This window comes from Typopeltis vanoorti, chromosome 15 (genome assembly GCF_054136105.1).
Source record: "Typopeltis vanoorti isolate ZY-2024b chromosome 15, IOZ_Tvanoo_1.0, whole genome shotgun sequence".
In the NCBI taxonomy this organism is placed as follows: domain Eukaryota; kingdom Metazoa; phylum Arthropoda; class Arachnida; order Uropygi; family Thelyphonidae; genus Typopeltis; species Typopeltis vanoorti.
In genome coordinates this window covers 62,123,492-62,411,849 of record NC_143563.1, presented here as the reverse complement: position 1 = coordinate 62,411,849, position 288,358 = coordinate 62,123,492, and the positions used below count along the sequence as shown (strand labels likewise).

General features: G+C 36.6%; 2 protein-coding genes and 1 long non-coding RNA gene across 4 annotated transcripts; 2 read left to right on the top strand and 1 right to left on the bottom strand.

Annotated features, from left to right (window-relative positions):
- Window positions 1-20,211: 20,211 nt before the first annotated feature.
- LOC150098805 (uncharacterized) lies at window positions 20,212-45,152 on the top strand. The gene is made up of 3 exons (XM_090405105.1): window positions 20,212-20,623; window positions 35,708-36,539; window positions 43,952-45,152. Exons 1-3 carry the CDS (start codon window positions 20,593-20,595, stop codon window positions 44,295-44,297), a joined length of 1,209 nt encoding a protein of 402 aa, XP_090261231.1. The 5' UTR covers window positions 20,212-20,592; the 3' UTR covers window positions 44,298-45,152.
- Window positions 45,153-110,903: 65,751 nt separating this feature from the next.
- Window positions 110,904-148,844, bottom strand: LOC150098804 (uncharacterized). The gene is made up of 3 exons (XR_016549541.1): window positions 148,729-148,844; window positions 111,740-111,871; window positions 110,904-111,631 (listed from the first exon to the last, which is right to left on the bottom strand). It is a non-coding gene; the product is annotated as an uncharacterized LOC150098804 (long non-coding RNA).
- Window positions 148,845-149,189: 345 nt separating this feature from the next.
- LOC150098803 (uncharacterized) lies at window positions 149,190-273,622 on the top strand. 2 transcript variants are annotated; one of them, XM_090404572.1, is made up of 4 exons: window positions 149,190-149,376; window positions 165,361-165,434; window positions 268,878-269,724; window positions 271,820-273,622. In XM_090404572.1, the coding sequence occupies exons 2-4, from the start codon at window positions 165,410-165,412 to the stop codon at window positions 272,223-272,225; spliced, it is 1,278 nt and encodes a 425-aa protein (XP_090260698.1). In that variant the 5' UTR covers window positions 149,190-149,376; window positions 165,361-165,409; the 3' UTR covers window positions 272,226-273,622. The 2 variants fall into 2 exon arrangements, with proteins under 2 accessions (XP_090260698.1, XP_090260699.1); XM_090404573.1 differs by lacking the exons at window positions 149,190-149,376; window positions 165,361-165,434 and adding an exon at window positions 192,819-193,686.
- Window positions 273,623-288,358: the final 14,736 nt, after the last annotated feature.

Here is a 288,358-nt window from a genome sequence, read left to right as displayed (position 1 = left end):
TTCTCATTTAAAACTCTTAAGTAAAAACGTCATATGTGAATATATTTGGTGTCAAATCGAATGTAATTAGAAACAGAATTTTTTATTGTTTTATTATATTTTTATGGCTTAATATATATTTTCTTTTTTGTTTTAAATTATATTTTATATTTTGATTAATGAATAATAGGATAAGAAAGGAAAACAAACTTATAAAAACTTACTACAAAATAAGTACTACAAAAAAAAGGTCTAAAATGCAGTGTACAAAAGAGCGAGGGTGCACACAGAAATCCTTTTGACACGTTCTTATTTGGAGGCTGCGCAGGCCCAATTTAGAAACACTTCAGTGTTTACCGAGAAGGAAGCACACAAACAAGCTGTAAACTTCTACCCATAACGGACGGAGGTCACTTCCAAATAAAAACATGTGCGCGCTTTTTAACCTTTTACTGCCTTGTTTCAAAAACAAAACGCGCGTCTGACGATTAATAGTTTAAAAATAGCAAAGGCGACCACTTCCTAAGACGCCATAAAAACGCACCCACTTGGCTTTGTAAGATGAACGGAGAAAAGCAACAGCGAAGAAAGGTCAATAAAAAAAAAAAAAAAAAAAAAAAAAGCGACTCGCGCCATTAAGTGGTCCCTCGAAGTCCAAGCTTGTCAAAGTGAAAACAATGCGAATCGGTAATTGAGCAACGGTTTCAAACCACTGCCAACACACGAAAAACAACTTGACACGCGTTTGTTTGTTTGTTTGTTTGTTTCGAGCCCGTATGTCGCACTGCCGTCAAAACCATCAAAATGTTTTTCGTTTACTTCCTGCTACGAAATCAGGAAACAACCATGACAGGGAGAAAAAAAAAAAAAAAAAATACGCCAGGAAATAGCAGGCGGTGTTTATAAGTTCTCAGAGCATCCACGTACACACCTCTTCCACCCATAACAGAATACCTTAAAAATTAATTCTGTCCTCAACCGAGCATGTCACTGCTTCAAATGTACGGCAATCCCTGATATTTTTCCCGTAGTCTCTCTCTCTGTCTCTGTAGCAGTTGATATCGGCGATGTCCATGGGCGTCCGTAGAGGGGGGGAAGGGACACTTGTCCCCCCCCCCCAATCTACTTGTGAAAAAATAATCAAAAAATTAAATAATTAAATACGAATTTATTGATGTAATTATTTATCTCCAAGCTTTGTCCCCCCCCCTGGAAAATTTTGCTTTTCCCCACTGGAAAAGGGTCTTATTCCGCGGTATCTTCCCCTTAAACTTTTTTTTTTTTCATACCGAAAAACATCCAAAATGACTAGAATAAACACAATTTACAGACGTAAATACTGGTTTCATAGCAACCTTAGTTGCTTCAATTAATTCTAAATAAACCATCGAATTTCCAATGATTTACATTTAACAATAACAGTGGATAGAACACAATATTTGCCTTCCAAAACTGAAACTAAAAATAGAAATTCAATATAATATACATAATGCACAGAATCATCCGAAGACTTAAATACTCGCTGTCTTATATATCACTTTAATATGATATCCAGGCAACTAAAGCCACGAGGCACGTATTTATGTGTTTGAGTGAGTTCTCCAAGTCGGTTTGTCTGTTTTGAGACGGAAGGAACCCTTCGCTGGGCTCGTACAATCGTCTTCGCTCGTCTACAAAGGAATCTGTGCAAAAGAAGATGAATAATATTATAATCGAAATTGAAGCCATTATCCGCATTCACTTAATCCTAGTTAAAATCCGACAGTTGAATGAATGAACTAAAAAGTTGGTTAGCTTACACTAGTGTTAGTAATTGTGTTTCGTAAAATACATAAGCACCTATTGGATTTTTTTTTTACTGTCCGTCCGTACGCTTCTAACAATTCCGCAATGACTAGTTGGTTATTAATGAAATTTGATATTTGGGATCCTCACTAAAATTTGTCGATTCTTCTCAATTTTTTTATCTCGGACTATTTTGAAGACCAAAATGGATCGAAAGCGATTCGAAATTATTCCAAATGCTTTGTGCAACGTAATGAAAGTTCAGATTTAGAATTTCTTTCAAAATGGCTTGCGTCACCTTAACTTTGAATTTAATCAGAGCATTTTTTTTAGAATAGAAACTGAATATGAAAGATACCCGCGACCATTTCCATGCTTGTATAAATTTCCTATTTGAAATTGTTGTAACAGAATATTATATATAGTTTCAGAAGCTAAGAATTAGTTTCATAAATAACCAACAGGTGGTGCTGACATCCCGCAAAACCATAATTAAAATTCATCACAACTTATAACCGCTTTCGTAGTTAGTTCTGCGAACGATCGCCAGGCGGCGCTACTACGCCCCACCCATAACTTTCGCGGGGATTGTTCACAGAACAAATTGGTAAAAACGGTAGAAAATTTAAAGTCACCCAGGTGGGACAAATAACGCTAGTAAAAAGACAGGGGGCACTTCTCTTTAAGGGGAGGAGTTCCGCCCACGGGCCATGACAACTATGGAGGTCTCACCTAATCTTCGGCAACCTTACGGGGGTGCTGTGACGAAAATACATGGATGAGTGGAGTATAACATGAGATAACAGCTGCACTAGGATTAGCTACGCTCTACGACTTTTTTTATGACGTTTGGAGTGGGAGGTAGTTGGGGGGAGGGGGAATTTTTGTTGCAGAGTAACGGCTAGTGGTCGGCCGGTGTCTAGCGATCTATAACAATTTTACGGGGCTTAATTGTAACCTCAGAGGAGACAAATAAAAGGTTAAGAGACCTCCCGGATTGTGGTGCAATAGACAAGGATAACGTCGACCCCCGAAAACACCGATAATAGACAAATGAACTGCAAAAACCAGTGACCTTCCTGACACGGTTATTACACCATTAAAGCAAGTGACAGTCGGAGATCGTAAACTGACCTTGGCGGACGTCGCTTGTTGAAAAAGGATAAATGCGAGTGTGTGTCGGTTGGTTGCCTTAAGCATTAAGTTGTTTGTAAATAGGAGAGGGCAGGGAGGGGAAACACGATTAAAGGGTCAATTCTGGAAACAACACGTAATTCCACACAATGATGATGTTAGTAGCATTGTTGGAACTCTTCCTATTTTTGTATTGTCAATCACAGGCTGATCAAAACGCAGAAATTCCCTCAAATCATCACTGCGTGATTTTTAAATAATATATGGCAATCACGCATGCTCATTGCAGTGATCTGAAATCTGCTTTAAAAAAAATAAATAAATAAAAATAAAGCTTTTAAATCAGAGTTGATATCTCTGTCTTACATTATATGCTAATAATGGTTATATTAAGAGTCTTGAATCTCCACTGCAGTGGCGCACCGGGGGGGGGGATTATCACCCCCCCCCCAAAAAAAAAGAAAAAGGAAAAAAAAACACTAGAAATTTTTCCAAAAATCTTTTCCTAATCAAAATTCTTTTATTTTTTTTGTTTATGTTGTGTCGTATCTTCTATTTCTATACTAATGAATGAGCGGTCATATAAGGTGGGAATACCCCTATAGCTCACGGGAATCACGGCCGCTGTGAACGCAGTGCTCGGGCTGGCCGAGCGCTACTTCGGTTGCCTGAGCCGGGCCAGAGGAGATCACCGGTGTCATGTATTGACGATCATTGCAGATGCTCAGTCATAGGTCGTATGCAATGCGTAGTGTCTATTCTCAAATTGTCTACTCATTTCGGCCCCCCCCCCTCCCAAGATTAAATCTTGAGTGCGCCACTGCTCCACTGTGCCTTATTATAATATGCAAGACTAGGTTCTTAAGTTTCTCGGAAATTTCTTAATGCTCCAAATTCTCTCCATACCCACCCTAAAAAAAAAAAAAAATCCCGCTACGCCTACTCGAGAGCTGTCAACGAAATTCAATTATATCGTTAAGCAGCTAGTTTCCGACATCTCCGAACCCATTGTGGGGATTTAGGAATTCCATAAAGAACGCCCCATTCAGTAGTATGAAGACCTGCCATACTACATCAAGCATTCAATCCAATAGCCGAATAATTTTATTATTATTAGTTTCTTAATTTTATCACTAGAGGTCGCAAAACGTAGTGTCTTTACAGTAGTAGACCAAATTGCTATTTACACAGACAGTGTTGACATCCTTAGTTCATAAGGGGCGTGAAGTCGCTTCTCAGGGGCATGTCAAGTTGTTGCAACTACAAGACACCAGGAGCACATAGAGGTCAAAGGTTATTTACTAGGATAAGCGAGTCGGTCTACTGACCTTTTTCTAATGCATTCTCTGGTGTCAAGACATATGAAAAGTAACGTAACGCAACACCCCTTGTGTATCCTCCTTCCTTGACTCATAGAGCAGGTGGATCCCTCAAGGGTGGCAAAAGGGGGCCATCGGGATCTGAACGGGAACGGGGGAGTTTGTAGTGTAACGTTCTGATGGCTCAACTTCGACGTCGCCCTAGCTCCCGGCTAGGCCTAATGAGTGTGTTATAAACCCGGACTGTCGGACACGTCACCAAACCGGCGATTAAAAGCTTGAACCAAAATTAATAACCACACATGTACGGCATAATTATAACCTCCCTTTTTAAACCCCGCTCTACGTCCCCTAGAGAAAATAAAGACAGGTACGGATGATGAGTTGTTCCTATGGTGCAGCCTTCTTGCCTCCGATATTCCATCATAAAGAGATGGTCCGTCAGATATCAACTCCCAGTTCTCTCTCTGGGTTAGCGATAAGTTACTTCCTGGATACCAGCCAAGTATTTCGAAGTACTGGTTATCACACACTTGTCTGTATCTGTACGATTTTTTTTTTTTTTTAAATTTCATTTGCAATGCAAAGACAAACAATAAAATTCATAAGTTAAGCCTAACGGTACACTGAGATTACTACGGAGTTAGACTTAGCAAAATAATGTAATCAATCCCATGTATGTGTTAAGATTAACATCTTATCGAAAGATTAAAAATAATTTAATATGTTTTAATGATAAATTCTTAATCCTACACTGAAATATCTGATAAAAGTAATGAACTTTTTTTTTTTCATTATCCAAACCGATAGACACTACTGCGATATGAAAATTGGAATAAACTCTGTCTCTCTTGAAATCTGAACACGTAAACAAAACAGGAAATTGCACAAAACAAGGACGAATCGATATAGATGAGACAGAAATATACGCACATCTGTTTCACAGATGGTTAGCCTTGATAGAGAAAAAAATAATAGAGTGAGAAATTAAACAAAAACAGCTTGACTTTGTTAGTACATGTCAAAAATTAATATTTATTAGTTCTGGATTATTATTGAGGGGGAGAGAAGTGAGAGTGAGTACATGGATTGATATCGTTTACCAGAGTTATGTTAAATAAACATAATAAATATAAAATAATCTCATGATTCTATTTTAAAGACTGCGATCTTTTTTTATAACTAAATGGGAGGCAGTGGCGTAGCTAGGGGGGTGCGGAGGGGCGGCACTTTGAACCTTTTTGAACTTTTGCATTTAATTCTAAAATAGAGGCTCGAGAACTCCGTTCCAAAGATTGTAATACTGCTGCGAATTTTCCTCACGATTTCTGTAAGTGTTGTTAATTTTGAGGGGAGTTTTTCTAAATAAAATTGATTAAGAATTACCTGTATTAAACATGAAACAGACTTCGGCAATGTCATCGACGATTTTGCTAACAGAAAAGCAAGAAAAATAACATTTTAGAATGTTGAAATTAAAATTTTACTTCAAAAATAAACACGGTGTTTTAATTTATTTCCCTATACGTCGTTTTGACTTTTTATAGTATTTTTTGTGTGTATTGAGAGGGGCGGCAAACTCAGAGACAGCCCCTGGCGGCAACAGCTCTAGCTACGTCACTGATGACAGGTCATGCAAAATTGGTAGTGGTAGTCCATGAATACAAAATTTGTATTAAGGATAGACAAACAATCTATCTTCATAATATGAGAAGATATTTTTATTATAGATACGTTCTGTTTAATTGTGAGCTTTCCATCATATTCAGTTGCATTTGTTAGTTTCTTGTGAGCTTCAGTCATATTCAATTGTAATTGTTGATTTATTGTAGCTACAGCCAGTACAACAATACAAACAAACTCGCCTATCGTTGACCTGCGTATTGCTCTTTTTAATTGTTAGATATGAAGTTATAACTGTTCAACTTTTAACTGAGATACCTTTAGACTCTTTCGTCAATTTAGACTTTAGTAAAGTCAAATCTCGTTAGTTCTTAGAAATGAGGAAAACAGTCATACATGTACACTATGGGTCACACAAACCTGTCGACTTTTCCCTACATACACTTTTCACGTATATTACGCGCCCCCCCACCACCAACACAGAAAGGGAAGACGTCTGATGCACTATTTGCTTAATAAATCCCTGTTTTAATTATGCTACGGGGGGGGGGAGGGGAACCTGTATTTAAAAGGCGCGATTGTTGATCTGTTACTAAACCAGTTCCGAAGCACGACCACAGCGGGGTGTCTTGCGTTGTACATTCGTTACCGAAGACAGTGCAAGCGCTTGTGATATGTAAACCCACTGGCTGCACACCTATCAGCCACTGTAATCCCTAAGGCCTGTTCCCTGAGGACAAGATAAGCACGATCGCCGTGCATGACCCATAGAGAAGGCCTACAATTGGTAGGATGGATTCGTGCAGTGGTAGCTATGACAAAACCAGGAAAGTATGTTTGTGTGTGTGTGTGTGTGCTCACCGTAATGAGGAAAGTAAGTCTGTGTGGCAGACGTGAATTATATCAATAATCTTTCCTATCCCCTTTTTTCCAATCCCCCCCTCCCTCCAATAGATTCTGCGAGTTCCACTTAAATCCCTTAGGCAATCCAAAATATCGTAGCATAAATAGTCAACTCGGTAGGAAATATACAGAGGTCAAGCGCCTTGAGAATGAATGCGTCATTGTAGTCTGTTTTTTCAATAGATAACCCCACCCACTATCTCATATACATGAGATATATATCGTATGATTCATCTTTTATGGTTGTGCTTGAATCAAGCCAATGAGCTAAAGTCAGATTGTGCCTCAGTTACTTTACAATAAGAGAATAAAATTCTCCACTGCTAACTTTTAAACTATAAATAAATACTCTTTCTTAAAGTTCTTAAAAGAACTGGGCGATGGACTGAGTCCTTGACTCTTTATCCCGTCATCTGAATGAAGAAAATCTCTGTGGATGGGATGTTATTGAGCTAAAAGCTCTAGTGCCGGCTGGGTAACGGGCAATAGCCAGCCTCAGTTAAAACTTCATTGGCTCCAGCATTTGCCATTCGTTACCCTGGAAGTCCTAAAAATGATTTTTTCTCGTTCTGAATAAATACTCTTTTTCTATTATTATATTATTATCTATTATTATATATTAAGTTTTCTTTTAAAACGTTTTATTGATTTTACTGTATGGTGTGAATGTAAAGTACGTTGTATTATTTTTTATTTGTTAATTTTTGTTCAAAATTATTTTTTTTTTCTCTTAACAAAATAGTTGCCAACTATTTTTAGTAGATATATTTTATATGTGAAAAACTTTATTTAAAAATAAAATAAATTCTATTGGTTTAAAACTTTTGTCTGTCCATTCACAAATAGCTCAGGTAACAAATATCTAGAAAGTTGCTCAGAATCGCGGATTGATCAACTTAAGGCTATGAGGCCATTATGTTTGTCAATTGTGTGAGTTTTTCGGCTACTTACTTAGTCTAGTTTTCGCAGGAGAAAAAGCGTCAGTTTCCAGGAGCACGACACAGAGAGAGAGAGAGAGAAGGGTGCATAGAGAAATGTAAAGAAGAGGAAGAAGAAAGAGAGAATACGAGAGCAGTATGAGATGGAAGGGGTAAAAGTATGAGAGTAGTGGAAGGAGATTGGACAGACAAGAACGATGGAATAAATGAGAGAAAACCGAAAGACAGATAGAGAAAGGACACTGCATCATATCTGTGGTAGTAACATTAAAATATTTTGGTGGTGTGATGGAGAACAGTACGGAGGGGGTGTTGCACCTGCTTCTCCGCCGGTAAACCGGATGGTCGGCAGCCTCCTACCGCTCCTAGTCACCCGAAGATAATGGGGACCACTCCACTCCGGGGAGCGCGCTCCTTACGAGAAGCAAATCGCTAATGTGAATTACAGGTCTAAATTGCCAGTTACGGGAAATCGTGATATTCGGCGTTACGAAGGCAATAAACGCCAGAATTCCGAGATGGCCGTCACGTGACCCCACGCCAGAAACTGCGTGTGCTCCCCACGTCTCCATTGAGATTCCCCTTTTTAATGGCCGAGCCGACGGTACGCCAAGTGGCGCCCTCTGCTTGGCCTCGCGTGACCTGGGCACGTTCGTCACGCCATAGCCGCTGACCTCAGGGTGGGCGCGCCGATCCCCGTGCCGGCAGGCCCGCGAAATCCGGGAAAGTGTGCACGTTTCTTTCGGAGGTATGCGGCGCTCGATGACCGGGCGCCGCGATCCCCTCCCCCATAGTGCTACGCCACCCCGGCACGGAGGCCACCCGCCACTGCCGCTGCTGGACGGCGCCGGGGCTGTGACCCCGGCGACCTCGCCATGGTCCGTCAACGGGTCACTGCATGCGTCTGCCGCGAAATGACGGGCTACAACGTAATAATCACGTGCCAGAGCACGGCCCTGTTATCGTATGGTTATTAGATATACCGTACGATGCGTCCGTCGGTCACGCCTTCATGCGCCCAGCACGCGTTATCACCGTGCCAACCTTAACTCTCCATCCTCCCGCGCATCTGTCCCCGCAACATCCGCTGCCCCCGACCAGTTACCAGCAACATCTCATGATGAGGTAGTTTAGATGGGGCATCGCACCGAGCGAGCCACTTCATTACAGCGTCTTTAATTGAAACTCGATCATCCTCAGAAGGTAACAGCACTGCACTACCGAACAGAAAACTCACACACAAACAATTCTAGCCAAGGAAGCACGGATACGTCAATGCCACTCCGGAATTATTGACGATACCTTCACACCCCAACTGATTCCTTCCAAGTTGAAATGCAAGTTTATAACACTTTGCAGATTTCAGCAATTTGGCCTTCTGCTTCGATCAGAATTGCACGGATTTGTTTTTAGATTCGCTATCGTAATCTGTAGGTGCGTTTTGTAGAATAGAAACTATCGTAATCTGTTTTGTAGAGTATAAACGCCCTATCAGATTGGTTAAAAGAAATTCGAGCAACTGTAACAAGCAAATGGAAGCAGGTAGCAGATGATGCATCCTTAAACGGAATGATCAACACATATCGATATTAATTAGCTCGTCTAAATTCGACTGCCTCCTTCAAAGCAATTACTCGAGTGATATTAGCGACCTCTCACGGGTTGTGTGTACACTGGAATAAGTTGAAAACTATCATCACTAATACATGCGAGTTTTTCTGCTAATCCAACGGGTGTTTCATTTCTTTTTTTCCTCGAAGTTATCGAGGGCGGGGGGGGGAGCGCATTGGCCCCAACCAATGCATTTGCCACCAACCTAACAGTAATTCCTAAACAATTACAAAAACATTTGTGGGTATTACACTAAGAGTAATCCTAATACTGAATTAGGCCTAACAAAAGGAGGAAAAATTGAAAGTTTCCAAACATCAAAAACCAACATCAGAACACGGAAAACAACAACAACAAAAAAAATAAAAAAATAGCAAGCTAACAAGTAAGGTGTCTTACATATTTCTCGCTTGTTCCCACCTTTCTCTGTAAGTTCCCACCACATTCTTTGCGCACTCCTCCCCTTAACAACGTTTCATTTTTCGTACGGAACTCCCCAAATTTCTATATTTTTATGTAATTACCTAATAATCCAGGGTTGGCCGGAAGGTGTTCGTACCGATCACCGTGCTTCCCCCCCCCCAACATAATTTGGTGTATTTTTGTAAAAAAAAAAAAAAAAAGCTTTTGTCCCTCCTAAACAAACGATTGTTTTCTCGAGCAAGGTCATCGCATTTTTGGGAGAAAAAAAGCAGAAAACAGTATTTCCCATTACGTAGAAAGGGGACAGGGTGGGTGTGAAATGGGGGGGGGGATAAACGATCAGGTCTTCGCCAATTTCGTTAATCACCGGGCATTTCTGTGTGCCGAGTTTTTAAGGGGGTACCGGAATAAGAAGAGAGAACCCAGGGGGGGGTGATAAGGGAGACGAGTGGTCATTCATATATCCACCTCCGTCTATAGAAGAAGGGTCTCCTTATCGTAGAAAGGGAGGCAGGAGTGACTGCATGCAGACGGACGGGTCACGATATTTCATAGAATACGGTATTTGGGTAAACTCTAATAACATGGTAATCTCCGCCACATGAAAATTACCTTCGGGGGACAGTCACCGCCCCTTTCTTCTGCTCAGGCGGGAAGCGTTTACCCTCTCCGAACGCTGGCAATCTCGGGGTCACAGGTTACGTTTTCTTTCCCCCGCCATCTCCAACAAAACTCCCCCGAGAGTCGGTACCGACGGCAAACCACCTTTACCTCAGGTGATTGGCGGAGGTGGCCTACCTCGTGCACGACTGCTGATGCTAGACGCGTGCTTGTAGATTTTTCATCGCAAGTCCTCGTTGTTCAAATCGATGTATTTCGCGTGCCACATCCGTCTGATGATCGACATTTTTGAAAAGAGGCTTCGTGGAGTTGCAATAAAGTACTGTGGATTGGGTTCCAGGAAAAGGCCTCTCCTCAACGTCCTGCCCCTCCCCCCCACCCCTACACACGTAATGTTAGCGATGACTTTTATGGATTCATTCGTTCTGCGTCTATAGTATGGGGGGGGGGATAAAACGAACATGAAAGGAAGATGAGAATCTACTTGATTTCCGATGTAACCGAGCTTCAATTCGTATTTCCGTGCGGGAATTGCTTCCTGAACTCCGTAGGAAGCTCTCGAATCCACTTAACCGTGTCATTTCCTTCTTACTTTCTTGAAGACATGACACTGAGATAAATTCGTAGTCTTACTAACGAACTACCAGCGCTGTGTGTTTTGTTATTCGTAAACTTAATTGGGACAAGGGGGAGAAGTTAAGCCAACCCCTTCCTTCCTCCAATAATGCGACGAGTTAAATTACCGTGTTATTAATTGGAACAGCAGGGTCAAGTGTAATGGAGATCTCACAGAATCGGGAAGCGGGCTTTGCTAATAGAGTCACCGACGAAATGGTGGGATACGAACAGGAGTGTTGATTTAGGATCAGAAGGCGCGTTTGTACAAGATGATCTTCTACTCAGCATGTTGGAGTTCGTGGTGTTTGAAGCACGCATGCGTACACTACGTCAGCAGAAGTTTGGAGATTCTACTTTTGCATTTTTGAAGGAATCACAAAAAAAAATAAGGATTATCTGAACCAGGCACGTTATAAATGCGGAAACAATGACAAAACAATCCACATACAGGAAGGGGCCCACAAATCCTTGTTTTAGTATAGTGCGGTTGATTCCATTTTTCAATTTGTGATACTTCAGAAATAAACTTCCAACATCTTTCTCTAAAATTTAATAATAAGATGGTACACCTTTTGGCAACTCCTATAGGTAAAGATGACTTTTCCATTGCTTCTGCCTTAGTATCCCCACTTCTGGGTCTGGCTCCCAATGGCGAGACCTCAATAAAGGTCGAAACCGGTTTGGGTAGTGGCCCTTCCCTTAATGCATAGCATTACACATGTCCGAAAGGAGATGTGCTTTGCATTATGGGAGATACTGAGACAAGGAGTGATGAACGTTTGGGCCACCTTTGCTACGAGTTGCCTCAGTCCTGAAGATATTTCAGGGGCAAACTTTGCTTACGCTTGGATAAAGGATTAAACTAAATTTATTACACCCTTCACTGTCCATGATCGGATAGTTCAACAATAGAAAAGCTAACAATGATCAGTGCAATCCATATTCATAACAATAACAAAAGTATTTACAAAAGTTTAGTTGTTTTGGTGACATTCCGTTAAAACAAGTGAATCTACAAAACCATTGACAAACTATGTATATTGAGTGTGTTCTGCGGATAGTTTATCTGCTTTCAGAGGGGGGGGGGGAACGAGATTCCAGGGTTTGGGTTGAATGCAATTACAGACGAATCAACTAAAATCATGAGACTGGGTTATTATAATCAGTAGTGTGCGTGTGTTCTTCGGCTGGTTTGTCAAAAGTTTCAGGCTTTAAAAAAATGGTTCATGTAGATAAGTGTGTGTGTGTGTGTGTGGTCTTTATTTAAATATAAATTATAAGAAAATAAAGAACGACTTTAGACCTACTCTGTATACTCTCCCCTACTATGTTTTTAATTGTTATAGGCTGGGTGATGAGAAAAGTATCTCATGGAAATACAGGATTACAATGGTTACTTCAAAACCAACTCCACGATCTAAATTTTGCAGATGATATCTGCTTACTTTCACAGAAGCATCAACATATAGAATCAAAAAAACAACAACACTTGTAGAAACAGCCAAAAAAGTTGGTCTTAGGATAAATAAAAATAAAACAATGTCGATGAAAATAAATGCAAAGCAAAATAAACAAATAATAATAGAAGAAATGCCGCTTAAAGAAGTAGAAGAATTTATATACCTTGGTTGAATAGTATGAATAAAAGGAGGAACTACTGAAGACATAAATAGATGGAAACAGCTGGCTTATTCGACTTTCAACCAACTTAGAAATATTTGGCAAAAACAAGAATTTGTCTATAAAAACTAAAATGAGAATATTTAACTCAAATGTAAAGGCAATGCTAATGTATGGATCGGAGGCGTGGATATTAAACAAAAAACTAGTTAACAGTGCCCAGGTCTTCCTAATCAAGTGTTTAAGAATGATACTGGGAATATATTGGCCAAAACAAATATCAAATGAAGAACTATGGCAGAGAACAAACCCGAAACCGATGTTGCAACAGATACGCGAAAGGAAATGGAGATGGTTGAGGCATGTGTTGAGGAAAGAAGATAAAATAATAGTAAAACAGGCTCTAGATAAGAACCCACAAGGGAAAAGAAGACGAGGAAGGCCAAGAGAAACATGGAAAAGAACAATACTGGAAGAAATAACAAATATTAATAAAAACTGGAACCAAATAAAAGCAGAAGCGAAAAACAAAGTCCGGTGGAGAATGGTGGTGGAAGACCTATGCTCCCAGGTGGAGCGAAGAGGATTAAGGTAAGGAAGGAAGGTTAGACCTACTCACATTGTTTGTTATTACCAACAGCTTCTCTTCTGGCATCTTATAGATTCAAAAGAAGATCGATATCATTGGCAATTCCAAGTATAATTGTCCTGCGGCCCACATTCAATAACTTTACAGACTCCATGCTTTCTTTTTCGTGTGAATTCATCCACAAACGAGGGTTGTATAAACCTAAAGTGGATCAATTGAGGGTCAGATAATCCAATACGTCTGCTCCAGACATGGAAATTTTTCAAGCCATTTCAGGACTCTGATAAATGGATTGACAAAATTAATCAACCATATAAAGACAAACATGGGATGCGAACCCGCAGCCTTTTGATTGAAGAGTCAGGACTGCCCGACTTTTGCCAGTCTAGCTTACCGAGGAAGAGTATGTGAGAGATAGAAAGAAAGAATAAAAAGAAAAAAAAAAGAGAGGGTAGAAGGTGAATACAATGAAATCTGAGAGAGCCGCCAAGCATCGCAGACTGACAATCCTTGAAATGGCGTGGTACATAATGAAGGGTTTCGAAGAATAAAGCAGTTGCCGCATTTGCTTCATCCAACCCCCCGAATGACCGCAAGATTCGATGCACTGCAATGGAGTGAACTCCGTACAAGCGTTCTTGATTTTTGTGAAAAGTGGGATTCCTGCGGTCTGGAAGCCGTTAGACAAGTGGGTGGACTAGAAGAATCTCTTGTCTTCCCTAACAACCGTTGCGAACAAGGCGGACAGTCCCTAAAAAATACAACCCTCCCTTTACGGTGGCGTGAATTTTTTTTTTCTTGATGGCGTTATATATATATATATATATATATATATATATATACGGAGAGGGTTACGATGGTGTATGTCATACGGACTGTAATCAGTCTGGCAGTTATGGGGCTACACTGCACAAGGAAGTGGTCCCTGAGCGTTGCGTTTGTCTGTCTGTCTCTCTCTCTCTCTCTCCATTTGTTGTAGCTCATAAAAGTGAAGAGCTAGATTTAGATATGAGGCAACATCATTTCCATTGACATTTCCTGGACAGCACTGTTTCCTGCAAACGTCAAAAGATAGATAGATAGATAGATAGATAGATAGATAGATAGATAGATAGATAGATAGATAGATATTTTTTTTTTTTTTTTTTTTTTTTTATTGTAAACATAACAATCTTATATATACATGATTAACCGGTTTTTGGTTCTCTGCAGTCAGACAGAGAGTTTACATGCTCATACTCTTGTTGAGGTATGTTACATCGAAGTCACTTATAAGGCTAATTACATTTTTTTATTTTTTGAATAAATTAAAGCCATTAAGAGTTATTTTAACATGATAACATAAGATCTTATTTTAACATAAGAACATAAATGTGGAAGAACATAAAAGTTACTTTTGCACAATATTATCTATTAACATGAGAGTGCCAGCTGATTAACTTTCGCACTGTTAAGCACAACAATCCTTCTTTCTTCCCCCTTTCTTTTTTTTTTCTTTGGGGGGGGGGGGAGAAGGTGTCACTTCTATGCTGGAAAGTGGATTATAATGCAGTCGCCCTGCTCAGCCAGGAGTTGATTCCGTGGATTCCATTCTTGGTGGAAAAGATCTAAGGTGTTGTTTTGCCTATGGTGGTGATGCTCGTGTAGGATCCGACATCTCACCTTTTGTTGGAAGGCTGCAGTGAGTTGGTCAGTTGCCTCTCTCTGTGAAGTTGCTGTGCTGTCTGGTCTTGTATGTCTGAGGTAGAAGTTGTATATTACCGCTTTTGCGGTGATGAATAGGTAATTGCAGAATGAATGGTTATTGGACTCCACATGGACGAGATTGAAATATTCCTCTTCTGTATGAAGATTACCACAGGTAAGAGCTGCCGTTTCCCGAGTCAAACTGATTAATTTAGTGTTGACTGGGCATTCCAAGTATATATGCCGGACCGTTCCTAATTGGTAGCAGAAGAGGCAGTTATCTGAGACGTTTGAGTTAAATTTTCGTAAAATAGTAGGAGTGGGTAATATATTATGCCACATTCTCCACTGAATATCTGCGTCAGGTTTGATGGCTCTTGTGCGATATGGTAGATCCCATTGAAATAGTGTTTGATCAGATGATGCAGGATTTTCCAACAAAGTGCTTTGGTTCGACTGTTGTGTTAGTGTACTGTAGATCTTGTTGGTGTCGCTGGGTGTAAGTTTCTCCCATGAGTTATTGGTTTTTATAAGAAAGATAGGCGCCAGAACTTCTGAGTTTGGAGGGCAAAGCCCCACTTCTGTTATGTTATCAGGCATAGCGGCTTGAAACGCGGCCTTTACGGTGTCTATCTGCTCAGCCTCATTCCCATATTCTAGGTTTTCGAGCGAATTTGGAAAGCGCCAGGTGAGGCTTGGAGAAAGAATGTCACCCAAGATCCTCACGTTTCGCCAGCTCCATGGAGGAAAGAAAAATTCTTTCTGAGTGATCGGGCTTCTTACCATCGTGTTGTGAAAGATGGGTTCCATGAGGATTTCAGGTAGGGATGCTGTCTTCACTGTGTGCTGGAGGTTTAGCTTCTTCCATCGTCGAAGGGCATCTTTGTAGAAATTTGTTAAATTTACAGGCACTTGAGCTGTTGTCATTCTTAAGGTGGTGGAGAGAGAGAGACCTCTAGTGGCAGAAGTGAAAATGTACTCAGTGGTGCATTTGTGTGATATTTCCTGTTGTAGGGCATTTATGAGAAATCGAGCGCGGAACGTTGTTATCCTGTTGTCAATGGAGACCAACTTTTGTCCTCCATCTTTGAGAGAAGTACATAGCTGAGAGTAGGAAAGCCAGTTTGTTTTATTCCATATGAATCGATATATGGTTGACTTTATTTGTTTGATGAATTGCACTGGTGGCGTAAGAATCTTTAGTGTATGCCAAAGGACACTGGTGGCTATTTGGTTAACGATTATTGTTCTCCCTCTTGTGGAGGCAGAGGCTCGTATTGCTGCCCACTTTCCTAGAACTTGCTTGAAACGCTTGTTTAGTGTTTCCCAGTTCTTATCCACATAAGAGGGTGTGTTTCCTAGGTAAATCCCCAGGTATTTGTTTCCCTCTGTGGACCAGGTACCAGACATTGGGGAATCGGTTCGGTTTTTCCATTTGCCACACCATAGTCCTATGGTTTTATGTGTGTTTAGTTTGGCTCCTGAAGCTGCCTGATATTGTTGGTATGCCTTTTGTATGTTATGAAAGTCCTCTTCTTTGCGGGCTATGATTGTAACATCATCAGCATATGCTGTCAGGGTTATGGTTTGGTAGGGAAGTTTAGGGCGGCATGCTTTGAGCAGCATGCTGAGTCTACACAAAAAGGGTTCGATGGCAATTGTGTAAAGAGGACCGGAGAGTGGACAGCCTTGTTTAATACCTCTGCTGTATGGTGCAGTTATGGTAAGCCTGTTGTTTATTTTCATGCAAAACTGTGCCTTGGCATACAACATTTTAATAGTGTGAATGATGCCTGAGCCAAAGCCAAATGCTTTCAAGCAGTTGAAGAGGTAAAGGTGTTCAACGCGGTCGAAAGCTTTTTCTTGGTCTAGTGTTACAAGACCCATTGTTTCACTGTTGTTGTTCGCTATGCTTATGAGATCCCTTATGAGGTGTAAGTTTTCGTGGATAGATCTTCCAGGGATGGAATAGCTCTGATGCCTATTTATTATTTCGCTCAGAGCGGGTTTAAGTTTGTTGGCAATGGCTTTGGATATAATTTTGCAGTCGGTGTTTGTGATAGAGATGGGTCTCCAGTTTCCTAGTTTCGTCGCGTCTCCTTTCTTTGGAATGAGTTTGATAACTGATGTTGTCATATTGAGTGGAAAGCCATTGGTATTCGCTTCGAGAAATACTCTGTAGAGGATAGGTCCAAGCTGTTCCCAGAAGGACTGATAAAATTCAGTGGTGAGCCCGTCTATGCCAGGAGATTTATTTTTAGGTAAGGAGGTGCAGGCAGTTTTCAGATCGTGTAACGTGATAGGGAGTTCTGTGTTACTCCTTGTTGTTGGTGAGAGTCTTTTCACATCGGAGAGAATTTTATTCGTGGCCTCCATAGATGTTGGGTTGGCTTGGTACAAATTTTTGTAGTACTGCAAGGTATATAAGAGGATTTCGTCATTATTTTCTATGATGTTTCCATTATCTGTTTTAATAGCAGATATAGTGGTGCACTCTTGTTGGCGTTTTTCTAGTGAAAAGAAATACTTTGTAGGGGCATCTGCGAAGTTAATATGTTTGCGTCGTGCTCTTATTAGTGCTCCTCTTGCAGAGTGCTCTAGGTGTGAGCGTATGGTGGCTTCTAGGGACTGGTATTCCTCAGATTCTGGATGATGCAATTGCTGTTGTTGTTGCAAATTTTTGAGGGCTGAATGCTTGTTCAAATTTCTTCGGTGACTATATTTTTGGGTGAATACCTTAACTTTGGATTTAAAAGGTGACCACCACTCGGAAATTGATTGTGAAGTAGGTATATTTCTGATGAGAGTTTCGATATAGATTTTAGAGGTTCTGAGATATTCTGTATCCTTTAGTAGGCTGTTGTTAAATATCCAGTATGCTCCTCCTTTGTATCTGGTGTGTCCAGGAAAGCAAATGTTAAGAAGGATGGAATCATGGTCTGATGCATGAGATGGATGGTATGTGACTCTCCTGATGTAGGGTATTGTGTGCATCGATGTGTAGTATCTGTCGAGCCGTGCCTGGTATAAGACACTGGTAGGACCACCTTTGGCTCTCCAGGAGAACATTTTCTCGTGTGGGTGCAAGTGTCTGAAGGTGTCAGTCAGCTCGAAGTCATTTATTACATCCTGGAGAAGCTGAACTAGTGAGTGTCGATGTTCTTGGCATTGCTGTCTGTCCATTGCAGGATCCAGAGTGCAGTTGAAATCCCCTGCCAGTATGATGTGGTCATTGACCTTGCTGAGGTGGTTTCGCACAAACTCCAGTACCTGCACTGCAAGCTGGTCATTTTGTGGGATGTATATGTTAATGATATATATTTTCTTTCCTGTCTGAGTTGTAATGAGTGCATATATTGCACACCCAGGAAAGGTATCGATTATTTCTACTTTTAGAGCGCTGTTTTGGTGAATTGATAGATAGATAGATAGATAGATAGATAGATGATAGCAATGAAAATAAGATGATAGTGTCTAATATTCATTATTAAAAGCTTACAAGTTTCGTGCCCTGATTGATAAAAAGAAAGTAATTTAGTATCCGAACCCCTCGCCAGATGGCGCATTCATCGCTCTATACGTTTCGACTGTTATAAGAATAGCATCTTTTTTTTACAGCGAAAAACTTGGGTATTTCGGAATAATTGAGTTATGATTATTCACTCAATAATATGTTGAATAAAGGAAACTAAGTAGCTGAAAAGGCTTTCGTCTAGCTTTGTGTCATCATCAATGACATGAATACCATCGTTAGGTTACTGCATTTTGTCAAAGTATGCAACAAAAGTTGAGCTAAATGTGCAGGGATGATAGTGACCATGCACTTGCACATTCAACAGATGTTGAATGTGCAGGTACATTGTCATGGTGAAGGTTTTGTTTCGCACTCACTTTTGTAGCCATTTCGGGAATATTGAATGAAGGATACTTACAGATGACTATCTCGTTGTTTCTTTTTTAAATTATGCAATCCAATTCACTGATTTTTCATTCCAGACGAAAAAATATTTGACGATTAAAGAATCAGTGGATTCTGCGTTAATTAAATGTTACACGCATTAACTTTTTATGGAGTTTAACATCTAAATAGCTGTTTTAATAGCACTAATACGATCACATGTTTTGAAGACCAAGATAACGAGCAATCTATCTCCTATATTGACCACACAACGAATAATGAACTACACGACTTGTAAACGATACAATTTCCCATACGAACCATACCGCGTTATTGAAGTCAAATTATTTCTGCGCAGAGCTTGCATAATATATAAGAGGAATATATAAGAATATGTACATAGTATTAAGAAAGTCAATTTAATCGTAGGCACTTACAAGTCAAATGCATTGACTTAATAACTCTGGCATCTTTAATAGTGCTCAATTCATAGAATATGAACTCGAGAACAAACAGAGAAATATCATTTCTATACGAATTAATTCAGTAGCAAATTCATCAAATATCCTCTCGATAAGCCTTAAATTCCAAACAGACTTCCCACCCTTAGATAAAGGTAGACATTCCTCCCCCCACACACACACCCCTGCTCCATTTGCCGTCTTCTGCATATCCTTAATATCCCGCATACTTCAAATTCTTAGTCTAACTTATCTTTAGCGGCAGAGGAAGAAACCTTTGTACTGGAGAGTGGCTCCCTCTTCAGGAACTTGCTATAACTATGGTCATTATTCACCGAAAACAGGTTATTGTAGAACGTAAACCACCGTGTCGCCTCTTCTCGCGCGCGTGTGGTGCGTCTGCGTTTTGGAGGTCCTGTAAGTGTTACCATCGTCAAAACATTGTACGGTTAGCGAATGGTGGACAGGACAGCCTTCAATAGGATTGGGTTTGGAAGTGTATAGACTTAGCAGATTACTCTACAAAAAAAAAGTAGGCTTAACAGATAGGTGCTTGATGATAGAAGAACCATTAACTAGAATTGATTTGCGATAGATTTGAAATAAGAACATTATGGAAGCATGGATTCCATTATATCTTTCTCTCTATCCTTAATAAGGGACCGACTTGATAGGAAGGAATGAAAAGAAAGATAAAAGAACAACTTATAAAATTTGAAATACGATAGTAAAGATCCCTGGGGTGGGGAAAAACAAATTTCCCCTCATTTCTTCTTATTGCAGGGAGGGACGTCAGCTATCGACACCATCCACGATCCCAATTAGCTTTCTTCACCATATTAAAAGGCAAAAGCATGCGTTGTATTTTTTTTTTCCTTTCTCTCTTTTATTATTATTATTTTTTTTTTTTCGCAGTAGTGTCAGTGACGAGTTATGTCAGCACTCACCTACACAAAAGGGAGGACCTCGGGACAAACAAGCGGTGCACGCGCGAACCTGCAAGACCAGGAGTGCAATACCCAATGCAGCAAATACAGCTCTAGATAGTGCTGTTTAACTAGCCTTCTCATTCGCTAGTCACCCCCTGGTTACTTTCCCCTTCGCTAGCCGACCAACCCCGCCCCACTACGATCCGGGACCTTGAGGTACGTCAGCGAAGGGCTACAGGCAGCTAAGACGCTGAGAGCTTGCAGTAGTTACCGACCGGCTAGGATCGCTACCGTCCATAGTCCAGGCCCATCAAGACTCACCGATCTAGCTGACGGTCGGCTCCTGCACTGGCTGCTGTGTTCCGCTACCACCGCGCTTCTGCCGACTCCGTGTTCTGTACTCTAAGCGAAGACCCGGTTGTCCCGTCTTGGGGTACACGGAGGCGTCTCAAAGAATGCAGGAAAAAGTGACCTTACTCTGTGAAGGTGAGCAGTACTCGTTTTGTTTTGTTTTATATGCTGGGGGTATACTGGCTATCTGAAGTTGGTGACCTGTTGAAAGGGCCAGAGTTTCATTAATTATATGCATAATTTGTATGGGAATGATTTAAAATTAAAATGGAAAAACAACAGGTCGTTAAAGAATGCGGTTATTTCAAAGAATATCTTAATTTTTTTATTAACAAATAGTGACTTCACTTTGAACATCGTTGTCAGTTTCAACAATTCGGTATCATCTCACACGGTCCACAAATTGTGTCATTTGCAACAATGAATGAAATAGTTCACACAACAGAGTTTTGTCAGTTTGAACAATTAATGAAATAGTTCGCTCAGAGTTATGTCAATTTCAATTAATAAAATAGTTCACTCAGAGTTTGTCAGTTTGAACAATTAATGAAATAGTTCGCTCAGAGTTATGTCAATTTCAATTAATAAAATAGTTCACTCAGAGTTTGTCAGTTTAAACAATTAATGAAATTGTTCGCTCAGAGTTCTGTCAATTTCAACAATTAATAAAATAGTTCGCTCAGAGTTTGTCAGTTACAACAATTAATGATATAGTTCACTCAGAATTTGTCAGTTTCAGCAATTAATGAAATAGTTCGCTCAGAGTTCTCTCAATTTCAATTAATAAAATAGTTCGCTCACAGTTCTGTCAATTTCAGTTAATAAAATAGTTCGCTCAGAGTTTGTCAATTTCAACAATTAATGAAATTGTTCGCTCAGAGTTCTGTCAATTTCAACAATTAATAAAATAGTTCACCCAGAGTTTGTCAATTTCAACAATTAATAAAGTAGTTCACCCAGAGTTTCTCAGTTTCAACAATTAATGAAATAGTTCACTCAGAATTTGTCGGTTTCAACAATTAATGAAATAGTTCGCTCAGAGTTCTGTCAATTTCAATTAATAAAATAGTTCACTCAGAGTTTGTCAGTTTCAACAATCAAGTTTAGTTTATCTGGTAACAAGGGCAACAATTAATTATTCATGATATGAGAATGTTTTAATCTCTTAAGTATTAATTGTCAATTAGCAAACATTGTATTCATATACACTTTTCCAACATGTAATAGTGGGATACTCATACTCATTTTATGCCTGCAGATCCTTTTGTTAGTAATATGTATATATTTAAATTATAAAAGGAATAATTAACAGTAATAGGGAATGTAGGTGTCATATTCAACAATATGTTTTAAATCTTTGAAGAACTATACAATTGTGGGATAAAGTTGCATCGAGTGTATTGTATATTTCAACAATTGACACTGTCAGTCAACAATCTATCATCGATGGTTCAGTGAACTGCTGTGCATTGTTGGACCTTGATTAGTATAGCAAGTCGTTTGCTTTAAATTATGAAGTAATATTATGATAGTATAATATTAATATCAGCATATTCTTTCAGCTTTTCGGAATAAAAAAGTCTTGTTTCTTTTTTTTTTTTTTTGTCTACAAATAGCTAAGAGTGGTTTCAAGTACATTTAGGTTACAATGTAGGTTAGAGATGCAAGAAAATATCACGTGTTTTGATTTAAAAACTACTGGAGAATGAAAATATAAAGTAACTATCACAAAACGCAATGAACTATGGAAATATAAAGTACCTAGAAAATGGAATATTAAGATAACTATTATATCCTAATAATGGGATTAGATTATCCTAAAGATTATTTGGGATAATCCTCTCAGATTATATAATGTAAGAGTAAGTTCTACAAATAGAAGCCCAGGCTTCGTCTACGAAGAAACACTTTCATGGATTCTGTATTGAATTGCCATCCAGTATAAAATGTCTGAAGAATCTAAGATTGGTCTCAATCTTCAAAATTAATAGCAGTGTTTATAATCCACTTGGCGTCCTTAATTCATTTCTGTGTATGTGCTGAGTGAAGCCCTGTTATATTTTAAGACGTCATTGTTGCATTTTCTATTGCGGGAGGAGGAGGGGGATTTCTACCTTCCCTCAGAAGGATTTCCGAATATGTAATTCTGATATAATAGACCATTAATATACAAGAGATGAGTCTCCAGTTATTTGCTGTTGCTATAGCAACGATGACGTTTTTCCACTTGGATCTGAAATAATGTTTGTGCACGCGCAGACATATAGACTTCATATCTGAAGAAATCTACACATAACTCAGTTGTCATGGAGATGACTATCTTGACAGCCAGATTGGGCTGTCCAGGAGTACTTGGTTATCACAAAGATTACACGGTGAAATGCAATAATGAAATCTGCAACATAAGTCACGTGAACTCCCCCCCCCCACACACACACACCTTTTCGTCAAATGGGCCCCAAAAAAGGGAACTTAAAGCGTGGTTGTGGTAGATTAAAATACCCACCAATTCTCTGATATTAAATGGGCCACTGCTTATAATTCGTGATATTTTAATTTGGTTGCCACAGCAACCGTCACCCTTAGCAACCAACTGCTACTTAACAGCAGTGTGTTTACTAATATAGAACAACGTTGTCAAAATATTCTCTCCTGTCTGTCGGTCTAACACGGTTGACCCCTCCATCGCTCGTTTTCAGAATCCGCCCGTACTAGGGGTCCGTAAAACTAAACTTCAGCTCCTGCTGACGACATTGACTCCTGCGTTTTAAGTATCGCCTTACTGTGTACAGCTGCTACAGTTCTTTTTTTTTTATTTTTTTATGTTAGAGTGGGCCTCCTTCTGTCTTCTGTCTTTCATCGGCATTTTGAACTTTGCTGTGATTGCGGGGACACCTTGGGCTGTAAACTGGGAGAGAGAGAGAGAGAAAACGTTCTTGCCTACCCCCTCGATCTTTAAGGGTCAAAGGGCAACCGGCAAGGAAGCGGCAGTTTATTTATGTGGTGTGCCACCTTTTCATGGTTTGTTTGGCGTGTGTTATTATATGTTACACTTTTTTTGTGTGTGTGCGTGCGGGAGGACTCCTTGAGATGATAATGTCCAACTCTTTCCATCACCACATGAACGTATTTGTCAAAAAAAAAAAAAAAAATCTACGAAAGGCGGATAATGTTATGGTCCATTGACTATATTCCACTGCTGTTCATTTCTACCGTCAGTAATGCCGTATAAATTATGCCATCCCCTCTCTCGGTGGTAGCAATGACGAAAGCATTGTTTTAATATCCCTATATATCCCCTACCCCACCCACCCCTTCCTCTCCCTCCTCTGAACTAACTCCATCTTTATCAAGAGGGGGGTCTCGATATCTCCGGAAATGCAATTACAGCTTGTCTATCGCTTTTATTAATTAACTGGCTCCAATTATGACTTCTTTTTGGACAACTTCCGCTATTAAGTGGTTAGCTACGGGGGGTAACTGTGTATCATTACAGCTGGTTTTGATGATACACACACACGTAGCTCGTTCTGGTTTGCGAACTAATAAAATACGCTCATGTAAATAACTTCGATGAAGCGAAGGGAATGCCAAAAAAAAAAAAAAAAAAAAAAAAAAAAACTTTTGCATTTAAGAATCTTTTATTCGAGATAATGTTAAGAATATTCTCCCCACAAATCACTTTTTTGCCTTTGGGGGAGTAGAGAGGGTAGGTGTAAAGACTAATTAAGTCCCACCATCTAAATACGAATATTTCTATAGATCGTAAAAACGGTAGACGGAAAAGCTAAGATGCCGTGGGAAAACTCGTTCGATGCAGCGCCCTCTGGTGAGATTACAACCCTTAGGTCACATCCAGGCTGGTTTCTCTAGACGAGCGTGGAAACTGGGGCTTAATAACATGTTCTGTAGTTGTGTGGCTACCAAGACATATTTCAGGTCTTCGTATTCGGATTTGACCTTCTGTCCTAAGGTCACCAATCTACATCAGGGTTACCCTCCCACTACCGTGTCAAGTGTGAGGAGAATGGGGGGGAATGTAATACGACCTTGCTTTTCGTAGATTCTGCTTTTGCACTAGCGCCCCCTGTACGCAGCATCTGGAAGAAGTTGGTGAACTCCCTCTGGCTTTTTCCGAAATCTCAAAGCAAGGGTGTGGCTGGTTGTCATGGCGATCTACCAAGATGATATTCACATCCTAGTTATATTTGGCTTCGGGGTTATTTGATGTAGCGTGTTCAGTTCAGACACTTGCATAGTACGCCTAAAGTCTGGCCAGTTAAAAGGGGAAAGAGGAGAAATAGGGGGAAGGTCAAAGTCCAGGCATCCTATTCAGCAAGATTGTAGCGTCGTAAGGTGTGATGGCAAAATTGTATCCAGATAAGAAACACATTACCAGACTCCCCTCATAAATCAAATATATAGACTTACATTCCATTCGTCTTGTTCAGGTAAGTGTGGTTTGGCTACCTAAATGATCGATTTTTTTTTTCCCCTTTTCTTGACGATCTAAAAATATCCCACGTAAGTTTTATTGTTTAAAACATTACGCAATAATTTCTTAATCCTAATCTCCCATTTGTTAATCCATAATCTACCAGGCGTTTCTTTCAAACGACTATTGCTGCTGTAGACCCCTCTGAGGATGACGCGCACACATCAATTCACCTACAACCTAACCAGCTTGTACTTCGCAGGGGTCCGCTCTGTGATCCGTGTAGGAGATGTAGTTAATCAAATAAATGAGTCATGCCAATGTTGCCAGTCAACAAACATCTGCGGATATGTTGTTGGCTAGTGTGAATTTGGGGTTGATAAGCGTGCCATTGTCGGCTGTAGTTGGTTCCGCTTTTGCACCTCTACTAACAAACCGACAAAGGTGGAAATTTTGTCAGGTGAATGGGGTTAAACTTAATATTCCGCTTATATTTCGTTGAAAAATATGTTTTTCATTTTAATGAAAAAAAATTTACCATTGAAAATGTATATATATATGCCGCTATGCCAGTTTTATTTCTTAAATAGCCATAAATTCAATAAAAATTACTTCACCTACAAATCGATATTTATTTAACATAAATCCGTATGAATAAGCAAAGCCGTCTCTAAAAATTCGGACGATCCCTAGGCCACTCAATTGTGGGCGAAAGACCGTCCATCTCAGCGTTGATTCCACTCAGTGATGGCTTTCCACCACCACCGAACAGAACCGCTCATATTCCGAAGAAAAACATTCACCGACAAAGCCCTTCACTGAGCCGTGCCGGAAAACACTTTCCCCGGAGATTCAAATTGTTCCCTTAAGGCAAAAACCTTAAGAGAGCGTACTCGTATTAGCAATATTCGAGCCTCAGTTAAAACTTCATTGGCTACAGCATTAGCGTTTATTTTATATATATATATATATATATATATATATATATATATATATATAAAATATATAAAAATTATATATACATATATATATAAACAAATTAAGTCCTTATAAGGACTGGCTTAAAGGGGCGAAGCAAGAACGCTTTTCATCTTCCCCGTTATCTGTAGTTAGGACAGTGTAGGATAAGGTGTTATTGAGCTATTATTAAAGCTCTGATTATGGCAGGAGGGTAACAGCAATAGCCGAGCCTCAGTTAGAACTTCATTGGCTACAGCATTGCCATCCATTATCCTCCAAGGGTATTGGATTGAATGAATCAGTCACCGACTATGTAAGTAAAGGTGAAATCTCAAAAATACGGACGATCTCTAGGCCACTCCATAGTGGGCGAAAGACCGTCCTAATCTCAGCGTTGGTTCCACTCAGTGACGGGCTCCCCGACCACTGAGCAGAACCGCTCAAATTCCGAGGAAAATAATTCACCGACAAAGCCCCTCAGCGGGCCGTGCCGGAGAACACCTTCCCCGGAGACTCAAAGTGCTCCCTTAAGGCAAAAACCCTAAGAGAGCGAACTCAAAAACTCATCGCCCAAGTGGGTAAGAGCAACAGCCGAACCTCAGTTAAACTTCATTGGTACAGCTTTGCGTTGCTATCCATCACCCCCAAGGGCATTAATGAATCAGTCACCGCATCTCACGGTCGATTGATTTATTCAATCTCTCCTCCCAAACCTCAAGACAAGTATGTATATATATATATATATATATATATATATATATACTTAAGAAATTATAAAAAAAATTATTCATATAAAAATTTTTTAGGTGTACTTGGATTTTTTAAAAATTTAAAAATATTCCCAAATATTTCAATACTTTATTAGATATTTCTAAATTTTATATAATTTACATCAATATTACTTTTGTATTTTACATATATTTTGTATATTTTTGTGAAAATAATAAACTTGATGGTGTCACAGATATTTAAAATTAATGTGTAACGCTTGCGATTTCTTTATATAGCATCCGAATTAAATAATTGACCAAAAAATAGCTAAATTTTCAATAATGAGTGGCCTTTGTGTTCTAACCTAAGACTAAAATTAAATTCCAATTAAAATTTTTTTATATATTAAAATAACATTAGGGAAAGAAACGTCTAGGTTTATTATTATAATTATTTGCTATTTGATTTGAAAAAAGCACAAATTATGTATTATGACTCTCTAACACCAAAATTAATAAACTATAATGTATAATGTTATTGGCTGGATGGGTGAATTTAAGTGCATCTCTTGTTCCCCTTTATCTGTGTAAGTGATGCAATGGATGAGGTATTATTGAGCTTCTGCTCGCTCTCTTGGGGCCTGATTTTGGTTTTATTATATTTAATATTTGCAGTGTGTTTCTTCACTGTAGTTATTAGCTTGCTTGATCAGTGAATTGGAGTGCAGGTTTGCCTTAGAGAAGGATTTTTCAGCTAAATCACTGAGATGAGAAGGGATGTTTACTTCTCGATGGATCTGGTAGTTTCTCAGGCATGACTCCATACTGGAAAAGCTTAGGTGATAACTGGGCGAATTACAGTTTTGTACAGAGTTGGCTTGTTTCGTAGATCCAATTTGCTTTTGCGGTTGATCAGAGGGTAGAGTTGTGCAATTACTCTGGATGTCTTCACTCCTGTTAGTTTAATGTGATTGCTTAACAGGAGTTTGTTATCTAGTTTCATTCCGAGATATGTAACTTCTGTCTCCCATGGGATCTTGACTCCGTAGAGCTGAATGTCATCCTTGCTGGTGACTTTTCTTCTGGAGAATTGTACAGCCGAGCTTTTTAGGGGGTTTACCTGGATCCTCCAATCTGTTAGCCAAGTTTCTAGTGCGAAAATTAATAAACTAGTTCTTAAAAGGACTGGCTAGATGGGCGAAGCAAGAATGCTTTTCATCTTCTCCGTTATCTGTAGAGGACAGTGAAGGATAGGGTGTTATTGAGCTATATAAAGCTCTGATCTTGGCAGGAGGGTAATAGTAATAGCCGAGCCTCAGTTAGAACTTCATTGGCTACAGCAATGCCATCCAACCTTCCCTGGATATCCATTTTAGTCGCCTCGTACGACATGCATGAGCTACATTGGGGCTGTTCTTATCCAGGCCACCACACGGGAAGAATTAATAAACTAAATTTCATATTAACTAATTATAATAAAATCTTATAAATTTTTTAGGGTGTATTTAATTTTTCAACATATTAAAAAAAATTTAAACTACTTTAGTTTAAAATATTTTTCTAAATAATAAATAATTATTATATAAGATTTTAAATAAATTTAATTCGTGAATGAAATAAAACTGAGTACAGTCACAGATATAAACGGAGAGATAATAAATTTAGTTTAATCCTTTATCCAAGTGTAAAGGATTAAAGTGTAATCCTTTATCCAAGTGTAAAGGACTTGGATAAAGGATTAAACTAAATTTATTATAGTGTAACCAAGTGGAAAAAAAAACTTCTATAAACGGAGAGATCTTTGCTCAGCAATCATTTGTGTAATATTCTATGTATTTCACAATAAAACTGATTATTTTTCTGTTACTTACGTTCAACTTAAGTATAGGAAAAAATTCTCTGAAATTTCTCTCTCTCTCTCTCTCTCTCTTTTTTTTTTTTTTTTTCTTTGCCACATCTGCGGTAGGTCTTGTTTGTGTTGGTAGGAGTGGAATCTCAATTGCCCCCAATTACAAAATGACGCAAACATTACCCCAATGGGATAAAAGTATGAGGTTTGTGGTCAACTTGGCTACTGCAGAGGTGCAATAATACTTGCTTTAATTGGGGCGGTCATAACCTAACTCAGGTAAGGGGAATTGTAAACGTGGGAAAGAAAGAAATCATTCTTTTCCAGAAATCGTAGTGTTTTTTTTTTTTATGTGACTAAAATGGAAAATTTGATTGATTGCTGATTGGAAAGATCTGGATTCGAATCCCGTACAGATTCGGAAAAAAAACCGAGGTGGAGAGGTTTTTTTTTTTTTTTGAGAGACAAATGTACACTAGCCTCATAACAACCACCCTCAAAATTCTTTATTATTATTGTTTTTTAAGTGAGATATTCGGTTGTCGATATCAAAGCTTTGTTGATTTCAACAATGCACCTCCTTTCATTGTTAGTGATGTGCATCCATTGTTTAGACTTTGAAACATTGTTTGCCATGCATCTAATTTGTATACAAAAACATATCGTGACTTCTACCGGCCGATATTATTTTAAAATTTTCAGTTCTTTCACTTGTTTAGCCATATTAGGGATGTTCAATCCATGGTCCGCTAACAATTTTGATTCCACTCCTGAGAATATTTTGAGAAGTCGGATAAAAAAACATATTTATGTGAAGTCAAATCATGAAAGATGCGAGCATGCATGCTCTTTTTCCTAGAAATCCACCCCATGCCTGAAAATGGGTCGACACTAAGTGATTCATCTGCTTAACATTTTGCGGACCTTCCCAAATTTTTTTCCCTTCATTTCACTTCCTGCACGTCAATAAGCTTAATAGCTTTCTTGATATAACGACTCCATCCAGTGTACCACTTATTTTGTTCTTTGTATTAATTTAAAGCAAGTAAAACTGTTGGACTTGATTTTCTGTACTCGTAATAGCCCTCTGGGTTCATATGTAGAGAAATACCGTTTATAATTCCTTCAGACTGAGCTGCAATAGATTTTCCGAGAAAATAAATTCAGTTTCAGACTACCCATTGAAGTTTGTATCGGCTTTAATGAGTAGTTCTTTATTACTACTTAAGCTGCTGAAGAATGAGTAGTTATTTTCTATGTCTTTATTTTATTAAGTGTCTATAAACTTTTCGCATATCGAAATAATAATTTTAACGGTATAATAAACAAAATCATTGATTTCATTGCTGACTGAAATATTTCAAAGGTCAATTGCTAACTCTCTGCAGACTCCAAACTAGTACAACAAAAACTGGCCTAATAGAAATTTAAATCTGGAAACTAATTACCTTTTCATTATTATAATTATTATTGGCTATAATAAACATTTTAATTTAATATAATTAACAAGAATAAAGATGTTTTAGATAATAATTATAAATATTAGAAGTATTTTCTAATACCAACTTATACACCAATATTAGTATATTATAAGAAAGGATAAGTAATGATAGCTCTGTTGTATAATCAGCAAGCAGATGAGTCCTTTTTAGGACTTCCAGGGTATCATGTGGCAATGCTGTAGCTAATGAAGTTTTAACTGAGGCTCGGCTATTGCCGTTACCCAGCCATGACTAGAGCTTTTTAGCTCAATAACACTCCATCCACACAGATTTACTTCATTCAGATGACGGGATAAAGAGTCAAGGACTCAGTCCATCGCCCAGTTCTTATAAGAACTATAAGAACTATAATCAGCAAAAAATATATTGACATCATTATTATACTGCGTGGATAATGAAAGGAAGCTCCTCAATTAAATACTGTATTAATTATGCTTAGCCAAGTAATGAAAATTTATGTTTCTAAAAAAAAAAAAAAATTTTTTTTTGGATTTGCACATAATTTTTTTTTAAACCAAACCTAGATACCATTAGGACAAGACAACTGCTGCTTGAAGGTTCGCCCAAGAAAAGTTGAGATTAAGTTGTGAGACATTTGACAACCTATGTCTGTTCTCTCTGCTTTTTTGGATACTTTATTGTTGGTTAGGAGCGTGGGAAAAAGTCTGTCAGTGTCCACTCAAGTTACGCAATGGAATTTGCGAGGGGGGAAAGAGAAGTCGTGGCAATCAAAGTGAGATTGCAGGAGATTTCGCATTGGACTGCTGTGTGTGTTGTGGTCAGGTGCAATTGATCAGAGTAATTGGTCAGAGGTTGTAAAAAGAGCAATTGAGGCTGTAGGGAAGTAGTAACCTCGCTGAGTTTCTTTGAATTTCCACAGAACACAAGCCATAGATGCCGACGTTGCTGAAGACACACCAAAGTGTTATCCGCAAGAGGGTGGTGGAGCCAGCGAGGTAATTGATCACCACCCCATTTCTTGGGTAAGTGTTACAATGTTTCGTTGGTCGTTCAGTTTTAAAAGGACCATGGGAACGCGAGAAAAAGAAATGAGAATAGGAAATAAAGCTCAGGACAAGGTTTAGAAGTGTAATGTTTGAAATAGTAGAACCAAAAGATTTCGTTTTATTAGTTAAGTCTCCTCTATTATTATTATTATCATTTAAAGAACACCCCGAAGCAGGGCGTTCTTTTAAAAATTCGGAGTTTTCCTGTTCTAAAGTAGGAGGAACTCCAAAAACATCCTTCGATAAAGCACACAAGCATAATAAGGGTACTGAACACCTCATAAGATGAATCACGAGTGCCCAACCAACAGTTTGGTCTGAACAGGAAAGTGGAAGATGATGACAAGCAGGAAGATAAACTGTATGTGATATTTGTTCAGTGAATTCTTTCTTGTTCAGTGAAATCGAGTGCGTACTGTACTTGACTGTCCAGTAGAATGCAGGATTGCCATTGATTTTAAAACATTCTCCGTTTTTAAAATGAATGCTGTTTTTGCGTTAGATATTATTCCACATTTAAATACTTCTGTTATCCATTCTGTTCTTTATTTCTTTCGGAATAAGTAATAATAAACGAGATAAAATCGCTTTGACAGTTTCCTAATTGTCCTAAATAAGCACATCCCTTTTCTCTGTATAGTTTTTTTTTGGGGGGGGGGATGAGGATTCTACTTCCTCATTACATCGAATAATTGAATATGATTTTAATTTATTATTAAAACTTTTTTGTCGTTTCGTTCTAAGCGAGATAAGTTATTGGGTTGGTTTGACGGCACGCGATATTCGTCTGAAAGTAGCATTAAACCAAATATTTTATTGCCATGACTAGATGTCCTCTCCGCTCATTCCCCCCCCCCCCCCCTAGAGAAATTAAAGCTTGAAAATATTCATTTAAAAATGGTGTAGTGCTTTGAGGAGTGAGAATTTACTTCTTTTTTTTTTTTTTAATTATTTTGTTATTTGACGAGAAATGTTAAAAGAGGTCAGTATTTGATAACAACAACCTTCCCTCCTCAAACATTTCAAATGCCTCTCTTAATTCAGGAATGTTACAAAATAATCTGAATCTACTATTATCTCATTAGTGGTGATATCTTGTCTGTATTGCTATCCGTTACAAGTCTTCATTCCAAGATGAAAATATTCTCCACGTGCAGCATCCAGGCTATGAAGTACGATGATCAAAAATGAGTTGATTCCTTTATCGCCTCCCTTAGCTATTGATGGATGCGTAGAATTCATTCAAAGAGTTCTCTTCGGTCCAACAATGCACAGAATGAGCATTGTTTAGTGATTATGACTCCCCATGGAGTGTACATTGTTAGGAAAATGTAAGCAGGGGTTGGGATGTTCTCCCCGAGATCATTGCTAGTCTCCTCCTATCTCAGCTTAACCTCCATAACCCAGTTTATATCGACGAAGTCCTTTAGTTTAAAAGACCTGGGTCCGAACCCCGTCTAGGACACGAACTTTTAGAAAAAAATTTTTTTTTCTTTGAAGGTGAGTTACCAGCCTCATATGGAAGACAAATGTCTTTCCTACCAGCCCAAAGAACACACAATACACTTAGCTGCATCTCCACGTCGTACATAGCATTAATCACTGTTTATAGTCCCCAATATAATTCTTTACTGATTGCCACTCATCGATTGAATTTATTTTTCCCTTACCTTTCAAAACCAGAGAATAGCTTGGTTACTGTTTTTATTAGTACATTTCTTATCTGTTAATGTACCGGTATATCGATAGCATAGTTATGAACTGAACAATGCCAACAACAATACATTAACTGTAGCATGAAATCATTGTTAGCAAGCTTTATATTGTATATGTTCAACAGTAAACAATGCTGGGGAAAAAAAAAATGAATGAAATGAGTCGTCATGGTAACAAATAGTTTGCTTTTTAAAATAGTATCCGCTATTAACGGAAACGCACCGGATTTGTTGACGTACATCAAACTTAAGTGAAATGTGAGAATTTATTTATTATACAAGCATCAATAAGAACCTGGAAGGATAAACATAGATTCCAATTCTTTAAAAAACGAAATAAACTAAAAAACAAACGCCATATAAAGACTTAAATACACTATGGTATGTTATTATATGATCGTGATTTTTTTTTTTTTTTTTTTTTTGAAAATACAAAATTAATTTTTCCGAATGATTCCTCTGCAGATATTTTTCGAATTTTTTTTTTATTGAGATAGCTAGAACCGCGATGCTTTTTTTTTTTTTTTTCATATTCTCTTATCATAAGGTAATGTTCAAGATCTGGTATATGCTTCGGGAGAGTTCGATATAGTATCTTATTCTTATTCTTCTTCTTATTATTATTTTAAGGATTGAATAAAAGAAAGATGCATGTTCCAAAGGACAACAGTAAAAAAAAAAAATAATAATAATAATAAAAACTAGAGAAAATTTGTTCTGTGACTTTGGAATTAAACTATGTGGGATAATGACTATACACGCTTCAAAGAATTCAGAACACAGCAGGGGGGGGGAACAGTCGATACCAATTCAGATGAACAGTATCGAAGGTGTTGATATATAGAAGGAATAGAGCAAGTCAAAGAATAGGCCCCGTGGAGAACACCGCCACCATCAGTTGCAGAGTTTGAGGGTAACCATCTATTCCCCCCATCATAGAACAGTGGGAGTGTTTCCATTACAATAATTTATCCTTGCGTTTATTTACAGATGTTTGTTTTCCTTAATAATACTAGATTTAAATACACATGTTGTAATTCGATCTCTATTATGTACTCAACAATAAACCCTCGTTCTTATTACTGAATCACAAAACACACCATAAAGAGGGGTGCTTAATTAAACAAGCGTTTGTGCCAAACCCGATCAAATGTCTTCCATTTATCTCAAGAGCAAACGCAACCACTTACGTGTCACCAAACTTTTCCATGGCATTTAGCCAAAGGTAGGCGATATTAAGATCCTTATTACCTATGTATGAAAGATATCTCTTTTCTTAATTATTTAAGAAAAGAGACAATACCTATTAAAAGATATTTTTCTCTTAACTGATGACATTCCAAACCTTTTTTTTTTTTTTTCTCAAATCAAAGGACACAAACTTCACAGCTCATATACGGGTAATCTATAATGCACATACTTCGATTTTTAACATCAAACATGACGACATTTATTCCTTTGTTATTATTTATTTCCTATTGCTTTTGGTAATTGGTTGCTAATTTATCTACTTCGTTAACCATGGTCTTCCTGTTTTTAATAAATTAAAAAAAAAAGAAAGAAGACGATTAACCTGTCACATATTGACCATCAATAGGTGGTAATCTTATATTTTCACCACACGATTTTTTTTTTACTTCTTCCCTCTAAGAACTCTTTTTTAATTGTAATGATTTAGGATTTCTATTTTTTTTTTATTATTTATTTCAAGGTTGAGTATAATGTTCGTTTATTCAAGTAGGGAAAAACAACTGGATATGAATAGTTGTCTATTTTTATTTTTAGGAGCGTTTCTATAGCAACAATCTTTGGTTTAAGGAACCGAGTTGGTACCTTTTTATAGGACGTTGGAAATCTTTATAAAAGATTTTTGAATAATGATAAAACAAACTGACAAGAGAACTCAAGCATCGGCACATTGTAGACTATATTAGAGTGACCACCCGATTATAGCATTACTTACGTTTGTAAGAATCCAAATGACTCAATCATAAGTGGCCATTGATCAACATGTTACACTTTCACTTACTGAATACAGTAACTGAAACAATGGCTTCTTCTGTTACCACCGATGTAGTTGCTTTTCTATGCAACAATCAAAACTCATGCAACAAAGGATGACACTACAACACTAAGCTCACATATTCAACAATAGAACAAGGTTGCAACTGTAAGTTGCTTAAAAAATGCAAATAAATCAAGTTTAAAATGGTATTTCCGCTTTTTTTTTTCCTCTCATATTTTACTACACCGCGCTAAGCCTACAAAGCTCGAAGGTAGTTGCTTCTCACGATTCTTCGATAATTACGAAGTTTTATTGTTACACCTCAGCGTGTTCCCACAAAAACCTCCCCCACCACCTCCTAGAAACACCAAACTCCAATCCGATGACTTAACTTTAACAACTTTTCTCGTTTCCCACACCCTAACCTAACCCTAATGTTGATTTCCCTCCTCTTTCTTACCGCAATTTGGCAACGGATGAAGCGATCTTGCTCCAGGCTCTCCTAGTTTGCTCTGAAGATGGGTAACCGCCAGCGGTACCCCTTAATGAAGTGTAAGTAAACAAATTGACGTAAGACATCCCTCTTGTATAAAAAACGGACGGGGAAAAAAAATCCGACTGTTGTACTCTAAATACAACCGAACCATGGATAATAATTATCATAAAAAGAATAGGAATAAACAAACAGCTAAAAAAAAAAAAAATAAGTCCGTGGCCTTTGTGAAATGTACATTATTTGATACCACGTGCAGCACGTTTTTTAAATGAAAAGTGTCATTTTCATGGCTCAACAATGAATTTAATATCTGAGCGAAATCAACAATTTTGAAATCATTATGACGTCGTTTGCTGCTGCCATAGAAACTATTGTTGTTGCACTGAAATAGTACAAATGTAATTGTTTTCATAACTGCGAGCATTTTTAGCTTGTTTTAAAGTAGTTACATGATTTAAAAGCCCTAAATAGCATTATAACAATTCATAACTTGACAAAAATAGTTCACGCTTTCAATGTATTGTATTTTATTTTATTTAGATGACCGTCGGGACAGCCATCGTTTCCTGCCGACACCTCCCCTTACCCCAACGAGCCAACAGAACAGTCCTTCGCCTCCTTTTACATCAAAGCCATTAGCTTTGACCATGGTACCTCAGTCGCCATCCTCCGTGTCATCCACCACTCCTGTCCCACCGCCTCCTTTGATGCCTCTTCCCTTGCTGCCAATATCATTAGGAACGAGACCATTTCCCATAAGTCCAGGTTCGGCCTTTAGCACTTATCTCCCAGTCGCTTACAGCGGATACTTGCCGTATTCTCCTCTGCCACCCACGCTAGATCTCCGAGCGAAACGACCCACCGTTGTCGACTGTCAGACGATCCATCAGGAGCTTTCGGCATCTTGCAGTCCTGGAGGACCCGCCAATCCATCCTCCCAGCCGAGAATGAAGAAAAAATTCGACTTCGCGCACCTCGCCAAGTCCGCCACGTCCGCCGACGATCCCGATCCTACCTCCATCCAGTCGACCGCTCTGACCGACGCAGGCAGTCAACTGCCATCGACCGCTCTCTTCACCAGCCACCCGTATCCGATGTTCGTCAGTCCCGTGTACGGCCACACGTTCGCTGCCGCCGCTGCGTTGCTAGGGAAAACTCCAGAGACGGCTGCAAACCTCTTGGACCGCCGCTTCTTCCGGGGAAGGGTCTCCTCTCGTCCCAAGAAAGAATTCATCTGCAAATACTGCCAACGTCGATTCACGAAGTCGTACAATCTGCTAATTCACGAAAGAACGCATACAGACGAACGCCCCTATACGTGTGACATCTGTCATAAAGCATTTCGTCGACAGGACCACCTCCGAGATCACAGGTACCTTGCTCTTACTCCTTAGTGTAATTATACTGCATTTATAACGTAATTAGACGTAACATTTGTCTTACAATCGTTATCATTTACTTTATTCGCAAATAATAGGTTTTAAAAGCTATTATTTGTGGATTTTAATCTTAATTACCTTTCGCCCCTGATCTAATCCCTTTCATAATCACAGTTTTAACCCATGCTCTGTATCGACACGTATATAAACATGACCATCATTTAGTTTGCAACGTAAATAAAATATTCTAGTTGACTTTGACTGAATAAAGGAAAAATAACACGTGTTCAATACAATACTTTACAATCTGGAGACATGCCATGTTTGTTCAATTTCCATTATTACGTAAGACCTAGTGGAACTGACAAGTATTGTTGAAACTTAAAAAAAAATAAATAAAATAAATAAAAAGTTGTTGCTTTCTTCATCGCGCGCAGTAGGTCACGCGCTGAAGAATTTTGTCCATTTCTGCTTATAATAGGAAACGAAATGAACACTAAAAATAACGCCTTTATGCGGTAAAAATGTGAACTATGATTAAATGAAATATAAATCAAATATATATATATATTTTTAATTTTGGTTGCATTTGAACTCGAAATATCACGAACTTTATGAATGTCGTTTTTTTTTTAAAAGACAAATTCTAGCAGAAATGGCAAATACTTGTGGTCATAAAAAAAGTCAATTTGTAACGTATAGGAATGAGGCCATACGATGTATGTCTGACGAAATGTAAATCGTCCAAACAGCGATTCGGGAGTGCTGACGAAGACATTATTAACCAGACAGAATTGTGGTATTCTCGTCTTTTGTTTGTATTTTACAGAAACAGTTGAGAAATATGTGGTTTTTCACACCGGATGCTAACCAAGCCTTAGTATTGACTTACTGATTAATTCTAACCATACTTCCCTTCAGTTTTTCTGTCGATTTGATGGAGAGTGTAAACAACGTCTTCCCAAACTGGTGAATCCCATTGGGTATATTTCGATTTATAGAACCCGCTGTGCCCTGGTTAGTAAGCGAGATGTGAAATAATAACGGCTGTGTTTATTCAGTGAGATCTATAAATAGAAAACTTTTCTTCAAATTGGGAGCTTTAACTTGTCTTGTGTTTGCACTAAAATTTTATTTATTTTGTTATTGATATATTCTGGAAGTTCGGTTAAGAATCTATGTGGAGATAATTTGCGGATATCTTAGATTAATAATCATCGTAAGATAGTTCATGATTTTAAAGATCATAAGTGGCTGATAAGAGTATTGTTTATTAAAGTATTGTTGATCCAATAAGGATGTTTCCATTGTTTGACGAATTGTTGCTATACTAAGAGTATTTCCATTGTTTAAGGCATTATTTCATTGTAATCGACGAACAATACCTTCGCTACAAGGCATTGTTTAGTGTTGCATTGTTAGTTATTCATTGTGTATACTGTTGGTCGATTGCAGTGCATTGTAATAGTTAAAAGATCAAATAAGGATCTATTAAATGATGGGATGTTTTTGTTTTCTCTTATGAATTTTAAAATGTTAGTGTTAAAAAAAAAAAGATTTGATTTATATTTCATTTAATCGTAGTTCACATTTTTACCGCATAAAGGCGTTATTTTTAGTGTTCATTTCGTTTTCTATTATAAGCTGAAATGGACAAAATTCTTCAGCGCGTGATCTACTGCGCACGATGAAGAAAGCAACAACTTTTTATTTATTTATTTATTTTTTTTTTTTAAGTTTCAACAAAATGAAAGATTTTGCTATTTTTAAGAGTAGAATGGGTATAATATACAATTCTTTGTTTCTTGAATGGATAGGTTTTTCTTAATTATTTTTTTTTTTTTTCGATTGAGAAAGGTATATTTTCGCTTCTCTGTTAATAGTGTGGGAAAGAGGGGGGGGGGACTCCAGAATCTGTTTAAACCAACCGAAGTCCAAGAGTTGATTATTGATTTTTTTGGAAGACGAACCACTGGAGTGGGTGTCATGCGTTGAAAGAGAGAGGCGGTCTTTAAATTGGCGGAATGAGGGAGCTCACAACTCATACAATGCTCTCTCGCTCTCGTACACTTTATCTGAGCATAAAACTTCCGATGGGATGTTTGGATTTTGTGTTATATTGTAATATATTCTGCTACGTGCTACGTAGAATAAGAAAGCAGAACATGTTGCCATGGAAACGTGGAACTTATCCTCACATACGTTTTAGTCAAACAAACGAACGATTTCATATTCATGGATTTTAATTTTTTTTTTTTTTTTTTTTTTAACCTACTCAATTTACAAACATAACACTGACGTCACAATATTAGTTGCTCCGTCCACAATTCTAAACAGTCATCAACAAATATTTATGTAACATTCTGTAGGTTTATGAGCATGTTGGAATATATGAAGGAAAGAGGGACGGGAGGTGACGACAGCGTAGCGTACCGTGACAGAATCCAAACATGTCCTCTTTAACTTGACATCAGATGAACGAATGTTGCGTGATTTTTGTGGTTCTAGAATGTCATATGAAGTGACATCTGTCGGCAGTGATCCTTGTATATGGGGATAGAGAAATGTCACGCTGGACAATAAATGGTTGACACGTTCAAAGTGATGTTAGCATGTTTTGAGAAAAGTAAACATTTTTTGGACGATTTAGGCCGATTTCCCCCTCTGGCCGATCTGTTTGTTTTGCGGGACGAAAAATCCTATTTTCCAGGAGTCAAAAAACTGCCACCTTTGTATGAGACCAAATAACTCACCTTCAGATGAAAAGTCCTCTTGAAAGTTTTTTGTGTCCTAGACGGAGTTCAAACACAGGTCTTGCCATTCAATCGTCGAAAGTGACTGAGCAATGGAGGCTTTCGCTGCCTGAGTGAACGCGTTCTACAACCGAAGCATTAAAAAACTTGACGGGACAAAACTATCTTAACAACTTTGGAGACGATAAAAAAAAAAGTTTGGATCATTCATCTTTTATTTTGTAAACAATGCAAGGTTTATAACACTACAACATGTGCGAATATAAAATAATATTGAGAAATGCTTATCGATGAAGTTTTGGAAATTCTAAACATTACAGTATCAAAGATTACACGTTGAATCGATCTCTCTGCTTTGAGACTGCGCAACTTATTAAGCCCATAACAGTGTTTTTTAGCTTCACAATTCTGCTGATGAGTATCAGTTGTACATCCAGAAGAAGGGATGTACAAATCATGCGTACATCCCGAAGAACGGATGTACGCATCAGTTCTCCACATGGCATTTCGAAATCTTCCATTGTGTGGGACAATTTTCAAGACAAATTATAGAAATGATATGAAGCCAATGGACAAATACAATTTATAATAATAGAAATAAAATAAAAAGAAATTATAAAGCGCATTGTCTCATTTTATGAAATAGAAAGCAAAATTAGTGAAAAGTTAATGTCTTAACTGCTTCTTTGTATAAGCGATTCGATCCGAATGAACATGATCAACATGATATTACAAATCACTTGATTTTAATGACATATTCCTAAGTGTTTTAGACAAAAAAATTTTTTTTAGGATCTACGAGTTATTACTCGTATAGAGATCACAAAGAAGATCCTAATACGGATCGTATAAATTAATAACTTATTAGTCAGTTGCATCGACAATTGAAAACACTTCTTAGATTTAGAATTTATACGTAAATTGTAGTAACATCAAAGAGATTGCTTTGAATCTATCCAATGACTGAAAACTGAATAATTCACCGACTAGATTCGACTAAGAAGAGAATCTCCGTTGTGGATTCGAATAATCCAACGGATTAACTCTTAGTACCCACTCATGTCATCAACGTACTTCACATTTACAACCGTTCGTGAGTTGGAATGTCAATTGAAACGTGTTGTTTAGATCGATTTCGTCATTCCTGTTTAAATCCAACTCGTGAGGATACTGATGAGTTCAGTAACTGAAGTATGCGATGCTAAAACGGTTCGACAAAAACAAAAGCTCGGATTCAGTGATCATACGGAGTTCCTTAAGATGTTTTGTTGGTTCCATGATTCTTTAAACTAACTTCCGATACACTCTACTGGAGAGTAGATGATATTAGTGAAGGTATGAGAAGTTAGTCTTTTTTTCCTTGTAGAAATCTACGATCTTCGCGAAATTCAGTTTCTGTTTTTCAGCAAAGGGCATCTTCCAAACCTATCTATTTGGTAAATATTTCTCTTTATTGACTGCTGGATCTGTGTAAGACATCCACTAGACCCATGTTCTTCAACCTGTGGTGGCGGTCAGCCAAAAATTTCTTCGTCTCTCAGAAAGCAGCAGATGTCGCACTAGCTAAAAACTGTAATTTTATAACATTGGATTTAATCAATAAAATACTATCTACATAGGTGTATGTTTCTGTCTTAGCCGTCAGCCGGGATCCGCGAAATATTTCTCCTATTTTCCCCGATCCGCAGGTGTAAAAAGGTTGAAGAACGCTGCACTAAACCATATGTATTCCTGTCGGTTTTGTTGTATGGAGAAGCAAATAGAAAATTGCGATACGTTTTATGTTGACGGTGTCCTCTTTTAGCACTAAGGCTTAGCGATATGATCTATCATTGTCAAAACTAAGGTAGTGGCTTTTATGGAAAAATTCCAGGTTCGAACAGATGGGTTGTGTTTTCCCTCAACCTGGTTGGTGAACTGACGATGCTTACATTACTAGGGAATTATTATAGAACAAGATGGTTCCCCGTTAATGAAATTCAGGTTAATAAAAGGATCTACTAAGTTAGACCCAATCAAAAAGGAGTTCGAACCTGAACACCCTAAAGAGCAGAATATCGAGAAAAATGAAGTCATCCTATAGGAATAAAGAGACCACGAGAGAGGGAAAAAAGATGGTATGAATTAACGAGTGACACAAAATTTTCAATTTGACGCACACAACACCATGATTAGTGGAGCCATCTGGTGGCACTTTCCCAACTTCGATATTATAATGTCATTTGTCTGGAATATTTATTTTCGCATGTTGACTATTTCGTGATGGTGCAGCGATTTGAATTGATTTACGATCGCCACTCAAAATAGGTACTCTGGACTTTGATAATGATAAACTAAGAAATTAATTTATAAACTAAGTTATTAATTTAAGAAATTAATGTCAAAATCAGGCATCAACTGACTACAAGATAGCCTTGTGACATTTCATCTGATATAATAAAATACCAAGGCAACTCATGATAAAGGCGTGGTATTTACTGTAGGTTATCACCAACGATATGAGGTGTTTTTTATCTTGGTTTTTTAATACAAATTTTAGTTTTGTTTTTGATAAATGTATGTGGATTTTTTATTGTATTTTTATAAATCTATATGGTTAAAAATCCACGTATTGTGGACAAAACTTTAACGTAAATCTTCCGAAGTCGCTAATACAGAGTATAGTTTAAGGAAATGCGATCAACAAAATCAGAACGTCGACCGACAACTATATTAGTTTTTCCTTCCTCCCCTAGCATTTCAGTATACAAATGACTATAAATATTTATTTCAAAATGTAGTGTAATAAAAAAACAAAAAAAAACATTAATAGGCTTTTTTATTATATGATAAAGTAGATTAAAAACACATAACTGCTTTAAACGCAATTTTTCTTAAACGCAATAAATTATTAACAGTAGACAATTTTTGTCGTGTGTAAAATCGTCACAAAGCAGACCGTTAACGAACATTAAAATCAAGTCAACTGGATACTTTCGAATGAAAGAAGGCCTCGTGTTAACACGATGTATATAAATAGTATATTTCGAATTAACCAGCTCTCAAATGCAACAAATAGACGCCGAATAAAGATCCTGTACTCAGATTTGATTTGTACAGGTTTTTCCATAGGATTCTTTGAATAAATCTCGCAAATTGAAAGGAACTGCAATGAAAGGGCAACAGTTCTTGCCATGGACTCTCTCATCATATCGAGCTCAGAAATTGAAAACATCAACTCCCTTGGACTGCGAGCACGTGCCATTGGCTTCAAGGATCGTCTGACGCATGAATACGATTGTATTTAGACTGACCTTTTACTTCCAATGGCTACGATTTGATTATATTCATTATTAGCAAGTATCCTGAGCACCTCCGTAGCTTATTCGGTTTTGACGATGTCCTTCGCGGGAAAAAAAATGGGTTCGACTCCCTCTATTTTATTTAACAATATGTTCATACTTGTTCCGATTTCTTGGAGGATGTCGTACTCTAAATGACTTTATATAATTCACAAAAATTCATCAGTATGTCTAGTAGAAACAAATTGGATATGCGCAGTGTTGTATACTGCTGAGCTTATTTATATAGGGGGGGGGAGTACAGGTGGCAAAAGAGGGTAAACGATATGTCAACTCCTTTCTTGGTTGTTCAGAATTATGGCCGAAGCATCTAGGGCTGTGATGACCGCGTACCATGCCTATAACTTGCGTGTGTTCTTTGGCCGCTGTCTCTGTTTTGATGAAAGAGAAAAAAAAATGAAGAAACACTTATGAATAGTGCGCGAAAATGTCACAATTACACGACTATATATATATATATATATGTGGGTGGAAAAAAGTGTTTAGTTTCTGAAGCAGATTCCGGATTATGTACCCCCCCCCTCGGAGATTATTTAATCATTCTTAGATTTAAAACAAGGGAGTTGGTCCATTAACAACCAAAATTTGTATTCATTTAGTGAATATTTCTCCTCTCTCTTTCACTCAATCACTTTTTTCCAGCTCTCTCTCTCTCCACTTAGTTCAACTCATCCCTCTCTTTTTTGCATATTGTAATGGTGGATATAAAACTAAATAAGGTTTTTCAGAGTTGTATAGCGGCATCTACAGATGTGTGCACCTGTCCGGTCTTGTAGCAGACGTTAAAAGGATTGTGAAATTCCCCCCCCCCCCCCCATCCTCTTACCGAATGACACCAGGGGGTTTGTGTGTTTGTAAAAAGCAGGTGTTTTATACCTCGATAATAAAAGCTGGAAATAGAACCCCCTGCAGTGATTACCATTACGACCAGGTGGCGTTAGCATCTGAAAAAAAAAAATTCAACCCATATATTACATCTTTTACACTTCTGTTTTTATAATCGTAACCGCCCACATGTCTATTGAGAACATATTAGCAAAACTTCAGCAAAATAATTGAGTTCATGAGTGAAAAAAGCTGAAAAACCAGCAAATTAATTAATATTTGCACTGAAAAAAATCGAAAAATGAAGTTACACAATGGATTGTAAGAGAATATTCCCCATTCTATTTACACGCATTGTTTAGTTTGCCAATAACTTGTTATTCTCCACGAGGTTGCCTAGCAACGAAAATTTACATTTGATATATTAGTATTACATGCTCGATGTACGCAGCCATTTGTTTTATTTTGTTTTCTTTTATTTTTCAGGTACATTCATTCAAAAGAAAAACCATTCAAGTGCTTGGAGTGCGGGAAGGGCTTCTGTCAATCACGAACCTTAGCAGTGCATCGCATCCTGCACATGGACGACTCTCCGCACAAATGTCCGACTTGCGGCCGCACATTCAATCAACGCAGCAACCTCAAGACCCACCTTCTCACTCACACCGACATCAAACCGTACAATTGCGACTCGTGCGGGAAGGTGTTTCGACGCAACTGCGACCTCAGGCGACACAGCCTCACGCATAACCTCCGACACGGCGAGTCGGTCGACGGAGAGATGTCGTCTCCGGACTTACCGATCACCACATCTTTGCCACTGGAAGTGTAAATAGTTAGAGAAGAATATTGCGGACTGTTTGCGTCGCAAAACGAAACTCTCTACGGACAGCTAAGTTATTGTACAGGGAGCTCAATAAATAATTATAAACTACTCTGCCATGTCAACGTCGGAATTCGCGTCTTTAATTTGCTCTAGAATGCCAAATATGATTCCCCAGTGCCATAGTGGGACTTTGCTCAACATCTTGTAGTCTAAGAGGTAACACGGTCGAACCCCATAATATCATATCCTAAGATATCGGCGCCAACAATCAGATCCTCGTCAGAGTTCGCCAAGTGCTCATGTAAAGTCTTTGTTTTTTTGTGTGTGTGCCATGGTACTTATCTTAAAGACCAAATAGATTTTTTTTTTCCAGTTTTTTTTTTTTTCTGTTTATTTGTATGTTTATGTTTCATAGTCATTTTTTGTTATGGCGTTGTGCAAGTTTTGTGAGGGGGTAGTGATGGTCAGATAACGTTCTCCTGTGATCAACACTCTAAATCTTTCTTAACAAACTTCCATAGTAAGATATTAAGCCAATAGTAGAGTCAAATAAGACTACCGGTTTGGTATTCGTTGAACTAAGTGTTGTCCCATATACGTTTAAAAACAACGTTAAAAAATTGCATCCCCAAAATAGCTTTAGTGTACCAAGACAACACTACATCATTTATATTAACCTTGCCACCAGCGCCTTCTTCATTTGAAATAACACGCTTATATGAGCAACGAACAAAGTACATTATGTTATAAAATTGTCAAGACTCTCATTGGTAGACTTTTGTCATGTGACTACCAAGTCAAAGTAAGAGTTGATTACAGGAGAGATATCAACCATCACTGTACATATGGTGTTTTGTTTAAAAGAACCAAATAAAATAAAAGAAATATAATTAATTTTGCTGTCTTGGATTATTTTGACATGCACAGAAACCCTTGGTCGGATGTCCCACATGCCAACGTGAGTATTGTATTTCTTTTAGTAACCATGGTTACCACAACCAGGTAAGTTGTGGATGATGCTGTTCTTCTATGGAGTATATTATAATCGTTAAGTACTGGACCACTGGTTTTAGCGCAAAGCCAGTCCCTTAAATGCCTCCTGAGGAGGGGGGGGGGAAGGAATATGGTTACTGAAAGGTCAAATTTAATTGGAAATAAGCAGACGTCATATATCGCGCTCCAAGTGACTTCTCTCCCCTCCCCCCCCTTTGTAAGTCCCTATTTTCCTTGACTGTACTTAACAATAGAACCACGCGCCAAACATCTGGAAAGCTGTGTGGACCACTGGCTAGCACCCACCCCTCGGACATCAGTGGCTGCATACAGATGAGTCTGATTACATAGCAGGTGCATGGCTGGTGGTATGATACAAGGCGTCCGACGACAAAACGGTGATTGGGAGCCCCTAACTCGGCCACTGGGGTAATTAGGAACGCCTACTTATGTGAAAGCTTCTATAGAGCTATCCATTCGGGGAACGTAAGGGGGTGGGGCTTGCGGAACACGGTTATTCAAGGACATAAAGATTCCAATGGAAGTAAAAAAAAAAAAAAAAAATGTATTCTAAGGCTTGATTTTCCCAAACTCGGTTGAATGATTCTACGTTCTCTCTCTCTCTCTCTTACCTCTTTGTATTGGTGGCAGGACATAATAGCGTTCCCCTGTCTCTCCCTCTTACGAAAAAGACAATTTCCCCTCAATAAGTAATGGTAGAAAATCCGTAGGCATGTTTGCAAACTGATGAGCTCTACAAACATCCGAAACTACATTTAATACACCTTAGAAGTATTTATGTTAAATATTTTAATACAATTGGCATATATCACGTGTGTGAAAGATACATTTACTTGTGAAATTTGCATTTAAAAAAATTTTACGGGAAAAAACCATCTTCAAATGCATGCATTCCCGAAGTATTGAAACCAGACAAAATTGCAAGGTTTTCGCGCAGGTACTGAAGGAAATTAGTTCCAAAAGAAATCCCACGAATAAAATATAGTCCCCCTGGAAAACAAATAGTCCACTTGGAAGACATTAAACCATTTCTTGTCTTATATTTGCTCAGACCATGCAGAACAAAGAAACATAGCATCCCTAATGGCTTCAGTAACACTCCCACCTAAACCTCCACCCCTGTTTTTTTTTTTTTTTTTTTTTTCTTCTTTCCCCTAAGTAGTTTTCCCTCACCTCCTGAATGTCTCATCTCCGCCCTACTGGGTATATTCTGTCCTGCCACAAAAAAACACGTTTCATCTTTGTTAAGCTCTAAAGGGCAAAGAATGACAATGTGGGGGGAGGGGGAGGTATGAGGGAGTTGCCAAAAGGTGGGGGTGGTGTAGTATACACGAAGGTAAGAGGTGTAGAAAATAGACGAACGTGTCACAAACCACTGGGGTCACTGCGGAAAAAGAGAAGTTAAAAAAAAAAAAATGTTGGTTGGGCGAAGATTGTGGTTGGCGTAAATGGTTCCGCGTGCGTTTGCTTCTCACCTTTAGCGGCGTCCTCTTTGAAGTGTGGAGTCGATTCTTTATACGCCATGTCGACTATGTCAGCTGTGATTAGCGTCCACAAGAAACGCCAGGGGTGGCGTGCTTTCACACGTAATTTTTTATGTCTTTCTCGCAAGCGTACTTGCAGTTTGTTAAAAGTAAGTTCCGGATTGGGGTGGGAGAAGAGAGAGGGGGGGGAATCAGCGCATTCGTATGAAGTTTTCTATTTTTATGTCGGCATCCAAACAGATGTAGTTGCTGAAAGGGGATGATGAAAGTGTCCATTTGGGTGCAGCAAAGTGCTCTGAACGTAAAGAAAGAAAAAATGAAAAGGCACTTGTTTTGTATTAGGTCATGGGCAATCCCCCCTCTGAATGTACTTGGAGCAGATAAATCGCTCCGCCTAAATCGACGTCCGCTAAAACAACAATCCTTTTGAATAATAGGGTATTAGGCTTATAGACATAGAACAGACATAGCCTCATGTTATTAATTGTACTGAAATGATACTAAAAATATAAAGGTGTACTTACTTTGTTTAAAATTTAAATAGTTATTTTAAAAATTATTTAAAACTTTATTAGACTTTTAAATAAAATATAAGTTAAATTATTATTAAAAATAATAATTATATATAACTTATTTTTGCCTTTAATAAACTATCAAACAAAAATACAAAGTATTTATTTATACAAAAAGATATGGAATGGTTGATGAAATATATAGATGAACAGTGCTGCCCTCTGCAGTTTTTTTCTTGCAACAATGGACAATGCATTAAGTCTGCTCTCCGATGAGGGGATGGAGTGGGTGGTAGAAGAATCTGAGTGTTCACTATGTGTGCCTTAATTAAGCATGTCAAAAATCACGAACGTTCACTTACACCCTGAAGTGTTCGTCCGCCCCCCCCCTTTACCTCCCCATCCCCCCGTCTTCTACACGCACATGAAAAGCGTGTGGAAGCCAACGCTCCCTCTGTGTGTGTCTCAGTGGCCACCAAAATACGTGACATTAGTCGCTGTTGTGATAGGATGCCCCACCCTCGTGCGCCAAACCACTGGGACCGAACACATTCCCCAATCTCATTTCAGTAATGGAGACGGCTTGGATGATAATTGAATGATACAGACTACTCTACGGGGGTAGGGTGGGGTTTAAACTTGGGAGATCGGGACTTACAAAGCAAACGGAGCATGGGATCGACGCATGTAAGTGGATTCAAGGATTTAGGAAAGAGAAGAAAAAAAAAAAAACTGTTTGATGAACAATCTACAAGATTTTGATATCCAATGATGGGCGACTGCGCATTGATGTCCTATGACGTCATCGATTTTGCAAACCTAGTAGAAACAGACATTATTGTTGAGTAGATTTCAAATCGTCCTTAGTTATTAATAATCTCGTCCCAGGCGCTTTGAATTATCGCAACCACGCATATTATGTCGGTTGGTCATTGAACATGGGCCAGTGAATATTTATTCGTAAATCAGTTTGGACGATTTCGGCTAGTAATTGCAGGGAGGACTCCCGCACATCTCCAATACGTCATAAGCGCACGTGTCAAGTGGCATCGTTCAACTTGCAGATGCTTCGGCAGTCTCCTTGAAGCTAATGACGTGTGGCTTCCGTCTACAGCGGCCAGTTTTATCCCCACTTTCCACAGGCCGACGCCGCCGCTGTTGGTGCAGCAAAACGATGACCCACCATATCGGGGCCGCTACACGCCATAGCACAGCACGCGGTGTGCGGGAGTGTTCACGACCACAATAAGTCGCCATCCCGTGCAGGTGTGTGTGTGTGTTGGAGATCCGGCGTGCTGGGCCCCACCCATGGCAACGAGCTATTACAATGTCAGCATCGGACGTCAGGACTTGCAGCTTTGCCTGTTACCGCTGGCTCTACGACAAACATTTTTTTTTTCTTTTTCGCTCTTCTTTCTTTTTCTATTATTTGAGTCCCGTAATGGTCTGGAGGGTGGGGCTATTGTCTCGAGAGATTACAAGTGGACGATATTTTTGACATTTGAGAGTAATGACAGGTTAGTCCAAGGTTGGGGGGTGAATGTCACGCACGTATTAAATATTAACAGCTGATCTCTCTGTAGGCTTCCAGTGGTCGGCCACGCCCGGACGCAATCTCAGAGTCTCCGGTATTACTCCTGGTCCATGCAGGTAAGGCCTCCCTCCTGGAGTGTGCTTTTTCCAAAGTCGTCCGACAACTTACCCTTGCTGTGGGGGTGGCAAAGAGTCACCCACATGTCAACCAGTTTTGATGCCCCCACACACACACTTCCCAATTCTACAATGTCTGCCAAGTGTCTAAGGTTTGGTTTCTATAGCAACGGACTTTTGCTCTTGGCGTATTGCATAAGGAAGTTTCACTCCCAGTTTTTATTTATTTCTTCTTAAGGGGGTGGGTGGGGTTGATTCCTAATATCCGTGACTTGAATTTCTCTAAGAACGCATTCTTTCTCTCCGCAGTTAATTAATCAAATCTATTCTATTCTCTTTTATGTATTGTTAATAATAGACGATCATTATGTTCATTATTAAATGCAATGCATTGAGACCACGACGTCTTTTAATTCGGACAGATGAGAATTTTTTGTTAAATACCATTCACTCGTATTCAAGATTATCAATTTATGTGTGAACCATGTTGGATAAGGATGGAAGACAAAAAATCATTTGATTTAACAAACTTCGTAAAAAACACTTTCACACATCCCAAAACGGTTGGAAAACCTTAAAAAATATATTATTGTGAAACAGTCATTCTGAAATTAAAATATAATTATTAAATAAGATAAAATATGGTGTGAACTATTCCTTTCATATATTTCTTAATAAATGCTTATATTTTTCTACTTCTCCTTATTTCAACTCTAGTTTTTTCTTTTTCTATATGTTTTATATGCAATTTTTAAATTAAGAAATTTTAAAATTAAAAAATTGCATTATCGCAAGTAACCTATATCCAGGTTTCATTGTCATTCTAATAAATATTTAAGTCATCCCGTATCTTTTATTATTTTTTTTCCTTTTTCTTTTACACACATTAAATATACATAAGTTAGAAACAGATGTGTTATACTGATGCACGTGCATTTATTGAACGCATAAATTAAAATATAATAATAAAGCAGTCTAATCGTGTTCTCGAAAACATTGACCATTTCTGTACACAGTGTTTCCCCAAAGACCTAACAATCGCATTGCATATCACTCTAGCGCTACTTTAGAAGCAGTAACAAATCAAACGTCAAAATACCGCAGAAGGTAAATATCAAGTTCCTACTAAAAACAGCAATTCTCCTGCTTGCCTCAGATCGACGTTGCAGCCTCGAGTTCAGCAAAGTACTCTTTAAGAAAAGAGGCACTCCTAAAGAAAAGATAGAAAGAGTCAAGTTGAAATAAAAATCTCATACTTCCCACTCTCTCTCTCTCTCTCTCTCTTTGTCTCTTTTATTCTGTTTATTTATGCACCGGATTATTACTGTTGACATTAAATTAGCACTCCTAAAACATTAAGGCTTTTCCATATGTAAAAATGATCGTATTAAAAAAAAAAACCCGATTTAATCGCTAAAGTCAGTGTATTAATGAGGCGATACTCGTTACGAACTGAAAGAGGGATCTGTTTGGTAATAAGGAGGAGATAGGGAGAGGCACATCACGAAAGGGTGTGGTTAATTACCAATAACCGCATCTGTGTCACGTGATTGAAGGCCTAATTAATTAAAAAGCTATCATCAACAGACGAACATGTTTAATGGCGTGATCAAATCTATCTTAAAACAAAAGCCACTTCCTTCTGTGTGCCAATCCTTTCTTATTAGCCAGAATACTGATTAATAGCTTACTGTTTTTCTTTAGCTACCTGAAACTACCTTCTTTAGAGATTTGTCAGTTGATAAGTTAATTGTATATCAAAATCTTTTTCCTTGAAGGCATTTTATTTATCGAAGTTGAAAGTCACTTTTACTTTGTTCGTTACAGTGTATATGCGCTAAACGTTTCGGTTAAATTTTTTCTATTTGAATAAATAGATAAATAGAAGTTGACAATTATGTTATAGTTACTAAGCGACCGCAATGGGAATAATAATGAAAATAATGCTCATTGTTGATATCTCGGTTGAAATCTAACTGAAATCAACAATAAGTTTATAGTTGCTAAGCAACCAAATAAAGAATGGTAATGAGGATTTTTGAAAGCTACCTGAATTGTTTTTCTGAAATCAACAATGAGTTTATTTATGGTTGCTAAGCAACCAAATAAGGAATGCCAATTTCAGAAAACTACATTAATTTTTCTAAAATCAACAATGACTTTATGGTTGCTAATCAACCAAATAAGGAAGGCCAATTTCAGAAAACTACATCCATTTTTCTGAAATCAACAATGGGGCTGTAGTTGCCTAGCGACAGAATGAGGAGTGCGCGTTTTTATCGCTATTATAAAGTGAGCTTGCTAAGAAGTGCTCATTTTTGGCGTTCTTTCTTTCTTTCTTTTTTTTTTTTGCTCTTCATCTTCTCCTGCGTGCTAAATAATGCAAAATGTATTCGATAATGCGTAAAAGAGTTATTTTTGACCTCATTTGTTATTTTTTATCGAAAGATAAAAGGCTTCAACTAATAGTTTCATGTAGTAATTTATAATTTGTTTCATCCGGCGAAGATTTATTCTCCCCTTATAGCTAACCTACCTGCAGAGTAAGATGCCATTTGTTGAAACAAGACAAGAGTTGTTTTTTTATTATTATTTTATTTTTCTTTATTTTTTTTTTTCCTTCGTTCTTTCTCTTTCTATTCCCCGACAGCCCACGTGAAAGAGACAGAATGGACGCGGATGTCATAAAATGGCCAACAATCACCGTAAATCTTACTCGGGACAAAACGGAAGCTGCTTAGACAACAAGACTCCGTACAGGTTGACGTTACCGTAAACACCCACCCTTCATTCCTTGTCTAACAAGGCAAAAGGCACAAAGCGGGTATGTGACTGGATTGCGAGCCGGGGTTTTCTCTATTTTTAGGTGATATATATTCTCATCGAGGAATTAAAAGCTCGGCTATTTTATATCTCCTGCACAAGCGCTTGAGCAGTATGGGCCTAACCCGAAGATAAAGCGGAGGGACAAAGGTCATCCGAGGGATATGAACGCTTAACTGCTGTTCCATGAATGGTCCGCATATAGTGAAGGATGAAAGTCGCCCCAGGTTCGAAAGGAGATAAGTCAGTAGACCGGTTTCGATCCTTTCGGTGGCGCCATGTTTAAAATAGCAAACGACAGTCGCCGAGTGGCTTGGCACGCGACGTATTTAATTTCTGTCATAGAATTCCACTTGCTCTTCAATAAATTAGGTTTCTAATTGTTTACTAGAGTGACGTAGATTTCAGCTTTTATTTTATTTTATTACTACTTGTCAGTTTCAACAATTGCCCGCGTGAATGTCTCGAGGTGTCTTATACGTTTCCAGCTTTTCGTGCAGTAGTACATTTCAACAATCTCTTTCGCTCTCTTGACTGTCTCTCGTGATGTCCGTTTCAACAGTGGCGCGCGTGATTGCCTGTTGAAATGGTTACATTTGTGCAATCGTCTGCGTGCTTGTCTTACAGGTGTCGTGTATGTTTCAACAATTACTTTCCTCGTTTTCTCACGGAGTAGTACATTTCAACAATTGACTGATTGTCTCGTGATGTGCATTTCAACAGTTATGCGCGTCTGAATCGGTGTGCGTAAGTACGTTCTCAACAATCACCTGCGTGCGTTTGTGTTTTATTTTGCCTGTCTCATAAAGTACACTTTTATTAATCTCTTCGAATTTTTTTTTTTTTTGGAGGGGGGGGGGAGAAAAAAGGAGTGTGCCAAGACGCTATTACGCTTCAAATAAAAACAGAAACAAACAAGCGCTGATTACTAAAATTATCAACTTTCAATAAAAGAAGCAAACTAGAATCTCTCACCGGACAAACAAGATTTTTTTAACAATATCGTCCATCATCTTATAAAGTGGTGATTTAGGACCTTAGAGCTAGCGCCTTGTTTCTTATAATAGCAAAACATCCCGCGACTTGATGAATGACGTCGAAACGCAAGATGACTACAGAGCCGTACTCGGTACAAATTTTTAAAGATTTTTTCAAGATTGCCGCAAGAAAAAAGAAAAATACGTTAGCGAAGATTCCAAAGTCTTCTTAGAAAGGAGATCTTATCGGGACCTAGTTCGTAGGGAACGGTGATTCGGTTATTCCTCGTCCATAAACAAGGCAAACTGCCATATAGTTTGCTAACAGCTGTATTTTGAAACAATTTTTTCTCTTTGTTTTAGAGATGAGTCTCATTCCTGGGATGTTTTCACTATCAGTAACTGCCCGCACAATCTTTATCTACAGACTTATGATTCTTTAGTATCAATATATCGGTTACATAAACACGGGATGGCCCCTGATTTTTTTTTTGTTTTTTTTTTTTCCAGTTTCCGTATAGGACCTGCGTTACGATATCAACTTACAGAAGCAGTACTAAGGAGTACAATATGCAAACTGTAACTGTCTACCTTTTCATATTTATTACCATAATTTGCGCTGTCATTCTAAAGACATATCGGCATTTCTTTCTAAAGTATGTACACTAATGTCACAAATATTAAGCCGTTCTCTTCATAACGGGTCTTTTCTATAATTTATTGCTTTCTGTTAGATGTGTTGACAGATGTCCAAAGCAGATGCTGGATCATCTGTTCTAAATATTTCATGGTTATCTTTATAAACAGCTTTATCAAATCTAACACGATAGAATATCATTCAGCGGCTTTCTCTTATAATTCTAGGTGTATTTAAGCTGTAGTTCTCTCCTTAATATTCATTTGTGGCATGTCTATTTCAATATTCCCCCCCCCTCCTCTCCCTCTCCCATCATGAGGCCATATTTGCCTTTGGGTAGAAAGATGTAAGTTTGAATCCCGTTTAGAATGCGAAAAACCCTTTATGGTGGACTTTTCTTTTGAAAGTGAGTTAGCTGATTTCATACGGGGGAGAGTGAAAAGGTCACAAAGAAAAAGTTAACCAAACTTTGCAAACGGCAGCTATCTTTATATTTTTTATGTTGTTATTGAAATGTCCAAATAGTACAGATGTTTTTTTTTTTTTTTTTTTTTGTAACGTAATGATTATACTCTTAAGTTAAAAAAAACTGTGCTTTTTACATAAACAAACAATTAGGGATTATATTTTGGCTATAAAATATACTTAATAAAGATTTTAAAATGGACTTCTCACACAACTGCTAAGATATCAATAAATCTCAGAGGTTTTTTTTTTTTTTTTTGAGTAGCAAACACGTGAAGTAAAAATAAATAAATTATTGTTATAATAGCGCCTTTGGTAGTTCTTTTAAGCTTGGAAGAATAAAATAATCTCCGTGCCATGTCTTTCTTTTGTGCTTAATTAATAGAAACGAGGGGTGGGGAAGATATATATTCGTATGTGTCTTCCGTTCAATAAAAGACTTTCAATATTTTATTGTATTTATTTTATTTCATTTTATTTTTATTTATTTATTTATTGGGGGGAAAGGGTGCTTTCTTTTTACAACGATGCTGTTCAATAATTCTTAAAAGTTCAACTTAAAGACTCAATTATTACAAATGTAAATTACACCAGTTGGGTATGCTATTCGTATGAGAGAATTAGGCACGGAAATAGGAAGCTTTCTTGATCAAATACAATATGAGCAATACAAAGGCAAACTGAGAAATTAAAGGCACGAATACTTTGATTTGCAACTTGCATATTCATTCAAAATACTGCGACTTCCTTTGCGATTATGAGGGCAGTATCAAACAAGTAAATACTGGACTTTTTCTAATCTTCTTGAGAAAAATAAATTTTAAAAATAAAAAGGTAAAATAAAAAAAAAATAAAAAAAATAAATAAACTTTTAAAGAATTTTAGAATTTCCGAAATTATTTGAAAAATCGTTCTCACACCCTTTTTATTTATGTATGCAGATTTACAATTGAAAGAAACAATCTAAAATTTAAATTGTAAGGTCAGCAGAGATTTGCTAACCGTTTTTGTTGCTTGGCAACGGGGTTTGATAAGTAAAAAAGAATGTAATTTTTCTGGTTTTATTAAAAAAGCATATGAGAGGTTATTACAAGAATATTGTGACCAAGTTTAGAGATTAATATATAATGTATAATATATAATATATATATATAATGTGAAATAATATATTACTAAGGGGGCTCCTCCCCTGATGCCTACGGCGCCCCCCCCCCCCCCCCGAGTTCTGGACTTGAATTCTGATGACTCGAATTTTGAAAACTCAAAAAGGGGGTCACTATCCCCCCCATGGCGCCCAATCCTCCCCAGAGTTCCGTAGGCAGGGTTCTCCTGGAATTCTGATAACTCGAATTTTGACTCTCGACACTCAGGGTAGCCCCTGAGTTTCAAAACGTTTCAAATAACTTGACACAAAACGTTACAAAAAAAGGTTATCATTTTTTATTATAGGGTAGATATAATGCATGATGATATAAGCTTATGAAATATTATAATGCATGATAATAATATTCGTGTACGTGGCTGGCCGAGTGAATTGTGTATTCGCTCTGCAATCAACAGGGTATGGATTCGAAAATCTCATTGAAGGAATCAATGTTTACAAACGTATTTAGGTGATAGACGATTCTCGTGGCCTGGTTTGAGATTGAAAGTCTCGTATAGCTTGATGAAGTTCCATGTTTGATCTCTGATGCACGCTTCCTCTCGCTGTTTCCATTTACTCTCTCTCTCTCCCTGTGATATTTTTCTTTTTCTATCCGTCCATCGTATTCGGTTATTTCTTCGTTACATCCCCGTAAAGTGAAGGCAGCGTAATTAAACAAAACTGACAATGAAACCAGTTCGAACCGGATCTGAAGTGGACCGTGACAGATCAAAAACCGGCTTCATCAAAAGACAAATGGGGTCATTAGAAGCGCGTGTCATGTCCAAAATAGATGTAATAATAGACACCCAGGCTACAGGAAATGGAAGTGTATTCGACGTGGGTCCTGCTTAGCATAAATTAAACCACTCACCAACACTTTTATTGCTAATCTACGAAGATAATTCTGTTTTATGGGATTTTATTATTCGAGTAAGATTCGCTTTGTTGTAATTGTGAAATTGGTACGGAACACTCCGAATATTTACAAATATTTCTCAATTACTTGGCATCTGGTTTCGGCGTAGTAATTAACGCAACAAATAAAAAGCTTCGGATCCTGTTATACTTCATCCGCAGCCTTCGCATCACAACTGTGATTGTTTTAATGCTGCTCCTAAAATTTTAACGGTCCTATTAAAACTGTACCAGACCTATTTAAAACTTTAATATTCAAGGACATAGTACTGAACTCTGACCTGCGGTGTGAATTCGTTGAGTATTTTTTGGGGAAAAAAAATTCGTTGAGGAGGAGAAATCATTATAGCTAACAAGAGGCAGTGATACTATGGATACGTCCCAGTTATGACGTTAGATTTTTATCATTTAGAATTATTATATTAGATGCATTTTTACTCTGCCGTTGCCATGACAACCGCATCTCATTTAATCTCTACTTAGATACTTCGCTGTTTTTTTTTTTTTTTTTTTAAACAGTGGCGTATAGCTTTTTTTTCAGAGCATACGCCCTGAATGACACCCGACCGACTGACTCCGCTACCACATCAAACGCTTTACTTCCTTAAGGTAGTAGCGCGAAGACAGTGACACCTAACGGAAATGGTACTCCACACCTAAGTCGCTATAGCACGTAAGTGCTCTAGACTTGCGTCATGAGGGTGGATCCGTTTTTACCCAGGTATTCTCTCGCTCTCTCTCTCTCTCTCTCTCTCTCTGCGAAATCCTATCTACCGTATGGGTAGCACTCCCTACCAGGGTTATACCTAACCCCCCCCCCCCAATGTTCAGTAAAGAGCACAAGGGAGGGTCATGATGGAGACAGGATGCAGGCGAGTGGGTGATTCACCTAGCGACGAAGACAAATAAATATGACTCACTAAGATTGAAATAACTTCAAAGAGAGAGAGAGAGAGAGAGAGAAGAAAAAAAAAACTTATATATGTACACAAAAAATAACAGGAAATGTCTTAGCAAAAGAATATGCCATTTATTTATCTGAATAAACGCAGTCTATGAGCCTAGAAGCTCTACTCAAACGTGCATTTTACCATACGAGTGTCAACGCAGGGACTTCATATCCAGGTGTAATTAATCCACATCTTGTTATCAACAGCAGCGGTGCTAATTTTCATGCACGGACTTGGAATTTTACCTTGAAAATAAACGAAATAAAAGCAAGTGAGGGAGGAAATGAGACCTGTGTTTCGGAACACCCAAAACAGATGGTTAATGAGATAATTCCCTCTCCCCAATCGTAACCAGAAGGCTATTTCCAAATACTTGCGCGGTTAACACTAAAAACCACACGTTGTCCATTCAGAAATTCGAAGTTAATTAATGTCTTTTAAAACTGCACGCGCATATTATGTACACACCCCTACTGTTTTTCCTTAGCAGACAGGTTTGCGTTTTGCTTATTTTATTTATTTTTATTTCCCGTATCTGTCACTACGATATAAAAATGATGTATTCTAAAGGTCAGCGGTTTTCTATGTTTTATTCATCCGGGCCCTTTTTTTTTTTTTTTTTTTTTCGACTTAAAACTCGAAGGTTGAGAAACTTTCCGCAAGGAGGAGTGACGGGTATTGTCACGTTCCGGAAGTCCCATTGTCCTGGCGCGCGAGGTAAGGGTCGACAGGTGTGTAGGACTGCTTAGATGGAGGGTTCCTCCCGCTCTGAAGCCAGCGGTTCACTGGGTTATAGATCCGGTTGCTGTTATTATCCTCTTCGAATGTTGTACGAAAACCTTGAGGTATGAAGGACTGTGCGTGGGTGTTCGGAGAATTTGGTGTTGCGCCGCTCGGTTGAGGCCCTTCGTTGTACGTTGTTATGACAACCAAGTTCCAGATGGCGGGGGAAGGCAACACAACATGATTTGTGACTTTCCATATAGAAGGTGGATTTTTTTTATCCCCCGCCTCTCCCCCCCCACAATATTTTACTTTTATGGGGGGGTAGTATATTAAGGGATGTAGTGTAGTAATAGAGACCCGGTTCAGGTATTTCTTACATGCGTCAAAAGCAATTATCTCAGAGAAGCGCAAATCTAATCCTCTTTATCATAGAGGATCCTGCACTGACCCCTTAAGACCCAGATGGTTTCCAACTCTGGTAGAGAGAGAGAGAGAGTTTGATGGCTGGAAGGGCATAATAGTAAGACATTTGCAGCCATCTGCATTTCAGAAAGCTCTCATTTCGAAAAGAATCTTCAAGATGATACGGTTTTCTTACTAAGACGTCATTACAGGTAGGATTAAGATTTTTTTTTAAAAATAAATTTAGTACTACTGTGTGTATCTTTAAAACACTTTTATTTTAATAATCCAGAAGATATCTCATATAAATTTAGGATGATTTTCTTCTTGGGTAGGCTAAATATTGGACGATGTTCTCAATGCACTTTTATAATTAAAAATATTAAATATATTGGAGTCCATTACGTTTGCAAGACATCTTAGGACAAATTAAGCAGAGATCAAATAACTATCGTTAGATAAGACCGTTAATTTTTAAAGATATATAGTAATAATAAAAGAAAGATGAACAGTTACTTGGAACAATGAGATTTTGAGAAACCAAATAAGGTATGACCTCAGCAGAAAGAAGATGTCAGAGAACGTAATTGAAGTGACTACCTCCGGAGGATGTACTCTGATCCCTCTTAAGATGAGAACACACACACACACACACACACACACACACACACACACACACACACACACACACACACACACACACACACACACACACACACACACACACAGAGAGAGAATTGTCTTTAATCGTATTAAAAGCTGTCAGTTATTGATTATGATCAAAGTACAGACAGAGTTTGGTACAAGAAGGCAACCAGAACGGAGAATTAGTAAGCAAATAAATCAAACAAATAACTTAAGAAACTTTTTTGTTCGCGTATGATCTCAATTAGTCCTTCCTAAAAGTGAATTCGCTACTAACACTGAAAGGATTCCGAGTAGATTAAACAGAAAAAAATAATCCGATCCTTATGATGTGCAAGAATACGAAAAGAATTCGTATGAATTTGAACCGCTGCTAACAAACTTAAGAGTAATTAGAAATCCCACCAATGGCTACAGAGAAACTCTGTGGACTGACTTTTACAAAATACCTAATGGATACATCTCAAAGAACATCTGAGGCTAAGCAAAATTTTCAGAAGAATGGATCCATTCTAATACTTTTGGATTTTGCCAAGGCTTTTTACAGGAGTTTCAGCTTGCATGGAGGACGTGGGATTGGATTATAACCTTCGGATAAGAGGATGGCTGACTGACATCAAAGAGTGGTATATGAGGCGTAAGTGTGTTAAATTTATGGTACCCTGTGGTGTACCACAGGGACTAGTCCTCGATCCTTTGTTATTGGACTTTTACATTAATGATATCGGGAAGGATTTAACAGGAGAGATTTGCTGATAATGCTTTTAGGATAGGCATGATAATCAGGAATGCGATGGGCATGCAGAATGATTGGAAGTAGCTGGAACTCTGAAAATAGCTAAGTTCAGTGTTCGTAAATGTAAAGTTATTACGCTTTTTGGTGTAAAGGGATATCCAATGGTGTATTATATTGGTAGGATTATGCTAGCATAAACTGATCCAGCTTGGAATCTTGGAGCTTAGTAGATTGGGAGTTAAAGTTCGGGGGGGTGATATAGCAAAGATGGCGAATAAAACTCAGAGAATGATGGCAATGCTCAAACGAACCTTGACATGTAAAGATAAGGAAGCCAATTTGCCTCTTTACCAGGCCTTGATAAGACCTCACTTGGACTATTGTAGTACGGATGGTCTCTTAGTTTCGAGATGATGCAGATACAGTGAGGAGAGCTTACGTTCATTTAAATATTTGCCTGTTCGTGGTTCAACTAGACATTTAATCTCATTGGCCCGCATTATATTCCCTCGCCTCAAATACCAAGAGAATAATGGAAGTATAATTATAGCGAAAACCGGAGATATGAAAAGATTTGATTTGTTCCTATTCAGAATGCAAAGTGGTTCAAATCTGACTGTCGACTTCTGTGACGTCATATCGATGACGTTTTTCCAACGCTTCACTGAGATACTCGGTTTAAGTGTTCTGTTGCAATAGGATTTAGATTCGCGTTCGGTGCAACTGCGGTGTTCCTAAGATCTAAAAAGGTTTGGGGATCTTTTTGCAATTTAGAAACTAGAATTCTAAATTCTGAAAAGTTAAAATTTAGAAACCTATTTTTCTAATTTAAAAAAAAATTAGAATCTCTGTTTTTTCCTTAGCTTGAAAAAAAAAAGGCAAAAAAATGCAAAACAAAAACTTTCTAAGTTTTTGTTCGAATTTTCTAAATTCTTTCGAATTCAGCAAGAAGATGAGATACCTCCGAATAAGTATTTTCGTGTAAAGTAAGATATTCTAGCAACATTAGGTCCAAGCTATGAAGAAGGTCACAATAGGAGAGTCGAAACGTCCAGTTTAGTTTGGAGCTCAATGGGAGGAGTTAACCGCAGCAATCTGTTGGCAAGCTCGCGACCGTGATGCTGTTGGCATCACGGTCTGGAGGATTCAGACGCAAAGAAGAAGCAACAATTATCTTCGTATCGTATCGACGACGCCTGTCCGCCGTCAATCGCCGCTCGTGACGTAATTTACACCTTTCTAGAACTCGGCTAAACTAATAAAACCAATCACTTAGGGTAGCCGCCCCCTTTCGTCTTCGATCTCTTCGCCGGGGCTGATTACCGAACGGACTCTTAAACGAGACCCATTAGAAGCTGCGCTGGTGTCGCAACGAAGCCGTCAGTTAAATGTTGACCTCCGTGACAGTGATGGATTAGGTCTGAATCCACGAGCACCTCAGGTTCACCACCGGGAATGACTAATTGTACACCTGCTGGGTCATGTTCCTTTGCAGGAGAATCTTCGTCTTGCACTAACTCTAAGCACGTACGCCGTAACCACCTGAAACGGGGGTGGAAACGCATTAAAGGGGTCATTAAATATTTACATGTTTGTGTGGGGTTGTTTAGTTGCAGTGCCACACGTGAAGACAGACAAATAGTTTTCACGTGTGCAGATCATCATTTCGACTGAAATGTATACCAGCAGAAAAAAAAAAAAAAAAAAAAATCAAGACCTGTCTTCTTTTTATGAACTGATCTTACTTCGATCCGTTTTTGGTAACCCGGATAAACACTGAAGTTATTTTTTTTAACTGACACGATATTGTTTTGGGAGAATGGTCGGATGCTCTTTAGTGGATTTTTTTTTTTTTTTCCCTTCTCTGTGTGGACGAGTTACAACTTTGTTAGATGGACGGGTCTTTTGAAATCCATCCGTTCCAATTGGGGAAATACTCAGAGTACTCCGACAGATAGATAGATAGATAGAGAGAGAGAGAGAGAGAGAGAATGACACACAGAACGATGGAATAAAAAGACTGATAGAACGAAAGAAAAGAATAGCAGAGAAAGAGAGAGAGAGAGAGAGAGAGAGAGGGAGGGAGAAAGAATTAGCCTGACGAACATTGTGCACTGCTATGACCGATCTCTCATTCCCTACACGAAGCAAAAATGTGAAGAATGAGTGAAGGAACAAAAAGTAATTCACAAGGAATTCGATGCTCGGAGTCGGGTTCAAGAAGTGTGATCGATGGCAGAACCTTGACCTCTGAACCCTCGTGGCCTTAGACACGCTTGTGTGACTTCAATAGAGCTGTCGATCCCATCTATTTAACAACAAATGGATCATTTGGGATGACGCTAATCCGTTATCGGAAACATCGAAATTCATAATTCGAAAGTGCTTCCAATGACACGTTCCATTGAACAACTTCACCGCACAGTCGAATCGCACTAACGAAGTCCTCTTAATGCTCTAAGAGAACCCCTCGACAATGGTCATCGAAGTTCCAAGTTAGCCCATCAGATGGCCCTTTCTAAATAGCGATTATTTCTAAAATCTTAAAAGTTACATAAATCACTTATAGAGGGCGTTGCGATCCATCTCTTCTTGTGATGGTGCGCTAATTATGTTTCACTGATCAGAAATACGAAGCTGTGATTGGCTTATCAGCAACACCATAATTGAAACCATGTCAAGCTCGTTCCACAATTTCCCATTCATTCTTTCTCTCTTCCCACTTTTATCTTCCTACATCTTCTTATACCAGTCGTAAAGTTTTACAAACCTCCCAACCCTAATTAAGAGACTCAGTCGCTCATAGTGGCGGCAGCTGCGGCATGTTTCTGTTCTAGGCATGCATGCATGTGGAATGTGAGCCATGGCTCGGGTCAAAGGTCAGCGTAGACATAGTTTTGCACTTGGCGCAACTTGCACGTGTTTGCTGGTGGAGGCGGCAGTGGTCGACACTTAGATCGCCCTAGTAGTGTGTTCAGGTCGCGAGGAAGGATGGGGTAGGGGGGGAGGGAAAGATTAGGGGGTGAAAAGGGGAGAGGAGGCTACGGAACGGAGTAGGTAAGATCCTGGCACACAAACGCTGTTTTCTTGAGGTCACGCGAGGGTTACCGACACTTGATATCTGCAGTCGTGCTGCGTTTCTGGATTATGTTCGGTAGGGTGCTGTCCACGGAGTGGACCAGTGATCATGTGCAACGCAGAATGTCTGATTTGTCTTTCAGGTAAACAAAGCCAATTAAAGAATAAAATGAAAGAATTTGATTGTCAACACCACACTTAAGTTCGGTCCAAATTAAGGGATTCATCCAGAACTATCGTTCACGGAATTATCATTGCGAATTAAATACTTTTTCTACAGTTAGAACATTTTGAACTATTCGCATTCTGAGAGAAAACATGTTATATGTTGTTATGGCAACGTATACTTATTACAACAATAGAAAGGAAATTGGCAATTCTTAGCTGTCGAGAACATTTTAAACTTAAAAGAAAATGACATGTCACGCGTTGTCATGGCAACGTAAGCTTACTGCAACTACAGAATGAAATTGGCAAGCTTTTAACCATACACGAGTTAATTTTTCGATCTGTAGAATTTGAACTATATGAAATCGTAGAGAAAACGACGTCACGTGTTGTCATGGTAACGTAACAATAGAAGTGAAATCGACAATATTTTAGTTCTTTTGTTGAACTTTAATTGTTGAGTAAGGCAAAAAAAAAAAAGTTGCGAAATGTAAATTTCTGGTTGGAAAAAAAAAAAAAAAAAAAAAGACGAATTTTAAGAGGAAGAATTTCAACTAGGACCACCTGCCGGGTAACTACCCAAGCCGTTAAGCAGTGGCAAGTTATAAATGCAGTAACACAGGTGGCTCTCTTTATCTTTTTTACTTCATTCTCCGGAGACTACATCTTAGACAGGGCCACTAATAAATCACAGCAGGTGTCGCTTTCACACCTCCTCTGCTGTGCAGGGACAATCTGTTGTCCCTTCCATTCTTCTTTTTTTTTTTTTTCCTTCCTTCTTTCTCTTTCTAGAGGGCGTTCAAAACATGAAGTTCCAGCTACGCCAAGTAATGTTAAAGCTTCCAGTGACAAGAGGGTAGGGAAAAACAGATGTACCGGGTTGTCTCCGTTAGGGCAAACGTACAAGGGAACTAGATGGGGGAAGGGGGTATTCAGGCCAGTACTAGGGACAGACAATGACAGATTACCAAGGCACGGAAGAACTCTCAACCTCCGACTTGGTAGGCGACACACCCTATTCCAACAGGCCATGTTAATGAGATCCTACCGGAACTTAGAACTACCGCCCGCCACGAAAGTGTCTCCCTGAAGATACAGGGGTGTAGAAAAACCTACGAGGGAGGTCGGATTTGAGGGAACGCTCCGAACTTTCAATAAGTGACGGATGGTTGATTTTAAGAATTTTAAAGTTTAAAATCAAGGATCTGGGTCCTATTTTAGATGCCCCTCTCTCTTTCAATCTTTCTTTCCACTTCAAGAATCTCCGGAGTACCAGACGACAATACCAATGAGTTATGGCCATTGTGACGTCATCGGCCTACGTCATCTTCTAATGTTAAACTATCGAACCCTATTGTGTATCGAAGTGCTTATATCTCTTTTTAAGCAGTCGATTTATTTGTGTGTATAATCTGCTGCATTTGTTTCCTCCCACTCATCCAGCCTCCGACAACAGTTAGTTCTCTGACATGATTTATGCATGCAGGTGTTAGCAGATGCTACGCCGCAGCACTACGCTCAAAGCCGACTTGCGTTTTATTTAACTTGTTCTTCTCCTTCTGTTCTATCTCTCCACACATTTCCGGTCCCACATTCACTTACAAAATACCTCGTTCTTCTAGCTAAACACCTGATTGGTCCCTGCGTCCTGGTCATGTGATCTAAACTTCACGCCCTCGTGCTATTTTAATATGTAAGTTGCAGCCATGATGTTCATTTCCCACGCTTTCTGCCCTTTGAACGTGGTTGTTATAGAAACCACTGCTGTTAAGCCTACATTCATTGTTGACATCTTTTGATTGTTGAATTTGACAATGAATAAATAATTAGTTCAGCTGTCTAGTCAGCGCATGGAGATGATGTTTGTATATGCTAACAATGTAATATAAAAACTCACAGTAAACATTAATAAATATTTAAAAAAAAATAAAAAAGTATTTATTTTGAATAGTATATGAAACATTTCCTGCATATTTTAATAGTTAGTTCGCATATCTTATGTATAACAATATGGAATGTGCAGAGGAGAACCTGTATTATAAGAAATATTGGAAACGTAATCTTTGATATGTATAATTATGAACCATTAAATTTGATTCATGAGCATGTACCCGTATCCAAAAAAATCTGCTATAATTAGAAAATAAAATAGATCTATTTTAATATAATAAGACTATAAAAGAAATTATGTAAAAGAAATTGAAATTGCACATTTCTAGCAGCAAAAAATAACTCACGTGCTCTGATGACCAACCGAACTTGTAGTTTTCATTTTAAATCGCTTCCAAAACATTATGAAACTAGCAACGATATGAAAATCTTCATGAAATAGACATGGAATGTGTTGTCATGGAAACACACGCTTATAGTTCAATTTAAATTCAATTGAATACAACACAGCTGATAGCAACAATATAAAAACTTCATGAAAAAGACATGACATATGTTGTTATGGAAACACGCGCTTACAGGTAATGAAAAAAGCTAGAAATTGCAAGAAATAACATCGATTACGATGTTATTTCTTGCAATTTAAAAGCACGAATGCATTTTGAAAGTAAAACAACAATACATTTTTAGACTATTACTGATTTAGTTACATTGTTAGCCGTTCAATATATTTCATTTGTTTTGATTGCTTTGGTAACGACTAATTTTAATTGTTTACTTTTGGATTGCGTTGTAATCCTTTAATTCGAGTAGAGGGCATTAAGCGCATATTTGAATTGCTGAAATATGCGCTAGTTGTGTGTTTCAGCAATAGAAATACAGAATAAAATATTCGTGTCTATTTCAGCATTTGAAATATAAATAAAATATTGTTTTATTGAAATATACAAGAAATATTCTTAGCGACTGAAATATACAAGAATTGAAATATACAATTCCTTGTTATCAATAATAAATTATGTTTAACTGTTGAATTCAATTAATCTTGCATTTTTCAATATAAATGCGTATAATTGTTGTTTATTTCTACTGTATCTATTTTTTTTTCTTTCTTTCTTCATTCCTTTAGCTTAATCAAAGAAGGTTAATATTTTTCTGTTATATAATCGTTTTATTCTAAACGCACCATCACTTTTTTTGAACATCATTACGAACTCTAAAAAAACATAACTAGCCTGCTGTAGTTTAAATTCAATTATTCTAGTCATACCTTTTTCTTTTTTTTCTGTGGTTCACCCTTCGTTCACTCTAATAATGACCTCCTGGTGAGGTCCCCAGTAGCCATGTGGTTATTTGGCCACATGTTTGCGGTGTTTCAAGTCATCGTTTTTCCCCTCATTGGACTGTGCACCAAAACGAAGACATCTTGTCGTTCGATAAATAAACACCCCCCTTATAAGGGTAGCAACTGAGGAGGGGGGGGGTGAGAGAGGAAACAGAGAAAGAGATAGAAAGAGAAGGGAGGCGTCGTCTCCTCGGTTCTAACTCGGTGTCTGGATACTCCGCAGTCTATAATTGTCCGCTGCAGTAATATCAGCAACAGAGCTTTTAGGATTGTTATTTTGACCATCGACCACATTCCTGCGCGGGTAATAATCTGCACCGTGGTACCAAAATGCGGCAGCCGTTGTAGGAGTCAAGAGCGGCTCAACGCTGGCCGATTGAAGCCGTAGATGTAGGTGGGCGGGATGGCGGTGCGCGATTATTGAGATCGGCAGAGGTAGAGAGCGATGATTAGGCTTAGCGCCTTGCCTACGCAGGAACTATAAGGGTGGGAGAGGGAATTGGTACCGAGCAACCCTGGGGGTACTCGAGACGGCAGCCACCCCCGCCCCGACAGCGGGAGCCCTGGCGTCTGCTGTTTGTCGCCATTGTAGTGCACACGAAGCCAGTCATTACGACATTAGCGGACATGCAGTTGGTCCAGCGGGACATGAACGAACATTACTCCGACATAATATGAATATTTGACTCCCCGTGCCCGGCAATTCACTAGCTCATAGTAACGTTAGTGGCGCGAGGAAAAAAGCCCCCACGCGAACCATTAGTACCGACTAGGGCAGACCTGTTCGGTGCACTTACTCGTCATCAAGATCCGAACCGCTTCTTTATCCACCCCATGAAATTCTAATAAAAACAGGATGTTGAATTTCTGTAAAGAAGGATAAATGATGATTCCAAGTACGGCCACGTTTACTCGGAGTCAGGGCGGTAACCGAGGTCCGATGATTTAAAAAAAAAATAAAATTTCGGCGCATTTTCTAATAAAGAATTTAAATGTTGGAGACTGGCAAACGTAATTGGTCTTATTTATTCTTGCAATATTGCACATGTTGGAGTTATCATGGCTTAAGATAGCAATTGTACCGGAACAACTAGAAAAACCAGATTTATATGATTGCAACATCACCATTATAGTAACAACCGTTTCCAAAGAAATCCATTGTTGTTTAAGATTAATGTTTCTCAGGTTCATCCACATTACATTGTTAAAAAAGTGAAAACGATGTTTTAAAATGCGTAGATTTCTTTATTTAAATGATCCGTTCGATGTATGTGAGTCCATTGTTAGCGACAATGGAATGCTTTCATTGTTACATTTCGATTGTTGGAATTAAAGTGAAACAAATCATAGAATCGTTTGGTCTATAAATGAAATGAACACTGAAGGTGATTTAGTTACTATTGTTAGTCCTTTTAACAATGCGTGTGTGTGTGTGATTTAAACATGTGATTTAAATTGTTTCATGAAACATGGTCAATTTCAACAATTGAAATTGACCATGTTTCATGAAACAATTTCTATTGTTTTTTGTTCGATTTCTTTATTATTTGATATTAAGGCCAATTTGCGTGATTAAATCCAATTATTAATTCTGATTATTATCCTTGATAATCAGGATAATCATGATTATTCCGAAATCACAATGTATTGCGATGCGAAACTATGATATTTATTAATTCTGCTATCGTGATATTCTGTCAATCTCTATTCATAGCTAACACATTTAAAAAACGTGTTTTTTCATTATTAACCATTCAATTCTTTTGATTTATCTGAAAATCTCTTTACAAGCTGTAACAACTTCCTGGAATGTTTGTCACAACTAAGCTGTCTATCTACCATAGCAATTGCTTTACGTATAAACACAGCTGTAGTTATGATCTTATCCCTAACAGAGGTGGTGGTTGGTTTGGGCTTTAGTGAATCACAAAATGAGGGAGTGAGGACATCCTTCTCCGAGAAGCTGATGTGTGTTAGAAAGAGGAGAGAACCAACACACCCAACATCAAAGTGGTATGCGATCAATACCATTTACGATCGATCCTTGACTTCATCTCGAGCCCAAAGACGCGATTTTAGCGTCTCGTAAAGGGCATCCACATTGATCGCATTAAAGCTTCTATTCGGAGAATCCCAGCATGTTTTTGTAAAGCGAACAATCTTGGATATTCAGCATTATCAATATTTTAAAGTGAGACAAGCTCAAATGACTTTGAAAGGGTTGTTATTGCTATTATTATGTAATTTAATTCTTTATTAGTGTATGTGTATTATTAAGTTAATATTTGATCGTCTGTTGTACACAGTTCAGAACAATAGCAGCTATTGTTGGATTTCGACCTACGGGAGAAGCATCATCTTATTTCAGCTATTGTTTTAACGATAATTTTGCATTATTAGCAACAGTCAAAATTTTTTTTTATTGTTGTAATGTTAATATTCCAAGAATTGTATTGTTTCACGGGCATTGTTATAAACTAATCCCAACTGTACATTACACGCTTACGATTGTTGGGATTTAAACTGTTTAACAATAGAAAATTTTAAATATTGATGTCATAACAAATATAAAACTATAGGAATATTTCATTTATTGTTCATTGAATGGCAATGTTTAGACCTTCGCCTCGTTGTAACTCACAGCTGAGTGTATCCCTATCCTCCCCCCAAACAAACCTTGAAATGAAGCTAATTTTCAGTTCACAACAACACTATCGTATTCCGATGACGTCATGGATTATCATCACAACTGCGTGCTTTCAGATATAAAAACGGCTTTCAATTTGGTATGATACAGGAGCCCAGTAGAATCTTGTTTCGTTTGATGTTATTTGCGTGCTAAGTAGCCTGGTGACAACTTTCGTGACAAATTCTCCGAAAAAAAAGGTTCGATTTTTATACCATAGCATTATTTAGGATTCACATAAATATTTCATTTCTGAGATATTTCAACAGTAATGTCATTATTTGGGATGAAGTTTCTATTAAAATTTACACAGGCTTTAGTTGCAACATGATTGCTACCAACATGGTTGGCTGAATGAATAGCATGTCCTCTTGCGCCCACCAGTTTGTGAGTCGAATCGCAGATGTTTGTGACTTAAGTAGCAGAAAAAATTTATTATCGCGCGTGAAACCACCCTATTGCTTACTGAGGGCACGAAAATGTTTCTTGATTTGTTTTTAGAATAACGTTTGTGGATTATTTAATCCCTCAGCCCATCATAGTACTAAATGGTGTTAGTTATAGCGCTGGTTTCCAATCTTTCATGAGGAGAATACACGTAAAAATTGGCGGTTGACTTTAGCATTCTATTCATTAACTAAAAACACAGATTTAATTCTTCTTTTTTTTTTTTTTTTTGTTTCAGTGAAAAGAATTTCATTTAAAATACACTTTCGTTTTCAGTAAAAATGTAGGTGTGTTTTCTCTGTTCATTTAATCTACTATTATGATATATACTATTTTAAGGTGTATATAATATTTTTAAATTTTTAGAAAATATTTTAAAAATTTCTAAAATATTTTAAAAATTTCTAAAATATTTAAAAACTTTCTAAAAATTTTAAATATTTCTAAAATATTTTTAAATAAATTAAACTATTACTTATTATTGAAATAAAAAATAAGTGATAATATAAATCACATAAAAAATGCATATCTTCTTAAATAAACAAATAAAATATTGCGATTTGCACGTACTTATTTTATTCATTTTGATCTGAATAATCGATTCATATTTTCTATAGACCCCCACCAGAACGATTATGGTTAAATAATATTAATATGCAAATCTCATTACGTATCGAATAAACGAAAGGTGTTATTATTGGTTAATATTAAAATATAACTTTGGCACGAAGAAATACTGATATTAACAGAATGGAATGCTACCTATCGCTTTTATGTATTGCTCATATTAAAATAAAATTGCCGAAATAAAAAATTAGTTATTGAACACAAGACAGAACGGCCATTCTGTATTTTAGCTTTGATGTCCGATTTTTACTGCGATAAACAGTTTTACACTGCTGTCCAAAACTTAGGACGAACAACTATTTGTGAAGATTAACCGCAAATTTGGACCAATCAGCTTGTGGCAATTTGTATAACTGACGATTTCACGTAGAAAGAGGATCCACGTTCAAAATTTTGAATCGTGAGCAAAGGGATCACGTGGGTGGTACCACTCACTAGGATAAAAGGCTGGGCTAAGCGAATTGTGTTTGAAGCTCTTTTCATAAAGGAATAAAGTTCAAACTTGGATGTCTAGTAATGTCTCAAAGAAGTCATGGAGATGGTGTCGCACGAGGAAGAATTGTTGGAAAGCTTGAAGAAGGCTGCAGGATTACTGATAACGCCAGAGCATTTGGAGTCTAACATGGCTTTGGGCAGTGTTTCCGACCAATGGAATGTGTTCATGACGTTTGCTAAGAGGTCGCCCTCGCTCTACCACGGAGAATGAAGATAGAATTTTGGTTATAACAGTAAAACGTAATTGGACGCCCCACGGCAGGTCAGCTTGTAATTAGGCTCCATTCAAGCACAGGTAGCGGATATCTCGATCCATAAAAATTGGACAAGACACCAATGGGTTAATGTACTCTTTATAGATGAGAGTTGTTTTAGTCTTTCCTCCGATTCCAGACGACACTTGATCTAGCATGAAAATGGCGTGCAACAAAGTATTTCAACGTCATGTTCGATTGTTCCGTGGTGTTGTAGGCGAAGAACTCATTTCTCGTTTGGGATCGCAATAAGGAGACGCATTGCTGCTCGAAAACAAAGATCCTACAAACTCCTCCTTACTCTGAAGGAGGAGTGGACCAGTTTGCTTCAAGAATCCCTGAATTGCTTAGTGCTAAGCATGGTATGACATTGTGAAAGCTGCATCGCAATTCAGGGCGGACATATTCCATACTGAAATGTCTCTCCGCATAGTTTTCTGTATGCACTGTACATTCATTTCTTAACTACATCCTTTAGGAAATTTGCAACTTTTGCCAAAAATGTATTGCAGTTTAATTTGTAGGAAATTTATAACACATTTTTTGTGTAATATAATTTATTATTATGCTGGCAATACATTTATGGCTGCAGCTAAATGTGGACATAAAAAGTTTTTCGTATACAGGTAAAAATGTAGTTTGGGACAACAGCGTATGCTTGTCAGCACAAGCTGTGAGAATATTTTTTAAATTCATTTTTATTATAGGTGATCCTGATGCTTAATATCTTTTTATCTTACAACATTATTTGCATCAATCCTCCCGATAGATAATCTCAGTAGCATAATCAGTTTACCTTGTTCGAATATCGTCTAGAAGGCAAAGAATCTATAAGAACTTTTCAACTTAATGTGAATTAGCATAGCCCTCATGCCGAGGTGAAAGTCGTTGTTGTTATTATTATTATTATTATTATTATTATTATTATTATTATCATCATCATCGGAAACTCTGGTTTTTATTCTACAAAATAGACAAGCCGTAAAGAGTGAACAATCTTGTTTTCAAAATTTTAGGAAACCGGAAGTGTTTTTAACTGAATCCTAACCGGAAGTTCAACAATATTTTCATTTTTTTTTCTGCTGATATTGACTGTTCAACAGACTGATATCTGAAATGCTTGGAAATGTTTCAAGAAATACAAATGTTGTGGAGAATTTGGAAAAATGGTTAAAGCATGTTAAGGGGGTTGGCCAATACTCCCTCCCACTCGTCTGTAGCGAGAGGAGTTTGCTAGCTAGCAAAGTAGCTGCAGATTGGGCAAAACAGAATAGATTTTTATTTAATAAAAAAGCAATTTTCTAAACTTTTTTTTAACTTTACAAAACACAGAAGAATATGTGTGATGTAAAGGTCAGGTTCATTCTAGTAACAAAAATTGATAACAAATTATATTTTTCAAAAAATCTATGTTATTTTTATTATTTACTTTATTTCAAGACTTCTCCTATTAAAAATGGGGGCCCTGGGCGTGTACATTTTTTTTTTTTTTTTTTTTTTTTGCTTGGCCAGTAGAATTTTGTGTAATTTGCCTGCACGTTATTTGCAGTATTATCCGTTGATACTTAGATGATTTTTGGCCAATGCCCGAGTTCTTTCTGTTATATCTAATGTATTAGATTACTTTTCCAGTGTTATACACGCTTAATGAATCAGAACAGTATTTCTGCGTTAACAATGCTTAGAATAATTTTAATTATTACGTCACGAAACAATCACTTAGTAGCCAATGCAATGTTGCACTTTGATGTTCTGCGTCATCCCTTATTCCATTCTCTTGTTAGGATGATCGATGGTCAAGTCGAGCCCTCAGAAAGGATACCACATCACTTTCTGAATTAACCTTCACATTCGACCTTTTATGGGATAAGCACCTTCACACCATACAGTTGCTTTCAAAAAATCTTGAGTTTCTCTTCTGCTAGGAGTTTAAACCATTCATTGTGTAAGCCAAGAATGAGATTAAGCTGTCCTGACATAATTTTTTCAAGCCCCTTCAGACCTCATATAAGTTGGGGTCGTGGTTGATTCACATCAGAGGATAAAAATCATCTACCACCAAAAGACAAACATTTATACTACTACGAGATTGAAATCTATAATTTTTTAGTTTGGAAAGTGGAAGGATTATCCACACGTTTCACCACATCTGAAAACATCTGCACTTGCAGATCAAGTACTTTGTATACACGTCTAAAAGTATTCTCTTTCTTAGAATATTATTCTCACATTCTATTCAAAAGAGGGTCACTATGCTAATTAACAATCTGTCTCTTATGTAGTTAGTCCAATTTTTATTACCCGTACAGTCTGTTTTCGACTACACACACAGTTAACTATCAACCACATCAAGAGTTGGTCGCTATCCATATACAATTCAAACTTCAAAAAATAAACTCCAAATAATATCGAAAAATGAAAAATATTTGACTCATCACCGAGTATTCTAATTCATAAACCAACCTTTTTTTTTTTTTAATTATCCAAACACTAAGCGGGAATTCCCAGAGATAAGTAGCCATACGCCTGACCACATCAGTATGCAGATTGTGCTCCAAAAATTCCAGCCCAATCGCGATGCCCACAAAACCTAAATGTTATTTCAAGCAGGCGCGAAGGTTTGTAATTTATATCGCGTATATTTTTGTTTTTCTTTTGGCTTCTTCAATGTTCGCTGATTCTATTCAAGCACTACTTTGCTGACGTCACCAATGACAGTATTTAGTGTACTAATTCGAAAGGGTCACGAAGCAAAGTCTATAAAAAAAAGTGGCGCCTTCAGCGCCACCTAGGGAACAAGTTTCTTTCCATTTCTAAAAGAGTCCATCAAATTGAAGGTCCAGACACATAAATACCTCTGTCAATGTCCGACGCGTGGTCAGGAACTCTCTCTCGCCGCGCGTGCAATCCTAGGGTGAAAAAAGAGGAGGAGGATAGGAGGAGCGTTCGTCAGACGCTTTCAAGCAGCGTTCTCCACTGTCTACTGCTTCGTCCTAGGCTGCACGTGTCTCATTCCGTATGGATCGCGTGTCCGCCTCGCGCCGCCACTCCCCTAGATCCGGCATGCCAGCGAGTAATTAGCTGTGGCAACGGGCGACCCGGACGCTAGCGGGCCGTACAACGCTGCAGTTGCTTTTGCGTTTCTCTCTCTCTCTCTCTCTCTCTCTCTTTCTCTCTCTCTTTACTTTCTTGTCCCCACGTCAGTCCGTAGCTCGTGCTAGAGCTTGGCCGACAGGTACGCGTCCTTCGCCACATCTTTTTGGTCTCTTCAAGGCGGATATTCCGGATTGATTTACAAGGTGAGCGTTCCTTGCGGTGCTGCCCTTAGGGTCACTAAACACATCTTCGCTTGCGACTTGCTGAAGTGCGCCAACCTTCTCCTCAATGTCCTGCCTTGGATCAATTGATAAGCATTCTGAAATCTTGGAAGATACACTTTCGGATGATTTTTGATCGCATTCAAATTTATTTTGAATCGTATAGTTAACCACGCCGTCTACGACGCATTTTTTCAACATTGTAACGAATGATAGCAATTGCTATTTTTTATTCTATTCCTCAATTAAAAGAGGTCCTTCGAATTTCATGCTGTATTTTCTAGTTGGAACGTATTTTTAGCTCTAAGTTTAATTTTTCCCAATTCTTCCATAATTGGTTGGACCATCTTCAAGATTTTAGAAGAAAATAGTCCTAACTTTATTTGGACGCTCCTTATAAAGAGGTTTACAAGGATGAACATGAACATATTCAGTATAATAATAAACTGTAATTTTTGAAAATGAATATTTTCATTTTCGGTGGCTCAGGGTCCGAATCCAGTACATTCATGCGAAAAAAAGATCAGTCTCGGTCCATCACACACACACACACACCTCCTCGTGATCTTCAATTAAAAACCCACTCTACAGATTCCTAAACTTCTCAATAGTTAATATTATATGACACGTTTCATAACAACAAACATGAATTAACTTTTTCAGTTCTAACTTCTTTATAGGTTCATTCTTATAACCAATTTTTTTTTAAATATAATTTTACTGATTTATTTTTTTTTAAAAAGTAATCTTATTTTGTGGTTTGTAACTTCGTAGATGATATACATATTAATTTAATTTTTTAGCAATTGGAAATACATGAATACATATATGAATTGCTATTTTTTTTTTTTTTCTGAAAGTACCGATGATGAAAAAAGTTTTCGATAGGTGTCACTGCTGTAAGTATAATTAGATTTTAACGAATCTAAATTTTTACCGTCTTTCCGATATTTCAAACGATATTAAAATACTTCTTTTATATGCACATACAACGGAAATTTCGGCAATAGACACCAACAATAACAAATAATAATAAAGAAACATAAAATATTGTCATTAAAAAATGAAAAAAAAAAAAAAAACAGCTCATTGGTCAGTCAAATAGTATAGCACAATTGTGAAAAGTACCGCTTTTTTCAGAGATGTATATTTTCATTTGAAAAGCTCCACGCGCCTAATTGTTCTGAAATCAACATCATCGTTTGTAACAAACACGCGCAGCCATTGTCTGAAATGTACATTATCACGTGGCTTCATTTCTCGTTTATATTCAAATAATGCAAAAAAGCCTTACAGATGTTTTTTTTTAATAATCCGTTTCTTTTTTTTTCTTTTTTTTATTAGTTCATAGTATACTGCTGCGTACACGTTTGCTTAAAAGATTTCCTTCTAGGAATGTGATGTCCCTTTCCTATAGCCTCTAACCATCTGAAGCCACTGTCCAGTAAAACCAACAAAGAGACAGAGGTAAAAAAAAAAAAAAAAAAAAAAAAAAAGTTCTTGTCTTCGCCAAAGCATTGCCTGCGGTAATGTGTCTTGTCATAAAACTTCGTCGTTTCATGGCTGGAGACAATTAATTTAGCGAGCTTTAATGACCTTAGTCAAAAGACCCCCTCCGGTATAGGTCGTTTATTTTCATTCCCGAACCCATCAGTAAGGGCAGGTGAAGTCAGGGGACGTTACATCGCGAAAAGACACACCGAAACAAGGCGTACAGTTTTATATATAGCTATAAGGTAGCCTAGGTGGCGCTTCGGTGCCATATTTCTGTCGAGATTACCACTTGTGAAGTGTATATTGGCGACATTCCAAATCGCATCTTTCAGTGCTTATGAATATGCAATCACTTCCCATGGTGCACTGCGACCAGTCAGGCTACTATCGCCAGGAGTTTTCCTATTGAAGCCATAAATAATTCTGCTGACTGATAAGCTAAGAGGGATCCTATAAAGTTTTTTAAGCATTCTCTAAGGCCATTCATTCATGTTGGCTCCTTAGAAGAGTTCTCTCTGTGTGTGTATACAGAATTATGCGTCGTAGCTTGACCTCAAGGGAGTATAAAACTACGGGTAGTGAAGGGTCAATTAGCGCCGCTCTTGTTAGCTACGTGGTTCTACATTTCAAGATGTCTTGGGGTTCTTTTGTTCTCATCGTGAACGCTGGATTTCATATGGGACGGCTGTTGAGCGATGCGATGTATAGAAGATGCTCCGGAGGTCAACGCAGTTTGCTTAGGCCTAACAAAACCAACATTTACCACAGTGGGCGAACAATGGGCGAACCGGACCGACAGTAGCAAAAGGGTGTAGAGGTGATGCAAGGGATTGGAAGAGGGAAGAGTCTCATTAAAGAAATTGTTAAATAAATTCTATAAACCGTATTGCTCCGTACTTGGGCTGTGTGGAAATCCTTCGATTTATAGCTCACTCTTTGGAATTTGTCCTCGGGGATCTGTCTTTTCCCCTGCTGATATAATGGGCAGCTCCCTTTGTATAAAGGGATCCTGCTGGGAAGCCAATGGACAATGGCGATGTGGATGTAAATACTTAGACGAGGAATGTGAGGATGACAAAGTCCCGTTTGCTTTGGGGACTTTGGAGGGAGGGTAGACGATGTAATGGACGGGTGTTGCAATTGATTAACTCAAGTATGAGCCAGGCACACCCGATTGTTCTTGGAACATTTATGGATCTCGGCACGGATCGTATTATCATTGGTATCGGAATGTGGAGGATGTTGTCGGCAATGGAAAACTCTTTTGTGTTGCTTCAATGTGTGTAAAACTGTTTCACTTGGAATGTTTGAAGTCCTGAGAATCATTCCCTTGTTCTGTGATTTACCAGCTCCGTTAGGGGACCATCCATAGGTTGTGTTTTCGACTGGATGATTCAGTTTTTGAAGAATGGGTTTTGTGTTATGTCACGGTGATCTAAAAATCCCAAATGGTGTCGTATAATTTGGACACGTTCCTCTCTCTCTCTCTCTCTCTCTCTCTCTCTCTCTCTCTCTCTCTCTCTCTCTCTCTGTGTGTGTTTCTGTCTTGCTTTCTGTTTTTCTCTATCTATCTCTCTGTGTATTTGCCTGTCTCTTCATCTGTCAAGAGAGAGTCTATCTTTGACTCTCTCTTGAATGTCTGTATTCAATCACCAGATATGCAAATAATTCACCAGACGGCAATATTAAAGTCTATAGTGAAAGGGAGCAGTGAGGGTATGGGGGGGGGGGGATCATGTAGTATCCTCCCAGGAAATGGGAAAAGCGAAGTTTAATCTCCAGACACCCTCCATGGCCCAATCTACTTGTAAGAACTCAATGATTTATAACCCTTTGCATTACTATCATCCTCGTACCCTCCCTTCATCCTGCTGTTCAGACATGAATACAGTAGTTCAGTGCCGCTTCCCGCTGTTCTTCTATCCACTAACCCACGTGCATTCTATCTTTACCTGAAAGTGAACTCCTTGACTTTTTTTTTTTACTTTCTTTTTCGTCGTTGTTTTGGAAGCTTCCACAACTTTCAACTTCATTCACTGGTCATTTGCTTTTGTAATTGCTAAACCGCGGGAGAGAGAGGCATGCTGGGAACATCTGCCGTCACCATGGAGACAGTCATAAACGTCTAGCTACCTATCGACGTATGAAGTAGGCCTCCTATTTGTGTTTTCGCTCAACCCGGGTCCGACCTCATGCAGCGTTGTTTAGATTCAAACCGTCAGCTAAGAATACGGCAAGCGGTGCAGATTTCTTTGGAGTCAGGGCTATAAAAGAAGATAAGGGGTTGTGTGACTGAAAGAGGGGGAAGAAAGGGAAGTCGGCGATCTTTTTTACGGCCGCATCTTCAGCCTTTTTGCTGCAGTGTGGTCCTGGGACGTCTGTCTGGTTCGATGCTTTAGCACGGTTCTAAATCATGTCTCTGTACCACAGAGGACCTGTTTCTTGTGCATTTTAGCACGCCTTGACCCCATTAAGACAGCGGACTGCCGACTTTCGCTCGCCAACCAGTAAAGTACGCAAAGGTCGGATGGCGGGCGCAATATGGGCCCACCTGTCAGCTCTAGCTTATGTAATGGCATACGGATGATATAAATCTGAGACTGGAGGAATGGGAGATTGGCCACATTAAACAGGCAACAGTCCCAATGAATATACGTCATTGGTTGACTGTACTTCATCACTGCGCGCATTGAAAGGCTTTTGTCGACGTTGCCATGGTAACATTCCATCTAGGATTGGAAATATCTTTTAAACAAAAAAAAAAAGGGGATAAAAAATGAATAATTTAGAAATACCAAAAATCGAATTTATAAAAAAATAGTGCGGTCTTTTGACCTTAAAAAAATTTTCCCCGTTTCTTGATTTTTTTTTTTTTTTTTCTTTTCTTTTAACATGACGCTGGCATTCTTCGGAGGTGACGTGACCAAGGTGTGGTTTGGAGAATAGCGTCATGTTCGTATGGGATTTATAAATAATGCAATCTACGAACTTTTTCGTGATGAAAACGCCAGATAACAGGAACCACAGCTGGTCGTAAGTGACGTCAAGAAATACCGGGATGTTCGGTAGTCCCTTAGGTAAATGCGGAGGAGTTGGTCTTGAAGGTTTAAAGATTGTTTTTCCAGTTCATCCCACAAATGCACAGATGACGGGGGGGGGGGGGAGAAAGCATTCATTTTTTTCTTTAGTCTTGTCGGAATTGAAACAGTTAGTATAGGACACGAAAGAGAAAAACTGAAAAACAGTAAACAAAATTGTATTTGAAAATTTAATTTTATATAAAAGTTTTTTATATGTTATTTGTTTTTATAAAAATAAAATAATTAATTTTTTTCTATATATATATATTTTTTTACAAATATAATTCAAAGACACCTCATAACTTTTTATATGACTATTAACTAATTCCAATTGGGTTATTTTCTATTGGAAGGGACTGTGAGATGCGGTGATTGATTCATTCAATCCAATATCCTTGGAGGGTAATGGATGGCAATTCTGTAGCCAATGAAGTTCTAACTGAGGCTCAGCTATTGCTGTTACCCTCCTGCCATGATCAGAGCTTTAATTGCTCAATAACACCTTATCCCTACACTGTCCTCTACAGATAACGGGGAAGATGAAAAGCATTCTTGCTTCGCCCCTTTAAGCCAGTCCTTATAAGGACTATAAGGTCTATTGGAAGAATGATGTGAGTCGACCGCGAGATGCGGTGATCAAGATTAATACCCTTGGAGGGTAATGGATGGCAATGCTGTACCAATGAAGTTTAACTGAGGTCCGGCTGTTGCTGTTACCCCCCTTGGGCGATGAGATTCGAGAGTTTTGAGTTCGCTCTCTTAAGGTTTTGGCCTTAAAAGAGCAATTTGAATCTCCGGGGAAAGTGCTCTCTGGCACGGCCCGCTGAGGGGCTTTGTCGGTGAATGCTTTTCTTGAGCGGTTCTGCTCGGTGGTGGTGTGTGGGTGGAAGACCAACGCTGAGATGGACGGTCCTTCACCCACGATTGAGTGGTCTAGGGATCGTCTGAATTTTTAGAGACGGCTTTACCTTAACAGATGGCAATGCTGTAGCCAATGAAGTTTTAACTGAGGCTCGGCTATTGCTGTTTTCCTCCTGCCATGATCAGAGCTTTAATTTAATAGCTCAATAACAACGTACAAGAGTGGAACTGAGAAGAGATGAGACAGTATATTACTCTACTCAATGTGTACTATAGTACGAAAGCCAGACTGGTTGGCGGGAGTGATTAGAGTATCCGCTCTCCAACCAAACGGGTTCGAATCTCGCCCAGGCATGTATGTTTGTGATTGTCTTCCACCTTCATTCATCCAAATATAAATACTTTTCCAAGATGAACTGGGTCACCATGGGAGAAGTGAACCCAACCCTCCCGCAATGGGGAAGGCCTTCACCCTGTAGTGGGTAGAAAACAGACGGAACATCATCACAGTACGAGAAAGTAGATTAACTTCAGAATTATTTTGGAGTGTAATGTTTTGCATAAGAAAAGAGCTAAGAATAATTGTTGAATAAAGGAAAAATAATTTCTTTCTTCTTCTTTTTTTTTTTTTAAATTATAGTTGAATTGCTTTAATACCACCTTAAGTGTTCATTTATTTAATGACACTATTCAGTAATCTCTGATTGCCTAATGTTTCACTTTCAAGAGCAGATACTACGTTTTAATGATAGCACCGCGAAATTGTTTTTCTTCTAAAAACAGATACTACGTTTCAATGTTAGTCAATTTTACTGATGCTTGAACAACAGTACACTGAGATTTTAGATAATTTTGTGTACAAAATGAATATTGATATCTAAACCATTACTTACCGTAATAAATTTTTAAATCTTTCAATAAAAGAAAAAATAAAAACGAACTCAAGAATTTTGAAAATGTCGTCATATCTGCAAAAGTTTACCACAAGAAATTTTGACAAAAGCAGATAATTATCTTCACACAGAATTCTAAATCACAACGTTATAACCAAAGAGGAAGCCGAAAATCCTAAATATTACTGTACTGAGTCTGAAGAAAGAACGTCTAAATTTGGAATAAAGAAATCCCTACATTTTACATGTGATCCCAGTAAGATTTACATCAAAAATACGAGCTTGTACATTTCAGATCTTACATTTCTATCTTCTAAGGCACTTTGTACTGTATCAATCCAAATATATCTTGGTCTTCCTCTGGGTCGTTTTCCTGCCAACCTGGCAGAGAACACTTGTTTTGCTAATCTTTCCTCTCCCATTCTATTTAAGTGACCATACCACCTGACATTAGCTCTGCTAACGCATTCCTGGATGCTGACAATGTCAAGTTCTTTCCTAATATCCTCGTTTTTAATATGATATTGCCATTGATGCCATCTGTTCACGCCTATAATCTTTCTCAGGACTCTCATATCTGCGGTCTCTAGTCTTTGGTCAAGTGTTTTACTTCTGACCCAGCTCTCAGATCCATAAGTTAAAACTGGTTTGAACACTGTCTTGTATACAGCTAATTTAGTGTTCCAACTAATTTCTCTCTTATTCCATATGAATTTATTCAATTGACTTCCTACCATACCAGCTTTGCTGATTCTGTTGTCTATTTCTATATTTAATTTACCATCTTCAGTAAAAATCGTGCCTATGTAGCTGAAATGCTTGACCTGTTCCATAGATTCATCATTCAAGCTGCACGTGATGTTTTCGATGTTTCTGCCTATTTTCATCGTCTTTGTCTTATTATTGCTAATTTTCATACCATATTACATTTCATATTACAACAGCTACTCAATTTAGTCAGGGAATCTTGCAGACTTGTCGCGGATTTATTTAGAAGTATAACATCGTCTGCATAAAGCAAAGAGCTGACATTAACATCTCCAATTCTGATATCATGTTTAATACCACTTTCCTTCATAATGTGATCCATAGATAATGAATAACAGCGGGAATAATGTACATCCTTGTCTCACACCAGATTTAACATTAAACCATCTGCCTGTGCTTCCTTCAATTCTAACTGCTGACTTACAACTCAAATAAAGACTAAGTATTGCTTGATATAATGCCCCATTGACACCATATAACTGCAGCGTATTGAATAGCTTCTCTCTTGGCACCTTATCATATGCCTTTTCCAAATCGACAAAACTTAAATACAGATCTTTGTTATATTCCCATGCTTTCTCGACTATTTGTCGTAAAGTGATCCTGACAATCTTTGTTTGGCCTGAACCCCAGCTTTTTTTTTTTTTTTCTTTCATGTTTCTCCTCTTCATCTTCTCTTAACCTTTCATGAACTATGCCCAGGAACAATCAATAGAAATTCCTCTGTAATTCTCGCATTCAATTTTATTTTCCTTTTAATAGATGAGTACAATGAATGCTCAACTCCAATCATCTAGAATTCGACCTTTCGAATTATGCAGTGGTGCCGCAAAACTTTTATTCCCACATATTTGATCATTTTCTGGTCGAATATCGTCTACTCCAGCTGCTTTTCCACATTTCAAGGTTTTTGATGGCTTTTTCTATTTTAAGTATTGATATGCACTTCTGACTGCGTTCCTGTTGAGTGTTTCAATCCCTGTTCTGTCATTTCTTGTTTCATTTAGCAATATGACAAGGTTATTTCGAAGTTACTACTCCAGACATCTAGAATATCTTTATCTTCAGTTTTCTTAACGCCTTTGTCATCTCTGATTCCTTTAACAGTATTCTTTCCTCAATTTCTAAGCTTTTACAATAGTACCCCCCCCACACACACACCGAAAACATTTTACAACTTCTTTGACATGACTACATGAAATACACACACACACACACACATATATATATATGTATGTATGTGTGTGTTTATATATGTTTTAAAGAATAAATTTTAAATGACTTTAAACCGAGATAAGATATTATATTTAATGAAAATGATACAACTAGTTTCAGCCTTTTACAGCCTTCTTCAGGTATCCACCAAAGGTAGAACACAGTAATAAAAATTGAAGATACAAAAAACTGAGAATTACAGGCAAAAAATGGAATACATAATTGACACAAGAACGTTGTACTTATGTGTTGTATATATATATATATATATATATATGTGTGTGTGTACACACATCTAGTAGACGCTTAAATTTGGTTAAACTAGTTGTACCATCAAAGTATACTTGAGAAGGATTGTGGAAGAGAAGCTTGATGAATAACAAGTTGAATTGAATTCAGGCCAAATAGAGGCTGTCAGGATAAGATCTTCACGTTACGATAAATAGTTGAGAAATAGTGGGAATATAACAAAGATCTGTATTTACGTTTTGTAGATCTGGAAAAGGCATATGACAAGGTGCCAAGAGAGAAGCTATTCAATACGCTACAGTTATATGGTGGCAATGGAGCATTATATCAAGCAATAGTCTTTATTTGAGTTGTAAGTCAGCGGTTAGAATTGAAGTTAATGGTCACTTAAACAGGAAGATGGTTTCTGTTACATCTTGTGTCAGACAAGGATGTACATTATCCCCTCTGTTATTCATTATCTATATGGATCACATTATGAAGGAAAGTGGTATTAAACCGTGTCAAAATTGGAGATGCTAATCTCGGCTCTGCTTTATGTAGACAATGTTATACTTTTAAATAAATCCGCTACAAATCTGCAAGATTCTCTGACAAAATTGAATATCTGTTGTAATAGATATGGTATGACGGTTAGCAATAACGAGATAAAAACAATGAAAATAAGCAGAAACATTGAAAATATCAGAATGAAGAACCTGTGGAACAAGTAAAACATTTCAGCTACTTAGGCACGATTTTTACTGAAGATGGTAAATTAAATATGGAAATAGACAACAGAATCAACAAAGCTGGTATGGTAGGAAGTCAACTGAATAAATTCATATGGAGATAAGAGAGAAATTAGTCGGAATACTAAATTAGCTGTATACAAGACGGTGTTCAAACCAGTTTTAACTTATGGATCTGAGAGCTGGGTCAGAAGTAAAACACTTGACCAAAGACTAGAGACCGCAGATATGAGAGTCCTGAGAAAGATTATAGGCGTGAACAGATGGCATCAATGGCAATATCATATTAAAAACGAGGATATTAGGAAAGAACTTGACATTGTCAGCATCCAGGAATGCGTTAGCAGAGCTAATGTCAGGTGGTATGGTCACTTAAACAGAATGGGAGAGGAAAGATTAGCAAAACAAGTGTTCTCTGCCAGGTTGGCAGGAAAACGACCCAGAGGAAGACCAAGATATAGGTGGTTTGATACGGTACAAAGTGCCTTAGACGATAGAAATAGAAGATCTGATAATAATATTGGAGTCTTGACAAGTAACAAACTGATTTGGAGGAAAATTGTAGATAGGAAGTTAGTAATGATGTAAATTTTTCATGTAGTACTATCATATCCTGTACACCCCTTGAGGGTACATGGCAGGAATTTCATGATGATGATTTAAGCTAGTTCTTGCCATGTATCCTCAAGGGGCGTACAGGATACGATAGTACACATAACATAAAACAATGTTTTATTGTGATAAGATAATAAATAAATTAATATTTAAAATATTATATTTTAAATAAATTTATATTACACAAATAACATTTATGATGCACATTTATACACTTTTCTTTTAACAGACCGGCCTCGTAGGCTGAGCGTATCAGCTCTCCAGTCAAACGTTTGCTGGTTCGAATCCCACCCAGGGCATATGAACGTCTGTGATTTTCTTTCACATTCATACAAATATATATACGAGTACAATGCGATTCTCAGTAATGAGTTTTTTTGAGTCATAATGAACAGCTTCAAGACGTCCTACCTGGTGTACACTGCGTATGTATCATTTATTTTTATTTCTTATTTTAATTGCATCCTACAGGAAACACTAATCACCAGGACTTAAGTTACTGTACAGAATTAGTAGCCCACGAAACGCAATCGTAATTTATTCCATTTCAAATGGAAATGATTTGGAAAGTACTGTCAAAATATATTTTTAAAAATTCTTAAAAGAACGAATAATTTTTCTTGTAAAATTAAAGGTTTATACTCATTCAGGAAATCTACAAATACATCTTATGTCTCGTATACAAAACCCTAAATAACTTCTTTGGTTCAGTTATTTAATTTGTCTAATTGAAGTACCAACTATTAGAAACTTAGTCTCAAGTGTTGAACCACACACTGTGGCTTCCTCAAAATTCCGTGGTTATGATTATTATTATTATCTGAGACCTCTAGGGAGTCAAGGACTTATCGAAGGAGACTGTAAATTACCCAACCCAGCTATCATACCTTCCCTTAAATTCATTTACACTAGATGCACTCACTACCAGTAAGGGCAAATTATTCCACTCACTCACTGCTCTCTGAGAGAAAAACCTAGCTCTTACCCCCTTTCTTGACTGAGAACAACCTTATCTTCCATGGATGCCCCCCGTGTTCTCTCCCCGCCTTCCATATAACGAAAAATTTCATCAGTTGAAATGCTATAACACCCATTCAAGAGTTTATCGACCTCTATCATATCACCCCCTGTTTCTCCTGTTAACCAGAGTCTGTAATCCACAGACTCGCAATCTGTCCTCATAATCGAAATCCCATAATCCGGATATAATCTTTGTAACTCTTCTTTGCACCCCTTTCCACAGTTTCTTTATCCCCTTGGAACCCGGGAGACCAAATCTGAGCACAGTAATCCAAGTGTGGTCTTATCCAGGTATGCCTTATAAAGAGGCAAAATTACTTTCTTATCCTTACATGTCAAGGTTCGCTTCAATTATCCTCGGAGTTGTATTTGCAACTTTTGCTATGTGACCTCTGAACTTTAAATTCTTATCCACCAATACGCCAAGATCCCTTGCCTCTTTAGTTTCTTGTAGCATAACCCCGCTAATATAATATGTCGCTGGAACTCTAATCACGCCAAAGTGCATAACATTAAACTGATAGCTATTTTCATTTGTCCATATTTTCAGTTTATTCAAATCATTTTGTAATTGCTGAATATCAGTAGCATCCCTGATTGCCCTGCCTATCTTCGCATCATCAGCAAACAATTGCACATCTGATGATAGACCCTGCTTCATGTCATTAACGAACAGATTGAACAATAACGGCCCAAGGACTGAACCCCGAGGTACACCGCTGGTTACTTTAAATTTGGCAGATTCACACTCGCTGTATACTACTTTTTGATGTCTGTCTGTCAACCATCTCCTGATCCAAGTCAAGAGATTATATTCCAATCCCATATTCTCTAGTTTACACAACAGCCTGTCGTGTGGTATCCTATCAAATGTCTTAGAAAAATCCAACATTATCATAGTGTATCCATTTCCTTTACCCAACTCGGCCATAACATTGTTATAAAATATGAGCAAATTGCTAAAACATGACCTTCCTTCCTTTAGTAAACCCATTTTTAGTAAACTTTAGTAAACTCTGTTCCCTGCAGAGATAGAATGCTTGTCTACCCATTTCTGAATCCGAGTTCTTACCAACTTCTCTAAAATCTTCACTACCACACCAGAGATACTAATAGGTCGATAGTTAGACATCAGTTTTTGCACCACTCTAGTGCATTGGGACTATGATACATTCCTTCCGTTCCTATGGTAGATATACAAATGCGTGAAAGGCCTAGCCAATTCAGCTGAACATTCCTTTAGCAGACGGGCTGATATTCCATCTGTTCCTATTGGCAAATTATTATCCAGGTTATGTAAGAGCTCTTCAACTTCATTTTCATGAACCTCTAACTCTTCATCCAATGTAGCAGTAGCACTGTGCACCATGCTACATACACCTGGTTGATATATATTAGCAAAGTGAGCCCTCATTAATTGAACAATCTCCTTAGCTTCCAACACTCAAGTACCATCTGCGCTTAATGAAGCTGTTCTTTCACATTCGTTCTTTCTTTTGTTTGAGGCATAATAAAATTCTTTTAGATTGCCTTTAGATTACATGGCCAATTTCTTTTCACTCCGTTTTAGCAATACTCGTTACTTTTCTGACCTGAGCTTTATATATTTCATAACTTCTCTCACTCTTATTCTCACGATATTCTTTCCACATCATCTTCTTGTGGATCTCCTGCTTAATAAGGCTGCACAACCATTTCACCCTCAACCATTTACTCTTCGAACACTAGGGAGACATTGAGATACCGCCTCATTCAAGCCCTTTTTCAAAGATGATTCCCACGCATTGCTGACATTTTTTCCATTCCGTAACTGATAATACCATGGGACTAAAGATAGTATTGTTCTAAGTTGATCATAATTTCCAGCTTTGTAGTTCAGCATGTAACCTGTTTTAATCGGAGCTTCAATACAAGTAGATGCTTCCCAAGAAAGAACAGCATGATCACTGTCACCAGTTGGTGGTAAAATAGCTATATTCTTGACAGAGATCCCTTCTGACGCTATGAGCAAATCCAACACCCTTTGACCTCCAGTTCCTTCTTTCACATGCTGCTTGAGAAAGTTGTCTCGCAACAATTCAATGAATTCCTGTTCTTTCTTATCATGAGATTTCTCTTCTTTCCAATCAATGTTTGGAAAATTAAAGTCACTCATAATGATCATTCGCTTGGTACCCATAAAGCTAAATTGGCGAAGCATTTCTCGTCCCCTACAACTGAGTTGCCAGGTTTGTAGCAACACCACCATATATTTCATTCTGTTAACCTCCACTTCACACCAAATAGACTCAAACTCATCGCTACATGGGACATTGTTACCATCATTGTTTTCTTGTATTTCTACCCTAACTGGACTTAAGTCATCTGATATCATTAGTAGCACTCCTCCTACACAAGATCAAATAGATTGCATGTGGCCCAACAATCTTAGGCCACATGCAATCTATTTGATCTTGTTCTAGAATTTTCTCTTTTCCCTCTCCAGACATACCCAAAGCATATTTTTCCACTCCTTTGCCACATACATAACTATGTTAGAAGACATTCGTATTTATCACATTTGCATACCATAGCTGAACTTTCGCACACATTTTTCCCATTCCTTCTTTGATGATCTAGTTTCCCTGACTCTCTGCATTGGGTCTCATACCAAGAAGTAATTTCTCCAGATTTCTGATACCAAATGAATTCCAGTGCAGGCCATCATTCTTATACAAATCTTTTCTGCCATCAAACACACATATCTTCTCTCATACTATGTTTGTCGCCGTTTAAATTATTAGGACCTACCAGCACTGCCATTTCTTTATTGGTTTTCAATTACGTTTGTCATATTTTTAATTTTCGCTCCCTGGAAACTAGAAGTGGTGACTCCCTCGGCAAGCGCAAATTTTAAAATTGATTCACCATACCATATTATCTCTTTTTTCTTAGATATTAACTGACTTATCTTGTTGTTATTAATATTTTGGTTTCCCTGTTCAGTATTTTCCTGCCTATTCTTGTTTTCATCCTTTTCCTTATCCTGTCGAAGTTTAGATAAACGATTTTCCACCTTTTCCAATTTCCTGGTGGATTTCGTAATAATTTCTTTTAACCGAGCTGTTTCTAATGTATCCTCAGATAAATTATTATCATCACTGTAGCTCTCCTCAGTAGCAACTACTTTAGCCTTAGTCACTGCCTTGTTACGACGAGTTTTTGGCGTCATTTTTAAGTTTCGTAAAAACTAATAATATTTTTCCATAAATCTGTTTCACAAAAATCCACTAAATAAACAAATTCAAATTTAAACTTTGCATAATTTTTGCATTTATAAAAAGATGCGAAAGTTTATATTTTATAAGTGGGAAATCCATTTTAAAATTAAGTTATAGTGAACAATCTGTATACACCTTATATTATATTGCAATCTGATAGTACATATTAGTGCATTCTTTTCATTAATATAAATGGCTGGGTTGGGTCTCGATGTAGTGGAAAATGCTGAATACTCTTGGAGGGTAATGGATGGCAATGCTGTAGCTAATGAAGTTTTTTAATATAAATGGGGGAATCAATCGACCGTGAGTTGCGGTGATTGATTCAACCCAATACCCTTGGAGGGTAATGGATGGCAATGCTGTAGCCAATGAAGTTCTAACTGAGGCTCGGCTATTGCTGTTACCCTCCTGCCATGATCAGAGCTTCAATAGCTCAATAACACCTTCTACACTGTCCTCTACAGATAACGGGGAAGATGAAAAGCATTCTTGCTTCGCCCCTTTAAGCCAGTCCTTATAAGGACTAATATAAATATAAATATATAAATAAGGGCAGGGTGATTGATTTTATATGAGATGCCCATATATAGGGTAACGGATGGCAATGCTGAACCAATGAAGTTTAACTGAGGTTCGGCTGTTGCTGTTATCCTGGGTTAATGAGTTCGCTCTCTTAGGTTTTGCCCTAAGGGAGCACTTTGAGTCTCCGGGGAAAGTGTTCTCCGGCACGGCCCGCTGAGGGGTACTTGCCGGTGAATTATTTTCCTCGGAATATGAGCGGTTCTGCTCAGTGGTCGGGAAGCCCGTCACTGAGTGGAACCAACGCTGAGATTAGGACGGTCTTTCGACCACTATGGAGTGGCCTAGAGATCGTCCGTATTTTTGAGATTTCACCTTTACTTACATAGTCGGTGATTGATTCATTCAATCCAATACCCTTGGAGGGTAATGGATGGCAATGCTGTAGCCAATGAAGTTCTAACTGAGGCTCGGCTATTGCTATTACCCTCCTGCCATGATCAGAGCTTTAATAGCTCAATAACACCTTATCCCTACACTGTACTCTACAGATAACGGGAAGATGAAAGCATTCTTGCTTCGTCCCTTTAAGGCAGTCCTTATAAGGATAAGGACTAATAAATAAAATAGATGAATCAAAAGTCCTTTTTAGGACTTCCAGGGTAACAAATGGCAATGCTGTAGCCAATGAAGTTTTAACTGAGGCTCGGTTATCGCCGTTACCCAGCCATGACTAGAGCTTTTTAGCTCAATAACACCCCATCCACACAGATTTTCTTCATTCAGATGACGGGATAAAGAGTCAAGGACTCAGTCCATCGCCCAGTTCTTTTAAGAACTATTTTGTAATTGGGTATAACATCCAGGTCCTTTTTAGGACTTCCAGGGTAGCGAATAGCAATGCTGTAGCCAATGAAGTTTTAACCGAGGCTCGACTATCGGCTATTGCCGTTACCCAGCCATGACTAGAGCTTTTCGCTCAACAACACCTCATCCACACAGATTATCTTCATTCAGATGACGGGATAAAGAGTCGAGTACTCAGTCCATCGCCCAGTTATTTTTAGAACTATTCTGTAATTGAATTTCTATATCTATAGGAATTCATCTCAGGAAATTTATATTATTTGCTAGAGGAGGTAATCGACTGTGAGATGCGGTGATTAATACCCTTGGAGGGTAATAGATGGCAATGCTGTAGCCAATGAAGTTCTAACCGAGACTCGGCTATTGCTGTTACCCTCCTGCCATGATCAGAGCTTTAATAGCTCAATAACACCTTATCCCTACACTTTCCTCTACGGATGAAAAGCATTCTTGCTTCGCACCTTTAAGCCAGTCCTTATAAGGACTATTCCGTAATTGGAGGCTTTGCAATTTCAATATTTTTGACCAATTTCTATTCTCTAACACTTTTTAACTTTATCTTTCTTTCTCTCTGCTGAATCAGCTCCACTTTTTATACTAAAAAGACCAATGATGAGATACTTGAAACTTGAGATTTTGGAGAAGTAAACCTCGTACTTTATCTCAAACACTCAACACCAGTTACTGTTTATAAATCAGTAAAAAACAAGTTTTGTAGTATGGCTCTTTCAAAACATGTCTATCAAAAATAATATAATTGTACGAACTTATCCCTGTTTTCAATCATCTCTCTCTCCAAGAATGATAAACTGTATTTTTATCTTCCTTCTTCTTTTTATCATTTTACCGATCTTTTCCTATCATTATCCTTTTGCTTGCTGACGTCTATTTTCAATTTCTTTTATATATTTATATAGTTTCTCCAAGAACAAAGATAAAAAAATGTTGGGACACACTTCCAATTCTCAATGCAACGTAACTGAAGTCTTATTGTTGCAATGGAAGTTGTTTATTATCGGTTTGATGTTAACATTAGGGTTAGATGAAAATGGTCAACATATGTTTGGTGAAGAGATGATTTCATGCGATGGTATAAAATTTCAAATGCTCAGAATTACATTGTTTAAACCATTTTAAAATATTGTTGCATTTACAACTGTTTTTAATTCGTTTCTGAGCATTGTTGATCCACTCATTGTTGAAATGAATTCAATGTTACATTTATAACAATTGGTTAGTTTTTTTTTTAAAGTTATTTTCATTGTCATAGTTAAAACGACTCTAATATTTTGTCCTCTATTATACGTATCATCATGCCGTGTCTGAAGCCGACTCCCACGTGCAAGGAACACCTCGGAAGCCCTTGCTACTATCCGCTGTCTTTTAACGGACGCAATTCGAGCCGAATTGCTTCGACATCACTTGCTTTTTTTTCAGCATCGCCCTTGTCACCGACACGATTTTGAATGTGAAATTTTTTCCCATCACGCACTCCGGGGGTGTTCGGGTACCGAATGGGAGGTCAATATATTCATGAAATCTGGCGGGATGACACCGTCGTGTAGACCGTTCTCACCCGCTGCGTGCATGTCTACGCGTGCTGACGACGCCCATACATCAAGAGAGACGGCGGGTATAAAACTTTGACAGCAAACTCGGTGGTGGTGGTTGCTCGGAATCGTTAGAGTCGTCAATTCGGTCCGTAGCACACGGTCGGGACAAGTGTGGTGATTTGTCTCGTGGGCACGACACAGCAAATGTTAGCAGCGTCTCATCTTGTGGAGCTGGGTCCCTGTTACTGGCAGTAGTGGTACATATTACATGAGTCTTCTTCGCAGGCTATTACCAAAAAAAAATGCGTTCGCCCATGAATCATTAATAGTCTCGTGTACGGCGTACTTTAATCTCGAACCCATCAACCAGGGAGTTCCATTTTTATCTCGCTCAAGGGAACCTCCAGCAATCTAAAAACGTCTTATGAAGCACTGCGTTTGAAGTCCTTAGCGAGGGCTTTTTTTTTTTTTTTCTTCTCTATTTTATCTCATTTATTTCGACTTCCGTTCCTCTTTCTTAGTTACATTTTTGCATTGTGCGATTTTTTGGCTTAACTTCCGGTTGATATTTTAAATATTTTCATATCCGGCTAATATTTTTTTATTCTTATTATTTCTTTTTCTAGATGTGTTTCTTGACCTTTATTTTTATACTCTTTTTTTTTTCTTTCACGTAACTTATTTCTTTTGTTAGGAGATTAGATTCGTTTTATTTGTTCGTTTGTCTGTCTGTCCGTGATACCTCCATAGTTTAGTTGGTTTCGATGATGACCTTTTTTGATTTGGAAAGATCTGGGTTCGAGTCCAGTCTAGACGCAAAGAATCTTTATAAAAGCTGAAGGTGCTTTCATCCGGAAACTCAGGATTTCCGTAATTTCAATATTTTGGTTTAAAATCAGTTTGTGGCAGCAAAATTGACCACCATCGAAATGACACAAGCCTGACTGACTGATTTTCCCTTTTAGTTGTTTCTGACCGTAGGTGACTTTGGAGGTCTTATCCGGGCTCGGGACCGACTTATGCCTGGGACGTATTCACGACTGCAACCCATGTGTGTTCTGAGGGACGACAAACCCAAGTTTCCAGGAGGGAAAAAACTCCTCTACCTCCGTATGAGACTGACTAACTCACCTTTCGTCGAAAGAGACCAGATAAAAGTTCCTCACATCACTGACGGGAATCGAACCCAGGTCTTTCCGACCAAAGGGCTTCGTTTATACTGACTGAACTACGGAGGCGAATAAGCCTGCTCTATAAATAAACGAAACTCAGACAACTTGTCTGGGTTTTGATTTTAATCGGACGACCAATTTATGGCAAAATTAGTAAAAACGATGCAAAAAAAATTCTGTAATGTAAATGGCAAGAAATAAAACAGTGTAGCACCCTTAACCTAATACAGCTCTGGATTAATTTTATTATGTCATTTATTATGTTTTCTGTCATTATATGAATGATGTTAAGAATGACATTAGAAAACATTTTTATTTTTATGATGGCTTGCAGTTGTTTCTTGTAAATAGAAATACAGTTTAAGGAGACACGCCACCATCGTCTGTTGGCCACGATATTTGATTGTGTTCGACTCTCATAATACATGGTAAACTCCTGGTGTACCCAATAACCAAAACATTATAGCGAAAATATTATAGTGCGAAACTTTCATAGTTCCTACATTCGGCTTTGGAATAATGCTGGATTTAATATCCACTTGATTCGTATGATTTTGCATCGCCGAACTGAAGCCTTTTGACTCTTTATTTGAGTTAAAAATATTCCAGCTTTCCACAATATTTTATGATTAGTTATCTGTCGACACTCCAATATCATCTGATCTTATATTTCGCTTTTCTAAGGAGCTTCTTACTGTATCAATTCACCTCACTCTTGGTCTTCCTCTAAATCTCTTTCCTGCCATCAAACATTTACTAACCTATTTTCAACCATTCGGTTTAAGTAACCATCGCATCTTAGATTAGCTCTGCTCACGTCCAATGCTAACAATGTCCAGTTCCTTCCTAATGTCTTAATTTTTAATATGATTCTGCTATTCAGACTATCCATTATCTCCGTTAGCTAATCTTTCTCAGAGAACTCTATCTGTGGTAGTATTTTTTCTTTGATCACCTGTTTTATTTGTAACCCTGCCTCACAGATCCACAAGTTCAAATTGGTTGGAACTCTGTCTTGTATTATAAATTTATTTATTTCGTATGAGATTCCCCCATTTCCTCTCCGTCCCTTAGGAGGGGTTGAGTCCTCCTGATGAGAGATTAAGTATGTATTTTATGACTGTAGATCCGTAAACAGTGGATCGGTTTCGTCTGGGGGGACGAAAAACCCGAGTTTCAGGGTGAAAAAACCCCTATCTTGGTATGAGACTTGCTAACTCACTTGTAGTCGAAAGAGACCAGATTAGGGTTCCTTACATCACGGACGGGTATCAAACCCAAGTCATTCCCACCAAAGGGCTTCGTCTGTACCGACTGAGATACGAGGCTCTACGTATATAAATATATTGATATAAATATCCATATAAATTTATTGAGATGGCTTATAGCTCCCATCCATTTAGCAGTTTAGGTTATTCTGTTGTATATTTCCATATTTAGTTCGCGAATTTCACTAAAAATTGTGCGATTAATTACCTTAAAATAGCTGAACTGTTTTACTTATTCTACGCTGATATTTTTCTGTTCTATTTTCATAATCTTTGTTTGTTTTATTGCTGATTTTCATGCTAAATTGGCTACAGATGTTATTCACTTTAGCGAAAAAGTCGGACAGACTTGCACTGGATTTATTTATTGAAGAATATCACATTATCTGCATAAAAATAAAGAGCTGAGTTGAACATCTTCCATTTTACGCGAGATTTTAAAGCTATTTCACTTCACGATGTGATCTATGGAAATGAGGAAGACAGTGAAGATGGTAATTTCGTATTTGCTGAAGTCTACAGCTATTTTCAAAGGCGTTTAGAGAGAGTTTTAATTCTTTATGAATATCTAAAAGTTCGAATGTTAAAAAAAAAAAAAAAAAAAAAAAAAACAGAAAAGAAAAAGAAAAAAAAAACACCATGGAATTCCATCCCCCTTTAGCAGGCGCTGTAAATCTGGCGTCATTAACCAACGTTGATTACCTCTGAACACGCCCTCCCTCCCGCTACTTTTATAGCTGGCCGATGAAAAAAAAGTTCGGAGTTTAATTACCGGGCTGTTAAGAGGAAGACTGCATTGGGACCACTTGGCCAACGCACACTATAAAAGTGCTCCGTTTGGTAAAGAGAACATTACTGGTCCAAGTGAGTACATAAATTATGAAGAATTATCTGAGCCAGGCAAAATCTCCTTGTTTTATGAGTTAGGGGAACAACTGCTTTTCTTTTAAGAAAACGGACAAAAGGAGCAACCTCAGCCATATCCCTCAAAGAGGTCAAAGTTCACAGGTTGATCAGAGCTTGAACGTGGCAAAGAATGCTTTACCGGAAAGGATACACATTAACAATTTTTCAAGTTATTTTATTTATAATTATTTCTGCTATTTTAAATAATGGTGTTCAAAAGTAAAATCAATTTTGTTATAAATTTTTAATTAAAATATTTTTATATTTAAAAAATATTTTTATATATTTTAGATGCAAAATTAATTTTATTAAATTTTCTATTTCAAAATGTTTTAATAATGCACATAATTTTTTTTTTAAAATTCATCCTTTGTTCAGATATCAGAGTTCTTATTTATCATAAACGCTAGAGGATGCTTTCCTACGTGCGTCTAATTTCTCGGAATCATTTTAGACTTTGGTGAAAAATCAATACACCATAAAGACGGAGAGAATGAAGGGTAGGATTTTTGGAATTACAACTAAAGTCGCTAAGTCTATAGAGAGTACAGAAGTGTGTGGATTGAGAATAGTCTCTGGCTGGTCTGTCAGTTTTGAGAAAAATGAGACGGCTGCTAACTCACCTTCAGCTGAAAAGTCCTAAATAATTCTTCGCATCTTAAACCGGATTCTAAATGAGATCTTTTTAATATTTGTTACTTGACCGATCATACATGTATCTTTTTCACGCACGAGATCATGCAGAACTTATAACAGATCAGTATCGTGTAAAAGACTTTTTACACGATACAAGACTTTTTCAGACTTTCATTACAAGATAAATCAAATGGTTGTTTATCATTTAGGTATAATATCTCATCGGTTTTGAAAGCACAGAGATTTGTAGGTTGTCATGGCAACCAGCTGAAATACGTCATATTAGCAAACGATCGTAATTTTTGTTTTTTTAAACAAAGAATTGGTGTTAAAATTCTCTGATTGATATCGTACTCAGTTAAGATTTCTTAACAATTATGTTTCCATGGGCAACGGCTAATATGAACACCTCACAAAAAAAAAAAAAAAATCACTAAGTATTAGTCATTATACAGACACCAATACACAAGATTATAACAGGAACTAAGGTTCCCCCTCCGAGGAGAACTTTTTTTTCACATATATTTTTTTTTTTACTTTTTTTTTTTCAATGACGTAACTTTCGGCTTCTATCAAATACTTCCATTACTTAACCTGACTTTGTGTCGTCGCCATCTTTGATTGCAGGTAAACGCGGAACGAAGTTATGTAAATTTATACGTTGGAGCCGACACCGTCTGCTTAGAGGGTGATCTTCAATGCACTTTAGAAAGAAGGCGAGCCACCTTGATGCACATATACACACGCGCGTTCCGCAATTCTTCCCCCCCCCCCCCTTTACTTCTTGAGCGTCCTGTAATCCGTTGTTTTGTAGGTGGGAAGTCACGCATTATCCTTCGGCGTTTTTCTGAGCGTTCAAAACTTGCGTCGGGACCAGAGGCCCTTTGACCCCTAACAGACCCCAACCTCTACGGTAGCAAGCTATGGACGCCGTCGACATATGCCAGCGAACCGCCCACTCACCAGAAGATGCAGCTGGCAGACCACGTGACGTAGTTATAGGTAATCTTCTCTGTGTCTAAGAATCACCAAGTGGGCAAATCTGGGATGGGAGCAGTAAGCCCCAATAAGGTTCTGGCAGAGATAAATAATGCCTTCCCCCCCTTCTCTCTTTCTCCACCTGCTATGCTGTTAATGGTGGTTTAGATGATGAAACGTTCATCTGCGTGTTGGATGCACCATTTAAGGCCTCCTCCAGCATGTGTTGATTTACCCTTATGCACAATTATATTCTCATTACCTTGATGGGTTCTTTGCAAGCAGATTCTACAAGCTGCAGACGATCCAAACCTCTTTTTATACTTGCATTAATGCTACTAAAATAGTATAATATCCATCATTATGTAAAACAATTCTAAAAATATATTCAGTTTTTTTTTTTTTTAATTCTGTTATTATAAATGAATCAGGGAAATCAACAATTCCGACCGTTTATACAAAGACATTCTTAAAATCTCAACTCAACAATGAAATATACATCTGTAACATTCTATGTGAAATCCTCAATAGAAATCAACAATAAAACACGTGAACATGATGTCATCGCATGTAGTTTTCAGTCGAAATCCTCAATAGAAATCAACAATAAAACACGTGAATGATGTCATCGTAAAATTTACAGTTAAAATCGACAACAAAGGAATATTTTGTCATAAGCATTCAATAGACATCGTCAGTTAAATAATACTGGATTGATCATTGTATAATTACTGTTATATACACTCATAACAGACTCGTAACAATACATAAAAGATGAATTAGAAACATTCAAACTTTTTGTTTTTGAATGAGCAGCTCTTTATTAGGAATATTCGTCATACACGTAAAGTAAAAATTCCTATCTGACATAGAAGGCATTGACTGCGGATTTTTATTTATAATTATGTACATTATTGAATTTCTGAAAATATTTGAATCAAACCAAAACTCTTCTCTCTTGAAGGGTCTTCTCATCTCCTCGAGTCACTTTTTCATGCTCACCACGATAGTATCAAGGGATCTGCAGGATCTGCCAGAAAATTTTGTCGGTCAAAATACGGTGTTATGGGGTGGACAGAAAGCGGAGGTTATCTTAGATTTACGGTCGAAGCAACTAAGGCTATTATACCTGAGTGTGTTCTTATGGTCGGATTTGTCTGTTTGGGGGATGGTAGCTCTTGAAACAGCCCTGATAAAGGTTCTTCCCGTCTTAAACGGGATTCGAACCCAGGCTTTCTCGACCAAACGACATTTGTCCAAACCAACTGAGTTACGGATGCTTCTGCGACAGAACATAAGGGAGTTTCCATTATTTCAGTCTGCATTTGAATCCTCAGGTTTGATATGCACATGGATTAATGTTTAATTAGTTACAAAACTTAATTTAAAGCAAGCGATATCATAGCAAAATCTATTTTTTGTAGTTAATTTTACTTATTTTATTTAGACGTCTTATCATTATTTTATTATTATCTTTAAACCTGAATTTATTGATGAAAAGTGCCGTTATAACCAATCATCATTTCCTCTGTTTACGAATAATTGAGAGTTGACTAAAAATCAACGCCAAACTTACCTTTTTAACATGGACGCACTTTGCAACAATTCGCTACTTTGTAAACTACCAAGAACATGCGCAGTTACATCATGCATTGTCAGCATTCTTAGAAACATCAACTGTTGCCATAGTAACTACCCAAACCGTATCATTGTTAAATAGGTAAATTGTTGACGTGTACAGGCTAATCTGTACTTATAGCAATTATCTATTAGATGGAAATAGCAAAAGCACGCGGAACACACACACACATGCGGGAGGATTAAAAAAAAAAAAAAAAAAAAAAAACTTATAATGACCAGGAAAGGGTTCCCAAAGTCGTAATTTCCTCAGGGGTAGGGTGGGGAGTAAGAAATCAATGACGACTCGGTTTCTCTTTGCGGTGCCTGTGAACTGTGGCCGATGACGTCCGGGCTACAGGGATGCTACTCATTATAGAGGGCGTCATGCCAGTGTTTAGGCCTGTAGGTGGTATCCTCAGGCAAAAGGCGATCTCCCCCCCCACACACACACACTCCCCTGTATCCCCGAGGACAGAGTTACAGACTATTAGAGGCCACCCCCGGGTTAAACTACTGTCTTTTTGTTTGTAGCAAACTCAGAACATATCCGAGTGAATGTGGACACCAGGAGAAGTTGAATGCCGACTCATTACTAGGTAACTATACGCAGTGCTGCCTACCAAAGTCCCCGGTAATTTTTTAAGCAGGATGTTGTATTAGTTTTGGGCTTCTTTGTTGGTTCGCCGGACGGTGGACAGCTTTAGGTCGCCTGGGCGTATGTTGGCATGACGGTGGAAGAGTATAATTTTTAGTAAATGCGGGGATTACGAACAGTCGGCCATGTTTCCCAAGAAGCCGTCTTCAATGGGACCTTAGAAACAGTAGGTCCACAAGAACAGGTGGTCTTTTGTCGGCCCGCCAATTGTCCGATGCGGAGGCGGGAGCAGCCAACATCCTGTTTGTTGTACAACAGAATACACCTTTAAGAACGCCAAATGCATAGTAAGGCAGATAGATGAGGGGGCCTACAATAGGTCGGGGTCGTAATGAAATGAATAAAAAAATATATAAACAAATAAAATAGAAATCTGACCTTTCTTCGGTGTGTATCTTGGGTATCGTCAGCGAACGAAGTATACTTAATGCTGATTCGTGTGTAAATGGGAAGAAAAGGGTTGGCGTATTGTAGTGGGTGTGAAATGATGGTGCCCTTTTCAAAGGAGAGACCCATCTACTAATTAAGCAAACAGCATTTACGAAGCGAACGACATTGAGAAAGACGCCGTGTATTCATTATGTCTTGACCCATCCCATCACCCCTTTTCCTACCTTCTATTCACTATAATTGTTACCGAGCGCTTTTAATTTCTTCAGCCTGGTTCACTTAAAAAAAAAAAGTAAGCCAACGCGCTAAAAATTCATCCTATAGTAATGTCTTTTTGGTATTTGGGAAATAGCCATATCATTTATATTACTTTTATTAAATATTCTTCATTAAAAATTAATTTTTCTTATAAAAAAAATATAAAAAAAATTAACAGTATAATATAATTAATATTATACTGTTAATTTATTTAAAAAATTATTAAAAGTTTGAATTTTTTAATAATTTTTTAAAAATATATCCCACACCTTTAATTAATATACATCATATTAATACAATTGATATATAAAAAAATTCAAAATGCTTTTAGAGTTTCGATGATGTAATAATAGGCCTTATTAGCTGAGATTTTGGTTGAGATGATTTGGTAAGATAGAAATTTGTTTATCAATGTGGTAATTTATGTTTAGGCAAAAATATATTCATTATGTCTTGACCCATCCCATCACCCCTTTTTCTACCTTCTATTCACTATAATTGTCACCGAACGCTTTTAATTTCTTCAGCCTGGTTCACTTAAAAAAAAAAAAAAAAAAAAAAAAGTAAACTAAAGCACTAAAAATTCATCCTATAGTAATGTCTTTTTGGTATTTGGGAAATAGCCATATCATTTATATTACTTTTATTAAATATTCTTCATTAAAAATTATTTTTTCTTATAAAGAAAATATAATTAATATTATACTTTAATTTATTTAAAAAATTATTAAAAGTTTGAATTTTTTAAATAAATTTTTAATAATATATCCACACCTGTAATTAATATACATCATATTAATACAATTGATATATAAAAATTTCAAAATGCTTTTATAGTTTCGATGATGTAATGTAATAGTCATCATATATATTTTTATTTTGGTCGAGATGATTTGGTAAGATAGAAATTTGTTTATTAATGTGATAATTTATGTTTAGGCAAATATATATGGACGTCATAGTTAATATCCAGTTTAATGAAAGAGGAAAAAAAAAATGCAAATTTCTATTGCACGGCACTTTGCGTGCATTACACCTCTTCGATGTTATCTTCATAATTTATGCACTTGAAAAGTACAAAATAACGAATCTCTATCGTCCATAGTTCTGACGTGAAGGAAATTAACTAGAAAAAAAACAACAAAAACCTTATTATAAATGTAGCGCATGCGTATTTCTTTATATATGTTCAACAATGAAATTTACAAGTAATCTTTCACGAAATCAAACGCACGCGTAGCGTGACTTCGTGTCTCGTGTTTGTAAATAATTGAATATTTTTTTTTATTACTATTATCATCACTTCTGCCACATGTCAACAAGTTGAAAAGAATTGAGATGGAGTTTTCGGTTTTACAAGTTGTTCCGAACTGAATGTAGTTTCAAGGACTGCAAGTTTCGCGTGCAACTAGATGACACAGAAAATTATGGATATTTATAGCTATGACAGAAGTCATCAACGTCTAAATGGAAGAACGATAGGCGATATTTGTATTCCAAAAGGAATTTCTTTAAATATATCGATCATAATTATCTCATTTAGGAGAACAAGCTCGTATATATGCAGATTATGAAATTATAGCACCTAACACTGAATCAGAACACTTAATTGCCCGCTGCTTTCTAGGATCTCCGCTAGATGGCGCAACAACGTGAACTTACTGATGATAACTGGTGAAAAAAATGAACAAAATAGCAAAAAAAAAAAGAAAAAATTATACTTTTGTGTTTAGTATTACTGTATTTGATGACAATGGCATTTTGTGCGCAAAACAGAACTATTATTATTATTTTTTAGAATCAAAATAGTCTTATTCACTATCAGGGTAATTTATTAGATGAATGCAATTAATTACACTCTAATATATATATATATATATATATATATATATATATATATATATATATATATATATATATATATATATATATATATATATATATATATATATATATGGATAAGCTAATTCAACTGAAATATTTGTTCTACCATCATGGAAATACTCGCTCCGAAAGGGAAATGTTGTATATTATTTTAAATAAAGGAAAACTATTGGTAAATAACTTGATCTTTAATGGTAAAATGTTTATCTAAATGTCAAAGGTATCTTCAGTACAGAAATGTAACAGAATAATACACAATTAGCAGAAAGATTCTGAAAAGCAAAGCGCTATCATAGTATTACGGTAAGGTAACAAAACCAGTCAACGAAGTCCTAATTTAAAAATAAAAACACGTAAACAAATATATAATTAAGTAACCAAATTAGCGAAAGTCAGCAGATTGAAACGTACTATCTCATAAAGCAGATAAATGCAGACCATCAGATCTATTTAAGTTTGGACAATGTGGTAACGTTTTACTAGCTTCCCTATAAAGATGTTTCACAAGGAATCTACTCTTGTGTGGGATTTTTGACTTATTCCACTGTGCTTACTAGTGATGACATGTTCAGCAAGGCCAGATTATTCAAGTTCATGATATTTGATGTAAGTCTTATGTTCTTTACGATGGATCAAAGCAGATCTTCCATATTATCCGTAAGACAAGCCATTTGGTTAAAGAATCGGGTAGACGCTTCGAAAATTAAGTGGAGGAAGCTTGTCTTTTGGTGAAGAGACAATGGTGGAGATTTATTTGACGGACACAAAAATTCAGAGACTTTAAAGTCTTTGTAATACGTTGAAGTATTCCTTTGACGCAAAACAGTGGACTCCCCCATTTGATAAAGGGGGAAAATCGTTGTTTTCTTCCTTTTTACAAAGTGAACTGTATTTATTTTGAATACGAAATTTTTTTTAGCTCAGCAGAGGAACCATTCCAAATCATAAAGATGTCACGAACCTACCCCTACCAATGCGTAGGTCTGAGAGAAATAGACTTCATTCGAAGTGTTCCATAAATTAATTAGCAAGCGGGGCAGAAAGGGGACTTTCCAACAGGGATTCCCAATGTAGATCGATATTGATCCTCTTGGGATCGATCGAGTTGAAAAGGATCGATATATTTTAAGGGATCAAATAAGGGTCGATTAGAAAATTATATTGCAATGTAATAATAATAATAAATACACAAATATATGATTTAAAACCAAATAATCATTATTATGAAGCCAAAGTAATTGTTATGAAATGGTTGTTACTTAATTTAAGTGTTATAATTATTTATATTTTTTAATAATTTTTTCTTATAATCAGTCCATTCAAGTTAAAATGCGTGTATGCGAGGGGGGGGGATTATTTAAAAATTTTTATTTTATTTATTTTATTTTTATTTTTATTTTTTGAAGGGGGTTGCCAAGTAAAAATGGTTGGAAATCCTGTTGTAGAGTTTCACTGATGAAATGACTGTTTCGATCTATTTGGATCCTCGTCAGCAACTAGATAGAAAACCCAATATCTGCAAAGGACATTGTGGTAGTTACTACATAAAAAATGCGAACCATGTTATTGGGTGGGGCGGGAATAAAATCTCATTATTTTTATATGCATGTCCTTGAATGTTTCCGCGCACTGCTGCTGTTCAAACATATTCGAAACTTGTCAAAGGAACTACAGTTTTTTTTTTTTTAATTCTGTTTTACCTCTTTCTAATTCTAAGATAAAATATTTTCATATTTTTATTTCACAGAAATATTTTACAGGAAACGTCGCACAAATATACACATACATTCAAAAGTAATTATTTGTTTAGGATGGAGTATAGCCTTCATTCCTTATGAAATGAAACAAAGACTTTGGCTCATTTAGTACGCAGTGAAAATTCTTTTTATACAATTATTAAATTCCCCAAACTGTAGATGCGAAATTAACAAGCATGAAAACAATGCATTTGAATGGCGTTCTTGTATAGCGACTTATTCATTGTTACAACAATTGAACCTGATGAGTGTTATTGTTTAGATATTGTAGATTTCATATTGTTTTATATAATTTAACTATCAAAATAGGCTGAATAGATATAACAAACTCGCACACTAAGTCTCCACAAAGGTGTACAATATTTTTTTTGTCAGGGTTGCATATCTTCGTGTAACCATCAGCTCTTCAATCTCATTTTGTGCCTTAGACAACAAAGAAACACAAAAACGAAACGGGGGGGGGAACCAGCAAGAGAGGGTGGGGGTGGGAGTCGAAAAAAATTCTTCAGATGTTTCTAACGTTTTCTGGGGGACCCACATTAAAAGCATTGATTTCTCTGCTCCACCCACCACCTCCCATTAAGGAACGTGACCCTTCGCCACTGTCGGGGTCAGCGTCGGACGCCAACACAACGCTCGATTTTCCGATAGAAGGAACCCTTGTGTCGAATACAACACGCCCCGGCTACAAGTCTTCTCAAAAACCGAACCACAAGACTATGCGTTTCTTACTTTGATCAAGCAGACTCCTCCTAATTGCTACCTTGAGACCAACACAGAAACGCCCTCTAACGGGTTAAATGAGAATTTTCATCTCCCAAAAAACCCATTAAAATATTTAGCAACCGAATTGACCTTTTCTATTGTAAAATATACTTTGGTCATCGGGATAAAAAAAATGGGGGAGGAGAAAGATTATCTCCAGTTCATACCGGAGTAGATGAGATAGCCATGGTGTGCTCACCACAGACAGCTTTTAATCTAGAGATCCATGTGCTAACCCTGTAATTAAGACAATAGTTGAAAGCTATGACTGTTCACTTGTTCTTTCCTCCCCCTCCCGTTTGCGTGTTTATGTTTCGGGGGGATCATTTTACCTCCATGGGTTCTTCCAACACATCACAAACAGCCGCACATGCTCGCTGACCGATGGGGGAGGAGATGGTAAAGGCGTTTGTTTTGACCGTAATTCCGGGTTTAAAGAGAACAATAGAGGATGGATGTACTATGCGTTGGACGTTTTTAAGGGAAAGGGGGGGTTAGGGGATGAACACAGAGGCGGGAATCGAGTAGCTGTGGTCTACCGTCTAACGTAGGTGATAAATGGAAAATTTTCTAGAAGAATTCTCTCATCCGTTTTGTCTCGGTAATAACGAATTAGAAAATACAAATAATTCAATTTAAAAAAAATCGGGTAAATTATCTTTATTAAGGTGTTAATATTAATAATTAATTTATAGTTTACTAATCAAATTCCACCCTATTTGGTTTAAGTCGCAGCTTTAAAATCGACTCGCTATTCTAAGCACTTGTCATATCACGACGTTGAAAGCAGCCTGGATCGAATTCAATAAATAAAAGGGATTTGACAGAATAATATGAACTTTTTGTTTGTATTTCTGAAGACTTGAGAATACTTTTCTTATTAATCAGCTCATAGGGAAGAAGGATTTTGGTCCTTTCCTAAAACTCTAATCTCTGCTAATACGCCAAGTAACTGTCTTGAATTTAATCCCAAATCTCTTCACTGTAGGATATTCCATACACAATTGGACGTCGTAAAGGTCCAATTCAGTGGACTTGTTATCCTATAAAGACACAAGCGGGTCATTATTATTATTATTATTATTATCAGTGGGCCAAGGAATGAGCAATGTCATGTAAGGTACGTAAAGATGAGGGGCAGAATCTATCGTAGTAAGGACTTTGTGTGTTCTGAAATGGAGGCTTAGATCGATCCTGATTTAAACTGTTAATCTATTCAAGACATTTAAAGAGAAATCAAGAATATTCAGTATGGAAGATAGCCAATTTGTCGAAAAAACGATAACTTGAAGGGACTTTTCCGGTGTAAATGTAATCTGTTAAATGGTATCCTACAGGAGCATTGCCAATCATATCAGAATCAGACTTTTAAGAATTTTTCGGTGGCCTAATCCTACAGAATACTCCCACCAATCTTGCTGATTTTAACTTAAACTATTTCTAAACTATTTAAACTATTTATTTAAGATTTAAACTATTTCTCTGTGCATTCCTACGTCTAAATATTGCAATGTCACACTCAATTGATAAGATTTTTTTTTCTTTTTTTTTCAGGCTTTCGAAAACTACATATTCCACAGAAGCCGATAATTGATAGTTGTGGGAAAATTCGTAGCTCAGTGTAAGTTGCTGTTTTATTGCAAACTTCTTCCTTTAAATTAGATGAGAAATAGGCGAATGACTTCTGTTTAACGGGAATTCTTCATCTACTCAATCCAGATCTGTTTGGTTTTTTTATTAAGGCCGAAAACAAGTTAGGAATAACAGAAGATGCTATTCACTACTCTCTCGCTCTCAAATGCACGGCCAAAAACAATCTGTAACCGTTTTTCACCCTTGTAATGCAGAGTGCGTTGTCATTTGTACGATACATTTCTGTATCAATTCAATTTTTTTTTTTTCCCCGTAATTTTGCCTTTAACTGAAACTGAGATATCTGGACAAATCTCAGCAACATCCTAAATACCCTATTTCAACAAACGTCCGTCCAACCAGAGTGGAGTTTTAATATGCGTACGGACAGACACATACAAGATAGACAAGAGAAAAGGGCAGACGAAAACGAACGTAAAAGTTGTTTTACATATAAATGTCGTTTAAGTTGTATCAAGAAACACCGCCCTGTGCCGGAGCCTCCGTAAGTTCACTTGGTTTAGACGACCCATTTGATTGGAAAGACCCGGATTCGATTCCCGTCTATGACGTGAGGAATACTTTATTTATTACGTAATTAATTATAATTGAAGCATTCGCTTCTTACATTTTAAACTATTGCCGGCTCACACTCGACATCGGAATCTTATGTTATAAGCCTATCCTGACTTTGAACTCCTTACTCAGTCTCCAAAAGTTTAGATACGGCTAAAAAGGCCTTTCCTACTCCCTATAGGGTATTAAAAGACGTTAACGGATTTATTTTTATTTTTTCGAAATCAAGTAATTTTCAAATATTAAATGTCTTTTACCTCTGACAAAAACAAGTTATTAAAAGTATCGAAAAAAGAAAGAATCTGGTGTTAATATTCCATTACTTATCTAACAATCGAATGCAATAATTGTTCATTTCAATTGTTAGGTGAACGAACAATGTACTCGTGAAAGGAAATGTATATCACTTTCATTGTTAATTTCACGAGGGAAAATTAACAATGACTTTGACAATTTCACAATACTTATTGTTATTCATTCGACAATATGTTTTGAAAAGCAAGAATTGTAACAGTAATCTTATCCTCTCAATGGAGAACAAGATAATAAAAGAGAAATTATCTGGCTCTTATTATACGGCAGAGTACACATTACGGTTTATGAGGGATGGGTTGTGGCTTTGAGTTTAAGGAAACCAAAGAATACAAATAAGAAAAATAAATTAACTTTTAAAATAATTTAAAGCCAAAATCTCAGAAATGCCTCTCCTTTGGATGAGAACAGCAGTACAGTAACGAGAGTATGTGGCAAGTTTCTAAATTGCGCTCCCCCAACCCAAAAATGACAAAAATTTTGAAAAATGTAACAAGTTAAATTTTTACTAAATGCGATATGTTAAATACTTACTATTAACCCCATCAAAATGAGTTGCACTGTGTTTTAGAATTTGTGTGTCTAAAGCGGCGTATTGCCGAAATTTAAAAATAGAGAATAAATAGATATAAATTAGCGGACTTTTATATCTATTTATTTATTTTTATTTTTTGCGTTTTGCGCCCCAAATCTAGTTGCGCCCGTAGCGGGCGCCGCTTTCGCCACGCCCTCGTTACGGCACTGGAGAACAGAACTGACATACGTATACGAACTTACATAACGAAGACTTCGAAAAATAATAGAATAGAATTTTATGTTATTGTTTTATATGTTTAGTTTTTATGTTTATTCTAACCCACCTACAACAGCAGAGAATTAATACAAGACTAGATATATTTGGTATTAGATCTTATTGCATACGTAAAAAGAAACAGGTATTTTTACAAATACCTTCTATTAGATGTAGATTTTTAAAACGATGTGATGCAACCTTAAATACACCGTTTCTGTTCGTTAATAAAAATAATATAAAATGACCACGTATTGGAAGATGCAAATGTATACGTCGAATCAGAGGTTGAAAACGTTCTTGGAATTATTACATTATAATATAATATTTTCACAATCCTTGTATTGTTATGCAAATAAATTGTGCGTGAAGAAACAGGAAAAGAACACAGCGGGACTCTTGATATACATTGTACCCCGTTAATTAATACAACCACACCCCTTTAGTCGATCATTAATGAATCGTCCCGTACGTTGTTACCAGACAAAGAACTCGAGGAAGTAGCTTACACTTGATGGCGAGTTGACTTGTTTATTTGTTGTTTGCGAAAACGACTGTGGAGAATTCCAGATGTCCTAAAGATGGCCGACATAACCACAGGTTGAGATGCAATAATTGTCACAGATGGGAAGGTAATGTTTACCGTATTGCTATGTGCCTGTAGGGATGCGTTGATTGTGTGGAATGCTATGGTGTGTATCTTACTGTCTTTCCGCTGGCAAGAGAGGAAAGGCGGGGTCTAAAGTCAAGCTTTGGGGGGGGGATGGTTACGGTCACACCCTCCATTAGCGCTATAACAAAAACAACAACAGGGATGCGAGTAAAAAAAAAAAAAAAAAGATCCAAATTCCATCGGAGAATGAGTTTTTGGTGTCCCTCGAACGTATCAAGCTCTGTAGATCGCTAGGCCGAACACCCTTTGATTACCCAGTCCATAGGTTTAATTTTCTGCGTCGACTGACCCTGTAATTACAGCCATATGCTATAGACGGCCCCCTTGCAGCTCCATAATCCGAACGTATTCTTTAAAGTGTGGGTTGACGTTGACAAACGATTTACGTTGCTGTGGATTACCGAACAAGTATTGCACGCACGGTCATCTGCTGCCACACTCGCTATCTTTTCCTGTAAGGAGATAAGCCGTCGTTTCTCAATCCCCCCCCCCTTCCCCCCAACCCTCCTTCCTTCTTCTTCTTCTAGGATCTTTTTTTTTTTGTTGTTTTGTTTTGTTCAAAACGCGTGCAGCCCGGGAGGTCACGACTGTGCGCGTGTTTGAGGGGTGCGAGGTTATGACCGCTATTACGGCAGAATGCCGACCAACGTTTTCTTTTCTTTCTATCGCTCTCTCTCTCTCTCACTCACTCTCACTCGAAGCAATCACTATGGCAACAGGTGCAAGGATGCCACCAGAAAGATGTTTTCTTGAGATGAGCCGATGGCGTTCGCGTGTATCCGGGGTGGGCTAAGGGCAAAAGGGCTGACCACCCGGCCGATGGATGGCTAAGAAAACCAAGAGTATGGCAAACGCCTACTTTCCTATTGAAGCATCGCATACAAGAGGAGGGGCTTGTATTGGAAGGTTAATTCAAACTCGGACTCTCTCCTATTTGGATCTTAGCCATCACGATTCTTACCTTCTCCATAGGCACTCCCGACTACCAAGGAACCTTCACCTTTGACCTTCTCCGTTAAACTTTGTATCTCTGTTGGTGTAATTATGTTCTCCGTTTAAAAAAAAAAATATATGTGAGGTTTATTCTAATGTTTGATGTGCGCATGCGTGCTTTCTTGTGATCTCATCAATCGTCAACAGGTGTCACCCTTAGTAATAGGAACACATTTCTCTTATGTCCTCTGAGATATCCAGAAATACGAGTTCCAATGTTGTGTTTGAAATTAGTTTTGAATAAGTTCTGGTTGGTGTTTATTTATTTATTGGTCTCCGAGTCAAAATATCTACTGCTCAATAGCAGGATTTAATACAATCAGTTATAACAAAGATTAGTTATTAACCAACCATCAATGACTTAATGCAAAATAAAGTACTGAATACTATATATTAACACACGTTCAACAATTAAAGTGCCTTAATTGTTGTAATTATAGACGTTTCATTGTTCATTATTCAACTGTTTCATTATAACAATTGATTAAGAGAATTATATTGAATAAACGATGCTTATAACAATGAAAAATATTGAATAATTTTATTTCTATTATTATTTAGCAAACAATTTTGATAATATTTGGTTGTATTCTTACTTTAAAATTACCTTTTCCCCCCTTTTCTTTTCCATTGGAATCAGAGGTAGTTTTTCCAAGCAAAATGGTTTAAATAATCAAGAGAGACTCGATCTCCCCCCCCCCCCCCCAGTTCTACTGGCTGACGATTAGCTGAATAAATTAAAACAAGAATTTGATAGCACAAAAATAATATTATTATTATTTTCCGTTAGACCTAGGAACATTAGAAGAGAATGCTGATGCACAAAAAAGCTTCCAGATTACTTCGTTTTTTTTTTTTTTTTTTTTTTTTTTTTTTTTTTTTTTTTTTGTATACTAAATTTTGTTAAAATTTGTAATATATAGTATTCCTGTATACACATACCGGCCACTGAATTAGAAACTTTTGTTTGGACCTCCTTTAACTCGAATTACAGCACATATCCGGGTTTGGCATTAATTCCACAGCGTGTTGGATTATATCCACATTACCATCATACCAGACAGACCTTTAACTGGTTCAGATTTGACGGAAGAGAACTTTGCCCCTGATCTGTTTTTCAACATGTCCCATACATTCTCAATAGGGGAGGGTTCAGATCCGGGATTTGTGGTGGCCAGGGAACATGGTGGAAGTCGCTGTCATGCTCGCTGAACCATTGCTGAATAATTCTTGCTTGATCGACAGTAGCATTGTCGCCCATGAAACAACCATCGGCTGCTGGATAAAAACTCAACATTGGTGGATGGACTTGATCGACAACAATGCTCAGATATTCCTTAGAGCACCCGACCTTTTAGCAATATCAGGGGACTCATTCTGTACCGTGGTTTCATGCCCCACACCATGAAACCACTTCCAGACTTGTGTTTACAAAGCAAACTGGGTTCAAGGCTTCATGAGGCTCCCACCAAATTCTCTGCCTACCCATCGATACACAACAAGGTGTACCGTGACTTGTCGGGCCACAGGACTTTTTTTCCAATCTTCCAGTGTCCAATCACGTTGTTCCTAACACCACTGTAGACGAACTTTTCTGTTCTCTACAGAAATCAGTAGTTTCCGTATAGACACGCGACTGCCAATACCAATTCTTTTGAATTTTCCCTGCACCTAGTCCGGTGAGATATGGATTGGGAACAGCCTTTTTTTTTTTTTTTTTTTTTTTTTTTTTTTTTTTTTTTTGCTTCGGTCAATTGCTGCACACGAGAAGTTCTGTTTGTCCGTACAAGCCTTCTGATGTCGTCCCTGACAGACTGTCCTAAGTCACGTGACCAAGTATTTTGGCATATTTTCACTTTAATATCTGGGTTTCATAATATTAAAAGAATTAGTATCGTATAATTTATTTAATAATTAATATATTTCTTTCATTATTAATAACGATTATTACTAATATTATATTAAAATAACATATTTTGTTTATTGATTTAAATGATTACGTAGCTCAGTTGGTTTCGACGAATCCTTTTGGTTAATAAGATCTGGGTTCGAACTCCGTCCATAACGCGAAGGACCTTTATCCGAAATTTTCAACTGAAGGTAAGTCAGTCGGCCTCATATGAAGGTGGAGGGTTTTTTTTTTTCCACCCGAAAACTCGGGATTTCGTCCCTCAAGACCGTCAAACTGTCCTCCCTGAACTAATATATCTAGAGAAATGGCAAGCCGGCTACGTTAATTGCCTATAATCCCTAATCAGGGAATAAACATGCTGAAATACTCATAATAATAATCTCATCTTCTTTCTACCCTCTTTTACCTTGCGGTGTCGAGGGTTTATTAACCATCGGACCTCAAACCGTTCACAGGATAAAGTGGTCAGCCCAACTCCCCGGGGTATCCCGTGTCCTACATGTAATGTTGAGTTCTCAAGGCTGGTTTGCCTACTTTGCAGGATGAAAAACCCCAGGATAAACTGGGGAAAAAACACCCTACTGTCCACGCCCAAGGCTAACTTGGCTATGGCTGAGGAAAGTCCTTCAGCTCCTCACGTCTCCGACGGGAATCGAACCTAGGACACTCCTAGGTTCGATTCCCGAAGAGCACAGCCACTAGGCTAACCGCGCAGACTACTAATAATATTCCTACTTTTAATATTTTTAATTTATCCATTAAATTCCTAAACAAAAATCTGGTAAATATAATATATACTTTTATTTCAAATTTATTTTGTAGACTGAAATTAAATACAAATTTTTCTGGATTATTTAAAAATACACCTTTTTGTTTAAATTATGATCACTAATTATCAACCTTCTCTACCAGTTCTGGGAAGGTTAATCGAAATTCTTTATTATTTATTATGTAACATTAGTCTGTCGAATTCAACTTGATTCGTTAAATAGTAAAACAATGTTTGCCTAATAAGTTTTTGATCATTCATAGATCAGGTTGGTTACTGTTCCCATGAAGTTTTCTTACTATGGCAGTTATATCGAAAAAATCAATCGCCTATAGATAATAATTTAATTTATTTAATTATTAAACCAATATTTCTTTTTGGTCATCAAAATATCTTCGCAGACATAAAGATAAGCAAATGCATGTACACAAATACCAAAATTCAACAAATAAACCACGGATCGAACACTAAATGATGTAACTTATAGTTCTTAATGATGCTCCAAGATCCCCCACGTCCAAAGCACGGATCACAAAATATTCATTGGCATCTTTACATCTGGATCATCACCAGTTCTTAAAAGATACAATATTCGCACCTTACCAACAATTAGTTACCTTGAAAGTCCACCAGAAGTCTCTCTTGTAGAATGCCAGAAGAAAGGGTCGTTAGAGGTCTGATTTTTTTCTCTCCCAGTAAACTTGGGTTTTTAATCCTCTCAACTTGAAAAAATCGACGGTAGAACTTGCACTGTTTCAAACAATAATGCTAGTTAGAGTTTAGAAACACTGGGTGGCGCCAGTTGTCTGTCATACTCTCGTTCCGAAGTCTTCAAAATCATTGGTGACCATAAATTCAGCTATCGGTGGGGACTTTCTTTTATGAAAATAAAATTAGAGTATTTATTTATTTATTCCTAGACAATTGCCTTTTCAATGAAACAAAAATATGAGTAAATATTTATAAAATTGGCTATATATTTACCTTTTCTTTTTTAAAATAAATTTCTGCAATGATATTTTTAAAGATTGAAGACTTCCTTCAAATGTTAATGATTTTCCTGATTATTTCGAAAGTTCTCGCCAGCATTCTTAAAAACCTCTTTTGCTTAATAGACTTGAAAAGAATCATGCTTACGTAAACAAATACAATCAAAATACGTTTTTATGACAAGACACTTTTATACAATCTGACAATTCATTTTATTTTATTACCCAAGATTTTAGAACATATTGCAATAAATAATAACATAACTAATGCATTTATAAAATGTTTTTAGTATTTTCCTTAGAGATTAATTTTTTCAAAAAAGTCTTTATAATCACAAATACACCTTAAAATATTTCATAGTTTATTAATACATAAGAATTCACAGGCTATTATGGCTTAATTGGTTTGCCAAGAAAGCGGAGGGTTCCTGATCCAGGGTAACGGATGACAGTGCTATAGCCAATGAAGTTTTAACTGAGACTCGGCTATTGGACCAGAGCTTTTAGCTCAATAACACCCCATCCACACATTTTCTTCAATCAGATGAAGGGATAAAGAGTCAAGGACTCAGTCCATCTCCCCAACCCCCAAAAATGGTGCTTCATTATAATTATAAAACATTATAAGGAATAGAGTAATTTTAAGAGATGAACTGGCACAAATATTATTAAAATTTATTTTAAAAAAAATACGAAAGAATCTGAAGACAAAAGAATCAAACCTTGGTGATTCAATGACAAAGTTTGAAGAAAATATTTATTTAACCATAACCAAGTAAATATATAATGCTACAACTAGTGATGTGAGAATAAATGACGTTATCGTGACGTTAATGATGTATTTTATTTTATGTTGATTCAAGGTAACCAACGGGAAAAATCAGTATATTTGAATAAAATTTTATTGGAATTAAAAATTCTATCAAAAATTAAATAGAATAATCTAGTATTCTTAGCAATTCAATAAATTTATAACAATGAAATTGGCTACCTTTATATTATTTACATTTAAAAGTAACTACAGGCCGTCTGACAACAATAAACCTCCGCCTCACAAGGTGTGGACTCGTTAATCACATAACTAAATTTTGTTTTGAATGACTTGTTCGTAGCAATGGCTAAATTTTCAACAGAATGGTGAAGGAAGCCGTTGATGTTATGTTATATAACTTGGGCTAGTGTGACGGTAGACAAACTTTTTTCGGCTATTTACTACTCTGGAAAGACTCAAAAAAAAATTACCGATGTGAACACATCGATGATTTTTACTACAAAAAAAGTGAATGATTTGCTTTCTAAAACGACCCAACCACATCTTATACAACATACCTTCGCACCACTCACTGCTACATGAGAAATAAGTTCTAAAAATCGCAGGAGCAGTCAATTGTCAGTCTTATCCTAGCGCCCTCTAGCGGTAGCCCAAGGATTCTGTGATTTCTGCTTATTCGATTTTACGAATACATCGAAATAAGACGAGATGCAACTACTTTAATTCTTTCTATCCTAAATCGTTCTCTCTCTCTCTTAGGCTATTTATCGTACGTAATTCAGCGTAGGTAATTAAGAAAACAAACTGACTGAAATCAAGATGGCGACTCACCTAAACTGGTAGAACTTGTCGACGTATGAGTGGAATGAATATTTATGACTTCAAGCAACACTTTCATGTTGTGGCTCAAGGGTCAAGCAGACCCCTTTCCACTTTTTTTTTTTTCTCTCTCTCCTTTTTAATATGTTTTGGGTCGTGTTGCATAGTAAAGGGCGCCACCTATTTATCACTGTGGTGATGTTATCTGTGCATCCTGGTGTGCAGGGTACACTATGATATATAGGTTGGTAGGCTCGAGTGAGATTTTTATTCCCTTCGTTTACTAATAATCAGTCTGGCAGCGTTCTTGTAGACCCACAGAGGGTGTAGCTGGGTAAAAACATCTGCCTCCCATGCCAGACACGTACGGAAGCAAAACGAAAGGATGTGTGGAAAGGTTCCGACTATTCTCGTATGTCATAATTAACTGCTTGGTTCGACACTGTTGCAAAAAGGAACCCACAACACTTTGACAAGAACAAGGCGATTGTTAATTAGCAGTCCAAACAGGGATTGGGAACAGCTGATCATTGGCATCCTACTTCCTTAGAGGGTGACCTCATGGCAGAGCCGGCAACATCCATCATCGTATACTAATATCTTTACATTCTTCGAAACAGTCCCACTCCGATCGTATTTGACTAGGAGACACAGAGAGAGATTATTAATGGGGTTTAATTGAATAATTGATCTTGTTTTGAGGAAAAAAAATGGTGCCATATACTGATTTTTTTTTTAATTCTCTGTATAACAATACGTTTTCTTTTACATCGTATCCACTTTGTCGTGGATATGATGTAACGCTTCTGTTACCAAGGTAACAATATGTTCTGCTTGCACACGTAATTAAGTTTTTGCAATTGTCCTGAAGATATCTCCGATAAATGATATTATTTATGATCTCTGTAATTGGGTGAGTGGATAACATCCTTCATCGCTATCTAACTGACCCCAAGTTAGATTCCTGCGGCCTATTCGTTTTTTTTTTTTGTTTTTTTTTAATGTTCTTCTTCTCCCTTCTACGTGTTAGGCCTACTGACCTGTTACAGAGCTATCTTAAGCCCCTTCTAAGTCGTACCCGTCCCGAGGATAGGGTGGTTATTACTATGCCTCCCGGTATATTCTACGACTGTAGCTGCGTGTGTGTGTGTGTTCACGGGGCCGTTTTGCCTGCTTGCTGGAGGAAAACCCCCAGATAAATTGGGGAAAAAACCCTACTGTCTGCGCCCGAGACCGGCTAACTGGCTATGGCTGAGGGAGATCCTTCAGCTCCTCACGTCACCCACGGGAATCGAACCCAGGATACTCCTTTCCTAGGAGTATGGTTGCGAAGCACACAGCCACTAGGCTAACCGCGAGGCAGTTTATATATATATATATTATTTTATTAATAATTTAATTAAATATAAAAAAAGTCATTTGTCCCTTCATGTAAATGCAAGGAACAAATGAGATTTCTTTAGTTATTAGTAACACGAATTACCTCTGGGTTGAACAATCAAATTTCCATATTGCGATGTTAGTTAATCTTGAGAGAAGCAATGCCCCCATGTTGCCATAGCAACTAGCTTTCTACATATATTGTGATAGTAGGCATCATCCTAATTTTAAATTAAAGGAAAAAGCATGTCTATAACCGAAACCTCAGTTACAAAATAATCATTAATTCATTCCGACCGCAGTACTACTTCTGAAACCCAAAAGGGGGGAATAAGTGGGAAAAGTTTACTTCTAGACGAGGGCCCTTCGATGCTAAGAAGATTCTCTGGGGAAAGAAAGCTCTAACTCCACTTTGAGTTAGTCCTCTCTGCCCAGAATTTCATAGGACTCCTCCCCCCCCCCTCTAGGGACATCGAGTCAAATGAAAGCTTCACACCAATTTGAATTCTGTCATTTCTTAACCTGCATAGTATTGGTGACGTGCACTATTGCATTATGAACCAAGAGCTCTCCAAAGCGGAACTGCAGACCCCTAAAATGCGAAACGAAATATTTTTTTTATTAGACGACAGTATAAAAGAAGTGGTTAAAAGTTTGTTCGCTGTCTACATAAGGAACAAGTTCCGTTGTCTCTGTCTGAAATTTACAGTACATTTCACTTCATCAATATAGCCCTCATTAAGGACTGGCTTAAAGGGGCGAAGCAAGAATGCTTTTCGTCTTCCCCGTTATCCGTAGAGGACAGTGTAGGGATAAGGTGTTATTGTTGAGCTATTAAAGCTCTGATTATGGCAGGAGGGTAACCGCCATAGCCGAGCCTCAGTTAGAACTTCATTGGCTACAGCATTGCCATCCATTACCCTCCAAGGGTATTAATCTTAATCACCGATGTTTAAGTAAAGACGACCTCTAAAAATCCAGACGATTCTTAGACCACTCAATAGTGGCCGAAAGACCGTCCATATCTCTGCGTTCATACCACTCAGTGACGGGCCACCATCGAGCTGAACCGCTCATATTCCGAAGAAAAGCCCCTCACCGGAAAACACTTGCCCCGGAGACTCAAATTGCTCCCTTAAGGTAAAAACCTTAAGAGATTGAACTCTCGAATCACAGGGTGGGTAACAGCCACAGTCGAGCCCCAGTAAACATGACTTTTCACGGTCGATTTCAGTCTTATCGCTAAAACACAACTTTCTTATAAGGACTTAAAAGCACGAATGCTTTTCATCTTCCCCGTTATTTGTAGAGGACACTGGTCCATATTGAGCTATTATTGAAGCTCTGATCATGACAGGAGAGTAACAGCAATAGCCGAACCCCAGAACTTCATTGGCTACAGCATTGCCATCCATTACCCTGATTAGTAAGTAAAGGGTAAAATCTCAAAAAATCGGACGATCTCTAGGCCACTCCATAGTGGGCGAAAGACCGTCCATGTCTCAGCGTTGGTTCCACTCATTGACGGCCGCCCCGTCCAAGCACCCCGACGGGCTCCCCGTTTAAGCAGAACCGCTCAGCGTTGGTTCCACTCAGTGTCGGCCGCCCCATCCTAGCACCCCGATGGGCTCCCCGACTCCTGAGCAGAACCGCTCAAATTCCGAGGAAAATAATTCACCGACAAGAACCCCTCAGCGGGCCCTGCCGGAGAACACCTTCCCCGGAGACTCAAGGTGCTCCCTTAAGGCAAAAACCTTAAGAGAGCGAACTCAAAAACTCTCGAATCTCATCACCCAAGGGGGTAACAGCAACAGCCGAACCTCAGTTAAACTTCATTGGTACAGCATTGCCATTCATTACCCTCCAAGGGTATTGGATTGAATCTCACGGTGGAATGATCTCACGCAACTTTCTCCTTTTATATTATTTAAATATATTATAATCATACATAATATTTAAAGGTGTTTTAATATTTTTCAAATTTTTAAAAGTATTTCATAAAATTTAAGCAAAATTTAAATTGTATTTATTTTCAAATATAAGTATCATTATTATTCATAATAAAAATTAAAGAAATTACACAAATAAATCATATAAAAGTATTCATAACGTCATTTCAAAACACCCTATCAATCAAAAACGACTTTAAATTATTTTTCTTCAATTGTTCTTAATTTCAACCGACATTTGAGATAGGAATGTCAAAAAATATTTGGATATTTACACATTCGTATAGAAGAAAATCAAATAATGCGGCTCATTTTGATTTTTCTGACATACGAGGATTAGAGTATTTCAAAAAGCTTTGCATACTTGCATAATGCGTGGCTCGTTAAGAAGATGTCATAGTTTTCATCAGTTGGGAGTCAAACTCTGAGTGTGTGTACTCATATTCGAAAATAAAAATAAAATAAAATAAATGTTCTGGTAAATATAACGACTTAAAAAGATTCTTAACTTTAAAGGAGTAAAGCGAGCAGAGTTTAATTAGTCTTCATTTACATTAATTTTGGTCTGCTAGACGTTGTCATGGTGACAACCATTTAATTGTTAACGAATGTTAATTTCATTCAACAATTAAACGCCATACAAATGATAATTTATTTCATTTTATGTCATTTCCTCTCGTTTGTTGCATTACTGTTTGTGTTGTCTTTGATGTAAATGATTGAAATCTTCAAAGTGAGTTATATTTTGATTGAAAATTGCGAAAAAACTGATATAATTTCAAGAAAACTGGATAATAGGGGTATTGTTTATTAAACCTGTGATTTGGATGGCAATCTAGAACATCTGACTAATCAGAACACTATGTGTAGCTTAAAACTCGCGCGCGCACGCACACACACAAAGACTGATTCATTGGGAAGTCAAAACTAATTGTACCGGCAACGAGAGTATCTTGACAACCCCGACACTGATTATACGTCCGATTTTGTTAATTTTCAAACTATTTTAAGTGGACTCCTGGAACAATCTCCTCCTCCAGCCTTTTCTCCCTAAAGCAAACGCTAAAATCAAATCCCCCCCCCCCCCACACACACACCAACAAGACTTAATTACAAACTGGCTCATCTTCTTAATTGTCACCGTTGCTATGACGACTAAATATAGGCTTTATTCGTCCTTTGTTTCCATAATTGTGGGGTAGCGCCACTCTTTTTTGTGGGCGGCCGCATCTTACTCATCTCCTTGAATGCCTTGCAAAGCTTGTAGTTGCCGACTGTTTCTCCTTTGTATCTATAGACAAGGCGGCCGATAAATTTCCTCTGAAACCCTCCTTATAGGAGGCAGCACAGTCTTTGAGCCTCGAGGACTCTCACATTTGTCTTTCAATTCCAGTAGCTGAGGTGGTGCGGTTTTAACCAAAGCAGAACAGGGAACAGTTTGTTAAATCACCCCTTTTCCTCCTCCCCCTCGGTACAAATATGCAGGACGCGAGAAAGGAGTTAAGTTCCCCTAGAATATCTCGCTGCCCGTACTTGTAGACTTAGGTTGCAAACAATACTGATGGATTATTGGGTGTTATTGGGTATTAAGTTTCTCAGGGATGAAAATAACTAATCATCTGGCTTTTTGCAATAGTAAACTCCGTATGCAACCCTACCCCCCCCCTTCTTGTTCTCCACTTGCCTTTGTTACTTTTAGTCATTATGTCACGCTGATGGATTCATTTTCGGGTTAACTTTCGGAGCACCAACATAATAGACATCGCCAAAACAAAAACAACTTACATAATATTTATTATTATTATTATTATTTTATTCACATAATTGATACACAGTCAAAACAAGATATTTAAACAACAATTTGACTGGTGATACAGAACAATTCAGATTCAATCCAAGAATCTAAGAATAGTCCGTTAGGTAGCGTCCTAAAATATGGACTGTTCCAAGAAATGCTGTTTTTTGTAGATCATATGGGGTCACTTCGTTGATGTTTAATTGCAGTAGATAGTTGGATAGCTTCTTTGAAGTTGCACCAAGTGCACCGATAACTATTGGGATGACTTTGGTGTGTTTAAGCCACAGTCGGCCAACTTCGATTGCCAGATCTCGATATTTAGTAATTTTTTCTAGTTCTTTGTTGTTGATGTTGTTATCACTGGGTGCTGCGATATCGATAATCCAAACCTGTCGATGTTCGATAAATGTGATGTCAGGTCTATTGTGTTCCAAATGCCGATCAGTTTGTATTCGAAAGTCCCAGAGAATTTTTGCTGTTTCGTTTTCCAACACAGTCTTTATTTTATGCTGCCACCAGTTATCAGAAGTAGGAAAGCCATATTTTTTGCATGCATGCCAATGTACTATTTTGGCCACTTGCTCATGACGGTATTTACAGTCAGTTTGAGCTATTTTGCTGCAGGCACTGATTAGATGTTTTACGGTCTCATCTTTCTGATCGCATGATCTGCATTCGCTGTTATTATTGATGTTCAAATTTTTGTTTTCATTGCATTAGTTTGTAATGCCTGTTCTTGAGCTGCTAGAATAAATTCTTCTTTTTCTTTTTTAATATATCCATTATTATTATTATTATTATTATTATTATTATTATTATTATTATTATTGAGATTTGTGAGTCCACTGTATTTTTTGTTATGCTATATGCATAGCATGTTCAGGGGAAACCTCCTAAAAAAAAAAAAAAACCTCCGTTTCTTGGTTGGAATAAGGAAAGCAGAGGGTCTTGGGCATCTTGGACATGCTTCTCCCCCTCCCTTCTCAGCTACTCATTTCACTACAAAAGAAATCCCCCGTAGGAGTTGGCATTGTGACCACCCTCAGCTTTCAAAAGCCAAAAGTTAACGGAATACACCAGTACTGCGATACCGACATTGGCGCCATGCTGATCCCACCTCTTTGACAATGACCTTTAACACTAACCCGACTGCTACCATGACCGATAGATGAAAAGGTGTAAGAATGTGCCGCATAGAAAAGAGGGGAAATCGACCTGCGAAGTGACTTCTATTGTGAGGTAGTCGATAGCAATCGTGGTCAGTTTACGAATACAATAAGCAGAATTGAGTACAGTCTATTAGCAGTAACTTCATTTAGATTTCACGTCTGCCAGTTGTCATGGCAACCGCAATTTCATTCTCGAGAGAGATGTTTCAACAATTAAACGCAATAAAACATAAGTGGATTCATTTCATTGTTGGGTTACTATGGCAACCACTCATCTCTGCGACTGTGAAGTATATGAAAATAAGTGGTTGAATTTAGTCTAAACAACTTAGTCTTAGTTATAGCAATTATTAACGAACTAAATGCTCCTTTTACATTAATAATTGTCCGAGTATGGAAGTAAAATAATAGGAAAAGTGCGGGAAATCCCATAGCACAGCTATTTCCTTTTGTTTCTCTGATAATGGTTGCAAGGGAGGTGCTGCTTCAGCCCGTGTGTGTGTGTGTATCGTTGAGCAGATCTCTGATGATAACTGTTGTTTCTTCTCAGAAGTGAACCAGTCCTGCGTCTCACGTGGTGGCGTTACTGGTCGAGGTGATTAATTACAGTAGGAAGAGGTTGCGCGAGCTACAGGGGCGTGGTCATATTGCAGGTAAAAGGGCTAGGATGGAAAATCAGAGATTTATCATACGGAGAGAAAGAAAAGGGGAAAGAGAGAGACTGATGGACGCTTTTCGAACAGGGGGTGATTATACCTCACTTTTAAAGTAACAAGAAAAAAATGACTCGGTGTTTAAAATTTTTTTTTTTTTTTCTCGGTAGATTCTTATTTTTATTCAACAATTGATTATTTTAAGAAATTCTCGTGCAATTATTCCTATGATTGCAGCTTCCTACGCGTCTTTTTATTATTATTGCTACTTGACATGCGCGAACATAATGTTTTAAAATATTAAACATTAAATAAATTGGTAAAAATTATTACATATTTCAATAGCATGGTGAATCCTTGATTTTTAAAACGTTGGGTTGCTATGTCAACCACTCATCTCAGTGATTGTGAAGTAATAGGTTGAGTTTTAAGGTCGGCGATCTGTAAAACTGGGGACCCTGAGCACTACTATGATAAAAATAAAATCAATTTTAAATGCTCAGGCATGTATCAGAATTGTTGCTCTAGCTGGACGGATTTTGATGAAATTTGGCATTGAAGATCTTGATTCGATATTTCGATTTTGTTACATTAATTGAAGACAGTTGAGATTTTCGTAGTATTATGTGGACATGAAAAAATAATAAGAAGAAAAAAAAGAAAGAAGAAATGTGTTAGATTAAGATAGAGAGAAAGAAGGGAGGATTGAGTTTTTGTCTCCATTTTTCATGAACCAAAATCAGACGACTCAACACACCTTATAACGATGCAACAAGAAATTCTGTTTGTGTGTGTGCGCGCGCACCCACGTGGCCCATAACTCCTCCCCAAAATTCACAGCACAACTAAGTAGCCAGAGGCCTTCCTAAGAAATGCCCGAGGATGTGCGGTTGGGGATTCCTTAGACTTTAAGAAACTTCTTTCTCCACACACCGATTGTGACAGGTGGTGGTTTGCTCACTGACTTATTAAGGTGTGGGTTGGGATGCCCGCAAAAGATTCTGGTAAGTGATTGTGACCCTGAGGCTTTCCCTATGGGGGAGAAAAGGATGGGAAGCCAGAAAGAAACTAAGCGGACAACAGAAATCTGAAGGAATATTTTTCTAAACCATTTCTCACTTTTTTTTTTTTTAAGACTCTAAATGGACATCGTAGGAATTAAAGGATTATAATTATGAGAAGGGCTACGAAAGAATTTCTACAGAATGAGCACAAAGTCCACAATTCGTTCGAAAAGCAAGTCCAAATCTCATTGAATACGTCATTGCTATGTATTCATTGTCTTTTGTTATTATGTGTCTGATTACAACAATCAAACATCCAACTTATTGTTTAGAGCAGACGTCATTTGATCGCAAAACTGTATCATTGTTACGTCACTGCATTGTTGTGTATAGGATCAACTGGCGAAGATGCTATCATTATGGTTGGGAATTGCCACTTTTGAATCATTTGTGTATTAATAATTCACTTCATTTTAGTCGTTTGAGATGCTCTCTACCAGAAAAAGACACTAATTAGTAATATTAATTAAAAAAAAAAAAAAATCGAAGGCTTTGATAATAATTTTGGTGTTTGAGAAGATAATCTCTGAGACAAATGAAAAAGATTAATTCGAAGTCACAAAATTTGAATTTATGAGATAATCAAACATTTTATTTTATATTTTTAAAATTTATTTTTGCATACAGTTACAAAGAAATATTCCACCATATAATCATTTGTATTGTTTTACGATAAAGGTGTTTTATAAAAAATGAAAATAAAAATATAACATTATTAAAAACTTATCTTTTCTCATATTTTTCTAAAAGAAAATATTAAATAATACTTTATTTTATACAAAAACTTTATATCTATGTAAACATAGATAATTGAGATATAGATATCTGTATAATCATCAAGGATAATCCTGGGTCTTCATAGTGGATTTTTTGTGTGGCATTTAAGTAAAATGGGAAATAGTTAAAATTTATAAATGGAAATTATTTACGATCAAGTTATTTTCAAAAGGAATATTTTTTTGAGTTTAATAAATAAAATCATTTTTGTGATTTTTTTTTTTAATTCTAAAAATCGTCGATTCTAAACACTTCCGAAACAGATCTGTAACTTGTATGATGTGGCTCAACGTCGATGTGCATTAACAGCTCTGAAGACATAATTTAACTTATTAATGGAAAAAAAAACAACAACAACATAAGCTGAATAGCTTTCGGTGCGTGAATCCTGTAGTATTTTGCAAAACTTACAGAATAAAATATTCGGCAATTTATTACCAAAAAAAAAAGGGGGGGGGGGAGGAGTTACATAACTAAAAAACTTAAATTTAAAAAAAAAACGGGAAAAATGAAAAACTTAAAAATATAAAAATAAAAAAAAAACGACACATATACATATTGAAACAGTACATATTATTTCTTGAAAGAAATAAAAATATTCCACAAATTTTTGCGAACATGTTCCAGTCAATAGACATTGAGATTTCAATTGGCTTTTAAGAACTATTGGCAATTAAATGTCACGTGATAACGACTAGTAACTGTTGATATGAAAACAAACAACAATGTGTCATATGGGGTGAGATTTATTCCCAAAACCGTCAAACTAATTATCTGTATTCGTAAGAGTAATTTGTGTGTTTGCGTTTATATATAAAAAAGATCACGTGGTTTTTCCGTACTCTCTCAACAAAAAAATTCTTCGGTGGGCCTTATTTGATACTTCATCAAGATAAGACACCCATTTAATTTTGCTGCTTTCGACAAAATAGTTTTCTTGCTTATTTAGTGTTAGATATTTAAGATGTAACCTACGTCTTTAGCTATTCAATATATTATTATCCACATTATTGATACACAGTCAAAGCAAGCTATCTTTCGAACAACAGTTTGACTGGTGATTCAGAACAATTCAGATTCTACCCAAGAATCTAAGAATAGTTTGTCGGGTAGCGTCGTAAAATATGGGCTGTTCCAAGTAATGCTGTTTTTGTAGATCATATGGGGTCACTTCGTTAACGTTTAATTGCTGTAGATAGTTGGATAACTTCTTTGAAGTTGCACCAAGTGCACCGATAACTATTGGGATGACTTTGGTGTGTTTAAGCCACAGTCGGCCAACTTCGATTGCCAGATCTCAATATTTAGTAATTTTTTCCAGTTCTTTGCTGTTATCACTAGATACTGCGATATCGATAATCCAAACCTGTCAATGTTCGATAATTGTGATGTCAGATCTATTGTATTCCAAATACCGATCAGTTTGTATTCGAAAGTCCCAGAGAATTTTTGCTGTTTCGTTTTCCAATACAGTCTCTATTTTATTTTATGCGGCCACCAGTTATCAGAAGTATGAAAGACATATTTTTTGCAGCACACATGCCAATGAATTATTTTGGCCACTTGATCATAGCGGTATTTATAGTCAGGTTGAGCTATCTTGCTGCAGGCATTGATTAGATGTTCTATCTCATCTTTCTGATCGCATAATCTGCATTTGCTGTTATTATTGATGTTCAAAATTTTTGCTTTCATCGCATTAGTTTGTAATGCCTGTTCTTGAGCTGCTAGAATAAATCCTTCTGTTTCTTTTTTAATATATCCATATTGTAGCCATTGCCACGTCTTGTTCACGTGAACTTTGCCCTCAATATCTCGAAGAAATTGGCCATGCAAGGGTTTATTTTTCCATCGCACATATCGGTTATTTTGCTGTCCTTTATTTTTTGTAATTGGATTTATTTCCTGTTGCTTTTAGAAGTCCCTCTTGTGTAATTGCTTGAAGCATTGGCTCAGAGCTATTGTCGATGTAACTTTTTAAACTAATTTCTTCTTCTTCTACAGTCTGTCTCACTTGCAAACAGACAACAACGTCCACTAATTCTCCATTGGTAGGTACAACCGGTGAACATCATTTCGTGGATGTAATGCGCGATGTATAGTTCATTAATTTTCGAGTTTTGCGGTCCAGTCTATTATGCCAACTGTGTATCGGATCACTGGTATAGCCCCAAAGTTTACCGTTTTCGATCCATTTAGTTTTGTTTTCAGAATATTTCTAACTCTTTTTATGTATTCGGCTGCCTGTTGTTTAACTTTCGAGTGGAGAATATCACTGGCTTCTAATATTCGTAGGTACTTACAGTGTTCGTTTGCTGAAATTACCTTTTATATATATCTCTCCTGATCATAATTAAAATTGCTTGCGTCATTAATTTTTTTCTCGTTTAATAGATAAAACCTGCATATTTATACCACCAAATTCCACTTTGATGTCCTAACTGAGCACACAAACCGTGTTCGGTAATGAATCTTTTGATTATGCCGATTCTCCATATAACTTCATTCATATACAGCAGATGGAAAATTTTAATATTATATTTAGGAATTTCATACCCAAGTTTTGTTTTCTTCAAAATCATAGGCAAAGGTATCAAGGAAATGTTGAAGAGCAATGGTGACAAGGAATCACCTTGGAAAATTCCACGTTGAATGCTGATATCTCCGAATCGTTCATTATTGACTACTAACGTTGTTTCCATAAGTTCACAACAACGGTCAGAAATGTGCGTCTATTTTTGCTAATACCGAATATTTGTAGTGATTTTAGGATCCAAGAGTGTGGGTAGACGTCGAATACTTTCTTGTAGTCTAATCATGCCATATTATTATAATTATTATTATTATAAAAGTGCCTCCTGTAGTACAGTCTGAAGAAGTGTCATATGCCTTTAGATTGGAAAGACCTGAGTTCAAATCCCGTCTGAGATGAGACGAACGTTTTAGTATAAAGGTTTTCTCATCTGAAGGAGTGGCAACAGGTCACATAAGGATGCGGTAGCTTTTTTTCGTCACAAGAAACAGACAAAAACGTTCAGAAGAACACACTCAGCTAATTGACATAATACACTGCCCTTATTAACGAATTTTCAAACTCAAACAACTCAAATAAAAAATTTTTATCTTATATACTTTATTGAATCGCATCGACAGGATCTTTAAGGTGTACTTTATTGCATAGATTTAACAAATATTGAAAGAAAAATCCGGGAGCTTTCAGAACTTATTTAACTGTTTATTTTGCTATTTCCCCCCCATTTACTGGGTTAGAGTGTATAAGCCTATATGTAAATAAATATTAGACTCTTGTGTTTATATTTAGTAATGATTCGATCTCAGTCTTGCATTTAGTATCGGATCAAACACGTCCCGATATATAAAAATTGTATTAGGATCTCAGCGACATCTAGTATTTATATAGCAAGAAAATCTTGGTTAATGGGTTAGTGTTGTATTAATATTTTTATTTTTACTTTATTATTTCATTAATAAAATTAATATTTTTGAAATAAATTATGATTAAAATTTTTTTCTTAAATTATTAAAAAGATTTAATAAAAATTATATTCACACCTTTTTTATTTATATATTTAATAAATTTATATTAATCAGTTATCCGCTTTCAGAAGTGTAGTTATAGGAATGGTTTGTTTCCATTGAAATAAATATTAAGACAATATATGTATCCAAGTATTTTTTTTTTTTTTTAAATATAAAATTTTCGAAACGATGACTGTCTCTCTTCAGTCTTATGCACTCACCAAGAATGTAAAATCTGTAAAATTTCTTATAGAGAATAAATGCACGCACAAAAATCTAAGACTATAGCTTATGGAAGAGGATTGTGGCCCTAGTTTGCCGCCGGTGACACAGAAGCGAATCTTCTCTCACCCCTGAACCTTCCAACCCCCGCTGGGAGGAGGTCGTACAAGAAGTACCCCTCGTCCATCCTACCAGGCCGGGGATGGCTGAGGTGTACCAAATATCTCAAAACTGCCAAGCACTAATTGCTGGCCTGGTGCTCTTCAAGATGGACAGAAGCGCAACCGTGGGTCCATAGTTTCGGCACTGGGGGTTTGAGCAAAGTTCACAGCATCCACCTGCTCCTTTGGCTGTCCGTCTATACCCTCCCCTTTCCTTTTTTACCTTGCGGCTTTCTCCCAGTGTCGGCGCCGTACAGGTCCAACCTCCTTCCCCTTTGCGTCCCCCCCTCATCCTCTACTGTGATCCCTGTCAGATCTTAGTAGCGCACATATAACAATCCTTACTCTCTTTCCCCCTCCCACTTGGGTTTTCAGTAAGCTACCAAACTTTCTACGGCGAATGTCACAAATCTGCCTTTTCTTTCTTATGAATCCTCACATCAGTTGTGTGTATCGGTAGCCGTAACTGTATCTCGGCAACCCATCCCCTCTCCCCCCATAGCTCAAATCAAGAAATTACAGTAATGGTCGAAATATTTACGACGGCCAACTAAATGAAAAAGTGATTCAGTTGCCTTTATTACACCCCGTCATCGTTAGGGGGCGTTATTTGACCATTTCTAATACTGGGCAATTGAAGTTGGAGAAATTAAGTGCGCTCTTGTAAGTCGTTTGGGATAGTTTCTTAATGATAACCTTGGTTGATATATATGGCAGACAACTTAGCTCACCTTCACATGCTACGTCTTATAGGATTGTGTTTGTGCGGGTTCTTGGTTCTAAAGAATGTTGCTGTTTTCGTATGGCATTCTCCGAGAATGTTTATTATTTATGGTTCTTATTGATGCAACAGACTCACAAGATAAAGAATAAGATTGTCTTGTGTATTTGAAGACGAATTCACTTGAATTATCTACAAAATTTGCTAATTAGATTATTGTTTGAGATGTTATGAATAAAATTACTTTGTTCACGGTACCATTTCAGCTCTTAAAATCATTTTGTTTTATTCGCTAAAGAAAAATCAGAAACATTCCAATCACTGCTAACAATTTACTTCATATTTTATAGCTTTTACACATTTTACAAATACATTTTAAAACAAAATCTGTTATGTTATTTTCTGTAGTCAATTTCTTCTGTGATTTCAATGTACTGTATTTGGTTGTAATTAAAAACCTAAATCGTCACGCATGCGTATTTTGATTCTTCTTTAAATACGTTGTTCATTTCAGATACTGATTGTTTAGCGCATGCTGTTTCTAATGTGTTCATTTCATGTAAGCATCTTTCATTGTTGCGTCTATTAATAAGTATTGTTAGCATACGTTTGCTATTTTTTTGTTCATCCAATGACAATAAAAGTTATTTAACTCTCAATGCTTAAATTTGCATCTCGCAGTGACATAACGAATTTATTGATAATAATTGAAAAAAAAAAAAAGGCACGTGTATTATATTGGAGGTGGTCATTGTTTACGAGTGAAATGTCAGTAATTTCAATCCAAATCTACAGTTCAAATTATGGCTTTCGTCTCTATAGACAACGACCCCTTCTACGGCAAACGGAAATAAGCGGTACTTGGAGGGTTAATCTACAGTCACACAGAAGCTACGAAAGTAGCGCCTCCTAGCAATTACAGTCAAAATTATTGTCATCGATATGACCATTGCCCCGCTCGGCAATCAGCAAAACAGTAGCACACGATACGGTTGTGCCGTGAAAAATTGTTTCTGTAACTGTATATTTGTTTTGTTCTCAGTTACATTTCAATCTATTAACACGCAGTCCGACTATACGGCACATTTTATGGCGCCATCAGCCGACCACCTTAACAGAATTTTTTTTTTTCTTTTTCCTTATTCCAAATTGCGTCTCGCTGTGTCTCCAGAGCAAGCCGTTGGCCCTGTTATTTCTGTAACTCTCAGACAAGGCCAATTGTTTCTCAATTGATACGTTTGTGACGATGAAAAATGTACCCCGCATTCTTCTTTCAGGGCATCTATTTGCCTGTCTTGCGAATTCTCTTTCCCTGCCGCCCCCCTTCACTCTAACTCCGCTTTTTCGAGTCGGCCCTGCATTGTCGACAGACCGACTGCTTACCGATAAATGCCTGTTTGCGAGCCCTATAATCAAAGTGACAAAATAAAACAGTTTGACCCTTTTGACCCCCTCTGGGTCTGACGATGGTTGAAAAACACGGTAGATTTTCTCTTAACGTTCGTTTACCCCCCCCTTTTCAGTTTGTTGTTTCCGACCCCCCCTCTTATTTCTTCAACTCTGAAGGTCGGATTGGGGAAAGGATTTGTAATGGGGTGAAAGCGAAGGGGGGGGGTAGGAAATGACACTTCGAAAGAAAATTCAATGAAATTATTTTCTGAGTTTTCTTCTGAGGGAACTTTTTCGACTTTTAACCTCTCCACTCTACTGTCGATCCCTTGTTACCCCCCCTCCCGTTCTCTCGGCCTTCTTAAGATACGAATTTCAATTATAGAATGTCATGTAATATCGCTGACAAACCCCCAAGTCGGCGGGAGATCTTGTCTATCACGAATGTCCACCGGAGTGAAGATCCGACATTGTTGTGAGCGCGTGACGTACACTGTGGTTAGCAGATCACGGATAGACGCGTAACTGACACCGGCTTGATTAGGCCTAAAGTGTGCTGACACACGGAAGGCTAACACTTTGCTGGCCACAGATGAAACTCGACATGAGCAACTCCTTGAAGTGTCAGAAAGGCAACAGGAAAGACAGGCTGGAATAGCTTCGGCGATGAACAGGAGTTGGGACGGAACAATTGTCAAGAAATGCCGGCCCTCTTCATTTCTCCTCCTTGTGTCCAGACAGGCAAATCAACTAATCAGAGTAAAGAACCGGTAGTATAGGCTCACGTGTCATTCTGGTTTTGCATCATTATTCTAAATGTAAGCATTATTTGTAGTATATATTACGCCCAAAGATAGACAAATTCATTTATTTATCTTTCAACAATTGCTGTGGAAAAAAGACAAATAATCATTGATGAAATTGACACATTGTTAAATGTGTCAATTTCATCGACACATTGTTGATGCCATTCATCATCTTTCAAAAATCGACGTTAAAGAAAACCAAAGTATCATGATGAAATCCACACATTGTTAAATGAAATCGACACATTGTTGATTACATTGATCATTCCTTCAACAATCAGCGTTAAAGAAAACCAAATTATCATTGATGAAATCGACACATTGTTAAATGAAATCGACACATTGTTGATTACATTGATTACCCTTCAACAATCGGCGTTAAAGAAAACCAAATTATCATTGATGAAATTGACACATTGTTGATTACATTCATCATAATTCAACAATCGCAGTTGAAACAGATGGATTATTAACTAATGAAATAGATGCATTATTTAACAATGAAATCAACGCTTTGTTATCTAATTAACCTTGTCTATTTCTATTAATCAGACGATCACTGCCTGCAATAAGAGAAAAAAACAACGCAAGTCTTTAATTTATTTTTTTTACCAGCAAATAAACGCGTTCTTTGCCCAGTTATGAAGAGACTAGTTGTCACCAGGTGTCACTGACAACTCTGTCAAAAAGCAGGAAGATAAAACGGCCTTTAATGTGTACGTAAATATCCGTAATTCTACGGAAACATCGATAGCAGGCTGTCACACGGCCAGAAGGTAAATCCAGGTGACAGATAACAGCAACAACACTGCTGGTCTGGTCCTAAGTCATTAATCTCCTTTTTGGGTGACGCACCAGAAAGAAAGAGAGGGAGAGCACAGAGTCGGGCCTGTCACTCCTATAGGCGTTACAGTTCTGGAACTTCGGTGGCCTGCTACGGCAAAGACTGATCACCGCCACAAAACGCTTTTTGCAGTTTCACCAGGTGTGTAGGTCCAATCATATGGTAGAATCACCCGTAATTGGCTGGGTAATTTATAAGATTCCGTTTCGGCTGTGTTTCTTTCTACCACTCATTCCCTTTTTCGTTCTTTCTCTCTGTCTTACTTTGACATGTTGTAATTCTCTACCATAACACATTTCAGTGTGTGCGTGTGTGCGCGTGTGTGCAATAAGGACGATACAAGGTCACAACAATTAATCTCGACCAAGAATTTCTTTCGGAAACCAATAATTTGAACAACACCCGTTATACAAGTGAACTCCGCACTCCGGTTGTTTTTCCGGTACGCTATGACATTGAGACCGTGTATTTACCACTGTATTTGAAGGGGGGGGGGGGTATCGATGAGCGATGGCTGTTATGAACAAAAATCGTCATTACCCACTTTGGAAAGGCAATGTCTTATGACCCGATAAGTAAAGAAAAATATATTATTTTGATTTTATCTATTTTCTTCAACGTTACGAAATTGTACATTTCTTTTTTTCCTTTTTTCAGTTGTTCATTTCTTTTCTTTTTCCTTTTCAATTGTGCATTTCTTTTTTTTTTTTTTACTTTTTTTCAGTTGTACATTTCTTTTTTTGCCCTTTTTCAGTTGTACTTTTCCTATTTGGCTTCTTAAAATTTGTAAAATTTAGTAATATTAAAATGAAGTATTATTATAATAAGTTCGATGAAGCAGACGACACCGAACAAATGAAACGTACATTGTTGGTGAATGTGAGTTAAGCAACAATGAATTGTATCGAACATCATAATTACTATGTCATGAAGATGCATATTGGAATTATTTATAAGAAATGATATCTGAATGCTGGTTTTTTCGATGAACTGAAAATTATCATAATATTCTATCATTATCATAAAATTATCACGATAAAGATGCTACTTTAGATTAAACTAATACAAATACATTTCTACTTTGTGTCGTAGCCATCATATTTAATAAATAAATCTCGATTGAAGACGGGTTCAGAGAGAGAGAGAGAGAGAGATCTAATCCCGAAATATCATTAGCATTTATTTCATGAAAGGGAAACACGCAAAAAATAAGAAAAACAAACGTTACGAAATTGTATATTTCTTTTCCCTCTTTTTCAGATGTACATTTCTCTTTCTCCCTTTTCCTTTATATTCTCATCAAACATTGATCTTTTCTCAATGAAAAAAAAAAAGCTTTCGAACTATGCGTTGATCGTCATTGTCATTTGACTTATTGTCGAACCTTGCTTACACATAAATACTAATTCAAGAATGCGAACTGCATGTGCATGAGACAGCGAGAGGGTAGCTAACCTTCGAACTGTCTCAGTTCCAGGGTTTATTACTTTTTTTGCAAGTCGGAGGGGCTTAATGAGTGCTAACATAGTCCTTTTGGCTCTCCCGCGTTTTCGCCTGACCTTCTCTGCTCCGGCCGCTCCTTCCAAACGCGAGAGGGAGAACGCAAGACACTACCACAAAAGGTACGGCTGCCCGACGTACGTTATGAGCCCGATGAATGACATCAGACTGCAGGTAGTCCGCCGGTAATCGGCGGCGTCTGTGGGAGCTGTCGCCACCCGTGACATGACCCCATGCTGGCACTTGTCTCCGCCGACCCTAGCCACGAGCTCGCAGAGGACGAAGGTTAGCGGGAGACGACAATCCAGTAACTAAGCAAACTGTCAGAGGAGAAGGGCGTCTGCCGTCTCTAAATCCATCATGTATAGGTTCATTAATGTCTGCTTTTTACTGTACCAGAAGCCCCCCCCCCCCCTTTTATCGGGTTTCCATAAGGTTAATAATAAAAGTAAACTTCCATTCTGGTACATTTCTTCAGTTAGGTCATTGCGCTTGTCCAACAATTAATTCACCATTACATTTCAACACCGATTATGACGTCATTGTCAGCGCATATTATTGCAATCTTTCCAGACTTCTTTTAATGTACGATGATTTTTTTATTCTTTTTTTTTTAACATTAAATTACGCCTTAATGTCATTTTCGTGTGACAGTATCTTAACAATTGGTCTAACGAGAAAGAATATTGCAATCGTTGGATGAATGTTGTTCGTCATACGACTGAATCAGGAAACAATGGAAATGTTTTCTAGATGACAATAATGGAATAATAGCAACAATTGAATAAGCGCTGTTATGGAGTTTGTTTAATGTCGTTTTCATATTACGTCACCTAACAGTGTAATAACTGCTGAAATGTCATTTTTTCTCCCTGGTTAACTTCTTTTGCATATTTCAGCCAACGTAATAATTGAATTTAATATTGTTTTGTTGTAGCAACAACCAAATAATATTGAACATGATAATCCGAAATACAATTTTCTTTTTGATTAAATATATATAAAGATAGAGAGAATACAATAATTGAATTTGATGTCGATTTAGGAGGGAACTCATTGATATTAATCGGTTTAATATTGTTCTCTTGTATAAATAATACAATAAATAGAGTTTTCATGCAGATGATAGTCAACAATTAAATGTCATTTTCAAATAAATGAGTCCACAACAATCAATAGAATGTAATTTTCACGAGAATAAGTGAATAACAATTGATTTAGTGTGGTTAATTCGAAAGATCGATTTCAGGAATCTTTAAATGCGATTGTAACAATGGGTTGTGAATGAGGGGGAGGGATTGAAGTTCTATTTCTTACATATCATCAATGTTTAAATAGTTTTATACTGGAAGTGTATTTACCGATTAACTTCATGTTTGTAATTTAAAAAGGTATAAGGATGTGGGACATGAATTTTTGCCTCGTACCTTTTTTTTTTTTTTTTCTATGGGATAATAAGAAGGGGTATCTTGTTAGAAAGACAGTGTGGGAGGGTGCAACCAGTTACGTCAACTGCATTACATGTGTTTTATAGGACATACAAACACCACCTTTTGTCTCTTTATCAATAAAACAACTATAATGCTTCAAAATCCAATTGGAACGTTATTGTCAACGGTTTGCCCTACAAGGACCCATCCATTTCTGTCCTCTCCCCTCTTTTCTTTATAGCAAAAGCGACCTCTATAGGAAGTAATTGAACCCTTCGTAATATAGCATTAGTGGCTAACGTATGCTAACGAACTGGTATTTTTTTGTGTGTGTGAAGAACTTGGAAATAGCCCATAGAAATTGTCACGTGTTAATTAAACTGTTCATTTTAAAAGTGCAATACAATGTATTTTATTAATCCTTTCAACAGAGCTGTCTTACCAAGGAAATAACTTTTAGCTCAAGATAACCCAATAAACAGAAATAGCAACAAGACACGCAATACTTAAGAGGAAACTGTAAGAACATTTGTCTTAGGGAGAGCAGAAGGGGGAGGAGAGTTAATACTAGTAAAAAAGAGAAAAAAAAAGAACTAAATGTCCTTTCCAAGGAGGTTAGCAACAGCTCGAGAACAAAACTGCCGTTTGAAATGGCTAAAAAAAATATTCGTTACCTCCCCCCACCCCCATCCTCTCCCTAGAGCAACTTGTTACATATATTAGTTCCATCCCATTCTCTCCCACCATGTATTTTTACTGATTGTCGGCACACGATGAAGGGTGGGAGGGGTCGGCCCCCCGTCTGTGGGTGGAACGCCTCTAGTAGCTACTGCAAGTACCAAGAGTGTTAATATGTATGAAAACCACCTATAGGCTATGTGTGCTGTCTGTAGTTATGGCAATTTGTGACCACCATGTAGAGTTTGCTACTGTCGTATATATTTCGGCTTTACAGACACCCCGGAGTCAGAGTTGGAAAGAAAAAGAACCCCGCTTTGCCATTATGGAGAGATATGCCTTTTCCTTAAACCCCTCGCAAGACAGCCGAAGGTCATTGGAATGATAGACAATACTGCGTACGGGTATGTGGTGCATTTTGCATGCTAATGGAGCTATTTAGTAGGTTTGAATTGAAGCAAAATAGCAGCTATTGTTGTAATAATACACATCCGATATTATACTACGGTATATTTGAGGTTGGAATGCGCCATATTTATGGTAACTAAGCATAGATCTGCAAAAAAAAAAAAAAAAAAAAAAAAAAACTGAGCATGAAATGTACCATATTTATTGTAACTAACTAGATCTACAAAAAACAAACTGAGCATGCTCAGTTTGTTTTTCCACTGTCTCGCATAGAAAACGAAATTCACAATATCATGGTGATGCTAATGGAGCATGCTCAGTTATCTTCTGATTGTATTTCCATTCTAATAGAGATCGGTACAGTTTATTTTTGACTATAAGATTGTTTAATTTATCAAAAAACCTTGTTAATAATTTTTCCACTAAACGTATGTGCAGGATGGGGGGGGGGCTCGCGCACACACACGCACACACACACACACCTCGAGAATCTTGTCAACGGTGTCATAAAAGTGACATTTATTCACGACAAAACCTCATTTCCGGCTTCAGTTGATCACCTAAGAGAAGGGATGTGTTCATAACAAGGCAGCACAGCTTCGTATTCGAGTTCAGCAGGAGTGGAATACCAAGTACATATTGACAAAGTAAATATACCACTGGAATACCAATGACGCGTTGCTCCTATATTACCACAGTTCCTGTGATCGTTTGTCAAGTTATTCCCCCCCCCCCCCATCTGTCCCTTCGGATTTCCACATCGCAATGAAGAAAAATAAGAAATCTTTACTTCATAAATAAAGAGATAGTTATTACTTATGCTAGACCTCTTACATAAATTAAAATCTTATGTCTTGTCTTGTCTCCTGTCACCATTTTTCTTCACAGGATTTTTTTTGTTGTTGTTATCTGTCTATTTTTAAGACTCAGGATGCGTTTTAGGTTCCTATTTTTAGACTGATGTCTTCTCACGCCATCTGGTGTACTATATGCGTAGCATCGGAGAACAAAAACATCAAAATATGGAGTAAAACCTATTACATTGTTTACATTCACCAGGTGTAGATCTACACGGAGTCGGTTACAATCTAATACTTTTTTTAGCAGCCATTTCTTTGTACTTCTTGCACTCCTTTTTGTAGTAATTAGTGTATGGGTGCCTTTAACGGAAGGATAACTGAAAGCTAATTTTAGATCGCCAACATTGTGGAGTTGATGTGATAAATTTTGCTGCTAGAAATAACAAGTATCAATCATTTTTTTTTTTTTTTAATACTGATGTTTCTTTGAGGAAGAAGTGGCTGAAAGAACAATAATACAAAAATAGATTCATCACATTAGCGGGAAGTTGACTGATATTATGGTTTAAAGAAGGGTTAAGAGCAGTGTGAGAAAGAAATGCAGACTAGAGATATGAAATCAAGTCAAATTCATACCCCCCTTCCCAACTTTCCTTCCCTATAAATCATATGGAAGAGAGAGAGAGAGAGAGCAAAACAAAACAAACAGAAATACCATCGCATAGTTATCAGGCGATATTAACCAAGCAAAAAATTGCACCAATTGTTGATTTGAAGAACGTGCTGCACGCAATCAACAATTTCATCTGATAGGCGCGAGTTCAGTTGCATGAAATTAACATATTAATGTTTAAACGAGATACAATTATTGTTGATTTCATCATTTTATTGCACGCGCTCAGTAGTTCATTTCATAGTCACGAGTTTAAACTACATCGGATAGTTTTCAAACAATATACAATAATGTTGATTTCAAACTGATTCGCGTGCCCAACAATAAATTTATCTAATGAATGTTTAAAACAATGTAAAATGTAGTTTAAGTAACGCTTGGCAAATTATATTAGAGTATATTAATTAGTTAAATTATTATTATTCGTTGAATCAAATTTTCAGCGAATAATAATATTATGTTAGTCCATCTAAACGAGGCTTTGATGATAATATTACTTCGGCTTTTCATAAACGATTTGGTGTGCAACTGCAAATTCTTTTCCATCCTATAAGCAAGCTAAACGGTTTTTTTGTGGTCTGCATTTCCAAGGTGACGTCACACCTCTGTGTAGTTTAACAAGTCAGAGAACTACCTGCTGTAGAATAAACAAAACACACCTAAAAGACTAATGGGTGACCTTTTCTATTTGCGAGTTTTCTAGGAAATACATTCTTCTCAGATGGTTTTAACTGCTCAAGTTCTCTTACTAAAATAGGGTTTGCTTTCGTAGTTGTTCCTGTACTGAATACGAGATATGTTCTCAAATTAATTTAGATGTTGGTAATTAAGGGACTTTCCAAGATTTTTTTTTTTTTTTTTGTTTTTAGTGGGGAGGGAATGATTTTAATAAAATTATAATTGAAAAGCTTATGAAGTTTTCTGGGTTTAAATCCAAAAGTCTTATATTTCGGGTTATATTACTACTAGGTCCATCTGGTAGCTTTTTCGGATATTAGTTCAAAGTTAGGGGTGCTCCTAGATAGTCACAACATTGCAATAAAGCAAATCATGAATATTTTATTGTCTTTTCAACCCAAATTCACACCGTAACAACATCTCCATTGTTTTTTTTTTAACTTTTTTTTTCTTTAACATCTTTCTGTTCTTAAGCTAGTTTCTTTTTCTTCATTTACCAACATTTTCAGGTTGTCCTTGCTGTACGGGGGAGGGGGGAGGTATCGAATAGCAGCTTGTGTCTGTTTACCAATCAATGTATTTGATAACACACGAAAATCTAGCGCAACCGTCACCATAGCAACCCGCACACTTACTGCACTAAAACGACCGACAATTCTTCATGCACTTTAGATGCACGGTCGAGCTTTAAAAATCCGCGGTGTCTTTGTTGAAACTGCCGGCATGTTTAAACAAACCTCTAAGTCGGCTAGCATTTTATATTTTAGCACCGGAGAGTCGACAGGGCAAAGGGCACACGCATTTCGACAGAAAACAGAGGAGACTTCAATAATGCCGCCTACAAATATCAGACTTCTGCAAAATCTGTTGATTTCCCTCTTTCTCTGGGGGGGGGGGTTTCCTATTTGCCCTTTTTGTTAAAATCAACAAAGCCGATTGGTGTTAGCACTCGATAAGTTGAAAGATAAATTAACCAATATGATAAAATAATGTTTTAATACTTGACATTCGAAACTCGGTATCAAATAAGCCAATTGTTTAAAGAGATTTGATACTAGCTATGACGTAACACATCTACTGTAAAATGCACGTGAATTGTTTCATCAGATTAACGAAAAAAAATAAAATAAAACAATAAGAAAACTACAAAAGCACGCTTCTGATATCTACAAGTTTCATGCTGGCGCGCGCAACACGCAGAATTCTGGACAATTGTTGATTTCGAAGAACTTCTTTGCACGCGCATGACTGTCTGTTTCATATCTTAGTCACGAGATCAATGACGTTAGAGCTACAGATTCATATCATTATTCGAGATAAAATCTTTTGAGATTATAAACAATGCAACTGAAATGTACATATGAAAACATTGTTACGTAATGTTTCACGAGTTAAATTCTGGACGATAGCCAATAGGAAAACTACAAAACTTAAAGCTCATGGACTAATCAGAATTAGCGTATTTTTTTCTTTTTTAATTTATTATATTTTTGTCATTTTCGAAAACCTAGATTTCTTTTTAGCTTATCATTGTTAAAGTTCGGCAATCTATTAGAAGTGGGAAAGTGGGAGGGGAAAGCGGCACATTCAAAGGGAAGTCTGCTTTGCTTTTCAAAAGTTATCCCTGTCGCCTCAGACTGCTTACCACTAAGCTCCAGAACAAACAAGCCATTCGAAAGCGGATCAACGTTCGGAAATGCGATAGTGTTTGCCTTTCAGGTGAAGTGCCTTTATTAGGAAGACTGTTGTCTCCCCGGCACGAGCGAAAAGAGAAAAGCACACTTGCCGCCTATTTCCGTCTCTTTTTCAAGAACGATGAGTTAATTAAACAAGACGCTATTTCGGGGGAAGAATGGTTGAGAAGCGGAGTTTTTGTGTAAGTGATGTCAATAACGGTCCGACCAAGGGGTCATTATGAATTTCGCATAATGCTGACCCACCACCAACACTGCTTTTATTTCATTAACGTTTCTGGATTCGAATGAGAAGCAGAAATGCTTCGGTTGATAGAACGCCACCTGTGGTTGTTAGTTCCAAATGGATTTCGCGGTTCTACTAATAGGCCACGTGACCAGATAGATGAAGTACATTGTTGGATTGATGACAAAGTATCTGACTTATGAAATCGACCTAAACAGTTCCTTAAGGCTAAATTTTAAGCGAATATTGAAACAATTAAAATTCATTGTCCTCTGTGAACTTAAAGGAAGCAAAATTAGTTGACTTGGCAATTCAATACCATGGAAACTCGCATCCAATCTGTTATTAACCAATTAAAATAGAAATGATTACACAACATTAAACGCGCAATATCTTATAGATTTTTACAGACACTATTATGCGATTATATATTCAAAAACCCATTCCGGATTTCAGTCTATCGTAATCCTTATCAATGCCAAGCTGTTGTCTTTTTTTTAAAGACTATTTCTTTTACATTTATATTTCAGCAAGTAGTTACTTCTAAATTATAATCAGTCTTTGCTTTCTTAGCACTTGGCCTTTTTTTTTTAACAAATAAATTTTTTAATATAATTAATTCTTATATGAAATAGATAAAATAATCTTAAAATAAAAGGGTTAAAATTGGTTCAATGCTATGTTTAGTGATGTCTGCTGCATGTTACTGTCTTCTATCTCATTCTCCATTTTGTTCGGTTTCTATAGAAATTGTGACGTCATCTTCAACGTCATCGTTGAAGATGCTCACGTTCGGTAATAAACAGCATACGAAACTCATTTTGAATCGGAAAGGTTTAAACGATGCAAACTTATGCAAGTGTCTGTGTAGGACGAAAACAAAAAAAAAGGGCGGGGGTTGGTTAGTTGGTTTTTATTTTCTTTATGATCTGGATTTCAAGTTTTTCCATTTCGTAATATTTCTATTAGATACTTCTGTTGAATGAAAAGAGAACGGACTGGTGATATTCGACTTAAAACTGGAGTTATAATTGGCCCAATTTGGTTCCATAATAATTCACGTAATAAGCAAAGTCCCTAAACTTGCGTATCAGTACTTGACTAAACAGTCAACGTTCATGACTTTCGATCCAATCTGTTAAACTGACTCCGAATCGAAAGTCATGGAAGTTGATCCGGCTCTGAAGTAACATCTCCGTGTGGGGTCGATAATGTATGTGCGCGCATATATTATCGGGTTAGCGGTTAGCATTCATGAAATCAACCAAGAATATTTTGTTGTGTTAGAATTGAGGCACTTGTGTAGTTATTAAGGACTCGATATAAAGTGGAAAGGGAAATCACTGAAAGAAAACGAAATTGTAATTTCAAGAATTAATCCGATATCTTCTGCGCAGCGAAGACAGTCTTCTGTTGGTACAAAATACCAGATTGATACCAGAACGTCACATATCCACGCTCCACAGAGTCTCCGTAGCTTAGTTGGTATAGACGAGCCCTTTGGTTGAAGAGAATCGAATTTGAATCCCGTTTATGATGTGAGGAACATTTTTTCTGATCTTTTCAATAAAATAGTGAGTTAGTCTGTCTCATATAGAAGTAAAGGGGGGGGGGAGAATCATCCCTCAGAACAGGGTTACCCAAACTTTTTCTACGACGGAACACTTCACAAATCCTGAAATTTTCACGGAACACCTTGGTTATTTTGTAATGTATTAATTAATAATCAATTGTTATTTTAGCTGATTTTTATTATTAATTAATAATTGATTATTAATTAATAATTAATTAAACATAAACATCATTAAATTAATTTATGCTGATTTTCATTGACATATCCCATTCTGATCACCAAAAATTTATAATATTATTATAAGTACTTAAGAGTGAATACAGACTTTTTCTCGTGTGTGCTGGTAGATTTCCCCTCCTTTTGTACATCCTGGAGATCGCTTTGTAGACTGGAGATGGATGAATTACTATCTTTTCCGTCACAAACACCTTCAATAAGAGATTTATTAACACCAAAATTAAACAAAATGCTTTGTCTCTTATTCGTATTAGAATTTAAATCTGTATTCCCATTACTTTTAAAAAAATCACGGCACTCCGGTTTCAGAACAAGCACTTACACACTGCAATACGAACTTGCGAAGAAAGTATTCCGTATTACTAGATCTGAGAACCGGATACAGACTACTACCTTGATCTTCAATTTCAGTGGAAAAATTTTCTTTATACTTCCTTGATTGGTCACTAACATTTGCAACACAGATGTCATTTCTTTCAGTTTTGAGAACAGAGGATACGCCGCCCATTGTTATAATCCGCTTACAGGCAATTTTTATGACCGATCATAAACAGCGGTATCCCCTTTCCCGATTGTTGAAAGGTTTCGATGTGTGAAAATTAATGATCCACAGATGTTATTAGGCGTTCTGAGTGTGAGCTATTCGACATATTCTCGAATATTATTCTCTTCAGAATATTTCCACTGTAAAATATTTATTCATGAAAAATGCTTAGAAAACTAAAATGACAAATTCAAGGAGAACTTCTCGCGGAACACAGTTTGGGAACCCCTGCTCTGTACTGTATTTTTGTATGTTAAAGCCTGGTTCTCTGAATGGTTGGTCTGCTTTTCGGGAGGAAAAATCCCTATCTGATTGTTAGATTTCCTGTTTTACTCGTGGAAAAATCCTAATTGATGCATGTTTTGCAGAAAGATAAAAGATTGTGAGGTTATTATCTTGCCTGAGGAAAAACCCGCTTTGATTGTGTTCAGCGGAAAAAATTGCTACTTCAATATGAAATCGGCTAACTTCCCTCTATATGAAAAAGTCCTTATAAGGATCAGTCGCGTCAGGACAAGAATTGAACCCACCTTTTTTATAAAATTTATAACTCGGGGTAGGTTGAGAAACTTTTTTTTTTTTTTTAAGGGTTTTGGGAGTTACCTGGGTAATCAAGTTTTTGGATTCCGTGTGAACTAATACCTGTTCTCAGTTAAACAGCCAGTCCCATTACTTTGCATTTTATAATTAATAGCGTCATCTAGCGACGACTTTTTTTTTGCGAGTGTAAAAAAAGTGTGTGTGTGTGTGTGTGTGTGTGTGGAGTTTTTAGAAGCTGCAGGTGCAACGATGTCATGGAAGTAATTCAAAGGCTGGTAAAATGTCAAAGCAGTGAGATATTCTCCGCCAAGTCGCTAATAAACGCTAGATGAGACTGATAAAGTTGTCGCTCACTACTCCTTCCTTGCAGGGGGGTGGTTAAGGAGAAGAGAAAAAAAAAAAAGAAAAAAAAAACTGTAACTAACTTCCTCAGTGAAGTTTTTCCTTCAATTAAATATTAAGACTTTAATCATGGGCGTTCACTACCGACCATCTGGATGAAGGACACACCTTTCTGTTTGCAGAAGACACGCGGGAGATAATGCGCATGTCCGTTGTTAATGAGTTTTAAAATAGGAAAAAAAAGAAAAGAAAATTGAAAAAAAGTAGTCGACGAATATCAGCGGTACAAAAGTTTGAATTAGTAGCGAGGGCAAAATCAGTTCGGGTCAAGACAATGGAAAAATCCTTCTTACCATCATTTTATCTATCGCTTTTTTTATCTCCATTTTTTCTGTGCTTGTTCTTTTAATGTCACCCAATCAAGCAATCAATCACTTCTTACTTTTCTCCCCCTCCTTTGCTTCATCTTCTGACGCCTCAGTGGCTGGGTGGTTTCTGCCAAAGTTTGTTGGCTGGGAAGGAGGTCGACGTTGAGATCCTGTTCTTCCAGATAACCCTTTTATTAAGGATTTTTCAATGAAAAGTGAGTTAGTCAATCTCATACAGAAATGGAAGATTCTTCTCTCCGAAACTCGAGTGTTTTTGTCCCATGAAAGACCGTCAGAACACACAGAGATAACACTGGCCTCATAGTCTTAGCTGCTTCGGCTCTAATTCAAAAACCCCGATTTTTCCTGAGGAAAAACTCTGCTACCTCGGCATGAAACCTGAGCAAACTGACCATCGCTTGAAGAAATTCATGTAAAGGTTTTTCGCATTTCGTTTAACACGAGTTTCGAACCCAGATCTTCCTCATCTGGATACTTGTAAGAATGGACAGGATTGTTTTAGAAATTGTAAGTAAAAAGCATCGTTTAGCTTGTCGTTTATGGTATTTTCTTATGATATTTCTCCACTGTTCTCAAATGTTTGTTGAAAACAGTGGAGTTAAACGACATTCCATGTCTGATCAATTTAGGCTTTTTTACGTTCTTCATTTGTCTTTATGTCTATATATCGAATTACTTTCATTGGCTCTTTTCCCGTGTGTGTATGTTGCGTGCGTGTACTGTTATTTGTGACAGAAGGGGTGCGCACCAGGAAAAAAAAAAAAAAAGTCGTTCTACCATCCCCTAAACTTGACAGACAGACCGAACCAGTTACATCGAAGCCGAGTGTAAAAACGTCTTCAATGGGAAGTAGGAAGTGGCGATTTAACCTTGAAGGCAGTCTCTGAGTTGTGCATATTCAACACACAGCGAACACTATGAATCAAAGTTCATGGGAATGTGCTCTGTATGAGGACGTCGACCGTATGGGTGGGGTGCCAGGTCAGGCATCGAGACAGTGACCTAGAACGCCACTCGATTCTTTTTGAGACTTCGGATGCAGGAGCAAAATTCTTCGGAGGCGTGGGAATTAGGCCAACATCCCAACACATCATCCCCTTGTGCTTCCTTTCTTCCGCAGGTTACATCCGAGTCTGATGGCCGCTTATCGTGGCTCGCATCACGATTAGGCCTAAAAAAAGTTCCGCCGCTACAGAGGACGTCTCCTAGAGGGCGCCTTTTCCGTCATGTGTAAACACCTGGGGAAAGGTGTGTGTGGTTCGCCCAAATTGGAGTGTTTCGCAAAGTGGGTGGGGCACGGTGAACTATGAGGTTCCGCAGAATTCGGGGATCGAAGCGAACGAGACACAGATGTATTGATCGACCAGCAACTCTTCATTAAAACAATACGTTTCTCCCTCTTTCTGTCTATTCTCGTTTCTTCATCTTTCCTTTTCCTCCCTCTCAGCACTTCCAGTTTCTTTCTTTCTGTCTTTTTATTGTTCTTCCTATCAAGGGTTTTTTTTTTCTTTTTCTCCACTCCTATGATAAACGAGATAATTGGATTTTTCCTCCCTGGAACTTGGGTTTTTTTTTCCACAAAACAGACACAATCGACCAGAGAACACACTGGCCTTCATAGCTTTACTTATTTCTCCTTTAATTCCAAAGCAATCCAATTCAACCTAATGATAAACCGGAGTCAATTTATGGTTTCATAGCATTATTTTAGTTTTGAACCCGAACTTAATATTTTAAAACAGAACTATTCTATCAAATTCTAAATTATTCTTTGTTTAAAACTAAGGAAGTTAGAAACGAATAGAAAATTTATAAATGTGTCGTTTTGAAGATTGGTAAGAAGTTCTTTTTTTTTTTCATTCTAATAGTGGGTTCGAGTTCTTTTAATTTTTTTCTCCACAATAATCTTACAACAGTAAACCATTAAAATAGATGACCAACAACGAATGATGATAAAGAGGAAATGACGTCATAATCAATTTGCTTCCTTTTTATTACACTTTTCCGTATGTGGTATCTTGTAGCATCGTCACAATGGTAGATTATTAACGTAAAAACGAATATAAAACAAATCTTTTGCTCAGTTGGGAAATCACCAACATATAACGAATAGAAAAACGACATATAGGGAAGCGATTCCACTTCATTAACTGTTTTCAAGGAGTTTTAGAGGACGCCCAGATAGACCTGAATGTCATATCAAACTCTAAAAACCTTGTACATCTTCAAAACGAAGTCACCGTGACGAATTCCGGAGAATAAGAGGGTGCTGACAGATGATAGAATACTTATTAAGATCACCGTTAATAAAACGACGGGTGTCATCTCGGTTCAAGTTTCATACGGGAAACCTATTGGATTATTACTATCTCGTGTTAAGTCCAGTGATAGAAAGTAATAAACACGTCGCGTCTAATACCCACCCACCTAAGAGAATTCAAATCCATTTGTAACTTTTATTACGCAAATCAAACACATTCCATGCTTTTAAAGACTGTCCACCAGAGGGCAGTTACCGGATTAGGACTTCCATCAAATCATTATAAACGTATATCCCATTGATTTCCTTACGCTGATGGTTAAGCCAATGGAAACACCTCCTTCATCATCTAACCGAAAATAACTTCCATCTAACTCAAGTGAAGAGATAGGAGTCTCACGAGGGAAGAGATGCGAATCGTATGGAGGATTATTCCATCGCCATCCATACAAGGAATCGTTTTCCGGAGGTCATTTGCATCACGTGAAGTCGATGAGATTGTCACGAAAGAGTTTTCGATATAAAACGCCCATTTTCAAAAGAAGTTTAAAATAATGATATTCTGACGCTAAAGTAGATCACGTGCAATCCGAATTCTTCTCGTAAGCCATCGTTACTTAACACTGGAACAAAAGCTGAGGCGTAGAAGAAGGCAATAAATACTTTCGATTAAAAATAGTAGCATAGGGGCTCAGTCCATTTATTTCGTATTGTTATAATGGCTTTGATTGAATAAATAGAAATATCAAAATAACCGTTTCAAAAATTTCAAAAGGAATTCTTTTTCTCTGAGTTTACTACATAGTACTTGATAAAAATTAAACAAGAGAAAACACATTTTTATTTACAATATAAAATCTCTATATAACAATTAATCGAATACCTCTCTCATCTGTTGTCGTCAGTCTATTTTACAATTACGTCTTTGTGTATTTATTAGTTGTTTATTTGATAAGTTCAACTAATGTATTTCATTAAGTAATCCTAACTTGTGTATATTAATTAAGATTGTACAATCGCATGTTTTAATTTTAAGGAAGACGAGACTTCTAAACAAAATAACCCTTTAACTTATCGCTACGAAAAATAAATAAAGGCTAAATATGCATGTTAACCTTAAATCACCATTTTCACGTTACCCAAATATATGAAGTCCGATGAATAAGTTATAGAGGCAAAATATTCTACTATTTGGAATCTCATCCTTATCCACTCGTGCTGACTGAATCTTGTTAACTGCACAAGATTAGCATATTAGTGTTGGGCCCTAAAAGTATATCCATAGTCGATCTTCCGTACGTGGAAGATCTTTCCATTATGTTTGATAAAAAGAAGAGAATTCTTTTAACATTGTACTAAAGAATAATTACTAGCACTAGTAAACGTAACTGAACACCAGAATGACTTTTCTAAGGTATACAAGACAAAATTATTACTTTGTTTTGAATGCGTAACATATCTACGCCAAGATTATGTAGTAATAGAAAAGCTTGACTGATTTATTCTCTCGTTCCTATTCATTCTTCCCCACTTTTTGTATTTATATGATTTGAAAATTTTCCAGACAACTACCATCCTTATAAGGATTGGCTTAAAGGGGCGAAGCAAGAATGCTTTTCATCTTCCCCGTTATCTGTAGAGGACAGTGTAGGGATAAGGGGTTTATTAAAGCTCCGATCATGGCAAGAGGGTAACAGCAATAGCCGAGCCTCAGTTAGAACTTCATTGGCTTTATTTAATTTAATTTAATAGTTATAAATGAAAATCGAAAGTTAAATTATTTTTACGTATTAGTACTATTTAAATTTATAACTGAATTTCTTTATGAGGGCAACTTTTTCCATAGTTTATGATTAGTGCTGTATCTTTGTGAAGCGAGTTTACTCCAATAGTTCCGAACATAAACAGCTATTAACATTAGGATGGAAAACCTTGATTAGGTTTTTCAATTGAAGGCGAGTTAGTTGGTTTCATACTAAGTTTTTTAGTAGTTTTTTTCCCATCCTGCAGAACACAAGCAATTAAAATGCATAAAGTTTCATAACCGTAGTTCTTTTGGCCATAACGCCAAACAGCTATAACTAACAATTCATTGCAAGCAAGCTTTTCACGAGTTTACTTATATTACAAGAAGTAATTATAATTATTTAAATTAATTACGATTTAATTTTAAGTGTGTTAAATATTTCAGTAGGCTATTTTTCTTTATAAATTGCTAACTGTATCAGAATATTTGATGGACAAATAGCTGTCGTTATTTTAAACAATTAAATAGAAGAATTTTAAAACGGTGTTGATACAATTTTAATCAGATCAATGTATGAAATAAGTTTTATGGAATATTTCCATTTTCACACTTTTCCATTCGAACAAAAAAGTGTCATGACCTTAGTTAATATGTCTATCAGTACGGTGCTATCTGCCTAACTATAATGATGTTAAACAGTTGCGAACTATAAAGGATATCTAACTGTAATGCATTCTGTTAGGCATTTCTGATTATTGTCTGACGTCAGCAAACTTTAATTGTTTATTTCATCACCACGCAAGCTTACAACAATAGATGTTTGCAGAGATTGTTAATTTCATTACAACGCGTTCAACAACAATGGATTTTGCAGCCGACTGTGATTATATTCTGCAGTAAAACCAAAATATATTTAGAGCATACATTAACATGTCAATTTGGGCGAACATTTTTCACACAGATTTGAGTATAATGACTACATTTAAAAGCAGTAAATAGGACTACTTCCTAGCGATACAGAAAGGTATTTATCTGACATGATTTCTGTACTCTTTCGTCCCACTTTGCTGGCTTCTCGAGATAAAGAGGGCCCCCTGGCCACCCTTCGACTCTTATCAGTAAGTGCATTTTAACAAGGGACACCTGTCTGTCTGTGTGCTCTCCCTGTGATAATTTTGTCATCAGCTGATTGATATCTGATATTAAGAGTTTATACAGAACTTAGCGACAAGCTGTTACCATGGCAACTAACTATAGGAACAATACTTCTCTAAGGCATAGACGTGGACCTTACATTATTATATATATTTTATTATATACCCTACTTGTTATGGACCTTTCTTGTTTTAGGAGAACATATATTTGCGCATAACATGCAGGCTCGACATATCTATTCCTCTGAAAACAACTGGTTTGTTTATTCTAATATAAATAAATATAAATAAAAAAAATTCAGAATTAAATATAATAAAATGTTTGTCATCTGTCCAAGCACGCATGCGTACCCAACTTGGGCTCTCACCCCTTCTAACAATTAGCAACTACATAATTTTACACAAGGTGGCGCTGCGATGACTTTCGTATAAATAAAAAAGTTTAAAGATGAAAAAAATCAATTAAGTTCCATACAAGTATAAGTAAAGTATCTTAATCACACCAGAGGGCATTGTCATCGCTTGATGACATCACTGAGTTTTAATTTTGTAAACGAATTCTCTATAAATAAAGAAAGTGAAAATCCATCGGAATAATTATAATGAATTGTATTTACACACACACACACACAACCCCATGGGGGCGTTGCAATCGCGTTGTATGTATACGTACTTTTGTGTGTGTGTCGTGTTCGGGAATAATTTACGGTCTTTATTCGGCATCTAGCACTATGTAACGAAGTGGCTAACCGTAGTTACGTAATTAGTGCCAAGTTCCCAACCCGTCATTAGCACTTCACGCGCAAGTCGACCATCCCCGGTGACTAATGAACGACGAGAAGAGATAGAACAAGAGAGAGAGAGAACAAGAGCACACACAGCAGAAGCTCGTGCCATTACTGAGTTAATTAGTCCAGCAAATGAGCTTCTAAATTCAGTAAAGCCTTGCGCTGTCTCGCTATGAGCACTTTTATTGCACAAGAGGAGAAACTGCAGGCAGCCAAGTGGCTTCCTATTGAAGGCTGCGATATTAGGAAAAAAGCTTTTTTCCATACGACTACAATATTAGATTTATGAAGGCTTGTACTGGATGTTATTTATATGTAAAAAGAATTGAATAGTTTAAAACAACTTGTTCTTTTTTAATAATCTCTACTAAGAATTTATCACACAAAACAAATGCAGTACTATTAAATAGAAAAGTATACTATTCACATCACAACTTTTCCACTAGATGGCAGTGATGTTCTCTCTTTCATATAGGACTCGTATTTGATAACATAAAACTTCACGTTAAGTGGCAAAATATGAAACAAGGGAACTTATTGAAATAACGAATTGGTATCGTTGATTTGACAAGCGTTTTAAATTTTGTAAAAGTGATATGAATTAATTTATTTAACAGTTACTAGGAAAATTATAAATCCGATTATATTTTATAGTCAGATATAGAAAAACCTTTAAATATTTTCTAAAATTTATGAGAATATATTATTCGGCTTGCAGTTGCCTTGATTTGCCTAAACATTCTTCTGATTCTGACATATCAGCTAGACCGATAAATGAGCCACCTGGTGAGAGAAATTGAAATCACTGAAAACAGCCGGAACAATTAAATACAGATTCAATCACAGTCCGATGGAGTAACAAAAATACTACAGTTTCTATCAAGTATGACGTAAACAATTAATTTTTGTGACGTAGAACCTTCAAATAAATTTGTTTCTCTAACTTTCAAACATTATAAATAAACAGATGGTTAAACGGTAACGTTGAATCGGAAATACCATCCTATCCCAGAAGTCATTCGGATGAGCCCCCAGTTCATATCACCCCCACGAAAAATAAATTAATTTTCCCTTAATACTAACATTATAATATACGTATTTCTCCAAAGAGGGGAGAGGTGGGTTGATAGATTTTTCCTTTGAAAATTTAAAATCAATTTTCCAATCATCAGACTCACATTTCAGCTCCCCCCGTCCCCCCAATCAAAGATGGTTCAATAATTAACCGAAATGAATAAAATAGGGTGTGTGGGACTCACTTGCACTGTGCCGCCCGGTTCACTGTGGTGTTCAATGGGGGAAGTCCGGTAGCCACACCGAAAACGCATCTCTCACAAAAGCCCCGCACCTCACTCGAGGAGGAACTGCGGTTCGCCATCACCCCACCCCGACTTACCTTCCGTTCGGTTGCCTAGGTAGCAAGAAGCGCCAGTCAGAACGCGGACTGGGCGTCTCCGATGTGCCTTCCCCCCGATCTCCGGCAGCCACTACTGTTTACCTCCTCTCTGCGCGTGCAACGGGGCCATCCGCCGTCGGACAACTTTCGCACTTGGCAATTAGCCAAGAACCGCAACCGATAGAAGCGGTGGCTCATGCTAGGAAGCGATTGGCTGCCGCGCGGAAGCTCGGGCGGGATCCCGGTAACTGTGCTCCCAATGGGGAGAGAGGGGCAGTGGAAGCAATGCACCTATTTGCGTGCAGCTGTGTCACGGACGCTACGGGTGCAACCTTCCGATAGTCACGGTCGCCATTCCTAGCCGTGTACATTGTCTAGCTGTACACAACCAACCCTGTCTGCTGCTGTCAGAGCTCCTGGAAAGCCGCAACGAACTATTACCCACTACTTGCCCAGGCGGGGGGAAGAGCGACACCCAGTGTGTTCCTTCTGTATATACCACTGTGACCAGGTAGGGCGTTTAAGACTTTTTACCTGCCCGCTTGATCGCAGCCCGTAACCCTCACTATTGTTAAAATGATTCTTTCAATTGAAATGGCTACTAATATTTTATTTATTGCAAAGCATGTTAATAATAGCCAATTCACTACGCGCTGCATTAGAAATGGCTTTTAATGGAGCGAAATGTACATTTCAGTATGTCACCGGTCAATGTTGATTTCAGTGAAATGTACATTTTGTTTCCGAAAAGGAAAACCTCGTGATCCAATAATGATTATTTGAACACACAGAAATATGAGTTCAAGTGAAATCTACAATTCAGTATGTCACTAGTCGATTGTTGATTTCAGTGAAACGTGCATTTTGTTAAAAAAAAAAAAAAAAAAGAAAGAAAGAAAAGCAAAATCTCGCGATCCAATAATGAGTATTTCAACAAAGGAATATATACTGTATATTTTGTTTTTGTGCTTAAAATGCAAGCTAGAGATCCAACAATGCTAAAGAAATGTACTTTTTTGGTTTATATGCAAATCGCGCGACCCAAACAATGAGAATTTCATCAACAATAGTTAGTTCACGTTCGCGAAAAATAAAGTCAACTAATAAATCTAAAATTAATACAATTAAGTAGTGATTATCGCTTTTAGTCAATCTTAAATTTTTGCCATTCGTTTTATTAAAAATTACCATAAATTTTGTTGTATATTAATTAACAAACAGTACAGCACTAACTAAAAGTCTTTCTTATTAATGGCATTTTCTACCACTAAATGCTGAATGTATATTTATCACTCAGAAATTTATTTTGTACATAATAACTTATTAAAGATTTTTTATTACAAATTATGGTGAAAATTAATGTAATACTTGTGTTATTTTTGTTAGTGTTTTTAATTTTTTTTTCTTCTAATGAATTTAAGAATATTTTTATACAAAATAACGTCTTATATAATTGAGAGAACAGAGAAACATTTTTCTATGGTTACTTGCTTTAAGGATTGTCTGTTTATTTATATTAGAAATGTCTCGCTGTGGAAATTGTTGCAGGTTTTATTACATCTTAGATGATGTTTCCATTTCTTGTTCCACTTTAGTAAATTTGCAATGTTGTAAAGTCAATAAGATAGTTGCAATGTCATCACGGACCATTATCTGTAGTTTTTCAACTCCAAGTTTCTTTATTATCATCTGCCAAAGAATTTCCAACATGAAGGGGAATAGTTGGATGCTAAGTCAATAAATACCTGTAGTTGATTAGTATCTGAAACAGATTCATGGCTTGTTAGATAATCAAAACTTGTGGTTTGTTTTCATTAAATAGCATGACTGGATTCATAAAACAATGTATGAAGTGCCGAGGCTTCCTGTAGTCTTCTTTGAGAGCAACTTGTGTTTTATCAATAATTGTCTTATGATCATTGTTGATATTTTAAAAAAATATTATTTAAACTGCGATTTTCATTCAATTCACTTGTAAAGATTTTTTTTTTTTTTTTTTTTTTTGTCCTCTCACTTGGCTCAGTTCGTAGTTACTTTGACCTGTTAATGTGGTAACCGAGGAGAACTTAGTCACAGTGGCCTCCAGTTACAATAAACAAAAATACATCACCAGCCTGCCGACCACACCAGCAGGTGTTGAGTTTGTGATAGCATTGCTTGCCTTGTGGGCACCCAAAAGGAGACTCAAGTATGGAATGTGTCTGGTTTTCTTATTTTTTCCTTGACTGTTTCGTTCTTTCTTGATCCCACTTTCGTTTTCTTGTTTATTCATCCATTTGTTTCCGTGTCTCTTATCTTTATTTCTCTTATTCTAATTCTATCTGTTCATTCTCGTCTTAGTAAGATTTCGAATTCAGTATTTAAGTTATGTGACTTTTTTTCCTTTCAGTGTTATTCTTCAAGGCATTTTCCTTTCAGGGTGATGACCTTTTCTCTTTCTTGTTATCCTTAAAATTATCCTTTAATGATAACTTTTATTTTAGTGTTATCCTTATTTTTTGTTTAAGGATAAAATTTTTTCCTTTTACTGTTATCTTATCCTTAAAGAAATATTTCATGCTAGTGTTATTATCCTTAAAGGCTTTTTCAGGATAACTGTTTCGTTTGATTGTTATCCTTAAAGACTTTTTTCAGGATAACTTAAAAGTGTTATCGTTAAAAGGAAAAATAATTTTCCTTTAAGGATAACTTTTTTCCGTTTAGTGTTATCTTTAAAAGAATTTTTCTTAAAGATTAACTTTTTCCTTTTAATGTCATCTTTAAAATTTTAAGGATAACCTTTTCCTTTAGTGTTATCCTTTATTCCTGATTATCCTTAAAAGTTAAATCCTGCTCTACTGTTGGAGAATGATTTAACCTATGATAAAGGATTAAATAAAAAAAAAAAGATCGAACGTTATAAAATTCCTTTAGGTAACTAAAATTCAGCAGAATAGCAAAAAAAAGCTTTTACTGATCATGATATTTTCTTCCCTCCTAAGTAGTCCTTGCCTCCCCCCCCTCTGAAACATTTGCCGTTTCACTGAAGAAGAAAGCAGGTTGCAAAGCTGACTGTATTCTGCTTGTAAGTTTACTTTAGCCCCATTAAAAGGTGAACTGGGCCTGTACAACTGTCTGGCGTTATGCGGTACTTTACTCACACTGTCGCATCTACGGGAACGGTGTCGGCATTGCCGATCGATTGGGGACTGCAGATAGTCCAAGATGTCTCATCATTGCTAAGGATAGGGACGAGAGATGAAAGCGATTCAAGCAGAAATACTTAACAGGGAACTTTTTTCGGAGTTAAAACAACAACAACAACAAAAAAAAACTTCCGTTTCTTCTAAATAGAAAGAAATTCAGTAAAGAACCCCATTGATGTGTTGTAGTTACATTTCTTAGTTCTGAGCGTTTACTTAAGCTCTGTATTGAGAATCTAATAAATCAGAAAGTGGGTAGTGATCCAAAATCAATGCACCTTCGAGGGTTGTTTGAAGGAGGAAGCCTGAAAAATGCAAGCATTTATACCGATGACGAAGTCTATTTGAATTGATGAAAGCTGGTCTAATAGAATACTGAATCATTTTTTAATCAATTAATTTGTTAATCGTTATATTAACAAATGTGAACTTTAAGGTTGACTTTTAATGTTAGTTCACTTCGAAGCAATTCGATCTTCATTCTTAAACAAAGAAGACATCTTTTCTTGCACTTGAAATCCTCGGATTGTCATTTTGGTTTATTTTCATGTTTTTCACCTTTTAACCTTTTCTTTTTCCTTCTTTTATCTTACGGATATTATAAGAATTCAGATATAATTAAGAATATATATAGATTAAAAAAATTAATATAGTTTTGTCGACAAGATAAAAATTTTTTTTTTTCTATTCATAAGCTAATAGCCTCCGTAGCGACAAAAATTCCTTTAGTTGAAAAAATGGGTTCTAATTCTTTCCAGAACAGTTTTTTCTTCAACTGGAGATGACCACATCAAACAAACCATCCTATCACAACTAAAAATTATGACTTTACAACTCATGTAGGATGACGTAATATTTACTGTGCAGACATGTTCAAGACTGTTCTAATATGCTATTTATAAATCGGGGATAAGCGAATTTGTAAATGGCGTATTGTATTGCTGATCCCTTACTCGTTTCTACTCTGCAATAAGTGGTTCCATCCTATTACGTTCGTGGGTGATGAATAGTTTTAATGTTCATCAAAAATTGCGATTTAGCCCACTTTTTGTAAGTTTTTTGCGTGAGTGGAATGTCTTCATAGGCTCATATGAATTGTCCGCATCTCGGTGGAAACAATCGGACATGTAATTCTGACAAAAACGAAAGAAGAAAAAGAAAAGAACTTGTTACAAATAAACATTTGGAATTGTAAAATAAGAATGGATACACGTCATACCAAGAAAAGTTGCAGATTTGAATTATTAAGGGAGAATATTACTTGTAAAGATTACGTACCAGCGATACACAAAGAAGAACCCACAAGAGGAAAAGATGTGAATTATCTAATTTTTTTTAAGAGGGGGGGGTTAACCTCCGCTATAAAATCGGTATAATTAGTAAAAGCGATTTTATAGTCATTACAAGTTTATTAATATTGATAGGACATTACCGAAGAATTTTTTTGGTGGTTTTTATATCGTATTTTTCTCCCATAAAAGTCTGTATTGTAGCCCCTTATATCCCTTTATGAAAATCATTCTCCTGGACTCCCTATACTTGAGGAAATTCAGAAAACGTAAACTTAAGGCAACCCTTACACATACCACTAAGAAACGAGCATCTATTAATCCACGAAGTTAAAAAAAATAAAGTCAACAATCTTGTTTGTAAAGTTGTACTGTTAGGAATTAAGGAACATAAAGAAAATAACGTTCTAAATCGATAAATATCAAAATTTTCGTGAAGTCTTACCCTTTCAACTACTCCACAAAGAATGTACATTCATCGCCCACCAACACTTGAACATTTGGCAGATGTGCTAATTCTTACAATAACACGTAGATATCAGAAGATATCGCATAAGCAGATATCTAAAATACACAATGATACTTTTAACTATTTCAATTGCAATTTAAGTATACAAAGATAAGCGTCATCTCTTTCCCAGAAAACGAGTTGCTTTCCATTTAAAATAGAACTATGAGCAGCTTTCTTTTAACTTGTTTCGTTTTTATAGCGAAGAGAACACCCAATTTATGTCCTTCTTTGTTATTTTCCTATAATAGTCGTGAGCAATCGTCTGCCAGATGAGATTAACCTATCAGACGACTACTTGACTAAACAATGAAAAAAGAAAAACATGTATCGAGACGCAGACAGTTGTCAATATTAATAATAATTTATGATATTGTTGTATTTCAGGAAATGCGACTTAAAAATGTCGGTTTCAATCAGTATCATTTTATTGTTTAACCCTTATAATAGAAACGATAACTGCAATCATTTTTATGATACCCGGATCAATTCAAAGACAGGTAATATTTAAACTGCTTGAGTACATTATGACCATAATTCTCTCTAACTAAACAAAAAAAGAAACAAATTCGGTAGAAAATCATCGAAACCAGTATAGAATTATTTCGGATATACATATAAAAACCTATTGCCAGACGTTGCGCAGGTGGTGCAGTAAATGTTTCAAATTATGTGAGTATTGCACAGCAACAATGAAATATGAAATTGACTAATTCAAAATCGTGCCCGCGTGCAATGGTTTGAATGATCAGCCCATTGTTTCTTCGATCACGTTTAACAATTGAAGATACTGTTTTTTTACAAGAATGATAAAGCTCCTTTGAGTAAATTAATAAATTATGCGTTCAAAAGAATGCTACTATTGTAAAAATGGATTTGAAAGAAAGAAGAGAAAAGTATCCTTTATATCCCGCCTAAAGAAAACAACAAGGTTATGCACATTTTGTTAGGAAAGTGTAAATATCATTGTGTTTTCAGTGACTTAATCGCTGTTGTAATATAGCACATTTGTCTGCTTGAAATGGTCGTCGCATTTTTTTATTTTGTTTTTATTATTTGTTAGAAACGTCACGTGTTAAACACGTGATTACGAAATAGACAACTCGCGAGCCACGAGTTTGTGTCGAAACTGACACAATTTCAGCGCCAGTCTCGAGACACGAGTTTGCATCCTGAAATTGACATAATCTGATTTGTTGTTTTTCCAGCTAAGTCGCGAGACATTTCCTCGAGACTGATTGTTATTTTGTTCATTTTTTTTTTTTTATTCGGCTTCCTGAAATGAACAATCCACATGTCTTTTTCTAACTAGCAGCTAAAAGTCTTTTATTTTCTCTCTTTTTTTTTTTTTAAGACTTCAAACCATAACTGCCATCTTCCATTCTCTCTCTTGGAAGCATTTTGATCCATCCCTCACTCAGTGATAAAAGATAAGAGGACCGGGCGCGAAATAATTAATAATGCTTGTTAAAACGCCCTCTGTAAAAGTCCTGAGCTACTCAAGCGTGCAGAGATATGTCGGCAAATGTGAGAATATGTCTAAGTTGTTTATTATATCCGTGTACCGAGACCGGATTGGGAGTAGTAGTAGCAACCAGTTCGATGTCGTTAAAGGAGTTCCGTTATACGGACAGCGTGTGGTCGTACAAGCCAATAATTATGAAGATACTGAAGGCTTCAGCGATTGTGAACTGGGAGCTGGTTGGCATAATTATTGGGTGGTGTATGTGTATGTGTGTACTTCTTACTGCCGGCTAGGGATGGTAAGATAGTTTCAGCGTACCAACCCCCACTTCCCTAGGGGCTTGTTGTACGTGAAGTACGGCATGAAATACTAATGCCCGAAAACTGGCATCTGTTCATTGGTACCGATGGTGAATATAGCGTTGGGAGTCCATTATGGCTAATTGCCCAGTCTGGTTGGCTAACTTGGAACGGAAACAGTGGACAGTTTTCAGGGGAAAGACGGGGGTTCCCAGCTTCCTCACTTGGTAAGGATGTTACTGTGGGATTGTCATCAGCGAACCGTTACCCAAGTCCGTCAAATACAGGATCCTTTTGACCTCTCGGTTTGACTTTGATCAGCTGTAAAGAAAACTCATCTACAGGATTTAAACCTCCCCCCCCCCTTTATGCAGTGAAATGCGTTGTTCATTATGCAATTATCCACTTAAGTGTACCGGAAGTGACACCATTTCCTTTAACAGTAAATTTAGTTCGGTTTTGTGACAGCTAACAACTGTAATTCCACAGTTTCCTCTTTCAATTTTCACTACCAATTTTCGGTAGTGAAATGTCTATATTAGGAATGGATAAAGCGCCATCTACGTTAGCTACGTTAACCATCTCAATTCTAAGTATCCAGATCTGCACTGCTGATGCCTACCGATGTCTCAATGTACATTTCTATGCTGCGGATGTTTTGAGACTTAACAAACTCGATCGCCATCTTGGATACTTGTCAGCTGCAGGGTAAGATAGAATTTGTGTTTAAATAGCATCAATAAACCATTTATTCTTAGATGTAATGCCTTTCAGATTGTAGTTCTTCCCGTTAAGTTGGATACTTTGTACGGGAGGTCTGTTGCTCGAAATCTTGTGAGTTTGGTGAGTGTTCCTTCAGCACTTTGTAGATGTGCTGGTCATGTTGAGATCATTGCCTGTCAAAGGCTTAGTTTCAGGTCCAAAGAAGCGTTTGAGTGCTTGAAAAAAAAAGAAAAAGAAAAAAAAGTGGCTCCATGCACACGTCCCTTATTGTTGTTTCTTGAGCACAAGCTCCCGTAGTCCAGTCTGTTTCGACGATACCCTCCGATTGGAAACAGCCCTGGGTCCTGATCTCGTCTAGAACGCAACAGATAAAACCAGCCTTCTAGAACACGCACTCAATTAACAATTAATAATATGCTAACCTAATAAGCCTTAGTTACTTCGGCCGAAACTCAAAACACTCCTAACCTCTCCAGTCTTCCTTGTTATAGCTGAATATTTCTTCTAAAAATATGTATTTATCTAAATTATAGCACAAGAACCCACATATAATAATGTCAAACGAAATAACACAGTCCGACATTACATCCAGTACAGTAATAGAAAACAAAGTTCTTTGTACGCGAAACCAAAGGGTGTGTGGGGTGGATATATCTGTTAGGATTCTAAGTTGGTATATCAGCTTGATATTTATTGGCAGCATCTGTATGTTAGGTCTTTCATTGCTTTGAATGAACCGAGTAAATACTTGTTATTATCCTACTGTTAACGGGAAGGCAACCAAAGTACCTTCAAATACATCTTTGAAATCAATATCCTGTCTAAAGTATAGAACAGTGCTTCACGACGAGGGACAGATTTACGAAACTGTTGTAAATTACAATTTAGTCTCAAAGTCTTAATATATTAAATGGGATCAAAATCAGTCCATCTGTTCTCTGAGTCGTTTCATACTCGGCCAACGAAGGGAATAGGTGCTGACAAATGTGCTCATCATGATCGAAGATTCTCTTTTCTTCATCCTTTATTTGTTGCGTAAGATTTAAAAATGACTTAAAACTCTCTCTTGTCCTATATGATTAAAAAAAAAATGTCCTTTCAGTTTTGTAGCTTTTCGGACTACGTTAGCTTCGTCGTCATGGTGACCATTCGTTTTCAAATGAGGTAAACCGTAATGTATTTCATGCTGATTCAACGTCGTAATTGACAAAAAGGTTTTGCAGGGTCTCTTAAGAACTTTCGATGGGAGACTTTCCACCAACGACAGGTGGAAATTTGATCGGAAAGACCTGTCGTTGACAGGTCTTTCCGATCAAAGGGCTTCGTCAATACTGAATGAGCTATGGAGGGTAGTAAGACCATGACAACAATGTATTATGTCTGCTAAATGCGTGTGTTCTTCATGTCTTGTGCATGTTTTGCGGTATGAAACCTCAATATTTCCAGGAAGAAAACTCTTCGACCTCCGTATTAGACCGGCTCACTCACCCTTCAGTTGAAGTTACCATTATTGGGACTTTTGAAAAGTCCCAATAACGGTAATTTGAGTTCTAGATGGGATTCGAACCTGTCTTTCGTCGATAATACAGACTGAGTTACCGAGGATCCAAATGGGTGGCAAATTCCCTATCAAAAATAAGTGCGATGTGTTTATTGGATTGGTTTCGATAACGCTGAATGCCATCATGAGACTTCTCAGAAAATCAGACGCTCACCGACTACGGATCACCCTCGCATGAATAAAAATATCGGATCACAAGGAGGCAGTTTTAAAAATCTTTGACAATTTGATGCTGAATTTGGTTCTTTGAACGACTTATTTCCTCTAAAGGCGCTGTTTTCGCCGAAGCCCAAATTAGGAGCATTAGTATATTGTACAGATGGGAAATGATTCTAAAGTAGACAACCCCCCCCCCCCCCTTATCCTGAGCAGTAAACATCACAATATATGGAACACAAAGACGTCAACGTGTGTGCAATTATACTGGAAGAATTGCTGAAGGTAGTTCATAAAATGAAATAATTTTCTGAGTACGATTAACAATAGAAAAATATTTCGATCCAATCCGAACCCTATCGCAGATAAGGAAATCGATAATAATACTCCGCGCCTCCGCAACTCAGTCAGTTTCGTCGAAGCCCTCTAATTGGAGCACCTGGGTTCGAATCTCATCTGGGATGCGAAGGACGTTTATCAGAGCTTTTCAAGTTAAGGTGAGTTAGCCAATCGCATAGGAAAGTGGGTGGGTGGGGGGGGGGAATTCGTGCCGGAAAACATGGATTTTACGTCCCGCAAACCAACCAACTACAATAAAGCCAGTGATATTTGGCCAGCTGCTAGCTTAAGTGGCCTGCACGTAGCGTGGATTAGTATTAGTATAATTCTCCAACTAATAGAAGATATTTGTCCCCTTAATACCGATGGGGAAACGACTGAAGGTTTTTTTACTATTCTCGCAGAATATTCTAATCTAGTAATTTCCGTCTTAAGCTTAAACAAAACCCTATAAAGGAAAAAAAAAACTTGACGTTATTTTTTTTAATTAAAAGTGTTTTTTTAAGGAGTAGAAAAGACCTCTCTAATTTTTGCATACTTGGACTTGATGCTTTTGGTTATAGTGTGTGTGTGTGTGTGTGTGTGTGCGCGCGCGTGCGCGTGTTACATATTCTGTGGGACTGTTCATACCGCATCAAAGTAGCTAAAGACATCGGGAGGAGAAAAAAAATTGTCGTTCACCTTATGCTACTTGCTAACTCACTGTCAGTGAAAAAGGTCGGTCTCATAAAGGATTCGGTGGCATTCTAGGGCGGATTCAAATCCGCGTTTTCCATTAAGATCTTGAATCTAACCTGTACGAACCCGAAAATCTGAAAAAAAAAAAAAAAAAGGTTATATATTTCTAAAACGGTTCATCCACTTTAATAGCAGTTCGTAACTGGTGATGTCTTCAACCTTTTCCTAAGGTGAGTCCTTAATTTCTGCTGCAGTTATCTGTGAATAAATTTATTAAGTATTCCTAAGGAAGTTCGGCAGAATCCTAGCAATAAATCGCCATTTCATATACTGATTTTTTGGAAGAAAGAAGTGTAAATCCTTTTTCGGAGTTCATACGAAATGTGTTCCCCAAGTTCCCCATTGATCAATGGGTATTTTTAGTTTCCCGTTCTTGTTAAAAGTTTGGTTTGACGCTACAATCCATCATACTCAAAAGCGAATGACAAAGCGTTGATCTGTAAGGGAAAAAAAAAAATTCTATCCCAAAGTCAGTATTTTTTTTTTTTAAACATCTCTGCAAAAAGGTACATTCAACTATATATATTAGAGAGAAATATTTCTATTCTTAAACATGGCACTAACACAATAGCATCTTTAATATCTTAAATATCTTCGGAGCTATAACAAGAAAATTTTCAGTTTGCATGTTCCATTAATTGTATAACAACATATCAAGCGTGATTTCGTGTTTTCCTCTCCTATTGTAATAGCTGTAAAATGCACAAAATTTAGCACGCGATATCATAATAAGTTGATTTTTACTTCATTGTAGTTTTATTCAAATCATCCTATTAGTGGATTTCTGCTATTGTTACGTAAAACATAATTCAGGTAGATTTCATTATTATTCTCATGAGCTTTCCATTTGGCGGTCATAAAATAAACTAGAAAGCTTGTTTGGGCAGACGATATTTTTTTTTATTGTTTGTCAACAATGGTAAAAACTTTTTCTAATTTATCGTCTGCCAATAATCTATGAACTATTCATTGGTATAAGTTAACAGTGTAATGAGAATTAAACCAGCATATTGATATGTAATTTAGAATAAGAAATTCTTTAGTCACGCTATAAGGATACAAACTTCAGTGCCTAATTTGTTCTATAATCATCTCTTTTTCTATATTTGACGGGGTAGAACGTGGCTAAATTTTTTTCGAGTATAGCGATTGGGAAGGTTGTAAAACCTAAATAATAATAAAAAAAAAACACTAAAGGAATAAGCCATCAACTTTTTTTGTGTGTCAAATTCCTTCATTTACTTTTCTCTAGGGAAAAGGAAATATTCAACCAGCTGTTTCTTGTCATTGTTTCGTTCTTTCTTTCCTCTTTTTTTATATTTTTTATTTATTTATTTATTTTTTTAACCAGGTTTTGTGTTCTTAATGGTTGAATTCAATGCTTATCATCTAAACAGTATGGAACTATCTGGGTTCGCCAACTACTGCGAGGAGGTTGTTCCGGGTTAGGGGAGAAAATAGGGGGAGTACAGCTCGCTCCTGAGAGATATTACTGAAAGAATCTCAAGAAGGATAAAATTAAAAAAAAAATAGGAAAATAAAGAGAAAAAAAGGGCCCGTAAATGACCATCTACAGAGGATGTTGGAGTTCAGAATAATTTTGACAGTGATGGATTATATAAGTGGGTTATGGCTATTTGGGGGGAAATAACGGCTGAAAAGAATAGCTCAGGGGTCATGTAGGCGGTCATTTTTTACTAGAAACTAGGGTAAAGCCGCGTTTGTTTCCCATTCGTAGCGATCTTAATGTTGGGCAATATGTGGAAGAAGTCGCCTTTAGAATTATGCGAGTGTTTGGTGGTAGCGCAGACAAACCCCGTTGAAACGATAGCCTGGTTTTTAGTACACCTGCCAGGTGAGACAGTTAATGCTATTGTGAGGACCCTCTGATGGAGAGAGATAGCATAAAGTACTCCTTTGCAGCCAAGGCGCCTTACATTAGAAGGTCCGCTACGCTAAGCCTAACTTTGAATTCAGTGTAGTTTATTGTCTTCTGCAGTTTATTTGCCGTCTTTCGAGTAGTGAGGAAGATCTTCTAGTTAGAATAGCGCTGTATACACTACGTGTGCAAAAGTTTGGGTTACCTTCGGAGATATTTCGTGTGTTTTCCAAGATACGTTTAAATCTTCTGTCGAAAGTGTGAACTAAGTAAGGTTTTTTTTTGTTGTTGTTTTAATTTTAAATGAGACGGTTGTGCTCTGCGATGAACATCCCACGACTAACAAAGGCCACTTAGGTAAATTTATAAACCTTTGGTTCTATGAATTATCACTAAGCCTTGACAACTCCTTAAAGGTATGAATTGTTGTCTTAAGACAATTACTTGCTGTGTGTGTTTGTGTCCTTTCTGTATTCGTCTGGCGTATTTCAAGTTGTGTAACTTTATAACCACCCTATTGCACCCTGATTTATTGGTCCGAAGCGCCAAGGGGAAAGGTGAAATTTTAATATGAAAACGTTTCCCAGTGTCAGCAATAGACCGACACGCCCAGTGTGTGTGTGTGTGTGTGTGTGTGTGTGTGTGTGTGTTTTACGAAGCACCTCTCTTCGCGTATCCACCATCTGGGTAATGACGGACTGGTATTTTTAAACTTCGCGACCACGAACGTGCTCCTAACACACTTCCAAATCCGTACGCCCCTCTCTACGCACACTGAACTCAGGTCAAATACGAACTTCCAATTATTATCTCCTCACCCCACAAAAAAAATGCTTCTTCAGTCTTTCTTTATTGGGTTTTTTTTTTATTTACGTTTTCTTATTCTATTCCACTTGTCGATTTCTTATTTCTTTCTTTTATTTCTCTTTGTCTTTTGTCATTTTCTCATATTTATCTGTCCCCTATTGTAATAGCTGTAAAATGCACAAAATTCAGCAAACGATATCATATTAAGTTGACTTTTACTTCATTGTAGTTTTATTCCAATCATCCCATTGGTGGATTTCTGCTATTGTTACGTAAAACATGATTCAGGTAGATTTCATTATTAGTCTCATGAGCTTTCTACGTGGCGGTCATAAAATCAACTAGAAAGCTTGTTTGGGCAGACGATATCGAAAATTTTTATGTTGTTTGTCAACAATGGTAAAATGTTTTTCTAATTTATCGTCTGCCAAACAATAATCTATCTATTATCTCACTCTCTCTGTCTGTTTTTTCTTTCTCTCTCTCTCTCCCTTACTTGTTTTGTATTTATTTATTTATTTGTTAATTTTTCTTCCATCTTTATTTTTCATTTCTTTCTGCAATCTTTTTTTTTTTCAGCATCATCTGTTCAACATGATTATCAGGATGAGATGTTGGGAAGATCATTGTGACCAATGACGACATATTCTGAACATCATTCCTAACAGCTATAATTTGCTGAATATTTTCTGAACCTAATCTTGAACAAACCACGATATAATTTCGACCCAATAATAGACCCAAACCCTGAACATAACGATATGTAATGAACAATGATCGAAAGTCTTCAAGATAATGTCCCTAAAAGAGCTTTAACATATCTGAGTCGTCCGTTATTTCTTCCTATTCTCACCAGAGCATCTGTTGCATACTCAACCTTCTTACCAAACGATAGTTTTAAAAAAAGGCTATTGTCAGTTTGAATTCAGGCATTTTTACGTGATTACCATGGCAGTATTTTACACGAATCTTTTATATCTCCAACACTTCCTAATTCCAGAGATTTATATTTCTTAAGTGTCCTACTTCTACAACAACCTTCTTGAGAAACTTTACAAAAGTGTAATTTATTTCAACACTTTATTAAGGTACAGGTTCTGAATACGTGGTTTATTCCTTCCACTGTACAATAAGTTACGTATAGAATGAGAGCGACAAATCAGAAACCATTAAAAGTCATAAGTCATTGTCCGTCTCTTTTATATCTGAATTCTTCTCTCTCTCTCTGGGAATTGTTTCTGACCTTAATGAGACCGTGCGAAAACCCTGTTCTACATAACATTTAATTACTTCACTAGATGGCGCTCCTAATTGTCATCTCGATAAGGTATTAGCAGAAGTTGGAATACATTTATATTTTTAATCTTATGTTTTCGGAGCACCAATGATACTCGCCAGGCGGCGCTTCTGTTGCAGCCGAGAGTTGAATGTTATGACGCAATCCAATGTCAGTTACACTTCAGAAATGAGTGAAGGAAAAAGTATTTGTAATTGAATAAGGGATGCGGAAATACCAACAGATGCATGATGGGTTGACACATCTTATGCAGGTGTGCGGCGGGGTTACCGCAGTGCTTTCAACAGTGTGGAAAGTTTCTCTGTAACCTCCTACTGTCTGGACCAACCATCAGGGAACACCTGCGCGAAAGGGGAAAACAGTATCGAAGAGGGAGCGAGTGGGTCGGTTGGTGGATGATGGAAGTAGATGGATTGGATGACGTCACTCGGCCTTACTTGTAAACAGTCATCGATAAAGGTCTCTTTCCCCTGAACGAATTTTTCCCCGCACATATGGGGTTCACTCCTAAATTAAGGGGGAAAAGTGTCGTGCAGGGAAGCAGTATTTACAGGGAGGTATCACAATATTGATGGAGAAAACTCTTCCTCACTTTTACCTCTGGCTAAATGCATTTCGATAGAATATATTTCTCATCTTTATTAAATCATTTTGAGCCATTTCATTTTTAATCCCAATTGGGTAATTTTCAGTAAAATATATAAAACAGTATATACACAGTTTCATATATTTTATACGAAGTCGCAAAGACTTTTAATTTGCAACTAAAAGTGTTAAATAATGAGTGACGTCATCAATGACGTCACAAATACGACTGTATTTCCAGGTGGCATTCGTATGAATCAGAAAAGTCTAACAATATAGTCTATCAATATTATTAACTCTCTCTCTCTTCTCTCTCTCTCTCTCTCTCTCTCTCTCTCTCTCTGTCTCTCTCTACCCCCCCCAGCTCTTCTTTTTCATTTTTTTTTATATTTTTCAAACCTTTCTTGCTCACGTTTTTTTTTTCTTTCCTCGTTTCTTTCTCTTATTCCCTTTATTATTTTTTTTATTATTTCCTTCCTTCTCTCTTTGATGAAACACCCTTCCATTTACTTCCTTGCACTTGACATACTTCAAAAAAAAAAACTCATTTTGTCTCTTTCCAGCGATGCCAAATACCATCTTGCAATAGTGAACATTAAAGTACACCACTTTATTTCTCACATAACCGAGCTACAAAAGCTTGCTGGAGAAAAGTAAAGAACCGTGATGGCAGTTATTTAAATCAAAGTCAACAGATAAAAAAAAAAAAAAAAAAAAAAGCGATCTCTGACGTCATCAGGGCTGTATAAACGGTAATCTTGGGCTATAATTCGGTTGCTAGCGATGATGTTTGCTTATGTGTCTGCAATGACAAAGCAGGAAAACAGAAGCCCTGTAAAATGTCCAATTCGCTGTTATCTTGAAACGGGGGAGATGGCAAGGGGGGGTAGCCTATCCATGACATCTTTATTGTGGCTTCATTCGTGGGAAAGGAAAAAAAAAAAATTAAATGCTTCAAGCAAACAGCGCTGAAATAGCATAGGAACAGCAACAGCGATCCTTCTATTTCTATTGCACCATTACATTTATTAGGCTTATTCAACGCAGACCTTCGTATCAAATTGAAGTGCTCATACCTCTAAAGGTGCCTTTCGGGTGTGTCACAAATATGGAACACAATCTTTCAGCTGTTACTCCCCCAATAAAAGGAATATGTTGTAAGCCGGCATACTTTCTTCTTTACCGAAACTACGTCTCGCATATTACTAACAGCCTTCTGACGGCTCATTGTTGTTGGACTAGTTTCTCCTTCTTTCTCTCCGTCTTCCTATCCTCCCCGCCACCGACTCTCTATATGTGTTAGAGCTAGTCATAAATAAATGGATCATGAACAGTTCGTGACAGAGTGATTGTTGCAGCTAACAATACACCCTGTGCGACCGACGTTCAGGCATGCGTATTATGTGTCAATTACCAACTTGCTATTGTTAGATCAAGTATAAACAATTTACCGTTGTTGACCAATCAGAATTTTTTTGTTTTTTTTAAATCACTTTGCTGCCTCTAAAACACTGATTTCTGTTTTCTAATATACTGTGGACACGAAAATTATCTTTAAGAGAAAGAATGTAATCAATGTGCATCCAAAATCAAATATACTTGTAGCTAATAGTATAATATAATATATATATATATATATATATATATATTTATTTTTTTTTTTGCAGGGTATATACTGAATTTTTCCCGGTTGTCTGTCCATGAATTCACCTGACCATGATAACCCTATTAGGAGAGTTTGGTAAGTCTTCCATCATTTCTATTGAAGTTAGTTCATTTGGATTTCTGAAATATACAGAAAATAATTCTTCGTTGCAAGTACGACAAAATAAATCACGCACACACACACACCTGAACAAGGATGTCGTCTCATATTTCGCTATCATGATCTTGGTTGTAAAGCCATCATATAATATTTATTATACGAACTTCCTGAATCTCTCACCAGAAGGCAGCAGTGTTGACTGACGAATATTGTCACTGAGTGGGGGTTTAAGCTGTTTATTTTTTTTTTAAAACCGATATAATATCGATAGATTATTAAGAAGTTTGCTGAAGTATCGTAGCTATTTATCTTAAGAAGTCTGTCGCTATCTTTCTTTCTGACCTGTAAAGGGAGTAATGTTTGGCAAACCTCGCCCACTAGATGTTGGTGATTAATACAGTCGAACTGTCCGGATGCTACATGAGCGGATGTTTGTATAAGGCACGAACTGGCGAGTTGCGTAGGCGGGGGGGGGGGTTAAGATTCCACTCACAGTTGCTAAGATACACATAGTTTAAGCAATTGTAACTTAACCTCGTTTGCAACTCAAATTACAAAGTTTGGTGTTACCTTGCGCTTACGATGGTGCGGGGAAAATATCCCCTTATAGAGGGCGCCACTGTGGAATCATGTGGTGGTGAGGGGGGGGGGATGCGATGGTGATAATTAGCAATTTGGGACTCGCCACAAAACAGAAGCTATTTTAAACAGAGTAAGATGTTGGCCCTATTAACACTAAATATGGTAATAGGACACTTGTAATGCGTCCAATAAACACTTGAAAGTTTTCAAAAATTTTAAATTAATTGCCGTACTATTGATAGAGTGGATGTCCGGATTGAATTATTTTGATATCCATGTTTCCGGGCAAAGTATAAGCTAATTACTATAACCATGTTTATGACTAAAATATTTTTTATTCATGTTCGGGGCACAATCGATATTTTTTTGTTATCCATGTTTCTGACTTCGTTGTTTATTGAGATGAGCAAAATTACTCGAAGCTAAAATCGTATTACAAAAAAAAAAAAAAAAAAAAAAAAAACGTTAAACAATCTACTAATAAAAGAAAATTGTTGATAGGAAGTCGAAGGTTTTTTCCACTAAATGTATACCAATCGTACCTCGTTAACTGATATTACACTAGGGAGGATTGTTTGATTAGCAGGGGCAATAGGCAGGTTATCTCTGAACGCACACACATACACATGCTCACCTTAACTCAAATGCGCAGCATCAAAGGCGGCTTCAAACGCAGTTTCAGCGTTTCCAAAGACCTGAAGGTAGCAAAGGGCAATTCTGTCACCGCTCTTAAGTGAAAGATCTGAAAAAACCGCTATCGGCATTTGTAGATTATATTCTGTCCCCTGTCATCAACATTGCCTTATGGTTCAGTCGGCAGTTGATATTGGCTCACATTAAACCTTATCGGGGGACAATTCAACTCGGGGCCACCCACTTCAGGTGACGCTGTTACCAGTGTCTTATATCTTTACAGAGAAAAGGACATTCGTAAGTCCTAAGCAAATATTTCTCAGAAGCGAGTTCACTAAGCCGTAATTTTTAATAAATTGACATCTGTGATTCGTGTTTCTTAGTCACCAGGAAATAACTGAGGAATTTATCACTTTCTCCTTCATTCTATCAATAATGTTTGTAAGAAAGGGATCCTAGTTATTTCGCAAAATCAATTGGCGTTCCGTTACTTTTGTCAGTAAGTATATACAAAACAACCACACGCACATTTGTATGTTAACTATGGTTATTTCTATATTTTACGTTATTTGAATACGCTAATGATATCGGATGGTAGTCATACCTTTATTTTTCTATACTATTGAATTTATCTTTTTTTTTTTTTTTTTTTGTGGTATTCGAGTTATCGAAGAAAAACATTTTCTTTGCTTAAATAAGTTTCTATCTGAAGTACTGTACACCAAGGTAGCGACGGAAATTAATTTAAATATTTTATACAGTGTCCACGTCCGGTCAAGTCCATTATGTTGAGTTATTGTACCTCCGAGGTACTAGGGATAGCCCCCCAAGCGAACAATCAGTAGAATAATTTCATTAGTCGATGGAGCTGAATTGGAAGATGTACAGAAGAGGCTACTACATTTATAGCTCGGGTGTGTGTGTGGGGGGGGAGGGGGGTCAGATGGGGTGGACACATGAGCTTTAACTTTTAAGAGAAAGAGAGAATTGAAATGAAAGGAAAAAATTAGTTTTGTTCAAGATTCTGCTAAGATATATCGTTCTGGAAAGAATTAACAGACTAAGAGATTTAATCAAATTATATTTTTATAGTAAAAATAAATAAATAAATTGAATAAGAAATAATATTAGAAGAATCGCATGATTACGAGGATAATTTATTCAGAAATTGTTTTCACACGACATCCGTCATTGGTCTTTGCTAATTCTTCTTTCTTTTTCTTCTTCGATCTACGTTTTAAATTTGTCAAACTGCAGTAATTACTAAGGGATAATTAGAGAACTAATTAATTGCAGGACTGCATAGTCATTTAGATGTCGCTACCTGTACTTGGATATTACGCTATAATAAGCAGGTGTGTGTGATTGAATCCTAGCACGGAAGCTACGCACGAACAAACAGAACCAATCATTATTACTCAAATAAAAATCTAGTAGATACGTGAAGAAATCAAGACGATCGACATTAGCGCCACCTTTCGGGCAAATGTTTTTCTTAATGTTGTTTTCATTGCATTATGAATACTCAGATTTTTTAATTCTTGTTTTCGAGTTAATAATTACGAAAATTATTTTTAAAATTAAGGAAATTGACGTAAAAGCTTTTTCGAGTTTTGAAAGAGGGAAACTTTGTGTTTCCGGTGGGAGATAACGTGGGTCATTGAGTTGAACTGAACTCATTCGTCACCCTTGACCTCTGCGGTGGTCTACGTCGTAACCCAGTCGCAGTGGCGGTGATGAGTGACCCTCCGCAGTATGTGTGTGTTTGTGCTGCGTTGACCAGTTGCACATGCCCGTATCCTCTGTCTCTTTCTGTCTTGACAAACGACAGTAGACTTACTCATTACCGGAAGTTCTGCAGTTTGCCATTTCCGGTTTCGTTTTGCAGTTATTATGAATTTGGATTTTTTTTATAACAATAATTGTAAGAATTTGTTCTATACATGAACCTTTTTTAATACATAAATATTTTTAGCATTATAATTTTTCAGCTTGACCTATGGATGTTAATGCATATCTCGAAAAATTTATTATACTGATGAATCCACGATCTTGAATTTCTTTTCTTTCTTTTTTTTTTTTTTTCTGAAGTTACCAACTAAACATTTCTCAAGATAAAACTTTTAAAAATGCTCAAAGCACTTCAGAATAGTCTAAATATTTTTTACAACTATTTCAATACCTTTCACAGTTTAATTGACGATTTCGACCCCCTCCCCTTTCACACGGCACTTATTCTTTAGCTAACAGATGATTTTTAACACCCGGTGTGAGACAAGCATCCCGTTTTCTGAGGCCTGAAGTGACTTGGGAAAAAAAGAATCCATCTTTGGTCTCTACAGCGGCGTTTCCGAACTCTTATATAGAAATAAATAAATAAAAAAAATACATAACATTAATAAAAATGGAAAAAATAATCCTTATCCCACTTAGAATACTAATATACTATACATTTACAACTTTTCATGAGTGGGTGGACATTAAAAATATCATCTAATCACTGCTAGTTTTTCTATACATAGTATAATTCTAGTATAATTCTCATATTCTTAAATTTTAAGCATTCTTTCAACTTCTGTTCTCTTTAAAATTTACAAATTGTAACTGAGATCGAAGCGAATCGAGATGATTTGCTCTGATCTCAATTATAATAGTTTTTCGTATAACTATATAGCACTATTTACAGCAGAAAAAGCGTTGTAAATGTATTTTACTTATTTATTTAGAAAAAATAATGTATATATATATAATAATAATAATATATATATATATATATGAAAATAGAATTTAGGAAAAATGCTGCAAAGAAAGAAATAGAAACATTCAAATAAAGTATTGGTTGAAAGAAATTAGAAGTGAGTAGAAATAAAGAAACGTTGACTTATATGCATATTTGTCCAAATGCTTTGGTAAATCTAAAAGTTTTAATCAAATACTTGTGGTTCTTGTTAACCCTCTTCCTTTTCTTGAGGTGAATGAGGGGGGACTGTTATCTTATCAGCGCATGCACCATTTTCTTCCTATGCGTCGTATACGGACCACGTTCAGTAATTGTCTATTAGCACATCAGTGGAGTTGAAAGCTGAACCAGTTTCTCCAGATGGGGCTGCCGTCACGGATAAGGGGATGCGGAGAAAGTCCCTTCTTTCTATTCGGGGAACACCAAGTTCCTTTCTAGCCGAAATAAATGACAATGTAAAAGGCACAATCTGTCATGAAATCCAAGCATTTAGATGCCATTTAATAATAATAATAATAATAATAATAATAATAATAATAATAATAATAATAATAATAATGGTCGTTGTAGCTACAGGTAAACTAATATCCCATAATCTATTAAGAAGCAATTTTCCATCTGTCAAAGGCTTATTTTAAATTCGTAATTGCATTCATTACCTCTAAATATAGAATAGTTCACTAAATCATTTTCAATAATTTATTCTTCCACAAAAATTAATCTCTTTTCAGTTAGCATATAATCTTAAAAACATTCTGGCCTGTGCATTCCCATTTCTTCAAGAGAGGTTACCACGTAACAGGACACTTAACCCCTAGATGGGAGTGGGGGAGGAGAAAAGATTTAGGAGTTTGTTGTGAACTGGTTGACAGTAAATCCCTATGAAGTCGTTAAGCCTAATCACTAACACGCAAAGAGAGGAGAGCTAAAAGTTTCGCTGTAGAATTACTATGGTTACGTGAAGGAATGGGATAGACTAGAATGCTAGGGGGACGGGGACATGCTTCCTTTCTCTCCTTCTCTGATAACAGCTGTTGAAAGAACTGCTTAGTGGCTCTGACCGTCAAAAAGCGTACGTTAAGCCAACACAATAAACAGGATTTCGATAGGATATAGTAACTAGTATTGCAAATAGAGATATGGAGAAAATTATTTAGAGAAATTAATTTTATGTTTTCCGATAACAGAAAAAGAGATTTTTTTTCCATTTTTATTTTATTGGCGTAATTTGACTGGTGAAATGAAATATCTGAGCTTTGCAATCGATCATGAGTTGAAATTAACAATACCTTAGCTTTGTCGATCATAAAATGAAATTGGCAATATCTGAACTTGTCAGATGATCATGAATTGAAATCGACAATACTTGAGCTTTGCAATCAATCATGAATTGAAATTGACAATACTTGAGTTTTGCAATCAATCATGAATTGAAATCGACAATACCTGAGCTTTGTAATCAATCATAAGCTGAAATTGGCAATACCTGAACTTGTCAGATGATCATGAATTGAAATTGACAATAACTTAGCTTTGCAGTTCATCACGCGCACAACAATCAAATTACTTTGCCTAACAAAAGCCATAACAATAAAGTCGTTTGGCAAATATCCAATTAACAAACAGAAATGAATCAAAAACCTCATTTTGTTAAAAAAACAAACAAACTACTCGACTTATTTTGCTCAGCCATTTCTAAAAATAAAAATTTACAAGAACAGATTACTATTCTTGAAATTCTCTAAGGAGTGTAACGTCGAGGTTAGAAGTAACATCGAGAACCATCGCGGATAATAATCATATGAGATAATAAATGACCATAATCATGTATTGTAGGCACGAAGTTAAGAACAGCAACGGGAAAAAGTGATCGCAAAAAAAGGACTTATTAACGTCACAGTTTCCTTATTAAGATGCATCCTCTAATTCGTTTGCTACAGAGCTCATGTTGCTATAACAGTTGGGGGTCGAAGTGTGTTAGAATACACAATGAGATTTTCAAAGACATTGACACAATAGATATTTCTTCCATGATGAAGATGTAGATGGCGACGTATCAGCCGAGAGAGAGAGAGAGATGTGCAGTGTTAGTTTCATAAAGGAAACTACGGTAACCGTCATGTGACTTTTTTCTGATTAATGTTAATTATCTTAATGTTTTGTAATATGATTTATATGCTTTATATTATTTAATAGCTAGGTCCCGTACTATGTCGCTATTATTTTATCTTCATATTTAAGGGAGCGGGGTCACATTATCGGTGGCATTTCAAGTAGGTAGTTTAGCATTTCAAGAAACTGATAAATATAATCTTTTTTTTTTATGATCACATAAGGTCAAACAAGTCAATTTTTTTGTTCATTGCAGTGATGTAAAATGCTAAACAGAAGCTGGCAAACTCAGAGTTGTGAAAGGAAGGGGTGACTTCATGTGAAACAGTTTGACATTTGGTTCGTACGAAAAGAAGCCGTAACTAGTTATATCATCGTCCGTATTTTATTTTTTTTTCTCTGGAAGGGGATAAAAACAGGGGGAGGGGAGGGATTGTGCGTGTGTTTCCGAACATTTACAGAGGCCAGGCCAAGTCGTCCAAGAACTGTGTTTAAAACCATTTATGTAAACAGTTTCTCTGTGACCAAGCCGATACCCGACACCTACAGTTCACCGCAGTGCAATGCCGGGGGTCAGTCTTCTGCTCCTTAATTATTTGGGCGATAAACGAAGTCACCCCGACGAAAGACAGGAACGATGTTGTCTGGATAACTGTAACAGGCGGACGGGTTTATTTATTGGCTGCGTAGACCGATTTCAAACTATCCCTTGTCACGCCTCTGTCCAAAGCTTGCGGCTAAAAGATAGTTTCGAGCACGCTTTGCTATGGGAGAAAAATGGGGGAGTCAGAGGTGTCACTACCACCCCCCGTTGATAAACTTCCCGTGCAGATTCTAGTTGAGTTATACTCATGACATTCTTCGAGGTTTTGGTGAGTTCGTAAGTAAAAACGATGCCTTACACAAACAGGATCTCTTTACTCCCCCTCCTGGACACGTGATCAGGACTTTTTTTTCCCTCTTGAAAGTTGTTTAGGTTTGTATTACACAAAAGTATCTGGTTTGTTTGTGCGCGAAGCAATCCAAGAATTCTCGGATGAAGATAGTAGTTCTAATTGTATAATATATATTATCATTACGTTAATAGTAATATATTTCACATATTTTCCTTATAGGGAAACCCTGTTCTTGTTTAGAGCCGTCCCACCTTTACTAAATGTCTAACTATAAGATTTCACAGTGGTTTCTATTCATTACATTTTACCAAGTATACGCATTTCACATTACTGATATTTATTAGTGTCCTTTCCCATAGCAGCTACTCCTATGAATATCATTTATCATTAATTTCATTTATAACAATGAAATTAACAAATTGCTACGGTAACCGTTGCTATAGTTTCACGTATGGCTGCTGAATTGCAGTTAATTTCATTTATAACAATGAAATTAACAAATTGCTGCGGTAACCGTTGCTATAGTTTCACGTATGGCTGCTGAATTGCAGTGAATTTCATTTATATCACGAATTTATCTACGTTATAACACACCTATTTTCCTCTTTTAAATCATACTCCCACACTCTCCGTATTTATCTCCTTCTATTCATGCAATTCTTACTTTGCTTTTGTATTTATGATTTTGATCCGACTCATATTACACGTTTTCCTTAACCTAGTCGTGTTCACGGTGGCAAAGACGACTTCCTTAAACGCTTACATCATCAAGAAACTCACACTAGCAGCAAGTACAAGTAATTATTCCTAGAATCACTTTTGTTTGTACTGTAAAGAACACGTTTTATATTTCTTGAGGTTGAAAATGAAGTCGAAAGACCGGAATAGCATTTAAAAGATACCAGAAAATTATTCATTATTTCAATATAACATACCGGATGTATTAAGGTTAAGAGTGTAATCCACGTATAAGGTATCATACCTAATACGTTCAATGGATGACTACATAAGGTATGATGATCAAAGTATAAGATAAAGTTAATTGTTACATCAAAGGCCTTTCTGAGATGGATATTTGGATATTTTGATTTTTATGATTGATAGTATGCCGGGTAGTCTAGATTTTTCTCTTAGTAAATGTTGCTTGCATGTGATTTGTTGTTGACATTTGAAGACTGTAACTGAATGAGTGAATCAGAAGGGGAGTTGTTTGTTACCGGGTCGTGTAGATTAAGATCTTTTAAACGGTACATCTTTGTAGAATGACGCAAAGTTAGAAGGGGATTGGAGGTTATTCCGAGGTTGAAATGGAGCGATATTCTGTTACTTTTGTGTTTGGATGGATGCTTTTGAGGTATGCTCTTGAGGAAGTAAAGAGTATGGAGAGGGGTTATTTGTAGGGAACCCAGGGTCTTTTCCATTGTGTAGAAGAGGTTGGTGAAGTTTATGTAATGCGGTGTTTCAGGATTATTAAATCAAATTAGGGATTGTAGGTGATAAGTTTTAATTAACTAATTACTAGATTACTTTTTTAAAAATAATTTCAAATCCTTTTTAAAAAAAATTTCAATCGGGATTCATAACATACATTACATGAGACAGTCGATGAGTTTGACTTGAATAAACCTTAACACTGATCTCGAACTGTCTGGATTAATAAAGGCATTTTCCACTGTTGGTTTATGTTTATATGTTAGTAATATCCGCGACAAAACTGTTAAACTAAACGCAAGGAAATAATGGAATGATTCTACAATTTTTTTGTTTTCTTTTCCTTGTGACGTTAAGAATGAGGGGACTTCTAACGTCATAGATATTATGGTTATGACATGTTCCTGTATGTAGAAGGAAAATTAGATATAATTTATGAAACAATAAATAAAAATCTTAAAAGGAATCCGCCGACATTAAATAACTATGTTTTCATAGAATTCCGCTGATCTGACCGTCTATGTTTTCTGAGTGTTCTGATGAGAGCCAAAAAGGCTCGAAATACTAAAATAGTGCAATATTAAATCAACCTCTTAACATAAAATAAATAGTTGATTTCATTTATAACAATGAAATGAACAGAGGTTGCTACGGTAACCATTGCTATAGTTTCACAATGTAATTAACACATTGCTACGGTAACCGTTGGTATAGTTTCACATATGGCTGCTGAATTGCAGTTAATTTCATTTATAACAATGAAATTAACAAATTGCTGTGGTAACCGTTGCTATAGTTTCATAGCTGCTGCTTGGCGGTTGGATGTGGAAACGTATGGAATTCTTTAATAAAAAAAAAAAAAAAAGAAAAAGAAAACTACAGATTGTCCTCAGCTGTGGTATTTCAACACCTGTAGCGGATCAGGTTAAGAACACTTGATCACGTTATCGATCATCTTACCGGAATAAAATACCGAGGCAGGTCATCATCACCTGATGTATTTTATTACCTTTTTTTTTTCTTTATTTTCTTTGACAAATCGGCTTCTTGGGCATTCAACCCTAGAGCATCTTGCCTGGAAAGTTATCAAGCGAACTCTTTCGATCTCTGTGCTATATATATGTGTCATTAAGTGCATCCCAGCACACAGTGGCCTAACTGTATGTTCGCGACGTTAAGACTGTGTGATGAGCAGGCAAGGACGCGGAGTCGGGGGGAAAAGTAATTACAGCTCTTGGCAAAGGCTTTCCTTCAACTCTTACAACCTCACAAAGACTTCGTTCGTCAGCGTTATTCTTCTCTTTTTCGGTGTGCACGGTGCTTTATTGCGTTCATTGTGACTCCTGACCTTCCTGTTCCGGTAACTGACCTTTGACCCGTACCATAAAATTTTTGACGCCAAACCGCACATCCGTCTGGATGTTGGGAAAATAAAAAAAAAAAAAGGGACGTTACAAACTCATCATCCTCCCCATTTGCGGCCGAAATACCTGCCAGGATCTCCTCGGTAATGTGTTTTAACGCGAGCAGATGGTTTCGAAGTAGCTGCGGGGTGTACAAACCCCAAAAGCGGGCAAAGTAAGTGAGCGACTGGGGCGAAAAAAAAGTTACGGTAAAACACCGCCAAATCGGACACGTGCAGAGCCTCCGTTCGTCCGGGCTTCTGGGTGAAAATCTGCGCGTGCATATACGTCGGCAGCTGTCTGCGTGCGCAGGTGACCCCGGCGGTTTGCGTCACGATTTGCCGTTTCATTACTGCGGTGCCGGACGATGTGTCGGAGATTTGAAAAACAGCGTTCGGGCAGGGGGGGGGAGGGTTTGTCCGCTGTTACATGGCTGTAAAAGGTGCTCCCTTTGTTTACCAAATGACTCCGTTATTACGCCAATAACCCGCAAGGGGGCACCCCAGCTGCTACGAACATCTGCTCGCACACACACACACACACACACATATATAGACCTTAAAAGCAGACATTATAAATGGGCACTCTTTAAGACAAAGAGTCCATAAGCCACCTGGTTTTGTCGAAAGGTGGACGGGGGGGGGGATTTATGAGGGTTGGAGGTTTGGGAATAGCGGGATGGCACGCTTTTCGTTCATCGATGACATCACTTGTATACTTTCCCATCTTCTCCCTGTCCTCAATCTGTATCGTAAGTGGTCTACAACTGAATTTTTAACTTGAACGACTGGGTCGATGCATCCCCAGTAGACTTCGTTTTACCATCGGCGACTTGGACAGTCAGGAGCGCAAAACTAATAAAAAGTCGTGTTAGGTAGACTCTACACTGATCTTTAATTACGTGAAACCATCAGTACTTGTAGTAGTGTGTGTGTGTGTGTGTGTGTGTGTGGCAAGTTTCACTCTTAAGAGGAGATTTCATCAAGTGTTGTCAGGGGGTTTTTACGTAAAAGGGAATTGCCCCAATAGAGCGAGAAAAAGTGTTTATTATGTTTTACAATCAATTATATTACGAAACAAAGGTCACCATTAACAAAAATAAGTAATTTAGATTACTTTTTCCTTAGAGAAAACACTTTAATCCCCCCCCACCCCATTTGATTTATTTTGTTATGATTATTGAATAACTACAGGGAATGTCTATAATCGTATTGCAAAGAAAAGTTTTAATTAATGAGAAAAAGGTACTTATTATGGCAATAATTGATCTTCAGATCACCCAGGATCCACCAGAAATTTTGGTGGTTGACCATTTTGGTCATAACACCAATTCTAAGACTTTTTCATTTTCTAGGGAAGATCTGGATTGATTCTTCATTATCATCATCACCAGTTGCATCAGTCTTGGGACTCGTAGCTCAGCAGCAATTTCCTTCATTCCGCTCTGTCATTGGCTTTCCTCTTAACCTTCCGGTAACTCCTCAAACCCGTGCTATCTTTGACTTGGTCAAGAAAGCTTTTCCTTGGTCTGCCTCTTCTTCTTTCCCCCTCTATTTTGCCTTCAGTTATTCTTTTCACAAGTCCATCATGTCGAAGTGTATGTCCAAACCACCTATCCCTTCTAATTTTGATCGATTTAATTAGAGTTCTTGTTTCTTGCAAAGGTCTATTTCCGATGGTCCCTAAGGTTTTTCCTCAGGGGCGATACTCTCTTACGACTGTCAGTTATCCTCAGGGAAATCTGTTCACAGGAATGTGGATAAGGAACTACAGTAACCTAATAGAATATCGTAAGCACTTGGAAAACGCTTGATAAAACTTACGATTCAATGAATAATTTTATGAAAGGTTTATGGTTGTGCTATCACAAGTGATCACCCTTGTACGGAAATAATTTATTACGAACTAATAACTGGCCATCGGAAACCAATCATGTCAAGTTGCTCTTAAATATCCTTGATTTGTATTCCTATTCGGGATCTTACGATGTAGAAACAGGACAAATCTTATTGTGTTAGTTATTCTCACAATCACGGCCAAAAATATAAAAATTACATTAAATATTATACATTCAGAAGTCGATTTTTTCCCCTACGTATTCTCCACATTGCTCCTTACAAGCATTCTTGTTTTGTCTCACATAAGACACGTGTTAGGACGTTTATTTGCTTATTTCATTGGCTTGTCCTTCACCCCTTACCCAAAACCAATTCGTCACCAACAAACTGAAAGCGCCCCCCCCCCCTTTTCCCAATGACTGATAAAACCACCAATTGTTTCCTAGTCGGGGTCAGCATACGACACTGTTTTATGAGATCTCTTACGACTACACCCTGCTCTGTAAATGGTTTGCCGCATGCACAACTTGTAAAGACAGTCACGAATGTTCAACGGGGGGAGGGGGGCGGGGAGGACCGAGAAGGATAAGGTTACTTGACACGATTATCGACCTACTGTATACGGAGCATCCTGGATCACTTACCCAGGATCCAGTGTCATAGGGCAGGTTAGAGACGTGATGATGGAACATTTCTTCTCACATTCGCACCGATTCCCAGACACCTTCACAGCTGGAGTAGAGTTAGTGCTAAGACAGCACACTTTCTAGAGCACACTTAAAATACTCCTAGTTATAGCCTTGAAGGCAGAAAAATATTCCTGCTTAATGGCCTAAAACACGCCAGCCGAATCTACTAGACGAAGATATAATGCTTAAAAATGTTAGACTATGCCAACGCATTTTATAGTCTTTGGTACAATAGTCTTCTGAGATTTAGTCTGGAAAACCAAGATTTTCAGAGCAATATAATATATGTTCGGACTAAAATCAAAGAATTAGTACACAAATAAAGAAAAATTGATTAAAAAAAGAAAGAATAGTCGTAAATAGAAGAGTTAAAATAAATAAAAACAAGATACAAATACCAGTCATAAATTATGTAAATTATACTTTACACCACCAGATGTCACTGTCATTGATGACGTCACTTCATTGATAGGCAATTAGATGTTTGTGGAGTACAATTTATAGCTGCTTAAAAGCCACAGAGGTATTATTTGCCGTTATGTATATGCAGTTCGTTCTTTTCCTACTTAATTTCTTCTATAGTTAATGTAGCGTGACCTGCGGAGTCGTAAACAGATAACTTCTGTGAGGGTGGTTTTTAAAGTGGTAAAGCAATTACACGAGCATTTTGTAATGTAGCGTGCGTTGAGAGTGGCTTTATTTCCTATCCTAATACTGCAGCAAGTATATATTGCTAGAATTCAGAAAGAAATTTATTGTCACATTAGCTACCAGGTGTCGCTACAGTTGGTCTGAGTTTTGTGCATGCGCTATCATCAGTGATGCACTGCTTCTCTCTCATTAAGATGACGAATGACCCTATATTCCTTCCGCAAGATGGGTTCTGACTGTTCTAAATATTGAAGCGTTGGCAGCGTTTCAGATGCATTTACTTATAACCGAAAAAAAAAAAAAAAGCACTTTCGCCTTAGTTAGCTGTATTAATTACATGAATCCTACAGATCTCTAATGTTTATTTTGCACAGCTTCTCATAACATACAAACATATATATTATATTATAACGATATATATATATATTTTTTTTTTGTGAGTTCAATATGTCTCATCATCGGCCTATGGAGTAATATTTTCTTATTTCTCAGCGGATAGTAGGAGAGTAAGAAAAAAGATAGAGAAGTGTAGTGGTAGAGTAGAAAAAGAGGCCTCAGCTGACCTGTTTTAGCTGTTGACCCCCCCTCCCCCCAGGGGTGCTTCTAAAACGGTCGTTGATTTTTCACTTTAGAAAAGGGAAAACTGTAGAAAGACTATGGGAAGCTTAGAGTAAAAGGATCTATGGGAGTGTGACAAAAAAGGAGATCATGTAAAGGAACCAAGAGATAGGGGAAGAGCCTGGCCCGAGTGATGCAGCTCACAAGGAGCTCCACCGCCTCGATGTAAGCCTTCGTAGCTCGGGTTCTATCAGGCCGATCCTCACCTCTGTGAACTGTAAAGAGAGAGAATAATGTTAAGTTTATCCCTAAAGTTGTTCGTTATTGAGCTGCAAAATCTCCGAGATCAACTGCTCTTCCTGACCTTTTGTTATTCGGACAAGAGTGTTATACAGCGCCATTGTTAATTCCTTTTTAAGGTCTAAGACACCCTTTAGCTGTTTTGGAATAAGCTTAGTTATGTCTTTAATGAGGAGGTCATCCCATTCGAACATCAAGACTTCAGGACATTTCTTAATATTGGGATGAGGAGCAAAAGTTCCCCTAGTTTGTCAATTGCTGTTTGGAGTTTCTGTGAGCTTTCGGGATCTCCGATAAATGTATTCATCATTCCCACTCCGACTGTTGCGCCGTATGTTTCGTCCATAGCTTCTATTCTGTTGTGGTTGTTTTTTTCCCTTCTTTCCCCGATTCTATCTACATCTATATATCATTACATATTATTACAACAATAACAAATTATATCACAAAGATACCAAATTAGCTTTTTTTTAAAGCTCTGATCATGGCAGGAGGGTAACAGCAATAGCCAAACCTCAGTTAGAACTTCATTGGTATCCATCTCAATTAATTCTTATCTAATATTATTATATAAAATATAAAATGGTGTATTGTGCTTTAAATAAACACGGTAAATAATTAAGTTTTTGTAAATTTTTATTTAATTAAAGCATTTTAATAAAAAAAAACATTTATATAACATTGTTTAGAAAATGAAATCAAATACGGCCCCCCCCCGTTTATGTTATCTTTCTGTATCTATTTTTAACCCTCCACCTTTTTCTAATTCTATTTTCCTCATTCATTGCACTTATTTTCTTACCTAGTGCCGATGAGTTAAAAGCAATTTTGTATGTGCGCGTGTGTATGCGCGCGCATGCAAGTGTATATGTCATCCCGACACGTATTAGTTTTAAATGAAATGTCGCACGACTTTTGAGGACAAATTAGTTTTGGCAAAAGTTGATGCAGTATTTTAACACATCGCCGTTTCAAGTCCCGGGAACAGGAGTCTTAATCACGTGATATCATCTTACAACTTTGCTAGTAGCACATGACTGAAGATTATTAATTATTCTGCCACTAACTCCCACCTAATCTCTCTCTCTCTCTCTCTTTCTCTCTCTCTTTCCCAGAATAAAGGTCTTTTCTGAGAGGTGCCCCGCAATTAAAAATGTATTCGTTCCAACCCTAGTACTGAGAACCGAGGGGAAAAGAGGGGGGTGAATGAAGGTAGAAGCATTCCTGAGGAGTTTTGGCGTAACTCCGCTGAAAGCACGTGAGTTTTTTACATGATGTATTTGAAAAATCTGGGTTGATATATACCCCCACAGCGAGCAGGGAGATGTGGTTACAACCGATCTCACAGCGAGGAGAGAGAGAGAGAGAGAGAGAGAGAGGCCAAGTCGTTTTTTTTTGCATTGTTGCATCGAAGGTTCCTGATAACTGTTTTTAAACTGTTAACCACGAGGAAACACTAATTGCATTGGATGTTGTAAGTAGTGCAGGGAAGTGTTCTTCACAGGGGAACTATTTTATTATTATTATTCTTTTCTAAAACTTCATTTGTCCTTTTAAAGAAAGCGAGTTATCTGGATGAATCTGAAGAAGTAATTACTGTGTGATGTTTTATATATTATCCTCTAGATAGTTTGCGACTGGTATAATTTATAGAAAGAATTCCCGTGGAAACATTTGCAGGAAGTGTATCCATTAGAATCCCAAAGTTTGTGTGAAAAGAAATAGCAGGAAATGGTGATAGAAGTCTGTTGATGAATCTTAAACATGAGCCATTTGGATTTTAATGCTATTCTAAGGGCTTTGAGGATTTACAGCTATTCACCATCTCACAATGGACAACCACGCACGGAACCGGAGCTGTGGGTCGACTATCTCATCGATGATCAAAGAAGACAATTCAGAATTTTATTCCATTTCGATCTCTCTGTTTCTTTCTTTCTTTTTTTTTTTTTGTCATTTTCGTTTCTTCTTCTTCACGATAATTTACCACACCCAATTCTTCATTCACTTTGTAACTCCTTTCCCTAACGCTCAGATAAACATTTAAAACTTTAGACAACCAACGAAATACAATCTATTTCTGCCGTGGTTTACTTAAACAGTTGACATTAAAAAATAATCTATTTAAAAAAATAAATAGAAAGATAAGCAACAACATTCACTGATGTTAATAACTGGGGATAATATATACTATATTTATTTTGTAATTATGATAATTATCGCAGAATAATTATCATAATTATTCCATTATTTCGCAATCATTTGAAATTCGTAATTATGTCATAGTTCGTTGTAAATGGTAGTTATATGACCCTGGTGATGCATTAACCTCTCGTGTGTTTAAATGTTTTTTTTTTTATCCCTTCGTTACAATAGGTTGATTTGCTTATTTATTTTTTATTGCAAAGATTGTTGAATTCGACTATCTCCCCCCCCCAAAAAAAAAACTTTTGTTGAATACTTAAAAATGTCATTTTTTTCACGCGTTTTTTTTTAAATACTGCAAACTTGAAATATAACGTTTTCTTTCTTCCCAATCCTCAACCCACCCATGCATAACTATTGAATTTTGCTGATTTTTATTTAGTATTAAGAGAAGTAGTAAAGCCATGATCCCCGAATATCTTCTCATTTGTGTGTTCTCCGGCTGGTTTGTCGGAGAAAAAAAAACAATTTTAGGAAAAACATTCCCTACCCTCTGTAAACCACTAAGTCGTTATAATGGACTTTCTCTTCCTAGACGAGATTCAAACCTGGATTTTCAATTTAGAGACAATTTTCAAGAAAGCTCACTGGAGACGTGTTAGAGGAAAGAATGTAATATCAAAACTGAACTCTTAAATAATGATTGATCATTTCCGAAGAATATTAGATTCACATGAATTATTTCGAGTATGAAACGGCTCATAGCTCAAAACGAGCTAAAATCTGTTCCCAAAATACAATGGTAATCGAGGTTACCATTATACTTCCTAACTCCTCACTCGCATTTAATTAATATCTTACAAGGATTATTTCTGAAGCAATATCTTACAAGGATTATTTTTATTTCTAAACCAATAGTTCACAACAACCGCTATTTAATTTTTAATTGCATCGATTCTTAAAAGAACTGGGAGATGGACTGAGTCCTTGACTCTTTATCCCGTCATCTGAATCAAGAAAATCTGTGTGAATGGGGTGTTATTGAGCTAAAAGCGCTAGTCATGGCTGGGTAACGGCAATAGCTGAGCCTCAGTTTAAACTTCATTGGCTACAGGATTGCCATTAGTTACCCTGGGAGTCCTAAAAAGGACTTTCTGTTTTATTCATTCATTGCATCGATTGTCCTTATAAGGACTGGATTAAGGGGCGAATCAAGAATGCTTTTCATCTTCCTCGTTATCTGTAGAGGACATTGTAGGGATAAGGTGTTATTGAGCTATTTAAGCTCTGATCACGGCAGGAGGGTAACAGCAATAGCCGAGCCTCAGTTAGAACTTCATTGGCTACAGCATTATCATCCATTACCCTCCAAGGGTTTCATCCAACCAACTCATCGATTCAAACATCCCACCTTACATCGATTCCTTATATCCTTATAAGGACTGGCTTAAAGGGGCGAAGCAAGAATGCTTTTCATCTTCCCCGTTATCTGTAGAGGACAGTGTAGGGATAAGGTGTTATTGAGCAATTAAAGCTCTGATCATGGCAGGAGGGTAACAGCAATATCCGAGCCTCAGTTAGAACTTCATTGGCTACAGCATTGCCATCCATTACCAATATAAAAATGACTATATAATATACGAATATAATAATATAAACACTGAAATGGAAGTGTGGTTATAGTTTACCATTACTGCTTTTACTTCGCTTTACTGCTATTATTTTTATTTTATACTTTATAATGTAGAGTGGCCTCCGCTGCTTATCCACTATTCTACTGTGATTTACCTTCATGTTTCTTGACTACTGTTCATTATCTGCATATCTAAGAATGTTTGGATTTTGAGCTTGTTCCAAGTCGAAACTCTGTAATCGCAGCCTAAAGCAGACCAACGAGGAATGAAATCTGAGAAATATAAAAAGTTGATGAAATATCCAGGTGTCTCCATCATTTTTACAACGTGGGTGTAGATAATGACAGAAAAGAAAGCGACATATATAATTTGAACTGAATTGAGATGATATTCTAAATCTCCGTGTACTGACAGATAAACATGCATCCGTTGTGTTTAATACGGAAAGAATAAAATAATTTTTTAAGTTTTTCAATTTCACGCCTTGAAGGATTTTTCAAAGTTTCTATTCTGCACATTCACCTGCTCTCGATACACTACCAATAAAATTTTCTGAAAATTGAGGAATGGAAAAGAAATTGTCACGAGTTGCTAATATCATAGGAGATGGATCATTTAGTACATTCCCCCATTCCCCCCCCACTCCCCTGCTCCTCTTATAAAAATGACAAGAGTTGAACTTACAACGTAAAGCACCTGAGTTTTCATTAGCAGCTTTGGGTGAAAAGATTTATTTAAAAAAATTATTTTTTGCGTGTGTATTTAATATGAGATTTATGCAGTGTCATTCAGGGATGTAAATAGAGCGTGGGGGAGGGTTAATTTATATTTTTTGATATTCTCCCCTACAAGTTATACTGTGCATAGAACTAGGCTTGTTAAATCCAGAAATAGCATCTGTGTGTGTGTGATAAAAGTCCTCGTATAATTTGTTGAGCGGCCGTTACATATTGTAAATCTCCTCTCCATATCCTAAGAGCGGATCTAATTGTCTAAAGAAGTTATTTCTTTCGTACTGCATTCAAATATGTAAGTACAGAGTCGTATGTTTTCGTTAGTATAAAACTAGTACCACTCGAAGGATTGAACAAACTTAAAATCTTAAATAAATCTGTAAGAATCCCTCCAATCCAGCTGTAGGGTATGTTGCTTTCTTTTTCTTAATTAATACAATGTCATTTGCATACATATGTTTTCTGTTGACCTATGAAGTAGAAAAAAAAAAGCATTTCAACTGGAAAAATAAAGTACTAAGCTGTCACCTACCTTATTAGATTTTCTCTTTCTCTTTATACTTAAAAACGAACTTCTCATTCTTCTACGCTTGAAGTAGGGGGAGGGGATGCATTGGCGCTGACTTGTAGCTTTTCATAACAGGTCGGATGAGTTTATGGAATTATGGCGCTCTTTTAATCCCGAGATGCGAACGTTCTCAATAGCCAGACGAAGTTCGTGGTCCGAGCACATGCTTATTGTTTAGTGTTAGTATAAAGAAATTTTCGATAGCGACAACGCCGTTTTCGGGACAATCATTGCGACAACAAGGAAACTTGATGAAAAAATGAACGGGTGGAAAATAGGATTGAAGAAGAAGTGAGAGAAGGATTGGCGAAGTGCACTCAGCATGAGATAACCTTCCCTTCTAGCACGAGTGTCTGTTTTTGGTTATTCTTCCGTGGATTTACATAATTCGTCACGTGTTCCAAAAAAAAGTTCGTATTGTTTGAAGTGTCACGTGGCTGTTTGTCTCATACTTGAAGATATCTTAGATAATAAGACATTTATATTCTTCATGCGAATACAAACGTTCCCAATACGATTTAATTAGGTAAAAACAGACTCGCCAATACATGACTTACATAAAAGTTAAGAGCTAATTTCTCTTATTAATTCTCTTCAATTATCCTTTGTTAAACAGCACAAATGAATTTATGAACGTAAAATATCCATCGTAAGAGCTTTCATAGCTCAGTCACTTTCGAGGATGTCCTTTCGTTGGCTACGTAACCATGTTACGCTACGTCATCGTTGTTAATTAATCGTTGAAATTGAGTACGTTGCTTCTTTTCAATCATTCGTATCCTCTGCATGGTTCGCAAGCAATAACTCGAATGCAACAAAGAAGAAAAAGAAGTTCTTTTTTTTCTCCTTTTCTTTTTATTCCATTGCGCATCTCTAATTAACAAATAAATTAAAAAAAAAAACACAATGTTCAGAATGATGAACGATTGGAGATTAGAAATTAATCCCAATCCCCACCTTCCCCTTTTACAGATTTCGATCCTATCCCTTCAAGAAAAGTTGAGTCGAATATTGTAAACTCAACATGATTAGTTTAAACAAACTGATGGATTATATTTCAACTATAACATAATAATGATAAGATAACGTCAAAAAATGTAAAAAAATCGAATAGACAGAATTCTGGTATTTCCAGTAAGCTGCAATATCGCCTATATTTGTTCTTTAACTACTCTCCAGGGTTATACCAGAAATTGAGACCGGGTTTAATTTAAATTCTACTATTTGTCTTATTTAGTCTGCCTAGATGACCCTGTATCCAGTCAAGTTGGCCGAATAACGTATTCACTTTCTATTTAATGGGTCATGGATTTGAATGTTCCTCTGTGGACATGGATGAATGTCTTTAGGTCAATGAATTTTATCCCCTGGTGTAAGACCACCGCCTTGTTGCCTGAAGTGGCTTCAAAGTTCTTGGTTTGTTTTCTAAACAAGTTTCCAGATGATTTCAGTAGAGTTTTAACCTTTAATGAGATGAGATTAGTTCGATGAACTAATCGGTTTCATACGGAGTGAAGGGTTTTTTTCGTCCCAAAAACACAGGTTTTTCGTCCCTCAAAATAGGCAAACTAGCCACTTGAACACACACATATATACAAACATAGAACATTATTGGACAAGGAATTCTCAAATTCGTCGAATTATAAACACGTTAACACAAGAATGTACGATTGAGGTTCTTGAATTCTTTTTTCTATAGAGCGTCCATTTTGTTCAAATTACGACAGATTGCAGTTACAAGGAACTTGATATACACCAAGCAGAGACATAGTTGAGCATTTATCTTTAGAATAGGTGGATATTTTGTTAATAGGGATATAAGTGGCACGCGACGTATTGATTCTTCGTTGTTCTGGATTGGATTGTAGGAATCGAACAGATGTTGTGTAGTTATTTCGGAGAAGCCATTTAATTTCATGATGTTTGATAGTTGAAAGTTCTTTGTGTAATTTATGGGGAGTTGAGCAATTAGTTCTAGCTCGTCGAATTAAACATTTAATTTAATTTTTTTTTTTTTTTTTTGATACGGATGATGAGAACATCAATCATACATTCTTCACAACAAATCCAATAAGTCTGGATTGGACAGCACGGGATTAGAGACAAGACACAACATTCGCTGGTCCAAGACTCGCCTTCTACACAGGTGTCGCTATAAATTCGAACGCCAATTTGAAGTAGTGTTCCCGGCCACCACACGGGAAAGCAATTATAAAAAAATAAAATAAAATAAATAAATAAATAAATAAAATTACTGGCTTAAAGGGGCGAAGCAAGAATGCTTTTCATCTTCCCCGTTATCTGTAGAGGACAGCGTAGGGATAAGGTGTTATTGGGCTATTAAAGCTCTGATCATGGCAGGAGGGTAACAGCAATAGCCGAGCCTCAGTTAGAACTTCATTGACTACAGCATTGCCACTCATTACCCTCCAAGGGTATTAATCACCGACTGTTTAAGTAAAGGTGAACTCTCAAAAAAATTTGGACGATCTCTAGGCCACTCCATAGTGGGCGAAAGACAGTCCATATCTCAGCGTTGGTTCCACTCAGTGACGGGCTCCCCCACCACCGAGCAGAACCGCTCAAATTCCGAAGAAAATCATTCACCGACAAAGCCCTTCAGCGGGCCGTGCCGGAGAACACTTTCCCCCGAGACTCAAATTGCTCCCTTAAGGCAAAAACCTCTCAGCGCCCCAGGGGGGGGGTAACAGCAACAGCCGAACCTCAGTTAAACTTCATTGGTACAGCATTGCCATCCATTACCCTCCAAGGGTATTAATCACCGCATCTCACGGTCGATCCTTACCTGTTTGAAGCAATTATAGTTCTTAAAAGAACTGGGCGATGGACTGAGTCCTTGACTTTTTATCCCGTCATCTGAATGAAGTAAATCTGTGTGAAAAGAGTGTTGTTGAGTTAAAAAGCTTTAGTCATGGCATTGCATGGGGTAACGGCAATAGCCGAGCCTCAGTTAAAACTTCATTGGCTACAGCAATGCCATTTGTTATCCTGGAAATCCTAAAAAGGACTTATCTTTCCCTCGCCTGAAGAAATTATAAAATTTTTTTATAATTTATTATAGTAATAACAATCTTAATACTTTATGGTGTATTATCGATATTTCCTTTTAAAAAAAAACTTTTCTTTAACCTGAGATTTTAAATTATATCTAATTTAGAAATTAGTTTTTATAAATGTTTTATGCATTTTATGCATTAAGAATATTTTTTTTTATAAATATCATTATTATAACTGCCTTTTCATTTTTGAGTTTCTTCCATATATGGGTACATTCTAAATATTGTCATTTTCTGTTAGTTCATCTATTGACCGCCAGAGTGAAAATATCCCAGTTCATAATGCAAATAAAAAAATCTTTTATTGTATTGTTCAGTGTAACGAATGCAGAAATAATAATAATAATAGGACTTAGGCATTTTAAGAGTAGAATCAAAAATAAAATAAAAGAGATGCCTCTAGCTGTTGAAATCAACTCGAACTTCAATTCGCCAACTCCTTTACACATATTAATACGCAATACGCTATAATGTTAACAATTTCCTCTGTACCTTTGCATAAAAATGCACGCTCGTATGTATTCTAAGTGGATTAGAAAGACAGAGAAGAGATAGATGACGGAAGAACTGCAACGTTTTAACTTCAATCAGTACCCAAACATGGCCGCTTCCTATAAAAATGGGCTACTTTTCCTGAAAACTTCGATTCAATTAGCTTGACAAGGAACCCTATTAAAGTAAGCGAGCTCGTCCGTATAGCGATCCAGCGCGCTACGGAGGGGGGAGGAGGGTAAAGAGCGGGGGGGGTTTGCACACCATGATTTTTCGAATGAAACATTTAAGCTAATTGGCCTGCAAACGGCCTGCCTGTCAGCCTAATGACAACAAATGGCCTCTCTCTCTCGACTATTGCGTTCTCGAGAGACAAGATAAAGCTGTACTCTGGCGTCCCCTGGCTCTGCAGCTACGAACGAAGGAGAAACTGGCGAAGAAACATGGGTGACGTTTAATCCTGCCAACCTGGATGCCCATCTAAAGACTGTCGTCATAGTTGGATGATAACAGTGATCAAGGGCGGAGACCTATCTTAGGCCGTCATTAAAACAAATTCTAGCTCGAAGTACCCCCCCCCCACACACACACACCGTACATTGTATTAAGATTTTTTTTTTTGCATCCTTTGGGCAACAAGAATTTTTTTATTATTATTTTGTATTTTTTATACCTTTTGTACGATACGTGGAATTATTTATAGAGTTATGACCAAGGGGGACTCTTGCATAGACACTGCTCAACTGCAGCGCCCCCAATTTTTCTCGATATATAAATATATTTATTAATTTATTTATATTTGCTTGTAATATTTAATTTTATCATCAACAATCCTATACAATTCTCTTATTTTGTATTAAAAATAATAAAACTCCATCTTGTAGCACTAAGGAGGGCGAAGGACGCTAGCAGCACTGTGTTTACCACAGTGTCATATTGCTACGCCCACAAGCATATGCACGTCATAGTGAAATGCGAGCTATTAGCGTAATGCGGCACTGTCCGTCGCGCAGTTCCACTGTTGTTTATATGCAGTTTGCGCCAGTAGTGGAGTGTTCGTAGTGCTTATCGTGTTTACTCCGTCTCTTTAAATATTTGGACATTACAATTAAAGGATTTAATTGCAATGTCTAAAAATTGTAAATCCATTCCTTTAATTACAATTAAAGGAATAAAAAAAAAAAAAAAAGAGTTAAATGACGAGTTGGATAAATATTATCGAATCCAAAATGATTCAACAGTCAGAATGTTGTCCAATATCTTAATGTATATTAAAGCAATTCTGTAGCGTAGTCGGGTGCCAAAATACTAACTGGACATTTGCTCTTCGGTTGGAAAGTTTTGGGTCTAAATCCCACCTAAGGAATCTTATTGTCAACGTCTTTTAATACCGCACATACACCGTTGACAACAGTTTGCATGATACTCTAACACTTGCGTCCTTACTAGGAAACTAGCGCTCTCGCCATATCTCGGACACTGTCGCGAGAACACATTAGATTTGTAATGTAACAATAGATTTTTAAAAACGTAAAGAATGATTGTGTGGAAAAAATATTCCTTTGTTAGACACTCAAAAATCAAAAGGTTTTTGGGAGCCTTTAAAAACCACGTGACCTAGGCAAATGTCCAAATTCCTTACAAGTATATCGTGATAAGCAAAACTACATAAGTTGACTTTGGTCTAATTTTGTACCAACCCAATCCCTGTTTGTTGGGTTTGATACGAAACGTTGGCTTGTTAATTGTTAACACGCCGACGTTTAGCTAGCTTAAGTTAGCATTATCAGAGGCAGTTTAACAATACATACTTAGGAAACACACAAAAACGAAATGAATTAGATTACAAGGACAGTCACGTTCATGAAGGGAGATAGTGGCACCCTTAGTGATGATTTTTGTTAATGCTGACGTGTAGATGGGGTGGTGCGCCAAAATCTACGCAAGATCATACCGTCGGTTATGTTACAGGTAACCGGATTCTGTAGAACTCGTGTCGCTTCCAGGTACGGGCGCTCCGATTTAAACTGGGATTTGCGAAGTAACCTTTCTTCCATCTGATGAAGTGTCTTTCTCTGAAGCATGTGGAGATGTCTTAGAGAAAGACCACTTATATCTGCTTTTTGGTTGCCCGCTTTGGATGCATTTTTTGTGCTTTTTTTTTGCTGATTGATCAAGGTAGTCCGTCCTATCTGTCCGAATTACTGAGATCCACTGCTAGCTTGAGCTGGTGAAATGTCGGCGTGTGAATAATTAATGGTGAAGTGTCTAATAGACAGACCATAATGGATGAAATGGTAGCTCTAGTGGTACTCAGAGAAGCACATTGGATCCTGTCAAGCCTGGGATATAGCCATAGATGACTAGCGAGATCTTCTTAGCTAAAAGCAAGAAGCTACACACACAGTGAGCATATGACCACCAACTCATGAGTGGAAAAGGATCGCCTGTTTCCACGAATTGGGATTTTAGTTGTTCCGTTATGGGGGTGGGGGAGAACAGGTTATGGCAACAGCTTCATAAATCAGTCGGAATCATTGTGCGGGTAGAAATGACGATATTGTGTGTGTGTGTGTGGGGGGGGGGGAATGACAGCATTTTCTTGGGAGACATTAGGCTATGGATTCCTTATGAACAAGTATTCCTGTGGAACCCTTTCTATAACCCCCGCGCGTTCTATGCAACGTATCAAATCCTAATAGAGCACCTAATACTGCCTAGCGAACCAACAAGTAGTTGCAGTAAAACTCATTTGTTTGTCTCCGGGCCATTTGACGGTATTTACTTGCAATGACTTTGATTTTGCACAATCGAATAAACAAATTGCCAATTACTGCATTTATACAGAATCAATGACGTCTTATATCATTCCTTTATTCGAATTTTTCTCTGTTGTAGAAAAGCTCATCTCACATTAAGAACCTGTTCGAATAAGTACTTCCCTTCTTCATAAAGAGCTGACGAACTAAACGATTTTCAGTTGTTCACCTAAGGAAAGAATTAAACGCCATTAAAACAAGGACATCATTGTAGATAAACAGTTTAGCGGAGTCCATATAGGATATTATATAAGGAAATAGGCGAAACACCAGTTAAAATATGGTACGTTTACGTTCAAACTGAACAGTAATAGACCTCCAAATAAAAAATAAATAAATAAATAAATGCCAAATGATAGTTTTGATAACTTTAACAATGGTATGATTGTCGGTCGCATACTGATGATTGCGTATCTTTAAACTAGTTAGAAGTAAATAGCAACCAGGACAATAGTAAATAGTAATCGCTTGACCATGATTGATTCAAACCGGTATTTGAAACTGAATCTGAAACCTACTTGATAAAGTGTCAGTTATTCAATGCTGTTTTCTACATGAAAGGGAAACAGGTTTTCTGTCTGCCGTCTCTCTAACTCGCTTTTATTAACGCGCTAGCCCTTAAAAAGTCATCCCTCCCCTTTTTTTCTCCATCCAAAGGCTGAATCTTTCATAACTTGTCGACCTTTTCGTAAGATAGCAATTTTTTTTTTTTTTTTTTTTTTTTTTTTTTTTTTTTTCCCTAAGAGTCATACGAAGCAGATGATTCTCACCCTCCATGATGGACAGGTAATTTGTTGAATACTCACTGTAAGCGGTGGCTGTCAGCATTTAGACGTAGGGTGGGTTGTTTGAATGTTTCTTTCCAAAGACTTCAACAGTTTCCGCCCTCAAAAAAAAAAAAATAAAAATAAAAATAAAAATTAAGAAATCGTTAAGGTTTAGAAAAAGAATGCAGACTTGATAAGACGAAGAAACCTCAAAATGATTCGTTTCGAATCTTCTAAACCCATAAATAAATGAGATCATTGCAAGAGGGGGGGGGGGAAATGGTAATAATTCTTAGGTAGAGCTCCTGGATTCTTAGATGGGGTCTCTTGCATTGAAAAGACAAAATCACGGTCTTTCACTGTACATTAAACACACACTTAAAGATGACTATTAATATAAGACGGCACGTCTCAGTAGCCCCTGTTATGTGATCTATGGATGAATTTTTGCACGGTCACTTAAGATCTCCTTATACTTTGAATTTGCACTTTCTTCCTAACTCTATTTACAAGTACGCCTTGGAACAGGTGTAAGCACTTGCCAATTGTGTGTAATACGAACGAGCTTGCATTATAAACCAACATTATAAAGTTCAGATGTTGAGTGACAAATTGGATTTAGAAGATGAAGGATCTTTCGCTCTTAGAGTTCAGCCAAGAATGATAGATAGAAAGAATGGCGATTAAAGTAGAAGAATCAACTGCACCCAGAAGTGAAGTTGCTAAATGAGATGAGGAGAGCGTGTGTGTGTGTGTTTGGGGGGGGGGGGATGATGAAGGAATGCTTAGAACATCGTAACTCTAACTTGACCTCTGACTTTTCGTTCGGAATGGAATTTGAATGATCGACGTGCTTGGGATACGCGGGGTAGTTTCGTTTTTTAAACGCTGTTTATTTAGAAGGAATAAGAGTAAGGGACGGAGGGTTGTAAATGAATGAAACCTACAGAATTATTCCCTCCAAAACGCCGTAGTTAATTACTCATCGGGACTTCCTTTTCAAACGCGGCCCGACTCCGCCGGTTTATACCCGCTTGCAAATTTGGCCGAAAGTACCGCTGGTGGTGTTTCACGCGCGCGCGCACACACACACACACGCACGCGTTTTCGATAGGATGACGATCTGTTTTTCCCACTTTTTTACTGGCACCTGCAACTGGAGACATCTGCGCCAACCGGGACATCACGCGTTTTCCCCGGCCAGTTCACGGTGTTAAGACGCACGAGACTAGGGGTACGTCACGAGTGTTGAGGAGTCGCTCGCGCGCGGATCAGTCTCTTGCGTGACCGGTTCCATCTGCCTTGTTTCGCTCCTTGTTTTTAGCCCGCCATCGATGCTTCGCTTGTGTAATGTGTGAGGGCAAAAAGATTCCATTCGTCTGCTCTCTGGTACCGTACTGGCTGGGGGCACGCTACCCTTGGGTGTGTGCGGTCTACGAGACAGCGATCCGTCGATCCGATACACTTTGTTAGAGATGTTACGGCTCGCGCGACTCACTCGCTCGTTTCAGTGGCGAACCCGGGATTGGTCATTCTTCTTAAACTTTTCTTTATCCACAATCCTCCCCTTTATGGTGCTTCATCCCCTCCCTTAAGGGATTTCGAACCGTATGAGGGTTACAAGACCTTCCATTAATGCGGAGAGTTAAAAAAAAAAAACAAAAAAAGGGGGTTGCCAACGAAACAGGGCGTGTTGCTTTCGGCCCTAAACTAAGACCCCTATGACAGTCGTAGCGTTCTCCTGAGACCACCTTGTTCACCGCAGGAGACGCTTGTGCACTGGTAGTGATGTCCGGCAGCTCTTGATTTGAAGAACCAGTTGACATCCCACTCAGAAGTTAGGGGGGTCGAAGAAGGGGGAAAGTAGAAGAGAGGGGAGGAGTTGAATAGTTACCCTCTCTGTGAGCTTGTTGCCGAGCTAGAGCACTCCGCAAAACCTGCTGAGCTGTCTCCTGCCCCATACTGTACCCGACAGTGGATCGTACATGCTTCGGCTTGCTGTCGACTAGTCCCTGACTTTGCGCTCAGCGGTAGTCCCGTATAGACCCCAATTCTGATCTTACAGAAGTCACAAGTAGTTTTTGGGTATCTTCGCCTTATAACAAGAACTTGTTTTGCCTTCTGGACAAACAGCAATCATCTCCGAATATGACTCCCAGGTAAGATTCCTTCTTTCGTAATCTTTTAATGGTTTGTCTGTTACGAAATGGAGTGGTTAACGTTGCGTACGCACCGCTGAGATTTCTATTATAATGCAGTTTCAACGAAGTTTTAAAAGGAAGTACGAGATTTGATTTCATTTGTAGAATAAAAAATATTCGAATATGTTACTACTGTTGAGCAAGAATGACGTCATTGGCGTGTTTGAGATTCTTTCTATACGTAATAAGTTGAATGAAAGTGACCAGTCCTGTCAACAATAGACAATGTTGCACGCGATCATCAATGCGTGCGCATTTTGAATAAATTATGTAAGTTTCAAGCATTTAATTTAGCATTGGCTTTTTGGTAAATTACAATAAATTTGGTTGAAATCTACATCGAACAATGAATAGCCTACTAACGCAGACAAGTGGAAATTCATTACAAAAATAACAATAAAAAAAAATCTACAAAATTATTACACGTCCTAATTCTGGATTACAGTAGTTATGTGCGTTGAATTCTAAATTATTATTATTATTATTCAAGTGTCTTACTATAATTTATAAACATGATTCATACCAATGAAATTTCGGTTTTGTCACTAGTTAGAAATTACTTCAGTATTTCTTTCTGGAAAATTTTCGTGTGTATCGTCGAGTTTTGAATTAAATTTCACATTTTACACTATAAAAGATAATTCTCGATTCACATTCGCTTTAGTACAATATCGTTACTTCATAAGGAGGGATGGTTTAATAGTTTTTGGCCTAAAAAAAAAGAAGATAGACTATATCGAAACATGTCGGTGAACGGGTCAATAGACAACAATATTATGCATTATCAACTTTATTTCTGTTAGCCGCAGAATATAAATGAATCTAAGAGCTATTAAATGTTGGTGCCTGCATTTCAGAAGTAACTGATTACCTGAATCTATTTCAGTGTCATATTATGTATTATTATTGTAATAAAAACGTTATACCTGCAACTACAATACGCTACATGGCTTTAATGCTCTCCGAAACGAACAATTTTGTTAAATGACTTAACAATATTTGTGTTGCTATCGTATTGGCAATGGAACGTATGAAAATATCCCTAAAGGAGAAAATCTTAAGTTTATTACTTATTTAGACATTCTGAATGATTAACGTTATATACATAATTCAATTTAAAAGGAAATAATCAAGACAAAATGAATAAAACTTGTTGAATGGCTCCAGGGTTAATGAGTGTTATTATCGTATAGCAAATTGCGAAAAGACTGGTTATAGTTAATTAATGCGAACATTAATTTTATGTAAACTGAATTCAGTTAGAAAGGTTGGACGATATCTATTAATATATAACTGCTGTTATTGAGAACATTTTGTCAGCTAATAATGCATATAATATAATATAATATAATATAATATGTATATTTATTTATCATATATACATAAACATGCATACTACTAATTTAATGTATAATATCATATTTTTCATACAATAACATCATAAATAATTCACAGTTACTCAAAAATAACAAAATTCTAAACGTATGAAGTAATGCAAGACGCAAGACGTTGCTGACTATAAGGTCCTTATAAGGACTGGCTTAAAGGGGCGAAGCAAGAATGCTTTTCATCTTCCCCGTTATCTGTAGAGGACAGTGAAGGGATAAGGTGTATTTTGAGCTATTAAAGCTCTGATCATGGCAGGAGGGTAACAGCAATAGCCGAGCCTCAGTTAGAACTTCATTGGCTACAGCATTGCCATCCATTAACCTCCAAGGGTATTGGATCAAATTTCCCTGACTATAAGGGCGAAGCAAAATGCTTTTTTATTCCCTGCTATCTGATAAGGATTACTGTGTGAGGAAAAGTTTATGAGCTAAGAGCTCTGCCTGAGTGGGTGCGATTCAGAGATCTTCATTATGAAGTAATGCAGTCTTACATATTTTTTAAAATTAAGTATATAAATAAAATAATGGTGTATTTATATATATCAAGTTTTTTTAATTTTAAATTAAAAAACTAATTATTTTTTCAGTTAATATTTTATAAATTATTTTATATTTTAATATTTTTAAGCGTAATAAGTAAACGGTTCAATCAAGTGTGAAACACTTTACAAGACGATAACAATGGAAAAGACGAAATCCAAAGAACACTACAAAAGTAGCATTTAAAAATTTAAACACAGAATGGCTTTGTAATTGCTGTGTTATGATTTTTTTTAAAAATCCAATTGGTGAAAGCAGTTGGATTTTAGAGAGAATTCAAAATAAGACTGCAACACCGTTAAAATTTAAAAGACGTTTAAATTAATAAAAACTGCAATATTATATAACTACCAGAGTTCTATTGCATCCCCCTCCCCCCATAAGTATGGATTAAAAATGAAATATTTTGAAAACTAGAAAGCTGAGACAACATCTTTACTGGGAATCCATTTTCAACACTCATACATCTGCACTTAGCAAGAAACCCTGATAACCCCTGAAGCTAGAAGTGAAAAAAACAGGTGTTTTCATTCATTTATCCACCACTTCAGATACGTATTAGAAATAAATAAATTCAGTACTACCTGACTTACCTCCTACGGGAGTGAAAAAGGAACAGGTGTCTTACTAAATATATTCGAGATCAGGTTATGCGTATCGCTAGGGGTTATCCCATCTGTATGTTATCCGGAAACGAGTGCTAGTAAGTACCAGAATAAAAGGGACGATGAAACCAATGAAGAAACAAAAAAAAGCTGGGGATGAAAGCTCAGTTAAAGACAGTTATTAATAATAGCTTGTGTACTGCCTTGTGTGTATCATCTTAGGCGTGAGATATTCAACATTTCTAGAGAAATGCTACTTCTGTAGTTTTTTGTAGACTTTAAATCACAATCTGTTGTTGATACTTCATTTGTTATGATAAAATCTAAAGCAATATTAACTTGTAAACAGCTAATTAACAATATACTTTACAATTCGTTTCTGATAGAATATCAATGATTTTATAATGTATTTAACAGGGGCGGCTCGTGCATAGGCACTGCGGAACTGCAGCACCCCCAATTTTTCTCGATATATACATATATTTAATAATTTATTTATATTTGCTTGTAATATTTAATTTTATCGTTAACAATTCTATACAATTCTCTTATTTTGTATAAAAAATAATAAAAATCCATCTTGTAGCACTCAGGAGGGCGAAGGACGCCAGCAGCACTGTGTTTACCACAGTGTCATATAGCTATGCGCGCAAGCATATGCACGTCATAGTGAGATACGAGCAATTAGCGTAATGCGGCACTGTCCGTCGCGCAGTTCCACTGTTGTTTATATGCAGCTTGCGCCAGTAGTAGAGTGTTTGTATGCTTATCGTGTTTACTCCGTCTCTTTAAATATTTGGACATTACATTTAAAGACATAACATTTATTATAGTTTTTATTTTAGAACATTATTGGGGTTATTGACAATTATGACCTCAGAAATGCAACCTCAAGAAATAAATTCTTTGACAGTCGTGACTATAAGTGAACTACAAAAACTTAAATTCTCACAGTTGACCCTCGCTGAGAGAGTTTCTATTAAAATAAGAGGCCGTCCTTTACCTGATATTCAAATATCTCAGCCAGGAATAAGCGATGATAAGAAGTACATTAGAAGTTGTAATACAGAGTGGTATAAAAAGAAAAGTTGGTTGTGTGGTTGTGAAGTGAATAAAGGATGGCTTTGTAAATATAAATAAAATGAAAGAAAAAACTGAAAAAAAAAATATTGAAGATGCAGTTTCTTTGTCGCTTTAATAACTGTAGATCTTAGTGAGGCCTACAGAATTTCAATTAATGAGCATAACATAAAGGTTGCTATAAACCGTGAAATTTTATCCAAGATAATCGACTGTATGTTATTTTGTGGAAATTTTGAAATTCCTATACGTGGACATTACGAAAAAGATGATTCAGCAAATCCAGGTCTATTTAGGGGATTAGTGAATTTTGCGTCTAAATTATATCCAGATTTAAGAAACCATTTAGAAATCAAATGCAGATCAAACTATTTCAGAAGCCACAGGAATTTTACACTATCTGAATAATGAAAAATCCACGTTCTGATTGGAGCTTTTTCATCAGATAATGCCTCATGTTGAAGTCATTTACAATCAAATACAATCTCGTGAAATTGGTGTAGTCAAAGGACATGAATGTATAGCAAATTTTAAAACTGCTATTTTGGCAATGAGAAATTCAAAGTACTGTGAGAATCCTTCAAAGACGCTCACCGCTGAATCAAAGGAAGTACGTGACTGCATACGTGTTGATATGGAGGAAAGGTACTCTTTCACTAAACATTTAGTAGTTGCTAAATTATTTAACAAGGAAAAATTAGCTAATTTTAAGAATAAATTGCCTACAGAAGAAATAAAATTGATCACTGAAGCATATCCCATGATCAACAAAGAAAAACTTGAAACTGAACTTCGAGTATTCTACAGTAGATCCGACATGCATGGTTATTGTAAATTACTTGACTTGTTAAAATTTATAATAGAAAATAATTTAGATCGTGTTCTTAGTGAAATTACTGTATTGATAAAAATTCTCTTGACAATTCCTATGACTACATCAGAGCCTGAACGCTGTTTTTCAACATTAAAGAGAATAAAAACATTTTTCTGAGGAGCACTAAGAATCAGGATAGGTTAAATGCACTTGCGATGATTTCAACGGAGATAAAGTTCATCAACAGTCACACAAACATCAAGGAAAAAGTTATTGACCTTTTCGCTCGAAACAAAACACGAAGAATGGATTTTATTTTAAAGGAATTTTGAATTATACCAAACTGTATAATTTTAATGATAATAAACAATATTTTTTCATGTTTAATTTTTACCATAATTTTGATATTTTATCCAAATACGTATACACTGTACTTACAATGTTATGTATATTTCGAAAGTTGCAGCACCCCACGATTTCAATCCACGAGCCGCTACTGATATATGATGACCAGTAGCTTCTTCTGGCTCTTAATTATAATCTCCCCAATAGATGTCAATGCAATATCAAGTCTCGCATTTAATTGTTGGAAATTAATACTTGTATAGGATTGACAATTAAATAATTTGTTTGGTGTTCTGGACTTTCTTTAGTCATATTTATTTGAGGTAAATATTAGTTTGTCTTCGGCCAAATAATATATTTATATTTAGTTTCATTTTCTTGACACTTTCCGATTTTTACGCGCATTAGTTTCTATCTCTTGTTTACTGTTAGGTGTGCCTCAATGCATCATAATTTAAACTGTGAAAGAGGGAAAATAAAAATTTTAACATTAAAAACGATAAACTAAAATAGGCAAAGCGATTGCCAAGGGGCGAAGCAAGAATGCTTTTCATCTTCACTCTAGAGGACAGTGTAGGGATAAGGTGTTATTGAGCAATTAAAGCTCTGATCATGGCAGGAGGGTAACAGCAATAGCCGAGCCTCAGTTAGAACTTCATTGGCTACAGCATTGCCATCCATTACCCTCCAAGGGTAGTAAACATAAAGATAATTATTCAACTTATTCTCATTAAGTAGCAATCTTATACTATTTATATTATGGTGTCTTAATTAGGTATGGTAGATTAAAAGAGTAATCTGCAAAATCTTATTGATAAAATTATCAAATTAAACATAATAAAAAATATGTATTAATTAATTTATTCTAATTTCTTCCATAACTCAGTCAGTAGATGAGATATTTAAATTGCTTTGCTTCTTACTACTTAATCTAATAATCTAAATCTTATCCCATATATCTTAGTATAAAAATACGTCATTACTAGTATCTTTGTTAATTCTTATTTATGACACTCAGTTTATATTTTTTATTAAAGATTATAATGTAAGAGATAAACTATGTATAAATGAGGGGAAAAAATGCTAGTATTTCAAAAAATTCATTTAAATTGTTAATTGTAAGTACACCTATTATTAAATAATTAAGGTTACATATAATAAACAAGTGGAGCAGGCGTACCTCAAGGATCTCTTCTGGCACCTCTACTGTTTTCAATCTATGTAGCAGACATCCCTCTGAACCCAAGAACAACATTCACTGCATTATATGCTGATGATACTGCACTGATGTCAAGTTCACTGAGCCCAAAACTGGCAACTAAAAGACTACAAAATAGCATACACACTTTAGAAAAGTGGATGGCAGACTGGAGGATCCAAGTTAACCCCCAGAAAAGCTCAGCCATACTGTTTACTAGAAAGAAAATCCATACCATGGAGGATATTTATTTATTGGGAGTAAAGATTCCATGGCAGACTGAAGTTAAATATCTTGGAGTGATTCTTGATAGTAAACTCCTATTCAGCAAACATATTAGTCACATTTACTCAAAAACATCCAACGTCTTAGCACAGCTCTACCCTATGATCAACAGACAAAGTAAACTGGACATGCAAACAAAATTAACAATTTACAAGATGGTAATTAGACCGGTTATCAATTACGCATCCCCAGCTTGGAGCCACACCGCAATTTCTAACATTCTAAAACTTCAGAGATTGCAGAATAAGTGCCTGAGGATGATTCTGGATGCCCCCTAGTTCATAAGAAACACCCAGATCCATAGAGAAGTTAATATCCCTTTATATCTCTTCCTTTCTCATAAATCTAGCTGAGAAGTTTTTTACCAAGACAAGTAACCATCCAAACCCGTTAATCAAGGAAGCCTCGGAATATAATGAAGAAGAAATCTACAAATTTAAAAGACCAAAATCTATTTTAAGTTCAGCTGAACTGCCCTCAATGGGCGAGCATAGAGCTCACAAACACTCCATTCAAAGTTCTTCCATTACAAGACAAAGGGGAATATGAAAAGCAATTTTGCTTCACCCATCCAGCCAGAAATGTTAATGTTAATGTTAATCGTCAGCTAATCTAATCTTTCAGTACGGGAACAATTTTTATATATAATATAATAATTAATATAATATAATAATTAGTATAGTATAATGTAATAATTAAAGGTCAAATAATAGTAATTTGAGATTTAGAGAGAGAAAATAAAGTGACATGTTTACAATTTTTTATTCATATTATTATTTAAGGTCAGAAATTGGGTGCGTTGACGAAAGTATTGCATTTTATTGTTTGCTTTTGCAACACTTGACAGCTAATTTTGAAATATGAACGTCTATACTGTATATACATATATATATATTTTGCAACATCTGCCATACTATACAATGACTAGTTACTCCCGGAAACGAATACAAAAAAATAGCAATGGTGGAAACTGATGAAATTGAACATCGTGTACAGGATTTTCAATTTTAATGCTACTTTTTTTATTTTATTTATTTCATTATTAATCTTTATAATAACAACAATAAAATGTACCATTAGATTATATTAGTGGTATTTTAAATAACTTCCATTTCCTTCTTTGGGTAGTTGCATTTCTTCAATGTTATTAAGATTTTTCAAGAGGATATTTATTGGTAAACTATTACAATGTGGGTTCCTTTTTGATTGTACAGGCATCAATAAATCCAAATGTGACTGATTCTTTTGTTATTAAAGTTCATTTATTCAGTCTAAAATCATTCCCATTTATTCACATGACTTTGGACTCCTCCGCCCCCTTTTTTTTTTTAACCTTGAAGAACTACAATGGTTAAGAAGCATCATTTATTAGCTAGACATCACAAAAACCCATAGAAAGAAAGATCCTTAAAAAAAAAAACATTTTGTAATTTGTTAAAGCGATAAATGGATCTTGTTCAAGTTCTTAAAAATATGACGTGTAATAAGAGTTGTAACAAAAACCAATGTGCATTTTAAAAACGTACATTCCTAAAATATATGTGATCTCAGCACAGGCAAGAAGGATTTCCCGCACATAATACCAATTAGGATTAGGAACGCGAGATGGCGGGTTATATGACGTATTCTTGTTACTCTTAACCCAACAAATCGTCTGTACTTAAGAACTGTGATTACTAAGAATAGAGATCGACTGGCTGTGCATACTGATTTTTGAAAGTTAGGGTTAAAAGCATTTTGCCTACTTCCTTGGGGAAAGCTGGTAGATGATGCGTTTCATTTTTTTATAGCTTTAAAGGATATAAAACAGAAAAATAACATAAGAAAAGATATATATTTCTTATAAAAGACACACACACACACACACACACACACACACACACACACACACACACACACACACACACACACACACACACACACACACACAGAGAGATCAAGCAAGCGCGCAGTTCTGCTTTGCTTCTATACGAGAATATCCCCGTTGTCTTCTTCAGTAACGGGGGAGGAGCTATTTGGATTCCGTGAAATGAATCAGATCTCCTTCTGTATTGGTGAAATTCACGAAAGAGTTCGACTCTTGCGTGAATTTCATCAATACAGAAGAAGATCTGATTTTAGCTTTCTACATCAGGTTTTGTTCAAGATCGCTCATCGAGTGATGTTGTTTATCTTTTGTATGTGTTAGGCAGACCTCCTGAATGACAATTTTAAACAGCAATGAAGAAGAGGTTCCCCAATCGTTTTCTTACTTGATGGGCATTGCACATACAATCTGTACTGATACATAACAAGTGACATAGCCTCCGTAACTCGGTCAGTATAGACGAAGCCCCTTGGTCGGAAAGACCCGGGTTCGATTTCCGTCCATGACGTGAGGAACCTTTATCTAGTCTCATTCGACTAGATAAAGGTGAGTTATCCGGTCTCATACGGAGGTGGAGGGTTTTTCTCTCGGAAACTGAGGTTTTTCGTCCAGGCAAACCGGCCTCATGAACACAGACATAAATACCTTTTCCCACAACGTCAGACTGCGACAGGTCGGTTGGGAGCGCGCAAAAAAGTCGCATCACGGGGAAAAGGCACATGAAGAAGACACATAGCAAGTGATCGAGGCAGTGTTGATGGCATATGATATAATTCTGGGGGGGTAGGGTTACCATCAGATGTTGATTGGAATATTATATAGGAATGGAGGTGCCAGCATATACAGAGAAAGAAGATATTTTTGTTTTATCTTTTGAGAATAAGGTAATGTGAGATAAACTGATTGTTTATTTTAAACAGAAAAGCGTTCCTATTATAATAATATTTGTATCCGAATTCTTTCTTGATTTAGAAAAGATATTCGTGCTGTACTCTGTGAAAGGCTTTTTCTTAAAGGAGGATTCATTCGATTTGTAATTACTTTTCAAATGATCCTGTAATCTATACTGAGTTACACGCGTTTTTAAAAGGATTTGGCACAGAGTTCTAAAGTGCGTTTGTGTGGCTTTGAGAACCGATTGATGTGCAGGATTTTCTTCTGGGAGATGATGTAGATGTTCAAGTTGTCTGATGACGATGGTGAGCTGTCTGTATTGAAATTAAAGTCCAAAACTTTAATACACTTTATTCAAGATATTATACGTCTTTTAGAAAGATATTGCTGAGAAAGAGAGGCTTATTATAAAGGTTTATGAACACAATTAAATCCACTTTTCCTTCTAATTTTATCATAAATGGCTTTTAGGAATATCATCAATGCAATCAAACTCTCAAGCTTTGTCAGCTTCCATAAATTCTGCCCATTCCAGTCTGTTCATTCCTGAAATTATTATCGCATATTAATGTACATGCATGAGTGCAGTTGCCATGACTATCGTAATTGTATTTTAGAATCGACTATTCCTGACCCAATTGCTGTTTAGGTCACCTATTTGGTGTTTAGTCCTCCCTACTTCCAATGTTCTGGTTTGTTTGTCTATGTCGAACTCATTTTTTTTACCTATGTACTGTACTGTCTGACATTATAATAACGCTTTCACAACTTAAATGCTTAAATAAATTACATATACATCATTCCACACATTCACACGTATTTCTATATATTTAAGCTTATATATTGAACTTAATAGTGTCTTTAACATAATCCAGATTACTTAAAATTTTCTAAGATTTTCTTAGTTTAACCAGCATTATTTTATTCTAATATTAGATTTATTTATTTTTTTAAAGAAAGTTAGCTAATTCTTTAGAACAGCAATTACTGTTTTAAATCTCGCGAAATAAGCCTGCAGCTTACTGCTACTTCTGTTATTGTCGTCGGACGATTTCAGTTGCTGGTGTTAATTTATTACAGTAATCCTCTACGAGGCGTGGTGACTCGAATAAGTTAATATATTTTTTCATTAAACTATCGTAAAATATTCCTGTTGCATTCATTCAAACGCATCATCCACTGCCAACTAAGAGCCACATAAAATGAAAAGATAAATAAATAGAGGGAAATAAAGACCCCACAGACCTCTTGTTAGGATGTCACTTTCCCCCTAATCATCTTTTGGACCGACAAATCATATCTTCATCAATCTCCAAGCGATGACAAGTTGATATTGTCATTGCGGTTGTCACAACAAACCCTCTAGCGGCGGAATTTTAAAGGTTTTTGAGATAAGCCATTTTCTCATCAGCATTATTCATTGAAAGGAATGAAGACGTAGCTAAAATTAGGCGCAATTTTTGCTTGTATGTCTATCCATATCACACTTTAAAAAGGCGAATAACCTTTTTTTATTACTTAGGAGAATCACTGGAAAAAAATAAAATAATATGAAATAAAAATGTCATGCCAATCAAATTTAGCATTAGCTACTGGGATTTCAATTAACTATTTCAACGTTTTGCAACCTGTACGCATGTTATTATCTATGATCTGTTTTGTTTATTGGTGTATATATTATTTTTTAAATTAAATATAATTAATCAATAATCAAGCTTAAAGAATATTAAAATGACAATATGATTTATTTTCCGAAATATATATATATATATATACATAACGCCATAAAATAAGTTGATATATTAAGGACATATTTAAAAATTATGTCTAAGGGTTGATATATATTTTATTAGTTTAACAAACTAATAAAATATTCTGAAAACTTTATTTTAAAAGTACAAAATGGATTTAAAAAAGGACGATCATGGGTAGACCCGGCCTTTTGCCTAAAATTAATAATAAAGAAAAGAAGAGAATACAATTTAGAAACACATATTACATTTATTTACTTTGTAAAAGCATTTGACAAAGTTAAAATAAGTATTTTATTTAACATATTAAAAGAAAGACAAATAATATCCTAAAAGCTATCACAAGTATATATGAAAATAATCAAATACAAATAAGATTAAATCACGAGCTATCATATACGAGAGAGATAAACCAAGGGGGTCCGATAGGGATGACCCCTCTCAGCAATTCTTTTTAATATTTACTTAAATGAAATAATAATAAAATGGAATAGAAATTTACATCAAGGAATTAAACGTAAACACTCTCCTCTTTGCCGACGACCAAATAATAATTACAAATTCTGAAGATAAACTACAGAAAGCTATTTTAGATCTAAATGAGATATCCAAAGATTATGGTATGATAATATCAACGGAAAAATAAAAAAACGACAGCCTTTGAAAGACAAGATCCAGCAAGAACTAAAATAGTAATAGATAACAAGATCTTAGAACAGGTGGATTCATTTAACTACGATCACATATGAAAATGAAAAAGAAAACGTAAAAATTGCGAAATGTTTAAAAATAACAGGTGTAATTAACTCTATATTTAAACCTAACCTAGTTCAAAAACAAACCAGGCTAAAATGAAATCTGGACAATAAAACAAAAAGACAAACAAAAATCTATCCGATCACAAAAGAAACGAAGAAATTATGAAAGAATTAAAGCAAGAATCAGTAATAGAAAAAATTAAAAAATATAAACATAAATGGATGGAACACGTTGAAAGAATGAAAGCAGAAAGATTATGCAAACAAGTCTTAAAGTACAAACCACTAGGAAAAAGAAAACCAGGACATCCTCTTAAACGATTCAACGATGACTTCTAAGGCTGGAACAGGCAATGCTAGGCCTAAATCCTTGAAAATCATGATGATGATGTCCAAGGGTTGATCTATTTACAGACATAACAAATAACAGAAATATTTAGTTATATTATTTTTAGATTAATAAATAAACATCATATATATATATTTGGTTATATATATATATATATATATATATATAACCAAAATTCTTAAAGTGAGAATATTACAACTTCATATGAAACTTGATGTATCTTTCCACGAGTTGCCTAGACATTAAAATACTAAAAGATATTGAAAAAGCCGTCTTTTTATTGCTAATTTCTTTTAATTAAAAAAGTAAATCGATAAAGTTGTTAACATTTAATAACGAACACCTTAAATTCAGCAACGTAGAAACAAAATACATTTTAACACATACTAATTATAAACATTTTAATTTGTCTCCCCCCCCCCCGTCAAACAGTGCATTGTAATTATTACAGCTTATTATTTTAATTATTATTACTACTGCCATCTTCTTTAAAATACTTTTAAGAACTTCATTACTAACTTAGTAATCATTAGAAGTTTTTTTTTTTTTTTTTTTTTTAAGTAAACGTAACAGATTTACATTTATAGAAAGATTTTGTTGATATTTTAAGAATCTGTAGGATATTTTCTGATGAGGATAATTTAAATTTTTCACAAATCAGCTGGTACGCATATGTAAAAGACCAATGTAGGTTGCGTCTGTCAGCCTCCTAAGAATCCAGTGAGTGATGACAATTTAAATATAGATAATTTAATCAAAACTTAGTCCTTAAAGTCCCTTTAAAAGGACTGGCTTAAAAGGGCGAAGCAAGAATGCTTTTCCTATACCCCGTTATCTGTAGAGGACAGTGTAAGGAGAAGATGTTATTGAGCTATACAAAGCTCTGATCGTGGCAGGAGGGTAACAGCAATAGCCGAGCCTCAATTAGAACTTCATTGGCTACAGCATTGCCATCCATTACCCTCTCTGGATACCCATTTTAGTCGCCTCGTACGACATGCATGAGCTACTTTGGGGCTGATACGTAAGTAAAGCCCTGTATAAAAATTAGAACGATTCCTAGACCACTCAATAGTGGCTGAAAGATCGTCCAACTCAGCGTTGGCGGCTCCACTCAGTGACGGCCCCCCCCCACCACCACCGAGCAGAACTGCTTATATTCCAGGGAAAAGCGTCCATCGACGAGGCCCCTCACGGGCCACGTCGGAGAACACCCTCCCCAGAGACTCAAAATGCTTTCTCAGGGCAAACCTCCCGAATTCAAGTCACCCCCCCCCTCACATGGAGCACAATTTCGGAAGAAATCTGAGCGAGCGAACTCTCGAAACTCAGCGTCCATATAGTCGTCTCTTACGACATGCTTGGATTTGCATTGGGGCTATTCTTATCCCGGTCACCACACTGGGTTAATCAAAACTTCATTGGACGTCTATAATTGATAGAATCTTTATTTGAGAATAAAAATACGGCAAATATTCACGGAATCAGAGAATATTATAGATCCAATCATATTTTATAGATAAATATAGAAAAATCTTAATAATTTAATATTATACGCGTAACAATTCATGGGCCATCTATTGAAGACATTTAAGAATAATGAAAATGGCTCTTGGACTATACGATATTTCTTGTTTTTTTAAGGAAGAACCCGAAGGCTTCTTCTAAAATAACTTATTTTGATTAAAATCTTCGTTTGGCTACCTGCGATTAGGTTTATTTATTTATTTTGTCTAAATAGAACTTCAGTTAGCATTAAGGATAATTTTTATTTGCGTTAAAATATTCACTGTTTCAGGGGGTGGGCAGAGGTAACTTTTACCCTTCTAAACAACGCAACTTTCCCCTTTTTCTTTCTCTTAAACAACGCGTAATGCTCTTAGAATCATCAATGAACTCTTTTCCTAATCGAAACAGGATGCGGTGCGACAATGACGACGCCTTTTTCCTGGTAAACAACACACTTAGAATTCTGTGTCGTTAGGGGCGGTAATAATGAGAATGAGATGGTAGGTGGCGATGCTAAAATAACCAGCTACCGGGTACAAGTATAATTTGCTCTACCCTTTTAGAGACGCGGCAGTAACAATACATCGTCATGTTGACCTGCACACTTCAGCCAACACCCTTGCTGCGTCAGGTATGAAGCTCTTAAAAAGCAATACTGTCGCTACTGTTCGTCACTTCCGGCAAATGATAAAGAAAGGGAGGGGTTGAAAGAAGGGATAAACAATAGATCCTTTTGTAAGGTGTCCGATGATAAGGTAGGTCCATATTTTAGCATAATTTTGCTTTCTGTCCAGATTGCGTGCGAATTGTAAATTGATGTCGCTAGATGGCGCCAAAGTCGAACATTTTGAATTACCATAGAAATATTGTCTTCAATCATCTTTATTCTCAGATTAATAGTTATTTTATAAGAAACCCTCGTATTTTTTATAAAAATAATAAATCTAACAGTGTTTTAAAATCAGTATCCTCTATACCTAAGTATTACATTTCAGAGCCGTTTGTGACAATTCATTTGTTGTGTGTCACTAGAGTAGTTCTGAGCATTTTGAATTTTAAAATTTTAATGTATGGTTATCTGAAAGGCACTTCTATCATTCAGATCAGGGCTTTGGGCCGAACAGCAAGAAAAATAATGTTATCATTTATCGTATGACTTTGTATTGTATGGGAATGATATTCCATCTTAAATTGTCTTTCGTTAGTCCAGTATTCTCACTGGAACCTCTTCAAGAGTGATCTTGTGTAATTTTGTTTTCCCCAAGACGTATACTTAACAGAAGGATCTGCGTTTTCTTTAGATGAATGTGGACACCCATAAGGCTAGGAGGTACTGTATTATGTCTATCACTTGCATCTGGTTGTTCCGAAATTAGTTTGCGTTTTATGGGGAAACTAGCCTTCCAGAATTTTAAGATCCTCACCCCTTATGTCTGAGACAGGACAACTCAGTCCTGCCTGGAAGGACTTGAAATTCCTCGCATCCTTGATGGAATTGTAGCCTGAGGATGTGTATTGTAGTTATTATTATTATTATTTTTTGGTTGTATCACAGATTGTAGTGGTTATTTATAACAACCAACCAAGGTTTGGATGTTACTTATTACTAATGCTTTCTAGTTTACATTGATAACATGCAAGTGTTTTTAGAGATGGATTTCAAGCGTGCTACTTACGTTACAGTTCAGAAGACAAATATACAAATATTATGTCATTCTTTGCTTCGAATTGAGTGGCCTTGTATTAGCCCGTTGGTTTCAATCCTTGCCTTTCATTTGCAGTTTACCTATCGACTCGATTTTTACATTTTTTTTTTTTTTTTTTTTGGCCATTGGCTAAATCTATGAGGGATAAAAACGAGGCCATTGGTCTCGTTTTTATCCCTCATAGATGGAAACTGAATGATCCCTCCCCAAAATAATACTCCAATTTCCGACATGAGATTCAGCAGGATAAAAAATATTTTAATCTTTGCATATGGTTTTCGAATGTATCAGTATACAAAACAGTGTTCAAACCAGTTTTAAGTTATGGATCTAAGGGTGATAAAAGACTACAGATCACAGATATGAGGGTTCTGAGAAAAATTGGGGGAGTGAACTGATGGCATCAATCAGAATCATATTAAAAACGAGGATATTGGGAAAGAACTTGACTGTTCGCATTTGAGAATATGTGAGCAAAGGTCTTATGTTAGCCTATTTCGGAGCCACCATTCTATAGGTGGACTGATACAGTCAGAAGTGTCTCTTAGAAACTGTAACATACGAGAATATTGAAAGTGTCGACAAGTAATAGACTAATTTCGAGGAAAACTGTTGATAAGAAATTAGTAATAATGTAATCATGTAGTACTGTCATAGTAGCCTGAATAAACACCCCTGGAGGGTATATCAGAAATGAGCAATGAAGATGACATATAGTAGTAGTAATAATAATTTATTGATAATAATTTATTGATTTATCTATATTATTTTATTCTTTATATTTATAAATATAAAGAATTTTTTTTTTTTTTATTGCAGAGATTCGAATCGAATTTTTCTATTATCAGTATATACCATCATTGTATGTATTGTGGTGTGTCAATGGCAGTAGATTTACATAATATGAAATTACAATATTAAATGAAATTATTAAAATGGACCCCTCTTTGGCTAGTTCTGCATTAGGTATACAACCTTGCTCTATTACGGTTAATGCCAACACAACTTTCGTTTCAAAAACCCGTATATTTTGCAAAATCTCGATTATCCAGTGAAAAATAAGCAGAAGCACTCTTTCGTGTATGTTAACTAGATACGGTTTCTTTACATTACTTATTATATTACTAATAATCAATCGTAAGTATTACTTTCTTCGAATATATTTTAAAAATCAAGAATTTTTTTGAAATTTAATGATATACATTAAAAATTTTAAAACACCATTTTATGTTTTTAAGAAAGTTTATATAAGTATAATTTATATAAAAATATATATGACTTATGGAAGCTGAAAATTCTTGGTTTTCAATCATTTTTTAGTGAAGATTAATTTTGCACAGAGAACTTATTAGAAGTAGTGCTTAGTTGTTAAAATTATGATCACAAATTTACTCGACCTCTTTTCTTGTATGCAATTTTGACGGGAGGGGAAAATATTGGTATTCTCCCAGTAAATTTAATTTATTTTCCTTTAGAATAATATGCACATTTTATGAGAACATTAATGGTCTAAGTATTAATTGCTAACTCTGTTCTGAGTGCGATTTAAATATAATTTGAACCACGAGAGTTTCTAGAACAGCAGCATACGAATGCCGAGTGGAGACAAAGTGGTTAAGTAAAAAGAAAGAAATCCACCAATCTTGAATAACTGGGGATCGTAAACATTGAGGAAAAATGCTGTGAGGAAGATTGTTCCAAAGACGAATCTTGGGGGGAGGGAATAGAGAAATGATGGATGTTAGTTCGATAGATATTTGGGAGAAAGTAACCGGCGCGAATCTATCGAAGAGAGAGAGAGAGTCAGAATCACAAATTATCTCGGACAATCTTGAAGCTTGAATTATTTTAAACACTGCAAGATTTGTCAAATTAAAAAAAAAAATAGAATGTAAAGTCATCAACATAACTATGGATAGGAGCTGATGGTGATAAGGTCCTTAGTATATAAGAGAAACGTGGGTAAAATTACGGAGTCCTGGGGTGCTGTGGCATCAGTAAGGAAATCAAAAGAAGTTGGCTGGTTATGACTTTCTCCATTTTTTTCCCCCGACAGGATTGAGGTGAGGACAGTTAGGATACGTGTAGAGGTAATGCCAAAGGAGTATGAGAGATTTTTTATTTATTTGGGCTTCTTTTAGAACCGTCATAGCAGCTCTCCTGTGAAGTATACGAGGGTGTGCTGAAAAGTTGGGATAATCACCATGAAGTAATTGACCTGTCTGACATGTCTTCTTATATATCCTAAAAGAAAAAGAACAAATTATTGCAATTTGATGAAAGAGGGTTTTAATATATGTTTTCTTCTTGTGGTTATATCAGTTGCTTTCATATAATTTTTTCTGAGGTGTTTATCAGAACTTTTCAGTTCCACACCACACCATACATAATGTCAATTGGTCCAACGCTTCATTGCAGTCAATGGCAACACTGTTTAAGTTTCAAATAAGTCATGTATGTAGTTTGTAATTTTATGATTCCACAGTAAAAGATAACTAGGAAGCACTCCTTAATATATATTAACTAAATATAACTTTTTTAATTTATTATTTTAGATATTAATGTTTAAAAAATTTCTTTTAATGAATTTTATCGATAAAAAAATTAAAAACATGTAAATACACCATTTTAAATTTTTAATAAAATTTATATAGGTGTGATAAATATTGATATAATAACAGCACCACTATGTAGATAATCATTATGTAGATAATCATTACCACAAAACGTAAATTACGAAATTATTGAGCAATTAATAGCTCAATAATTTCGTAATTTACGTTTTGTGGTAATGATTATCTACATAATGATTATCTACATAGTGGTGCTGTTGTTATTATGTAGTTATTAAGTGACTAAGTAGAAGGAAGGAACCTGCCAATCTTGAATAAGGATCGTAGACCTTGTGGAAAATGGTGAGGTAGCTGTTCCGAAGACCAGATGGATGAAAGAGAAGTTGTTTCGTAGGCCTTAAAAACGAACTGTGTATGGATGTTGACAACAGCTATTCCTGTTTTTATATACTTAGACGAAAGTAAAGCAACGACGGACCAGTTCGACAGAACATCTGGAAGTGGAGTGAATCTCCAAGAGAGAGAGAGAGTCATAAATGAATCAAATAATCGTGTCCTTATGATGACATCAAGCAATTTTAAGAAGGTTTTTGACACAATCCCAAATGTCAGGTGAGGAGTAAAATCTTGAGTGGATAACGACGTCGTTTTTTGATGGCTCAGTCTCAAGTGATGGTGTCTTTGTGCCTAGAAGTGTACGTCTTGACTGGAGATTTGAATATTATCTAAAGAGGATATAGAGTGAGATGGAAGAAGTCAAGCTAGCCTCACTAAAATGTAAACTCTGGCATAAAGATATAAAAAGATGGCATTATAGGACTTACTGCTGTCGAAAATACTTAAAAAACAAATAGAGAAATTTAGTGGAAAGAAAATGGATCAATCGCCTGTCATTGTAGGGATGATATATAGGATCTTGGAGGAGCAGTAGGACCAGATCATTTTGTACAAGATACTGAGAAAGTAATATGCCACGAAGTAGGCTTTGATATTTTTGGTATGTACTATACAATCGTTCGAATACAAAAGGTTGAACATAGTTAGAGGGGGAAAGACTAATGAGTTTGCAAGGTTAGTGCGGCGATAACCATTTGATCTCGCTGATAATTTCTTTGCAAGCTGCTGTAAGCGGTACAGAAAGGAATTAAAAATTTCTGTAAACAAATAACTGTTAGGTTTTATTCTTGTCTTGAAAATGCAATCCTTTTATTCAGGGATAACTCAAGGATCTCATCTTTATAAGAATCGCTTCAGACGATTGAAATTCAAAAGAATTCACCGGAAGATTGAAAATAATATTCCACTCAAGGATGTGAATATAATCAATTATGAAGTTTATTCCATTTGCGATTCTTATGACGTTCCGTAACACGATACCAACAGTATTTTATGCAAATGAGCTTCACAAGAAAAAGAAATCATCATAACAAGTTTTGACGGGATTGATCTAAATAGCAACCCCATCCAATGCTGGCTTGTTAGGGATTCCTCTAAATTCCATTTTTATGTGAACCCTTTAAGATACGTCAATTTATTTTCCGAATTTATACTCGCAGAGCAAACCTTTATTTCTTTCACCCCCCCCCCCTCACCCCGTACATAAACTTCGTGTTCTTTGCCTCATAAAAAAATAAAACCATTAGAATATTTCATGTTTATGTTAATATTGGGTTTACTTCTCAAACATTTTGTCCATTTACGATGCTATAACGCCATAAGTTAGATAGGTCGTCAAAAAAAAATTTTTTTTCGCCTAATGATTAATTGTAAAGCAAAATTTTTTCTAACAGTTAAATCCTAAAACAACCCTTGGAATCATCAGCAAATTGTTTCGATGGAATTCGCGAAAAACTACACACCTGGTTCAGGAATTAACCTCCGAACCGAATTGAGGTAACAAGCATATAAGATGGATTGAATATCTGTTTCAACCTTGGTACACGTATTGAAAGACAACGTGAAGTCCTTCAAGGAACGATATTATCGTCCACCCTTTCAACATCTAAACAATTTTCACAATCTCCCCATGCAGAGTCAGATATCTCAGTTTGAAGAACGACAACACACTACAAACATTCCACAGAGTCGTCAACATCGCCTTTTGTAACGCTATGCTTGCAATAAGATTCTAATTCATAAGATTCTAATGGTGCCTCTAGTGAGGTAGACTTAACGTGAATTGTCATTATTTCTCCTTTTTCATCCTTCATAGACGAATAGAGCTGAATGATCTCTCTCTCTCTCACCTGCAACAGTCCAGTTGTTGACGCCATATTATAAATAATCTATGGAATCGATTGCAGAATATAAAAAAAAACTTTATCTTAATATATAGTAGTGATAATAACTGATTTATTTATTTTCTCTCGTATTGTATTAGAATGGATTCGAATATTTCTATTATTATCAATGTAGACATTGATAATCAGATCCATTTGTGTGGTCATTGGAAATAGATTTACGTAATAATGGGTACTTAGACCGTTAATATTATCATAAAGATATGTAGGTGTATATTACTTAAAATTACTCTGTTTTTATCGTATTAAATTACCACTAATACGATAACATCTATAAAAGATTAATTACAGTTAATGTCAACACTAAGTTTAAATCAACTGTATACGTAGTTTGCGATGATTCCACAGTAGAAGGAAGATAAGTAGAAAGGCCTTCGTAATATGTGTTAACTATATATAATTTTTCTAAATTTCTTACAATATTATTATAGATTTATTTTAAATATTTTATTTTATTTTGAATATTTTGATATATAGTAAAAAATTTTAGACACCATTTACAATTGTTAAGAGAGTTTTTATAAGTTTTAGATATTTGTGCTTTTTATGTGGTGCTAATTATTATACAGGCATCCATTGATTAACGCGGCGAAATTGATTGCGGCAAGAGCTTTGATTAACGCGCCTTTAACCCTGTGGAGCGCGCAGCTGATCTGAAAGATACATGCAAAATGTTTAATGTAAATATTCTTACACAATTCAGTGTATAGCTTGGAGGTCATGAGTAGCTGTGCGTACGTATCTTACGAGTGATATTCCGCACTGTTTTTTACTGTCAGTTTGGTTTAACACGTGTTACGTAAAGGTTTGTGATATTTGACAGTAAATTGTATCTGAGAGATTCCGCGACCTCCGATGTCAGTATAGCATGATTTAGTTTTTTTTTTTTTTTTTAATTCTTTGTTCAATAATTTCTAGATTGTAACTGAAAATAAATAAACCATCATGTATTACGAAAATAGAGAGCCAAAGGCTTATTTATTATACATGTCCTCTAGGAGATGTGCTTTACATTTATGGAAAATACTAATGAAAGTGAACTGGAGCTTACTCCACCTTTACTACGAGTTGCCCATAAGGTTGATTATGCTTGCATCTGTCGAAACGTTTAGTTTCTATATATTCGACACGAAACTCTTCTAGTTTCTATATTCAGCTTAGAAATAATGTTGGATTCAATATCCACTTAATTTGTACCATCATGTATTATAGTTGCAGTGTTTTTTCTTTGTTTTATTGCTTGTTTGAGAGATCTGGAGAGTCATTTTGCTTGTTATCTAGAATTTATGCCGATAAGAAAAAAACTAAAACTGTTCAAATGACTCTTGACAACTTCTTTTGATAAAAAAAAAATTGCAGGTAACTAATGTAGGTACAAGTATTTATTAAACATTTACTTTGCATTCATTTTTTATCTTTCCTAAAAGAGTAATCGATCATGGACGAATTGTAATTTTTACCACTGATTATTAGATTTGATTAACGCGATTTTGATATTCGTTAATCGAGGGATACCTGTATTATATCATTTGAATCGTTGATTGAAATGATGTTCCAAATTTTACTCGACCTCATTTTATGCGATCTTCGTGGGAGGGAGAGATGATAGAGAAGGAACTGTGGATTGCAGTCCTTGAGGTATCGTGATGGAGTCTGTTTCAAAAAATAAATGAAAGTAGGCTTGAATCTGAGCTGCGAATGAATGTTGATCAACAGCTGCTCATTTTTATATGCTTATAGCAATGATGGATGCTAGTTAGAACATCCGGGAGAAAGTGATTGGAGTGAATCAGGAGAGAGAGAGAGAGAGAGTTATAAATTAATCAGATAATTGTCTTCTTATGGATTACATGAAACAGTGTTAAGAAGGCTGTTGATGTATAACACCAAATGTCAGAATAGTATTCTAAGATTGGACGGATTTGATATTTGTCAATGGGTAAGGAGTTGTACAGTGAAATCTTGAGTGGAAAAAAGCCGTCTAGTTTTTGGTGGCTGAAGAGGCTATGCATGGGATGTGTTTTTTTCCAAGAAAAGGCTAGAGATGTACATTAAGCCAAGAAGAGAAATTCGATCTTGATATTATTCAAAGTAAGAATGCCTATATAGATTGTGAAATATCATGGATTCTAGAGCTTGTTTTGAATTTTGAGTTCTGTATTTTGAGAAATCTCCTCAATTGAGGATGTAGAGTGCGATTTCTCTTGCAGGAAATAAGACAGGGATAGTGTTTTGGTAGCATCGAAGATCATGAGTTGTGTTCCACTGAAGAATGGTAAGGGAGATCAGTGTTGGAAGCATCGGTTATGGATGTTCTTGAAGCTTGAATTATTTTAAGCGTTATAAGTTTAGCAAATGAAAAGAAGGAACGAGATGGGATGGAACAGAGTGTACGGTCATTAACATAACTATCGACGGCAGCTGAGGTTGATGAGAGAAGGTTGTTAGTACATCAGAAGTGTAAATTCAGCTCCAAGAGTGGAAAATAGACCATAAGATGGTGGCTTGGTAAGGAGGCTTCGATGCCCGACGGGATCAAATGCTCTTGTAAATGTGAAAATCCATGGTTTTTATTCTGGGGATCAAGATGGTGGAATTCATATTGCAGGTTAATAATTAGATGGTGAGGTAAAGACTTGGTTGTTGATGATGTTTCTTCATAGTTTTCGAGAGGAGTGAGGACAACTGAGCTGTAGAGTTGATAGCACACAAGTATGAGAGATTGTGAAGACGATTTTGTAAGTACCGAGTTTGAATTTTAAGTTTTGAGCACAGTTCGGTGGAATACCATCACAATCAGAAGCCTTTTTTTTTTAGGTTTGCAAGCCACTGAAGATGATTGGGATAGCTATATGCAACGAGCTGTTTTTGATATAGTGGCAGCTGATCTGCCATGGTCATTTGTAGGCAGAAATCAATCGAAAGAGAGACACTGTGGTTGAGTTATCGTATGAGTTAACATGGAAAAGAAGTCGTCTCAATGGGGTTTGGAGTGGGACCAAAGGGCATGATTACCGTTTGAATTGGAGAAAAGTTTGCTGCATTTGTCCTTTCAAAGATGGAGCATAGTTGAAAAGAAATTATGACTAATGAGTTTGGTAAGGGAACGGAAGATAAATATTCAAATTCTTGACTTGAAGAGACTAATTAGATTCTGTCCTTTCTTCGTCGTTTCATTCTGCCCTGTACTGCTCATCCATTAAGATATTTCGACAGTCATTATTAATCGCAACTAACATCAGTAATATCCCCCTCCCTTTTTTTTTCTTTCTAATTTCCATATTTTCTCAAAATATTAAGTTACATTAATTTATAGCCCGATTCTATACTCTCAGAGCAAATTTTATTTCTTTTCATCTTTCCCATCCACACATAAACTTGGTATTCTTTGCATCCTAAAAAAATAAAACCTAAGAATATTTCATATTAATGTTAATAAGGGGGTTCTCAAACATTCCGTTCATCCACGATACTATAATGTCATCAGTCAAACAGATATCGTGTTTTGGCACGTCCAAATATGAATGCCCAAAAACATCACAAAAATTGCGTCAAAGCGCAAGATCTAAATGAATTAAATATTTTCATAACAATTCAATCATAATAAACAATATCAAAACCTAACTGTTAATTATTAATAACCCAGAAGTCCCATATCCAGTACCAATTACACTTCAGTCACCAACAATTTTGTATTATCATTGCTTTATCAAACAAGTAAGAACTACGGACGTGTTGCCAACACCATTAGCGCACCACATCCGAAAGACTAAACATAATTAGTCATATAGGAGATTAAAGGGAAAACACACACACGCACACATAACACTAAATAACAATCCTACATACAGTCTTTACAAAATTTTTTATTCAACTGCATTTGTGACGTATTTGACGTTACAACCAATTATTGTAATATCACTCAATGTAAATTAATTTCGAATAAATGCATAAAGAGTATATTACTACAGATTTTTAAGATTTCTAAATATTTATCTTTAAAAAAATGTGAGAAATAAAAAAGAATATCTAGTTTTTGAAAAATATTTTGAGATTAGGTTATATTAAAGATTTAAGATGAAAGAACTATAAAACACCTATAGAAAAATAATATTTAATTATTTATTATGAGAATCAAATATCAGTGGTTGTTCTTAGATCCGGAGGGTAATGGATGGCAATGCTGCAGCCAATGAAGCTCTAACTGAGGCTCGGCTATTGCTGTTACCCTCCTGCCATGATCAGACCTTTAATAGCTCAATAACGCCTTATCCCTACACTGTCCTCTACAGATAACGGGGAAGATGAAAAGCATTCTTGCTTCGCCCCTTTAAGCCAGTCCTTATTATAAGGAGTGGTTGTTCTTAGGACTTTCAGGATAACAAATGGCAATGCTGTAGCCAATGAAGTTTTAACTGAGGCTCGGCTATTGCCGTTACCCAGCCATGACTGGAGCTTTTTAGCTCAACAACACTCCATCCACACAGATTATCTTCATTCAGATGACGGGATAAAGAGTCAAGGACTCAGTCCATCGCCCAGTTCTTTTAAGAACTTAAGTGGTTGTTCTTGATTTACATCTGGGATGTTTGTTTGGGATGATGATGTACAGAAATTTGATTTTTATTTGGAATTTTTGATTTGTGATTTACTAAAAACGAAGAGACCATGCATCTTCGTAAGACATCATTTTATGTAAATACAATCATGCAAAATTTACATTGAATCATGATCTTATATTTCTGTTCAGCATTCAAACAATTTATAATGGATTATAAATCAAATTTAAAGAGGATAAAAAGTGTTATCATTTAACGGTAATTTAAAAGTTTGTCAAACGTGTCTTTTCCTGTTGGATAAAATTCGGAAAATAAGTTTCCTCGCATTTGACTTGCTATCCGCCTTACGCTATTTTGATTTATCTACAAGCCAATGACAAAATGTCCTTGTATTTGAACAACTGGATGTTCTCGTAGCTGAATCATTTCGCGGATGTGTGACCTGAGCTTAGCAGCATAAATTGCCAGTTAGTAACGCTGAGCAAAGGTGACGCATTCCATTCTCTATTTGAATGCGTATTCACCTGAGAAATTACTTCAAAGAGGCTCCCAGATTTCCTCTTATCGTTCTCATTCTTCAATCTTATATTTATTTGCGTTTTATGATTACTTTAGGTATTTTTTCTGGAGCAAAACCTTCACCTCGTCTATATGCGACTGGATCTCGGCTCCGTATGAGACCTTCGGTTTGAAAAATTCTGGTATATGATAGATAAAATTCATGATAGACTGGCAAACTCAGAAGTGTAAATGTGGCTTATATACTCGCGATTACCTCTTACGCAGTCGCTCTGTTGTTCTGGTATTAAATGCAATGTAGCCCAAGCCAGGAGGAAGAATGGATTCGGTCACTAAATTATATTTCATTGATTAATCTAACGAATTCGCTTTCATCCTTGCTTTATTGACATTCTCAGTGATAAAAACTGTTATGTATATGCGAGATAATTACTACAAATTGTGAAATGAAGGTGTCGTTCTGCTACAGCAATGAGAAGGAACGACAGATTAGAATGGGTCGGTCAAACTGAACCATCTACTAACGATTTTAGTGATGTAAAAGAATTGAACGAGACTGCGTCACTGAAGTTAAGTAAACGTGGTTTCTCACACGAGAAATCCCTCAGAACTCCAGACTTCCTAGACGTATTCTTAAGAAAATAGAATTCGACAATATCTGACTTATCGTATTGTAGAACTTCCATCTAAGAATGGTGTTCTTTCGTTCTAATAGCTGCTCTTCTGTAAAAAGAGGAGAACCCGAACCACGAGATATGTGCAAACAAATGAATGATTTTGGAGGATGAAATTGAGATGAAGGAAAGAGAGTCATTTCGCCACATTGGGCGGAGAACAGATGCTGTTTGTTAGCATGTCAGCGAAGTACGTAAAGATTCTAAATCCTCTCCCCATAATAAGCTTTTTTTTTTTTTTTTTTTTTAAAGAAATATGCATAATGAGGCATGTGTCTTAGCAAAGAAAAGATAATAGGGCGCTGTCGTGCAATCAAATTCCTATTTACGTTTCTATAGAGGCCACGTTTTTTTCTCTTTTGTTATATGTATGTGTGTGCGCACACTAATTAGAGAAACGTACCGAGTTGAGTTAGTAGATTTTTTTTGTTTGGTCTCTTCCATCGACAAAAAGTTATACACCTGTAGTACATCACAGCCATGAGTGGACTAAGGATTTTTTTTTTTGTTTCATTTCATGTTTTTTTTTTTATATTTTTAATTTTTTTTACATAATTAGATTGGAGAGCGGATACGCTAACCACTTAGCTAACAAGACCAACTGAAGATGATAATTAACACAATTATTTAATTATTATTACCAGATCAAAAATAGAGAGGGCCTTTGTTCCAACTGGAACAAATCTGCTGTTCATCAGAATTAGTATCAATAACTCTCGCACCCTTTTGCAAATCTGTCCAAACTCGTGCAGTCGCCAACCAATACCCTCTTGCAGTTTAACTTCAAACCCACAGAACAAATTTCTCATCTTCGTTCATCCACTCCACTGCTGTCCACTGGAACAGTCTTCCACTACATGCGTTTCCCAAGGAATATAATCCACAACTTTCAAATCAAACGTGTACAAGTTCCTTATTGCCCGTCTACGGTAGGTTGACCAACCTCTCCCGGATGGGTTCTCCATAAAAACTAAAAAAAAAAAAAAAAGAAAGAAAAAAAAAGTGACATAGGCTATGGATCTCATCCGTAGAAGCTCTAAACCTATACAACATTAGTACGTGGGGGAGTAAGGATTCCAGAAATCCCGGTTCTAAATATGGATATGTATCAAGCTATAATATGGATATGTATATGGATATGTATTTCTATGCAGAGCGAAGAAATGAATTAATTTTTTTTCAACTTTTATTATTATTGAGTTATTATTACATATAATTACATTATCATTTGCATATCATTACACTACATTACATCTCATTCATTCATTTTTTCTTCTTCTCCAAAATGATAAAATTGTAAAACAATGACATCCTATGTATAATCCAAGAGCACGAGCTCATCCAAGTTACAAGAAGTATAACAAATATCCAGGATAATAGTACCCAAAAATATTGACAATTTAGAGAATAATACGTACATACTCGTATATACTACCCATATGTACATGTAGAATAAGAACAATGCAGTTCAGGATTACTTGAATATTTTGTATTGGTTAATTTCTTTTTATACAATTATTCTAAACAAATTTTCAATATTCTTATAAAAATTTAGGCACTGTATATTCAGATTTTCCTTTCGTATTAAAAGCGGTAAGCCGTTGAAGAGATTTTTGGAGCCAAATACATATAGTGTAGTGTTTGTGTATTATTTCTTTTTGCGCTTTAGTGACAAAATATTTTAAGCCCGCTTTTCTGCAGAAGTACCTTTTCTAATACTTACGTACTGGTTATCAGTCTTTAGGACAAGTAACATCCTGTAAATATAGTGTTGTCTAAGTGGAAGGATATTTAATAGGATATATTTAGCGTTCACTGGAGGGTCTCTATATTTAATATCGGTAGAAATGCGTACTAATTTATTTTGTAAAGAGATTAATGGTGTCAGTGTGGAGTGATATGTTTCTCCCCAGCTTAGTATACTCTACTGTATAACCGTTTGTATCCAGAAGAAATATCTTAAAATTGTCAGAGTTAAGAATCACTTTAAGAAGAAGACTCCATAGCATAAATCTTACTTTGTTGCATACTTCTGTAACACGTAGTTTCCAACTTAAATTGCTGTCTATTTTTAATCCTAAGTTGGTTATAGTGAATACTATAACACTCCACACAATTACAATTTTGATTACTTTTGCAATTCCAATTATGTAGAAATATATGGAAAAATTGGTTTTACTATTAGGTGTATTTTTGAGTTTAAAAATCATAAATTTGGTTTTTCAAGCATCGAGAGTAAGTTTATTCATACGAAACCAATTTGTCACTATTTGCAAATCTGTATTCACCCTATTTTTGCCTTTCATTTACAGAATTTGTAGTGAATATCAATGTGGTATCATCTGCAAAGGTGTTTACTTTACTTGATACCTGTAAGTCACAGAAGTCGTTGATGTAAATTATAAATAATACTGGCCCAGAATGTTGAGGAACACCACATTTTACCTGAACGAAATTGTTATAAATTTTGTTGATTTTTATTGCTTGTGATCTAGACGTTAAATAACTCTTAAACCAGCCTCTAATTCCTATAGTCTCCAGTTGTTGTTTTTTTTTTTAAATAAAATATCATGGGGTCAAAAGTCAAAAGCTTTCAGAAGGTCTAGAAAGACTGCTAAAGTTTGTGTTGGTCTTGCGATGAATAAATCAAGTTTGTGAAGTTCAGCAGCGCGTGCTCAGTGTTTAGTTTCTGTCTAAACCCATACTGGTTCTTAGAGAAAAAGTGAGTTACTAATCTGTTTTATACTCATTTCTCCAATATTTTAGAGAAAACCGGGAGCAGGGAGATTGGCGTGTACTTTTTAAGATCATTTTGAATCCATTTTTATATATTGGTATTTTCACAACTTTTTTAAATTTTTGTTTTATGTTTTCATCTAGCGTTTTCCTTGATATTAATAGAGACTTTTTGTGATCTAACTCACCACTGAGCTATACTATCGACATTGTTCGTGTCATTGAAGCAAAATCCGACTTCTAGATTTTACGCAAACTTTACATGTGTATATACTGTATATTATAAAAGTATCACATCTATATAGGACCGCTACAAGCAATTTTGTTTGGAATGACTAAAAAGTAAAATAATATTTAAATCTTATTAATATACTTTATATATAAAATAAAATATATTTAGTTATGTAATATATTTTGTAAAACTAAAATGTGCTATTTTTTTAAAAAAAGCTAAAATTATTCAAATTTTCAAAGTACACCTTTTCCATTAATGACTTTAGATTAAATAAGAAATCTTGACTTTAAATTATTAAATCAGCCAGTCCTTATAAGGACTATTAAATCAGCTTGTTCTTAAACAAGCTGATTTAATTATTTCAAGTTTATGAAATTTTTAATAATTATTAAATCAGCTTACAAGCTGATTTAATAATTTAAAGTTCATTATTTATCATATATCATAAGAGTCTGTGGAGAAAATTCCTGACATCAAGTAAGGATTTGAGGCTAGTTCCAGTTACTTCGTTTTACGCAAATGTGACATTTACAGCTAGTTTTGCTTTTCCAACATAAAATTGGATCTGTGGTGAAGTGAAACAGGGAGGTCCTATGGTCATTTTTCTTCTTCAACTGAACGCAATTCGTCCAAAGATTTTCCATTAGGATTAACAGTTGCAGATGTACGCATATTTGCATACAATCTCCCATATGATTTCGCACAAGCTGAGTCCAAAATGATCTTCAAAAAAAAGTACTCAATTGTTGTCGAAATGCAGCGATGAGGAATATCTTTACCAGCTGCGAATATAATAGAAATACTGTTTACAATTATTGTATTTATATTTCATCTAAAAAGCTTGGATTAGATATTTATTAAAGTGCCTTGATTGTTTTTTTTTTCCCCCACATCAAAAATACTTCTGAAAAACCTTAAGAATACGCTAACCACATACAATCTTAGGAGATTCGAACTGTTGTCAGTGATCCCCAGAGTATTATGACTGCTTATTTTAGACAAACGAATAGGATTAGAGTATAAAAGTTTATAAAATCTAACATTAGATTCGTACAAGGCGAAAAAATCCATCCAGTGAAAAACCATAGTGGGGAAAGACTAAGTGATCCAAACTTAAATATCAGGGAGAGTTCTGGAAAATGTACAGAAGCTACGGTGAACACTCCTAAACCCGAATGGAAATACAAATTAACATAATTTTATCAAATCTTTTAAGCTACTTAAAATTGTTAATTGATGATCCAATTTGTTGTGTCCATCACAATTTTCTACACTAAAAATTAAGTGTAGAAAAACTTAATCACACTATTAAATATAACATAGGGATCATAAGTGTCGATACATTTTTAATTCTTCGAATTATATGCTGCTAATGTAAGACATTATCTTGTTATCTATTGATGGCGTAGACATAAATGGGAAAGTTTGGCGAATTAAAAAGCATTATGGAAATTTTCTGGTGAATTCTTTGTATTCTGGACTTTATATACTTTCATCTTCAATGCATCTATCTCAAATTATTAAAGCAATTGCTTTAAAAATGTTCGGTCGGATGCGAGTTTGCCTATTCTGTCTCACCTGCCCTGAGTCATTCATTTTTATCCAATTATTATTTCAGCCTGTTTAAATACGCTGTCCCACTTGCCCTTGCAACAAGTTCTACTTGTCTCTATGGCAACATGATTATGTTAATACATCCACACCTTACGGCAAAATAATAATAAAAAAAAAAAAATAACAGACACACATCGAAGTACATGAACACTGTCTAGCAAGATAGTGCACATGCGCAGTAAGGCTCAGGTGGATGGACTACACAGCGATATGTAGACTTTATAAAGGAATAGTGGTCTCAAGGGCAGTCTAGCAACGGTAGAGGGGTCAGTGTGGTTTTGACACATAAGACACTGTAGCCTGTAATTTAATAAGAAATATGTCCTCTAGATGGGTATCTTTATTTCTCGGCACCCCCTACCAACACCATCTTTTTCACAGGAAAAACATTTAGAGTCTAGAAAAAATGGTTTGAGGAAACGTACGAAAGGTTTATTCCTTAAATTTCTTAGCTCATTGTCATTTATAAGTATCCTCGCTTGTTGTTTAGATAGCTCAAGTTTTCCTACCGCTCATTTGGATAGGCTATTGTTCTTTAGACAAATATTTATCACCTCTATATCAGTTAGTAAATATTTTGTTTTTCCTTATGTTTCTGCGCATTTTTTTTTTCATTACGTTTTGCTCACTGTATTTGCGTCTTATATGAAAATAATGTTATGTGAAAATCTTGACGCCATATTTCCAAAATTTTCCAGGTTTATTAAAAATGCGAGAAATATCAGAAAACAGACATGAGCATAAGTTACCACATACCATAAGTTTGATTATTACATTCTATTGGATGCAATATGCAAACTTAAATTAATCCTATCAATAAAATATATCTTATTGAGAATTTCAGAAAGAATTTAAAAAAAAAAATTTTTTTTAAATACATCAATGTACTTAATTATTTCTTCAAAATGATCTAGGAGAGTTCAGAAAATTTGGAACTGAAAATATACAGCGCTAATTTTAAATTTTTTAAAAATAAATTATACACCAAAAAGAAAATTACATAAGAAAACTTTTAAGGTTAAATGTGAAACATTTGTCATAAAGATGGATCAATCGACCGTGAGATGCGGTGTTTGATTCGTTCAATCCAATATCCGTGGAGGGTAATGGATGGTAATGCTGTAGCCAATGAAGTTCTAACTGAGGCTCGGCTATCGCTGTTACCCTCCTGCCATGATCAGAGCTTTAATTTAATAGCTTAATAACACCTTATCCATACACTGTCCTCTACAGATAACGGGGAAGATGAAAAGCATTCTTGCTTCGCCCCTTTAAGCCAGTCCTTATATAAGGATATAACGACTTGTCATAAAAGGGGGAATCGACAGTGAGGTGAGGTGATTAATACCCCTTGAGGGTAATGGATGGCAATGCTGTAGCCAAAGAAGTTTTAACTGAGGCTCGGCTATTGCTGTTACCCTCTTGCCACGATCAGAGCTTTAATCTCAATAACCCCCTATCCTTACACTGTCCTCTAGATACTATATATATATATATATATATATATATATATGTCATCTAGAGATAAATCTCTCTCTATATATATATCTATATCTATATATATATATATATATATATATGTCCTCTAGAAATAAATCTCTCTCTATATCTATCTATTTATCTATATATATATATAACGGGGAAGATGAAAAGCATTCTTGCTTGGCCACTTTAAGCCAGTCCTTATAAGGACTTAATCTGGTATAAAATGTGTGCTTTCGACCAATGAACTCAAGGATATTTTAATAGCTTTATAAATGAACTTGAATTGAAAATAAATGCACGAAGGATATGATGGAGAGGGTTGTAATAACCAGACCGTTGATAGGGTATTTGGGACGAAAGAATTGAATTCTGTAAATAATTTCGATGCCATCTATTTAGATTTAATGCTGATCAACTAAATGCCTCACGTGTGTATACAGACGGAAAAAGTAGAGCATTAAGGATAAGGTATTGCAGTGAATTGTGGATGATTTAACGAAGAATGGAAAAATACTGTTAAATATTAGTATTATGGTCGATTTTGTTTGATATTTAGTAAACATTATGATCATACAATTTAAAATTTAGACGTTTTTTTGAGAATGTTAAAAAATATAGAAGTTATGTTTGAATTTTGTACACCTTACGAATGGAACTGTATGCACTGCAATATACAAAAAAGGCTCCGGTGAATTTACGTCAGCACTTCAACATCTCCTTTTTGAGTTCATTTGCAATGAGAAATGTCATACGAACGTGTTTCTGATTCTAGGAATTCTCTGGGTATTTGCAATGTGGCATGCGCAGGTAGGCAGAGACATGTTTTCTAGGTTACACCGAGCACCACTCGCACATAAACTGGTAAAACAGTGCGGTCAAACACGTAAAATATTTGAGTGTATGATGTTTGTACAACGGTGTGTGCAAATACAACCGCTGATGTAGAATACAACGACTGATAGAGAACCAGATTAAATGATGTTCAAATACCTTCCGCAGACAGAATGTGGATGACAAAAAAAAAAGGATTCAAAAAGCACAACGCAATCGATATTAGTCCTAGAAGAAATGTCACCCACCCACTTTCAGGTTTGGCACATGACAATCTGGAAAATGTCACATAGTAAAAGATGTATGTTTGTATTGAATGTAACAAGTAAATTTACCATCTTTAGTGTGGATACAAGTGTAGGGATCTTTCGTCTTTGATAGTACACACATTAAATTTTATTCTGATTTAACGTATGTACTATCAATAGTATCAATTTCCTTGGCTAACGATATAGTTGTAGTGACCTGCAGAATTTTCACGATCACCAGAGCTTAGTCCGCAAGATTTTCATTTGCTAAAGCCTAGCAGAAAACGTGGTAAATACAAGAGATAAAACGAAAGAGATAAATACGTCTTACTTCGTAAGATTGCGATTTTAATAACGGATGTATACAATCTGAGGGTGGCCATTTTGAACTTTTATTTTTTTTCCCACAATAGCTAATAGTGTTTGTTCTAGTCGAAGTCGATCTACGTTGTACATATCTGAAATGTTGCTTGGACCCACTTCATAGACATTTCTGACTAGAAATAGTCTTTGAAAGTATCTTAAAGTCACCTAATATTCGGCTTGACGTATATTTAAGCTGTAAGGAACTATTTAACTGTTGTGCTGGTGATATAAGAGAGAGTTATATCCCTTCTTGTTTATATTATGGCTAAATATACCCGCACACTAAGCTAAAGTACGATCGTTTGTATTTCATGTCTATGCAATTGATGCGAAAACAAATATCAAAACAGAGAATATTATCGGAGTGAACCTATAGAACAGATTACACTTTAAACTATTGCACAGTCTTTAGGAAACGTGAAAAACAAAATAAGAGAGAGATCTAAATAATTAACCAATTCGGAAAATGTTTGCTGATAATAAACTGTAAAAAAGTTTATGTTGGACATCCTATTCCTCATCGTATCTTATCTTATATAACCGAAAATGATTGTAACGATTTTACAAATAGCCTTGATATCACGGACTGATGTTTTTAAACTGATACAATCACTAGATTATCTGCTAGGCAACACATTTCCTTTCATTTAGACACGAACATAATAAGCATCCAGTCTAAAAACGGCAGATCATTTTCGACAGTATAAAAATGAAATAAAATTAAAAAAAATGGAAATTTTATCAGGCTGACAGCGTGTAGCATCAACAGCATAGCAGTTATTCCGGTAATCCTCATATTTTCCATGCATAGTGTTAAATTCATTCGTGCAGGTTCGAATAACAGAGAATTGAACTATGCCTACGTATGTGTGACCCACTGGATATGCAATAAATGTCTCGATCTTTCCTCACTACATTTACGTTTCGCGCTTTGATGAAATCCGATTTGGTAAACCGTGAATCACATTTAGTAACAATCCCTAAATGAAACGAATAAAGAAAAAAAAAAAAAGTAGCGGGTTCCGACCATTTCTACGATTTCATCTGCTAGACTTTACAGCATCGAATTCATTCACCAACAAGGTTACATTTCTGAATTTATTGGTGACCATTTATCTATCGTTATTTTGTCGATTTCACTACAATTACAAAGAAATTCTTATTTAGCAGTTGCCTTTGTAGATTTTGAATTTTCCAACTAATGTCATCATATTTTTGTGTGTGATTTCACCACTTTCAATATTGTAATCGCATCAGAGGTTTGATTAAGTCTTTGGATAGGATCATGAACAACTGCTAACAGAAATCGATCGATGATTAACCTCTTATATGTATTCTGACATTGTATTAGTTTAATTCGTCAGTATTAAGGTTTTTGAATCTGATGAAAAATATACCACATTCTTATGATCATATTTAGACGACTTGATGGTAAGAATATTTTGACGTTTGTTATAATTATTTCATGGAAGGAGCTTTTAAGAGGCATCATATCCTGCGGTTAAACTTATATCCGGAATCAACTTAATTATATTCCCTACATAAATCGTTTATCAGTTACAACCCTCACCTCCCCATTAACTGTATTGTTCAAATGTTCCTCACACTTTTATCATCCCTTTCATTTTATAAATCTGATTTCAAAATTTGTTCAAAACCAACTCTATAGCATATATTCTATATTATAATATATACTCTAGATTCTATAATATAATATTATAAAATTTGTTCTGAACAATTATAGAAAATATTATAGAATACAATTATAGAAATATTATATAATATATTCTATATTCTATAATATAGGTTCAATAATAAAGAAGAGCCAAATCCACTAATTGACAATTGACATTTATGACTTAAAGGGTGAAGCGAAAAGCTTTTCATATTCCCCGTTTTCTGTTACGGTCACAGTGAGGGAAAATATTATGAGCAGTTTGCTCGCCCAGAATGGGCATGGGGATTATACATCACTGAAGGAAGTTAAAATGGCTTTTGGTCTTTTGGGTTTGAATGTATCCGTAGGCTCATAGGCTACAGCTTGCTGAACTTGATCATTGGCATGAGTGGACGTCTTTAGGAATAACTTTGCAGCTAAAGTTTGTAGGAAGGAGAAGATATAAGGAATATTTGTATCTCGGTGAAGTTGGTGATTTCTGACGAACCATGGGGCGATTAGGATCATTCTCAAGCATTTGTTCTGAACCCGTTGCAATTTGATAATATTTGTAGTGGAGGTGTGGCTCCAGGCTGGAGAAGCATAAGTAAGTATATAAGACGAATCGTCAGCTGGTATAAAAGCAGTTTGATTCTGATGTTTAGCTTGCTGCTTCTGTTTATTAGGGGGTAGATCTGAGCGATGGCTTTATAGATGCCTTTGGACATGTAGCCTTGATGTGTTGGTTAAACGTTAATTTTTTGTCGAGGACGATACCTAAGTAATTTGTTTCCGTCTGCCAGGGAATTTTGGTGTTGAATAATAAGATGTCTCCTACAGGAGATATCGACCTTTTTGTGAAGAGAATAGCTGAAATTTTTAGGGGATTTACTTGCAGTCTCCATTTGGAGAACCATCTTTCTAATTTTAGAAGGTTTTCTTGAAGTTTTCTAGTAACGAAATGTGGTCGGAGAGATCTGACTAATAATGCTGTGTCATCTGCATACAGGGCCATGATGGATGTCATTGGGTTGTGCGGGATATGAGACATGTATACAGAGAACAGCAATGGAGCCAGTAGTGATCCCTGTGGCACTCCGGCCAAGATGGGTAGCTGAGATGAGGTAGTGCCGTTAATTTTGGCTTGCATGGCCCTGTTTTGCAGATATGAACTAACTAAATGTGTCAGTTTCATTGAGATACCAGCTGAGATAAATTTATGTAGCAATCCAAAGTGTCATATTTTTGTCAAATGCTTTGAATAGGTCAAGGAAAACAGCTCCCGTGTATTGACGCCAGTTTTAGCTGGTAGTAATGTATTCCACAATTCTGTGGATTTGGCGAGTAGTACTGTGGTATTGCCGAAAGCCGAACTGCTCTTTAGGAAGGATGTCTAGTTCATTTATTGAGGCTTGAAGACGGGCGAGGATGACCTTCTCCGCAATCTTGCCTAATTTGGAGATGAGATTGATTGGACGATAATTTTGAGGCAGGTGAGGCTCCTTGCCTGGCTTATGTATAGGAATTACATCGGCCAGTTTTCAGGTGGAAGGAAAATAGTGAAGACTTAGGATTGCATTTATAATTGTGGTCAGGTGCACTACTGCTTTTCGGAGCAGAAGTTTGATCTCCCAATTAGTAATGCCGTCTGGCCCAGGAGCTTTTTTGTTCTTTAATTTTTTAATAATGTCATATATCTCAGCAGGTGATGTTGGTGCAATATGGTCAGTGCTGGTGATAGGAAGTTTGAGTGAGTGTCTGACTTTGCTGTGAATCTTATATATGTGGTCAAAGTCAAGGTTTTCATACGAAGGCGTGCATTGCTCCTCCAAATTGTTTGTTATAACTTCTGCTTTGTCTACATCTGTGTAAGCAAGGCCCTGGTCAGAGAATATTGGAGGAAAGGATCTGTCTTTTTTTCTGATATTTTTCAGTACTCCACAGATGGAGTGATCAGTAGGTGAAATGGAAGCTAACTTTTCTTCCCATACTTGGTCTCTATGAGCTTTGAGTGCATCTCTTACTGCCCCATTTAATCTGTTTAGAGCTGTTTTATCTTGTGGTGCACACCTGTTACGGAATCTTTTCCTAGCTCTGTTTTTGTCTCTGATCAAGTTCATGATGTCTTCAAGCAAACGATCTGGCTTGCGGGCAGATTTGTAGGAGGAAGCTACCTTTATAGCAGAATTAATTTGTTGTGTGAGATTTGTAACTGCAGTTTCTACTTCTTTTGTGCGTATGTGAGGAACAGGTCCAATATAATCCTTGAGTGCTGTTGACAGTCTTTCCCATGCTATGTAGGAGTGAGAAGGAGGAGACAGGTATTCTTGTTTTCCCAGCTGTAGTAGAATTGGGTTGTGATCGGATGACAGTTCATCCATAGATATAATCCTTGTATTGAAGTTTGATATCCTGCAGGATAGCTATATCCAGGATGTCAGCAGTGCCAAACGTACTGAGATGAGTTGGTTCGGTGGGGCCTGCCACAACAGCATTGCTTGATCCTAAGTAATTGGAAAGGATGCAACCATTCTTGTTAGTGGTTGTGCAATTCCACGCAGGGTGCTTGGAGTTCAGATTCCTGGCTATAATGGTGAGCTCTCTGACGCACAAGATGGCATTTAGGTCAGAGTGTAGTCGAGATTTTTGGGGAGGGTTGTAAGCTGAGTAGATTTTCAATCTGCCAGCGGAGCTGGTGACTACTTCCACTCCTGTGATCTCAAGGTTAGTGGTTGAAGGGTTGCTCACAGAGTGGTGCTTAATGTAATTTTTAATGAAGATGGCAGTGCCGCCACCTCTGTAGAGTAATCTATCATTTCTGTATAGGCGATAACCCCTTATTTTAGGATTGTCTGAGGGTCTTAAACGAGTTTCACTGATTAATATAACATCTGGTTGATACCTATATGTGAAATCTCGGAGTTCTAGAATTTTGTTTTGGAGACCATTTGCATTCCAAGCAACTATCTGAAGAGATGCTGGAATGAGTTTGTTACTATTCATTTATGAGAGCTGTGAGGATGACCTGCGTTTCACGAAAAAATTTTTAGTGGAGGTTGCAGTAGGGTTTGACAGGCTGAAATCTTGTAGCATGTTTTCTAGCGAGGCCGTAATAACAGCTGTTAGATTTTTAGTTGCTATTGGTTGATTTTGTTCTGGTATCGGTCTATTTGTACGGGTCACATCGGCATAACTTCGTTTGCTTTTGGGTGTTTCTATTATTGGAGGTCTCCGACTGTGGCCGCTGAGTCTCCGGTTTTGATGCCTGGACCTCTGGTGTTCTTGTACTGGAGGAGGAGGACTGATTGACTGCCTCCATCGGTCTGTTCTTTGGGTGCTGAGTACATCCTTTGTAGTTCGCAGGATGAGGGCCACCGCAGTTGGCACATTTGGCCGAGGTGTTCCTCGGCTTTGTGCAGGTATTGGTTGGGTGGCTGTCCCCACATTTCAAACATCTATATTCCGCTCTACATAGATTCTGGGCATGGTCAAACTTCTGGCAAGTATGGCACTGCCTAGAAGATGATCTTTTCCGGAGTGGTTCTGGTGTCACGATGAGACCACAGACTGTTTCTAAGTTGTAGATATCCTTGTATATTTTATGAATCTCAACAAGGACTAATGGCATCGGAGTCTTGTCTGCTTTGTACATTCTGCTGACCTTTGTACATTCGTGCTGAACACATTTACAACAAATATCACTTACCGGTCACTCCACACAATCCCGGATAATCATCATCCACTAAGGCTACGAAATTTCTTTTGGTTAATAAACATTTTATATTATTATTAAAGGTGTTTAAATATTTTAGAATTTTTATTATAAAATATTTAAAAATATACAAATGTTTTAATAAATTTTGTTATATTATTATATTTAAATTATTATTTTATACACAAGAAATAATATTTAAAAACGATAACAGAACATATCTTATTATTGTGATACGGTTTACCAAATGAGAGAATTCTTGGATTACATCATCAGACTTGGATATATGAAACAAAAGAGTACTGTACATCTAGAATTGCTATTAGTGATTCGTTCAAATATTTATTTTTAATAAAACGAAGACCACTTCAAACTTTTCGTGTTGTAAAATATGCTCGCATCACTCTTAGTTGGAAAATATGCTCAATATTTGCAACCTTACACATTTTTTTAATATCTCATAATATCCACGTAGCAAAAGAGAAACATTTCAAATTAAATAAAATTTTGCGCTATAAAAAGCGTCTTTTCACTGCAATTTTTTAAATATTTTTTATTTTATTTATTTTGATGATGGTATTTATTTCTTAATCAGCAATACTGATACCGAAGATTAAAACAACCCCCAAACAAACCACTACATAATTGGGAGATAAAATCCCATACAAATTTATCTTTTAACTTTCCAGCTAATTAGAGGATACATACATTGGAGCATATTCTTATAAAGAAAAAAATACATACTTCTTATGTAATACTTTTGTAACCTTAAAGACATTAAATTATTGAAAAATATTAAAAGTATTTGAAAATTATTTTATAAACTTAAATTTATCTTAATACACCTTTAATTTTTTCTATACTTATGCATTATTCAGGCAATTTCCGATACCTCTAGCATTTGACATCTGATATCAGATGTCAGATGGCCAGAGAATCCACCGTGAGATGCGGTGATTGATTTTATATGAGATGCCCATATAGGGTAACGGATGGCAATGCTGAACCAATGAAGTTTAACTGAGGTTGGCTGTTGCTGTTATCCTGGGTAAATGAGTTCGCTCTGTTAGGTTTTGCCCTAAGGGAGCACTTTGAGTCTCCGGGGAAAGTGTTCTCAGGCACGGCCCACTGAGGGGTACTTGCCGGTGAATTATTTTCCTCGGAATATGAGCGGTTCTGCTCAGTGGTCGGGGAGCCCGTCACTGAGTGGAACCAACGCTGAGATTAGGACGGTCTTTCGCCCACTATGGAGTGGCCTAGAGATCGTCCGTATTTTTGAGATTTCACCTTTACTTACATAGTCGGTGATTGATTCATTCAATCCAATACCCTTGGAGGGTAACGGATGGCAATGCTGTACCGGTGAAGTTTAACTGAGGTTCGGCTGTTGCTGTTACCCCCTTGGGCGATGAGTTTCGAGAGTTTTTGAGTTCGCTCTCTTAAGGATTTTGCCTTAAGGGAGCACTTTTAGTCTCCGGGGAAGGTGTTCTCCGGCACGGCCCGCTGAGGGGCTTTGTCGGTGATTGGGGAGCCCGTCGTTGAGTGGAACCAACGCTGAGATATGGACGGTCTTTCGCCCACTATGGAGTGGCCAAGAGATCGTCCGATTTTTTGAGATTTCACCTTTACTTACATAGTCGGTGATTAATACCCTTGGAGGGCAATGGATGACAATGCTGTAGCCAATGAAGTTTTAACTGAGGCTCGGCTATTGCTGTTACCCTCCTGCCATGATCAGAGCTTTAATAGCTCAATAACACCTTATCCCTGCACTGTCCTGTAGAGATAACGGGGAAGATGAAAAGCATTCTTGCTTCGCCCCTTTAAGCCAGTCCTTATAAGGACTATAGATATCGATATCAGATCAAAAATTCTGCTTCCTTCTTCATCATCATCATTCCATACCGGGAAAAAAAAATATATATATATATATATATATACATATATATATCATATATATATGTGATCATATGCTTCTACTCGGTTGTTGTGATACATTTTAAAAAATATATAGATTTAATGACTTAAAAAACCGAGATAACTTATAAAGATTTTAATGAGAATAATACAACTAGTTTCCGCTTATAACAGCCTTCATCAGGTATTCATAAAGGAAGAGGAATAGTAATAAACATTACTATATATATATATATCAGAAATTCTGAAAAAATATAGGTGACTTCCTTCTTCATGATCATCCCATAGTCCGCCAAGGTGAATTATGGGATGATGAAGAAGAGTAGATATTGGGAAATGTTTCTTACAGAAAAGCTTGTACTCAGTCTGAATTGACACTTTGCTTTCATCTCTGTAAGCGAAGCACCGGTCTAACTTTTTATATCGTCCATCCAGTTTATTGTAGGTCTGCCTCTTTTTGAAGTTCCTGGATTAAATTCTTCAAGATTTTGCATTGGTAGACCATTTCATCTGGTGTATGACCAAGCGACATAAGTGGTTTCTTTCGAATTTTAGTTATAATGTTACCGGTGGCGAAAGAACTGATTCTTTGTCTTACTTCAAAATTTGTGATATGATCAGTATATGGTATCTTTAGGAGTCGTCTATAGCACTTCATTTCAAATGCAAGCGAGTTTCACTTCCACATAGAAGTACTGAATTAATTAGCGTGCCAAAAAAAACATAATTTGTTTGTAATTGTAAGCTTGTTATTTGTTCACAGAGGTTTTAATTTTTGAAGTGTTGCAATTTTTGTATTAATATCCTGTCTTGATTTGCCATCTTTATTAAAGATATTGCCTAGGTATTTAAAGCTAATTTCCCTTGATTTCAACCATTATCTCAGAAGATGGGTACAGAGATTCAATCGATCGTATTATTTTGTTGATGATTTACCGGGTTTCACGTATTTTTATCGTTTTTCTTATCTTTCCCCGATTACTTACACGTAATTAAATAGGGATAACTGAGCCAAACCACAGAATAAGTTAGATTAAGTGGCCTATCCTAGCTATCATAACTCGTAGAAATTAGATACGTTTTTCATAAAGAGGATAAAAAAAGTCTGAAATGTTACATTCAAATAACTCATTTTAAGTCCTAAATTTAAAACGATCTAATAAACGGAAATTCTGCAGTTCATTTAATAGCCAAACTTATAACTCGGTGTTACTTTCGTTCGAAAGATGGCGCTATCATCGACCCCATATTCTTTAATCAGCATAGACTCGTGGTTATGACCACAGTCGATCCCCCAACTTAATCAACCTCTTATACTTTACATCCCAGCTCGGCAATAGCCGCACGCGAGTGTAAAAACTCCTAAATAGCCCTTCGTTTCACAGTTCCGCAGTAAATATAACGTTCACTTAATGTAAACTAAGACTTCGTTCAACACCAGTGACATCTAGCGTTGATGTGATGTCGTTAATAGGGTCATTAATTAGTGGCTGGTAACACATACCACACTCTTCCGTTCGGGTGTATATTGGGGACCTAAGTTTTATGCCCACACTGCGGATGGGAAAAGCTATTAAGGGAAAACCTTTATTTTCACCAGAATTGTTGCTTCCATAAAATTTATACTCTGTAATTAAAGCGGTGGTTATCTGTGATGGGCGTCTTCCATGCGAACTTATCCCCCGACCCAGCAAACGAACGTTGGTAGTGAGATCTACTCTAGGGCAGGAGTGTTTGTGGTTCCTTTGGATCCCCGCGACCCAGAGTGGATCGTATCATGGATATAAAAGTTGAATCTAAGCACAGATGGGCCGTTTTGTTTGAATAATCGTTAAAAGTTCTATACTAACATCACTACTGCCACCTGGTGTTTAGGGTAGCATACAGAGACAAACTATTGTCTTATTTTTTAGAGTGAATAAAAGAAAAATATTTTTTTATAATAATCAAATAATGCTAAAGATAAATGTTTTTAATTAAAATTAAATTAGAACTATTAAAAACTGTTTGATATTACTTACGAATTCTAAAATAAATTTTTTTTTATAATACACCTTTTTAAAATTTCTATCCTACATCAATATTTAAAGAAAACATCTTTTCTTTAAATTCCGAGATGAAGGTTGGTTGTTCAATCCAATACCCTTGGAGGGTAATGGATGGCAATGCTGTAGCTAATGAAGTTCTAACTGAGGCTCGGCTACGGCTATTGCTGTTACCCTCCTGCCATGATCAGAGCTTTAATAGCTCAGTAACACCTTATCCCTACACTGTCCTCTACAGATAACGGGGAAGATGAAAAGCATTCTTGCTTCGCCCCTTTAAGCCAGTCCTTATAAGGACTTTAAATTCCGATAGATATATTTTTCCATTTTTTTCCCGATTTAACTGATCAACTTCGTATTTGATGGTAGATCTCCTCCATTAGATTCTGCTTCGATGTAATGAGATTAATGTTTTACCATCTGTAATTTTACAACCTGTAATTGTATTTTTGAACCTCTTAATTAGATTACCGATATCCCCGCTGCCATTAGTTTTTGATATTTTCTCAAGATATCCTCAACAATATCAAGTTTATGTTGTTGATTCAGTATATCAGTACCCTTCACCATTACTTATTCTGTTGGGTTCACAGGAAAGCAAAAACAATCCATCATCGACAGTTGAACTTCAAAAGGAGTGTGAAAAAGAGCAAAATAAACCTGCATCAGTAACATACTTCTATCGATTAAGCACTTAAATTATTTGAAGCAACTTTCAACCAATGTAGTACACTTGTACATTTCAACAGTATCCATGGTGACCCACGTAACAGTTCAAAGTCTTCCTATAGAAAGTATGCATGTCTGTTGATGGCTAATCGCACAAGTTTTATTGATAATTGATACGTATGCATACTTTTTGAGCTTCTGAAAACTAACGAGAGAGAATTAAGCATAAATACGGTTTTGGAGGCTTTTTTTTTTTTTTTTTTTTGTCTCACTCTACTGAGCTACCGAAATAAATTGCCGTACACAGTATAGAATAATAATATCGTGCTAATCAACTGCAATCCTTATTTCTACACAGAAGACAACGTATTGTAAAGAGTGTTCCAACTGTATTGTCGGAGACAAAGGGGGGGGGGGAAGAAAGGCTGTCTGTAGATTACTGGATATATAAGGCTGTTAATCCTGAGCTTTAAGTGTCTGTCGTCGTTTCTAGATCTATATACTACTCCACAGGTTCATGGCCTTGCTTTTCGTGTAAGAAAGTGTCATAAATCTTCTTCACTGCCGACATTTATCAGTGGCAATACTCCGATTCTGGGCAAACATAAAAGTTCTTGGCCAGACAACTCGTTCGATGCGATGACTTTGTGAAAAGCCAGACATTGAAAATGAGATTTGCCGCGTGCTTCATGCATTGACTTTTTTTTCCCCCCTATAGTAAACATCTCATATGTTGAATGTACGACAGCCAATATTGAAAGTAATGTTGCAATGAAATCATTACAGTCCTGACGATGTTATCCGAACATTAATAGCGAAAATAAAATAAAATAATAAATAAATATATATATATATATTCGACATTCAAATCTGAAATTGTTTAACTATTTTTCCTCTTCCACACATGACGAATTGAGTGACAGATTTTTTCTTTTTCTTTTTTTTATTAGTAATTGTCGGCATGACAGGTAGTCAGAGATTTGGTAGAACGCACTGGCAACAGGAATTTCCTCACCTGTCATTTGTGTACGTCTTTAAGAGAAACAGCTTGAACCATCTTTCTCTTAAAGACAGCGGGGAGGGGGGGGGTCAGAAACTTCTGATTGTTGGAGTTGTCTTGTGGGTCATATCACAGCGGGGTATAAAACGTTATCTGAAAAATAGCTTTAAAGGGACATTTCAGGGAGCCATCTCTTTTAATCTATCCCCCCCTCCCGCAATATCCCCCCCCCCTAGCAACAGCTGATAAATTCTTCCTCATAACACTAATGCATCTTTTCGTCAATTTAGTTGCAGTAAATCTCCGTTTTAAATGTGGAAAATAATTACCTTTTGGGAGGGTCCTGCATGCTGCATTTGAAGATGAAATATTTTAAAACATAATCCTAATCCCGTGTAGGTTAATAGGAATGTTATACAAAAATATATGAAACTACACGCCTATGAAATTTATGGAGTGCGTATCATTTAAGATTACTTTGCTTTTACAAGAAAAATTAGAAAACATATAATATTTTGTAAAATATAATATAACATGAAAATAATTAAGTAAATTTTAATATATATTCTTTATTTTCAAAAATATACTTGGAATGTATTAGTACACCTTTTATTTTTTTAATTAAAATTAGTATAAAAACTTTCATTGTTGTTTGTAATGGGTCGTATGTTTCACGTAAATTCTGAAGATAACTTACAGAAAGCTATCTTAAATCTAAATGAGATATCCAAAGATTATGGTATGATAATATCAATGGAAAAATCAAAAACTATGGCCTTTAACTTTGTTTTACGTGAAATGATATGTTTATATGTGTGTCATGTAATGCTTGCAATGAATCATTCTGCATCAAGTCTCGCAGATGTTATATATAAAAGCCTGATTTCGTTCAAAGTGAATTATAATGTTCACGTAGTTTAGTCAATTTGATACGAGGATGACTCATTTCTGCTAACCACCTGATTTTCTGATGAATATCACCTGTTTAGCTATCCAGATTCACTAACAATAAATAAAATTCTTTGAGGACTAAATATTCTTTTAACACAATCTACTCCGTAGTAAATGTGTACACTGTAGGATGTTAGATGTGGTGTGATTATCTGTTACTTTATTGAACATCACAATAGATGATCATTAGTTGTCAGTAACAATATATAACTGTGTATTGAATAGTCTATTCAGAATCCCAAGCCATTTTATTGTTTTACGTAACTTCGATGGTAGCTCCCTCCCAAACAATGGTGGGCTGTTATCAATCAACAGTTGAACGGCAGAAGGATCATTCACAAAGTAACTGATCTCACTCACAGGTCATTCTTGGAACACTCACAGAACTTTTATCTCAAAGAAGGACTGAAAAAAAAAAAAATACTAAATAGACTCTTGAAATATACCTTGGGTATCAGGATCAATATTAAAATATTGTTTGTGTTGATAATATTCATTCTTTAAGGGTGGTTTTGGCGTGTACATACTGAAATCTGTGTAAAACTATCACAACACACGGAAATGTGAAAAATCACAGATGCATATCCTTGGATCTAAAATCGCAAGTATTAAGGTAGTTAGGAGCAAGTAAACGTCAAGTTGATGCTTCCTTCAGCTTAGCAATGTCTGCTATAAGAACAATTATGAAAATACAGACACAATATAATCTGCGCCTTCGGGTTAAAGATTTTCAGCAAGCAACGAAATCCAAGGATAATCTGGTCTGATTTTCCGATTCGGTAATGCTGAAGTACTCGTTGAGGCAATATTTTCATTTTCATTAATTTGCATATGTTTCGTTTATATTTGTCTATTTCCTGTATTCATAATTGGTCGCCGACTATTGTTGGTGTTAGCATAACATTTGTAGTCAAAGGAAATGCCAAACACCTCATTTTTCTGCATCTTTTAACTAATATCAGCATAAAACTATTTGTAAATTATAATATGATATTTAATTAATAAAATTGTTTGGAATATTTTTCTCAAATATTCGAGTTTCTTTAGAATATACAATTACACCAATATATTTTTTCGATAAAATTAGAAGATTAGAAGTCCCTTCTTTCTTTGTATAAAATAGGAAAATACGATTTTTTTTAAAATTCCGAATATATATTTAGTTTTAAAATATTCAAATATGATTTTAATTTTGATTTTATTCAATTCATTTATCACTAAATTGTATTCATTTTTATACTTTAAGACATGTTTTGATTCTTGGGAACTTTATTGGTTACTACATTAAATAAAAAGATTAATATATCACCTAATCAAGGATTAGATAATAGATAATAAATGGTTAAAGTATTGTTGCAAACGACCGGTCAGAAATTGCTACTTCATACGTTTTGCGATGATTTTCTGTAGTGTTGACCACCAGTAGAATTTCCTTGTTAGGCAGTAACAGTATCTGGCCTAGACAGTTGAAAAAGCTTTTTTTCCTTGATTGATCCCCCCCCCCCCTCCTTTCCCCCAATGCTACTGGGCCATGCTTGCGATGCTGTTTCTCAGTAGGAACCGACCTAGCAAATGCCGCAAACTTCCCGAGTACACCTGCATCATCTGTGGGGGGAAATACGTTCAGACTGACGTCTTTGATCTATCTTCATTTTCCATTTTTATTTCTTTTTACGTTTCGGGATGTTGTTTATTCTTAAAAACGCTCGTCGTTTCGTGCAGGAATCTTCTGATGGAAGTCTAAAAGATCAGACCCAACCCCACACAACATAGGGTAAATAGGTATCGCCCCAGGAGCTCTATCCCGAACTTTGCCTCCCTGTAGTTGTCGATTCGAGGGTATCTGCCGGGAGTCGGACGGCTGCTTGCCTGTTTCCCATCAACGCGAACCCCCGCAGTTCGTCCGAAACCGGAAAAGTTCTGCAGGTGTCCAGCTGGTGAAAAATGGGTAACCATAGGAGGTACTAGCGGCATCTTGCCCTTAGAAAAATTGACTGCTCATTGACTACTGGGTGACTTCTTATTACCAGCGCCACCTGGGGGTGTCAAGGCCAATTGATAAGTGTAACCCTTTGAAAGGAGTTTGGCTTTTCCCGTGGGTATCCATTATCACTTGCTTTGTGCGCGTGAAATACTGACAAGGGCCTTCTCGTGTCTGTGTTAGCATATAACACCTACATTATCCCCTGCTCTTTCCCCCCCATCCCTCTTATACACGGCAGGTTTCTGATAGTGCACAGTACCTTAGTCTGGAGTGGTTGAACCCTTCTCTTTTGCCTGTGTAAAGGTGGCCGCAGTTAGGCCTAGCGCTAACTGCGGCTTATTAGGCTTAGCATTGCTTTGAATCAATCTCGTTGCCATTTGAAACTTATTTTTTTAGTATCCAAATTTGTCTATTTCCTTATGATCTTTTCTGTCTTCTTTCTCTCTTTTTGATCATCATACGCTTTATTTATTTTTATTTGTTTCTTTTCGTGCAGTTTATTCTTTTAATTTGCCTATTCTCTCTTTGCTCGTAATTTTCCATTGATATGTCTTCCTTTACAACTATGTCCATATTTGTCGGGTGATGGACTGTTTGGTCCAAACATGAACCAAACAGTCCATATTTGGTCCCAATATGGACTGTTTAAATTCTTCCTTATAAGTTATATGGAAGATCATCGCTCAGTACGAGACAACCGTCCCACTTACGGGAGATCTGAAGTGAATCAACAAACTTCCCTGTTTGATTTCTACAGCATGGTTTCCGGATTATGTAAAATATTAAAATAATAATCATCTATTTAGGAACTTAGTAAAATTATAAACAGCAATAACGCAGTCAGTCCCTTGAGAGTAACTCACATGTCCTTGCCAATGGAGTCTATCTTTAACAATGCACATCCTCAAGTGATGTAGGCGATTTTTTTTTTTTTTTTTAAATAATGTTATTAAGGAAACGGGAAAGAGTTCCAAATATGGAGGTAGGTCATTCAACTAGTTAGTTTTAATATTTAATAATATTCAATGCTGTTAGAGGTGACCATTTAGTAGGGATTGCATTGATTTGGCTTCACAAATGTGGTCACCTCCATTTATGGTTGGATCCGTGCTGTTAAAAGAAATTTGAGAGACAGAAGAAGGAAGTATCTATAACAATTAGCTGATTCCTTCCTTCCACTACCTAAAGACAGACAGGGACGTGTCCCACTACGATAAGGGGGAGGGGTCAAGGGCCAAAGGAAAGGGGGAAGTAAGTGTCACAAAGTGGTGAGATAAAGCACTTCCCTGGAAACATCCGTCACCCCTCCCCCCCCGACTAGTAGCGGATCAGGATCCGCCCAGTTACACAATACCCATCAAACTCGGTTTGACTTCCCGTCCAAAGATCTTTTCAAGAATACGGTCGGAGTAAGCCAGCGAGAAATTGCCCGATAATCTGGTCTAAGAAGTTCTTTGATCTTATCTCGGTGACATCCCCGCCAGATTACGCCTCCCGCCTAAACAGTATCAGATAGGAAACGCTCGGTGTCCGTAATTGGGGACGGACGTCGAGACTTGGGGGGGGGATGTGTGGGGGAAGAGAGAAACACTCTACTGTAGCGGACAGTCCGGTCAAGTAGACACTCGTAGATGGACACGGAAGTGTCAAGATAGGTGTTTGCGACTCGTAAGAAACGGTGATAATGCGCGTGACAGTTCGGGGTCGAACCTAGGCGGGGGTCATGGAAGGATTAGAGGGAATTTTTTCGTTCTGTGACACTCAAGACAATGATCTTGTGTAAGGTCTGTTAGTATCGCACAGTTGTTCGATTCTGGAACCAGGTGGCACTGTCAGACGGAATTTTGTTGGAGCGAAAATTTTTCGCATGCCACGATAAACACAATCCGGCCAAACCACATAAAAAGTCAATATTTTTTTTTTTTTTACCTCGAAGGTATCGCATTACATTATTGAGACTGAAGTACAAGTAGCGCCCTCTAGCGGTCATTTTAAAAAACCCCACACTCTTTATCGTAAAACCATTCCTATCTTCAACACTGAAAATTGAGTCGGAGGGCTAAAGAAGATACGGAAGAAGCTGTTTATACCGTAGACAATTTTAGAAAGGTAGCATTACGAATCCGCCATCAAATACTCGTAAGGGGAAAAAAAAAAGGAGTAGACAGATACAGAAGTGACACTTTCACGAAGCGTTGCGGGATTGAAGATGAGTGGTAGCTTCTTGTCATACGGTGCCGCGTCGGCGGAATGAGCGACATTTTGGGTTCCTCCCAAGATGGGGTACAGTTGCAGCTATTTGAGAGTCAATTTCTTCCAGTGTGACGGGTCATCAGTAGAATACCTTCGGTGGCGCTAACCGAAGCAAGATGTGCACCCCGTTGAGGGTATCAGTTTTATATCCTGGAATGTCTTCCAACTCCTCCATCCTCCAGTCATCCCCCCCTCCTCCCTTTCCCCATCTTTGTATTTTGAAAAGTCTGGATGGTCGCCGACGGCGAAGCATGAGACAAGGTGCCAAACCACGCGCCACCCATCTACCCTGATTACCTCATTACGCAATTAATGGGGTGTAAAGTAGTTAGGTTGGGAGTAGCTAAGAGCTCGCGTTTTGCCGGCGTGGTGTTTGCTTCATCTTTCTCTCTTCCCTCCCCCCCCTAGGTTCCGAACTCTCTTCCTTCCCCCCTGCAGTCGTTAATGACACAAGGGGAATGCACCTGCGATAGAATGTAATGCAAGCTGTCACACAGGCTGGCCGCCACTAGATCATACCCGAGATAAAGGGGACGTCTGGCGTGTGGCTTTGTGTATTGATGAATAAACCCCGGGGGGGGGGGATATTACCTTTCACCTTTGTCCGCCATTTATAGTATCCATTGTTCGACTCAGTATGCGATGATGGGTTCCCCAACTTCTTTACAACGTGCTCCACTTTAGTTCCGTATTCGGATTTCCTACACCCTCCATGACTTCTTATGGTATTTTAAATCATTTTAATTTGTGCTGTTGTCCGGTTAAGTGCCATTCTGGCCTACCGAATTTTCCCCTGAAAAAATGTTGATAGTTTTCAGGAGAAAAATCTGGAGATACCAAACAAATTACTTGTTTGATCTCATCTTTAGTTACGTATGATGTGTTGATAATGTTTATTTCTCATCTGCAGGTGGCGCTTACTTCTTTGCAATACGAGAATCTAAAAAACAGAAATAAACAATGAATAGAAGGTGGTGATATCGATAGGACAGTTGACGACAGCGTACAGAATCTAGCGGGGGAGGTTTTGTGAAGGAGTATTTCTCTCTCTCTCTCTCTCTCTCTCACACACACTGTTCAGACGTGCTGTAATTAATGCTATTTCGTCTTATGTTTGTTTGTATTCGAGAAGCTTGAGACAGTTTGGCTCTGTACAAAAACACCCTCACGCCTTCCGATGCGTGTGGCCCTGTCCACTACACCCTCTCTGTGGGTGCTGCAGGGAATGTTAACTAGGGTGGTATTCGTGGGTGACACAACCCCTCTGATTTACGGGTGATCGTAGCGATGATCCGCCTGTGTGAGTGCGTGCGAGTCCATCTAGCTATCCCCGGTTCTTTGGCATACGATTGCTGACACGTAATGGCACATATAAAGACGGCTAATCTGGCTCGGGACTGTCACAGCACCGTCCTGTTTATCACAAACATCCTCTCCCCCCCCCTTCTTCCTCCCCACAATGGTGAGTCTTCAATGCTATTCCAGTCACAGAGCGCGAATACGGTGAAATATGCAGCAGGTGGATAGCCCTATTGAAAATGATGCTGTTGCTATAGCAATTGTTTTCACGTTGCTTTGTTTAAACCATATTCTTTAACATCATAAGTTCAGTTTTTTTTTTTTTTTTTGGTCCTACACAAATACATTTGCTGGGCGCTGTTAGACGGAGCTCTGAGCTACTCTAGCTCAGAGCGTAACCAAGGTGGAGCAAAAGGCACTCGGAATAATAAAATTTAATGTATTTGATTCTGTTTAAGCACATTCACTATTGACAGACGAGCTTTCCGTGGCGTAGTCGGAAGGACACACGTTTTTCGGTTGAAAAGACTTTGGTTCTAAGCGACCAAGAAACAATTTTTGGGGGTTTTAAAAGCGCGAATGAGGGACTGAACCATTCTCACTGGATGGATTCCTAACACATAAAGAAGCCTGAGAACACAGAAGAACGTCTCCTGACTTACATTGCTGCTGATTTAGTTATCATTTACATTTTTTCCTGTGCAAAATAGAGCGGACTTAACAAATCAACTATGGATGGGCTTTTGCTTTACGTATTACACTGGGCTTCTTATAATACTTCCATTTATTAAAAAAAAAATATTTACTACTTCACTTTATTAGATTTTTAGTTTGCTTTATGAATGCCTTCCTGCAAACACATTCACTGAATACAACAAAATATCTCATTTCAATTCCTTGCATTGATTCTAATTCTAACAGATCTAAGTGTAAGATTGAGTCCTGGTGATTAGGATAAGGCACTACTATTACGTTGATCGAAGTATTAAAATGATTAAGTTTTATACTAATTAAGATGTTAATAATTCGTGTGGAATAATATAGAGGAGGGAGGGAAGATCAAATAGATCGAACAACTAGTAGAGATACTGGACATTCGATCTACTGGGTGTATCTAGGAATTTATTTTTAGGGGAAATTACCCTCCCCCCCCAAAGTACCACTGTTTATGTCTTTAAAGATGATTAGACATGCTTTTATTTGCTAGCATTTCGGTTGTATTCGCAAAGTATTCTTTATTATGTTCTGTCAGCAAACCGCACACCTGGACGGAAGCACGTGCATTTCCATCAGCCCTGTCACTTCTGTTCGTACCCCCCCCCTCAAAAAAAAAAGTCTTACGAGTGTGTTCTTCGCAATCTAAGGATTTGGCCGATTCTTAATGCGACTGCCACGGACCACCACACTGCCGTGAGAGGAGCAACCTCACGCCCGATCAATGGCGAGGAGGCGAATGCATGTTTCGCGTGCTTGGCCCGTGGCATCTTAAGTCGTGCTTTTGTGGGGTGTTTGTTGGTAAGTTCCTGTTTCGGAAGGGGGGGGGGGTTGTGGTGGCTTAGGGGATGTCACGTTGGGATGCTGGGAGGTAAAAATACGTGGCAGAATGTGCAGAGAAAAACGAAATGGGGGAGGGAGACAGGGGGTTGAAACTTGGAACAAACAACAGGGTATTAGTGTCCCTTCACTCCTCAGTTCTTTATCCTATTTTTTTTTTTTTTTAATCTTAGTGTATGATTAGGTCAGCTTTATATCAGCCCATCAGTAAAAAAATTCCTAATTCTGTTGACAAAAGTTGAAGCGGAAGTACAATCACAAAACCGGAAGTTATGCCAGGACACCCACTACACATCTGGTTAGCTTCGTTTTAATTACATTTCCATCTGTTTTTCTTGACACATTTAAAGCCAATTACAACCTTCGTTAAAAAGAAAAGAAATATAAAATGAACGGAAATGACGTTATACAAAGCGGAAGTGGTGGCGTGCCTTCTGAAGAAGAACGGCAATAGGATATCGGCGAAGTGTCATTCGGCGCGTTAGAGATGGAACAGAACTGCTTGGGCATCGAATGTCGGTTCTACCCTTTCCCGTCCGTGCCAGTCTTCGCCTTGTTCCACACACGACTTCTCGCCGCTTTCTGTCAGCAGATGTAAGAGCTTGAAAAAGCCCGTCTTAATAGTGATGGTTGAGACTTGAATTCACGAGATTTTTTTTTTTTTCTTTGGTTATTTTTCTGCTAGGCTAACATTGTGCATAATCCCAGAGCCTCGCCACATCACGGACTGGCCCATAACTCTTGTCCCGACGCAGACCGCAGGCAGGCGGACCTCACGCGGGGCTAATTGATCCTTCGTCCCAGCAAGCTGCGCGTGCATCAATCACTTTCTGTTGGAACGCTGACAGCTCGAATGCGGTGGACCTTATTAGAATAATATGTGTCACTTTTCTCGTTCTGTTTCTTCTTTTTTTTTTTTTTTAACTTTCTCACTCTCTCCATTTCTCCACCTTCCCCCCTCTTTTTTTTTTTTTTTCCGTTTTGCATTCTGCTTACCCTTATAACGTAGGCCTTGTGCTGGTCCGGCCATCCCTAAACCACCATCATTCATTAATCTGCCAAGGCCCATTCGGGGGATTGTACACCCACTATTTAACCCTTTCGGGGCAAACCACTGTATTTTTATTAATTGTAACGTGTGTGTGTGTGTGTGTGCATGCAGTAGACGAAGAATCGTTTCCCTATCCTTAGTGTTTTACGTCGTGGATAGACAGAAAACAAGTAGCAAGATTTACATAAAAAAAAAAGAAGAGAAATAGAAAAAAATAAAACAACAAAATCACAAGTATTCTTTTAGGCATTAGTGGCGCCATCTTTTGGTCTCGTTTCTTACTACTTTTCCCAAGTACTGTACTCAAAATAGCTTATTCAATCGTATCTATTTTGAGAGAATGAAAGGAATGAGATTGATTGAAAAGCTAATGGGAAGCATCATATTAACTGCAACGATTCGTTCATCAATGTACTTTATCCGAATCGAATGGAATCTAGTAGTCGTCATATATGTTCTTGTACATGGTCCTTAAAAACAACGCCATCTACAGTAAGTTTCCAAGTCTCATTTTCGTTGTAAAATAAATGTAAGCCAATTTTTTAAATGTTATTTCCGCTTCATGACAGGTTGAAAACCTATTGCATCTTAGTACCGGTGGATGGCTAATCACAAAACCTTATTATAGAAACTAAACATATTTTTAAAGCCACTTCAGGCCTCCACTAAGCAGGATGCGGTTTTACATTGGCAACAAAAATCTTCTACTACCCAAATACTTTCAGAAACATCCATCTATTGGTTGAAGAGCAAATACGCCACCAACTTCGCTCAATTCGGCAAAACTGTCGGATTGAGTCTATATATGTACGATCCTTTCAAGGAGAAATCGCTACAAAATCCTTCTATGAGTGTATTTTACTAATTACAATAGAAATGGCTATATAACATCTCAAATTTATATTGAGAGGCGAAATCGATTAACAGAAGAACACGTCTCGATATTAGTAACGTGATTCTACTTTTCTACAGCACCCAATCAACTCCGAACCAAAATAACTTTTTAAGTTCCGACACAACTCTTATAAGCTCCTATTTTGTTCCTTACTATGGCTTTGAACTATTCACTTACACCTTTCGAGTCATTTTGTTTTTCTATTTCGTTACTAGAAATTCAGGTGGCGCTGCACTCGTTTTCATATAGCGAAATCCATATTTGGATATTTGATTACATTTAAGGAATACATCTATCACCAAGCGAATTTAAGAATCTCGTTACATGTTTATAAACATGTATATAATTGACCTCTTTTTTATTCTCTCCATCGGTTTGAATATATGAGTATGTCGGTATAATGGATTGATACGACAATACTTACTAACTACCAGAAAATAATTTGAAAGCTCAATACTTTTCGGTTTGCATCTTACACAGAAAAGGATAATTTAAACCAATCCATCCTACTGAGCCTTGGTCTTCGACGTATTTACTTAAAATATTATATTATTATATATTATTATTATGTAACGTATAACGCTACTGTCAAGATAGGTAAAGCAAAAATGCTTTTCATATTCCCTCTATCTGTAAATGAAAGGGTGGATTTTTAAGCTATTAAAACACGAATTAATGCTTCTTACTATCCTTATAGTCCTTATAAGGACTGGCTTAAAGGGGCGAAGCAAGGATGCTTTTCATCTTCCCCGTTATCTGTAGAGGACAGTGTAGGGATAAGGTGGTATTGAGCAATTAAAGCTCTGATCATGGCAGGAGGGTAACAGCAATAGCCGAGCCTCAGTTAGAACTTCATTGGCTACAGCATTGCCATCCACTACCCTCCAAGGGTTTTAATCACTGCATCTCACGGTCGATTTTCATTCCCCTTCTTACTAACATTTATTAATGCTTCTTATAGAGTTTTATTTCTTTTTTTACTTTAAACTATATTCTTTATTTAATGTTTTGTTATTAATAATTATATTTAAATAAATGGTCTATTATTAAATGTAATGTAAGAAAGATTTTTAATGGAAAAAACTAAAGATTTTTAGAGTATTTTAAAACACCATTTATTTTAAATTCAGAAATACTAAATAAGAAGCATTGTTGCTAACGTTTATTAATGCTTCTTATTTAATATTTCTAAATTAAAAAAAAAATGGTGTTCTAAAATACTCTCAGAAATCTTTAGTTTTTTTCATTAAAAATCTTTCTTGCATTACATTTAATAATAGACCATTTATTTAAATATAATTATTAATAACAAAATATTAAATAAAGAATATAGTTTAAAGTAAAAAAAAAAAGAAGAAAATTCTATTACGTGAATATTATATTGATCTCATATTTCGCTATATTTATACTTCTTATATCAATATATTGATATTTCGCTAAAGTTATTCTAACCCAGTGCATAACGTACAATAAACACAGAAACCGTTAAAAAGAAGAAATTAATGCTTTCATTTTAGTGATTTCTATAGGTTTCCGTCGGTAACCTAATGCTAGTTGAAAGTATGAAATTAGCAAGTGATAAAATATCATATATTTTTTTAAACTCTGCAAAGCTATTTCATGTTTATCTTTCGATAAACTCTGTATTTAGGCTCTAATGTTAAATTCTCAATATGAAAGTATCATAATAAGATAACTTTAAATATAATTTCTATAAAAAAAGAAAAGAAAGCTATTAAAATACTTCATGAGAAACTAATACACCATACTAAAAATATAATAGCTTTTAATTATTAAGAAAATAAACTGTCATGTAATGTAATATTATAATATTATATTATAATGGAATCAATCGACCGTGAGATGCGGTAATTGATGATGGATTCATTCAATCCAATACCCTTGGAGGGTAACGGATGGCAATGCTGTAGCCAATGAAGTTCTAACTGAGGCTCTGCTATTGCTGTTACCCTCTTGCCATGATCAGAGCTTTAATAGCTCAATAACACCTTATCCCTACACTGTCCTCTACAGATAACGGGGAAGATGAAAAGCATTCTTGCTTCGCCCCTTTAAGCCAGTCCTTATAAGGATGTAATATTATATTATTATTTCTATTAATATAATAGAAATTAAAGATGTTTTTTAATAATGCTTTAGATGCAAGCAAGAACGATTGTTTATGAATAGCACTTGTTTTGTAAGATAATTAATTACAAGTGTCATTTGGATAATGTTAATACAAATCATATATTTATATAAATATTGTATTGTATTTGTATAAACAAATAAAACAATAGATTTAACTAATATATTTGTATAAATAAATAAACTAATAGATTTAACTAATACAAATATTGTAACTAGCAAAGACAAGAGATATTTCATAGAATTAGTTAAACTGAGTAAATGTCCTCTAATAATTGTCTGTGATTCTTATCTGGCGTCTCATTTATGTTCTAATAGTTACATTTTTATTTTATTTTTATTTTTTAATTTATTGAAGATATGTGGGGATTCTTCACTCACAGACGATCTTAACTAACGAGAGAACTTTTCTTCTTCTTTTTTAAATTTCGTATTACACAGATTTATGTGAGTGCTGTTGTCCTATTGAGGTCCTAATTCTCAAAAAGCAGGGAACACGTATGGGCACATTAGAATTTGAACTTGACGATTTCGATCGTCATTGCTGTATGTACATGATTACGCTGCGTGAAAAAAAAAAAAAAAAAAGGAAAAATAGAAGAAAGATATAAAAGATGGAACACAGTCGACAGTTAACCAGTATCCATCAATTGCAACACAGCCATCCAAGTCAACTATGGCTAATGTCATTAAAAGAAAACATAAGTCAGGAAAATTATATAAAAATGACTGAAAGAGAGCTGAGATTGCTGAAAAGAATAGTGAAATTTTCCCGTCATGCATCAGTGAATTGATGTAACAAAGGCATTCAACGGTAGAGGGCAATACCAGCCAAACATCATCCCAAACAATGCATGGATTCTAGATGGATGGTGCATAGCTCGCCGTAATTGGACAGTAGATTGCTGGAAAGTTGTAGTATGGAGTGCAGAATCGCTACACACATTCTCTAGATGCTTCTGATTTGGAGACGTATACCATATTATAAATATGAACACGGATCAGTATAATAACATGCTGGACTATTCGATATTGCTTACATTGTGATGGTTCTACGGAAATGACTCGAATATCAGCATTGTAATTCAGTGCGTCATGGGCTGTATCAACATAGATTAAGGAAACGAGAATGCATTTTCAGGGAGAAAAAGACCTGAAATATCTGCATTTGTTATTAATACTAAACAATGAGACTAAAGATAGCAGCGCGCGATTGCAAAAACATTTAATTATTAATATTTTTTAAATATTCTTTCTTTGTATATCGAAATGCTTATAAGGATAGCCTTTGATTGGTGTCAGTTTGAAACAAAGCTTGACTGAATTTATATTAGCAACATTAAGGATATTCATGTCGACTGCATCAGTTTATGTGCTAATAAAAGGGTTTTGATGAGTGTCAGATTACAGCAACTTTCTATACCATGAAACACGTAAACGAAGCATATCAGATTTGGTTGAATAATGTTGTTTCGGGTACTACCTCATTTGGAACGAATCCTCTGGGTCTTAAGTCGTTCAAATTACATTAAAAAAAAAAAAACATACCTGTAAATAAAAAGGAAAATTCTGAACATCGGTACTCAGATAACATTTCAAATACAAGTTTTACAATTTGTTTTTGTGGTAGTTTATAAGAGGAGCCACACGTGTGTAGTTTTAATAGCTGCAAACACACATTTTGTTTCTTATTTTAATTAAAAAAAATCAAAATTCAAATAAAAAAAGCATGTGAATTTTATAATGATTTTAATTATATTAATTTTTTATCTAAATTTTTTAAAAATTAGAAGACATAGTTCTTAAATCTGAAACACACCAAAATATAGAAAGGATACTTTAGAATAAAAGAAACAATTCTACAATAATAGATGTGTTGATTACTACTTTGGAGGGTAATGGATGACAATGCTGTAGCCAATGAAGTTCTAACTGTGGCTCGGCTATTGCTCTCCTGCCATGATCAGAGCTTCAATAGCTCAATAACACCTTATCCCTACACTGTCCTCTACAGATAACGGGGAAAATGAAACGCATTCTTGCTTCGCCCATTTAAGCCAGTCCTTAAGGATACTCTCTTCCTCCTGAGATCATCCAATAAGACACAGAACTTATCCTGTTAGAACTAGATCACCCCCCTCCAAAAAAGAACTGCATCCCTTAACCACCCCCACTAGCCATCTACGCAGTTACATGATTATAACGACCCTCCAAGGGTCAATTTTCATCTACAACCTGATATACTGTAGGTCTACGTGTACTACTCTCTCGGGACCTTAAAAAAAATAAAACAGCTTCGCCTTGACACGCGCTGAGTGCACACGAGCTAGTGTGCCTTAGATGGTATGTAGATCAGAAGCGCCCCCATCTATCCCCTCTGAAGCGGTGGAACCCTAAAGTCTGCATATATACGGTGACCTTTTCGTAACCAAATATCGCAATATTAGATTACGATGGCCTAGGCAGCCGCAAGGGGTCGTGTAGGTCACTAGCGGCTGTCCAGATCAAGCCATAAACACGCCTAACAACTACCTCAATCTCTCTTCCCCCCATCTCGCTCTCTTTCCCTTACTCGTTCTGTCTGCTGTCAGAAAAACAACACCAATGCAAGAAGAGGGAGTTAAAAAAAAAAAAAAAAAAAACGGAGTCATCAGACGGGGGGAGGGGGGAATCGTTGACACAGCTCACTGTCCATCCGGTCTTTATGTTGTGTGTTGGCGACACACGCAGCCCACGTGCGTCTTTGCGTAGGTGTCAACTAATGCGATCTCACTCAGGGGCTGTCCATGTTTCTCCAAGTGTTTCTGGTAGCATAGGGAGATTACAAGACTGCCGTTGAGAAGATGTATTTAATTAAAGAGAAAAAAAATGCTAGAATTCTCATTAATACCCTTACTTTCTTTATTAGCTTTTATCCTATTTGTTTTAGAGGAACTAATACTTTATTATTATTATTATTATTATTATTATTATTATTATTATTATTATTATTATTATTATTGTGTCCCTTCAAATCATACGCAAATCGTATAATTTCTGTTACTTGTACATACAGGTGTCGCCATCTGTTGAGAAAAAAGGTGCAGTTGTAATTGACTGCGTACAATTCAGTTTTTTTTGCACTTGGTAGTAGGGAAACACACATTACCATGAGATAAATTAGTACTCTTTAATATACAAACGGAAGAATTTTTAAATGCTTTAAATAGAATAAAATGATGTCCGAAACAGTACGTCTTTGGGTCATGCGAGAGAGGTTAATGGTTGGGTCCCCCTGTACGACGTTTGCATTTTCCTTTATGAATATGGCGACGCACCCTTAATTGGTCATCAGCAAGTACAGTGGGCTGCCACTAACTGCCTGTAAAACAATCCCGTCTCTGTTTTTGCTATATCCGGCCTCTGCTTTTCTCTCTTCTAATGATGGCGCCCCCTTGTGTTGTAATTAACTAAGCACACATGCGATGATTGGTGTTGGTAGCCAGGCGACTGACATTCACATCAAAGCATCTTCTTGTATAAGTAAGATCAGTAGCAACAGTCGAAGAAAGAAGTTCTTTTTGGTCTCTCCAGATTTCTTCTGACCCTCATTCAACTCACTCTCTCCATCCCTTCCCCCCCCCCCCCCCGCACGACGGCTTTCCTTCCGACTGACATGACCTCATGTCGTAAAGCTACTTTGCTATCTCTTAGTTTTTTGACAGTCAACTGCGTTGGCGCTCTCTTAGAAAGAAGACAGAACCTCCCCCCCCCCCCATTTTCAATAAAGACTAACAGGGCTTTTTTTGCGACCTCAGCGACATCTGGTAGTTATATTTTTGGACAATATCAAATGGAAAGATATCTTTGCCATAATTCAAGTCTGTTCATGCGTACTTAAGTTTTCGTAGAAGTCTTATTCAGCTAGGAATGAATCCAAGTAACATTAAATGATCGTAATGCTAACAAGAATACGTCGAAATTGCAGGAGAAAGTGAATTTGAAACAATAACTGTGGATTTTCAAACAACAATACAATATTAACCAAGTATAGAAAGAGTCCCTAAATACTAATCTCTATAATAACTGATATTTTAAACAGATATAACCAATGTTAAATAAATTAAAGTTAATTAGCGTATGATGATACAATTGCCGTGAGTCCCATACGGACAGTACGGCACAATCTTGTGAAACCAATATGAGCTATTGGTTATAAAGTATTTTTGTCTGTCAGTTGCGAGTATACTCCTGGTCGTATATACGGAACGAAAAACTCGAGTTTCCGGGAGGGAAAAAACCATTCCATACGAGACCCTCTAACTCACCTATAAGTCCTGATAAAGGTTCCTTGCGCTATAGACGGGGTTCGACCGGTTTAAAGGAACAATACCTACTTCCAACCACTGTTGACAACATTTCAGGTGATGCGAATTCCACTTCATATTCTTGGTAACCATTAGTCAATACTCAGCACCGATTTGCTTTTTTTGTCTTCGTAAACCTATCAAGATCAACCTACCTTAACCCCATTAATGATAAAATTATACGGAAAATGATACGACCCCAACACTCCACCATTTTCCCACCATTCACCCGTTGCATCCTCGTTTGAAAGTCAAATTAGATTTAGTCATATGTCTCAAGACAAATTACGGCTATCTCCTTTTAAAACTCTAAGCGATCACACTACACACACGCTGAAACAAAGAAAACTTCGTCAATTCTTCCACGAAGCCATTGGACATCAATCAATCATTGCTGGTATGGGGGGGGGGGCTGCTTACCAAATGACTACCTATACCTCGCTCCATTTGAAATAAAAGCGTTTTAAACTAAGGGACGTCCCCAAGATCTGTTTATTTCCAAACCGATTGCAGTGTCTTGTTTCAGTTCCGGAAAAGTATAGTGTTTGTCCGACAATCGACCTCCGATTCTCTATCCCGTAAACCATCCCCCTTCCCATCAGCGAAGTGTAAGCTCATATTTTTTTAACATGTGTGCATGCCAATTTGCCTTAGCAAGCACAGCTAGAGGCGTATTACCATACGAGGATTATACGATAGATCGTCATTACCAAGGGGTCAGGACCGTCCCCTCATTCAGGGGGGTAGGAAAAATGGACCGTCCACTCCCATTAAGTCTGGTAATAGCCGAGTTTTGTACTTCATTTTTCTCTTAGTTGTCTAGCCAGTCCCTAGCTTTGAATTATGGTCGCTAATTTGGCTAACCTTTGGTCTATTTTTTTTTTTTTTTTTTTTTTTTTACCCCAGTCTCCGGATTTGCCGTCGAACATCATCTCTTGAATGTCCCAAATCATCGTCTGCTTGGCTACTATTGCTGATGAGATTTTTCTGAGAGAAATTCGGTCTCTGTCGTGGGTGTGGCCCACTTTAATGAACGCTGTTCACACAGATAGGCCTCTGATGTTATTAATAATTCTATTTGTTTTACAATTCGCACTTTTTTATCTTGCGTCTCTCTTCCGCTTTTCGTCGATCGTACTTGTTCTTCCTCCCTTTTTAAGGACTAAGGGAGATACTCATTTCATCGATTTACTGTAACTTGTGGGCGGAGTTTTGACCTATTTGAGCTAAAACTGATTGGGATTTCAAAGCAGAGATGATTATAGTTCGTAATGGACAGTCTTCAAAGATAAAAAACGAAAAAAAAAACGCAAAACATTTATAGTACGTCATCTAGTAAATTTCTTTGGTAAGTTAAGATTGTAAACAGCGCCACCTAATGATCACTAATAAAAACTTTTAATTTCTGATCAGAATTAGGCTTACTAAAGAACTTCTTAGGATTATCGTTACCAATGTCATCCATCTTTTCGTTTAGTTATGCCAATACAGGAAAACCTCGCTTAACGCGATTAATTAATCCACCAATTAATGCGCGCTAAGTGAAATCGCTTTAAGCGAATAAGAATAATTCATCCGTCAGTTAGCGTAAATTTGGAGGGGGGAGAATAAAAAGTATAAGATATATTAGAGGATAAAATCATCAAAATTAATAAAAATCAATTGCTTAAATTTTTATTTAATGTCTGAACATTTGATTGAGCTAATTTTTTACAAAAAAAAAACTAAGTAAAAAGATGTTTCAATTGTGCTCGACTTTTTCATCTTGTCATGCAATTTGCGATAGCTGGCGATCGCCTAATCAAGATTTCGGCGGACTTCGAAGCTTCGTTCCATATCAGGATCAGTATCAAACAAAATTTCCTTAGCATGCTCACTGTGATTGAAAACTAGCTCAAGTTCTTTTGCAGTTAGCGTCTTAGTCGTAATATTCTCTTCTTGTTCGCATTCCTTATCTTCTTCTTTATATGCACGGTGTTCTTCTAGTTGAAGGAGATCATGTTCGCTTAACTGTTCACAAGTTTCTCACATCCTCATTATCCAGTTCATTAAATCAAAGTTTTTTTCCGATTTCTGATTTCTTCAATAATGTTAGGTCTGAATTAACAGTTTCCCCAGTTATTCTTTGCTCTTATGTAATATAGTCCGAACTGTATAGACTCGCTGTATCCCAGGTCTCGCACAATCATTGTATTATTAGCGCCACTTTCATGTCTCTTAATGACTTCCAGCTTTTCCGCTCGCTGCAGATTGGCGACAAAAAATTTCGCGTAACGCAAAATTTCGCATAACGTAAAAAAATCGCGTTAACTGATTAATTACTCGCTTAAAGCGGGAAACAATATCATTTCACTCAATCGCACTGACTGATTATCGCGCATATCGAATTCGCGTTTAAGCGAGGTTTCCTGTATTTATAGTCAATTCTATTTTGTTTTTACATTAAATATGTAATTTACGTGTGTAGTAACTTCATTTTTTTTTTATCACAAATGCTATGACAAAAAAACTCCAATTCACAAGAGATTAATGGCCCGAAAAAAAAATAGCCGTTTACTATCATGCCGAATATATTAATAAAAAATATAAAGAATTATAACTGAGTAAGGATTCGTTTTAAATGCATATTTGTGAATAGAAATCTGTGGAACAGAATGAATAAAAGGGTATCATAACAAGCGTTGTTAATGTTCCATTGGAATACGGAAAATCCCAGTGATCTCACCTATATATACCAAGTTAATATTTATTTAGAGTAATTATAAATTTGGTTCGGTTTAATTCAAAATAAAAATTCAGCTTAAAAATAGATACATACATACAACACTCATTGTTATGTCTCCAATAATGCATTAAACATAATAACGCAATACTTTCTACGAAATGTTAATAGCAAAATATTATATCAATTATTCATATATAAAAAATAAAATGGCTGTTAATAAATTTTATTAAAATTCTAGAATATCCAGCGTTTATGAAAATATTTTAGTTATATTTAGATATTATATTATAGTTAAAAAGTTTTGTTTTATTTTTATTTTTTACAAATTTTAAGATATCCAAATCAGGGACCAAAGAGGTATAGGTACATTTTTGTATACATCATATACTCAAATTTAGATATTGTAACATTAAGGAATAAAGCTATTGACCTTACATTTTTTAGAACATGCAATATTAAACATTGTTGGTCACCAGGGTAATTAAAATAAGGCTGGACATTAAAGTCCGTGCTGACAGATATGAAAATGACAAAAAACATGAGTAAAATAAAATAATAAAAGCCGTCTTCATAAGAAGACGGCTTTTATGTAGAACTTTTGGCTTTATCCAAAGAATTCTATGTTTGCAAGCAATGGCATGTTCAGCAAGTCCAGATTGTTCAGACTCGTAGTGTCTAATATAGTCTAGGTGTTCATCATAACAACGAACAACCGCGAATAAACCGATGAAAGTGTGCTAAGAGCTTGCTTAGAAAGAAGTAGAGCTTATTAATCAGACGAAAAGAAGCCACAAATGCATTTAATAATTTGGAGATTCGTTCAGAGACATGTTTGATATGTTGGAGGGTAGCGATACATTAACAACTCTTCTTGGAAGAATGGCGATGGAGAAAGTCCATAATGTAATTGACAAAGGACTATGAAGCTAAGACAAGAAAGTAATTTGGATAAAATAGGGATCAAAATCAGCGTGATACTCTACTTAATTTACACGTGCATAACACGTCATTATTGTTGATTTTTCAGTTATGTTTGATCTTGTTTAATTCACGAATTCATACTGAAGATGCCCGAGATACTTTGGACGAAACTTTTATGTTATAAAAAACATCTAACGTAAGTCTTCCGTTGAATTGATTTTTCTTTAAAGGTGTACTCTTACGTTTCATTCTGTAGGAACAATTTCCATATTTTTACGACTTGATAAAGGTTCCTCACGTTATAGAGAGTAATCGAATTGGGGTCTTTCCAACTAAAGTGTTCGTGTGCAGCAACTGGGAGGATCTCAAGAGGACCCAGAAACAGTTTCGATATCATCAAGTGCAGCATTTTCACTACATTGAAAGAGCAATGAAAATGATTTCACTGGACTTAGTTATCCGAGGCGCACTTGAAAGCATTATACGAAATGGCTAATTGAATTTCATTAATTGTAAAAAAAAAAAATGCTACACTTAGAAAACAACATAAAACATTCGGATATTGCATCATCCAACCCAACTAAGTCGCACTTTTATTATAACGAATATATGCCTAAATATCAACCAAAAATCGAATTGCCGTCAGTCAAAGTAAAATAAAGAGCAAAATAAAGTTAAAAAATGCATATCAGACAGGCGATGTGACTGATACTTGAGGCGAATCTTCATTCATTACCGAACCATAAGATGCTGTTGAATGAAGTGAGATGTCGTTGGACTGTTACGGCTTTGAGTCACTGTGTAGTGCTGCTGTTACCTATCGGCTAATCGACTGCAGCTGGTGTTTGTCGATCCAAAAATAAATTCATTTTCAATAAAGGCAAACGTGTTCTGTACATGTTGAATGGGAGCTTGTCACATTAATGAAACAATACAATTTTTTTTAATCGGATTTCAATCTGAATGGCTTACGTGGAATTCGGGATATTTGATCCGTGTAGAATACAGAGAGAGAATTTCCTGCTTCCCAAGATGGTTTAGGATTCCACTTCAAGTAAAAGAAGTTGGTTCGACTGCCTTAAGAGATGAGAACCAAGTTGACACCCCCAGAAAAGAAGGTTAATTCTATTCATGACTGAGCGGTGCCAACTGTACTTTAGGATGCCTCCTGCTAGCGTATTTGTTCTCTAGCCAAAAGGCTGCGGGTTCGAATCCTGTGTTTGGCATGGATGTTTACGATACTTCATCCACTCACACACACACGAATATCCTCGCCCAAGATAGACTGGATCACCATGAGAGAAGCAAACCCAACCTGACATTGTATACGCAGTCTTATTTGCACCATGCTACAGAAATGTGCGTGCTACAGTAATAAGAAATTAATAATAATTAATTTCTTATTACTTATTAATTATTAATGGGGAACAACAGTTCCCCATTAATAATTAATAATGGGGAACTGTTGTATTTTCATGCCTTTGGTATGAAATGTTTTGGTTTATTTGGTCAGCAAGGTTCAGGATTATCTAAACCTTAGTCACTACAAACTGTGGGATCGATTTGTTTACATGTATTATTGCTTCCGTTTTTTTTTTGTTTTTTTTTGGTCAATTTTCCTTTACAGCCTGGTATTTGGTGCATTACCTAACAGAGCCATAGTTTATTAAGCGCTTCGTAAAACACCGCAATTACCTCTATTCAATACAGTGTCTGTGCAGTTCGTACTGCACTCTGGTTCGAAATCGGATTTTTCGACAAGGAAAAAAAAAAATTCATCTCATTCGGAGGTGGTTACGATTTCGCTCTCGAAAACTCCGGATTTTCTTTCCACTCGCCAAACAGTAAAATCATCCAAAGATTATTCTCCGTATCCTTGTAAATACAAGATTTCGAAAATCAAGTATTGGCCATAACAGCTTCTTCTAACAGTAAAATTCTACTTGTTATTCACATAAGAATTTTAAAATAACAGTTGAAACTTTACTTTTCAATACTAATCTTAAACCGACTCCTTTATGCAAAATAATATTGACTGTATATATTAACGCTAGATTCAGGGTGGTAATCCATGTTATCAACTCTGATAATCCTACAAATGCCTTAGTATTTTATAATCATCTAATGAAGATGATGCATTAGGTCGAAATTTCTGAATTCGATTTGGAGGATAGAAAACTGTGCCTTAGCATATCTTTCTATCCTTATTGAAGCTTCGGAAAATATTTGCGAATACCAAAAAGACAAAATTTTGGCGCGATAAGACTTCAATATTCGCATTGATTAAATTAGGCGTATCTTTCCACCAGGAGACGTACGTGCATCTCGAGTGTAGCGGCTGATTTACCCAAACTCATATCAGGTGTTGGCACTCGGTTTTATATTTGTAAAGGGAGAAAACCGGAGCGTCCGGAGGAAAACTAATCCCACACTCGCATTCCCATACTCAATAAGTTTACTATCTAGCTTGGTTTAAGGTCAGTATTTCGGGCATTACGTGGAAGTTCTTCAAAATCTCGCGTTTCTCGAAAAGGAAAAAAAACTCACCGCCTGAATCTAAGATTAATTAACTCATTCTAGAATGGAAATTCATAGAAAAAAAAAATCTTCGTGATCTTGTTAGGGATTCGAACTTTGGCTATGTGTTTCGATAATTTCTGTTCATAGTAAAACACCGTTTTGTTTGGATGAATTTTTATGACATTTGGAATTTTTATTAAAATTTGTAGCGTCATTAAGATTTCAATTGGACCGGTGCAGTGAAAAAAAAAAAAAAAAAATCCGATTTTAAATAATATCAAAATGGTGACAACACTGTCTACATTGAATAACCTAATAATCCTAAAATATTTGTCTATTCATTGTGGGCGTTCTTGTGGCTGATTTACTCGGCTTAGTAGATCACATTTCGTAGAAAATGGAGGCGTTTCCCTACATCAAGGTACATCTTGAATATTATAATCTTTGCAGTAATAACAGCAACTCGAGTTCAACTATAAACAGAAAACAGTTCTATAAGCAAATAGGTCATTCCCTACCTTCAAATCTGTTACGAAAATTCTCACCATTCTTCGGCACACAGTTGTCATGCGAAATGTAAATGAAACTGTTCTTGTTTTTCGAAACAACTACAAATAACTGTGAAATTAAGCAGGGCAGAAACAAATAGTATTTGAAATGAACAACAGTTTAGTTTATACGCGCAGGTGTAAAATTCAAAACGCGTGACATTAACAATGGAATATTATTCATCAAATTTCGTAATTTATAAGCATGCGCAAAAAGGTGAAATCAACTACAATATGTTTAAAATCCGGGACAATTAATGCAATATACAAGGCATGGATTTACTCTCTATTCGCAGCTACTTTTTCAGTCGATAAATGATCCATCTGATTCACGCGACTGACGTTTATTAGTTCAATTTTAAAATGTAAATTTTAAAACTGTTTTAGTGATGACATAGCTTATTGAAAGTTTACCGAAAACGCCTTTTCCTGAGCAATAAATATCGTCATCCTGAGCATATTGTTAAAGCCAATGTTTCCATTAATAGGTTTGCACGAGAGGTTTTTAGGACGAGCACAGGATCAATATTTTTATTTTTACATCAGCTAATTAGGAACGATGTTTAACTTCTTTGTCTTTTGGGTCCGTATGTTTATCATAGGTGGTGCTTTCCTTTATTCTAAATTGAAGTAGACTGTCAAATAGTCATTCATAATATTTAGACAAAGGATCGAAGTAATTATTATACACGTAATAATGATTGAATTAACAGTGATTTGAATGCCAAGGATATTTAATAAAACGAGAACGATAAATTTGAATCAGTATTGTTACCCCAATGGCTTGAATGTACTTTATTGCTCTTCTAATTGTTTTAGATCCGCTGCGTGTTTCTATGCTGAGATAGGCTTGTGTAGCGTACGACTTCATGAGACCAAGTTAATATAAATCTAAGAAAGTGCAGTAACACACGCACACGCACACAGAGACAGAAAGAGGGTCTCACGTTCTGTTGCCGACCAGAACTGTAATAGACCCAAATTACACAGGTTTTAAAAGCCAAATTAAAAGTCCCAGATTACGCCTAAAGAACCTGAATTATCGGTACCCATACGGCTCCCAAAAAAAAAAAAAAAAAGTGCGTGCTCTCCGCCGACCCCTTAATGCGAACCCAAATCATATCGGAATGTTTCTCCGACTGTTAGGGGAGACTAAATGTCACTGGCGTTAAGGCGGCGCTGTCATTGCTGGCACGGACGCCGTCTGAAATATGATCGGCAGAGGGCAAATTGCCGTGGCTAACGTGTATTTTAGAGATGTTAGCGGTGTGGTGGCCACTGGCCAACACCTGTCCCCGGGCGGGCTGTGCGCCGTCCGCCGATTATCGTCGGCTTCGTTGCGGCCCTCCTCACTGTTCGAGTTTTGCCGTGCCGAGATTCGTGTTGTTTACACATTGTATTGCTCTTGGTTTTGCCTGCGATCCGTTCGGAACTGTCTTCGATGTGACCCCCGCATCTGACCTATCAAGTCGTGGTATTTTGAGAATGCTGCTGTACCTTACCGCTCATTGGAATGTTCATCGTGCTAGTAATCAGCCCCCAACATGCACAGTCCCGCTACTTGCTCGCACATCATGTATTAATATGTAATAGTCCCATTCATACGTATATAAATTCTCCATTGTGTATTGGAAAATAGATTTTTCGTGTCAATGAGGCTTAGATATGCATTTAAAATAAGGCAATAATCGCTACCCATTTGTCTTTACTCACGACTTTTCTATAAGGCTTTTAAAAGGCCATAAATCTGTGTTCAGTTTAGTAATTTCTAACTATAGTTGTCATTTATAGCTTTAATGATGTTTTCAATACATTACACGCTCTGAGTAAAACTACACGAAATGTACATTTATCCAGAATCACGAAAAATGTTGATTTCAACAATGTTTTATTCAACATGGTTCATTGCAGCTTTTTTTTTTTTTTAAATATCGTCTGATGAAATGTACATCAAATTTCCTATTCGAGTCTCTTGTTCATTGTTGCCTTTTAACAATATTATTCACCTTGAATGACTTTTGTCTTTTATTGTTGAAATGAAAACGAATTATTGCCGTTTTCAATTGTAAATGAAACAAAAAAAAAAACGAACAATTAAAGATGCACAGACGATTGATATCAACGGTTTTCTGTATACTAAGTTGATTCTTATTCTTTTATTGGCATTTTTAGTACGTATTAATATTCCAGAAAAGCTGCTAACTCGCCGATAACAAAAACCAATGTCGTCTGAGAACCATTTGCTTGTTAAAGACACTATTTAGGCAAAATACCTCTTTGTAAAGGCCCTAATCTCTACTAGAACTACTAAACACTTTGCTACAAGTCAGTACCATTATATACGACCGTGCTACCTCCTTTGCCATCCCTTTTAAATGCATAATAATAAGCTGCGATTATCATAACAACTGTCTCTGTTCTACCTATTACTACTTAATCAGCTCTATCGGCTTGTCCTGGTGTAAAGTCACATTTGATTCAAATACAGCCACAATTAGGTTTACTTAGCTCCCAGAACAAAGTCAGACAGCTACAATTTGGACATTTTCGGCGTAATTATAGCGATTTTTTTTGTTTCCTTTTCTTTTAACCCTGTGGCAGCATCCCAGAAAAACTGCTTCCCTGTCATTGTGGACGGGGATTATGATAATTTTCGCGGAAAGCAGCAACGTACTTGTGTAGCGTCGATTACGTGCTCGGCCGAAATTGCACAGATGACTCCTGGACGCCTTGTGTCCTCCCCATGAGTGTATTCGTCAGTCGGAGGAATTTGCGTCTGAAAAGTAGCTGTGTAGTTTGTTGGCGCCCGTTTAGTGTTTGCACCGTTTGAGTTCTGCCGCTTTGGATCTTAACGCAGTCAAATGTAAGTGAGAGTGAAACCAACTTAAAAAAAAAAAATTTTTTTTTTTCTATGTTTTAATTTCGTAATTTTTTTAAGAAAAAAATTGTCTTTCGTTTTAACTTCTTTTTTCTTTATTTATTGATAATTTATTTTATTTTATTTATTTATAAAGTAGAAGTAAAATAATTATTTGTTTGAATTGGGTTGAAAACAATTGCATTGTTGTTATATTTGAAATGTTATTAATCTCCAAGTCGACTACGTATTGAAATTAACATAATCTATAAGCATGCGCAATAAGCTGAAATCAGCAACAACTCAAGTAACGCGCAAGAATCAAATAGTATCTGAAATGGACAACAGTTTAGTTTATACGCGCAGGTGTAAAATTCAAAGCAAGTGACATTAACAATGGAATATTATTCATCAATTTTCATAATCTATAAGCATGCGCAAAAAGGTGAAATCAACTACAATGCGAGGGACATGCGCAAGAATCAAATAGTATTGGAAATCGACAACAATTCAACACACGCGCAGGAGTAAAATTCAAAACACGTGACATTAACAATGGGATATTATTCGTCTAAAGATCTAACAATACCGTGTAACAATTAGGGGATAATAATCTAAATATATCTTACGATTTGAAAAGAGCTTCGTTTGGCAACAAAAAGATTATTTTATTGAATATTATAAATCTTATAATCAAGCTGATTTGATAATGCTCTGTCAGAATGAATAGCAATTAAATAATTATATCGAAGTCCACGGAATTAACTTCAGGGTGATAAACTCTTAATGCAGTGTATCTCAAGCGTATTATACAAATGCTGTTAGCTGATTTCAGCTAGTTAATCCCTGAATATCGGCAGTGACAGGGGAAGTGTGGCTTCGTTTTAACTCTCGCTGGGTCATGTCAACGCCAAGCCATGTACATTAAGGTTTCTTGCATCCTTATCAACTTCCTTCTCGCACATGCGTGTGTTTCTTATCTTTTTTCTTTAGGTTGTTTTTGCTTGATCTTCTTCCTGTCTTATCTGAGGCAGTTTTTAACCCCACCTCTGCTAATTACTTTCTATCTTCGATCAAGAAAAGCGATAAGGTACTTGTTTACTGGGGCATTATATCGAAGGAAAGAAACTAGGAAAGAAACCTGCAGATAGTCAAAGGAATCTTATTTAAATATTGAACATCTTATATTTGAATTTGACTGTATCGATTGACTTCTTCGATTGTTGATGACGTCACAATAAAAGCTTCGAAAAAAATAAAAATTCTATTTTTTTTTATTATTATTGCCATCTGATAGTGGGTTTTCACACTTTATTTGTTTCATTTCACGTTTCCTTGCATCATCGCGGGGTCGCCTATAAGAATCAACCTTTCTTACTCTTTGTTTGGACCTTTGCTCGATACGCAGTATTTGCATTCTAAGGCTATATTTACATTCCCACCGCTCACGAACTTTATCTTATTATAGTGATTTATTTTTCCTTAATTAATAGAGTTTTGTATCATTAAGGGCATTTATTTTTGAGGATTTACATCATGTGTATTGCGTATATCGCGATTTTTTGATGACTTCATTATTCTTTCTTCCTATTACGTGATAACCTTTTGCATTTCACACACACACACACACACACACACACACACACACACACACACACACACACACACACACACACACACACACACAAAAAAAAAAAAAAAAACATTACACATTACAAGTATGGTCAAGACTTAATGAGAAAACACCTTAATTATTATCAAATTAATGCCAACATTATAAACCTTTTGCGACTTGAGGTTAGTTAGTTTGTTAGGTGTTTAAAATATATATTAAGATTTTGAATGTACGTCGACCGCTGGTTGCGTATTCTCAAAATAATCTCAATTAACAATAGTCATCCAAAGATATACCATTCGCGATAACAATTAAATGTGAATGTATGTGGAAAACAACAAAGTGGATTTCGCGCGCGCTCTACTGAAATTGATCTGTTGCATTGCAATTGTTGTGAAGAATGGTATTGTTACTTTTTTTATTGTTTTAGAGCTTACATTAAAATGAAATATCTTGAAATGTTATTAATGTTATTTTTTTTCCTCACGTATATAACTTAAGAAGTGTAATTAATCTTTCATTCATCATTTGAAAAAGACAAATGGATTTCTGAAAGGATGGGTAATCATTGATTGAGTTCCTATCAGTAATTAGTCTGTCTTAATGGCTTTCCAATAGCAGTGAATGAGGATAATGGTGCTTCAAAGGTCGCGTCATGAATTTAAAAAAAAAAAATTAATTTAATTAAAAATTCATCTATGAATGTGTGTTATCCTCAGACACTTTTTTGGGAGTTTAAGACCCATCATCGGTCACTGACCTGTTTATTAATCTCCGAAAGAACCAGCTAATTGACAGAACACACACACACACACACACACACACACACACACACACACACACACACACACACACACACACACACACACACACACACACACACACACACACACTGCTGCATCTGAAGCTTTTTCGTGTTCTTCCAAAACAATAATGGACTCTGAAGGATATGGACCGGCACAATCCAGCCTGAGTCGACTGAAACGAAAACATCCTCTGGAAACAACAACCAACATTGTTTGTAACACTCAACCATAGTGCCACCTGGTGGTAAGTTTCCAAAGTAGCGAATGTTTATGTTTATTAATGGCAGTTTAGTGCCATCTATCGGTAGAGACATTCTTCATTTCAATGTTTATGCGAATGACTGGCTTAGTGCTGGGGTTGCCAAATTCAGCATGTCGTCCGTTAAAACTTTAAACAAACATCATTTTTATGGTGCCCCCAATTCTGGAGATTTTATAGTTATTAGGGCAATTACTGGGCGCGTTTTTGGAAATAAGCCACGTGTGACATTCCTACATTTTTCTACGAGGTACAGATAACATAAGCGGGGGTAGGTCGAAGCCATGCATTTTATCCTGATTTACTTTCGCCGAGTCTGTCTCTTTCACTCTATCTTAGTTGTTGCCTTTCTGGGTGACCCATGGGGGAAATTGTAAAGATGTTAGCAGCGTTTCATTCGCTTTCGTGTACATCACCAGGGTGACACGTTTCTTTAACAGGTGCACCGACACACACCACCTTATGCTCTTGTTACCCTATGGCGCGAGGATGATGAAAACACTAAAAATATCTCGCCGCATCGGTGTGCGTTGTATCTCTAGAATGGGGAGAAAAGCCACACACACAACGTATAGAGATAGCTAAGATTAATTGCCTTCTAAATGATCTTTAAAAACAGTGGTTTAAACAGAGGATTTAGGAGCGCCACCTATCGAGAAATAAGCTTCATTAAGTCGAAATTTCATGCTTTTTTTTTTTTTTTAAAACTAAAACTTTTTCTTCTTCTTGGCTTCCGGTATTAGGCAATTGTTTGTCTGTAACGTTTTCAAGAGTTTTAAAAAGTCTTCTGCCCATCTCCTCCTGGCTCTTCCTCTTGATCAGTGTCCATTTGGTTTATATTTCCAGGCAATATTTGGCCATCTGCCCTCATTCATTCTTTCTATGTGGTTTTTCCAATTCTTTCTATAGTTTGCGATGTCTTCAGTTATGTTCACTCATTACAAGAAATGCAATTAAATCCAACAGGTGGGGCTTCGTGTTCGCTTTGCATGTGCAACGGATGCAAATATAAGGATGGCCCTTATATTTGTATTAAGGCAAGCAAGATCTAGTTCTCTGAATTGGGACACACAATCTATTAGCGGTCAACAATGTTGATGTTTATGATAACTTGTCACATTTCTATCAACTTTTTTTTTTAAATTTATTTTCCGTATAACGAATACTCAGATGGACGATCGCATGTTCATTTGACCTCTCCCCGTATAGAGTGCATGTATTCTTTTGATTTTAAGAGCATTGAACAGCAGTCTAAGATTTCCCCAAACCTTTCATACAGTAGCAAAGTGGATATTTGGTGGGATACCGACGTTTTCTGTTCCCCCTACCCTCCCGTAATATCTCTCATCAGCGAAACTGGGCTGAGCTCTTTATCAGTTCTGTATCTCGCTGTATCGTATGTTCCAGCCTTGATATGTAGGCCTAACTATAGCAGGTGGTTGAGGTGATATACGGCTCACTTTCCCCATTTCTAATTCCGATGATCTAACGCGATAGGAGAAGCGAAACAGGGAAAAGAATTCTGAGAATACAACTGAGGTCATCACGAATCATGAACCATATGACCTATTGAAGCACGCAGTTGCATGCCTCGCTCTTTATTTTCTTCCCCCTCCCCTTATTTCGATTCACTTGACAACAGGTGGGATGTGACATCGTTTGTCATTACAGTCAGTGATTGAAATACTAACGTGTTTTTATTAACTATTTGATTAATTACGTTCGTGTTTTAGCGAATGCCTTTTAAATCTTTTATTGATACGCTTCCTTGTCTGACACGTGATATTTGTTACCGTAATCTGTACTGTTGTCTGTTTTTTTTTTTTTTAATGTATAAAATATCGTTATGGAAATTCCTTTGTAGGCAGACGCAGTAGATTGAAATCAACCACAAGTTCTGACACGCGCATCAGATTGAAATCGACGATGAACACAGCACGAGCGCATGTGTGAAATCAATCACCATGTTTTTTTTCTCCCTTTTTTCTTTATTATTATTTTTTTAAAAAAACTTATTGTGACGTCATGCTCATTGCGTAACAATGTGAGTTGTTGCCAGAAGCAACAATATGCATGTTAATTCAAGCGGCTTCGCGTGTGAGTTCGATTATTTTTATATTTGTATGTATAAGAACGTGTAGAAAGTGAATAAAAAGAGACTATTCGATGCTCTTTTTTTTATTTTCAGATGACAACAGGGAGAGACCTCAAGATCCGACGACAGTAAAGACCTCAGGCATTGATGCCGACAAAAGTTTCGTCAGTCGTCCGTGTCGAACCGAACTCCCGTTCTCTACCTCAACATCATCCAGCAAGAAAGTCCTCCTGACATCACCGACTTCAACCCTGCCTGGAATTCTGATGCAACCCTCTGCTATGCACACTTTACCGCAGCCATTATATCCACGTCCGCATCTTCCGCTAGCACCTCTGCCTCTCCTTCCCGCTTATTCTGTGGCCGGATGTGCCCAGCAGTTCGGAGCGTACCCGTTTGTGCTTCAAACCCCCGCATTGACCTCGTGTCTCCCTAAACTGGACATTACGGCGAAAGACTCTGGGATGTCTCCGAGTAGTTCGGACAAATTACCGTCTAGGGTGAACGGTTTGTCGAAACCGGTGTCGAGCGAAGTGAACGGGGTCAGACAGAAATCGAAATTCGACTTCTCCAAGTTGGCCGAATCGGCCACATCGAAAGACGAACGCGAAACTCCAGTCAGCGAAAATACTTTCGACAAGGCCATCCCTCAAACCAAAGCTTCTGTGGCATTAATTACTAGCCACGCATTCCCTTTTATGACCTCTTATTACACTCTCGGAGCAATGGGTCTAGCGCCAGATTTCTTCGACAGAAAACTCGCTAGAGGGCGCGGATCATCGAGACCCAAAAAGGAATTTATTTGCAAATATTGTCAGCGTCGGTTTACTAAGTCTTATAATCTTTTGATTCACGAGAGGACGCATACCGACGAGAGGCCTTACACGTGCGATATCTGTCACAAGGCTTTTCGCAGACAAGATCATTTACGAGATCACAGGTAAGAAATAGTTTCATTTATTTTAAGTTTAGCCTAAGACATTTTTTTTTTTGTCAGCCATGTTAGGCTTAACTGTTAAGCCTAACATGGCCGTCCAACTCAACGCAAACAGCGTTGAATTTTTGCACTTTCTTCGCAGCTTTTCCAGATCCTTTCAGCATCCCTCCCTTTTATCTTTACCCCACAATGTTCCGCAGTCTTTTTAACCCACTGGTTGCCTGGTAATGTCCTAAATCAGTCATGTACACATTAGCTGTGCTGTGTCATTACTGAGTACTTGCTTCTATTAAATTGTCAGCTGTAGGGACAGTTTATCTTCGTGAGTAATATATAACTCAAGACGATGAAATAACAAATTTAGTTTGGGCCCCCGTAAGCAAGATTTATAGTTGACACCCTGCGTGTTTTCATTTGTGTCCTACGCCCGCAGTTGCTCGAAAAGAGCATACAAGAAGAAAATATAGTGTCCCCAATAAAAGACAGCATTGTTTCATTGTCCATATCTCTCCCACCCCCATCAATTCTCGCTTAGCACGGTCCTTTAGGATTGAAAAAAGGATTTCAAAATTCATATCCAAACGTGAAAAAAAAAAAAAAACATTGGAATCCCCTGACGTATTTTTAAATGATGGACTGTGAATCCTGGAGAAGGTTTCACAGTGTGTTACCGAGGGGCGTAACAATCACCCCCGAATTCCCGCTGTGCGGGTGGATCCAGAAACGGAAGGAGATTCGGGCTCACTACTACTGACAGAAAGAGAAAGAGAGAGAGGGAGAGAGCTCATGCTTCGATAAATCTTGCTTATTCTGTCAGCAAAAGTACTTTATGTCTCAGAAAGAAAGAGATTTTTTTTTTTTTCCCATATTGAAAAGTTTTTCACTCCTACTTACATCGCATAAACTACTCATTCAAATGCGTCTGCTTATCTTCTGAATCGCGTAGACATTTTCACTGGCTTTAGATGAGTAGCCATAGCCTCATAACGTCCTTTGTTTGAAGCAGGACATTTGGAGTTTATATTCTGCCTTTAACATTGCGAATCCAGAGACAAATCCAAGCACCCAAGAGAGCACATTAAAAGACGATCTAAGTCCAGATATATTCTAATATTTTTTCGATACCGATTCAAAGGTCACTTTATTGGTTTTTAACTTTTTTTTTTGTAGAAGGATAGATAGAACGGGATCGTAGCGTTGAATGACAAGACCTAGGTTCAAATCTAGACGTAGTCCTTGCAAAACAGGGCTAAATCAGTGAGTCTTAAAGGACAGGAAGATGAAAAAGAAAACATAACCTGCATACGGTTCGTGTTCAACGTCAGAAGTGCAACAAAAAGATACTCAGAGAGGTCAGGTGGAGGTCTCCGTAAAAGTACATATGGACCCAGTGGCGCGCTCAGGATTGATTTAATATTGGGGGGGGGGAGAGTTGAATAGACGATTTCAGAATACACACTACGCATCGCATACGACCTATGACTGAGCATCTGCAATGATCGCTAATTCATAAGTAGAATAGACATAGAAGACACGACACAACAAAAAAAAAAAAAAAGATTTTTTTTTTTTTTTTTGTTGTGTCGTGTTTTGTTGTGTCGAATCCCAATCTTTTTTTTCTAGCCTTTTGCAATTAGTGCTCAATGAGTCAGTCTTAAGAGACAGAAAGATTAAAAACAGACAAACCTATCAGAGAACACACACACAAGTTGTTTTTTACTTTAAAAAAGTTTTTTAATAAAATTGACAATTTTAATTGATTATGGCGATATATTTGACTCATTTATTGATCGATTGAATTGTTTCTATGGATATATTTATCATGACGTCATAAGTCCTCACACGAACAGACCTAACAGTTGTATCAACGATCTTGTAATTATCTCTGAACAAAAATCGCACTTTCATCTCTCCCGATAATCCATTTCTCTTGTAGCCCGTCCCAATGACTATTCTTTCCCTTCCACTGATCAAAGATCACGTGATAGTTTCGTAAAAATCAATGACGTCATGGCAAACATATCATGAATAGAGCAAGATTTTTCTTTTTCGAATAATGCAAGGCTTTAAACTTTTTTCTTTTTTTTTTCTTTTTTAGGTATATACATTCTAAGGAAAAGCCTTTTAAGTGTACAGAATGCGGCAAAGGTTTCTGTCAGTCTCGGACGCTGGCCGTACACCGAATACTTCACATGGAGGATTCACCTCACAAATGTCCCACGTGTGGCCGCACTTTCAACCAGAGGAGCAATTTGAAAACTCATCTTCTCACCCACACCGACATCAAACCGTACAACTGCGACTCTTGCGGTAAAGTTTTTCGACGGAACTGTGACCTCCGGAGGCATACGCTGACGCACACGCTGGGTATACCCGATCAATCTCCGGACGACGGTGCGTTTTCGCCATCATCATTGGGAATGGCTACAGACAGCTGCGACCAAGAGTATCCCTCAGACGAAGTGGACTGCCAACCACAAGAAATAGTTGATGTCGAAAATTAATTTTTTTTTTGTTGTTGTTGTTTCTTTTTTATAGACGCCAAGAAGGTCCTATTGAAACAAGAAGACATTTCTGTAAAAAATAAAATAAAAAAAAACAAAGAAAGAAATCTGAAACGGGATTGTGGTATTGTGCCAAAGATTAGCAGCACAAACTACGTAAGTCGGGGCGAAAAGGGGGGAGACTCTCCTCTCGATGTTCACCCCAACCAAGGGAGGAAAAAATTAAAAGTGCTGTGAGATTACATCTACTTGTCACCAGGTGTCGCTGGCGTCTGCCATTGAATATATTACTTTGCTAGGCCTACCTCCTTTAAAACTTGCGTCTTCCTCCAAGAAAAAAGGTTTTTGCTTTAGCACAACATGTAGCGTAGCAAAAACATCATTAGAGAAGTTTCCACTAGGCGGCGCTTTGTACAGTACACAGCAGCTATTGCCATAGCATAAGAAAGACTCGGAGAAGGATTAATAACAGTATTTTGTTTGTATGCAAAACACTCGGACAATATGTGAAAAAAAATTGTATCTCCCCTTCCCTCGTGAGGTTTGTTTCTATCCTAGTATCGCAGAAGCCTGTATTTAGTGTATTATACATAGATCTGAGTAGAAGATAAAAACAAACAAAAAAAAAAAAACAGACCACCAATCCTATTTCAGCTAATTTATTGTTGATCGGTTGCCCTTTTTTTTTTTTTTTTGTAGGCATTGTTGATTTTTTTTTTTTTTTGCATTGTTGCGTGTCTGAGTGCATATAAGGAAGCTGTGAAATAAACATTGTGATGTCATATCACGTGACAGTTGGCATATGATTATTGCCCAAAGCTATTTGTTATTTAAATTATACTATTAAAAATCTATCAAAAAAAAAGACAAAAAAAAAACAAAGAATCAAACGAAGAAGAAAAGTTATTTTGAGTCTGAACAATCCACAATATTTTTAGTATGACTGACATCTATCAAAATAGTTGTACGTCAGCAAAAAGATCGTATAACCAGTTGATTGGCAAGTCCAGGGAAGGTAGCTTTTTTTGTTCATCCACCGAACACATGGACAGACGCCGAGAGTTAGAGGCAACACCTCGCATTTGATGACCATACAGCGGCTCCGAATTAGTTCTCCTCCGGACATGCGCGTTCGTTATGCTACCTCCTTTTTTTCCAGTTATGGCAAATAATGCCATAGGGCGTGGCTGTATTTTTCAATGGCTGCACCTAAATATCCAAATCCCCCACACCCTTATCAAGAGAGTCGTGTGGATTTTTTTTTTTTTCTTCCTGTATGTGTGTATGTGCGCGCGTGCTTGTAGTTAATGTGTTGATGAGTTGTACAATAGAGACCATTGCTGTCTCTCCCTGTATGTAAATGCCTTGTGAAGTAAGTAAAACCGAGAAATATTGAAGATATTTGTGTCTGGCCTTTTTTTTAATTAAATATTTTAATTCATTGACAATAACCAAACTCGAATAGGTGAATACGATCTTTCCCATACAAACCAATACGACATGTCCACGAGATATTACAATACAATTGCTATTAAATCTTAAATCTGTAATTAAATCTTAAAACCAAATACTAAATATTAATTTTTCATTACGTTATTACCTACTCCCAATTCCATATGAAATTAATAATAAATCGGGTAATACAATGTATTTGACATATACTGATATATAATAATAAATAAATAAAATAATTAAAATGATGACCTTATTTATAAAACAAAGTTAGTCTTAAATAATAAAGCAAAATAAAAAATAAGTGATAAAAAATTAAATTTTCTTAAAATAATTAAATTTTATTTCAAAAATATGAACTTTACTTTTTACACCATATATTTTAAATTATATTTATTCTATTTTTATTTCAACTGAAAATTATTTTTTTTTTTTTTTTTTTTTTTTTGGTTTGGGGATCAATCGACCGTGAGATGCGGTGATTGGTTTTATATGAGATGCCCATATAGGGTAACGGATGGCAATGCTGAACCAATGAAGTTTAACTGAGGTTCGGCTGTTGCTGTTATCCTGGGTTAATGAGTTCGCTCTCTTAGGTTTTGCCCTAAGGGAGCACTTTGAGTCTCCGGGGAAAGTGTTCTCCGGCACGGCCCGCTGAGGGGTACTTGCCGGTGAATTATTTTCCTCGGAATATGAGCGGTTCTGCTCAGTGGTCGGGGAGCCCGTCACTGAGTGGAACCAACGCTGAGTTTGGACGGTCTTTCGCCCACTATGGAGTGGCCTAGAGATCGTCCGTATTTTTGAGATTTCACCTTTACTTACATAGTCGGTGATTGATTCATTAATGCCCTGGGAGGTAATGGATGGCAATGCTGTAACTAATGAAGTTCTAACTGAGGCTCGGCTATTGCTGTTACCCTCCTGCCATGATCAGAGCTTTAATAGCTCAATAACACCTTATCCCTACACTGTCCTCTACTGATAACGTGGAAGATGAAAAGCATTCTTGCTTCGCCCCTTTAAGACAGTCCTTATAAGGACTATAAGGATTTTTTATTTTAAGGGGAGGTTGGTGGAATCGACCGTGAGATGCGGTGATTAATACCCTTGGAGGGTAATGGATGGCAATGCTGTAGCCAATGAAGTTCTAACAGAGGCTCGGCTATTGCTGTTACCCTCCTGCCATGATCAGAGCTTTAATAGCTCAATAACCTTATCCCTACACTGTTCTCTACAGATAACGGGGAAGATGAAAAGCAATCTTGCTTCGCCCCTTTAAGACAGTCCTTATAAGGACTAAGGAGTTTTGAAATCAGCAAAACTGATTGGGTTCTTTAAAGGTGTGGGAAGTTAACTGAGGCACGGCTGTTGCTGTTACCCTTCCTGATGAGCAAATGCTCGGTGGTGGGGGAGCCTGTCACGGTGTAGAGCCAACTGGTTCTCAGAGTTCTTCTCGGTGGCAGGGTGAGCCTATTACTGAGGGGAACAACGCTGAGTTTCTGATCCTGGGAGTCGCTGATTATTGGGTGATCCGGGGCATTTTACAAGTTTTTGTAGAGGTATTCCCGCACTCAAACAAAAGGATTCCAGTTGTTTAATCAGTGAGAAAATGATCCATGAATCCAATCTGAATGATCAGAATCAATCAGATTGGATTTACTATCCAATGTCAATCGGTAGTTAGAATTAGTCCTTTTAGGACTTCCAGGGTAACTGATGGCAATGCTGTAGCCAATGAAGTTTTAACTGAGGCACGGCTATTGCCGTTACTCAGCCATGACTAGAACTTTTAGCTCAATAACACCCCCATTCACACAGATTTACTTCGTTTAGATGACGGGATAAAGAGTCGAGGACTCAGTCCATCTCCCAGTCCTTTTTAGGGCTTTGGGTTTTTATAAATGAAAAACTGTTTCTGTAATTAAATGCATCAGTCAGTTGCTGCACACAGGAAGTTCTGTTTGACCGTATAAGCCTTCCGAGACGGCGATCTCGTTTTTGACAGATTCTCTTAGGACCACCGTTGCACCTCATTGTTAGACAAGCGATGTGGGTCATTTTCCCACTGATTAAACAACTGGAATACCTCACCTTTTGAGAAACCAGTCAGTTCTGCCGATTTCAAAATCGTAGCTCCAGAGTCAGATGGGAACCCACGATGATCCGTTTATCGAATTATGAAAGATCCTTTGTTTTTCCTGTTGTGATCAACACTACTGACCAGCAGCATTCTTAAATAGTTGCCTGGAACACGTGACCAAGTCTTTTGCACGTACGCTGCGTAAGTGTCGTTTACGTACATCTGCATAAAGGTTTCTCATTCAGTAGCCGGTATGTGTAGAAGACAGTACATTTACTTTACCACTGAAATATCAAAATGTTTCTCTTACTTTTAAAAGTGTTCTCGAAAGAATAAATGAAGTGAAACAGACAAGTACTGCTCCAAGAGATCCTCGAAAAAAAAAAAAAATCACTTCATATCGTACCAGACTATCTTTACCATCTAACATATGGAGTCGCTGTGTTTAATTTGCAATCAGAGCTTCCCCCCCCCTTTTTTTTTAAGGATTAGCATTAGAAAACAGATACGTAATCCTACTCATCCAACTTGACGATTTCAGATTTCATTCCTTATTGTAAACCAGGGCCGGCTCGTGCATAAGCACTTCGGAACTCCAGCACCTCCATTTTTTCTCGATATATAAATATATTTATTAATTTATTTATATTTGCTTGTAATATTTAATTTTATCATCATCAATCCTATACAATTCTCTTATTTTGTATAAAAAATAATAAAAATCTATCTTGTAGCACTTAGGAGGGCGAAGTCAGCACTGTGTTTACCACAGTGTCATATTGCTACGAGCGCAAGCATATGCACGTCATAGTGAGATGGGAGTTATTAGCATAATACGGCACTGTCCGTCACGCAGTTCCACTGTTTGTTTATATGTAGTTTGTTCCAGTAGTAGTAGTGTGTTCGTAGTGCTTATCCTGTTTACTCCGTCTCTTTAAATATTTGGACATTACAATTAAAGGATTTAATTGTAATGTCCAAAAATTGTAAATCCATTCCTTTAATTACAATTAATTTATTTTATTTTTAAGTAATTTTGAATTTTACTAAACTATAATTTTATCGATAATAAACAATCATAAATTTTTCATGTTTATTTATTTTTTAAATTTTTACCATAATTTTCATATTTTATCCAAACACGTATACACCGTACTTTCAGTGTGTATGTATATTTCGACAGTTGCAGCACCCCCACGATTTCAAGCCACGAGCCCACTGTTTTAAACACTATCTACTGGTCATATTGTGTTAATGCAAATGATCATTTCATATCAAAGTCGTAATGTGTTAAACAACGCATCCTCTATCCAAAATATATTTGCTATGACGACGTCATTTGTCAGGACATTGCATTCCTCTTCTTACTATATCACGGTAACATTACCTTTTCATGAGCGACTAAAATCCCATTACCACTCTTACTTTCTGCAATTAATTAAGTAGAACTTGTTTGTTTTGTTAAATCACGAGTTAGTATCATGGCAAATACGCCATGAGCGTAGCAGCAATACCGGGCGCATACAAAGATGGAAATTTCTTCAAAAAAAAAAAAAAAAACTTTTGTTTTTTCAGAAAAACAGGTCGGTGGAAGAACACAATTAATAAAAAAAAAAATTTAAAAAAAAGCGTTACGACAGCAGATTGAATTGACGGAGCCATAACACTTCTGCTACGGAAAAATACCACAGGAGAGCGGTGGTATGGTGTTTTGCCGGGTTTTAATTTAATTGTACAGAACAAAGTAGGGTCTACTCAGATTCACCAAAAAGTGCATTGCTTACAATTTATCTATCTATCGTTAGCAATGGTTCAACGATCATGAAGGTAGTCAGCTCATTCACTGAATCCATCTTTGAAACGAGTGAATCGAGCTGATTGTAACAGGGATGCACCTCAGTCCCATCTGAGACAACGAAGGAGCACATTCGAGCCTTTATAACCTGTAGAACGCTTCAAGTACTTTGTGGAGTCCACTGTGCCGAGTTTGTCTGTAGTGAAGGCTAGTTAGGTGTACCTAACAAAGTAATTATTCAGTATAAACTTACTTTTTCGCTAAGTATCGTTACAGCGTGTATTGTTACGTAGTAAGCATAACCCTGAAATGGACTTTTCAGCTGAAGGCGAGTTAGCTGGTCTAATACAAAGGTGATCCTTCCTCGAAAACGCTTTTTTTTTTTAACTCGAAAAACCGGCCAGAGAACACACACGATTTACTCAAGAATGTAATTAGTCATAAAATCAAGAACGCTTAGCAGATCTTGAGCTCCATGGATTATTATTATTATTTATTAAATGATAATCTAGGAGGCTTTCATGATAATAAGAGTAAGATTCTTTTGCCTCTTGGGAGAGGATTTAGAGGAGCTGTTAACTTCCCCATCCTCCACCCTACGTACTTCTGTAGTAGCCTCACGATTTTTTTTCGAAACACTCCCTGATCCAAAAAAGGACGAATATTAGGCTACGGGAACATCACCTCCAAGAACGGACGAATTTTCAGCCTTTTTCCCAGAAGCAATTAAGTAGCAAAAATAGAACTGTGAAGTTGTATGGGCGGTTGTTTCCTCAGGTAATTCTGGGCTTTATAAGTGAAACAGTGGTTAAACTAGTTAGTAAAATATCTTAAAGCGATCCAAACTTCCTTTTCGAACCTTCAAATCATGTGACACATCATATTTCAAACTCAGCTGTGTTTGAAATATGATGATATGATAAAACGGAATCGTACTCCTGACCTATTGAAAACATTATCTCCTTCTACACTATTAAAAAACCATTAATTACCTATATGTAGAGTTATTAACAGTGGCGGCTCGTGGCTTGAAATCGTGGGGAGTGCTGCAACTTTCGAAATATACATACACACTGTAAGTACAGTGCATACGTGTTGGGATAAAATATCAAAATTATGGTAAAAATTAAAAAAAAATTTAACATGAAAAAATATTATTATCGATAAAATTATACAGTTTAGTATAATTCACAAAATTACTTAAAAATTGCTATAACAAATGTTATGTCATTAATTGTAATGTCCAAATATTTAAAGAGACGGAGTAAACACGATAAGCATACGAACACTCTACTACTGGGGCAAACTGCATATAAACAACAGTGGAACTGTGCGACGGACAGTGCCGCATTACGCTAATAGCTCGCTTCTCACTATGACGTGCATATGCTTGCGCGCGTAGCAATATGACACTGTGGTAAACACAGCGCTGCTGGCGTCCTTTGCCCTTCCCAAGTGCTGCAAGATGGATTTTTATTATTTTTTATACAAAATAAGAGAATGTATAGGATTGTTGATGATAAAATTAAATATTACAAGCAAATATAAATAAATTAATAAATATATTTATATATCGAGAAAAATTGGGAGTGCTGCAGTTCCGTAGTGCCTATGCACGAGACGCCCCTGGTTATTAATATCTGAGAACTCCTGACTTAAAGCATTCTGGGTAAATCGGGCTAATAAGCGGCAAGTTAAATCAATAATTCTTGAATAAAAGGTGCACAATCAGTTCAGGTTTGTAGAGTGTCTACACATAAACGAAATGCAATTCCGTAACTACCCCATCAAGAAACATTTTATTCCTCACCATAACAATCATCATCACAAATCATTTACGTGATGTTTCTGGAGAAGGTTTCGGTGACAAAATATTCCAAGAAGTGAAACAAGATGGTGGCACGTCACGAATATTATGTCTCCTTTGTAAAATTAAATAAAGATTAAACTTTTAATTTTATTTTAGTGATATGCAAAATCGTTAACATTTGCATATCATTAAAAGAATCGTTAAATAATAAAATATTCTTCTAAATATCCTCGCGGAGTCTTGTGAAAGCAAATTTCTTAATTTGTTCATTAAATCCTGACGGAAATCAGTGGAGTTTTTACATTTTCATCCAGAGGGCGCTTCATTATGTAGAGGATTTATTTATTTTTAAAATCGTTCCCAACCAGTGATTCTAAATTAAGGATTTTTTCTTTTTTAAAAAAATTATTTTTATATTTGGCTATAAAATATGGTTGGATCTATAATACTCTCCATGATAATATCTTTTGTCTTTATATTTTATTAGATATTTATTTAATCAAACCAGTATAGGCCTTCACTAAGCAGATTTATGAAGATCTTGTATATGCAAAATATATATTATATATGTAAAACTCCTGAATCTTACAAGTACTGGTTATACTTGTAATAAGTACCACCTGAAAAGTTAGAAAGAAATGAAATGAACTATTTAGAACAGTGATAGCGAACCTTTTTACCCAGGTGTGTCAAACATTTAAAAAAAATTTTTTTTTTAAATATTGACATTGTTGATGTGCCACTTGCATACATGCATTATAAATTTAACTACATAATCATAGATGGTGACTTATGCATATCATATTAGGCTATTTATTTAATAGGACACTGATATACAATCCATGAATTCATATTATACAATTAATTTAATAAACTGAAATTATTGAAATTAGTTTTTTCATCAGAATACCAATATTTTTCAACATCCAAGGTGTGTCACCTGAAACCCTCAAGTGTGTCAGTGCTGACACGCGTGTCATAGGTTCGCCATCACTGATTTAGAATAATAAAGTATTCATTTCTAATCGAGCAAGCAAACTGATTTTTTTTTTTTATTAACATCAAAGTTTCTGAAAATGACAGGTAACGGAACTTGGTTCACCTTTGCCACGAGTTGCCTATTTATTATATTACTTTAAAAAAAATTAATAATATCCGCTTTTAGAATTAACAGAAGCATAATATTGAGAAAATACTCTAAAGTTAGGATTATATAAAAAAATTAAATACATGGCGACACTCAAGGCTTTTAGCGAGATGATTTCAGCAAGATGATATCTCACTGGTAGCTGAAAATCAATATTACACCTACAATCGGGATCTTTATAGTAGAGTATGTATTGATCCCGATTTAAATTTCAAAACTTTTTTTTACTGAAACAGCACAAATAATTGTACCCGAATAACTCTTCTTGAACAAGATTTTGCCTATGACCTCAAATGGCAACACATCGCGCACAACATCAAGGGCCTTGATAATGCTAGCTTAGTGTCTCTAACGAAACGTCAGACATGACACTGATTTTTATTAAAATTAATTAGTTATATCCAACTGTTTTTTTGTTTGTTTGTTTCTCCAATGAAATATACAATAAAATATGATGTCCTAATAACTAATAAAGAAGAATTATAGCAATATGAAGAGCGCTTTTATATCATTACAGACAAATCTTCCCATCCCCAAGTCACCTCTCTTCGCAGCTTGTACCTACTCCCGTCATCAGCTTCCGGACCAAAATATACTCCACCCACCTTTTTTTCTTTTTACAAGATATCCATATAGGTTTACTTACCCTTCATACTGGTGGCTGCTAATGCATGTGTGTTTCCAGGAAATACCTAGTTATATATAGGGAAGCCTTTGTGTGGTGATGCTAAACACTGTTTTGCTTTGTATTGAATGTCACCTGGAAGGCACTCGAAAAACCCTTGATGTACCGGAAGTGAAAACAGAAGTTCATTTTTAGAAAAGGAAGTGCTTCAATTTGAACAACGTGAGGATTCGAACAAAATTCTTAATATTAAAATGACATCTAAACATTATAAGATGCTATTTGAATACGGTCATGAAATTATGAAACATTACTCTAACTAAAAAATGGTAACAGGGCTTCGTATCGTCCTTGATTAGATCCAATTCAGTAATTAATTCTGTCAGAATTACTCCTGTAAATGCTATGCCACTACTCGCAGCTCAAAACACTTTTAAAAGGTGTCATAAGTGAAAAGAGTAAGTTTTGTAAAGTTTAGATCCAAAAGTTTAAAATTCTTTAAAAAAAAAACTCTTTAAACAGAACGAAATAGTATCATAATATGAAAGAATAATGTGTCAAATTAAGTCTTGAGAAACCATTATATGGGCTTTAAAATGTTTATCCGGTCTCATACAGAAATGGCAAGGTTTTTCCTTCTGTAGATAAACTTGGATTTTACATACCGCAATATCGACAAAACTGGTCAAAAGAACACACGTCGTTCGTTTATAAACCATGGACTCAGTCTTATTTGGTTACTTTCAGAATATTTTTGTTCTTATTGTTTATCGTGCAAGTTCCGTTGAGTTGTTAATTTCAACAGTTAATTTTGATTTTTTTTTTTTTTTTTAAATATTCATATATACAGAACTTGGATGAAATGGGAAGATATACACGCATTTATCATAATTAACTTATTTCTAATCAAAATAATTATAAGCATACATATAAATGATTAAACGCATACATTTAAAGAAATAGACATTAAAAGAATTGGGATTAAAAGCATACATTAAAAGACAAAAATGCCACTTGCATTAAATATTAAGTAAAAACATAAAATGTCAGATTTCACTCATCCAGTGACTAGTATACTTTAAAGCTGTTTCATTACACTGCATTAAAACTTCTCCGGTACATATATTATTAATGTCTATTAGGCAGCATTGCAGAAGATGATCCATGGTTTGTGTTTCACCACAAATAAACTGAACTAAGATAACCCATTAAAATAATAATATTATTATTTAAATTAAAGGGATGTTAAATCCCACATTGTTTTAAAACCGAAATGATATTATTATTCGGTTTTAAAACAATGTGGGATTTACTATCCTTTAATTTAAATAATGTTTTTATCGCCAAAATGAAGCCTATTGGCTCTTTATTTATATTTAAATAATAATATTATTTTATTTAAAATAAAATCACATTAAGTCAAAGTTAATTGAGGAAAATTTAAAATAATATATTAAACAATAATATATTCGAAAACACCATAAACGTTTTCATATAAGTCGAATTAAAATTATCATTCTTAGTCGACAGTCGAGACACGTTCGGAAAATGTAGCTTCGAATTAGACAAGTGAAGAATATTAAATGTTGTTAAAATGACTGAATTATTTACAAAAACATGACACCATAAGAATGTTAAAATTATCATGTTACTCTCAGCAAGATGATGAATACCATCCAATTAGAGTAATCAGTATCATTCCACAAAATAAATACATAAATATGAATGTACTGAAATGAAAGATCGACAGGGTACAAATAGAGTGGATCTTCATTAGTCAATCCTTATGGTAGGATGACTATCTTTGATTAACATAAATACATAAATATGAATGTACTGAAATGAAAGATCGACAGGGTACAAATAGAGTGGATCTTCATTAGTCAATCCTTATGGTAGGATGACTATCTTTGATTAACAATAATACGGATACGAACAGAGGATTAAGAATATGGTATGATTCTTTTTATGTCTGACCAACATTACTCAGATAGAGATAAATATTACACCTTTCTTGCAAATCTAGACGGCTGTGAATATGATAGCATTGTGAATATGAATATGTAAATCGCCTTTTATTCTCCTTTTGCGATTTCCAGTATTATTGTGCGAGTTCAAGTCTCTCATCATTGGCCTTAGCATGAAAGTGGCGCTGAGATTCAGCAGAGAGAGAAATAGTGATAGAGGAGAGAAAGAGGCCTCAGTTGACGGGAAAGGAGAAAAAAAAATACACTAAAACCCTAACAAGGGTAAAACATATAAAAAGAATACTATAAAAACACAAGCACACGAAGTATAAGACCTGTAGAACCTAATAAACGGATAAAAACAAGTGAACAAATTGGGAAGACTTGGCCCGGGAGATCAAATCCTAAAAGAGCTTAGGACCTCCTTAATGTTGGTCTTGGCAGCTCGGATTAGTTCAGACTCCCCCCCCCACACACACACTATATTGGAATAAAATGAAATTAGACTAAAATGACAAAACCAATAAAACCAACAATGATCTTACAAATATATGCACACTTCAATTCTCCCATGAATAATGTGACATACGGTCGGTAGCCCACATCATCTGCTCAGAAATTGTTCTTCGCCCAAAAAGTATCGTTCCTGTTCTAGGAATCGAGTGAGAGAGGCATTCCTAATTCGATGATGGATTCTGTCTTCCACAGCAAGGAGATGTTTTTTTCTTTTACGTATTTTCCATGCGATATTTTATAACATTGATCAGAAATTTAAGTATTTTTTGTTTTTTATCACCGCTGGAAGAACTGCAAGAAAGTGGACAAAGTTTATAAATGTCTAGGACAATTATGCATAGAGTACTACTCTTAAAAGATAACAATAGTTCTTATAAGAACTGGGCGATGGACTGAGTCCTTGACTCTTTATCCCGTCATCTGAATGAAGAAAATCTGTGTGGATGGAGTGTTATTGAGCTAAAAAGCTCTAGTCATGGCTGGGTAATGGCAATAGCCGAGCCTCAGTTAAAACTTCATTGGCTACAGCATTGCCATTTATTACCCTGGAAGTCCTTATGAATAAGTAAAGCCGTCTCTAAAAATTCGGACGATCCCTAGGCCACTCAATTATGGGCGAAAGACCGTCCATCTCAGCGTTGGCCTTCCACCCACCACTACCACCACCACCGAGCAGAACCGCTCATATTCCGAAGAAAAGCATTCACCGACAAAGCTCCTCACCAGGCCGTGCCGGAAAACGCTTTCCCCGGAGACTCAAATTGCTCCCTTAAGGAAAAAACCTTAAGAGAGAGCGAACTCATATTAGCAATAGCCGAGCCTCAGAATTTCATTGGCTACAGCGTTGCCATTTGTTACCCTGGAAGTCCTAAAAAGGACTTTTTTTTAAGTCAAAAGATAACAATCCCTATAAGGAATGATTTAAAGGGGCGAAGCAAGAATGCTTTTCATTTTCCCTGTTTATCTGTAGAGGTAATGTAAGGTGTTATTGAGCTATTAAAGCTCTGATCATGGCAGGAGGGTAACAGCAATAGCCGATCAGTTAGAACTTCATTGGCTACAGCATTGCCTTTACTCTCCCAGGGTTTCCAGAATTCTAATATTCTCACTTTACATCTAACCAAACATCAGTCCTCACGAAAAAAAATCTTATATATATAATATATGAATATAATTTTTAGGTGTAAATATATTATTAACTTTATTAATAATTTCAAGTATTTTTAAAAGATAAATTTCATAATATCTTGAACAATAGAAAAATAAATAAAAACTATAAAATAATTTAAATTAATAAAATTTTTCTTAGCTTACCGTAGTACTGATGTTCTATACATTTACATTTTTTATGTGGGAGACAAAAAATTATTCATAACAATAATAATATATTAATAACTCTTTCGAATTCAGTAATTATGATATTATCTTTCAGATAAATTACATGTACTCAGAAAGAACCTACCAACAACGATAATAATACAGTAATTCATTCATTCATTGTATCATTCAGAGAATCATGTTTTGTTCACTGTATGGTAGCATTGAATTTTTACCACTAACGATACCATTAACTTAAAATGAGCAGTGCTTGTGGTTTCAAATGAGCAGTTGTGATTAAGTACAAACTTATAAATAGAGAAAGGGGGAAAATAGAAAAAGTATGAAATAACAGAGAATTACTAAAATTTTCTAAGATCATTGACACGCATTGAGTTTCTGTGATTCTCCGAATTTCCACCACACCATTAATTGTAAATGATGAATCAAAGAGCAGTTAATATTTCAAGACATCCACCGGAAAATAATGTTTTCTGAACATTTTCAGTTTCGGGTGTCTTTTCCAAGGAGCATCCGCCCTTTTCCTATTTATCAGAGATAAGAGCCAGGTAAAAGACAGGATATTCCTCGGTGACTTCTCTATTTTAAGAAGCCAGTAGGAAGTGAATGAATTTCTCGGAAGGAGCAGAATCAGACCATAACTAGCAAAGTAGTTCATCGCTTGACATTTAGCGTGTTGGGTGGTATGATGATCAAGATGCGACTGATAATGTTTCACAATGAAAACTTGTACTGGCGGAAACGAAGTTCAATTAGATTTAGGCCTAGCCTGTATACGTCACTTTGTTCTAAATGACCCTTCTTCCCACTCTCTCTCTCTCTCTCTCTCTCTCTTCTTCTTCTTCTTCTTCTTCATCCCCTGTATCCATTCTGCATCAAGACTTTGGAAGCTCATTGAAGTCTAAACAGTTGTTCAAATGAATGCTGTGTTTGAGGGTGGCTTGGTTAAGTCGAAATTTGTCTTATATATAACGTTCCTATTACATCACACTAATATGGCTTCGTTTCAAGAAGAATTATCTGAAAACTTTGAATAAATCTTTTTTTAAATTTTAATTTTAGCGTATGATGAAGACAATAAAGAGATGAAACGCATTTATTTTCTAAGAAACAGCTGGGGGGGGATAGAAAAAGTCTGGACTGGAAGATTGTTTTCCATTAGAATTATAAAAATGCAAGTTTTGGGGAAGGTTCGTAAGAACGTATTATATTCCTTTTATATGTCCGATTGCCATTGACAGAGACTTCGCTTTGGGATTATTATTATTATTATTATTATTATTATTATTATTATTATTATTATTATTATTATTATTATTTATACACAGTCAAAACAAGATATTTAAACAACAATTTGACTGATTCCATCCAAGAATCTAAAAATAGTCCGTCAGGTAGCGTCGTAAAATATGGACTGTTTCAAGAAATGCTGTTTTTTTTTTTTGTAGGTCATATGGGGTCACTTCGTTGATGTTTAATTGCTGTAAATAGTTGGATAGCTTCTTCGAAATTGCGCCAAGTGCGCCGATAGCAATCGGGATGACTTCGGTGTGTTTAAGCCACAGCCTGCCAACTTCCATTGCCACATCTCGATAGTTAATATTTTTTTCCAGTTCTTTGTTGTTATCACTAATATCGATAATCTAAACCTCTCGATTTTTTTCTTTCTTTTTTTTATTTTTTATGTTGGACCCATACATGAGAGGTTGGCTGGTTAACCTATAGTACGTTAGTACCGTATATGGGTGGAAAAAAAACTTGTTTACATTTGGTTTAAAAGCCTTTACGTTGTATTCGTTGGGATATACGTCAGGTGGAAGACTGTTCCACAGTACAGCAGTAGCTGGGATGAAGGAAGAGGAAAAATACTGTGAAGGGATGTTGGGCGGTGGCTGTACAATGTTCCAATGGGTTTAGTACAGAGTGAGGGATTTATTGGTGCTATTTCAGATGAACATTTGCCATGGAAATATTTATAGAATATACAAATCGCAGAGACCAAGCGTCTATGTGAAAGTGAGGGGAGCGAGTTGGTTAGAGACGGGTCATTTATCAATCTAATTGCTCTCCTCTGTATTGAGTCAAGCATTTTGAGGGAACGTTTAGGAGCCCCCACTCCAAATGTGAGAGCAGATTTGTAAATTGTATAGTGTTAACAGCTGTTTAGAGGTGAAGTAGCGTCTTGAGCGAAAGAGAAAAACCAGTTTTTTGGAAGCTGAGGATGCAATGGTTGTGATGTGTTTATGCCGGGAGAGGCTTGATGTCAGAGTAATTCCTAGAAGAGAAATCTTATCTTGTCTGGAAATTTGAGTGTTATCAAAAACAATGCTAGGAAAAAATGGTTCTTTTTTGTGAGAAATAAGAGAGAACTGGGTTTTACTAGTTGAAGTTGACAAGGTTATCTGAGCCCCATTGGAGGATGGCTTGGAGGTCGGAATTAAGGGCAGTGGTGGTTGATGTTCTGTGGGTTGAAGTGAGTTGTGTCAAATGTAGGGTTTGTCAAATGAAAGGGAGGAGTGCAATGTGCTGTCATCTGCAAAACTGTGTATTGGGTTAGAGGTCAACTGAAGTAGGTCATTGATATATAGAAGGAAGAGGATCGGTGAGAGAACTAAACCTTGTGGGGCCCCAGCATTAGTTGGGTGGTGAGAGGATAGGGAGCCGTCTACCATCACACATAGTGTGCGTCCAGACAGGAAGCTGGCAATCCATCTGCAGAAGTCCTGGGGCAGTCCAAATGATGGGAGTTTGCTTAGTAAGCCTTTGTGCCAGACTCGGTCAAAAGCTTTAGAGATATCAAGTGCAACTACTTGGGATTCGCCGAATTTCCCCATGGCATTTGTCCAGCGATGGGTGATGTATGAGAGTAAATTTCCTGTTGATCGGCTTCGACGGAATACGTACTGGTGGTCGCTTAATAGCCGGGTGCCTTCAAGGTAGATTAGCAGTTGAAAGTTGATGGTTTTTTCCATCACTTTAGATAGGACTGATGTGAGTGAGTGAGATAAGGCTGTATTTATCATCCTTTTTGGGAATGGGTTGAATATAGGCCAGTTTCCAGGCTTTGGGATATATACCAGTGGAGTAAGAGAGCGTGTACAGATGGCATAGGATATGAGTCAGTTCTGGTGCACAGACTTTCAGGACAATTGGAGGAATGCCCTCAGGGCCACGAGACTGTTTTTTGTGTCTATTTAGACAACAGGTTTACGATATCTTTTTGGCAAAAGGATACAGGAGCATTGTATGTTGGGCAGTTGGAATGACTATTGTATGTTGGGCAGTTGGAATGACTGGAGGGCATTTTCCATTGCAGTTATGTGTGCATTAGAGGCCAAGTGTGAAGCCAGGAGGTTAGCTTTTTCTATGGGTGATGTTTAAATTGAGCTTTCTGGGTATGAAA

Coding starts and splice junctions, on each gene's coding strand:
- LOC150098803 (XM_090404572.1), top strand. CDS start 165,410: ATGATAACCCTATTAGGAGAGTTTG. Junction 165,435..268,877: donor AACCCTATTAGGAGAGTTTG/GTAAGTCTTCCA, acceptor TTTTATTTTCAG/ATGACAACAGGGAGAGACCT. Junction 269,725..271,819: donor GATCATTTACGAGATCACAG/GTAAGAAATAGT, acceptor TTTCTTTTTTAG/GTATATACATTCTAAGGAAA.
- LOC150098805 (XM_090405105.1), top strand. CDS start 20,593: ATGCAGGAAAAAGTGACCTTACTCTGTGAAG. Junction 20,624..35,707: donor AGTGACCTTACTCTGTGAAG/GTGAGCAGTACT, acceptor TATTTTATTTAG/ATGACCGTCGGGACAGCCAT. Junction 36,540..43,951: donor GACCACCTCCGAGATCACAG/GTACCTTGCTCT, acceptor TTTATTTTTCAG/GTACATTCATTCAAAAGAAA.